General features: G+C 48.1%; 8 protein-coding genes across 12 annotated transcripts; 2 read left to right on the plus strand and 6 right to left on the minus strand.

Moving 5' to 3' along the window:
* Positions 1-15,580: 15,580 nt before the first annotated feature.
* RPH3AL (rabphilin 3A like (without C2 domains)) lies at positions 15,581-58,303 on the minus strand. 2 transcript variants are annotated; one of them, XM_033004788.2, is made up of 9 exons: positions 58,201-58,303; positions 50,055-50,166; positions 48,547-48,690; positions 46,420-46,549; positions 41,944-42,030; positions 32,486-32,660; positions 25,577-25,684; positions 24,945-25,127; positions 18,128-18,262 (listed from the first exon to the last, which is right to left on the minus strand). In XM_033004788.2, the coding sequence occupies exons 2-9, from the start codon at positions 50,129-50,131 to the stop codon at positions 18,228-18,230; spliced, it is 939 nt and encodes a 312-aa protein (XP_032860679.2). In that variant the 5' UTR covers positions 50,132-50,166; positions 58,201-58,303; the 3' UTR covers positions 18,128-18,227. The 2 variants fall into 2 exon arrangements, with proteins under 2 accessions (XP_032860680.2, XP_032860679.2); XM_033004789.2 differs by lacking the exon at positions 32,486-32,660 and having other exon boundaries at positions 15,581-18,262.
* A 10,419-nt stretch (positions 58,304-68,722) lies between these two features.
* On the minus strand, positions 68,723-74,741 carry RFLNB (refilin B). The gene is made up of 3 exons (XM_033004857.2): positions 74,462-74,741; positions 72,891-73,000; positions 68,723-71,577 (listed from the first exon to the last, which is right to left on the minus strand). Exons 1-3 carry the CDS (start codon positions 74,663-74,665, stop codon positions 71,247-71,249), a joined length of 645 nt encoding a protein of 214 aa, XP_032860748.2. The 5' UTR covers positions 74,666-74,741; the 3' UTR covers positions 68,723-71,246.
* A 3,803-nt stretch (positions 74,742-78,544) lies between these two features.
* VPS53 (VPS53 subunit of GARP complex) lies at positions 78,545-148,412 on the minus strand. 3 transcript variants are annotated; one of them, XM_033004748.2, is made up of 22 exons: positions 148,204-148,412; positions 144,587-144,667; positions 143,430-143,479; positions 142,537-142,603; positions 127,483-127,569; positions 127,095-127,210; positions 125,816-125,935; positions 120,032-120,110; positions 118,656-118,799; positions 117,375-117,517; positions 116,536-116,677; positions 114,912-115,013; positions 111,411-111,505; positions 106,151-106,393; positions 104,541-104,688; positions 103,505-103,587; positions 99,828-99,906; positions 94,756-94,904; positions 89,389-89,458; positions 85,163-85,300; positions 81,928-82,032; positions 78,545-81,547 (listed from the first exon to the last, which is right to left on the minus strand). In XM_033004748.2, exons 1-22 carry the CDS (start codon positions 148,375-148,377, stop codon positions 81,377-81,379), a joined length of 2,586 nt encoding a protein of 861 aa, XP_032860639.2. In that variant the 5' UTR covers positions 148,378-148,412; the 3' UTR covers positions 78,545-81,376. The 3 variants fall into 3 exon arrangements, with proteins under 3 accessions (XP_032860639.2, XP_042647369.1, XP_042647368.1); XM_042791435.1 differs by having other exon boundaries at positions 148,227-148,247; XM_042791434.1 differs by lacking the exon at positions 148,204-148,412 and adding an exon at positions 147,472-147,608.
* On the plus strand, positions 147,699-153,747 carry TLCD3A (TLC domain containing 3A). The gene is made up of 5 exons (XM_033004749.2): positions 147,699-148,007; positions 148,564-148,647; positions 150,722-150,935; positions 151,132-151,227; positions 151,693-153,747. Exons 1-5 carry the CDS (start codon positions 147,886-147,888, stop codon positions 151,960-151,962), a joined length of 786 nt encoding a protein of 261 aa, XP_032860640.2. The 5' UTR covers positions 147,699-147,885; the 3' UTR covers positions 151,963-153,747.
* Positions 153,748-154,182: 435 nt separating this feature from the next.
* GEMIN4 (gem nuclear organelle associated protein 4) lies at positions 154,183-157,679 on the minus strand. The gene is made up of 2 exons (XM_042791546.1): positions 157,609-157,679; positions 154,183-157,492 (listed from the first exon to the last, which is right to left on the minus strand). The coding sequence occupies exons 1-2, from the start codon at positions 157,616-157,618 to the stop codon at positions 154,290-154,292; spliced, it is 3,213 nt and encodes a 1,070-aa protein (XP_042647480.1). The 5' UTR covers positions 157,619-157,679; the 3' UTR covers positions 154,183-154,289.
* A 501-nt stretch (positions 157,680-158,180) lies between these two features.
* GLOD4 (glyoxalase domain containing 4) lies at positions 158,181-163,549 on the minus strand. The gene is made up of 9 exons (XM_042791549.1): positions 163,373-163,549; positions 163,059-163,108; positions 162,249-162,369; positions 161,345-161,489; positions 161,000-161,136; positions 160,576-160,662; positions 160,229-160,342; positions 160,055-160,141; positions 158,181-159,473 (listed from the first exon to the last, which is right to left on the minus strand). The coding sequence occupies exons 1-9, from the start codon at positions 163,460-163,462 to the stop codon at positions 159,408-159,410; spliced, it is 897 nt and encodes a 298-aa protein (XP_042647483.1). The 5' UTR covers positions 163,463-163,549; the 3' UTR covers positions 158,181-159,407.
* On the plus strand, positions 163,547-166,205 carry MRM3 (mitochondrial rRNA methyltransferase 3). 2 transcript variants are annotated; one of them, XM_042791547.1, is made up of 4 exons: positions 163,547-163,821; positions 164,529-164,773; positions 165,186-165,353; positions 165,562-166,205. In XM_042791547.1, the coding sequence occupies exons 1-4, from the start codon at positions 163,547-163,549 to the stop codon at positions 166,122-166,124; spliced, it is 1,251 nt and encodes a 416-aa protein (XP_042647481.1). In that variant the 3' UTR covers positions 166,125-166,205. The 2 variants fall into 2 exon arrangements, with proteins under 2 accessions (XP_042647481.1, XP_042647482.1); XM_042791548.1 differs by having other exon boundaries at positions 163,680-163,785.
* Positions 166,206-168,462: 2,257 nt separating this feature from the next.
* On the minus strand, positions 168,463-221,860 carry NXN (nucleoredoxin). The gene is made up of 8 exons (XM_033004894.2): positions 221,492-221,860; positions 183,942-184,059; positions 182,511-182,644; positions 181,995-182,095; positions 181,372-181,478; positions 174,774-174,953; positions 172,025-172,149; positions 168,463-169,644 (listed from the first exon to the last, which is right to left on the minus strand). The coding sequence occupies exons 1-8, from the start codon at positions 221,807-221,809 to the stop codon at positions 169,462-169,464; spliced, it is 1,266 nt and encodes a 421-aa protein (XP_032860785.2). The 5' UTR covers positions 221,810-221,860; the 3' UTR covers positions 168,463-169,461.
* Positions 221,861-224,288: the final 2,428 nt, after the last annotated feature.

Genomic DNA, 224,288 nt, shown 5'->3' on the forward strand with positions numbered 1-224,288 from the left:
GGGTCGAAGCCCACCTCCCCACACCTGTTCACCCCATCTCCCTGCCAAAGCGAGGTCGGTCTCTGCCAGACCTCTCCGGAGAGGGGAAGGTCACCGCACGGGGTCAGGAGCCGCTGTCCTGTTGCGTTGCATCCCCGGTGCGCCGCGGAGAGGGAAGCAGGGCTGCCCCAGCCCCCGGGGACCAGCGTAGCCTCCGTGTCCTCCCGGCTCACTGCGGGGCCGTGCCAGGGAGGTACTCTGCTGCATACCGAGCAGGGGCGCGGGTGGCACGCTGCCCGCTCCCAGGGGCAGCCCAGATTGGGCACCCCGCTGCCGTAGCTGGCCCCAGCCCACAGCTGTGTCCCCTCCGGAGCTCAGCACCAGCTGGGTGGGCTGGGCGAGCTGCCCACAGGATCTGGGGCTGGGAATGCACCCGGGACTGAAGCAACACATGGCACTTGCTCGCAGCAAAGCCTCTCCCAGCCAGCTTGTGGCTGCCGGCACAGAGTTACGCAGCCGGTAGAGCATCGCAGACGAGGGAGAGATGGGCTGGGCCAGGGCTCACAGCCAGCGTGGCCACGCTCAGCACTCCTCTGGCAACCTTTCCAGGCAGGGACAGGGCCCCATCACCAGCCTGGAAGGGGACAGGCTCCCTGCAGCCTGCCACAGGCTCCTCAGTAAATGCTGAGCCGTGGTTTGCTCAGGGAGTTGGTCTCAAATTGGTGCTTTTACTTAATCTCCTCCTGCGTTCAAATTGATAAATCTGTGGTCCCACAAGCTACTGGAAGTGGACTTCTGAGCAAGGAGTGCCAGAAGAGAAATGCTGTGAGAACATAGTGCAAAATGCTGCATAGAAACTCACCCTGACCAGGAAAATGTGTCTGAAATATTTTGTAGGGGTAAGTCCCCCAGTGCAGACTTTCTGCTTGCTCCGGTGTGGTGGGTCTGGGACACACTGAGTGTGCTGGTCACCCACCATCACGTCAAGCCGATCACAGCTGATAAAGGCAAGTAACTTGACAACACACAGATCCCATATCAATGCACAGAACTGCAGTCTCCTGCAGGCTGGCATGCAGATGTCTATTAAAAATAAAGCTCCATTCTTTAAAGAATTTTCCCCAAAACCCAGCAAAACAATACCAAGGCTTTTTGTCTAATGAAGAATTCAGTTTTCATTCAGATTTTGGTAAATGTTAATGAACATCCCTGACTCATAATCTACTGACACTAGGCAAACTAACCTAATTTACTTCTCGCCGGGAAGCAAACATTTCTCTCCTGAAGCATCCAAACTTGTCATCACTCTGTACCTAGATATGATGCACACGGATGCTCTAATGACCCGGGAGAACAAGAGACAGCTCAGCCGCTCCTTCTTCTCTCTGCTACAATTTCGCTGCGAAGCGGCTCCCGCCTATTGCACAGAGGTGATCCCTGCTGCTCTGCCAGGAGCCAAACTGCTCTCTTGCAGCAAGGTCCGAGAGCAGATCCAGCCTGAGACAGTTTAACCCCCTCCCCACATCCAAGGACTCCTAGTGTATTAATTCAGATGAAAACACCACCTGCTTCGCGTTCATGTGGTCGAGGCTGAAAAAGTCGCGGGTGGCTAGACAATGGGTGGGAACATCATGCGAGGCACAAAGAGCTGCCTCTGGGTTTGGAGCAGCCTGGATGTGCTCATCCATACAGGCTCCATCTTTGGGAGCAGCAGCCAGGATGCGGTGTGGACTCAGGCAGAACAAAGAAAAACATGGGCCTGATGCCCAGAAAATAGCAGCAATTTCCTCTAAGAAAGGGCAAATAAATAAATAAATAAAATAAAGTTATGTATGAGAGTCTAATGTCATTATTACCATTATAAAAAGATCATTATTTCAAATGTTTCCTCAAAGAGCACAAGACCCAAATGGAGAAGGACTGTTTTATAGGTCAGAAAACCAAGGCTTTGGGAATTAAGGTGAGCCCTGTGAGCTTTGCCTCCTCCCACATCATACAGCACCCCAAAAGCTGCCCCACACCGTTGATAGCCCACAGCCAGGATCAAGGCCCAGCAGCAATGATGGGAGATGCTCAGCTCACCCAGGGATGCAGAGAGCAACCAATGACGCAAGGGGCAGGGTGCACACAGGGACCAGATTAAGGGAAAAGCAAAGACAGAGCTGAAGCAGGCAGACCTCCCTGCTGTCAGGGCAGGACTGGCCCTAAGGGAGACCCTGTCCCCAAACCGTATAGACTGAAAGAAACAAAAACAAGACTTTCTGCTAATAGCCCAGATGGGACTTCCTAGTCTCTCACCAATCCCAAGCCTACTGAAAGCAGCTGGAGCCTTTCCTTAGCTTTTAATGAGTCCCAGAGCAGCTTGGTTTTGATAAACCATACTTCTTCTATCATCTCACACTGCCTGAATGTTTCCTCCTGGGCTGCACATCCCGATATTTACTGAGGGCTCCCCAAACATGGCTGGGGCTGGCTGCACAACCAGGCACCAAGCACTGACATACATGATTCACAAGAACACGGAAGGTAAAAGGGACAAAAATAGAGTTAGGCTGGGAGACAAAAGCAGGGCTTGGAGATACAAAACTAGTTTCCAGGTAAAGCTTTTAATTCCCACCGTCTGTCTAATGCCCTGGAATGTGACTTGATTTGATCCCTTGCTCTGCTGGGGTTATTCCGAGCTACTGCAGCGCCCACGCACATGGCCTTCATTTCCCCAAAAGGGGAATGCTGGTTTCCTCACTAGCCCCGCAAGAGGGAAGATAGGTTAACAAACATTATGTTGCTGATTTCAGCAGCAGGACCCAGAGCTCTGCCTGGCAGGGAGCAGAGCCACTCTGCAGGGGGGTACCCCAGCCCTGCAGGAAGGGAGGACATCCTTTAGAGAAGGTGAAGGTGATCATTACAGAGTCAACATCAAAGTAGGAACGGGGTGATGGAGAAGAGCACATCGCCCCTCTCAACAGCTGTGTTTCCTCCCAGTGGTGTGTGTTCAAGTCGTGGCAACACCTTGAGCTCAGCACACGTGACATTGCACTTCAGCAGCTTGTTCTGAGGTGCAACAGAGTGGTTCAGCTGCCCACATCTGATGAAGGCATGGGCTGGTGTGCCAAAAGCATCCCATAATGCAAGCTGGGATGCGGGATGCAGAAGCCCTCACTCCAACTCCAGCCCAGACTCAGAAAAGGATCCTGTCCCTGGACAGCTTAGACTTTAAAAGTTGCCCTGAACAAGGGGCATAAGCAGAGACTTATGCACATCCCAAACAAAGCCTGTGTCATTCACTTACCCTGTGCCCTGAGCAGAGTCATGCAGCAGCCCAGCTTCCTCATGTGACCGGGCATTCCTACAGCAAACAAAACAGTAGCACATAGATTAAACACACATCCAAAAATACAGGCTGTCCTCAGGACATGCTTCAACCAAATTTGTTTCGAATGCTAAGCATCAAATTCTGCTGTCAGTTACTCTAGGTTTAAACAAGAACAAGGGCTGATTCCAGTTTAATCAATTCCTTTCCAAATGAAAAGCACAGCAGCAGGACTGCATATCCCCATCACTCACCAGAGATTCAATGACTGACCCACTGGTTCTTTATGTAACATTTCATCAGCTCAAACCCAAACAATCTCACAGAAACCCTCTGCTCTGCCAGTGCTGCTGGAGAAGACACAAGCCTGAAGAGTGCATGAAGAACTGATGCCAAATTGAAGTCTCTGTTTGGAGGATCTATCTCGGGATCTCCCACATCCTTGAACTCAGGTGGACCCACTGTAGGTTGGGAGCAGGGAGGTTTGACAGTCATCCAGAGAGATGACACAAGGCAGCACCAGCATCAGCCTGCACAGAACTAGCTTTCTTTTTGCTTTTTCCCCAGCCATTTTTAAGCCTGCGTTAAGCCATAGCAAGTACTCACAGCCTTAGGCATGACAGGGTGGCAGGAGGTAATGCCAGCTGAACCTGGCTGCAGGGCCAGGAACAGAGGACACCCACACTGCCAGCCCAGCTCCACCAACGCTGCTGGAAGAGACCCCTCCAGCCCTCTGGCATGACTCAGGACCTACACTGTCTTCAGTCCACTCTGCTAGTGGCTATGAAACATATTTCTTTCTTCTTCAAACAAGCTTAGCTCCAGCATGGCTGTGCACATGGGAAGGGGGTTAATTGAAAAGCAACATGTGTCATGCTCCTTGGCTCATGCAAGGCGCTGTCTTCTGGCTGATGCACAGCTACCAGCAAGGAGGCTGCTTCCCCTGAAAGATCTCTGCCCTTGATTGCTGGGGAAGCCTGGCTGAGCCCATCAAGCATGTTGTGGACCCTGCCTAGTTAAACACCCTTTGTAACTGCTAAATAAAGCAATAATAATAATGATAACTAGGAAACTTGGCTAAATAATCCTAAGAGGCTTACTCCAGGCTGTGCCGATTAAGACTCCCCAGCAGTGCCAATATCCCAGTGCACCCTGGCCCCCACTGCTCCTCTGCACAAATAATATCTGAAGTTATCTGTGCTCAAACAGACCCTGCTAACAACCATCATTTGACCAGATTTAACTAGCAATTACTAGCTGCGAACAAAATCACTGTGGTAAAATACAGCCCACACTCTATTACAAAGCAGACACAAACAAACCCTTTCAGAAAGCCAGGCAAAGGGCAAATGCCAACAAGAAGGAGTCTTCTCCCCTCAAAATATTCCTTAAAGTTCCCAGAGACCTTATGAAACACCCAACTAGAGACAAGGGTGGATGGCATCTTCCTCACCAGCACTTTGCTACCTGCAGATAGACCTGCAAGGGAGCTTCCAAGAGGACAGGAGGAGGTAGGGAGGCATCTGCTCTCTGTGCATCTTCAGTGTCATTCAGGATGGGCCCAGAATAGCTAAACTTTCCGTAGGGGCTGATGTTTAATGTGTAGCATATGTTGCCATTTCGATCTGAATCCCAAAATAGTTGGTGTTTTGTTTTGTAATTTTAATGCACTGGGTTTTGGAGTCCTGTGAAATGTCTACCCTCCTGTTTGGGAAGGGAACGTGCTGTGCATGTACACCCTGACATACTGTTTCCAACGCACTATTCACCTGCAAATCAACCACAGTAGATAATCAGTTGCTGTAAATATTAGCTATATGGAGTACATACTAAATACACACGAATTCACTAGGGGTGGATCTATATGCTGTGAGAAGGGGAAGCAGCAGGAAAATCCAACCAAATGATACACAAGGGGAGGGTGGGCTCCTCCTGAGCATTACTGGCCTGCATGTGTGTCTCAACATGGAGGCTGAAGCCAGAGGGGCCAGGGAGCAGCCAGGCAGCCTGCAGGCAGGGCAGCCAGCCAGCGAGGTGCCGTGCAGCTCTGCAGTTGCACAAGCACGGCCCACGCACCCACTGCTCCCCAAAACCAGGGCGAGAGCAGAGGGACCCCCATCCCGTGCACCCATCTCACCTGCGCAGGCAAACCTGCACCCCCAGGGCTGGTCTAGCAGCTTTGGGGAGTCTCCCAAGGGCAGAGAAGGGAGGCATCATGAGTTGCCTGTGCTGGCAGGTGGCAGCACCCAGCTCACTCTGGTGAGTTAAAAACGCAGGATGATTTGGGTTCAGCCTTCAACAGAAATATGAACCACGTTCCCCACTCTGGCATTGCTGCTGGTATTTTGCAGCCAACACCTACCAGAAAAAGAAAAACTTGCAGGAGAAAGGGGCCACAGCAGCCCTGGGCAAAACAGGACCCTGAGCTGTCCCGAAACACGCTCCTGTATGAATCCTCCCCCTGCCTGCTTTCATCCTGCTTCACCCTCACTGACATCCCATCTCGGGACGCATCGCTGTCCAGTCCTCAGGGATATTTTCTTAGGAATGAGGTTTTTTTGACTTTTTCCTCTTCTTTCCCTCATGGTCCTTGGGTTCCCCCTAAGACCAGAGCCTTAGCAGGGGTTTGCCATCACAAGGCCAGGCAAAGACACCTTTTTACACTTCAGGCTCTTTTTGTTATGTGCCTGTAAGTTAAACACAGACCCAATCCCTTGCATTCAAGGGAGGGGAGAGTTCTGCATAGCATCAACTCTTATTAGGCTAATTTTATCTGCTCTCAGTGCCTTTCTGAGCTGGAGTCAATATCCTCTGAGATTATCCAGCTGACTTGTCTTAGTAGTTTTACCCTGCTTTTACCTCTTCCCAACTGCAGGAGGATGACAACATCACTTCTCAAGACTTTCCAGGCAGCCAGGAGTGAAGCCCGATGTTTATTCTGCAGCAGCACTTTACCCTATGGCAGCTGGGACAAGCAGGGAGTGTTGGCCTGGGGAGCTGCACTCAGGCTGGGCACTGCCACCTCCTGCACATCCAGCTCTTCAGACTCCATAGATGTCCAGAAACAGAGTTAACATCAGCATTTAGGGCCTGGCCCTGTTGCCATGGAAATTGATAGACTTTCTGCTCACATCTGGGTGGGAGGAGGCATTTCAGGAGTCACCACTAGCTTCCAGAGTTAACACACATGAAGCCAAGTGAGGGCAGAAAGAAGCCTAGCTTCGCGGACGCAAGGAGAGGACTGCTCCCACCCCACGCTCGGAGAATTGGGAGCTGGATGCAAGCAGAGGGAAAAGGCCACCGATAACCAGCAGCATCAAGATGCTGCACAGTGAGCTCTGGGGATTCATGAAATAACATCTTGGTTTTGCAGAATTAAAGAGCAATTTGGCTGCATTAAGAGAGCATTATAGCTGCTCCTCTCCCACATACACATCAGGCTAACGACATCCTGTCAAAAGCAATCCAACCAAAGCCCCTGTACAGTGCTGATACTTAGTGCAGTAAATGTACCTGTCACAGCCCTGCAATGGCTGGCGGAGCTCTGTCCTGGCTGCTGCTCCGTGCAGCTGCTGCCGGCACGGTGGGGAGTTGTCCTGCCCATCCCTGGATCATGAAGCTCAACCAGTCTCAGTGAGCTGCGAGGGCATCGACTGCCAGGGCTGCCAGGGCCTTTTCCTGGCCCCGTCCACAAATCCTAGTATTATGCCAACATTGCAAAAAGCAACACAAATGAAAGAGAAAAATTAAAGGCCCTGGAGTCATGCAAGGAGAAGGGCAAATCCGTATCTACCACAGGGTCAGGCTGCTGGAAGCAGCAAACAGCCCCAACTCCCCTGAACTGGGCAGGACTGCACATGTTTGCACCACAGAGACAAACCTGCTCTTTTTGGGACTGCAAACCGCCCCGTGGATGTACCCACAGGACGTACCGTAGAGTGCAATCCTGCCGGCTGCAGAGGCAGCGGGGTGACGTGCTGAGCCCTTCCCCGGGGCAGGCAGCTCTGAGCTCTTTGTGGCTGCCAGCCGGCACGAAGCTGCAGGAGCAGCCGGCGACGCCGAAGCCCCGCAGTGCCCCAGCAAGCAGCTACACTGGCACCTGCGGGTTAGCAGCAAAGAAATTGAGGCCACAGCCGAGACAAGCAGACTCCTGCCCAGAGAGCAGCTTTACTGGCGGCGTTGAAGAAGGCAAGCCAGCCTGCAGGATCCCTCTCCTCTCAGATCTATGAGCTATTTAGCCATCTGACCTCATGTCACCCGATCCAAGGCGACACAGGACAAATTTCCATTCCACTGTGGGGAAGCCCAAACGTTTTCCAGCTCTGTAGTGAAGCTGGGAAAACAAAACTGCAGAACAAAGGATAACCACTAGCCAAAATAAGGGGAGATGGAGGGAGGTGCACAGGTATAGGGGCATGGTTCAAAATAAAACATTAAAATTATGCTCATCTAAGGGGTGTCACTTCCAGGTCATTAAGCAGCCAGAGGAGTCACTAGATGGCCCTGCTAGTCCTGTTCATCTGATCACAGCAATGGATATTAAGAAATGCTCATTTAGCTACTCTGCAGGCTTCTGAGGACCGCGAAATCTGCTTCGAGTCTGCTTCTGGGAGGAAGGGCATCCCGAGGAGAGCATGGCAGATGGGTGGCAAGGCACATCCAGGCCTCGCCAGGCAGACAAATGGTCCTTCCCAGGACCACCATGACCTGGGTGTCCCCTTCCCTCCTTGAGATGGGCTCCACTTGTCAGAGACACCGCAAGTCTCTGCCTCAGCATAATCATGTTGACAGTGATGGGTGTAAGAGCCATGGAACCATATTAATGAACATCGTGTTGCTGGATAACCATGACATTAGCATTATTGGATTAGAACATTTGCATAATTTGGGCACGAGCTGCTACCTGCACCGAGACATATGTTTACATGAATTTACATCCATTTACATCCCAATGAAGCTCGTCCAACCGCATCCACAGAAGCTTTCTGGGTGACCAGTCACGGCCATTGGCAGCTCAACCCCAGGGACCATCTCCTGCTGTCAGGCACACTCCCAGGCCACTCAGACACCAACAAAACAGCAACATTTTTCCTCCTCGGGGTCTTGCTCACCCAGGTTACACCTCAGCTGGGATAGGCATGCCCCTTGCAGGGGTCAGGAGCAACACACCCCCAGCTTCAGCATGGACTCTTACCACCCAAGAGCCCAATTCCCAGGGCTCAGGATAGTGGGCAGTTAAGTCCATCCTACTCAAAATTGTGAAAAGAGCTTGATAAAACATTCCCAGCAGGCTGCAAAGTTCAGAATTTAAGGGGCCAATAAACAGAACCCAAAATTAACTCTTTTCTCTTTTTTTAAAAAAAATCACATGATCTTTGATTCAATTACTTGATTTTACAGGAAGGGGGAGAGAGATTCAATTACTTGATTCCTGATTTCTTAACACAGAAACATGGACTCTGCAACCATGGACCACAGAAAGGCAAAAAACCCTTCACAGCCGCACTGCAACGATTTGGTGGCAACATCAGATTTATACGGCTGTAAGAAATAAGCAGTTTCTCCTCCTGGCCTCCTCGGCAGAGCCTGCTCCAGCATTTGAAGTAGTGCAGTAATATCTGAGCATAGAGTCCTTCAGCCCACCCACAAAATTACAGGGCAAGAGGCGTTCAGCAGGCAGCGGAGCAGCTGCCTGACTATATGCCCCTAAGAGCTTTTCTAATGTAAAGTTGCACAGATAGTTACCGAGTCCTTTTGCAGGCCCAGTAATTATGAGTCGGAAGGGACCAGGAGGTGCACGCTCACTCCTGGGGAATCTCCAGCCCCAGAAATTGCTGCTGCGCTTCTTCCGAACGCTGACATGAAAAGTGAAAACAGACAAAAGGAGCGGCCTGACGGTGTCCAAACCATTTCCATCAAGGCTCAAGAGTAACCACAAGCCTCGCCACTACTGAAAGCTTTGCAAATTACAGTGACCTATGTCTGAATGCTGGCCTGCAAGATGCAAAGAGCTAAACCCCAAAGTGCCCTTGGGATTAAACATGCCTGAACCAATCAACAGCAACAAGATCAGCAAATTCTGCGGGGAGCTTGGTGGGAAGTTTGCTGGAACGTGGTAAGGTGGAGCAGCCCCCTCTCCCCTTGGCTGGTGAAGATAACAATGCTGCCACTTAAATAAAAGCACTGCTCAGACAAGATCATCTGGTAATTTCAGGGTCTGTTTACCCACACCAGCCCACAACCGCTTGGTTTCTTGCTACTTCCTGCAGTTGAAGAAACTGGAAAGAAAAGAATCCACCACTCACTTGGGGGAATCCAACCCCAGGGGACCCCCATTCTCAGCCTCATTGTGCCCAGACAAGTCCCCATCCTGTTTTGCAGCTGGATTGACCGTGCGCTCGCCACCCGGGCTCCACAGCATCTCCCCAGCGAAGCAGAGACCAGCCCTGGTGCTGCGGCACAGAGGAAGGTGAGGAAGGCGGCCTGGCCCTGCCCTGCACAGCTCCCATCCACCCCCTCTGCCACCCACCTCACACACCTCAAAGCCTGGCATTTAGCATATCTCTACTTTAACCACTCAGGCTATTAATGGGGACATCTGAACTTGTAAAAACCATGTCAAGACCCTTGGCTGGAATGCAGCTGAGAAGCTCTCAGTGGCTTTGGCAAACTTTTAGCCTTTATTTTTAGAGTGCATTGTATTTCACTCCAAAGTGGTGCTCGGTTCCCATATCTGGAACCTTTTACACTCACAAAGCACACAAGAAATATAAACAAACTTGGCAGAAGGGTCAGAGGGACTCCATCTCAATGGGAGGGAGAGCACCAGAATTTCTGACTGAAAAATATCCTCCTTGGAGGAAAAACACATTTGCACATGATGGTGTCATTAGGTGCCAATGCCAACTGCTAATGCCTAATGACTCCATGTCACAAGCAGTGAAGGCAGGAGCCCAACATGATGACAACAGGAGGAGGAAACGTGTTGGTACATTTCTGCCAGGATATGGGCTCAGACAGGGGCAGAGCACTTACATTATTTATGACCACGTAGATGGGACGCTGAATCAAGGCTGCTCGAGTGTTTGATCAGCCCAAAGCTGTCAGCATGGCTCACAGCTGGAGACACCAGATAACAGGAGAAAATGAAACCACTTTTCCTCCCTCCCCTTGCCTCTCTAGTGGGCCTTTCTCAGAAAAGAGAAAGGAGGGAGGAAAGAAAACCCAATAAATTAGGTCCACTGCTGTACGACCTCTAGCCCTGTGCCTCCTCCTGCCTTCACTGGGGAGGGATGCTGGCCCTCCAACAAGGGCTGTCAGGCAGAGCCTGGGGTATGAGGACATGAAAGTTCAGGGATGCAACCCCTGACACAGGAAGGGAAATTGCCTAGGGAGCAAGGTGGCTGTAATTTCCAGCTAGGGAGGAGCAAGCACAGCCCAGCTCAGCTCCAGCCTTTGCCCTGACATTCCCAGATAAGCCCTACCCAGAGCTGAAGCAAGGCAGCACGGTGAAAGCAGAGCCAGAGCCAGGAGCAGGCAGTGGGGCCCTCGTGGCGTAAGGCCTCCTCGGGCAGAGGAGCAGGACCAGCCCCATGCATGGCTCTGGCTGTCCTTGCATAGGGGTTTGCAGACCCTGACCAAGGTGGGGCTGAGCTCCCTTGGGCACCCCTGCCCTGCTGCAGGGTGGCTGTGCTCCCACGGGCTGCTCCCCTGTTGAACAAAACCCCTTCCTCTGCCTTTCCCACATGGCGGTGTCTCACCCACCTCCTCAATACATCAGTGTGGGACTGAGCCCATGCTGCAAAAATCCGATTCCTGTATGCTTCCCTCTCCACAGAGGCAATGAAACGAGCTGCATCTGATTTCTCTCCTTCCTTTCCAGTCCTTTCACCCTCCTTTCCCTATCTTCGAGGAACAGATGCACCCATTCATAACCATGGAAAAGAAAGTGCGTATTTGCCTTTCCGACTGCAGTGCAGCTGGTAAAGCACGGGAGGGAAAATTATGTTTTGTATGAATACACAAATTATCTGCACTGATCTTATTACACTTGAATAGCAAACTGACAGAAAAAGAAAACATGAAAGAGAAAGGCATTGCTTGGGCTGCGCCGATGTAGCATCATTATTGTTTATCCTCTCCAACCACTCCATCATCCTAATCCCACCATCTCCCACAGTGACAGGTCAGTAACAGTGATCTGCTAAATAGCACGATACAGAAGCTGCCAGAATGAATACAGGCAGGACGCAAACCTGGCGAGGCACCACCTGGGAGACGGCAGCACTTCTGGACGTTTTGCCTGCAATTCCCAGGCAGGTCCAGGCCAAGCACCCAATAACTCACAAACATTATCAGTGTTAAAGAGATTCATGTTACAGTGGTACCAATTAGCATCAGTGCTGGAATACACAGTGGTGATATAGAAACAAAGGCTCGGTAACTCCCTAACCCAAATTCTCACAGAGATATTCATCACTTGAATAAATCTCCAAAGCCCACAGCAGAGCTGTGCAAGAGGGGGCACACAGGGCAGAAGGCTCCTCTGTGCCCTGACAATTGTCCCTTACGTAGGACCAACGCATGTGGTCCTGTGCAGGCTCAGCACCTCGCACTGGGGGTCCTGGCTTCCCAAGGCAGCACTGGAAGCAGTGCAAAGAAGTGTGAGCAGTTCACTGCAGCGCAACATGGGGCAGCCCTCACATTCAAGCCCTTGGAGAGGGGCTGGGTTTGTATCCCAGCCACGTGGCCAAGTCCTCTGCAGGGAACAGAGCTTGTCCTCCCTTCCCAGTCTTCCTCCAACACAGCAGGGAGAAGAGCCCTTTTAAAATTTCCATGTGGCAACTGACCTGTGCTCCAGGAGGACAGGAACCAAAAACCATGATTAAACACATTAACTCCATTACACAGTACTTTGTTGAAACAGCTTTGCAATCCCTTAGACCTTAGATGCAAAGACATCCACGACCGCAGAGAGCTCAAGCGGGACAATGTGGGCAGCTCCTTCCCAGTGCAGCGGCATCTGATTAGCCCAGGTGACAACAGCTAATTCCTCATGCTACAGACAGCGCAGCAACTCCAGCAAGTACAGAAAAACAATCACAAGGTGGAAATTCAAACAGAACACAAGTCACCTACTATCAGAACAGGGAAAATCTGGCAAGTTTCCTACTTAGCACTTACTACATCAAGGCTGCTCAACGATGCTAATTAAACAGGTACCTCCCAGACACAGCCAGAAAGATTTATATCCCTAATTTGCGTTTCTCGGTTTATTCTTCTGTCCTCCAAGGCACCATTTTAATGGTCATGGTGTGATTGCTTGGAGGAGTTTAATTTTGCATGAGTGTCATTTGAAGATGAAGGTCTGTCCCATCAGCGGCTCAATGACTGCTCACCCAGGACCCAGATCCTGCCCCCTGCTCTCCTGCAGCGGGGCTCAGCTGTTCACCGAGATTTTCCTGGTCTCTTGAGCTTAGCTTCACCAACAAAAAATAAATAATGCTGGGCTCAGCCGCTCTCAGAGATCCAGCTGCTGTCCCCATCCAGGAGCTGGCTATGTATCAGTCTGGGGACTCTTCTGGGGGTGAATGAGCCTCAGAAATATCCAGCACAGAGCCAGCACCAGAAGCTGAGCTGGGGACACTGTGCAGGGCTGTCACTACAAAGCAGCGCAGCCTTGCAAAGCAAGGACCAGCCCTGAAGATGGGATCTCTCCCTCCAGCTCACAAATCCAGCCCCAAAAACCAAGCCCAGAAGGTAGCTGCCTCAGGGCAGCTCCCACACATGAAGGGTTGCTCCGATGGCACAGGACAGGACAGCTGGAGGGGAGGTGTATAATTGCAAATAATTGAAAGTGGCTGCAATCCTGTGATAATTAGTCAGAGCTACCTCTGAAAGCAGAAGTCAGTAACACCCAGGAGGTGGAAGCTGTCTCTGCCAACACCCCTTGCCCAGATGGCCCCTATAAGGCCCTGATTAGCAGCAAGTCTCCAGCCCCAGATAATAACTGCTTACAGTGATTAGGCTGGTAGGAGAGCTGATGAGAAAGGGAGGTGGCAATGCCTGTTTACTGCATTTGGTCAACTACAGAGTTACAGGGAAGCACCTAGGGAGAAAACAGCATATAGCTGGGGGCTGAGAGAGGGCTCAGAGCATAATAGTTGCTGTTAAACTGCTACAGTCCACAACAAAAAATACTTTAAAACCATAATCCATCCTTCCTGTCAAAATATGAACACATCAAGTAGAGCCACTCATTCCAGAGACGGAAAAAAAGAGCAATAATCCCTCCAAGATTTTACAAACAACTCCTAGTGCCAGACAGAAATTAGTGAAAGGAAAAAGAAAGGCAACAGATGCCTCCAAACAAACCCACAGAACCTCTGTGAAGCACAGAGGTGAATGTGTACAGCCCTCCTCCTCAAGGGGATTTGAATTTGTCCCACAAAGGTGCAGGTCCCAGGGGCCAATCAGAGCAGCACCCTTGGGTGCTGTGTGGGCAACTCCAGGGACAGCTCAGCAGTGAGGCACAGGCCAGCAGCAGCGCGTTACACCAGCTGTGGGGCTGGGCTGGCTCCTTTCATGTTCTGCTATAACGAGAGGAAATATTTCTGCAGGGAGAGAGGCACAGGGCAGGGATGTATGAGGATGTACGTGGCAGCCTGTGTGGCAGGCAGCACACATCGTGTTCCAGACTACACTGCTAGAGAAGCAAGATCCTCATCTTGTGCCTCTTGAACATCACAGGCATTTCTAGCACTACCTGAATATACTGCTAATAAGAGGCAACAGTCAGGAGCGAATCTGAATAAGATAAAGATAAAAGTTTTCCAAAGATGCTTACCCATCACCTGTCATCTCGCGCCTGCTGAAAGTCTCATTACTAGATTACAGCATGGGCCCATCAAAAAAACTTCCCTGAACTCTCCATCAATCACAGTCACCTGCAGAAAAAAGGCATTATGGTCAGAAAAGCAGTCTCCATCATGGAGAGGAACAAAGCGATGGGAATGGTGGCAAGAAGAAATGGGAGAGGTGGGCTGGGACATCACTGCCACCAGCCCTCTGCACTGGAAAGAAACATCTTCTGCGAGGGTTAGGGAGAAAAGAAGAGCAACTGCTGCTAAATTTTATTTTACAAATTAACTTCAGCCATCTGCCATTTTGTGTCACTGTCCAAGCACTCTGGCTGATAGTCCAGGGCCTTTGCTGTCCGATTCAGTAATGGTCAGAAACACATTGTCTAAACACCAGCTGGTAGCCCATTTGCTTCAGCTATGTCAAACTACTACACACAGCTCCCACAGAGAAAGCATACCCTTCCCCCCCAAACTACAGATACAAAAAACAAACATGGAAACTTGGCAATTCATGGCTAGTGTTTTTGACTCAGAGAGATCCCACAATTGACTTTCCCACATACTGGTTGTTGTCATGGCAAGTGGAGGGGGGAAGGAACAACGTAAGAAGTCGTTAGTCCTTGACATGCTCCATCCTTGGACTAATGGCAGCTCCCCAGCAAAACAATCCCAACAGCAATTATCAAGGTGCTTTTAAAATGGGAAAAGCAAAAACAGATTAAAAAGCCATTTGAAACCTTGAAGCTGAATGCCAAGTGGAAGGGAACGCAGAGCAGCCAGGGCTACACGTGTTCAGAAAACAATGCAGAGATGCTTCTCTGTAGGCAAAGCTAAATGGACCCTGATTGTCAAACTAGAGCAAGTGATGAGCCCTGGGAGGCTGTGGGGACAGTACTTGACAGAATGACAATCGGTGCTGCCTTATGCTTAGTGGTTACAACATGAAAAACCTTCCACAGAGGGGCTGAGGAGCAGACCTGTGCCCCCTGTCATCACCAGCACAAGCTACCAAAGAGGGGCAAGACAAAAGACAACTTTCAAGTGCAGAATTCAATTACGCTCCAGCCGTGTGAATCACCATTCCGCTGGCTGGATTATTTTCTTTCCTCACTGGAGCCAACCCAAGGATTTGGAGAGTATCCACAACCTAAGAATGGAAAAAAACTTTTTACTGTTTCAAGAATGGCAAGCAGTTGTTACTGAGTCAAAGCTTTATTGTTTCCAGTAGTAAAACACTACATAAAAGTTGTAAGGGATGGAGATGAAAACAACAAAATAATATAAGAAACACAAACCACCAGAGCAGACTGAGCACTATTGACTGAGCCTTTTTTGCCCACCTTGAGTCAACTCAGAAGGCAGTCAACTGGTACAGGTTTAGGATAATATTCCAAAGAAAGCTACAAAACACAACCATGAGAGACACAACAAAGGGAAAAGTGGTCTTTAATAGAAAACATGTGCACAGAACTGCGGATGTTCCTCTATCGTGTTCACATGTCGCTAGATCACATTGTCCTGGGCTAGATCCTTCCCTCAACCCAAGAGGAGTCTTTCCATAGATGATGGAACAGTTCTGGTTCAAGCTCAGGTAGAATTACTCCACAGAGGTAAAATATAGAGGTAAGAAAGGAGTTTCCAGTCTCATTGGTACAAGAGCAGTCCCAAACTTATCTGTGAGAGTGTTTTATAAAACCCTGTCTCAATTAAAAATCAAACTCATGCCTCAAAGTGGCAGAGTAAGCCATCAAGGATTACAAGATTCCTGTGCAGAGCTGGCAACCCACAGTGTGGTAAGTTGCTGTGGGAAGCGAGAGTGGGGGTGAAAACACGACTGACCTGCCTGCACTGCCCAGGAATGAAGAACAAGAAACACAAGAGGAGTTAAAAATGACATGCTCAATTTTAAAAACTCTTTTGAACTCAGTAGAGTTCTTAATGAGAAAGTAACAGGTTTAAAGAAAACTGAGTCAATTTTTAAGTGTCTTTTTCCTTCTTCTTCTAGAGAATTAACTTAGCCTGGCCGTCCAGGCTGTCTGAGGCACTGCAGTAATGACAGCATGAGCAAGACAGCCTCAGTAAGCCTGTCAAAAACTCCAAGGCAAGAACAGGACTTTTTCGGTGGCAAAACACCTTCTGCAATTTAAGACCCTCGGAAGAAACAGCATGGCTTCAGCTCTGAAATCATACTGAAGTTTCAGCAAAAGCTGATTTTTGGGTTTACTTTTTCAGAAATGGCTAATAATTTTGGCATTACCCCTTTCAGAGATGCAGCTGGTCAAGTCTCAATGCCCGGGTTTAAACAACACAGACCACGACATAAAGCATCACGCAGTGGAGAACAACCTCATTCCTTGTTCTCTTCAACAACAGTGTTGTAAAGCCCACGTTCAGTGGTTTCTCTTTATGCCATCTCAAAGAGCCCACATCATCCAAAGGTTTTGTTTTTATTTTTAAAAGGGCAGAAACAGATCACAGAGGAAGAGCTGGAAGGATTTTCCCAGCAATTTGCCATAGCGCGTTGGCTGGAAAAGCAGTAAGGGAACAGTCCTCTGTTGGACCATGTTCATTTAGGAAGAAAGTCAAGGATTGATTTCCGATCTCCTGTTAGAGCATTCCAGCGCCCAATCTCATTTATCTTCATACTGCAGCCATTTGTAAAAGCATATTCTACATGCTCACAAAGCGCCCAGCAGCAAAGGAGATCGGAAGAAAAGAGTAATAACCAAAGGAAAAGGCTGACATCAACAGGCACAAATTGTCTTTAAACCCAGGATTTCAGAGGGAACTTTTTGGAATCATTTGTTTCTTCAGCAAAAGTTGGGTCAGATCCAAAGCATTTAATAAAATCCAGACTCCTACTTGCCTAATGTGGGTTTCGTTCAGGCCTTCAAATACCTAATTGCTCTGGAGATGTCAGGTAATTTGATTTTTCTCATCTGTCAGGCCTTGGGGGGAAATTGCCCATCCCAGAGAATAAGCAGAACCTGGGCACACAGCTTTCTACAGCCTGACTTGTGATGACACCATCACAGACAGCCAGATGGCTCAAGACTTGCAGGAAAAAGGTAAAACAAAGGCCCCCGCTCATGCAAGAGATGACAAGGTGTGCATGTGGGAGGAGAATCTGCAGAGCTTAACAAGATAAAGTGATCTGAAAGCTTTTATTCAATTTGGGTACACATCCAGCTGGGCTGTGGGGTGGTGGGCATTCTCCCAGCACACACACACTGCCCATGATCCCACTGCCAAAGCATCACCCTCACCACAGGACACATAGGCCAGTGCACAGCCAGGAGAACTGAAAAATTCCTAGCAAACCTCTTTGAGTGTTTCTTTACTAACTGAAGTGTCTCCCTGAGCAGACAGCCCTATCACAGAGAAAGACCTCAGTGGAAGTAAAAGAGAGCACACCTTCGCCAGCTGCTTCAGGATGCCCCCACCGAACTCATACCAACTCAAGCCAGAACAACGATGACAAGAAACACAAGTGGTGATAACCTGGGCCTGTGGGAGTCAAATGCAGATCGGAGGCCCAGTCTCACCCTTGGGATTCACAGAGAGAAATACACCCCTGGGCTGAGAAGCAGTAGAAGGGCTGCAGTCTCCCCACACTCCATTTCAGGGACATAGGGGTGAATTTCCCTTTCTCCTGAAGACTGCAACGCCAGGACGGCAAGGCAAGGAGCTGAACCCAGGGCTAGGCTTGGCAAGCTAGGAACAGCAGAGGCAGCACACATTTCTTCAGCTCCAGAAAGCACTTTGTGTGCCTCTTCCAACACACATGGGTCTGGACCCCACAGCAGCACCACACAGCATGGCACCCCTCTCCGAGCAGCTCCCCGAAGTGCGTATCAGTCAGCAGAAGGGGAAACCAGACCAAACCATAAACCAAGTCAGTGAGGCAGGGAGGACAGACAGGTGCTTTCCCAGGTGCCATCATGTTGCTAACGCCTGTGCAAGAGCCAGGATCATAAAGTCACCACCAGCAGCAGTCATTGTTTGGAGTGAGGTCTACAGGAGTGGGCAAGGGGAGAGCGTTGGATCCAGGCAAAGCAGCTCCATCTTCATCTCTGTCAGCATCGCTTTCTGGTGTGGATGCACCATTTGCCTTCAAAATACATAAAGACAAAAGTTTTGTTTGGAAAGCAGTGATGGGAAGACTTGACAAAGTTATTTTATGTTGCTTTTACATGCTCGGTGCCATTTTAAGAGCTTCCTAAAAAAATAATGAAGAGAACGTCTATGCATCATTACTCCACAGTCTGTCAGCAGTCAGGGCCCATTAAACTTTATTAAAGAAAGAAAAGACAGGGGAAAGAAATGGGGAAAGGAGAAAGGAGTTGTATTTTTAGAAGTGGTCCTTTGGTACATGCTTCCCTCAGAGGGCTTAGTCAGACAGAAAGGCAAGCCTCAGCTCTCTGAGGTTTCCAAACCAGGTGACAGTACCCATGTGCTACAGAGCAGGTCCTCCACGTGACCCTCCTGCCCTCCGCGTGTCTGGGCCACGGACAGGAGCCACGGCAGAACGTAGTCCTTGCCCGTGGCTGGGGATGGGTGCTGGACAGCAAGGCTCTGCTGCAGAAGGCACTCTGGTTCATGCCAACTAAACGAATCTGAGCTAATTATTTCAGCAGTCCCTGCTGGGACACGCTGCTTCAAGCGCATAGGGTGAAACGCAGGGCTGGCAATGTGGAGTGCTCTAAGGCAGCGGTGGGTCGGTACTGACTTCTCTCCCCCTTCTCTGAACTAAAGGCGACACAAATTACTTTGACTCCTGGAGAAAGGACAGGGGATGCTTCCAGCCACTGCACTCATTTGAAATGTTCAAGGCACAGGGAGTCCTGCAAATTCCTCCCATCAAGTACTGGCCGATGTCCCAGTTGAAAGATAACCTCCTGAGCCATGAAACCTCTCAATTTGTTTACAAAGACTCCAAAATTCAGACTTTTAACTTCTGTATTACTGACTTCCCATGCTCTTTCCTTTATGCTTTGTGCAAAACGCTGAATAGAAAGTTGGAATCGCGAGGAGCAAACGTATTGCAAAGGGCAGAGAATAAGTCTAAGAACGTTGGGGCAGGAGGCCAGACAGGCTGTTTGATCAAAGACCAAAGCACAGACCTCTGCAACGTGAAAAGCGGCACAGAAATAGGAGTTTCATCTTCAGCAGCAGACTTGTTTCCAGATATATTGAGTGAAAGAGGCAAGAGAATGAGTCTTTGTCATTCCTCTATTTTCAAGGAAAAAGCTTTCAATTTAAAACTCCATAAAGAATTACAGAAATAGTGAAAGTAATTTATTTTTTAGGTACTTGAGCCTTTATTCACTTAACTTCAAGGTGGACTTAAAAGAGCTGAAAATGTTTTGGTTCTACCATTTGAGGATGAAAATATTTTAATTCTTTAAAACATGGAAGGGGGCATACGCTGCTTCTGAGGTTCGTATTTACAAATGCATTGTATCTAGAATGCAAACCTTGAATCATTTCATAATGCTGTCACTACCCGAAGCCATGTTTTATTTATAAATACAGCAGGACCATTCGGTGCTCTGCAGTACCAATACAAGGAGGCAGAGACAGCTCAAAGCTGCTCAGCCATGAAGGCACAATTCAATTTTTTCACTTTGTGGAAGAGGGACAACTCATCCTCCTTGGCAGCAGGAAAACTCAATCCCATGGCAGTGGCAGCAAGCTTTGAGCAAAGTAGATGTGGGTGAGGGTCTCTCCTCCACATCTGACCCCCTCTTCCTTTCTATCCTGTGCCCTCAGTGCAGGCAGAGACTGAAGGCAGAGGGAGAAAGAGCAGGGGATGCAAGTACAGCTCCCTTGTGTGGTTACCCACCTATTCCCCCCACTGCAAAGCCAGCCCTGGAAGACTACACTGTTCAGCTGTAGCTCACATGGATGAGGGAACAAGCAGTCTGAAAACATTCAAGGAACTTTCTCACCAAGCGCAGGAAAACAGAAGTCACCTCCCCAAAGACTGCCATGAAGAAAGTCATTAAAGAAATTACTATCCCATTTGGAGCCTAATTACTGCTAGGATGATTTTTTTTTCCTACATAGAATGGAGTAGTTAGGCCCACTGAAGCAAAATGTTACCTCCTCATCATCCCTGAGGGAGCAAAACAGGTATCTGAGAGGGAGAAGGGAAGGGAAAAAAAGAAGTTAATGCTTTAACTTCAAAGATGCCCTGAGAATTTCCTGCCACAAAAATAATGCAGAATGGCTCTGCCTGTCTCATGTATTAATAGTTTGAATATTTATGAGCAAAAGTTGATGCCTACCCCAGCCGGGGAGGCATTGAGCCACAGAGAGAGTGACACCACCTCATTTCTAAATCCAGTCAATTCCTGAAAGACAAGGCATAAATCTCCCCAGATTAAGAGAGCTGGAAGCAGCATTTCCTGCCCATCTCTCTCAGCTCCAGACCCTTTTCTCAGCTCTCCTCAGCCTCCCCCAGCATGACAGCTACAAAGCCAGCAGCCAAAGGGAGGTATCCAGAAACTACAGCTTCAGCACCCTGGAAAAAGGGTCCAGGCTGGACCTGCTGACCTCTGGAGGTCCTTCCAGCCAGTCTCACCCTGTGATTGAAAACCACATTTCTTATACCCCACCAGGCGTTGCCATCATCATCTTGGCTCCCAGACTCAGCAACACCACTGTTTAACGTGGCCTTGTTTAACTCCCAGCTGCTGTACTGCTCTTTAAATATTAATGATTTAGACACACTGGCAAACAAGCAGAGATGGGGAGACTGTGATTTGCACTTAGACGTATGCTACTCATTCATTAGCTTATCATGTGGCTGTTTCTCAAACCTCATTTTAAAAACAAATTAGAGCCTTCTCCAGCCCCAGAGCCCACGCCAAGCTCACTCACCGTTCCCTACCAGCAAGCTGTTCATGTGACCCACAGAATCGCAAACAGGATTGACCTGTTCCTGAGACAAGGTCCTCAGAAGACACTGAGAACCCATTAACTGGGACCCATCAAAGTAGAACTTGCTACTGATCTAAGGAGAGATGTCTTTTGCTCTTAATTTACCCCCTGCAGCATCCAGGTCCAAGCTCAAAGAAAGAGCTCTCCATGGGCTAATGAAAACCACTGTAAGATACGGATGATTTCTTTTGCTTAATTCTGTTTAATGTTCCCTTTATTTAATAAAAATGTCTTAACGGTAAGGATTTTGCTCTTTTTTAACTGAGGCACCTCTTAACATATCAGCTGTACAGCCAGAACAAGGTGAATCACCTCCCTAGCTGGCAGCAGGTAAGGGGAAAAAGAAAGATTGGGCTTCTTTCCTGTGTGCAAATTTAATTCTCTTTAGAATAAAATGTTGTCCAGGAAAACCAATGCATGACCCTTCTCTTAACAGCTATCACATCAGAGCAGGCATCTCCAGGAACTGAAGTTTCAGAAGAAGAAACACCAGCCCCTCAGAAAACAATGCTTTTGAAAGGGTTTGAAAGCAGGTGGTAAAAAAAAAAAATAAATTGACAGCCTCTCAACTCACCACTCTCTTCTGTAACTTTGTCTCATGGGCAGAGGTTGCCTAAATCCCAATGCAACTCTGACAATGAGTCATTTTATGACAACCCCCAGGCTTCATTATCTGCCTCACCAAACCCCAGCCGGAGCAATACACTGGAAATGTACAAACTCTACTTAATAGCCCCTTGTTTTCCCTTGGCCGTGCGACCATGCTGTTGTCTTGGCCTTCAGGCTTAAAGAGTGAAGGAGTATGAGAGCAGCTGCATTTGCAGCACCACTCCCTAATTCCCTGTTCTGGCTGCGGCCGGGGATTTAAAGATGCTAAAGTGTTCTGCAAAGTCGCACTTGAGAGCGGAATTAGAGCAGAGGTGAGAAAAAGAAGTGAAAAGAAAGTCACCGGTAGAACACTTGAGGTGCTAATATGAAGCAAAAATTGCTCCCAACACAGTGTTATAAAGTTGCAGAGGCTTTCAGAAAAGCTATAGCAAAATCTCCCTTTAATGTCTCCATTTTGCAGCTGAGGATCAGCAATTTAAATGAGAAAGGATCTTTTCCCCTTACTCTCCTTTTGGGTCAGACAGCTGGGAGATGCAGTGAAAAGTTCTGCCAGTCTTGGCATACAGCACCCATCGCTTCTACCACTCTTCAAAGAGATGAACAGAAAGAACAGCCTCTGGTTTTTGGCAAACAGTGGTATCCAGAGGGACCCAGCATGAAAAGACCCTCACAGACAGACAAAAGTGACCTAAAGATGGGGAGAGGTACTGCCACCTACCCCAAGACTCCCAGCATTTGCACACCCCAGACCCCCAGCATCTCAGAGCACATGAACCCCTCTGCAGAGCAGGACACTTCCTAAGAGACTACAAGCACTGGGTTTGCTCTTTATTTGCTGCTTTTGCCAGGCTGCTGGCAAAGCATGGGGGCATTCAGTACTGGAGCCTCCTGGATGTCTGATCTGCTCAAAGCACCTGCTACAGAGCTGCACATAACACAAGGCCACACGAGTCGTATTGCTGTGTAACGCTGATTACCAAATACATATGTAATGGATCATGATTGCCAACAGTTTGCTACACAGATCACATCGCAGCAGCATCTCTCCAGCTGGGCATGTTAAGTGCTCTCAGAGTAAACGAATGCCGACCATGCTTACCCCTGCTGCTCACTCGCTGCATGGAGGCAAGTCCACATCCCAGACACATCAGAGGGAAAACAAACTCACTTTTCCTCTCTCCTCCCAACCCTGAAGTGCTGAAGATGACCCACACTGTGCGACAGAGCACACAGCCATGGCAAACACAACAATGGCACATCACATGCCTCCCACATGCTCAGGTTCCAGCTTTGCCTCCTTGCAGAGACCTTTGGTAGTCTCTAACACTGCCACACCAGCCCTTGAAAGCATCCACGTTGTGGAAAGGCATAACACCAGCACAGGACAGGCTCAAAGACAGGCCAGCTGCTCTGCAGCCCGTCCTGTCACCTCCTGAGGTTGCAGAGCCATGGCTGTAGTGCCACCTAACTCCCTGTGAGCCCGCAGCAGCTCTCTGGCCCAGGAGGATGCTTGGCTGGCAGCTGGTTCCCTGACGTGACATGACACAGAGAACCCACTGCCTCCCTGCACCAGTTCCCAAGCCCGTGCCTGCTGACTGCAGCCACCACCAGCTTCATTCCTCCCAGCACACTTGCTACTGTGCCCCCTGCCTCCCTCCCCCGGCTCTGGGGGCTGCAGAGCCCTTCCTCCAAGGCACTTGCTGCTGCAAGCGCCACATCTCAACAAAGTAGCCCCTCCTGCAGGAAGACTGGGAAATAAATGACCCCAGACATACTACAGATCTCTACAGATTCTCTCTAGTCAGCCACCTTGGCTTAACCTTTTACTTAGCAGGATCCCCTCTACTTCTCAGGGACTATTTTAACTGGGTTCATAAGGCTGCTACAGTTTTGAGTTTTTTAAATGTACATCCTGCTGCCTGTCATTTATAGTTCTCCCTTGCCTAACAAGGAGAGGTCCAACTGGAAAGCACAGGCCCCTTGCACCAAGCTCTGCATGCAAAGTGTTTTGCAGGAAAAAGGCATTTTTTTGCCTCTGAGAGACTGTTTGCACTGTCATGGCCAGGCAGCAGTTAGTTCAAACAGCTGGCAACAAAGCTCCAAAGTGCTAAGCGTTGTACAAATACACTGTCTGTCCAGGTGTGCATCCATCCAGACTTCAGCATGGTCATGTAGCACCAGCAGAAAAAGCACCCAAGGGGTCACACCTGCTATCCACCATCACCCGCTTCAATCCCACAGGACAACCTGCTGCTCCGCTCTGGCAGGCAGCAGAGCCAACACACAACAGGAATCAGCTGTCTTTACTGTCACAGCCAACAGGGGCTTAAAATAAACGGCCCAGTCCGGGGCAGCACTATAATCCAGAGAGAGCAGAGGTATCACTCATCTGATTTGCTTTGCGAAAAACTAAAGAAAACTGCAAATTTCTGAAACCTGGGGAGGAAGGTAAGAGCAGAAAAACTATTTTATGCAAGCTACTTCTAGCAGGAAGCATGGGGAGGGGGACTATGACTCCACGTTGCACTGAAGGATAAACCTGCTCTCTAATTCAATTTATGCCTCAACGTGCACAGCACAAAACAGGCTCAGGAACAAAAGGAGTGGCAGTTCACAGGGCAGCAGGAATGCTCTGGAGGGAGCGGCACTAAACGATAACTTAAGGGGTTATTGAATAGATTAGCAGGAACTGCAGAGAGAACACATTTGCATCTCTTTCAGCTGCTACAGATCAGATGTGATAGCAGCCTCTGCTCTCACAGTCACTTAATTGTTCTAAGGTTGTTGAGGGGGAAAAAGGTTTTTGGTTTTTTTTTTTTTTTTTTGCACTGCAGAGTTCTGGGAAGATCCATGCTTGGCTTTAAGAGCCATCTAACATTAGGAAATTTTTTAGTCAGTCTCATAAAGCTGCTGGACTTCTGCTTTGCTTCAATAAAAGCTCAATGTGTTCTGCTGTCTCTGCAGGGCAGACGAGCTCTGGGCCTTTGCAGAGGGACAGACTCAGACCACTGCTGCTCTTGGAGGTGGGTGTAGGCAGCTCCCACCCCAGACAATTATTCATGTTGCAGAATAGATTCTGCACAGAAGAGGAAAGGAGTGAACTAGCATCTGCCATGAGAAAAGCAGCAGGGGAAGGTGATCCTGGACCACAGCTTTGCCAGGTGTGCCTCAGAAAGCTGTAGTTTGAGGGGAATTAGCCCCAAAAGCATGGAACCGCCCAGAGAAGAGGTTCAGCTTACCAGAAACTCTGCTCCCAACATCACTGTCGCGCCCGTCCGCTGCCTGGTCACTCTGACAGCTCTCCGTGGCACTGAGGGCAGCCCCCTGCTCGCTGCCCAGGCTGCTGTGGCTCCCCGAGAGGGTAGGGGAGTGGGTGCTCCCCAGCCTCCTGCCCACGGCCTGGCTTGGTTTCCCAATGGATGCTGCAGGGACACAACAGAGAGATACTGCTGTGGGAGGGAGAAGTGGGTGCAGATGCTGGGCCAAGTTCTAAGAGAGCAGCAGCCTCCCCACTCCCAACCAGGCATCCTCAGGAGCAGGGTCAAAACCCAGTTCCCATGCTCTGGTCCCAAAACAGAATCAGTGATTCTGGTGCTATAAAGTCAGGAGCGAGGAGCTGGCCGGAGACGTGTTGTCAGGCAGCTGGGAGCAGCTCCCAGCTGTAAGGGCAGACCCTGAAAGGCTGCAGCCAACGGGGTGACCCACTGATGCATTGATACTATTCCAGTGAGAAAGGATCAGATCCACACCAGTCGGCTGCACCGGCACAGGGCAGGCAAGTGGCTGAGCCAAAACCCACAGTACCAACAGCCAAACATTCAAGCACTTTACAATTCCCAGCCTCTAGCCACAAGGAACAGCAACTCCTCACCCAGTTCTGCTCGATGCCTTCTGCCTTGTGAGACTTTTGACTCTGCAGGTAAGGGCTTGTCATCCAAGCTGGAAGAACTGAGCTCTGAGTCACTGTCACTAGAAACCACTGCAGAAAAGATCGAAATGAGGAGACAGACAGTTATTCACAATGTTCATAACACACACCAAAGAGAGTGCCAGATGGATCCAAATAAAACATGAACAAATGCTGACTCGCTGAACACGTTCTCCCTCTCCAAAGGAGCCCTACCTGCAGTTCCTCTACAGCTGTTCACCCTTCTTCTCAAACATGATGTGCTTTTACTTTTTACAGATGAATTATAACTTCACCGCACACTCTCCAGTGGTGCCAGCACCTGAAGCAGATGCACACACCACTAGTGCTTCTCTCCTAAAACCTGACTGGGACCATGGGGAGCACATCACTGCTTTGCTGCCAAGACAAGAGCCCTGCAGTGTGGCTGGTCTGGGAGCCAGGCTCTGCTCCTGCTGACCCCCACGCCAGCACACCAGCAAGCTCCCTCCTCCTGACATTTGCTGTCTCCCATGCAGGAGCAACACACTAAGGGCTGGGTATGAGGCTGGCTCCTGCTCTGCTGCAGGTGAAGGGGTCCTGGCTGCACTGTAAGAACATCCACACTGGAGTAATGTGGAAAGAGGGGCTGGCTTCCTCCAAGCCAGATTTCAAGTGCAGCAGGACCTCTGTGGAAGCTCCAGGATCTATAAGGAAAACATCAGATAAATACTGAGCACATCAACTAAAAAAAACCTGCAGTGATTACATGAAGAGCCAGCCTTATTAGCTCATCATCCATTCAGCACTCATCCCGATCAGCACACTGCCCAGAACCATGTTACTCCTATGCCCCCAAGGCTTAAAAGGCAAGGATCACTCCTCTTCCTCAAGGATATTGTTCCCCCATTTCAAGGCCACTTTTTTTTGCTTCTTCCCTCCCTGCCCCCAAATCCCAGCCCTAAACCTGCTGCTTTCCACCCTCCATAGTTTCCACAAGATCTGAAGGAGCCTCATTTTGCCAGACACAACTTCCCAAATTGGCAGGTTGTTTTCACTTTTCCATGCAATTATGCAAGCACCTCTCCTGCTTATACTGGTGTAAAAGACAACTTGACTTCCAGCTGCTCTGGGTAAAATGAGAAAGGTGTTTTTCCAACTCCTGGGCTTTTGTAATGGCCTGATCTCAGAAGAGAAAAGATGGTGCTGAGGAGGAAGATAACAGGGAAAACAACTGTCTTTTGTTTGAGGGACTGCACCTACAGCATTTCTCCATCTGACCAAGGCTGACCAAGGATACCAGCTCTCCCAGCAGCTCAGGTGCCATTTTACACAGCGGGTCACAATCCCTGATAGAAAGTACAATAGTGGCTCATGTGGGACACAGAGTAGGCAACACTGCAACCTACAGCCTCTACTGTAGAAAAAGGAAGCCCAACTATTTCTTTATATTCATCAGTATGCATTTATAAGCTCACATGCACATGAGAAAGGAGTTCCCCTTTCTGCTACTGAACAAACCCCTTTACCCCCGTGCTGGGTTACTCGTAATGACCAACCTCATGGTGCTGCTGGGCACAGGAGGGACATGGGTGCACAGAAACAAGGTCACAACCATGAGGTAGCAAAGAGAGCTGTCAGTTCATCTCTCTGTATCAGCCCTAGAATTCACTGTATGCAGCCCGCAGAGCTACAAACCCTTTAACACTGCCCAGAGCAGGAACACAGGTATCCCTCCCCTTGAGCAGGCGAGCACAAGTGGTCAAACATTTCTGCCAAGGACCTCTGCAGAGGCTCCTGTATTCAGGCAGCAATCTGAACTACACAAAGTATTTTATTAAAAAAGAGTAAGTATATTAATACTTAAAATAGCACTTTTCTGGAGTTAACATCTCCGAGGATATTAAAGCTGGCTGCCAGCATTATTGCAAAGTGTTATTGAAGTTGCCCTGGCAGGCAGCTCCCCACGCACACCATGCTGCTGGGAAGCACTGTGCAGGGGCATGCTGCCAGGGCCTCTCCTCGCTGCCCGCGCAGCCTTCCCCTGGGCACCGGCTCCTCCTGCGCTCGCAGCCTTCCCCTCCGGCACGGGCAGGAACGGGAGCTCTCAGCTGCAGGGAAAGGGGCTGTGGAGCTGAGCAAAGCCCCGTTACAAGCACTGGGGCTGCACTGCTGGCTAAGAGTCCTCAAAGCAAAGGTTTGGCTTTGGGCTTTGCTGTCTTAAAGACAGCTTCACTACCTCCCCAAAACTACCTGCGAGAGGTGAGGGACTATACATAAATACTGATAAATAACAACCCATACATACCAGTATGTATTTTTCTGCTATAAAATCAGAATCTCAGTTGTGAGAATGATTCTGACTGTCCTATTGCCCAATTCTCTCAGAAAATGTGCTCCTGTCCCACTTGGCCATCATCCTTTCTTGGCCTCCTGGATTCATAAAATCCATCGCTTTAGAACAGCTCCTTCCTCCATGAATCCTTTAAAAATGCTGGAAGTCAGGATTTATTTGGAGAAGGCCCCAGTGAATCAGTGGAGGTGACTTTAGCTGCCTTCCCTTCTGCCATTCAGCAGTACAGAGAGGACCAGCACAAGAGGAAGAAAATATTAATGACATGAAGCCACTTGCACCACAGCAGCAGCCCTGTCTGCTCTCATTTCCTCTGCTGCCAATAAGAGTGTATTTTACCCACTGCGCCAATGTTTCCCTTTAAGGTAATTTTTCTCCCGAAGCTCCCAGACCTTCTGCTGGCATTTTCCAGGGCCCAGAAGTCGTAAATCTGGTGTTCCAGCAGTTGCTGATATATCAATAAGAGTCGTTGGACAGCTGTAGTTTCAGAGAATGTAACAGATTTATCCCTCTCCATCTCCAGCTGACTGAAAAAAAGCTCATAAAAAAAAACCCATACCAAGATAAAACTTGCAAGAAAAGCAGTATTCCCACTGGGAACGGGTCACTCATCAAGGGCCTGAGACCCCACAGCTGCTTCCAGAGTTCACAGTTCCTCCAACACATGGTTCAACCTCCAAGCCAGAGGTACCGGAGCCTCGTGGCACAGAGCGTCATGTGGAATGGTGAAGGGCTGCTGGGCTACACCTACCCCCAGCAGCAGAGGATGTGGGGAGGCTGTGCTGAGGCCAAGGGTGAAGGAGCACTTGGCTGGGGTTGAGCTGTAATACTAAATGCGTGCATCTGGCATGGGCACACCTGTGATGGGAAGTGCCAGACATGCTCCTGCTGCCCATCACAGGGCAGAGCTCAGTCCCTGCACACACAAAGCCTGGCATTTCTTGCAACTGCCAAAAATACAGAAAAACTAAATGGGCATACAAGGGCATCCTGCAGCAACAGCTCCAAACAGCTGCAACGCACCCAGCACAGCCAAGACGTGCTGGATGAACGGGCTGAACACAAGCCCTTGAGCACACAGCTCCCCTGCAGCACCCATATCATCAGCCTTTGCAAACACAACCCCCGGGGAGCAGGGGGGGGCCATTAGCTCCCAGTCACTGTGGGTGGGAGGGTCAGAGACAAAGAGTTTTATTACAACCCAAGTGTCTCACTGAGTGCAGCTCCTATGCCAGATCACACAGTGTTGCCTGCAGTTGCAGTGACATCTCCAAGCACGAGGAGGGGACTGGACCTGAGTACTCTCCATTTCAGAAGCATCACACATGCAGTTTTGGCACTGCCCAAACTTGTAGAGAAGTTGGATGACCCTCTCAGTGGCCTGCAAAGCGCTTGACATGCCCCAGCACAGTCCCCCCAAAGGATGTAGCTTCCAGCACACTGACACCAGATGAACTCGCCGCATCCCCCTGCCCAGACACTGCTCCTGTGCTTCCGACAGCATCAAGCCCAGCACGTTGCATTGCTTGGTAACAGGACTGGAGTACACTGCAACAGGAGAAACCACCAGAGACAGAGCAGAGCAGCCGGCAGCCCTCGTGCCAAACAGTGCAATACCTCAGGGATCACACTTCTTTCTTCCACCCAGATGTTTTACATTTTTTTCTGCAGAACTCAGAGTTCCAAAGAACTAAAGCCCTGCTGCTTATTGCTCCCCACCCCCTGACAGCCCCATCCCGCCTGACCCGTTGCAGAATCCCACCCACATTCCACCACATGGTGCAGAGCTGTTCCCCAGCACAAGGAATATTACTGCTATTCTCCCCATGACAATACATTTGTGCCTTAACTAATAGCAGGGTTCCCATGGCAACTGCTTGTTTATTACAGAAAAACTAAAGGCAACTGCAAATCCTAGTGTCAGCAAGAGCAAAAGAAATAATGGGTGTGTAAAAATAAAATTTCTTCCTGGTGGGTTTGGCTTTTCTTCCAAGAGGCACATTCCTGCAGTCCCTCGGTCCTGTTGCCTTCCCGCTCTCTTGCAGCAGAGCTGGCCAGCACCCATGGTCTGGCACTGATCCCTTCCTTTTGAGGGGAAAAGGGGACTCTTGAGGTTTGTCTCATCCCTGCTGAAAGGTAGCTCCTGGCATGGAGAAGGTTGAAAGGACAGCCACAGCTTCTCTCTCTCAGGCTCTCTGGGGGCTGTGCCTGTGCTGGTCCCACCTGACTTGAATCCCTTAATAGCTGAGAGACACCTCCTTCAACACCTCGGGAGGGGAGCGGTGGGGTTAGACATGGCTGGCCAAGATAACAGGAACCCCACTGAGAGCAGCCTGTCAGAATCAGGCACATTAAATGCCAGAGCTCATTCCCAAGAACATCCTGCCAAACAAACAACAGAGCTTTACTCTGTGCCGAGAGAATGTGTTCAGATGAGGGTGTACTAGGTGTGAGCTGACAAATGCTATCAGCCAGGAAGAGGTAAGGCAGGCTACCTTGTCAGCCATAGCCTCGTAAAGCTCAGTCCAGGCCCAGTTGCAGATTCATGCCAGCAATATCAGAGCTACATCATCTCCACAGGGGAAGGCGGCTACCCAGCACGTTGCAGAGGTTTTGGATGACAAACAGCAGAAGTCCCAGCACCGGCAGGTGAAAGAGAGTTAAACAGAGGGGCAAGACGTACAAGCTCCCAGCTTCAGAGATGAATTACAGCCCACAGTGCCCATTGAAAGCTGTCCAGAGGACAGTTGGTCTAACAAAGAAAGGCAACAAGGAAAGAAAGCACCAAAAAATAAAGCCACAAATTAGTATTAACCAATCCATAAAACATTAGTCAGCCAAAAATCAGAGCACAGGGAGAAAGGCAGTTCAAAACCCACATCAAAGCTTATCAAAGGCCACTTTGCTGTCCTCTACCTGCTCCTTTGCTGCTCCTGACAGTATTTAGGGGGAGGCCTTCTCCCAAAACAAAACTCAACTAAAAAGCAGGCCAGGTCTGGGCTCAACATCTTTGATTCATAATGTTTTCTGTATCATGTGAAGAGAAAATACTCATAAATCGGTTCATTTGCTAAGACAACTCCTTCCAAGCATCTCCTGGAGGGAAGCACAACCATCTATTTTGATCTAATTTGTCTTTAATTGCAAAAGTTACAGTAGGTCTGGGAGTGCTTTCCTAGCTGGGGCCTGAAGAGAAGGTTTGTAAACCAGACTCTCCTGAGTCCTCTTTATTAAAAGGTTATTTCCCCCCGCTCTACTGATAAGATTTATCTTGATGTGGAAGAGTGTGTGCTGCTGGTACACTGAAGAGGTCTTCTCCAATTGAAGGGATCTAAGAGCAAAAGACAGAAGAAGAGAGAGGCCGAACAGTTCTCCTAATCCACACCAGAAAGAAATGAAGAGAAATCAAAGGAGACTGGCAGCAGCTTTAATTCTGCAGCATCCACCCGTTGCTGTGCTAATGACCCTGAGTGCTCAGCTCCTCAATGCCAAGCTGCTGTTTCCCCCAGCTGGCTCTGGGCACAGAGCTGGAGTGAGCATACAAGCAACAATAAGGTGGGCAAATGGAAGAGAGAGGGGGGAAAAAAGCCCTACTGTGAATGGGATCTGACGCAGCACTGATCCAAGATGCCACACGTGATACAACGGTCTACTTCAATCAAGGTCCACCTCAAAGAACAGGGATATGAGTGCTGAAGCTGATAAACCTTCAGACTGGTCAGTGCTCTGGACCCAGCCCTGCACAGGGCTAAGTTAATTAACAGCTTCTCGGAGACACATTTAAAGAACAACTCAGCCTTGAGCTCTCCATGCTGCAAACCTCAGCCCCCTCCCCTAGGCAAGGCAAAGGAGCTTCACCCTTTGCTGGTCTCACGTGCTCAGGGGAGTGAGGCACAAAAGGACACAATCAGCATCAGCTCGCTCCTGCACACTGACTGTAAAAGAGTATCTCTGCCCACTTGCTCCAGGCCCCTGGAAGACGCCAGAGAGATGCTGGTGGTATCATTTCTAACCCAGCTCAAAGAAACTTGAGGTATCTGCTCAATGGTGATCTGTAGAGCAGCAGAAGCAATGAGCAAGCAGCCCCATGGGGGTAGGGAATGAGACCAGCCTTTTGTCAGCCTTGGCCGCACAACAATGTCCATCAGTGGCACCATCCTACATAGTTGAGCAAGAGGAGCTCTTTGGGCTGCGACTGCAAACAGGTGGCTGCTTTACGGCTCATCCTCACCTTGGCAGTCCCAGCAAAACTGCAGGGGCTGCAAGGAATGGAGGAAAGCAAGGCTGGACTGAAGGACAGGGAGTCCAGGAGGACTGGGGCTAGTCTGGGCCACCAGCTTGCACTTAAATATCAGTGAAACCTGAAAAACACACCATAGCATAAAAAACCCAACACTGCCCACATGGGAAAAGCATCACACCTTGTGGGCTATCCCTTACCTCTAACAGAGAGCCTCTCCTATTAGCTAAATCCTGCTAGCAACAGTAGAAGTCAGATCCTTCTCCCCACCACCTTCCTGGGCAAGGAGCAGACAACCAACCTCTTCCCCTGGCCCAGGTAAAGGATCGTCTGGTCTCAATGCTCTCTGCCTCTGGCACAGCTGGCTCGCTTTGCCAAGGCTGCGAGTGTAGCTCATTGGATTTGCTGCTGCTCTTCAAAGGCGTGATGTACTTGGGCAGCCCTTTGTAGAACCACGCACCAGACCTCTTCCAAACCTGTCAGAGACAGAGACACAACACCTTAAGCCTGGGTTTTTATAAGAAGAGAGCACAGCCAGCACCAAACAAGCTCCCCACCAAGCTTGGCCCAGACACTCCCTCTGAGCTACCTTGACCCCACTCAAACACGAAGTGGGGGCAAGCCTTCCAGCCCACAGAGCCCAATGGTTCCCCTGCACTCTGCAACTTCCATAGCATCCCAAATTCCTCCCCACACCTTGTCAGCCCAAGTTCACCTTGGTCCTTCTTCCACCACTGAAAAAAAAAAAAAAAAAATCACAAATTTGAATGAGCAACAGGCACAGATTTAAGGAGAAGCAGAGGGTAAGCATGCAAACCACAGAGCTTCTTATATTCTCTGGGTCAAGACTAGATGTTTCTCTGATGCCATGCTTGAGTCAAACACACATTCATAGGCTTACTACAAAGATACTGGGATGAAGTTCCCTGGCCTACACTAAGCAGCCAGCAGTTCAGATTCTGCATCTGCTGCTTTCTCATTCAAAATCCACAAACAGTAAAGCTTCCTGGAGAGAGCCAGCACATGCCATGGGTGGCAGTAGCTACAAGCACAAGGTCTGCTTAGAGTAAAACATGTCTTGGGCTGGCTGGAGGGGCAGCAAGTCCTGACAAGTCTCTCCTCCTGGGCCAGGTGTCTCAGCCTGGGTCGCTTTACTTCTGAGAGAATCAAAGACCGGCAGCAGCCGGGGGATGCAAACAGCAATGCCAGAACTGCAGAAACACTGCTTCATCCATACCAAATGGCACAACCTTGATGTGCATTTCCCAGAGCAATTCAGGCTAAGGCAGATCATTTAATGAGTGTGCTTGAAAACCCCAGAACGAGAAGAACGACACTCAAATAACCCAAACCTGCAGCAGGAAATGAACTGTGAGTGCTAAACTGTAATATCTCCTGTAAGAACGCCCTCTGCTCTACAATTTAGTTTTAATGCAGCTTATGATGAAGGAGCTCTATTAAGTATATTTAATACAAAGCCTGCTGTGAGCCAGAGGAAGGGAAAAGGATGGCAGCTCAGACAAGGAGAAATGGCCTCTAAAAACCTAATTCTTTTGTGCCTTCCAGCAGTCTAATGATGAGCTAATGAGACAGCCAGGGCAAAAATAAGTTAATATAGTAAAAATATAATCTTCTATTTCATGCAGGGGGGTAGAAAAGGTGCACTTCTGTTCTGAGTGAAGGAGATAATCAGTGTTTCTACTCCAAGTTCCCAAAGCATTTTGCATATAGTATCACCACAATGGCAGTGGGTGTAAATGCAGATATCCCTAATTGCAGCAATATGTTTGCAATTTGCATTTAGGGCTTAATCAAAGCAGCGGGCAATGACAACACCTGGCATTCATGAGGAGTTCTTCTCATGCAGGCACAAAAAGCAGGACATCACCATCACCATTTCACTGATGGGAGGAGATTGCTCAGCAGGTTGCCCAGTTCCTAGTCTAGAGACATCAACACAGAGAGCTAAAATCTGTGTTTGGGGTCTTGAAAGCCAAGTGAAGGCAATCTGAATTCAGAGAGGAACTTGGTAATATGCTTTTTAAAAGAAAAGAACTCAGCAGAAGAAAGCACAGCATCCCTGTGACCCAGCACACACGACAGTTACTGTAACAGTGCAAGAATGTGCACCACAGCAGGATCTAGAAACCAAGAGGTGAGAGCACCCTGCAGTTACACCAACATTTTCCTGCTGGGTAACAGCCCAGCAGGACTGTGAGTCTGCCATCCAAGCGAAAAGGTGGAAAGCCAATTCCCCAAAGCAGAGATGACTGCGAGTTCTTCTACAGAGGGGCCCTTGGCAGGCAGGACACTTTACCAGCTCCATCACCAGCATGCAAACATGCAAAACAGTGACCCAGCCAGTCAAGGCACAAGCCGACACAGCACCTCGTCCCCTCTGCTAGCACGCAGGGACTCTGCAACATTTGGTACAGCTTGTACAACAGCACATGGCAGCACAGCACAGAGGCCCTGGAGGAACATGCTCTGCTATCTCCACAAAACCAAGAATCGGTAAATGCAACGCATTTTCTAAATCCAGGACAGACATCTCTACGTGGAGCTCCGCCCACTGCAACTCAGGTAAACATAGATGATGCAGGAGCTGCAGGCTGGGCAACCCCTCTTCTCCTTTGTCTCAGGAAGGCAGAAGGCCTGTGGAGCAGTTGCACATGCAGGACACAACAGGCAGAACAGGGACGGCTGCAGCCACAGGGTTCACACCCTGCTCAGTGCCACGGCTTGAGGAGGGCGGGTCATCCCCTCTCACACACCAGGTAGCTGGGCCACACATACAAACTGCCAGGGAAGAAGCAACCCTTTCTCACAGCCGTTCTCTGAACAGACCTTGCAACATCTGTAATTTAATTTGAGGCACTGAAGAGACCTATTATCTTCAGGCGAACTACAATTTAGTCACACCATAAAACCAATCAGACACAGCAAGGATTGCTGTAAGAAAAGGCTGGTCACCCCCAGGTTTCTCTACCCCAAAGCAAGTCCAGTTATAGAAAGTGTTAATGATACAATACACCCAGCTCTGATGTAGTAATACTAGTATAAAATTGAGTCCGTGCATACATATTCACTTTGAATTGGTGCTTCTAATAGAGTTTGGTCTCATTACAGCAGTACTGAAATTGGTTTGAGATCAGCTCTAAAATAGCTGCAGCAAGATGCTCTCCCCTATAATAATTTAGTACCTCTGCTTCCCCCCAGGCTAGCAGCACGCCCCATCTGAAGTGACAGCAGTTCACGTTCTGTTCTACACATAGGCACACGGGTTAGTTTTAGCATCCATGCATCAAAACAAATCAATGTTGCTGACTGCTATTGATGGTAGTTTCATTGATTGCAAGAGTGGCCTGACAGCAAAGTTCTTGCTTGATTTTAAATTAATAAATCTATAACAGCACTTCAAGAATAAAGCTCCTGTTTATTAGTAGGAGTTTGCTCTTTTCAAGGAGGAAAGAGTTCTGCTCCCACCAGTCCTGTTGACATGTAACGTGAAATTTGGCCCCCACAGCAGCCTAAACTGGAATTTCATCTCAGTCTCTTGCAACAACCCAATTTTAAGTAACATTGATCATTCCCTGCTCTGAGTGCTTGACAGAGGGGAGTAAAGAAAGATCTGTATCTGCATTATACCAGATCAGGCCCAGCATGTGGCTCAGGACAGAGCTGCCACACCATGGTTCACTAGGTGTAGCTGTCCCCAGCTCATTGTGCTCAAACCGGACCAGCCAAACACAACCAAAAGCCACGCTAAATACTTACTTCCTTCAGGATCCTGTCCTTCTGCCTCCCCTGACACCTAAACTACCCTAAAGCAGGGTGGGAGACAACATGGGGGAGAAGAGATACTTTAGCAACAGACTCCTTTTTTTGTTTACTTCAAACCAATTTAACGGCCATGGCCATGACAAGTCCAGAGAGCTCAATGACTTTTATAACCCTGACAATATTGTTATTAAAGTTGCATCAAGCCATTATTATAGCTACAGAATGAGACAGTCAGAAGCAGATGTGTATTTTTAATCTAGCACAATCAAGTGCAGCCTGTAAATGGAACCTAATGGAGAATCACTGGGTCCTGGTGAAATACATGTTACTGATCAAACTTCTCCCTCCTCTCTCTCCTCCTTTGAACATACAAGTGCTAAAACAAGCTCCTAAACAGAGAAAACATTAGGACTTGCTGATGAAAGGACAGATCACAGCCGAAGGAATCATAACACTTGCAGCCCCCCCAGAGTTCACTCACCAAGCTACAAGTCTCACAGAAAGGATCTTTGCTGCAAAGCCACATTTTGCTCGACCACCTATTGCATGCCACAGAGTAGCTGTTCTCATTCTGCAGCCCCCTTCCTTTGCAGCAGCCTGGGCTGTGCAAGAGGAAAACAGCTACCTTTAGCTTCCCATGCTGACACCAGCATTATTGGCTCAATCTCCCAGCAGCTGAAAGGCGGGGGAGCGGGTTCTGGTGGGCTACAATGCTGAATAAAGGGAAAAAGGCACCTGCAGACGCAACCACCATGGGAGGACTTCGTTGCCATTGCCCTCACGCAGCACATGCCCACACACTCACTTTTTCACAGCTCTCCGCCATGGCTCTGGCACGCTGCAAACCACTGGCAGGGAGAAAGAGCACGCTCTCTTCAGCTTCGTTATTTGCATTCATCTGCTTTTCCATAATACAGAGATTTCCAATTACATTATTTACAGCAATCTGTTGTCAACTCCCACATTCAGCACTTGAGGATGAAGAAAATTAAAAGGCAGTGAAACTGCTATTCAGAGCTTTGTTTCCGGAATAGCAAAATCTATTGCACCCCTGACCCCAACATTTCTCAAGCTGCAATGGCTGCCAGCCTTCAATGATTTATCATTCCCCTCTCAATCAGACCTCTTTTTTTCCTGTGGCTCTATTCTAGAGGACACTATTTTGAGTCTAACCACTTGCTACCACCCCCCCAAAATAATATGGCAGGCTATTGATGAGTTCTTTGAATTGCAAACAGGTGCACATCACTTTGATTCAATCCAGAGTCACCCAAAATAAACACTCCCCTCCATCAGTGTGGTATCTTGCCAAGAAATCATCATGCCAGCAGGAATAACCCTGGGCTATGTTGGTTTATAATGTTCAAAATGGTATGATTGTATATGTGAAAAGAGAAGCCCTGGGGGCAAAAGGGGAGGAGACAACTCTGTTCCTTCAGCACAGTAATCTTCCTCTGCATGGTTTACTCTGATAAACCAGAAATGCAGCCAGCCATGAAAATGCCGTTTAGCCAAGGAGAAGAAATTAAAGGGAAAGTGAAGCACAGGGGGCAAATTAAAACTTTAACAGGTCCCTGATAACTGACACTCTCTTTCATATTCAATGGGGTTTAAAAAAAGCTATCTCCCCCCACCCTACTTAAACTGTTTTCATTATCACTACAATTTTGGATGTGTCAATTCAAATGTAAATGTACACGAATGCTTCCAAGAGGATTTTAATTACGATGATAGCATTGCTAATTATGGATATAACAAAAAAAAAAAAAAAAGTGGTAATTCAGGAAGGTGCTTTAAAGAACCTGGTGGTATCAGTCAAAATAAGGCTGTGCAGAGTTAAACGGCTGGACAGGGATTTGACAAAACACAGCAGGTCCCATTTACCCTTCAGGCCAGGAGGTGACAGGCAGACTTTAGCCACATGTGACTAATTCAACTCAGGCATTACTGCCCCAACTGTTATTAAGCTCACGTGCTCTGCCAGAGGCCTGGCAGCAGGGAATTATTCCAGCTGTGTACGTGCCCACCACAGCTCCTCCCCGGCAGTTTTGCTCATCTGACAGCCGCAGTGCAATGAGCCCATTTTGCTGGAGGACTTGCTCTCTTTCTGCCTCGCACTCTCATCCCCATGGGTGGATCACTGCTTCAGTGCCAAGTTAGCAAACAGGCTCAATGCAAACCTGTGGCCAACGTTTGCTGCAATCAGGGATCAGTGTCTCTGATCGTGCCATGGGATTTCACACACATGCAGAAATAGGTCTGCTCCAAGGAGGATCAGCCCTCCATGATCAATCTCCAGAAAGGCAATGCAAGATGTAAAGCCAAGAAAGGCAATGCAGCACGTGAAGAAGGGAAGGAGGAAAGGAGATTCTTGCCCTCGAAAGTGAATGTGAGTTTGACTGAATTTGCTTCTATCCTTGCTTGCAGGAACAATAAAACACAATTCACATCTGCTTTAATTCTATCACCCTCAGAAGACATTGCAAAGGAAATGGTCCACAGAATCCTGGAAGAACAAAAGGGGGTTTTCAACAGATGCTTCTCCAAACAGCTGGGACAAGTGGTATCTCCTACAGGCCAGTTCTGGCCTAAAGCAGGTGAGGTCTATCTTATTTCAGGAAGAGATGGACATACAATGCAGGGAAATCTGCTGGTCCTTGGGGATGTTCCCTTTGCCAGTAGGAACATCCAGGCTCTGTCAGGTCCCAGCCATGTCAGAACACACTACTTTCCTCCCAGTGCCTCTCTAGCAGCTTAGAGATCCTCACCCTGCATGTACACATCATGCTCAGCAGCTCAAGTGATGCCGAATGTGCTATTTTGCTTCTGCATGATTGGGACGCAAGCAGCAGGCAGAATCCATTAATCACCTCCACTCTCCAGAAATGAGACCGTGTCAGTGCAACTTGTTCCTCATTGCTATGCAGCACAGCCTTCCCAGTGGAGGTTTTCAAGGAAACAGAAAGCAGCAAAGAACACTTCTGAGTGGCTGAGGCTGGGATTCCCAAAGGGATCTATGGGCATCAAGCATTCAACTCCAACTGAAAAACTAACGTAAACAAAAGCTTGTTACTTTGGTTTTCATTTTGACCCAGGGATACTGATGATTTAATTGTAACTGAAGCCAGCACAGATTCTGTCCACACAGAAAAAGGGGAGACAACTACCACATGTTGCTAGCTTAAATCAATCCTACAGGGATAAATAATAACAAGGAAGATGGAGGGATGACAGCTTTAGCATGTATGGGCAATGCAGCACACTGTAGCTGTTAGCTAGTATACGTGAATGTCCCACCTTACCATCCTGGCTTGAGATCCTGGTAGGCCACAGCACTCCTGTGCTCACTCAGTGCACAGCAGAGGCTAAAGGGGACAATTATAGTCCTAGGCTCTTGTCCCAGGCAGATGACACTTATTAACTCTAGCCAACATCATTTAGTCCATCCCGGTTTCCGAATGACCTCCCTTTCTCACTTCACTGCCTGACAGTCTCTCACTAACAGAGTTCAGAGCTTCATAAATATCATGCCTGAATAGCTTGAGCAGTGGTTCAGAAAACTAGATGGCGATCAAAGTGCTGATGTGGAGGCAAACACCTCACTTGGAAACACCACATCTCATTACACCTGCTGGGGGGGCCCTCCGGTGCATCATCAAACACTCACCCACTAGGAGCTGGCCAAGTTTAGGGACCCAACAGGTTGGGAGGTGTTGCCAGAGCTCTGTGGCCTGGGACAAGTCTACTTTACGCATGTGTTTCGTTGGCATGGGCTAAAGGAGAACCTTGCTCTGTCACGCTGTGCACTGAGAAAGGGAGAGAAGGCTGATATTGACTTGTTACTGCATCACATAACCCAAAGTGCTTCAGCACAGTCCCGAAGCTCCCTGCCTACATCCCAGGAAATAAAACAGAACCAATACCTACTCACCATGCAGGGGATTCAGAGGTTAGAAATGTGAATATCCGATCCCAAAGAGCAGACATTCATCTGCGCTCATTGATAGCAAATATAACCTTCAACAAAGAGCATGGCCAAACGGGTTTGGTCCAGAGCAGATGGCAATACAAGGCAGATCCAGATCACAGAAACAGATGGCAACAAGAAACTGGTTGTGAACTCAAGCCCATGAAAGAAACCTGGTAATTTAGTGCATGCCCTGTAAAATTATGACACCTGAATCTGTTTCAGGAACTGCACCAGTACTAGCCATCAGCCTGAGGCCCAAGAGCCTCATCTCTTCCTCACACAGACTCTTGGAGAAGACCTGATCAAAGCCACTTTCCAGGCACTTATTCTGATATTGCCTCAACTTCCTTGCCTTGGCTGACACACCTCAAGGCTTCTGTTAATTCTCATTGCTTCCCTGCTTTCCCCCAAAATAAAAGCAGAACTTGTGGTAAGATAGGGGGGGATGTATGACTTCATGCTTGACTGCGTGTCCACACTGTGACCCTTCCAACCTTCTCTTGGTCAGGGCACCAGCACCACCGCAAGCAAGAAAGGAGACAGACCTGAACCAACCTTAAACTGAATCAAAAAAATAAAGATGAAGCTTAGGGCTGAGAGGTAAGATGAGGCTATTTTTTAGTTAGTCTAAGAGGGAAAGTTTCATCCATTTTCATTAAGGAAGCACTTTGGCTGTATCTCAGGTTTCACAGAGAGAGTGAGCTCTGAAGGTTACTGTACCCTCCCATACTGGCCACATGTAACACTTATTAGACAGGTTAATATTCTTCTCTGTCTGGTGACTGCAGCTCCTTATTGTTTTTGTAAGAAATAGGAAAAAAACCACACAATTATAGTGTGGGATGAGAAAAAATAATACAGAAATAAGAGAATAAAAGAAATAAAGTAAGTTTTAGTCCATACCCATCTCCCTGCAGAACACAAAAAATAGCTTGACCAGCCCCATTCTCCATTTTGGAACCTCCATTTGGAATTCAAAACATCTGGATGGTTCAGTGTATCAAATTCTTAGCAATATCCAAGGAGCTGGAATGATCTCTGCCTGCCCTGCCCACAACCACACTCATGCTCAAAAGTTAAAGGCCAGTAGCGTCCATGTACCCCTCATCTTACCTGAACATTAATTCTGCAAATGCTCCCGCACAAACAATCTCCTTCCATGTAAAACCTAAGCAACGCTAAGTTTCCATAGCTAGTATAAAAACAACTTCATTATCTCAAACACCTGCACAAATGCTCTCACTACACTTCAAAAATTGATTTAGCAGAGCACCCAGGTTTCACAGTTGGTTGCAGTGGTCAGAAATAGCTGCACTGGATTGATGTTCAAGGACCACAAGCAAAAGTCCCAAATAAATTGATTGGAACAAGTGGAAATCCTTCTGTAACCACAGAACAAATTCACCGACTTCACTGTAGAGCAGCACACCCTGATGCTGGTGGATGCTGGCTGGCAGACAAGAATTGAGGCAGGCCATTACTTCTTGCAGTGTAAAGTCAAGGATGAAGGCTATCAAAATTTAGAGACCTGCATTAGAAGTCTCACATACTGGCAAGTTACAGGATTTTGCAGGCAGGAAGGAAAACAGACTTAAAAGCTGCAATCCTAGTTATTTTTAGAGGGATAAATATTGCAGCTATGCTCTAGATCTCTACAGCTGTATTAAAGAACCAGTGTTAGCCAAGTTTATTTGCCACAGAGCTAGGAGGGAAGAAACACAGAAGGTAACAGTCTCTTTATCACTATAGCTAGAAAAATTCCACAAAGCCATATAGGCTGTAGGGACTGGTGTGGTTTTTTCCCCCTCCACCTCCTCACAAACCAAAGTTGTCACTATTGTATGTATTCATTGAGCCTGCCTGGCTCCCAGCCAAGGCTCCCAAACCCCATCCCATGCTTCCCTCCTAGTGCCCACGCACAGGGAAGAGCCCAAGAAAATTCAGCACAGACTTGGGACAGGTAGGGACATGCTGCTGAGCCCCATCTCTCCACATTTGTGTTTTACCTCTCTCTGTTCACTGCAGATCTTGCACAACCAAAGAGGACGTTTCTGGGCTCCAAAGGTTTCTATTCCACACTTGGTGCAAACTTTCTGAAACAAGGAGAGGAAAAAAAAAAAAGAAAAAAAGAAGATGGCATTAGCAACTCCCCAGAGCCATAATAGTCCTTGGGAGAGAAAAGGTCAAGAAGTCTGCCCCAACAGACACTTCTTTCTTATAAGAAAATTGTTCCATGTTTAGGTTTTTTTGTCCTGGAGAACAGTGATTGCAGGAAGTTGCTTCAGGTCTATAGAGACATGAAACAAAGGCAAATCTACAGCACAGTTCTTGACTCCAGAGCAAGAAGAGAACTGGACATGGCAAATCAAACCCCATGACCAACAATCATATTTCCAGAGCGGTTTTTTTTTAGTCCTCTAAATTCTAAAACTCAACCACTACAGCAGGGAAAACAGCAAGTACAAAACAAGCACAAGTTTGTGCGAGACTGGAAATCCTCTCCTCCCTTCCCTCACATACGTAGTCTTAAACCCCATGGCTTCCCCTCCATTTCAGCACACACCTGGCAGCTATTGATTTGTGGCTGCTTAGGAAACAGGCACAACCGTGCCTACATGCACATTTCCTGAGCAGAATGCTTGATAGCGCCGCACGGCCTCTATTGCTGCACAAGGGAACTTTCGTGTCTCTGCTGGCATTACAAGCCATTTACAACCAGAATCACCTAATATTATATAATGAAGCTGATGTGTATCAGGCTTGGCTTACAGCTTGAATGAGAAATTGGATGAATTCTTTGATCCTCACAGAGCAAAAGCCACACACAAGAGGGCCCTGCAGAGCAAAACCTTGCTTAGACAGACATGTGAATTTAATCTCCCCAGCTAAGGTTTTACATATCCCCCTAACCAGGCTGTTCCTTCTCAGAGCCAGGAGGAACGTGTCCAGGGATGAAAGTCTCAGTGGCTCGCTTAGCCCTCAGTGCCCACGCCTGGAGAAGAGCAGCAGTACGATGGTAACTGAGGCAATGGCTTCATTGCATGAATAAACACACCCAACTACTTTGGTCAGTGTAGTCCAGGGGCAGGTCTCTCTCTAAATCTTGCTGCACTGAGAGTGGGAGGCAGCACCAGCAGCCCCACAGACTTTGGTGCTCCTCTCCTCTTTTGTTCCTGTCCTCGCCCTCATCCTTCCAGAGAAATAAGGAACAACCTATTGGGTCTGGTGCATCAGTACTCAACATGGTGCTACCCGAGCCAAGGGGGGACTGCAGATGTAATCAGCAGACACTGCCTGACCTAACCAACATTCTCCCTCCCTCAGACCAAAATCTGAGGAAGCAACTCATTCTTAAATACCCTCAAAGATCCCAAACCCCACAGATATAGCACATTCAAACACTCCCTCTAGTGGAAGTTTCCAAGCGATTTTCTTACTAGCCATAAATTTTGAAAATTCCAATATAAACCAGGGCTTTCGTCCTCCCCTTCTCTGTAGACTAGCTAGAAAATCGCTCTCAACCCCTCAGAAGACATAAAAATCAAGGACTTTAAATGCAGCTCCATTCCTCATTAAATACAAGATTAAGCACTTTCTTCTCCTACTTATACTTTACCTTTTATACATGATCCTGATATCCTCTGCATGGTAAATGACACATTATGCTTTGTCTAACTACTGCTATTGTTAACACATCTGGATTTGCATACATCTTTGTCTTGCCATAATGCATTTATTTCTAAGATAATAAAAACTAATATTAAAAACATTCTTCATAGAACAGAAAACAGCACTTACAAAATCCATCAGGCTACAAGAAATACAGAACCTCTATTCAGCAGAAGGGACTAGCTGAAGGTTAAGTTCTTTGCTACATTTCAAATGCATCATTACAATTCCTGTTATTGAATTAAACGAGCTGCAATGAGATGGTAACAGAGCAAGGCTAGCAAGAAAAATATGAACTTTAAAAATCCATAATTCCCTGACAAGTCATTACTTATTGTATACAGCACTGCACAAGTGATGGATATTCCTGGATGAGAGGGAAGAAACTTAAAGTAACAGTCCACTCCATGTGCTCTACCAAAGGGTTGACTGTTCCCTGAGTTCACTCCACACCATCAAAAAGCAGTAAGGGGAGAACCCAGGCCACCCAGTCAGCATTGCCCTGAGCTCGCACACAGCTGAAAAGTGCAGCCAAGCTGAAAGCTGCTACAAAATGCACACTGCAAAAAGTAGGGTCTCACCTTAAATCAAACTGGATATGAATGCTCCTAAACTGTCCAAGGGACTCCAGACAAAGAACAAAATAACCATCAAAACAAAACAAACAGCCCTTCTCTGGGGTTTTCTGGTCACAGCCCTCCCATAGCCTCAAGCTCACAAAGAGGGGAGTACTACCTGCAACTGCAAAGGGACAGAGAAGGGAACATCTGAATTGGGTTTTGCCTCCTCATTAAAGTACGGGGCTCACAGGAAAGAGGTTAGAAAGCACTGTGGCAATATGACCTAGCTGGCTTTGGACAAGGTGAGAGCAGAATCACCAAGGGAAGAATGCATTAATATAGCACATCCTGTTATTCCACATGCTTGAAACGCAGGAAACAGCTAGCCGTCTCCTGTCTGCCATCCAGCCCTTTATTCTCCACTGGCGCATGTGCACAGAGCCCATGCTCCTCTCCAAGAGGGCTGCCCTGTAGCTCCCATTCAAACCAGACCTTTCACTTCCCAGTACTGCTCCTTCCCTCCCCATCCCTTCCTAAAAAGCTACTTTCTCCCTGGCTTAGGACCCAGGGGTCTGAAGATCTGCATTTACTTTCCCACTCACTGCCTTGCGAGCAATCTTCTGTGTAACCCCTGCCTCAGTCAAGCTACTCCAGTACTTAAAGGGGGCTATGGGAAAGTTGGGGAGGGACTCTTTACCAGGGAATATAGCAATAGAACAGGAGGTAACAGGTTTGAACTGAAAGAGGGTAAATTTAGATTAAATATAAGGAAGAAATTCTTTACTGTGAGGGTGGTGAGGCGCTGGCCCAGGGTGCCCAGAGAAGCTGTGGCTGCCCCCTCCCTGGAAGGGTTCAAGGCCAGGTCGGACAGGGCTTGGAGCAACCTGGGCTGGTGGAAGGTGTCCCTGCCCATGGCAGGAGGGTGGGACTGGGTGATCTTTAAGGTCCCTGCCAACCCAAACCATTCTGTGATTCTATACTTCTGCAAATTGGATCCCGTAGAGAAACTCATTCAACAGCAAAGGCAGCACAGCTCTCCACAGGCCCCTGCCCAGCAAGCACCTGTGGAGGGATGCTGGGACCTCGGTTCTGACTACAAGGGGCACCCACCTTCCTTCCCTCTCTTACAAGAGCTCTAAGCCCAGCAGTGCTGCAACCAACCATGGACTAGCGCAGGCCCAGCCTGGCAGCCTGCTCTGCATGAGAGCTGCATCTCACAAACTCCAGCAGTGCCAGCATAAAAGGCTCTCCATCACAGCCTGCATGGCTGCTTAACCACAGAGGTGCCAATATGCACCACTTCACAGTAAAGGAGCAGGTTTTATTTGGTGCTGTCTTGTGGGCTCCATGGGACATCTCCTCAGTGACAGGGTGGGTGACATTGTTAAGTGTCTCCTTGGCTCCAGTACGCACCAGGGACAGAGTCAGCACAAGCTGCTCCCTTCCACCCTACCACCAGCAAGTCAGAAACACTCCTGCACCCAGCAGGTACCCTCACCTCTCCCCAGGCAACAACTGAGGCACAGTCACTTACAGAGGTATCTCCCCAGGGAAAGACAGGCTTCAAGTGCAGGAAAAACAGCTTCCCATCAGAGGGAGGATAAGGTGGTTGCCTGGGAGATCATAATCTCCACAGCAATACAGATTAACCCCTTGGCTGCAAAGTCTAGACAAGCAACAGTTGTCCCCCAGGGTGCTGGCAGAACAGCAGACACCCTGAAAACTGACACTGCCTTTCAAACAGCACCCGTGCAGTCTCACCAACAACATACACAAAAAACACAGGCAGTCACTGATGCATGGGCTAATTTGTGTATCAGGGTTGGAAACTCTACACTGGTTTGGAACTTGAAGTTGGGCTTGAGTCCTCTGAAGAGAAGCCTTACCGGAAGGTCTAAGGGCAGACCTTGCAGTAAATAGCAGTAAAGCACACAGACTCTTATGAGTTGCATCTGATGGCTGTACATTTCTGCCCCTTCTCCCACTCTGCAAACCCAGAGTGGGAGATGCAGAGGGGGCTGATGTACTACTACATCTCAGCACTAAGTGCAGTTGAGGCACTTTAGGATCCTAAGGAATAAGATAAGCAGGGTGGTGCAAGAGAAAACCTGACAGTCTGACAGCACCAACCTAGACAAGTGGGGCTAAGAGAAGTTAACTCCGCAGATCTATCTAGCTTCCAAGTGGTCTGGTGGCCTTTCCTGGACAGATCTGCTACCAGGAACAGGCAGGAACCTGTGTGACCAAACCCACCTTTTTGCAATCCTGACAAAAGACTGATGTGCTACCCAGCAGCCCGAGCAGTTCACCACAGAGCAGACATTGTGAGAGGCCGTTCCCCATCGCGTTCTCTCTCATGTTCTCCAGCCGTTCTACCAGGCGCCTGCAGGGGAAAAGGCAGAGCAGAGGTCACAGAACTCACCTTGGAAATCACAGCACACAGCCCTGAGGCATGCTGAAAACCTGCAGGCGTGTGCTCCAGACTCAGCCTACCTTTGCTGCTTCTGTGCAGTTCTGGGCCCCTTGCTGGGACAATATGCACTTTCACTTCAGTCTGTGCACTCAGTGTTTCCTATCAGCTGGCTCTTGCCTTCAAGGGATACAAACCCCTGTAAGTCCATCTACTGATGCTCACCAAGCCCAGAATAATCAAAAACTGTGAATACCACTGAGAGGCCTGACTGAGTGAGTGCAGGGCAGACAGCTCACAAGAAGGGCCTGATCCTACATCCTTCAGGAGCTCGAGGTCATGGGGGCCACACAGTCTCAGCACAATGGTTTCCTGCCTGTAGAACAGGAAAAGCCTTTAGTGCTCAGACCAGGGAAAGCCAGACAGCACCAAGAAAGGGCAGAGGAATTAGACTTGCCAAGTCCTACTCCATTTTGACATATACTCCCTGAAAGCAGCACTGCAGGCACACAACTTGCCCACATCCCATTAGAAGGAGGAAGGCCAGACTGAAGCCATCAGACCAAAATGAGCCTGGCTGCAGCACAGGAATGCCAGTAACTGCTCCCTGCTTCGTTTGACAGCCTGCTTGGAAAACAGGAAGCACAATGTCCATAGCAGCAGGACTACAAAAGGGAAGGAAGGCAGGATAAGCAATTAGGATGCAGGATGTGGAGAGCATGCAGAGAAATGCTGCTGTCACGAGATCACTTCTTGGCAATCCTCAGGCATCCATTTGTAGATGGGGATGATAACAGCCAGGCCATCTATCAGAGGCAGTGACCAGCTGCAGCCATGCGTGTGCATCCGGCTCAGGGATGAAACGCAATCCTGCTATCCATGCAACCCCATTCTCATTAGTGCTAATGTCCCATCAACCAAGTCCCATACTGAGCGGAAGGCAAGGTTTGTTTGAAAGAGGTACTACCTGTGGTGATGAGGTCAGACAGCACAGCCAGGCTGAGCCACCATTAGTAGATTTATGATCCTTGACTTCAGCACAAGAGAACTCCCAGGAGTTAACAAAGGCATTTCAGAGAGGGCTTCAGCATGGGAACAGCAAGACTACAGCTTTCTGCAGCTACACCAACAACTGCACAGGAACAATCAGTCCCCCAGGCTCAGTGGCTGCTTCTGGGCTGCTGGGGTCTCCCACAGATCACTGTCAGTTCTCATTAGCACTCACATGCGCTGCACAGGGACAGAGCGAAGCACAGGGCAGGAAGCTGGGCCTGCTGGACACAGGCTGGGAGTCAGTGCCGTTTCCTGTCTCACAAACACAAAACACTGCTGGGAAATGCTGCAGGACTGCTGAACTCCCTGGCTTTAAAGGCAGTGTGTAGGATGAGCACAGATACTGCTGAGGCCAGACCTCCAACAGAACTGAAAGCAAATGGAAATCTGCAGCAGCAAAAGGATACCCATAAATTAAATAATTCAAGCTAGCAAACCCCTTCCAGAGGGCTCAGCCAACTAGAACATAAACGCATTCATTGCTTCAGGCAAAATCCCATGGGGCTACTGCAGGCAAGGGAAAACCTACAGCGCTGCCAGCAGCGCTATCTGAGCCACGCTGTCCACTAGCAGTGGGTGCAGCTACACAGCTCAGCATCTTCTCCAGCCTCTTCCAGAGCCACTGGGGCAGCTGCCTCAGCACAGGCTGCATTTAACAGGGACTGTGTCAGTGGCTGCAACCACAGCAAGCCCCAAGGCTCAAAGGCACAAGAAAGGTTTAAGACATGGAGAGAAGGAAAACATCACCTCCTTCTCAATGTATATCACGTCCAAACAAGTAACATAGGAGGGGAAAATAACTGACCTAAGGTATGCTCTGACTGATGGAGCCTGAGCTCCAGCAGCCAGGAGAGCCACTCCTCTGTCTGTGCTGACCTTTCCTTCTGAGGGAAGGGGACAAATGAACGTGACTGTACCCGATGCGCTGCTGCTCAATGATGTCCAATTTCTCCGCCTTGCGGATGACTTCCAGAATGACCTCAAGTTCCTGCGGGCTCAGAGCCTGCATCTTCCTCTGCTTCTCAGTCTGGAACGTGTGCACCGACCAGCCTGTCTGGAGCCTGTGGGAGGGGGTGGAGGGAAGAATTAAGCTGTCAAAGGAAAGCACAAAACTCCTGCCCTCCCCCACAGGCCAAACCTGCCAGGCACAGAGCCCACATCAGCCTTGCATCAGAGAAGTCTGTTCCTTGGCTAACACCCAAAGAAGGAGTCTCTCCTCAGTGACCAGATCACCACGTCACTCCTCCAGCAGCACCGAGTGCTACGCTGTCTCTTCCCTGCCCTCTCATTCCCCTTTCTGCTCCAGTTTGTATTTTACTACTCCATGTCCTCACTCGGAAAACTAGTGCACCTAGGGCTGGCTGTTCCAGGGGTACCCTTGCAGAGATGGGTGCTGATGCCAGACACCTCAAACGCCAACAGCAGACTCCCGAATACAGGGATTATCTATACCCTCCCCCTTCCAGATCACATGTTTCTAAGGTCCTCGGTTCAAACACACAAATCAGCAGGCATGCTTGGAAATATAAATTCGGCAACTTCCTCCCTTGGTTTAACACAGGCTCACAGGAGAACTTCAGCAAGCCACTTCCCTCTGTGCCTCACATATAGCAGCTGACATATCTCCTTAGCTCAACTGGGGACAGGCGGGAGCTTTCACAGCTCAATTAATTACCATTCAGTGGGGGTTTAGAGGTCACTAGATAAAGTCACAGCTGTTAGCAGAATGCAGCACACTATCAGACACAGCTGTCTTAATGAGGCTTTCAGGTGAAGGCTGGAGAAGTGGCAGTGGTGTGCACTGTTCACAGTCAGGCAGTCCCCTCTGACACAGGGTGACCTCCTATTTTCTAACACTCTGCAGCAGGCTGACCTCACAGTTTCAGACGAGAACAGAGGTGGCAGTGGCATGGTACTGGCTGTCAGAGAAGGAAAGCATCCAAGAAACAAACGCAATTCTAGTGCTTGACTCATCTCCATCCCTTTTGTCTTTAGGTTATGCAGTAATTTAACTTCAAAGAAAAATTAGATCAAATGACAAGTTCCTAAAACAAAAGAGTGCTGGCAGCTGGGGGATGCTATTAATTATATTTAGGGTGCTGCAGAGATATAAGCCTGTCTCCAAGCCCCTCTTTTCAGCCAGGGTAGGGCTGGTAGGATGGACTCCCACCATACACCAGCCATGCTACAAACTCCACTGCAGGCTGGCAGCTCTGAGAAGCAGCCAAGCACCGAGCCGCAGCTTAGCAGGCTCCTGTCGCACCCAAGCAGCAACACTTTGAGGGTACAGGGGTGTCTGTGTGACAGGCAAGGATCTGCCTCCCAACTGGGCTGGGGACGAGGCCAGTGCTTCACACAGATACCATGAAACCATTCAGTCCAGAGCTGAGGCTGGAAGGAGAGAAGGAGGGTGGTGAGGACTCACTTGGCACGCAGGGCCAGCTGCCGGTCGTTGGGGCACACCCACTGGCCCATCCCACTGCCAAAAATCGTGTCAGCCATGGCACCAGGCTGGGGAGGAGAGGCAGGGATCACACCTGTAAGAAGCAAACAGGGCAGCACTTGGCACAGCCTTATTAACCATGCCCATGGGCTGCTCTTCTGGCAAGCAAACCAGAGGTGATCTGCTGGCACTGCACACGGTGGAAGTAGACAGACTCTCACCCACAGACAGCGATAAAAACATATCACCAGCGTCATAAAATATAAGCCAATAAATACCTTCAAATATCTTGAAGGCAAAGCTGAAAGTTTAGATGTTATGATACTCTGAAAAACTGCTAGAGACTCTTCGTCAATTCTGATTTTTCATTTCAAACTAGAGAAAAGTGTTGTTTGTAAAAATAATCTCTGCCCCATCACCTTTAGAGCCCCAACACTGCAGTACTGACAGAGAACGCCACTCTAAAGGACACAAAGAAAGTACAGTTGCTTTTTTTTTACCTCTTAATGGGGTAACAAACAAAAACCCACGCAACAATCAGCATGAATAGTGGCAAGTCATTTCGTTCATTAAAACTGCCTCCATAATAGCCTGGTATTTATAACTACAGCCTACAATAGCAGCTTGTTTGCATTCTCTGATGTTTAAGACAGCACCTTTTGCAGCAGATCTCTTACTGTGGCTCCTGTAACCAGCATAGTCACATCAGTGGTTCCTTGTGTCTTGTGTTCAATGACAATTTCACCATGAACTGATCACTAAAGGCAACAAGCAGCCAAATTCCATGCATTCATGGGAGAAACACATCCCCAAAAGAGAGTTTGCAGCTAAGCAGTTTTGAGTCCTACCAACAGCTCACATGAACGGAAAGCACCAAAGGACAGGCGCAGCCAAAAGATTTCAGTGGAGGCAGAACTGGTTTTGATGTACCAAGCTTTTCTCCAGCTGGATTTGCTCTTCAGCAGAGCAAGTATCTGATGAGCCCCAGTGCACAAATTTTCAGGTATTAATACTTAACCTTCCCCAGAACAGACACTTGCCAGCTTTGAAACCATACCTGCTGAGCAGAGATAACATCTTTAATGCTGTTTGGCAAACACAAATCAGATACTATAGTGGCCAAGGTATATCACCTGCCAGCTGTGTGGTAGTTCCCAAGAAAACACATGTTCTAGTCTCAACCCACAGCACTCTTACCCCAGCAGCGCCTGTGGTTCAGCGTGCTGCACCTACACGTGCTATCTACTGCTGACACATAGAACTTCCTGCTTCTGTGCCGGACACGGAGGCATCATAGGCTGCATGGCCTTGGCCCTCTGACACAGGCAGTCATGGAGCTTGTGCAAATCGATTGATCTCTCCCTGTGCTGAGCTCACATGTGCCACACACACCACACTCACCCACCGGCACAGAAACGCTAACCCATATTAGAGAACTGACAGCTATCTCCTGTCAAACCCCACATCAGCCTTGAGAGTCAAAACGGTTCCCTCCTCTCTGACCATGCAATTTCTAGAGAGAGTCTGAACACAACATGCAAGAGAGAAGAGGAGGAATTCCACATGAAATACAGATTTATTTCACTGCAAGAGGACAGATATATAAAAAGGGTGAGGACTTGTAACAATTGAGCATAATACTCAGCAGCACAGTCCAACTGTACAGCAAAGTGAGACATGGAGGAGATGGGAGGCTGCAGTAGAGGTCTGGCAGAAAAAGAGGGTTAAGACAGGAGCGACAGAGAGAAGTGTTGCATACAATTTTTTAAACCTTTACTACATTAGTTAAGGTGATCACTTTTGAAAGGGATGATCTCTAGAAGAAATCCTTGAGCCCTGGCATCTTTGATTTATCTAGTTTCCCCATGCTGCTCAGTGCCACACATGCCGTGGGTTTGCATTTTCATTTTGTCCCAGAACACCTCCTGCTCTTTTCATCTTCTTCATTATCTCAAGCAAGGAGAGAACACAGTCCCCCCACACGTCCCACAGCAGCTCACACACAGGGGAGCAATCAAGCATTAACAGCAAAAGAATACCAAGGCTCCCACCCCCGGGCCAGCGTTAGAAGCTGAGAGAAGCTACAATTTCACACAGAATGGCTAACCTGGGATTTTCCAGATATTCTGCAAGCCTGTGAGGCATTGATAGAGGATTATATGCACATATAGCCCCCTACACAAATGCATATATTAAATTCATCTTCAGACATACCACATACTCTTCCCTCCCACTCATGCACACCTGAAGAACAGCACAGCCCACACACTCAGTGTCCAATGGCAAGGCTGAATACACACAACCATACCGACACGACCAGCTCTTGGCAGCTGCGGGATGTTTAGCATAAAACCTAGAGCTGGAGTTGAGCCCCATACCACAGTCAGGGCAGAGGAGTTTTCTTTGCCAGCAGCTGTGATTTCAGGGTGGAAAGCAGTGCTGAATACATCTGCCCCTCCTCTGCAGAGCTTTATCTGCTCTAACAGAGCTGAAGGCAAGTCAGAATAGAGCACATCAGCTAAGCATTTTTCTCAGGAGAGACCTAAACACATTCTCCAGCCTCATACCACAGCACACTCTTCTCAGCAGGACTGAAAAAAAATCAAGCAATGTCATGCTCTTTTGCCTCTGTTACTCGGCATATGCTTTATGTTCTCTACCACTGCCTGAGCAGCATCTGCAAAGAGACAAGGAAAACAAAACACAGCCTAGAGATCCACCATATCCCAAAACAGACTTCAGATAGACTATTCCCTAAAATATTTACAGGAGTATTTTATTTCAGCAGCATTGGGTATCTGCTGCTCCCTCTGATGTAAACTGGCATTGCAGGTGGCTTTGCACCTTTGCCTCTGAAAAAAGCCCAGTGTGGTTTGACATAACTACCACAGAGAAGGAAACAAGAATGACATGGGATTGCAGGCCACAGTCTGCTGGGGTGGAAACAGGAGCACTAGCAGGGCTGGAGGGAAAGGAATATCTTGCATGGCCATGGGAACAATGCCAGAGAAATGGTACCAGCATCTGGAAGGTATGAAGCATCCTCCCTCTTATCTCTGTACAGGACAAGAAGTACGGTGGAATCAGCCTAATCAGAAACACCAAGATAGCAAAACCACGCCAGCCTGGGGAGTCATTTCTATGGGCTGTGGTGAAACATCCCTCTCTTGCAGTGAGCCTCTACTGTGTTCTCTCTCAAAAATACTTCAGTGAGCCCCATCCTCACTGACCCATCCCCTCCCTGTCCTCTGCTCCTCTCAGAAGAGCAGAAGCAATCAGTCTCTAGTAGCGAGAGAACAAGAGAAATCCACAGCTGCAAGTACACTGCATACAGAACAAAGGGGAAGCACAAGTACTTAGTGTTATAGAACGAAAACTTCCCACTCTGAGATTCTGCTTTTTACTTGAATTAAGAATTAAAAGGGAGCTCTTATCAATATCCTATGACCTGCTTTAAAAACACTCCACCTGTTTTTTCCTTTCCTATGATGGAGGAAGTCATGTGAAACAAAACCTCATTAAATCTGAGTCCACCTGGCTGCCCTTGGCAGAGAAGCTAAGGGGAGTGCTGTAAGGAAGGAGCACTGCCTGCAGCGAGCCCACCCTCCACACAGGGCCAGGAGCATTTCAGAAAAATGCAGAACTGAGCACATCTCTGCCTGCAGCTCTGAACTAGAGCTGCTTCTGCTGTCTCCATGATGAGAATTGGACTCTGCAGCCAAAGAACAAGGCACCTGAGAACACGACTTCAGTCTGTGAGGGAGAAGTCTTCCAGCAGGGTCTGAGCACAGGGAACAGCAGCAGGGTCACACTACTGATTTGGTCCCACATCCCTGCAGAATGACTACAAGACAGCAAAGTGAGCAGGATCTCACAAGCAGGAAAGATGGAGAGGGACTCTTTATCAGGAAGTGTAGTGATAGGAACAGGAGGTAACAGGTTTAAACTGAAAGAGGGTAGTTTAGATTAGATAGAAGGAAGAAATTCTTCCCTGTGAGGGTGGTGAGGTGCTGGCCCAGAGTGCCCAGAGAAGCTGTGGCTGCCTCCTCCCTGGAAGGGTTCAAGGCCAGGTTGGATGGGGCTGGGAGCACCCTGGGCTGGGGGAAGGTGTCCCTGCCCATGGAAGGGGGTTGGGACTGGATGATCTTCAAGGTCCCTGCCAACCCAAACCATTCCATGATCTTTCCCACTGGACAGTTCCCACTTCCTGGCCTGGAGGATGAAGGCGGGCTGCAGCTGGCTGTGGGGCAGCATGTCCCCAGGCGAGGAGAGACAAGAGCCCTTCCACGCCACGCCACCAAGCCATGCAGCCATGGATCCTGCAACAGGCACACCTTCCCAAAGCAGCAGCAGAGCAGCAGCAGGAGGTGTTTCTGTGTGAACTCCTGGTCCACATTCCAACAACCAGCATGTTTGGCACCAACTACCACTGGTAACCGCGATGGCAAAAGGTTGCCATGTTGGCACGTCCCATATCTAGCGTCAGCTGATGGCAGTATGCAGACACAGTCCTTTGACATGATACTTTTCAAAGAATTTCAGACTCTTCTGTGAAAGAAGGCCAGTTTTCTCAGCAGAATACCAACATAAACATCATGTATCTTTACCTTAATAACTGAGCACAGTCATAGTAGGCCATGCCAAAGGTCCAGTGAGCACAGTACCTACTATCTGACTAGCTCCAAGAGCAGATGTTTAAAGAAGAGTATAAGAACAGAGCACAACACAGCAACACTTTTCCAGAATACCCTCCCAGCCCCCAGAGATCTCTGGATCGTGCATTCCCCAAGCCAGGCTGTTACTCTGTATTTGACACCCTTAACATTCTTCTGACCCAAATTTATCAGCTTGCTTTTTCAGCTCATGGACACTTCTAGCATCATCTCGCTACATCAAGTCCCTTCCTCACTCCTCAAACACATTTTGACTTTACCTTGACCATATCAAAGTTAACACTGAAGGGTCTTGTTGACACTGAGGTAGAGAACACCTCCTCATGGCAGCAAAAGCACAGCCTGCACAACCCCTCCTGCAGCTGGGCTGATTAGAGGTGCCCATGAAGCATCAATTCCTCAGAGTCGTGCAAATACAAAAATGTCCTATACAGGCCAATAAGGAGCTCTCCAGTCAGCTTTCATTTGTCTGGTTATTTCAGCTAAGCAGCTCGTGTTTATATTAATTTGTTTTTATAGGAAATTAACTAGGTAATTTTTTTTTTTAAATACTTCATTTAAAAAATAAAAATTAAACAGTTGGCCAGAGATGAGCTCCCAATTCCCAAGCCGAGCTGTGCTGGTGTAATTAATTCGCCTGCTTTGAGGACGTCACCTCCCCCAGGACTCCCAGCTTGCACCAGGTACCGTGCTGGCCTGTTTTTCCTTTTAGTTGCTGCTCCCTCAAAGAGGCAGTGTAATTACTCTCTGCTCCATGCACCAGACCCCATTATCCCTGGGAAACCTTAGCAACTAAGTGAGTGTTTGCTCTTGTCGCTATGACAGAGGATAAATGACTAGCAGAGACAGATAAGGTTAACCCAGCTTCTGCCTCCCACCCACTGCTGGCCAGTCCCTTTTCTTCCCAAACACTAGTCGCGCAGCAGGGAGACAAGTGCGAGCAGGCAGAGAAAGGATATTTAGTCCAGACACAAGTCTTCCACTCCTGTTTTAAAGATCCTACTGCCACAGTTGTATTTCAAAGCACACAACTATTTTAAAGTGACAGAATAACCCTTGAGGCTGCAGAAGTGTGGCAGAAGACACACACTTGACTTGCACCATACAGCCAAGTCTCAGAGCCAGAGGAGGAGAGTAACTGACTGTACAAGTGCTGGCCCTAATCAGGTCTTTATAAAAGTTTTTCTCACACACAAACCACTTTTAACTGCCCCTTCACACCTATCTCTAGCAGTCTATCAGCCCTTCCAGTGGAAAAGAAGCCTGCATCAACATTTCAGAGGGGCAAAGCAGGCAGGAAGCACAAGCACAATGGAACCAAGTGATCCTCATCACCTTCCTACTCCCTGCTCTCAGGAAGGGAGGGAGTTGGGCCAGCATACAGGGGCACAGCTGAGAAAGGGCCTTTTGCCATTTCTTACTGTGCCAAATCCCCACAGCAGTACAAACCCTTAGCAACAGATGGAGAGCCAAGCAACACAAGGAATCCAATATGGTCAGACTTGACTTGCAGTTCTAAAGCTTGGGCCAACAGATAAAAAGAAAACACAATGGCCAAATAAACACCATAAAGCCTTGGCACGCTTTGGGACAACAACTCAAGAACCCAATCAGACAGACTTTCTCCAGTCTGTCTCATCATGAAAGCTCAATCTAAGCAGTACCAGCACCAACAAAATAGTGAAAAATCTCATTCAGAGCCATGTATTTGGATCTGGTTGGCCCAGCCTGAATTAAACAAAAACCGTCTGCAGCACATAGAAAGTGAGAGGCGTCACTTTCGCATAAGGCTAGGTTGGGAATGAAGCAAGTGAGGATGAGGTTTGGGGGGAAAACAAAGAAAGTTCCCACGCACTAGAGCTGCTTCCCAATCCGAGTAGCAGTGGCAGGAAGCCTAACTGCTTTTAAGATGGAGCTTGTTAAAGAGCTTATAAAATACAATGCCCTGGAGGTCCATGCCAGGCCTATGAGTAGGAAGATAAAATCAGCTCTACAGGAAAACCAACATATGGTACCAACAATCCTGTATTAATGAGAGGAACTTATTAGCATGGCTACTTGATATATGGTAAGCTCTAAAGAACCAGTTTTTGCCCAAGCAAAGCAGCCTTCCGGTGCCCCAGAACCCTACGACACTGGGGAGGAAAGCCAGCACAGTTCCACCTGCCAAGGTGTATCTTTATTTATCGGACTTTGGCCCTATTTCCTTCTGATCCCCAGCCAGGCAGGTGCTTGTGCAAAGTGAATAATTCATGAAGACAGCAGGCTCTTTCTGACTCACATTCTGGGGCAGGTTGATCTGGCATAGGCTTAGGAGAAGCAAATTAGCATCTAAATGGCCAATTAGAGAGACTCATTTCACTATTCTGATATGCTAAAAAGCTCAGGAGGCCTTCTGTGGCTGCAGGTTGGCAGGGTGGAATCGGCACCTCCCAGCCTCCAGAGAAGCACGAAGTTTCTTAGAAAGAATCAGACATAGCAGGGAAGTACCAAGCATGGGCCAGTGTTTGTCAAGGAATCCCTTGCTGGAGAATCGCATGCCAGCCTATTTTGCGGGTAACCTCAAGTGAACCATGAAAAGCACAGCTCATGGCCAGCAGAGAACTCTGCTGAGCAGCCTAACCCCAGGCCTTGCCAAAAACTCGCTATCCAGCATGGCTCCAAGCCACAGGCCTGCCATCATACCTGGAGGACAAAATATCCTTTCTCAGCATCCTTAAGCTATAGTATTGGGTTTAGGCATGCTAGGAAGCCTCTGAACATCACACATGCATGGCCAGCAGTAATTCCAAGACCTTTATCATGCCGAACATTGTTGGTACAAGCAAAAAGAAAGCCATGGACTTTGACCAGGCCCTGGGGAGTACCTGACCCAAGCTGCAGCAGACTGGGCACAGCATGTCACTCTTACTTGCACATACAACAGCACCCATCACACTGTGTCAGAGTGCCCAAAAGAAACACAACAATCCGTCCTCCTCAAGATATATATGGCTGCTTTTACCACACAACATGCACAAGCCCAACAGCTCTTGAAAGCACGCAGGGGCTGGTAATTTTCTCGATGGAACGTCACTTTCAACCTCCCGCTTGTTTCCCCCCACTCCTCCATCACTTACATTGTTACCTTCAGGAGAACTTAGTTGAAATTCAGCCTTGTGCAGTTCACCTTGCTGTGTTTCCAGATTGCCTCCAGCTACATGTTAGAGAAGACTCTCCCACCAGTGAAGCTCTGGGTGAGGGTGCCCCACGCCCCAAAAAAGCTGCTCCTCCATCCCAGCTCGCCAGGGGAAGGGGCCGTACCCCCCAGGCCCCGGACACACTGTTTTTTCCCTACAGGTGACCAGGCTGCCAGTACATCCGAACACCTAAAACTCTGCTGAAAACTCCGCACGAAGCGCCCGTGCGCCCTCCCGGCAGAGCGCTGCACCTCCCGCTCCCACCAGCACACCCACCTGCCCTCCGGCCCGGCCCCGCTGCCCCGGCAAAACTCCCGACCGGCTCCGCCACAGGCCACGCTGGGACGCGGCGCTGAGCCGCCACCGCTGCCGCGGGACAACGCGGAAACGGAGCGCACCTGCGCTGCGCTGCGCCGCCGCGGAAACCGCCCCCCGGCCCCGCTCCGCGCCCCCCCCCCGGCCCGGGCGCCCCCTGGCGGCGCCGCGCAGCACCCGCCCCGCCAGCGCCGGTCGCCGCTAAAGCCCGGCCCGAAGCGCCGGGGCTGGGAGCGGGGCCGCGGGGAGTTGTGCGGCCCGGGGGCCCCAAGGAGGAATAATAAACACAAGTTGACGAAAAATACAACAGAACTATAAAGAAGGAAAGGCGGTAGCAAAAAAAAACAAAACAAAAACAAAACAAAACAAACAAACAAAAAAAAACTAAAACCAAAACGAAACTAGCCCAAAACAAAACGCAAACACACCCCAAAGCAAAATAAACCCCTCAAAACCCAAAATAAATCCAAACCACAAGCCCACCCAAAGGAAACAATCCCCCCAAACAAACAAACCTACCCAAAACAACACAAAAAAAACACAAACCCACCCCAACAAAACAACCCCCTCAAACAAAAACCCCACAAGCACCAAAACAAAACAAACCTCCACAAAAAAAAAAAAAACCACAAACACATCCAAACAGAACAAATGCCCAAAACAAAAAAAATCCCCAAACAAACAAGAGTAAAAACAAAACAAAAAAAACCCACAAGCACACACAAACCAACCCCCTCAAAATGCAAAAAAAAACAAAAAAGCCAACCCCAAAACTGAAACCTACCCAAACAAAACAAACCCCCCAAAACAAACAATTAAAAAAAAAAAAAAAAAAAAAAAAAAAAAGCAAACCCAGCACCCTGAAGCAAAAAAAAACAACCCCAAGAAAACAAACAAACAAACAAACCAACCCCTCACAAGGAAAAAACAAGACTACCACAAAAATTAATTTTGCAGGGGGGAAAAAAAAAAATCAAAACAAGAACACACCACTGCAAAGCAAGGTGACCTTCTGGACTGGGGACAACCAGGGCAGCTCATAACTTTAAAAAATTAAGAGCGCAAAATCTAACAGCGGACACCAGCTACAGAATGTTCCCTGGGATCAGCTGCAAAATTTGGTCTTGCTTTTTTTAGAGTAAAGTTATTACTTCTGGGACTGCTGTGGACGGTCCTGTGAAAGGGCTCCTCATGTCAGCAGAAGCTGCAGGAAAGGTTGCGAAGCAAGAACGGCATGGACCCGGCGTGAACCCAACATGCCAAGACAAACCCAGCCAACCTGCTGGTTGAGCGAAGGACCAAGGGGCTGGCGTGTCTTTCCTCCTGCTTTCACCAGTTGCTTGTAGCCCGCTTCCCCACGCTTCATCATAATCAAACATGTCTCGCTTTGCATTTTGGAGAACTGTACAAATGCTAATTACTGTCCGGTGGGGAGAGGGGAGCAAAGCACTTGGTGAAGTGAGAGCCTGGGATCACACAGTGAGTCAGCAGAAAATCACAGGAAAACAATTAGTCCTCTGCACTAGCCTGTGAACACAGAAATTAGGACTCATCGCTGTATAAATGTCCAGTGGATTCAGTGAGTGAATTTGTCATGTGACAGGAAGGGAGGGAGAGAACAAGAGAGGAGGAAAAGAGAAAGGAAGAGAAAATAAATCCTCAAGTCTGTGTTTTGACTCCCTATTCAGAGCCCGCTCTTGAGAAACCCAGTGGCCCTGGAAGCCTCATCACTTCCATACGTCCACAAGGCTTCAAGATCATCTTAGGGACCTAAAGCCACCTTTTACCTAAAACGAGCTCAAGTCTGAGTATATATTTTGCTTTTTGTCTTAGACAAGTGTTGAAAAACACATCTGAGGAAGCAGTGTTTGCATTAATAAAGAGCCTGTATTTCTGTGGAAGAAAGCACTTGCAGATGACATTTTGCACCAGGGTAGTCCTCCACACAGTCAATAATATAAATAAATTAAACACACTGTTCAGCCAACTTCAGGAAAAAGATAAATTACCTTATTTAACCAGTTGTACTGTCAGGAGCAATAGGCACAGGAAATAACGCACATCTCAGAGCCGGTATCCATTCTGCTGTTGAATTTGCTCATCGGGATCCCCACAGAACCACAGATGCTTCAGAGTCCAACTAGAAGGCTGGGCCTTGATACCTAGAAGTCACAGAGAATAAATATGACATTACATTAAAAATTTAAAAAGGCTAAATATGAGTTTTATCTTGATAGCATGAAGTCAATATTTAATATACTCGTTTCTCAGAAAGCAAGCACTTCCAATTCCACCAAAAGAACCCTTCAAAATCGCTCTTTTATCGATGATGGGTTTCACTGAATTATTCACCAGATCACAGCTGCCAGAGATTTAAAATACACACATGACAAGGACTGTAACGGATAGCAACCTTCTCCTGCAGGCCTATCAGTGATGCTGACAGTTGCACTGCAGATGCCCCAAGCTGATCCAGGCTCCTTTCAGCCCAGCACATAATTGCACGCTGGGGAGCAGCCTTTCTGTGTCACCCTTGGACAAGCACATTTCTCAAGAAATGAAAAATAAATACTACCATTTTCAAACTCATAGGCACGAATGTGTCCTCCAGAAGAACTACAAATGCTTAAGAGCAGCCCTATTGTACAGAAAAACATTCCTAATTCTAACAATCCTGGAGTGCTACAGGAAATTACTCCCAGTTTGGACACTGGGCAGGTAAGCAGGGGTCTGGGCTGCCATTCTCAGCTGTGTCCTACCAGGCAATCAGGGCTGAGGCATTACACTGCTGGTTTGCTTTCCACAGGTTGGCTGCCATTTCTGCTTAGGTCACAGGTTCCTTCAGGCAAGGATTCTCATCTCCTGTTCAGCATTTGACACAAGAATTTGAAGTGGACAATTAGTGTTTTAATACCTGAATGATAATGAGAGTATTAATTATATGCAATTTTAAACACATAGAATAACAAAAGGCCAAACTGGCTGGCTGCTTATCTCTGAAAGACCATTTCATGGGGACGCAAGCTGACAGCTGGCAAGGAGCTGTTGCAGCCAGAGGTGTTCAGCACTCCCTTTGCATCGCCCTGACCGCTCCAGCTCAGCCTGGTCACTTTATAGTTCACAGCAAGAAGGCCAGGATTTTTCTCCAAGCTGTTACTCTGATTGCAATCCTCTACTGTTTAGACCCCAGTGATTCAATATGTATTCGTCCCTCTAATTATCATTCCTCAATAGAAAGGTCAATGATTCAGTCCCTAATCTGAACAAAAATAATCTTTCCTATAGAGCACACCTGCACAAGAATATATAAGACAAAGGAAACATTTAAAGAATACTGATGCTTCATAGCAAATTAAGCTGCTTTTTTTGCCTGTTTTAAAGACAAACTCCCCATTCTGAGCCACTGCTCTTTTTGCTTGCACAAACAAGTTTCAGGTTTAATTATCTTTTTCTTGTTCAAGGTAAGCCTACAGCATCAACTATAACATTTCACAAGGAGACTGTGAGCTATACACAGTTTCAGTGCATCTGTGGCACAGGAAAATTATGCACATTTTGGAGTAAACTGGTTCCACAGGGAAATCCACAGAAATTTCTCAGTGTAGTTGCATTTGAAGTCAAAATGTGCACCAAGAACACACACACACACACCCCTCCACCAAACAAAAGCTATTTGAGTTAGACCCCAGCAGCCACGGGTTATATATCTGAGGTTTGATGTCCTGATAAAAATACACATATACATATACCCTCCAACTGTGAAGATCCACCTTAGGCTGGACTTTTAATTTAAGGCTTGCAATTTTCCTTCCTTGTGTCACCAGATCTATATAACTGCTTACAAAATTACTAATTTTTCCAACCAGGATATAAGGCATGTTCACAAAGCTCCTCTCAGAGGCACCTGCCTGTTGCATTACCCGGATTTTATAGAGTATGTGGAGGTCATCATAACACCCCATCTCATCAAAGGAAGCAAGTACAATGGTACGTCTCCTTCATTTTACACTCAAGCTAAAGAGGACAGTAGGAATATTCAAGCCAATTGAAAGACAAATCTAACAACCCATATACATATAGATTAGATCTACTGCTTGAATGCAATTATGCTTCCTGGCAAAGGTTTAAGTATTGAACTTCTATTTTATGAATTCATTATATGTTTATTTTTAAAAGATATATGCCTCCAAGTCAGAGTGAAACCTTCAGAGGACTGTGAAAAGTTTGTTCTTAGTATTTTTACCGTGAATTGTGGGTAGAACATCCACTGAGACTGGAGTCAGGCTGCACTGGGCATGGCAGAATTTGAGACTTCAGTCTAAACAGAAAAAGGGAACAAAGAGAAAAGTGACAGAAAGCAGTAAGAGGGTAAGGGATTTGCCTGGGGAATATGTCCCTTCAGAATAAAATTAGCTGTTGCTGGGGAGCACCTTAGCACCCAGCAACCTCCTGGCCAACTGCAGCAGCAGAAAGGGCAGGTTAACCAAGTGAACGTTGGTCCTACCTGTCCTGGTACTCCAGGGAGGACCTGTCAGAAGATGATTTTCTCTGTATATAGCTCAGACCAGCCTCTACCACAGGACTCTAATTTTGGCTAGCAAGTCAGGTTTTATCATAATAAAATTAGTGACAACCACCTCTAGCTACAAGTAATACCCTTCCCTCAGTATTTCTCCAAAAATATTATACTCACTTTTCAGTCTGGATGAATTATTTACATCCCATCACTGCTGTTGCTGTTTTCCTTGCCTTTTTGCCCCGTGTCACCATCCCTTTCATCCACACACAGGCTTTGGAGACCTGCTGGCTGCTGTACAGCATTAGTAATAACCATCACTGCGAAACCCCTGCTGTTGACACTTTGAAATCAGACCATTAGCGGCAGTCGGAGAAGTGCTGCCTGCAGCCCAGGGATCTGCTGTGGGAGCAGCCTCCTGGGAGCCTCATTTCATCACAACCTGTCTGAATGCAACCGTGAGCGTCTGCCAAACTTCACATCTAAATAGACCAGAAGGAGAGGAGGAAAGAAGAAGGCAGCGAGAGGGAAGAAGCAACCAAACCAGGATTAAACCTCTTATTATTTCCAGGGAGAGGATGACAAATAGGCTGTGCATTGCTTCAGCGACTGCTGCTAGTGTTCCCACAAATGCTTTTTGTCCAGGCTCATCTCTGATGGAGATGCACTAATCTCTCCCTGGTGAGGCGGTTAAAACACTCACCAACACAACACAGCAGCAAGGGCAGGAGATCTGAGGACTGCACTGGCTCCAAAACACTTGGGAGAGCTATTGCCACCTCAGAAGTTGTTCCACATGTACTTCCACTCCTCTGATGTTAGGAAAGGCGGAGGGGAGGGAACGGAGTAGGGAGTTTCCCTCAGCACCTTCAGTTACAGGGCTGAAGTACTGCAAAGGGGTAGGAAGGACCCCAATAGCTGGTCTCCCTGCAACTGATTCAGGTTTGATTTTTCCCTCTGCAGCAGTACTGTAATGCAAACCCCACATCCCTGCAATACTTCACCTGCTGCCAGGGCTGTACTATGTCAGACAAGCCAGTACTTTCTGCTGTGGCCATATTACCTCTGACAAGCCCCAGGACCTAGACATGCAGGGGGGCACAGGGAACAAAATCTGTGCTGGACATGGTTGTTCACACAGGGCAATGGCGCTGGGCCCCTGGCCAAGTAGGCAGGCCCAGGCTTGCTGCTGCGCCATGGCTGCCCTGGAGACCTTGCTGAAGGGCGGGCACTGAGGGGAGTGGAGGGGAAAAGGAAAGTGGAAGGCAGCGGTGGGATGGAAGGGAAGGTGCTGAGAGGAGGAGCGGTGAAGAGGGAAGGTGAGGTGGAAGGGAAGGTGCTGAGGGGAAATGGAGAGAGAAAGAACTGAGGGGAATAACTGAGGGGAGATGGAGGAGGAAGGCGCTGAGGGGAAGAGCTGAGGGGAGATGGAGGAGGAAGGCGCTGAGGGGAGATGGAGGAGGAAGGCGCTGAGGGGAAGAGCTGAGGGGAGATGGAGGAGGAAGGCGCTGAGGGGAAGAGCTGAGGGGAAGAGCTGAGGGGAAGAGCTGAGGGGAGATGGAGGAGGAAGGCGCTGAGGGGAAGAGCTGAGGGGAGATGGAGGAGGAAGGCGCTGAGGGGAAGAGCTGAGGGGAGATGGAGGAGGAAGGCGCTGAGGGGAAGAGCTGAGGGGAGATGGAGGAGGAAGGCGCTGAGGGGAAGAGCTGAGGGGAGATGGAGGAGGAAGGCGCTGAGGGGAAGAGCTGAGGGGAGATGGAGGAGGAAGGCGCTGAGGGGAAGAGCTGAGGGGAGATGGAGGAGGAAGGCGCTGAGGGGAAGAGCTGAGGGGAGATGGAGGAGGAAGGCGCTGAGGGGAAGAGCTGAGGGGAGATGGAGGAGGAAGGCGCTGAGGGGAAGAGCTGAGGGGAGATGGAGGAGGAAGGCGCTGAGGGAAAGAGCTGAGGGGAGATGGAGGAGGAAGGCGCTGAGGGGAAGAGCTGAGGGGAGATGGAGGAGGAAGGCACTGAGGGGAGATGGAGGAGGAAGGCGCTGAGGGGAAGAGCTGAGGGGAGATGGAGGAGGAAGGCGCTGAGGGGAAGAGCTGAGGGGAGATGGAGGAGGAAGGCGCTGAGGGGAAGAGCTGAGGGGAAGAGCTGAGGGGAGATGGAGGAGGAAGGCGCTGAGGGGAAGAGCTGAGGGGAAGAGCTGAGGGGAGTTGGAGGAGGAAAGCACTGAGGGGAAGAGCTGAGGGGAGATGGAAGAGGAAGGCGATGAGGGGAAGAGAAGATGGAATGCCAAAATCTGTGGGAAGGTGGAGGGGGAAGGCACTGAGGGGAGGGAAGACGGAGGAGGGTCATGGACAAGGGGGCAGACTGGACCAGGGCTGCTGACCTTATTTCCTTTGCCCCCTTCCAGGCTCAAAGGCTGCAGTGGGAGGCCATGCCAGGCCTGCCACAGGGTCCCATGGGCAGCAGAGCAGTGTGGGCAGGCGACGGGGGACTAGGGGGTGCCCATGCCCCTCTCTACCGCAGGCACCCGGCACAAAGCCACCGCGGAGAAAGAAGCAGCAGCAGCCGCGCAGGATTGCCACTGCCACCACCACCACTGCACGGGCAGGTGAGCTGGGCTGGCTGCCATCCCCCGCAAAGCCACCCTGTTCCCTGTGTCTGTCCCCAAAACACCTCACACAGGGTCTGGGCAGGACTGGGAAGGGGTCGTCAGGTGAAGCCGCGTGTGCAGCAGGCTGGTACGTGACCACAGCTCAGTAGCACGCAGACATGAAGGGACACGCAGCTGGAGCATGTGTACCAGCAGGAAGGCAGCTTGGATTCACCTGTCCCATGTTGGCCGGAGGACATGGTGCTTGGCTCTCCCTCCATCCTGTAGGACAGCTCCCATGGCGGGAAAAAACAACCTTCCCTAGGAAATCATCTATGGCACTTTAAAACCTTTCACTGAACCTGTAGTCTGTTTCTATGTATACTTTCACATATAGCTACAAATCTACCCCAAAAAAAAAGATTGACTACATGTAACTACACAGCATAAGCAGTAGGAGGCATAAGACATCTGTCAAGAAGTAGGAAATTTCATAAACTGCCTAAGATTTGGGATGCTGTAAATATTTAGCGGTTTTCTTTTGGTGAGCTACAGTATAGTTGTTTAAATATTTGCCGTTCCATGGGTGTGAGTCACAGTCCTGATCTAACTTCCCATCAGTGGGGCTGAGTTGCAGTTATAGCTACAGAAAAGGGAGGTTAGTTTCAAAAAAATCTTCCATGTAAAGGAATAGCCGTTCACTTCCATTATTTTAGCACAAAAGTTGCCTGAAAGTTTCCAGAAATTGTACTATTAATAAAAAAACTATCACATTGCTTGCTGTATTAATGGATAACAGCTTAAAAAAAAAAATCTCCAACAAATAAGAATCAATTTCCTGTCTGAATTTAAACAAGCACAGTGAACTTGATGCCAGTATAGAAGTGCTATTAACGCATTACAGCCTCAATAAATATGTTTTATAGGTGTGAGAATCACTGTGTTAGCCAATCAGATAAATATACATTTCCTACTTAAAAATAAGATTTTTAGGCCATTACTATTTTCCTATAAATTTGGTTTCTTTTTAATGGGCATGTAAAGGCACAGCAAGCACTTGGCTCATCATCCTCTTTATAAAATAAGCAGGAAGGCCTCAGAGGCAATGCATACATTTTTGCTAACAGCATTTATAATTTTAACAGATAAACACCACCACAAAACCAGAAAGCAGCAGGTCCACTCCCCTCCATTGCTTGAAATCGCAAGTCTTGGGAGGAACCCTGACTCAGCCCAAAATAATACAGAAGAGAATCAGGAGGATGCAGAAATAAACAAGATTGTAGTATCAACTCCCACCATTTTGGACTCTAGTCAAACAGATCAAGGTCTTTCTGCTCAGCTTAATGAAAGCCTTCGATGGGACGGGATTCTTGAAGATCCTGTAGCAGAGGAAGAAAGGCTACTTATCTATAAGATGAACAGAAGGAAACGGTATGAATCGTATATCCAGCAACATTTGCCCGCTGAGCCATGCCCGACTGCCAGGCATTCCCCGTTACTTCGTCACAGGGCGTCATGCACAAGCAGCAATCACACAGTACATAAAGATTGCTGCAGTTATTTTCCAGAGGAGCAAGCGTGAACTGGTCCTGAATGCTGAACGAGCTAGCACAGTCTCCGAGCTGCAAGCAGTGGTGTCACCCAAAATCTCTCAACAAGTTCTGCACCTTTGTACCGATTACTCACTCTTTTGTATCTGCGGAGAACAGGACACTCCTATTTAAAAAACAAACCAACCTGTTAGTTAAAATATGGATGCAACTCAGATTACTTCAACAATTAAAAGTGCTCCTTTCCATACTGCCTGTTTGCCCTAGAGTATCCCTAGTTTTTACTATTAGTTTATTTCAAAAGAACACTCACTCCATTACACTTGAGCTTTTCGGGTATTCATATCCCGAATTGCTGGTCATGAAACCAGCAAGCACAGCCCCTGCGGCAGATGGGGAAGCACGGTGGGCAGTTGAATTACCCAATACCTTGTTTGAAGGCTAAAATGATCTGCAGGCACACAAACTGACCTTGAAACTGAGCGAGTTGCAAAATCAGTATTGGAATCCAGCCCTCATCTCCTGGCTTGTGATTTAATTGGTAGGTACAGTATTTTATTTTGTTATTAAAAAATTCATTGTGTCAGACCCTCAGATTTGACATTCTAGAGAAGTACAGCATATATACAAGGAAAATGGAGGACACCTAGAACAATGGGTTTATCCTTGTCATGGTAGGTACTAACTAGAAGCCCATTTAGCAAATATGGATTGAAAAATCACATCAAGCAGTACACTGCCTTGTACTCTCCTACTTCAGCTTCTCATAGTAAAGAAACAGCTTTCATACAGAATGTTACTACGATATTAAAGGAAAATATCCCAGGCCACACTAAAGGAAGTATTTGGAAGTTAGATGGCGCATCTGAAAGGAAAGAAAGTTTTTCTTGAAAACTACTGTTTTGATTTTTGAAATTTTTTCTTAATGGCTCTTCAAATGGACTGTCTTTTATATGACAACTGATGTTTATATATGGCTTTTCTCCTGTTCAATACTTTAAACACTACATGACACTCAAATGCTTGCACAGACTTTTGCAGGAGCAGTGGCATGCTTTAGAATAGCTTCAAAGCTCCCCAGATTCCAATAATGTCATTATGGGCAAATCTAGAGCTTTTGCAAGCAGATAACCAGATGAACAATAAAAAAGTAAGCAAAAAATCCCATTATGAATTAATTAACTGATGTTCAATTGCATCCATTTCTACTCTGCCAGAGATACTAACAAAATCAGCACGCCTGCAAATTCGGAAAGGTTTAAAGAACAGATTAAGAATCCAGAAAATCACTACAGCATTTCTCATAAACAATAGTTTGTAACCATCTGGCTTGTTTTTATAAAGTTTAATGCATAACATTCTAGTCTTATTTTATGCTGTATTTACTAACATAGCATTAGAGCATCGACATTTTTAACAAAACTAAAAAGAAATCCCTGTCTGGTTAAATACATGTTGTGTTTGAAAAAGATAAGGACTTCACTTGTAGGATATGCTGACATCCATATGAGAAACTCTCTTTAAAAATAAAGCTATACCAGATTAACAACTCAACTACATACTGGAGAGGATTTTCAGCTGTCTTCAAGGCACTTTTTCAATGGCTTACTAAACTGATAAAACCACAACATTTGGCAGTGCTTTTTTTTTTTTTTTTTTAATACAGATGGTTTTATGTAGGAAACGCCTTCCTAGACTATGTAAACAACAGCAACATATGATATAAGAGAAACAAGAGGGGAGCTGGGATTGGCAGAATGTATTATGTATTTATTTCTAAGTAAATGCCATAATAGACACTGAAAAGCTTCGAACGAAAAATAAAGAGACTTCCCTATATGGTGGTTTTCTGATCATTTATTACCAATAAAGTAAAAGACAAATTGAAAATTAGAAGTAGGGGGGTGGGAAACATCACAAACATCAGAACACTTGCACAGAGCTAATCAGAGCTTTGCAAATGTTGGAACATAAATAATTTAAAAGGTATCTCTACCAATTAAAATATTTAAGAGGTACATAATTAAGCTCGCTTGCTTTATAAAAATCAGGTGCTTTATCCTAAAACCATAGTGTAAGGGTTATTTCATTTCTAAATAGGGACAATTAATGATTACAACTTGAAATAATTGTCTCTTAGATCTCCTGCAAATGAATCAATTGGAAGAGTGCTGTTGGAGCAATCCAGGGTCCGTGTTCTTCCAGTGTCCTGTGTCAAGCAGTGGCCAGCACCAGATGTTTCAGAAGCAAGGTACACGAAACTGCGACGCGAAAAATGATGCAATAGCTTTCCCAAAGTTCTGTCCATCTGAAACCCCACACACTTAGGGGATGAGTTGTGCCTTCTGCTACACAAGTACATCTTGGAGCAATGTTTAGGGGAGAATCGCAACATGTATTTAAGACACATCTCCTAAATACTGTAGTCTGAAACCAACATGCTTAATGAGAAGACCACACTGCTCTTAACAACTCTGGAGCAATGCCTACCTGACTTTGGCATCCTCTGTCACCCTGGGATTGTTTGAGGATCTGGTTTTCTGAAGCAAGTACCACAGATTAGGGATGTTCTGTTCTGAGCTAATAAATAAGTAAAAATCAAAACAAAACAACAAAAAACCCAAACAACACAAACTCAAGCCTTCCTTCTTGCTGCATTTTCAGTCTTCCAAATTGTTTCAGCTCACACTAGAGTACACTTCCACACCATCCATCACACTTGCACAAACACGCGTTAAGTACAGCTCAAGAACAAGCTCCCGAGTTTCTAACTCACCACTGACAAAATTCACCCTTGGGGCTACGCACTAGCAAAGTCCTCTTTAAAAGCAGGTCCAGGACTGATGTTGCACCAGAAGGTGACCCACAACTCAGAGGAGTTTTGGAAACATGGAAAAGCCGTGTCCAGCCTAGTCAAGTCTACCAAGCGTTTCTGAGCTGCTACACCACACTAGCCACCAACATAAGCCACGCTCCCAAAAGCAGATGTTCTCCACACTACACTGCTCTCTGTCAATATAGAAAAAACCCACATGTGGGTAAAGCAAGAAAGCTGTCTTATTTTCATCAAAGCACATGATAAACTAATACATGTAAGATCCAGATAGACTTTCATAGTATCTGAAGTTATTCCCTTTGGTCCCCAAACTCATCATGCACTTGGGACTGGAGGGGTTATTCAGCAGCCTACAGACAGGCAAACACTACCCCAACCCAGTGACATTCTGAATACTAAAGTCCAGAGAGGAGATGGACCTTTGTAATGAGAAGCTCAATGGGGAAGGAGAGCTACAGCTGTGGATTTTGCTACGCAATAGTAATTTGCCTGTCCTTTGCTACCATCCACCTCCTCACAACCCCCATGATGACAGCATCTCACACCCGATCCCAGCGTCTCCTCCTCTGTTCTAGGTCCCTTTAGACATGGTGCATTTTCTGAAACTTTCCTAGTGACAACTCCCTTAGTGCAGATAGTACAATGTCAGTAAAAAATAGGCACTGGTGTTTTTCCACCACCATGTTGTCAAGACCTGACTTTCCAAAAATAGAGGGATAATTTTTAGCCTGATATTCTTCATTACAAGTCCACTACATGCACACAAATGGTAGCATGTTACACAGACCTCAGCGCTGCAGAAGTCATTGCAAGTACAGAAGATACAACGCGCCATTCATCGCAAGAACTTGAATTACCTGATCCTTTCTCTGCTGCCTGGCAGTTTATCTCCTGTTCTACTCAGAATTCCTTTTATTTCCAACTCACACCTTCAAACCAGATATGAAAGCCATAGGATAACATTTTTGTATCTGTTAAATGCAGAATTCTATATTTTTCTCTGTTGGCTTTTTCCAGCAATTTCCATGAGATGGTTCTTCTAGAGAAAAGTCTCATGATCTAAACTGAAACGAATGACAGTTCTGGCTATCTGTAACCAAATGACCTGGTAGATTCTCTGCAGGAGAGTGAACTGCTCTTATTTTTGCACATCACCACAAAGCATCAAATGGATTTCCACCTGCCAGGCACTATTCCACATTCTTTCTTATCTGTTAATTTGTCCTCTGAGAAAATACTTCCCATTATTTTAATCTGTTTCCTGCACTGTGGGGAAGGGGAGGGAATTCATGACTTTAAAGGTGAAGAAATGAGTTCCTTACTAAATTATGTTCCCACCAAAACTGCGTTCAGGCCATTCTGATGCTTAAAGCAGGAATTAAGAGCTGAGAAAGAGGTGGTGACAGGTAAGGTTCCCTTAGCCTGACCGGAAAGTTAGGGTCTGTACCCGCTTTAGCTAGTGGAGAGTTAGCACAGTACGTTAAACGGGACTGGGATGGATCAGAGCAAGAGAGACAGCCGGCAGTCAGCAACCATCCAGGACACAGTCGTTCCCAAGGTACTCTGATGTTTCCAGCTCTATGCTGGAGAGGAACCGCCGCATGGTCTTACGACAGTTGTAATCCAGCGTGGTGGTGTACACAGTCTTGGCGTGCTTCGGGTAGACGATGGTGGTGCTGGTGAAACGCTGGGGCTTGTTGCGGGGCTCAAAGTGGACCTCCGTTTTGTAATTGCGCCACGTGCAGTTTGGGACACAGATGACCGTCTGACTGCAAGAGGAAACGCTTAAGCCCACTGGCATATAGATGTCATCGATGAAATGTTTCTCTGAGTCGTATTTAACCGAGGATGTGTACCTGAAATACAAGAGAGATGTGTGTGAGCTCTGTTCTGGAATAGCAGATGGCATTTTCTGAAAGCAGAGCCATTGGGTACCGGGGTGGCTCCTCAGCCCTGCATCTGCCACCTCAACACAGCAACAGCCACATCACGCAAAAATCATCTGCTGGTGTCTTACTCACTCCTTTACCGGAAGAGGAAAAAGCCTTACGTTAGCAGCACACCCGGCACTGTCACTGTTTTGTCCAGCTGCCAGCACTACCAAGTATCTTCTCAATCCTCATGTCCCTCATTTTTAAGCCTGAGCTCTATGAACCTAAGAACCTCCTTCAAACTCCAGTGCCTAAACCCAGAGGTCTAGATCCACATTTAGGCTTTGCACTTAAGCATCCTAATTCCTCGGAGTGCCAAGCCCATGGAAGAACACATTATTTTCTCAGTTCTCCTCTGCCAAGAGTCACACAGGAGTTCTCTGCTATCACTCCCGGCATGGAGCACTCTCTGAAGGCAAACTTCTGAAGATTTAACTGGCAGGAAGATACTACACTTTGCAAATCAAACTCTGCTGGCAAGAAAATCCTCTGTGCCTGGATTGCAAAAGAAAGTTTTCATCTCCTTCACACTGTGACAACTCTGTGTTAGCTCTTCCACAGTGCTAACTGCCTTCAATTCCAGCCATGGTGCAGGCTCCTTCTCCTCACCAGGGCATCGACTCTTCCTACCCTCCCCTGCATTAGGCTTCCATTTGATTGTATCAGTCTCCCTCTTCTTGCGCAGTAATCAGCTGTGAGCCTTCATTTCTCATTATTGCAAATCATGGTGTTCAAAGGAATAATTCACAGGCTGTGAAGTGATGCAGCGCATTAAAAAAAAAAAAAAATTGTTATACACTCTCTGAATACTAACTTTTCTTTTAGTTCACACAACCCAGCCAGAGCTGATAAGATAGAAAGTGTTTATTACAAACTCATGAGGTTACGAGAACAAAATTCCTTTCCCCTAATAAAACAGTCCTAGAAAGATGGCTGCTTTGAAGATCTTCCCTCATGATTACCTTGTGGTTAATCAGTTGAAAGGCAACATTTTGGAGCAATGAAGTAAAAGCAGGAGAGTAAAATACAGAAAAGTCTTCCTGGAAAAAAAACATGTGGGATGAAAAGAGGCTGAACACTCCTTCAGCCTATACAAATGTCCAGGTCCAGGAATGTACAGCTGCATGGAACAATAGCTCTGCAAATAAATTAACTTGACTCACAGGCCCTGATAAGGCCTAACTACTCCTTTACATGCTAACTCCTTCAAAACTAGACGACTGTAAAACAGTATTTACCTTATTTCTTTTGGTGGTAAAGGGTCAAACTCAACTCCTTCGCCAAAGGATAAAGGACACAATCTTGGAGGGCAGCTGGAGAAAACAGGGCTGGGGGAGAACACAGAATTCTGCAAAAAAATGCAAAAAATAATCCCTTTTATGTTACAATTCAGTATATTTGCAAGAGAACACATTTATTTAGCCCTTGGTAGACAGCTGCCAATGTTCACATTTACATGTAAGAGAATCTGCTAATCCAAGACATGCCTGCAGGTTCAACCCGCAGCTCTGACTTGGTGCTGGTCTACAGCACCAGAGATGTGGCAAGGTATATTTCTGGAAATCAAAGTCCTAAATCTAGGAGCTTATTTCAGGAGCCACTCTGGGAAAAAAGAGAGAGAAATACAGCTCCTCGGTTCAGCGCAGATTTCTGCAGCATGACCACGGCAGGAAACTATTGCAAGGCACCTCATGGTGAGCAACCTCCTTGCTTGACAGCTACACCGTGGCTACTGTTTGAAGGCATTAAACCCAACCTGTCTAGTTCACACGCAACCTGTTGGGAAGGATTAACTCATTCCCACCGAGCGGCAATTTACAGAGCGTCCCCGGGCTCCTCTCCTGGACAGGCAGCACCGACACCGGCCCGGCAGTGTCCCAGAGCCAGAAGGAACCCAAAGCAGCCCCAAAGGGAAGCAACTTGCTTGTGTTTTTGAAGCCATCTCTGCACATGTACATGCTTTAGCGGCAAGGGGGCCGTGAGAATCTCTCCTGTTCAACACACGGTTCTCCTACAGCCTTTCCCAATTTCACGTCAGCGCCGCTGTAGAAAAGGAAAGCCTCTAGATCTGCAGTTTCCAAAGTATTTGTACCAACAGCTCAGCATCAACATTCAAAAATCTTTTTGCAAAAAACTAGCACATCTCTACCTGATACTATTAACTGAAACCATAGTTTAACATAGAAATGTCCTACTCTGGGTCACTCTGGGATAACTAGGCTTCATTTTTCCACATGGGTCTTCAAAGATGTGCCGTGACACCGTCCCAACCCCAGGACACAGGAGAGACAGGGGCTTCCCTTGCATCAGCAAGAACCAACCGCAAAAGCCAGTGGCTTTTTAAAAGCACCACTGGCTCCCCTGGCCCAAGGTGGCCCCAGCCACCCCGGTTGCCCAGCAGGCTCCCTCCCGGTGTGGGTGTGCTACGGGATATGGCAGCAGCAGGAGACCTCGGTGGAATGGAGGGAAAGGGGGGTCAGTTGTTTCCAACGTGTCCCCACGCCGGTCGTCCCGGTGCCGGCTCCTCGGGGATGCTTTTTCACCCTCCTTTCCTCAGAGGATGCTGCGGGGCCCAGAGCGCGGCCGGCTGCCGGGGCGGGCAAGCCAGAGGGGAAAACCTGAGGCCGGCCCCGGGTGATGTATCACGGCAAGCTCCGAAGGGCAGCGGCTTCTCCGCCCCGCCGGGGCAGGCAGCCCCCACGCCGCGGGGCCCAGCACCTGCCGCGGTGGGACCGAGCCCCCGGGGCAGCGGCGGGCACCCAGCGCTGCAGGAAGGGGGTAGCGGGGGGCGACCGGTGCCAGTACTCACCGCGGCGGCGGGCGCGGGCGGGTCGAGCTCCGGTAACCCGTTAGTGGCAGCGCGGTCGGGGCTACCCGAGGAGAGGAGCCAGGGCGGAGGGGCTGGCCCAGGGCTGGGGGGCAAGCCGGAGTCGGGGCTGTCGAGCCCCGCGTCGCCCCGCTTCCTCATGTCCGGGAGGTCGGGCACCTCCCGCAAGCTGAGCCGACCCACCATGGCAAAACCGCCCGCCCCGAGCCCCGGCCCGCGGCTCCGCGCCCTGCGCCGGCTGCGCCCGGGCGGCGGCGGGAGGGGCGGGGCCGCCCGCGGAGGGGCGGGGCGTGGGCGGGAGGGGGGCGTGACCAACCACGGCGGGGCGTGGCCTGCTTCCCGCCTCTCCGCAGTGTCCCCGTCCCGTAGCCCACCGGTGCTCCCATCGCCTCCCGGTGCTCCCAGACATCCCGACAGCGCAGCCCTAGTCCAGCCCACGGTCCGGCTGCGCTGCCCGTTCCCACGCCAGCAGGGATTTTGAGGGGCCACTGAAAGAGCGAGTCCCCACTGCCAGATCCTGCTGGGCTCTCCCAACCTCCGGCACGCTGATTTCCCCACTAGCAAGGCTCCGCTGGGTGTTTTGCCAGCTGGGTTAAACCCCCCCAGATCCCCCTGGACCGAGCGTCACAGCTGCCTGTGTTGGAGGGTACGGAAAAGCAACAGGGAATTATTAATAGTGTCCATGCACGGCAACCAGAATTATTAAGTGGTTTTGCTGAGATCAGCCCTGAGCCTGCTCTCTGCCCAGGTGCTCGCGGCAGGCGAGGGGCAGTTTGGGCCTGGGACAGGCTGCGGTGGTTAATGCCGGCACGGGGAAGCGCTGTGCCGGCATTGCTTGCTCAGCCGCTGGGGCAGGTCTGGGATGAGAGCGGGGACTGGGAAGGAGATGGGGGGTCACCGGTCCCTTTGCGGTTCAGCCACCCTCTCCCATTGCTCAACCTCAGCAGCAGCTCCCCGGCTTTCTCGGAGGGCAGCTAGCAGCGGAAACAGGGGCCTTCGTCAGGCTGCAAATCAGCAGCTCTTGTGCACACGCTTTGCTCACCCTCAGTAGTTTAACAGCACCCTTCAAAACTCACAGTTTTCCCTCCAGGCTGCTCTTTCTCACACCCCCACATTCCCCCGCAAGGATTTGGACTCGGGCAGCAGCGCTGCCACCCTTCATTGCATTTTTCAGGCAAAGCTGCCGAAGCTGAAACAAGAAAACAGAGGAGAAAGGTCTTTCTAGCATTAGAGGAGACTGAGGGAACGTTTTTTGGAAAATCCTAACAAAATAATTGCGCCGTGTCATCAGATTCAGTGGGGGAATACTCTTGTGGAGGGAACGCAACTGTCTGCAGCCGGCCAAAGTCAACACTCCCCTGTGCAGTAACAAGCAGTCTGGCCTGATGGGCCCAGCACAAGTGAACCCAAACCCCTGAAAATAATTCCTTCCCTGCCCCAAAATTAAAAGCAGAGCAGAGCTTTCAGCCGTAGGCGTCTGTGGTTTGCAGCTATGTGGTGCTGGGAACTCCGGAGACTTCCTCAAGGAATTTACATTCCTTTGAAGAAATACTATGAGGCTGTTTGTCTTTGCTGAAGAATGCAGATGGAAAGAAAAAGAACATTAAAAATTGTGTTTGAAATCTTTGGGGTCTGAGCAAATGTGCTGGACAGGTGTTTTCTTCCTTTTGATTTAAATGCATCCCAAAAAAAGAGAGATTCTGGTCTCTGTGAGCAATGGGAAAGCTGATCGCTCCTTGCTCCAAAATCTCCCATAAAAGCCCTTTATGAAATTAAACGCCTCAGAAGGCGCCGGAGCAGTTTCCAGATGAACACGATCATTATTTCAGAGCTGCTGTGCAGCTCCTGGGCTAAAAACCAACCTGCTAATAAACGAGTTAGTGCAATTTTTTTGGAGGGGGGACCTGTGGCACCTCCCCACAGCCGCCTCTGAGGGCTGTGGGTGTCCCCACGGCCACTCCCATCGGGATTAGGGTCCGAGCACAAGGGCTCTCAGTGCTGGGGGAGCTGCGCGAGGCTGCAGCTGCGCAGGCTTCTGGAAATCTTGCTGCTCTTTATTTACTGGCAAAAAACCTCCCACTCTGGCCTGGCTTGACACAAATAACAATTTCTTTGCGCCCTTCCAGGCTCTCGTTTCTGGGCTTGGCTGGTGAAATGGAGGTGTCTGAGCAGTCAAGGGGGCTCTGCAGCCCGCCCTGCCTCACACCGGGCTCACACCCCAGGATCTCCTGCACTGCCAACACTCAGAGCTGCAAATTCACTTGCTAGGATGAAAAGGAAGCATTTAACCAGAATTGTAACCACTCCATAACTGAAATATTATTGATAGCCACTGTATACAGGGGCCCTGCTTTTAAGACACATGTACTCTGCCCTCTCGGAAAGCCTGTCTCTTTTTGAGCCTCTCAAACTGTATTGATCTGTGCAATACTCAATGGCGCTGAAAAATTCTTTCCCCTGCCTGTATATCACAGCCTGTTTGTCCATGTTATTTACTTTTTAACTGCCTGCACATAGCTGGGACAAAGCAGATATGAGTATCTTATCAAGATCCTCCTTCCATAAAGGACTTTCCACCGGGCTGGGTGTGCTTGACTTTAATCAGCAACCAAACAATAGGCACATTGATGTGGTGGGGGGGGCTGCCACTGCAGTCAGGGGGAAGCAAATCAGAAGGATCCCTTCTTATTTGGTAACGATGGAAAATTATTTGTAAATGATGGGAAATGCCAGGCTGCTCCCCACGGAGCAGACCACAAATCTGCTGAGAATGGGAGTCATGCTCGCAGTGACGCTTCGAAGCGGCAGGATTGACAGGAGCCCTGGGAGCAGTTCGGCTGCAGGGGTGAATGCTGATGGCACATCGCTGAAGTTGTTGAGTTTTGATCAGCTTTTACAGCCCTTGTGAACCGCTGTGAATGAGCGGAGGTTTTCCCAGGGCTTTGGGAAGCTTTGTGTGCTGCAAGTGGCGAAGGCTGATTTTCTCCTCCCCACGGGATCCAGACCCCGGTGGCAGCCCTGTGGGCTCCCTGTGTCCTGCCGCGGGAGCGGGAGGACTCCGCCACTTCCCAGGGGCCTGAGCACGGGGAAAGCGCGGTACTTTGGTCCTGGTGACCCTGTATCATGGCAGAGGGTCCCAACAGGGACCCCCCAGCACCCGGAGCAGTGCTGGCCCCAGGCCCCTGCCACCCCCAGACATCCCTGTGCTCTCAAAGGCGATGCTGGCCAATTATTCAAGCCTATGAGCTCCCACCTGGACTCCAGCTCGGAACCGGTGGAGCTGCTGGGGCTGAAAGAAGGGGAAGAGCACAGCTGTAACCTAGAAATTTTGGGCGATGGTAGCACTAGCTGGTGTAACTGGCCCCAGCGGAGCAGGCGCGCGGAGGAACGCCTTCTGCCAAAGCCTTTTCTGACACAGCCCAAAGACAAATGCTTCAGCTCATTTTCCTAAGCACAGCAGAGCTGTGGGCTGCTGCTGCCGAACAGCATCCGCGTCTACCACCCCCCCAGCTGCAGCCAAGAAAAAGCTTGTGGAGACTTGGACATCGTCACTTCGAGGCTTGAACTCACGGCTGTAAATCTGGTGAAAGAAATAAACACCCGCGTCGCCTGGCGCAGGCTGCTCCTGCCCAAGGGCGGAGGGGGCAGGACCCGCAGAGCGGTAGGAGAAAAGCAAATGAGTCATTAATTCTCCAAGGGAAAGAACCTCCTCCAACGTCACGCACTGTGTGGAAGAAAGGCGCTACCTCTCAATTAATTTCAAAGGAAAAAATAGGATCTCTCCAGCAGTTAAAGTCATCAGAAATGATCCAATTATTTAGAGGCACAAGGTCAGCTCTGCTGAACCGCCCGCGCGGTGCAGGGACCTGCTGCAAATGCAGACGCTGCCTGTGGAAAGCTGCTTGCTGGAGCAGCAAAAGGTGGAAAAGCCAGAAATGAGAGAAGCTTCAGGATGGAGCGATGGGGAGGGAGAGCACGGAGCCCTGGGTCCGGCGCACTTTGGGTGAGGTCCGGCCTGGCCCTGGGGCTTGCTGCATGGCAGCTGTACAGAAAACACCCAGCAGATGGACATCAGTAACCATTTAATTCATTTTAGTGTCACACTCCAACATACAGTCAGAATTACACCTCAGCCAATAAACATAAAAAGTGGCATTTTATACAGAAAAAAAAAATCATCATTTATTTCCCAGAGATGTAAACCCCAAGCAGCTAACATACGCATACAGACGTGCCAAATCTGAAAAGCCAGGGGACAAAACCCTTATATCGAAAGTAGAAAAACGCAGACTTGCTCTCTAAAAGTGGAACGAACTCTGAACACCCAGACCTGTAGCATTCCTCAAAGGCTGAAACTAAAAATTCATTTTTCCTTTCATTTTTTCTTATCTCCAGAATGAAATGTGGAGACTGAAACAGTGGAAGCCTTCAGGGAAAGGCATGCGATGATAACTTGAACATCGCCTTCAGCTATTCATACTTTAGAGTCATCCATAGAGCAAAGAAAAATTAATCTATAAAATAAATTATTCATCCCTCCACGGGAATAATGAATCTCTGCAAACCCGTGTTCACTCCTCCCCAGCTATTGCATTTGATAACGTGTGAACCATCCTGCACATGCACCTCGAGATAATCTGTCCTTGGGGAACGGCCGTTCCTAATCCCGACGTGCTTTCAAACATCGTTCCTCACTGTTCAGCAAAGGAAATAAATGAAGCAGCAGCAGACTCGGGAAGATCTGCAAAACTGGCCTGATGAGAAACTGCCATCCCTCCCCACAAGTGGTGTTTCTGCTGCTCTGTGATGGACATCACCGGTACAGCTCTCTGCACGCCACAGCCAGGGCCCAAGCCTGGGAACCCCCGAAAATACAACCTAGAGTTGGTGTTAGTGTACCTGCTACCACACACCTTGCTACAGCGGCAGGTTGGTCTGAGCAATGTTAGAAAACCTGACCAGTGAGGATTTCATCTCTGCGGATTTATTCTTTCTGCTCGAATTCTGTGATCAACTCCTGGCTGTTCAAGCACAGGCTGACCTGCCGGTGGTACAAAGAGAGAACAGGGTTTTACCAACCAGGCACCAAATTTGCCCTCCCCCAGCCCCAGGGGCTGAGGAGAGGGAAGGGGAGCAGCCTGCACCCGAGAGGGGACAGTGCAGAAGCACGAACAGGCAGCTGCACTGTGAGCCCAGGTTCTGCCTCACTTGAGGATTTCTCATTTCACCTCCTCCCTCCCTAGTCCCAGCGAAGCTCTGGATTTGGGTGGATGCCGCTCATTTTGCTGGAGAGCAGCCGACCCCCCCCTCCCAGATGTGCAGCAGCAAGCACCACAATCCCTAGTGAGCACAGCCCCTAATAAATATAGTCCCGAGACCCAAACTTGACCTGGTGGGGAGCACGATCCTCCCAAAAAGGCATCTGACAGCATGATTGCTCCTCACCCGCCCGCCAAACTGGTACAGGACTTTTTCCTGCACATGCAAGTGAAGCTTGAGTTAAAATAAAGCAGGCACAACTGGTTGATCTGCCCCTAAACCCATATGGGATTCAATCGTTCATGGTTGGGGATATGCCTTCAAAGTCCCCCAAAAAGGGTACAGAGGAGTTTGGGAAGAAATCCAGCATTGCTAGTGATGAGGGAGCATCTCCCTGCACTGAGACTCCTGGGGGAAGCTCACAGATGAGGCAGGGCGCAGACGTCCACCGACCCCAACCCTGCTCCATGCTGGCTTTCTGGCTGGGTGCCAGCAGGAGCTGAGCCCCTGGGACAGGGGGCCCGGCTTATCTGAAATATTTCACCTCTGGTTCTCCTCCTCTCTGCACTGGGACAAGCTGAAGGTCAGAGGAAGAAGAGAGGAATGCCCTCAAAGCCTGAGGCTGGTGTAAGCGTCCCGTCCTGGGAAGAAGCCCAGGCTCCTTGTTAAAGCCAACATTTTCAGCATCTCTCCTTGCAGGGCAGCGAAGGTGCCAAAGGGGCACACCCCTGCTCGGGACATGCCGGCTGGCACGAGAATGAGGGGCTGGTGCTGTCTGACACTTGCTCCATGAACGGCCCTTTGTGGAGAGAGGGCGAGATGCGGTGTGGGAACTCCCACCGGGGACAGAGGCCGAGTCCAGCACACGAGAGAGGAAAAACAAGCAGCTGGAGATGGGCTCCACAGATGTCCAGGGTTTGGCCTTTAAGCTGTAACAGTGAGCGAGGCTGCCAGCTTGTGGGCAAGAGGTTTGCCGAGGTGCAGAAGGCATGAATTCAGCCCTTCCCTCTTCTTCGGAAAAGGATTTGCCTTGCTGTTTTACTGGTGGTTTATGCATGCCTGTTCTGGGAGTGGGGAAGAAATCCATTTTGGGATTCTCTCCTGGGCATCACATTAATTTGGCGGAGCTGCCTGTATCCCAGCTGTTAAAGGGTTGGGGTTTTTTTGGTGGTGGTGACGGTTTGGGGTTGGTTCCCCCACTGCCCCCAATAAATAATGAAGCAGAGGAACAGCTCTGCAACAGGGAGTGAGCAGCAACACCGAATTCTCAGGCAAAATCCTTGGTGCTGCAGCAGGAGCTCATCCAGGCTGAAGGCTGGGACACCAAGTGTATCACTGCCAGATATTCTCTGAATCCACCTAAACTGTTTTTGTAGCTGCTGACTTCCAGGTACCTTTATTTTCTCCACCACGTGGACCCAGCGATGTCCTGGGTTTAACTCCTGCTAAGCTGTCCAAGGGCAAACACCTTGGTCAGAATGGAGATGCAGCACCACGGTATACGATGGTTAAGAGATCACAGGGCAGGGGAGTGATGGGACACGGATTTTTCAGCAGCATACTGTAAATCAAAGTCTGACGAGCTTTGCTCCCAGTCACTGCAGCTAGTCCTAAGCAACAGAGTTTCCTTCTGCTCACTTAGAGTCTTTTTTTGATGAGTTTCTCCAGTTTCCGTATCCGAGAGGACTCCTGCTCAGGCGTCGAAGCGCTCAGCGAGAGGGAGCTGGTGCTCTCCACTCCGGAGGGGGGAGCAGGGAGGCGCTGGCGGAAGAGGTCCAGCATGCTGCTCTGCTCGCTCCTCTTCAGGCCCTGCAGGAGAACACAACAGTGAAGCAAGACAGTTAGACTTCCTTGATCTGGGAGCGGGTGTGCGTGAGAATAGATGCAGGAGAGGCCGTTCCAAACCTCAACCTTTTGTTCACCCACCAAGAGCTGTGCATAGACCTCTGGAGGATCCTGAGACAACCGAGCTCAGCCCCAGGAGCCAGAGCAGCTGTGAGCACGTGAAGTGAACTGAAAAAGCTATTCTTCAGTAGCAACTCTACACACTTTCAGAGCACAGAGGATACACTTGCCTCAGGGTGCTTTTCCCACTCCCAAACCCCTCTACACTTCTACTGAAAAAAGTCACCAACAATCTCAGTGCAGTGCTGATGGACGAGCATGAACTCTGTGGGACAGATTCTAACCTTCATGTCTAGTATCTTCTGGAAAGTGTCGGTGCTGCAGTCAGCAAGGAGCTTGATGTAGTTGTCGACAAACACAACCGGGGGTTCATGTGGAGCCATAACCACCTGACAAGAAAAAAAGAGATCAAGCAAATTCTGTAAGTTAAAGCCAGTGCTCAGTCAACTCAGACACACAAGTGACAGCAGGACTGGCTTCTCCTGAAACAAAATGCTTAAGGAACAAGGAGGCTGTACCTCCTGCTAGTAACCGAGAGGTGAAGGTGAGTGAAGTAAAGGATCAGTGAGGAGGACAGGGCCCCTTTCTGCACAGCAGTGGTGCTCGGACCCAAGGGGTTGCGTATCATGCTTCAAAGAGCAGCAGGTCTTTGTCTGTAGACCTGTGGGCCAGCAGGCACCAGCGTCTTGTCAAAGCTCAAAATTTTACCTTGTTGCATGGGGAACACTAGCTGGGGAGTCACCTGGGGGAGAAAGGCAGTGCTGGTGGTAGGGGGGACACTTCGAAAGTCCCCAGCAGATCAGGCAGCCTGGACACAGACCAGACCCTCACTTGGGTTGGGCATCCCTCTCGCTCCCTCCTGCCCGGGAAGAACAGGAGTGTCACAGGGGAAGCTGACAACACTCTGCAGTTGCTCCCTCCATCCCCAGGACAGTGTGGGTCAGAGCAAGTTGCCAGGCAGTCCTCCTGCTTCTCACATGTAGCCTCATGGGCGAGCGGTGCCACATGAAGCCGCTCTGTCCTTTGGGTACAGCTCCTCCCATACGCTCCACTGGAGAGAGCGGGATGCGGTGTGTGAACCCCCTGCTGACACCTGCCCCAGAGCTCACACCCTCTTAATCCCAGCAATGGTCAAGTCAGGAAAAAAAAAATTACAATAGCCTTGAAGCTGGAAAGATGATTATTCATTGTTATATTTTCCTTACATAAGCGGTGAGCTCCATGGAGAACACATTTTTGATAATGCTGGGCAGCAAAACGCATCTTTCTGGGGAAGTGTGTGTGTGTGAACATGTGCCTGCACACAGGGCAGAGACAGCACAGGACCAGACTCTTCCCTGTCTCTGAAAACATTTCCATATGTTTCCACTGACCCAACTCACCCCACACTGTTTTCTGTCACCAAGACATTTCTTTCTTTCCCCGCATTTCAGACCAATGAAACATCATAGCCATGTATACACTTATAAATCCTTAATTTACAGCCCTTGTAAAAATCTTCTGCCAAGATGAAAAGCTGGAACTTCAGACAGTGTAGCCAGAGGAGAAAGGAAACAGCTCTGTGGGACGTGTGTGCCCTGACACCCTCCCTCCCTGCTCACACCTGCATTTCTTAGGGCTTAGCTGAATTAATTTGTTTGTGCCATCTACGGGCGCAATGATACTCCTGCTGAGTATCCCAGTATCCTACTGAGCATCCTACATAGCTGCACCAGTATAAGCCTGGGCACACTACTGTATGGTGGTATCGTTGTAGGCAGAGGCATTGCTTCCGAACCATCTCGGTACTAGGTAGGAGAGCTCTGAAAACAGAGCAGGACTGCATTGGCCTGTGCTTCTGATGGGGTGAAACAGCTCTTAGGGAAAAGACTCTTTAATGGACAATTTGAAAACAGCAGAGAGAGTCTGAGCACTGAGAAAAAGAGACAACCCACAAGGCAAACAGAATAGCCAGAGATGACCAGTGAGCTCTGGGCTCCTGCAGGGAAACCTTCCTACAGAAATACCGGTGCTCCAGTGGGAGCAGGCACTTCTGAGAGCCTTTTTTTCTCTCCCAAACCCAAGAGATGGGTACTGACACCAGCCCCAAACGCTGTGTGCGCATTCCCTCGACTCAAGAGTGATCTATTCAGTCACCACGATTAACAAACCTGCCGCAGTCAACCATTCAGCCCCATCACCCGCTGATCACACAGGGCCTTATTTTGTAAAACAGCTCTGTGGAGCACTGAGCACCACGAGCATATCACTGTTTAATTACTAGTTACACTGACATGGAGCCCTCACTTGGGGCCAGCAGAAGTGCTTCCTGCAGCAGGACAAGCACAGGACGTCTGACAAAGCAGTCGTGCTGCTACTGCACAGTCTGCAGACCAGCAGCGCTCCGCAGCCCGTGCTCCCTGCCCGGGTTTCCTCTCAATCCCGATGAAGCCAATGTGACGAATTAACTCCATTACTTCTCTGATTCACACGTATGCTCCAAGGAAAGACCTGTTTCTGTATGCAACAGGCACCAGTCTTCCTTGCTCCTCTCTAAGCAGTACCAGGGTGTTTTTCTTCAGGTCATTTAGACTTGCTTTAACATATCTACTAACACCTCAGTCACCTTACCCCAAAAGCATGGACTTGCAGAACTAATTTCTGAATTCAGAATGCAAACTCAGCCATGACATTACCTTGGGCACAGAAGTAAAGCCACATTGAGCAGCAGGCAAGCACGGAGAGCCCGGGCTCCGCACCCCCTCCTTGCCTTGGCTGCAGTTTACAGGAGGCTCTGGTTGGCAGCTGCCTGTTTTGCCTCACCCCAGGTCCCACTAATTCCCTCCCAGGAACATCTTCACAGCACTGTTGGCAAGCAGGGGACAATCCCATCGCCCAGGAGGGTACAACTGCACAGCTCCCATGGCTTCTCCTGCGATCAAACCTAACTTCTTACCCCAGCAACAGAGGGGAAGGGGAGATTGCTTTGCTTGTTACTTTTTATGAAGACAACACACTGCTTTTGGGTCATTTTCCAGGCACTGGGTCTGGAAAATGAAAAAGGACTCTGGTGAATACAGTAACCCAGACATGTTTGCACTGGCTGTTACACTAGACAGTAAACAGGTGACTCAAGCACGGCTTGGCTCCCCTGCGCGATGGAGTCTGCACAAAGGCCTGGAGTAACCTGAACTGGAGGGTTTGCCCTGCGGCAGACGCTTATGGATGCTAGCTCTGATTTTCACAAGCTCCTGAGGGAATGTGGTGCCCCAGCTCTCCTAGTAAGCAGAACTTGAGCTCTCAGTTACCTTGAAAAATGAGGATGAGAACTCAAACGCGATGTTAATAGAGAGTGGGGGCAAAACCAAGGCGACTAAGCCAGTTCTGTAGAACAGCTGGCAGCGCACGCGGGGACTAGCTCGCATACGTTCATGTGCAATTGCAGATTGCTGTGTTCAAAGGAAGGGCCCCCTGGAATTCGCTCGCTCTGATTCCCAGTCCAGCAGTCTGGCTGGCAGGTTATCAAAAGTCTTGAGTTACCTTCAGGATCATTTCAGCCCGAGTCATGCCTTTCACCACTATCTTTGTGTAGCTGGCAGGAGCCTTCCTCACCACCTGGGACCCAATGGAGGGCAGATCCAGTAGAACCATCTTCAGAGAGTGAGTGTCCAGCAGCAGCTGCAATAGTTAATCACACCCTGTTATTCAGGTCCCTTTTACCAAGCTCCATTAGCTGCTATAATCTAACATCCTTAAAAGTTTAACACTTCCCACATTGGAAAAAGCCCTGGTAACTGGACTGCAGGAACAGGAGGGACCGACCAACGTTACGACACTTCAAGGAGACACGATCACCCATGCTCCGTATCAGCACCGTTCATCAATTGTATCAGAGCACAGCTCTGCTGACTTGAAATGACTTATGGCAGCTCAACATCTAGCACATAAGGCACGGATTTGGATTTTCAGTCCTCTTCCCCTCGACAGTATAAAGTGAAACAATCTCGATTATCTGTAGCCATATCATTACTTAGATATCGAGGTCAAATGAATTAACACCAGGCTTCTGTCTGCACCCAACCACCCATTATGTCAGGTTTTCTGCATTTACTCAACCACTTGATTTTTTTTTTTTTCCTTTAAAAAGAAAACTACAACGCAATACAGCTACACTGAGAACTGCTCAATATCCTGTGCTCACTGGTACACTGAAAGTCACAGTCTGTATGTTGTTTTTTAACTAGACCAGCAGCTAAATAAGCAGCAAGCAGCAGCCACAAAATTTAGTCCAGACAGACAAGCACTGTCTGATGACAAAATGCTGTGGATTAGGGTTTCTTAGAGCAAAATTACTCCACATACTGCACTCTTCTGATTGCACGAGGTATGTTTAAACAGGTGAGACAAAACCGGTGAAAGACAGAAATCTGAAATCAAACTAGATAAAGAGGAGCACAAATTATTTACACAGCAGAGAATGTGAAAGCTCGCTGGGCTGTCGGCACACCAGTGTATTGCCTGCAAAAGGGCTCTCAGGAGCAGGTGGAAGTTTGTTTTTCTGGAGTGACACACAACATTATGGGCACTGCAGAACCCCCCGGCAGTCACCACAACCAATATGAACATTTATGGTACAGCTTTCAGCACACGTGGGAATCTGGTGCAAACACAAAGGACTGAGCCGAGGAGGAGGACCGGTGGGTCACGCCGGTTCCAATCTGGACCCTGTTATCTGCGGCAGCGTATCATCGCGGTGCGCTGCCTGTTGCACGGTTTGCGCGAGATGAACCGATGCCGGTTCATCAATCTCGTCCTGGGAAGTCAGGAAGCCACAGCACAAACGAGCAGCTCTGCGCACCCCGGAGCTGCTGCAGCCTGGTGTCAGCCCAGGCTGTCATAGCTGGATTCCTGCGTGTCTACGAAGGATCCCATAGATGGAAGATTTTTCCATAGTTGGGGGATTCACATCTTTCCCACATAAACTCTCTCATGCCTAATAGTTTTGCACACTGCAGCCTTTCCCACAGACACAGCACTTTCAGGCTCTACCCCCTCACCCTATTTCCCCCCGTTACCTGTTCCAGGCCCCTGGCATTGCTAACTCACTGCCAAAGCTTGCTGAGATGGAGAATTAAGTTAGAGAGACAAACACAGAAAATGAAATCTCACAGGTCTTGCCTCCTGCACCAAACACCTCTGTAAATACCACCCTAGTGTCCAGATTTCAAACATAATTATTAGCAAACAGCAGAAAAGCTGTGTTTCAGACCAGGAAGGCCAGGAAAGCATATTCCACAGCAACATTTGCACCAGGGTAGAGAAAATGTCACGGGAAGATGCTGGTGGGTGACCAGAGGGGTGTTCAAAAGATGCGAAGGCAACTGAGGACCTACATGCTGCAGAGGCAGAGGAGATCAGCTTCTGAAGACCTTTGTACATCTAACCCCAGGAAGGTATGTCCCACTTATAATAAGATATATTCACTGTGAATCAGGCTAATAAAAACCTTCCCAGTTTGCTTTAAAGAAGCAAACTTGGCCTGCTATTCCAATACAGAAATATGAAAACCTTTTAACATTAAACACAAGCCCACTGCTGGTAATGGGCTAATCACTTTAGATGCTTATTTAAAAGAAGACTTCATTTAATCACCCTCAGGTTATTGCTCATCACACAAGATGAGCAGGAACCACACTTCACTCATTTGCTTTCCATTAAGAAAGAGGAAGGTTTTGATGTAAAGCTCCTGTTTCATTTTGCAGACACACACTGCTCAGAACCCATCTTTGATGCCTAAAACCCAAGCAGCTTTTAAGGCACCAATTTGAAGTTCACAGCAATCCCATTAGGGATGAATCTGCCTTTTTTTTTTTTTTTTTTTTTTTTTTAATTAGCCCATAGGGGAGCAGCTGTATGTGCAGGGGACAGCTGAAAGCCTGCCTCATCCAAACCTCATCCTCACCGAGTAGCGGGGTCCCAGCCCCCAGCCAGGGATGGGAGATGGAGAGTCACAGCCCTGGAGCTGCACCCACAGTCTCGAAGCAATAAATACCCTGCGCTGCTCACCCACATGCAACTTGGGACCAGGGGTTCCTGTCAAGAGGCAGCGTTTCAACAGAAATGCATACTTTAATTCAAGTGGCAATAATTTAATTTCCTTATTTCCCTGAGATTGTGTCTCTACAGGTCTTTCCCTGAGATTGTGGTATCTACAGGTCTCAAAGCACAACAGGGAGGCAGGTTCCTGGGAGAAAGCTGGGGAGTCCTGAGCTCCAGATGTTGGGTTGTCACTTCCCTGGGTCTCAGTTACTGAGTCGCAGAGGTGGGGACGGCTCCTCCCCACCACGCACCCGTGTTTTGATGTGTTTGCAGCGCCTGAGGAAGCCAGGCCTGGAAGGCATTTATGCAGGAAAAACTGTCCTGTCTTCAGGCATTGCAGCACCACTTACCTAGAGCGAGATTCAAAACTCCCACCAAACCTGGGGCCTCCATTTAGCAATTTTTTGGGACAGAATAGAAAAAACACTGCACTACACCTCCACAACCCCATCCTCCCCACATGGCTCTAAGGAGAGGAAGACAGCTCTAAGGAGAGGAAGACAGCAGCCATCCAGAACTAGCAGGGAAAGTGGAGAAGGCAAAAATCTATTTGCACTCATGGGAACTCAGCGAGGACACAGGCTCTAGCAAAACTGCCATCAGGCTGTGGAGGAGCCCTTGGACTCCCACAGCCTCACCTCCTCGGAGAGGAAGGAGCCAGCACCGGGGAGCAGCACGCACAGTCCCTGGGGGATCCGGAGTTGCTTTGCTCGAGAGCTGACCCACTGCCATCGTGGGCACGTGGTGCTGAGCCCCCCGTCATCGGGCCCATGCGGGGAATGTGTAGGAACCAACTTGCACTTGGCATACATCCCATCATGTGAGACCAAGCACTAGGAGTGTGTGTTATACATTCAGCACTTCAAAAAAAAAAAAACAAGCCAAAAAGTCTTGGGTGTTTTAACTATGTGAGCTGAGAAACTGCCTGGACACATGGGGTCTTGGGTTGGTGTTATGGGTTATCTTTCTTTTTTTTTTTTTTGATAAAGTTTTCCTGTGGTCTCCCTTTCCCTCCAAATAATGCTTTCTACATCAGTTCCTTTTAAGGAGCAGATATATGTATGAATAAAGGATTAAAACTATTACTGCACAGGCCCTCTTCACTGCCCACCCTCCACCCTGGCACTTCTTGAAGGGGAGGAAAATGGAAGCACATCTCATCCAGCAACTACAGGTTGACTGTGTCCCAGATCTTCTGAGCAGAGAAGCAACAGGCTTGAGTTTAACCCCAGGAGAAGGCACAGTAGCTGCAGAGTGAGATCTGAGAAAGGATGGGACAGAACAACAACAATCTTTCTGAGATCACAGGAGCTTCTTGCAATAGTTTCTGCCACGAGCAACTTTCTTTTCCTTTGTGTGAGCACACTGAAGACTGAATCTCATCCTGACACCGTAAGAGGTTTGTTGTTCCTGTGCTACCATTACTTTGACCAGCAAAGTGAGAGCTCACCTGCTTGGGAAGATGCCTAGGACCCCTCTCCCAAGACAGGGTCACTATAAACCTGCTTCCACTCTGCCTTGTACCAGAATGTATCCCTGTTGCCTCAGCTATACCAGCGTTCAGGACACATAACTAAGCTCTCTGCCCCTTTTTAACAAAAACTGCTTCAACTTCTTGAATGCAAAAGCGATGAAATATTACAGCCAATGCAACTACTTTTTCTTACCTGTTCTGCGCCCACCATGCTAATAGGTTTGCACTTGAAAAGATGGTTAATAAACTTGGGAATGAAGGAGCTGCAGAGAAGAAACAGAAAATGCCACAATTATATGTCAGTATTTGGAGTCATACAGTCTTCTGTGGTAAGAAAGCATGCAAAAATGAACCAGGATGGCTTTCTAAAAAGACACTAAGTGCCTGGGTCTCAAGCTGATTCCAGCCACATTAAGTACACTCGATAACAAACAAACCAACCCTAGGAACAATTATTTTGCTTTAATCCACACTGATCTCTAAGTTAATTGAGAAGTTGCACAAATACTCTATGTAAATAAATTGCTATAAACTATATATGAAGTATTTCAGTACAAGGTCAAGAACAAGCAAATGAACAATTGCACCTAATAAAACCAGCAACACACCAGGATAAGTATAGCTATTCACAGAGTGGAAGTATCTTGACTGTATCCAGAACCTACATTTTACTGCATACTAGTAATTCCATAACATGTATATTACACGCTGAACTTGAGGTCCAGCCAAGACTGGAGGTCTTGCTGGGCCCTGGACATTCACCCAGAAAGGCACTCTTCCAGAAAGCTTCTGGCCAACACAATCAAGACAAGAAAAAGTTCTGTGAAAAGGACAACACCATTACCCTATTTTAGTAACGTGGACTTCAGACTCAGAAAAGTGACTAAGTTACATACACTCAACCAGGGAGAATTTGGCAAAGATGGAAGCTCAATATTCACCACCTTGGACAACGTACTCCAGAGCGTCCTTTTTTGCTTCTCGATTTTAGGCTTTGTGGTAGTTTCATTCTTCACTGGAGAAGCAGACACTCCCTTCTAGCAGAAGCGCTGGCCGAGCACCTGCAAGCCAAGCTCCTGCCCCACCTCCTTGACCAACGTGCAGCACCAGGAAAACTCAGGAGCTGAATGTGAGGAGAGGGGCCAGCGTGAGCCATGCAAACTCAATCTGTCAGGACCACACCACTCATATTCTTGTCTTCTTTTGCTGCCTTGTTTTTTAACGTACTCTGCTTCTTTCACGTGGCCTTCTTTGGCTGAATGCCCACAAGGCTCACATTTCCAGCACCTTGTCCGTGACCTGGTGGCAGGTCTTAGATTTTAATGGCTGTCCTAAGTTCATGTAAGTCAGTCTGTTTTCTGTCCTTTTGAATGAGGTGCTGTTTATGGGGATGATCTAAATTCAGTATGGTTTCCCCCTTGCATCTGTCCAGCTATTTGTTTCCTTCCCACAAAGCAAGGAGCATGGACAGCATCTTGTTTGTCCTGCCACCTGTTTTCCAAGCCAGGACATTTATTTTTCACCCTTTCTCATGGAAGAATGACAAAAGTGTAACTCAGGCACAGAGCATGCCAAGCTGCTGCGCAAATCAAAAGAAATCGTTCAAGGAAGAGTCCTTCCAAGTGAAGGCTCCTTCCCTTCCTCTTCCCTCAGACACAGCCATGACCTCTCTCAGTGAATCATTTTTTCCTGGAGAGGTGTCAAGGAGAACAATTTCAAACTACTGTTGAGAACCAGCTACTGGGCTGCCCCAAACAGCTTTGAATTTGGCCACCAGAGAAACAACCCTGGCAACAAAATACAAGAGGAGGAAAACAAGCCCTGTCTCCTCTTGCACAAAAGCATTCCAACAGAGATGTAACTTATCTGTTTTAGTCCATTTTTCAGGTATGTAAGTAATTCCCAGATGGCAATTAGAGAGTACCAAGTACAGCTGGAGCTTAGGTGATCCTATAAAATGATCAGCTGGGAACAGCTCTGGATGCAGCAGCTTGCTGCAAGTGTAAAAGCGCAAGAGATTAATTGCATCTTTGATCTTGCATGTAGGTCCAACTCTCCCTCCTTCTGCAAGGTCAGGCATGCAGCTAATGCTCACGTTGCCTAGGAGAAACAGGGCGAGCCTTTCTTTCTGCAGGGTGGCAGATCAGCAGCCAAAGGACCCCCTCCCCTCTTTTTTTTTACATCATCTCTTCTATATAACCACATGGTCTCCCATAGACAGCATTATGTCTTGCATGAAACAATTCCCAGGCCCCTTAGGATGGCCACCCACAATCAATGCAGAAGGGTAAAGCGACCTTCCATCCCCACGTGCCTGTTATTTCACACTGCCTTATTGGAAACAGCTTCTCAACTCCAGCAGGACAGACAAGACAAACCATAAGATCCAAGGGATGCTCTGGTATTTTTCTTCTTTTTTTTTGACTAGCAGAGACCATCAAGAGCAGTTGCACTTAACAGAAAAATTCATTCGAGCCTCTTGTCTAGGCTGGACTCAATGCTTGGCTCTCTTACCACAGAGCAGGCAATCCTGATGCAAATAATACGTGCGCATTCAATGGTAATGCTCTGCACGAGCTTTTGTACTCTAAATGCCTTTATTCCCTGCACATCGACAGAGCTAGACTGGATGCCAGAATTCATTTACAGTTTCGTCTATAAAACTGATTCCAGCAAACCCTCCATAGAAGCAGACAAGTCCTCAGTGTAATAATAAAGCAGTGCAAGACAGATTAGGAACCTAAAGCACAGAAACCACAGCATCTGAGAGGCTCCCATCCAACAGGAGTGGCTCTGCCAAAGCCTGTGTTTTCCTAATCCCCTGCACTGACGAGGCATCAAACACAATGCCTTGATAAGCAAGACAGACAGAGATGTAACCACCGTCCGTCTGTCCGATGGAAGTTGAGCTACTGCAGGACATCATTCAAAGCATCCTGGTGTCACTGAGTCACTGCAGCTGAGAAGGGTTTTGCTTTATGTCTCCCTCCAAGGCAGTGACCAGCCCTTGCAGGCTCACCCAGGCTTAGCTCAGCCCGCTGCTTTGAAACCTCCAGAAGCCTCCTTATCACGATCTTCCACCCAACAGCTCTCACTAAAAGCACGATGCAAAGGCCAGAGCAACTGGGAGAACGCCTGCTGCAGTTACCCACCACGCTTGGCTGTTCATGATGGACGAGCTGCTTTTCTGGCGAGGGGGAGAGCTGTTTGTTTTTGCTGTCTCTCTGTTCTAATCTCTTCCTCACTGAGGTCAGGTCACAGACTTCCCAAACACATCCCGGCGTAGCAGCCACGGCCTCACTGCTGCGGTTTTTGATTTCAAAGGATACGGATCGAGGTGCAGGGAGAACAGAGCCCCTCACCCTGCCTGCGAGTGCCTCCTGGAAAGCCGGCTGCTTCTCACTATTTCAAGGGAGTGAGGGTTGCATATTGGTCAAAACAAAGTAAAAATGACAAATTAGGTTAGAGGATTGATGCAATTTCTGATGGCCATTTTTCTTCTTCCAGACTTGGCTCAGATCCCTCAGTTTTAAATTTAGTGACTTTAGATGCCTTCTCCCCTGTGGTCCTGTAACTCAACACTAGCGCTTTATACAATCCATTAGAGCTGAGAAGTGGCTGGCAGTTCAATAAGATACAGACATTAACATATGGAGAAGCACAATGGCTGTTAAAAGGATTTTCCACATTGTGGAGCACACAAAAGGCCAGGTATTTATGTGGGCAGGCCAGCATATACCATAAGAATTCAGAGCTTCAAAAACACAAATGTTTGTACACATTAAAATGTCATAAGCATTTAAAGGAGATCAGTGCACCCCTACTGCTGGGCTAGTTCTCCTTAAAACCAAGTTGTACAGAAGGACTCTAAATGTGATCCAGCAAAAACAATCTTCAGGAACTGAATTTTCAGTTCTACACCTGACCCACGGAAAAGTGAATTCAGGACTGTCTCTTAATTTCAATGTGCTGTAGATCAGAGCTGTAGTTGTCTTTAAAAAGGTTTTGAAGTGGAGCAGCAGTTTTGCAGGTTTCTGTGCTCTTCTGTGGAACGAGCTATGATGAAGGCACTCAGCTTAGATGTGAACTTTTCTCAAATGCGAGACTTGGGAGTTTACCTGGAGTTTATTTGGTATGTGCTTAGCAATAAAAGTTAAAAGGGCGGCAACTAAGTGAAGGTATTAAGAGTGTGCTGTGAACAGCTGAGTAAATGTTTTTTTTTTTTTATTTATCACCATGTTAGCGATTATAAAATTCAAGCGTAACCACATAGAAGGCTTAAGTGCAATAAATTTTCACTGAGACAGCATTTCAAACAGTGATTATGGGCCATGTCATAATATGATTTATCAGTAACTGCTCCTTAATGCAAACTAATGAGTACCCTGAGATAGAAAGGGGGAATGAAACTCTCAGGCCAGCCTCCCTGCTGTGAAAGCTAACAGTTCTCAGGAGAGCCTGCTGCATCCTTCCTTGCTGAAGCAGGAGTTGAAGCTCCAGTCTCAAACCCACACAGTAACTGCCAGGCCATACAGTTTATTTCAGGATGATTAGCTTATCACAGATGAATGAAATGTTAAGGTATTTTAGCACGACACATGATATGCATGGTACTGCTCCCAAGTCTACCAGCACAGTCACATGCAACACCAAAAGCAGCAGCTACAGTTGGCAGAATCCTCCCGAGGGTTTTTCTTGGGGCATTGGCATGCAAAGCTCAGGCTGGCCACAGATAAGCAGGGAAGAGTTCAAAGTATCTTCCCAAAGAACTGAATTTTTGTTTCAGACACATAGCTTCAAAGTTTGGATGTCCAAAGATGCTGGAGAGCTGCACCCTCCACCCTGAATCCACAGGCAAGGGGCACTTCTGTCTCGTCTTCCAGTCCTTTCATGCTGCTTGACTTTAAGTGACTTGCCAGGGAGACACTCGTCATATCTCCCAAAATCTAAATATGTGCGTTTCCCCTCTTTACTGAACTGTTTTTGCACAGAAAAGCAGCTTTTAGACTGTGAAGGTAGAATATACTCATCACACATGCCCTCATAACAGTGTTATAGCTGTTATAACAGTTACTTTGAGGCAAATGGTGCACCAAATTTCTCAGCACCTGGCAGCACCTCAGCCTCTTATCTCTGGAAGGAAAGTAGGTTCCCATAGCAAGAGTCGTGTCTACATTTGGATGTTCAAAGCCTTTTAAAGATATCCAACCCAAAACCTTCTGTACTTGCCAAACAGTAGACAGTGATCACCACAATATTTTATGGAATGGTTTAGGCACGTAAGGAGGAACTAATCAATACAAATATCTGAGAAAACCTGCCTCAGCAGGAAACTTAAGACAAGAAACTGAAGTGTCTTTTAACCTAGCCAGCAGCTGCTGGTATTTGCTGCCCTACCCCACCTGCCTCTGTGGTCTCCTTGGATGGAGAGGGTCTTCATCCATCCAGACACTAACAGCCACTGATGCTACACGGTGGAAAGAAAATGGATTATCATGTACAGACAGAACTAGTGAGAACCAGAGACCTCAATAAACTCTGCACCATGTTGGTAACTTACTTTGCAAATTTTATACAGAACTGAGTGAAATACTTTCTCGTGGAAGCCAGATTGTCACGGATGATGGGGACGTTCTGTTTAATGTGGAGAATCACCGAGGTGACATAAGGACTCTGGTCACCAACATGTTCCACATTCTGCCACTGCATCTGCACAAAGGGGAAAAAACAATCAGAAAGACTGTTTAATTCATTAAGATTCAAGCAACAGGTAAGGAAAACTGTGCAAACTTCCTGCCAAAAGATCTCTAAGGAATCATCAGGAGGCTGCCTCTGCATTTCACCACCAAGGTCAAGTTCTTCGTCATTATACTGACTGAGCAAAACCCTTCCACAAGAAGATACAAAGAATACCCATAACAGCCCTTTTCGCACCAGAGTAGAAGAGAGAATGTGACCAGTAACACACACAAATGGGGACCACTAGGATTAAAAAAGCTTTTGGAGCACACCAGATTGCTTTAATATTTAACAGTTTCCAGTTTGCTGGGATGAAGTGCCCATATAACTCCTGATTACAGGCATTTGAGAAAATATCTGCAAGCTTGCAAAGTCTGGATTCCTGTATGGCAGCCAAGACTTTAATACTGGTGAGACTGATGACAGATAGATGGAAGAGGTAGAAATAGTCTTAAAGTCCAAAGCACTCTACACCAGTACAGCTCACACTGAAAACACTTCTGGTGTATAAGCTAGGATGCCAACTTCAGCTCATCCCAAATACGTGTTAAAAAAAATACAAACCAAGAAGAGTTACTCAACCTCCCATTTTGTTTTCATTTACCGTCAGCAGAAATGCAACAGAATAGCCCCTGTGAGCCAGATGTTGCCTTTCTCTGAGCCTTATTTGCAGTACACGGGGAGTACACAGTACAAGTCATGTGAAAAACAAAGAGGTAGTTGGGTAAGGCCTGGCCAAGCATCCATGTGCATGACAAAGGCTCCCTGAGGAACACGAGCATCCGGAACAGCACTCTTAGCTCTGCTACTGGTCAGAGCCTAAGCACTCTGCAACGTGCTCCAACTGACTGTTTGGAGATGCTGTTCCTCACGCTGGAGACGAAACAGGAGGAAAACGGATACGAAAGCAGGGTAGGAAACTGGGCACATGCAGAAGATGAGCTTTTTCTTTTGAGGGAGCGTTTGTCCTCAAACTTCTTTCCTCAGGTTCTGGACTTGCATGTAAAGTTTTTTATTCCTGGTTTTAATTTAATTACTGCTACTTTGTCTACTGCAACCCAGCAGATTCAATTCCACCCAAACAACATGCAGCCTAAGTGACTTAATGGGCAAGAGAAGCCAAATTCTTTGCAAAACCACAGTGTCTGGGAGTCTACATGTCTCCTACCAAAGCTGTCTTTATTTAAACCAACCAGAAAAACCCCCAACCTGCTCATTTCACATCACCCGGGTAGCTAGATGGGATATCTCTCTCCTCACCCGCTCTACAGGTTTTCATTCCATCTTACTTTCATTTGGAAGATCGCTCAAGAGAGAACTACTATTCTACTCTTCATGGTACTTGTCATATCTGAAGAGAATACTTTGTGCCTGTCTCTCTGATGGACTCACACATTCCCAGCACTGGCCCGTCTTGACAGACAGCGATCCTCAACCAACAGACCATCCCCATACAGTGGGAATGGCCAGAAAGTGGGAAGGGAGTGCTGAGTTGAATTATTGCAACAACAATAAAACAGTAGCTTTTTCATTTTGTTGGTCTTCATTCCAAAAGCAATACTTTACAACCAAACCTTTAAAGCATGAACAGTAAAAATAGCCCTTTGTGTGTATGTGGGTGTGTTTCACCCAAAAAAAAAAAAAACAGTAGCTGCAATGAAAGACATAGTACACATACTGAAAAGTCATCAAAAGAACTACGAGCCCAACTCTTCTGGTAAAGCTTTGTTCCTGTCATTTCAAATTTATTCCTCTTTTTCCCTTGTCCTATGTTTTTCTTGGGATATCCACATAGTTTACATGCACAAGCTGAAAAGGAGCCCAATGAACAGGAGCAGCGAGCCCTCGCACTCGCTGGCCAAAGGGAGAAGCCCAGCGCACGGGGCGGCCCAGCGCAGCCGAAAGGCACCTGCACACCCGGACGTGGGGCGACGTGGCCGCCTCCAAGGGCAGCACCTGGGTTTGAAGAGCTGGTGCCACCTTCAGAGCTGGTTTTCATGACAAAAACCACAGGATCCTCAAGGTTTCAGGGTACTTTCTTAAAAAGGGGAGGAGAAGAGAAAAACCTTGAGCAAAACCGGGGTGGTTTGGCACGTAACAAGAGCTGCGCTACCTTCTGGGCATAGCGGGGGCTCAAGAGCGCTCCTGGGTCTGCACGGTGGAGTGTCCCCATGTCCCCACGTGTCCCCGTGTCCCCAGAGAGCCAGGAGTGCGGTGGCAGGGCCAAACCAGGAACCACCAGGTCTCTCCTCCGTGTCCAGCACTGACATGGGTCTCTAGTAGAAGGGGTTGCTTCATGATTTAATGGAGGAAGAATCAGTCTCCAAGCTTCCCTGTGCTCAGTAGCATCCCACGGCTGGCTTATCGTTACAGGCTCCGGACTGGGCACGGGGAGCACCCGTAACGGCCAGGCCAGCACCTTCCCCCCTGACCTTGTGTTGCTCGTGCAGGAAGAGGTGGGAGGGGAGAGGAAAGCCAGTGGGTGCTGCGGGCAGCAGACATTGCTGCCTTTGAAACCGCCTCCGCCGTTTTCTGACATGAGTTTTGGTTTGCACTGTTGCATGATGCACCTTGTTTGAGGGCTAAAAGGCACTCATGCTGACTTTTAATTAGCAGCTGGCAGCTCTGACTGCTCTGCTCTTGGGGTTTTCCTTGTATGTACTGGAGAGATTATTAGAGCTCTGTGTTTAAGGGCTTGCTGTTGTCCACTCAATTGTAAGGAAGTAGGAAATAGCAGATGTGCCAAAAGGTTTTAGCAAAATATAAAAACCCAGCAAGCGATCGACATGAGTCACTAAAATGTCCCCCAGCCCCACTTACAAGCACAGTTTTACATATAAATCGATGCTTAATTCAGCAAGTAAATCAAACCTTATCCAGTGCAATCCATAAACTTAATTGGGGCAAAAATATCCCATGCACATTAGCAGTTCCCTCATCCCAACAATTAAAACTAAAGCACATCAGGCAATTTAAGCACCTGCTACAGATCAGTACAACACATTCACAAGTACTTTGTTATCCAGAATATGACAACAGGGGTTTAGGGAAAATTCCTGTCCCACCTCACATCCCAGCTCCCCATCCTACAGCCATGTTTAATCATTCTACACATTCTGTAAAGTTTAAGTAAAGATTATCACCTACAAATTTTGTAATATGGGGCCTTCTCGTCATTTATCATTTTTTCCAGAACACACAAGGTAAAGAATCAGGGAAACTGAGCACCTTTCCCAGCTGAAAGCAATATTCACGATGCCATTTTCTGTGTTAAATCTTTCAAAGTGGCTGGCGGCCAAAGTGGATTTAGAGATTTAAGTATTTCTTAATTTACCTCGATAGTTACTGAACATTTTTGCAAGGAAAAAAAAAAAGAAGTCAGACTCCAACAAAGGACTGGGAAAGCTGAATCCTGGAGGACACCAGAGCGAAGTAAATGAAAAGAAGTTAAACAGGAGGAGCCCTAATGGAGTAGGGGTCCTGAGTCAGACATGCCTTTCCTAGGACAGGAAAATTGGAATGGATCAGGCACAGTCTTTATTCCTTTAATAAAGACTGAAATTTTACACATCCAAATACTAACTCTGTGTTTAAATAATTATATGCGTTTCTTATTCAACTGTCAGAGTAATAACCCAACCCTAAAAAAAAGGGAGGAGGAGGGTGAAGGAAAAAACCTCTTGCACCAAACCCAGCTCTAGTAAAAATCACATAAAAGCGACTCTGTCTGATGCAAATAGTGGAATGTGTGCACAAGTGACAAGTATTTATTTAGCTAATTTCATAACACTTAACTTGTTTATATATCATCAGTCCCATCACATGTGCTGCATTTTACCAGTGTTCCAAAGACAAAAATAAACGGCCTACCAGCTGCTGCTTTCTCAAGGTTGTGGTTTACTTGGGTATAAACAGTCAGAGTTAAGTGATTCAAATACTACTACGCCACGGAGGTTCAGGAGATCTAAGGAACTGACATGGCACACACACAACACCTGAAGTGCCAAGCCCTTCCTAATGGTGTTATTTTACTGGGGAAAAAAAATCCCCTTTTCATTTGGAACATGTACAAGCTCTATTAGCAGCTGCATTCCACTTCAAATATTAGCTGGGGGTGGCGAGGCTAGTTACAGCTGGAATACATCATAAAGCAGAAAGCTATTAAAATTCATGGCAGCGAGACAGTGTGTTGATCCTACAAAAATGGAGCTCTATGTTTAATATTTCTAATTAAAAAAATAGTTCAATCCACTTTTGTTGTCTTCACCTCTGTCTAAAGCAGTCTGGGTTTTCACAATACTTTGGCAAGGAAACACAGCTCTGTGTTTCAAACGTATAAAAGCCAGCAGTGTAACTGCAACAAAAACCTTAAGCACTAATCATATGGGCCTCTCCAGAAATGGATCCATATGTCCTTGAGAGGATCACAGAAGCAATAGGGCTCAATCTCAATTCTGTATTACCCTTTGAGTACCTCCATTTAACGCCACAAACAAGCAGGGTAGTAAAACTCCTTGTCAAAGAACACAAAGATAGCAAGCGAGAAGGTATATTTGAAATTTCATGCTAAGAAAACATTTCCCAATTTTAAAGGTTCTCACTGGCATTAGGATTGGAACGAGAAAGCCTTGTGTACCTACAGAAAGTATTTCATTGTCTCTGTGTTTTAATTCGCTGCAAAAGAATGAAAGCTCTATTCTGAATGATAGGAGTTTTTGGGGTGAAGGGTGTATTTACAACTACAGCAATCACTGCTCTAAGAAGGAAGAAGAAATCAATACATGGCTAAGTCTCAAGGCAGCGTAAAAGGAAATGTCAACAGTGAAATTAAGCAAACAAGAACTCCACATGGATTTTAAGACTACCTCTTCCCGAAACAAATCCATCCCCTACCTTGCTCATAGCAGTCAGGGCAGGGTCACAGGCTGCATCCAGGTCCTGCACTAACAGCTGTATGCTGTTGGAGATCACACTGGAGAAAAAAATCAAGCACAAGTTTTAGAATACTACTCAGCAACACAGTGCCAGAACAGGCTTATTTGACTGTAAAAGGAGGAAAATCATCTACTAGCTGACAGCAGCATTATGCTGTGAATACACATGGCTAAAACTTGTACTGAAAAGAAGCTGGGAAGTTCTGCATGCTGTTCATCGGGCAGCTACATAATGGGTTTTAGTGTAGAGAGGACATTTTTCCAGTTGACCTTTCTCTGTTTTTGACACACAGAAGAGGCTGGAGATCAAAGGTGTCAGATGGGGTAACCCCCACCTTTGCATCAGGAAGGGGAGAAACCCCTGAGTACTGAGCCCAGACTGGATTCGGCTTCAAATTTAACCCAGTCTGCACAAAACTAACAATTTATCATCTCTCCACTCGTTCACAGTCAATATTCTAGTACTCACAGAAACTTGCAAAGAGGATTTTAAAAAGTACATCTGTATGAGTTCTGAGTGCATCTCCCATTTGAGAAGATCAAGGCAGATGCCTTATTTACACTATGTCTAGGATTGCCGCCATCCATTGTTTGAGTTTCTCAAGAGACATATACCAGACTAAAGGACACATTAGTCAAACACATTTCCCTCCCTCTTTTTTTTTTTTTAAAGACCATGATATTGCTTACAGACATATCTGATGCCACTATATTAAAATGTGCATAAAGGTGCAAACAACCCTAAAACAACAGCTGAGAAACACTGGCTGCAGCAACTTGGATCACCCTCAAGGGCGTGTAACCCAGCACTCGCATTACAGACAGCTTCTGCTAGAAGTAATAAGTGACTGTGTTTCACTAAGTAAGTAGAGTTTCTAAAAACAGTGTAAACTTTAAATCTGCCACAGATGCCTGCTTACAACTTTGGGGTTATAGATGTAATAACTGGATTTTACTTTTGCTCTTTCTCATGATGGTAGCACAGATGGGAATCGTAGCTCTACAAGAAATCTGACCAATGCTTCTGCAAACCACCTTTCCCCCTCTTCATCTTCTTTGTGAAGTTCTGGGTACTACTCTGGAGTTCACTGTTCAAAATATTTTTACGTGTCCACCTCCTCATGGAGATATGGTATCACCTACTCCTAATTCTGCTGCTGGGATCTGGGTGTTGTTCTTCACTGCAAACCACAGAAGTTGTCTAGGCCCTTTCCAAAAGCTCTAGCACATAAAAACTGGAATGGGATGCCAAGTAAAAGACTGTTCCTTCAGAGGAATTAATTTGTTTGTAAAGGCAAACTAATCCAAAATTAGTTGGAAAAATTAGTATGGGAGATGAAATGACTACTGGCTTCAGGTTACATGATCTGAAACTTGCATTGGGATAAAAAAAGCCTGTGACCACTTCTGCTGGTGCCTCTGCTTCTGCTGGGCACTATGGGATTTACTCCCGGGGGGGATTCCACCAGCTCAAGCAATGCCAAGGGAGCCAGACTGAAATAACTGTCTCTTGGGCACAGCTGACTCCTGCAGGGAGCCTGCTGTCAGTGACTCGTAGAAAAGAGTTGTGGTTCAGCACCAAAAAATGAAACACAACCCTCTCGCAAGTGGAAGGAACGCAACTTCACTGCTGATCTCCACATGTCAGGAGTCTGTCCAAAGCTGAGTCACCAAGTACAGGCGCTCACCTAAGAACCAAAAGATTGCAAACGAGGGAGAGAAACCTATTTGTCTACACTTTAAAATAAATACCTTCTGTAGAGGGGTAACGGTGCAGCAAGAAGCGCGTTGCAAACGCAAAGCATCATGACATGCCAAGAGGGCTTGGATCCTGGTTCTGCTAGAAGCCACCTGAAATCTTAGCCCCAGGCAGCACGTAACAGCACTTCAGCAGCCGTTAATGAATCCTCATACAATCCCTGACAGATGCACAGAAGCTGATAGAGCAGTAAGCTGAGGCCAAAATTGAACAGTATACTTCTAGTATAGTAAGCTCAATGCTTCAGGCCTTCAAAGGGTCTCTAAACGCTGACCATAATCTCACAACAGATCTATAGGGCAGCGGGGTGGGAATCATGAATTTCTGGATTTACATGACAATAATTTTCCTTCTGTTGAGCTTCAAGAGCTCATTATTTTTCCACATTTCCTAAAGAAAATGCTTAGCCACCCCAGGAGCAAACCCCTCCTGAGTCAATCACTTTATACACAGTTGGGGTGGTTCTGCACTCTCCTTCTTTGAAGGAAGAAACGCTTCCCAGGGTGTGTAAGCAGCAACATTTTATCACTTTATAACTGTACCTAACAAGACATCAAATCCCAGAAGAAACGCGTTTGATGTTGAATGACCAAATGCCAGAGAGGTTTATAGCTATGACTTACACTGACAGCAAACTGGACAAAGCGCTATACTGGAACAGACTGAAAGTCAATTAAAAAGCCTTTGTTACAAGATACATCAGGCCTGTCAGTTTAAAGCTGTCCAAAACAGCAAACGTGAACTATACATTTAAACAATTTTCCAAAACACGTCACACTGGCTGCCGACAACCAACCACTTCGTGAGGCAGCCACCGTGGAAACTGAGCAGCAGCTCAGGGTAGCTGGTGCCTGATAGTCAGGTCACAATAAAACATAAAACTCACCCTCAATTTGTCCATGCTAAGAAAATCCCATCATAGGGCATATTTTACTTCTTCTCCCCAGCTTACCTTGCTTGCTTTGGCTTAGCAGACACAGAAACCCTAGCTTTTGGTCAGGGATTCACTCTTAAAAAGGTTTGAGAAATATCTAAATGGAAGGGAGTCTCTGCAGCCTGGAATGGAGCCTGAGACCACGTGAAAAACCTGGATGGAGATTCAGTGGGATCCTGCCCACTGGAGCAAGAGAGAAGGAATAACAGGAAGGAAGTCTTCTGAAAAAAATCTTATTGCTATCTGGACTGAATGAATCTTAGTTTTAGGGAGAAGGAGAGCTGAATATAGGGATTATTTTCCCAGCTTTGCCAAGGTTTTCTTTTGTCCGATGTGAGGCAAAACAATTATTTTTTTGCCTCGATTTCCTTCTCAAAAAATATTCAATCTGTTTGTCAGTGGTGGAGAGGAGAGGATGTTAGAAGGGAATATTTTTAGCATCGCTATGTGAAAAGTTATTTTAATGAATGATAATCTTCTCTCAATTATAATTCCCAAATATAAGATTGGATCAGTCTTTTATGTCATATGAAATGGGGTTTGATCATACTGACAAGGCTGCTGATTAACAGTGGGAAGTTAAAGCAGGAAGGAACATACTGAAATAGCTTCCCTTTCTTGAAATGTAACAGCCACCTCACAGAGCTGCCAAGATGCAAATGATGTTTCAAATGGAAACTCACTATTTCCTTTCCCCTTTCCAGTGCTCTTGTTCCTTTGGCTAGGACGATGGGGAACAACTACATCTGAAGTCTGTACTACTGCTGCTCTTGGGCTGGCCAAAGGATGACCATTCCTTCACCAGGGAAATGCCTATGCCTAGGCTGCGGATCTGGGTGGGTCCTAAGACACTGGGATCTTGGACTTGTATTACTCCAGCACCATCTGGCTGACAAACTAGGATGTTTGATATATTCTGGGAGGATGCATCTGCTGAACATACATGCTGAAAGTGTCCATCTCTCCTGTCAGGTTGATTCTCTCCACTAGACTTGCATCCACTTTTTCTTTGAGTTTCTCTTCCAACTGTTAGGAAACAAAACAAGCAACAGAAAGATCAGATTTCTTACTTGAAATGACCATTCTTGAAAACTTCTTATGTCTTGGAAAGGTCAGCTTCTTAAAACTTAATCTGTGCCCAGACTATATCCAAAACTCAGCCAGTGAACACTGGAAATCTCTCCCCATTGGACACCGTAGACATACTGGTCTGCCAGAATGGCCTATGGTGGCACTGTGTCCTCAAAGAAGTAACCTCCAAGGTCATATATGTAACTTTAGTATGACATGCATGTACTAGGGTAACACCGTGGCACCTGTCCTGCTACTAAAGAAGTTTTCCAACACCCTGTCTGTGCCCAAACTGCAGAGGAGGTTTGCCAGTTCTAGTGGTGGAGAGGCCTTGATACGGCCAAACATCACAGCTCATCTACTAACCTATGGCATTTTGAAAGCACCTGAAAGTAAAGAGCACTGTGGCTGCAAAGCATTTCAGCACAAATACCTTCTCTCCTCACTCTAGCTTGCCCCAATATTTCATGCAAGCACTTTCCCAAATCTAGCTGAATTACTGTTTTTCTTGTTTTTATAAAAGGGAGATCATTAACCATGAAAAGAGTCTTTTTTTTTTTTTTAATAAAAAATTTGGTTCCAAATCCAAAACAAACTATGTAACAAGTATAAAAGGATAGCATTCAAAACTGATGCTGCAAAGCAGGATTTACAAGCAAATGACTTTTCTCAGGTAGAAACAGCAAAATCAATACTTATCTTTTCTTGAAATATAGATTTAATAACGTAGAGCTCAATAATCAACAGGATGCTAAGAGGAGCAGACACTACTATGGATGTCTTAGTACTTCTGACTCTTCCAGCCTCCACAGCAGCCTACCCCTGAAGAGGGAGCAGCACAGCATCGTGTGACAGAAGAGGGGCTGCTGCTGGGTGCCATCTCAGAGGTGCTGTAGGGGAAAGCTCACCTGCTGGGTGGTTGCCAAGCAGTACTCTGCAGTACTAAGGATGCTGCAAATGAGGCAGAGCTCTTCTAAAGTAAACTTAGCCACTTCAGAGCCTTCCTTTTCTTTCAGCAAACTAGTGATGGTGAGCCCACCGCTGCTGCTGGTTGTCCTGGAAAAAAACAGACAAAACCTGTAAGGCTTTCAGGTGTACAGACACACACGTTGCAAAATCACTTCTAGATTCCAAAGACATAAAAAGTCCTTCTGACTACAAAGTCCAATTCCCTGAGCAACACAGGTCAGTGTCATTCTACATCAAGAACACAACTGCTATTTTGGTTAAAGAATATCTTTTAGAAAGACAAACAGAGCTTTGTATCAAGTCTTCAGGCAAAGGACGACTCACTTATTCACAGCACGGTAGATTAGGATGTAAGTGGAACACAGCTTTCCTCAGCTAGCTTCACCTTCACTGCCAGTTATTCAAAATCTAATTAAAGATTACAGAAAAATCTCAGTAACTATCACGCAGCTTGTCATATTTATCTTCTCAGTCCTAAACAGATGTCAACATGCAGTGGAAACTTTGGTAACCTGTATTAAAAACTGATGATATCAACACAGTAAATTATAGAAGATGCGGCTTCTCTCCACCGTTTTCCAGTGATTAATGGCTGTGTATCAACAAAGGACACAGAACAGTTTAGAGTCAGGAAATTCCCTACCTCTCAACTCTTTATAATCCAAATCCATTAAAAAAATAGGACAGTGTTATTTATCTTGGACAGCAAAAATGGAGCACACAAAAAAATGTGTATAAAGAATGCAACTGAGGTCTGATGGAGAATGCACATTAAATTTATCTTTCCACTTGTCTGGATGTAACCCTCTCCCCTTCCATCTGTAAAAGATTTTACTGGTTTCATAAATTCATTCTGCTGCTCTCAGGTTTACAAAGGAAATAAACCGAAGATGGTAAATAGCATACCAAATCATCTGTAGTTAAGGTTGGCAATATCTCAAGGAGCTCCTTTAGCCTGTACACTTACCCATATTGGTGTAAACCCATGATTTTCTTTATTTTCAATGGATTTACATCTACATACTTTATTCATACATGTATAAAATGTTACAGAGCAGAGGGAGTTACAGGTAAGCACTTTAGCATCACACAAATAAACTACCTTCATCATAAATTATTATATGTATAATGTTTAGCTAAGGCAGCTAAGAATCACAGTATGGCTTTGTTACCCAAGCGGCAGGGTAAATGCAATTCTGAAAGCCAGACCTCTCTGAAGAGACTTGGGCTGGCATTTCAAATGGAACTTCAAGAAACTGTAAATCTGACTGTTAATCAAAGCCAAATATGAAGCTATCCTCCAGGGGCCCGTAAAAGAAAAACAATGCCGTGACTGTCTATTTGGTCTCTTGCTGTTTCTCGGTGCAATGAACTGAACTTTTGAGAAAGTCGTGAGGCAAATGCAGTCATATTACTGCTAGACGATTTATTTGACAGTGAAACGTAAGTGTTCACAAGTATATATTTATTAATTATCTTTACAAAGCATCTGCTCCTCCCTGGAATGTCTCACCAGATTGTGCTGCAGCATTTGGGAAGCAAAACTCACTTGGGCAGGTTTCCAGACAGAATTTTCCAGGCGTATTCCCGAAGGTACTTCTGGAATATGGTGGTCAGGGCTATCATCGGCTCGCCGGTGCTGAGCTGGGAGCACTGCACCATGCACTTCTTGTAGTACACAAAGAGGTCAGCACAGCTGGGCAGGACGGCTCCTCCCTCATCCACGTTGGGCTTGGGGGGACCCTGAGCCTTGAAGTCAGCCACAAACCTGTCAATCAGTTCGCCGAGATTTCTGATGTGGGGGAACAATAGAAAGGTATTTTAGTATGTTGGGGGAGGAAATGGAGGGAAGGGAGAGAATAATGCTTAAAACCAGATGCCCTGTCTTGTGACACCAGCAAACGCATTCATATTTTAGCAGTTGGGTATTCCAGCCGTTCCTTATCTCCGCCCTCTCAGCACAAACCTCGTGCAATAACGAGGACTGGACCAATGAGGAACGCCCTTTTGCACTCAAGAGTGTTAGTGGCAGCTTCAATCTGTTCTCCAGTCACATATAAAAGCTCACAAGTCTGCCAGGACTAGGTTCAGCACATTTGATGCAGGTGCATAAAGCGTATGCTCGAGTTTCATTCCTGGCACCGGCAAAAGTAACAGTCGGGCTTCCCATATCAGCGGCCTCCGGAGCAGGCCTCGGGGAATCCAGCTTTTAAAGGGTTGTGCTCAAAATGGTGTGCCATTTGCCATTTCTTGGTCCCATTTGGATACCACCTGGTTTTGCACAACTTCACACATCCTTTAAAGAAGTTTTATTTAGCATGAGCGCAAAGTGCACTTCCTACTTAAACTCTTTTTAAAAGCACAAAAAGCCCTCCTATTGTCTCCAGTGATTCATTATAACCTGGTCCTTACTCAAATATTTTGGTCTTTAGGCAACAATAAACTTCACTCCACCATTTCATCGCGACAAAAAGGCTTTTTAGCATGGCAGAGGGCCAGAACCATCAATACAGAACCAAAGAAGTCTTCTGATCTTCTGCAGTTCCTCTGGTCCTACTCCTCCAGAGACAGCACATCCATTTCAGGAACCACGACCAGCTTTCCTGACACTGAAGCTCAGCTAAGTGGAGTAACCTTTGCCAGATGAACTAAATTACAGCAATAAACCTCCTCCCCCAGACACACAAATACAACCCTCCACAAGGAAGTCTGACTTTTGAGGAATCTATAGACATTTCAGATGACAGAGGGGCACTCTTCTGACCAAAAGGAGTTGTGAAGTTCCTGTATTTTATATTCCTGTTTCCACTACGGTCTTGGCTCCACTTCCCCCAGCTTCCCCCTTCTCCCCCTCACTGCTAAAGGTGTAATGGTTGTGCCGTGCCATGATCCAGGGTACTTAAGCAGAAAGTCCAGTCCTTAGAAGGAGAATGAGATAAGAAAGAACCTGAACTGTAACTTCTGCAAGAAACCGTTATTTTAAAAAAAAAAAAAGGCATCACATTACTTTATAGTCAATATATTATTTTTCAGGAACAGACTTATTTGGCAGAACTGCAATGCTGCCCATAGAAATGAAAAACCTTCTTTAAAAGCCTGTCAAAGAGTTACAATTTGAAATGTCCTCCTAATCTCAGGCCAGCTCACAGGGCACCCAGCACAACACGAGAGTTCATGCAAAGAGACTGCACTAGTGTCCCAGGATGGGCACAGCGTTACTGCCAGCACCAACGGCGCAGCACCCGAGACTCTTCAGCACATTCCACTTACCTCTGCCAATGAAAGGGGAAAAGAAACCCGCCAATGATGAAAACTTTTCCCCAGTTTCTGTCCTGCCTTTCTTTTCATCTTGTGAAAGAGAAAAAGCCACTCTGATTCCAGTTTACCAAAGAACCCACAACAACTCACAAGTGGAAAAGTGACCTGGCTCTTTCCTGATAAACTTTTAGATTGCTGCACGAAGATGGATGAGCTCCTGCTGTGAACGATCCACCAGGCCAAACTAATCTACAGAAATGTGTTTGCAATATCAGGGCTTTAAATCATGAAGCAAAGCTCTTTGGCTTAAACTAGGCTGTAGGCTATTGCAAAGACAAGTAGCTTCTTTTTTCATGCTTATTGCTTGCTGCTTAGAGTACTTTACATAGCTCTGATTCCACAGATACACACAGTTCCTCGGCTTTATTACAAGAACTGTAAAAACATCAGGCTGCTCAACTGATGTGATAAATCTCTACACTGGCACGAGCAATTGAACACTGAACTGAAGCATTGATTGTATTTGACCACAGTGAAGCAAAATATACCTCCCCCCGTAGCTGTAGGAGAGCCAAACAGATGGCTGCTGCAGGAGGGCTCACACATGCTGCAAGCTGCAGCATTCCTTCAGGTTCTCAAGTAAAGCGGACGTGGCTTCATCCCTGTCAAAAGTCCCATTAAATTAAACTGCTGCATTTCCACCTCTGCATCTGCACTTTGCTCCATCTGGGCAACAAAGTGAAGCTTTCTTAGCATTCACCAGCCACTTGGTTTTTTTTTTCATTCTCTCAAGTCTCAAGACGCAGTGAGGAATGTCAATGGCTTTTGTTTCTTTATGCTTACCCCACATGTTCTCCTCTTCTCCGCGGCAACGTGAAATGTATCTACATTTTCCCAGTCCCCCAAGGTCTTGTCAACTGGGATGCACGAGCAAATGCAGCTGTCCAAAAGAGCTGGGAGAACAGTGCTAGAGCTTCACGCTTGTCCTGATCCTAACCTGGACAAACTGCCCGTCAAAGGCAGGCCATGAGGACTGCTCTTATTTCAGCACGGGATTGATACAAACAAAACATCAGGACACTGTACACTAAGGGAACTAATACATTATTAATGCACACCTCCGTTGATGCCAGTCAACCTTTCACGTTAGTCTCAGTTGGCCCAAATGCAACATGAAGGCTAACAACCTTTGTGTGGTACAATGGGAGCACAAAGAATTCAGCAGAAAAAGCTACGGGGAGATGAAACATGAAGAAGGCAGGAGAGCTACAGAAAATGAACATTTTCTCTATAGACTCTGCAAAAAAGCTCCAAGAAAATTCTCTGGTAGCGCAGATGTGATACTACCTAACAGTAGCATATTTACTGGGCACAAGAACTCTCCAAATCTAACCAAGAGAAAATATGAAAGGAAATCATATAAAGGGAATTTTATTCTGGTTCTTAAATCCTTTCATTCCTCTATTCCTCTTCCTTTTTTCTTTCACTTCAACCTATTCAGAGTTTTTTCTGCAACTCTGGCAATCGTGACAGCAACAAGGCAATTCCTCAGCAGCATGAGACAAGAACATGGTGTTTAGTAAGTCAGTCTGTTCAGTGATGTGAACAGTTGGTACCTGTTGTGCACTGGGAAGGGCAATGGCATTGAGACACCTGGGCAACTCGTAGGATAGTTTCCACGGACCTCATGGAGGCCACAGACACACCACAAAGAGAAAGCACCATTTTTCCAAAAAATCTGAATGCACACATGCATTTTAGCACACTTAACCATGGCTCTGCATACTCTCAGTACTGCAGATCTGACAGAGCTCTTCCTTCACTCCAGCAGAACAGCTTAGCTCACACGTGCATGCTCCCATTGCTCCAACAGACCACAAAGAGCTCAAGACATATCCCAAAGGGACAGAAATGAAATCTGCTTTGCTGTTAAGAAATCTGATATTTACACTGCAGCTAAGGGTGGAGAGCAGCATCTTTAAAGCCTTTCTTTCAGGTGTCTCCTCTTAAATTGCTACAGATTTTGGCACTGTGTTTCTCTAAATGGGTATGGAAACAATTTTTCAAGAGAAAAGGTCCAGGCTGCTTTCTGCCACAGACTTAAGGCAACGATGAACAAAACTGTCACACTACTCTCACTTCAGAGCCTAAACATACAATTAATTATCTAAGCAACTCCTAATTTTCAGACATCAGCAACAGATTCCTCAAAAGTTCAATCAAAAGGGGAAGAGGAAAGAAAATCATAAAGGAAAGCAATTTTTGGCAGACACGGGCAGCATGGGGAATATTGTGGCAGTCTTTCTTTGAACTCCTTGCAGCCTGTGGCTATAAAGCTAATATAAAACATCTCAGGATTGTAAAGGAAAAGGAAAAAAAAAAAAAAAAAAAAAGCAACTGAAAGGGCTAGGAGCACAGTGGGGTAGAATTACCAAAATGGGGATTAAAATGGCCCCCAGTGAGAAGGGAAGAAATATTCAAACAAGTTAGTGCTCAGTTGGCTGAGGGCAGGGGGGGTGAAATATCTGTTTCCCTTTGTTATACTGCAGAGTGGAACCTGAACTCAGCAAGACAGACCATTGTGCAAGGTTTTATGTATTTATTTTTCCTTAAGCATAAAAGGTTGATGGGACATGGGAAAGCTTTTTCAGGATGGCTATCTTGAAGTATGGACAAAATCAGGACACTACGAGCCTCGAGTTAAGCACACTCTCATGTGTAAGTCCTTGGAAGACTGAAGGACACAGACAGATAAGTTACATGAGGCAGGCACCTCTTTCTCATTTTCCAGCCTCTAACCTGAATTAAAAGACTGTATTGAACCTTTTTCAACTATCTCCTCTCCCAGTTGGCACTGCAGTTGTTAGAGATGTTATTTAAACCCTGGTGTGAATCAAGGTGCAAAAGAAAGTGTGGTGAGAGCTCTAAAAACTTCTTGGATCTCTAAGCTGAAAGCCCCTTTCATTCAAGTTATTTTTCTGCAAGTCAAAGAGGAAGACGAAGGAGCGTTCCAGGGATTAAAGCCCCTGACAAAGTCCCAGTCTGTGAGCAATGATAATGTTATCTCACAGCCAGCTCATCTACAGCAGCTTTCATCTAAGGATCTCAAATAACTTATTTCTATAAAGCAAATCTTGGAACTCCTCTGCCACGAAGCCACATGTGTATTTTACAGAAAAAGCAAACCTACTATTTGTGGAAGACATGAGGCGAAAGAAAGGCATATGTCTGCAGTGGGAATTGCAGAGGCAACAGAAGCAATTTCAGAAACGCTAAGCCTCTTCCACAGAAAGGCATCGGGCACCATTCCTGCAGGCCTTTGCAATTACAGATGAAACCAACATCCACAGCCCTCTGAATGCACATTTTTGCCCAAGCAAAGGTCCCACTCATTCTAACTTTCTTGAGCCATGAATACTGCTCCTGATGAAATTAGAAAGCAGACTTTCAAGAAATTATTTTTCTGCAGCTTGCGTACAGAATCTGGTACAATCCAACTGCAGTACAAATTCAAAAGCAAACAAACCCAAAAGAGCATGTTGGTTACTCACTTGTCCTGGGACTCGATATACACATAAAGGTGAGGCTCAAAGCACTTGGAAACAATGCCATGAAAAGGATTGTCAGGGACCTTTGGCTTCTTTGGCTGTAAGAGAACATTTAGAGTGTTGGTTTCACACCTGCCCCGTAAGACTTACAAGAAACAGTAATGCAACGATACAGAAGGATCTAAGTCTTTACAAATATTACAACACAGAAATTTGCTGTCAAATAATCAAAGGCATATAATTGACAGTATATACAGGGTCAGTATGTCCAAGTCATCCCTTCCTCTTACAGAGCTGTTAATATTCCAAGGAACTATCTTTTCACATGTAAAATATTCTTTTCCTTAGAGAGAAGGAAGAATCCTAATGTAGTTTGTAAATAAAACCTTGGCAAACCCTCTGAACAGTAATAAGACTCCACTAGTCACCTCTGAAAAGAAATGCAGCAGTTATTTGGAAGCAACGTTGAAAAATCCCTACATTTTAGAACATTAAGGGTAACAACTCAAAGTTACAAACTTATCTGGATGAATTTTATTAAGATAAACACTACATAATTACTGTAGGAGCTGGAATTATACAGGCAACATTACAGGACTACTTTCATTGTGAAATATCACATTTAGAGTGTTAAGCACATATGCCATTTGGGAGTCATCAGTTTACTCTCATTTTAGTTTGGTACTGCACTCTACGCAGTGGCCAAGCACATCTCACTGAAGCTACTGGGACTACTGAAACGCTGAAATTTTGGCATGTTTAAGTACCAGGCTGGGTAGGGCCTTTAAGCTCATCTTTGCCCTACAGCTATTTTTTTTTTTTTTTTACTGATAGATAATATTTCTTGCTGCTTGCTGGCAAGCTGACAATTTTTCACTGCCTGCAAAAAAGGCTGCAGTGACTCTGGAATGGAATTCTTGCCTCTCTCTGCAAAATGCCAGGATCAGCTCCCAGCCAATAAAGATATGAATTTTTCCAGCTGAAATTTTTTTTTAGCATAAGAAAAGCAAAACAAGGGAGCCTAAAGGACACACTCTCCTAAATGACAGAGGAGGTGGCACGAAGTCATTTGCAGAAATAGCAAAGAATGACAAGGCAAGCATTTCTCAAGTGTTCTCAGAAATAATTAAGACTCAACGACACAATGAATACTAACATATGGCTGACAACCTAAAGCGAGCGAACGGTTTTATGGAGACCAGACCACCTCTATGAGACTGGCTTCGTTAACCTTCTAAGAGCATGACTGGAGAATGTAAGTTTTTACAGCTTTGGGAGAGAGCCACTACCCAGCATTCTCTGCCCCAGCCCCTTTGCCAGTGCCTGCCCTTTTCTGCCGGATGCACACGCTCAGCGGAGCCGGGAGGAAAACAATAGGTGGTAATTACAGAAACCTTCCAGTCGCCAAGTCTCCAGGATGGCAGCGCCAATAGAAGGTTGCAGATTCATGATGTTTACAATTTACCAGGCTGGAAGAGCCAACTCCTAACGCAGGACTGGTTTTCTGCGTGTGCGCGTGTGTCCTTGCATCATGCTGCTCCCAGCATGTCTGGTGGAGAGAATACTAAATCTTTTAACAGTAGCAGTGAAGCTGTATTTCTGAGTGTGCAATCCTGTCCAAAAGCTGCAGATGTTTAAGCTATTTCCTCCTTGAGTTTGATGGAAATAATAAAAGGTTACTGTTGTCACAGTAAGGAGGTCTGCAGCTGGCCCAGTTTCCTTTCATTACTATCCAAAGTAAACAGATTAAAATGAACTGCTAGGATCACTAACAGAGGTTCTTTTTTAACATGGATTCCCTCCTACCCCAACTCTTGTGCTCCCTCTTACACTCCCAAGTGTCTTGAATTCTCAGGACTAGTGTCTTGGAAGAGCTTTACCACTCAAAACTCTTAATCTTTAACCCTTCCTGTCCCTTCTTTTCTTCAGCTAGTGACAGGAGAAGATGAGACCTCAAAGATGAACTCACCATCATTAACTGCCAGATGTTGGCACTCTGAAACTGAAATACGGGGGCTTACAGGGCTCCCATTTGGCAGACAGGTGCCTGTAGGGCAGCTGCCCTTGCAGCAGAGCCCAGCACTGAATTTTGAGCATTAACACAGGGCGTAGCCAGAAAGAGAGGGCAACCTTGCCACAAATGGCATTTCAAGGGATAGCTCAATGTATGGCTTCCTACCAGCCTCACCACATACAAGAAGCAGAGCAGTTCCTTTCCCAGAAGCACCTGAACTGTTTCTGGCCAGGGCAGTGCATTCTACTGTTCACTAAAAACAGACCTAAACAGCCTAAAAAGGCTTTGTAATTTATCTGTTCACCTGCCTCCAAGGACTACTGACTTCTCCAAGGATGTCCTCTCAGCCCAGCACTGCACACCAGAGCCAATCGACCCCAGCCATTAAAGATAGTGGAAAGCAAGCTCTTCACAAAAAATCCACCACACAGGTGTCTCCTCACGTTCCCAATCTCTGTCTTCTAGATCACTGATAAAGTCTGGCCAATACTAATTGTCCAAGGTGAATTTTAATGGAAAGAGCAAAACTTTGCTTCATCATTCTATTTCAGGACTTCTGGTGTGGGTGGAAGGCAGAGGGCTGCCCTGCTCGTGTGAAAACCTGGAGGGGATGCAGCACTCCAAACTGTGATGGTGGAGAGCTACCACCCCACAAACTCCCCAGAGGCATGGATCTGAGTAGGTCCTAGGGCCCTGGTCATCCATCAGGACTTCACCTGTAAATGGCTTGTTTACAGGACCAAAAATTCACCAAACAAACAGAGGGTAGTACCTTCCCCAGTCAAATTACAACTGAACACTTAGAAAACATCCGTCTGGTGAGTAAAATATAGAGGGCTCACAGGCTTTGGTATTGGTGCCAATTAAAACAATTGCGTTTACTATTCACTCCTTTAGTGTTTGCAGAGGACTTTGGAAAGCCAGTGCTTTTACAAGTGGTTAAGTGTTGCCTGCTTTGCAGAGGTAATGGATGAAAAGCACTACAGAGATAAAAATCCCAGAAGTAATATTTTTGAAGTGAAAATCTAAAACTGACACTTGAAAGTTCAATGAGTTGCCTGGTGATTCCAGACATAGCTTGCTTGGCTGACAAGGTAAAAAAATATGAATTGCAACTGCTTGCAGTGAGAGCTTCTTCTGGGATCTGAAAACCCAACTATGCTAGTTCATCTTCCTTTGACAGAAATCCTTTAGTTACTTTTGAGCTGTTGCTGCATCGGCTAGGACAGAATCCAACTCACCCTCACATGGCAGGATTGTCTTCACACTATTAACTGAAATAAAGATTGCTTTGGTTTCAGTGAAGTGAGACAGAGCGAACCACAGTCGTTCTGGGAGCCTGTATACTGCACAGAGGATCAAAACTGCACTAAATTAATTGCTCTGAAACCAAACCTTTCAAATCAATCTGATGGGAAAAGCTTAGGCACCAACAGAGATTTTGACACAGGAACTGCCTCACTGACAACTGGAGAACTTCAAAGACTTACTTTGTCTGCGTCACTCTTCTCGATCACAATCTCATCTGTTTCTGTCCCAGCTTCATCCTCCAGAAATGGGTTGGTGGAGGGAAGTGGCACTTCTGGCTTTTTCTGTTAAAAGAGAAGAAGCTCCTTAGAGAACAGTCCGCTTTGTCCCCTCTGGCACACAACTGCATCCATGTTTTGCTTTACTAAGCCCTTCAAAGCACTGTACAGCAGTTTGTCTTCTCCAGGCACAGAGGTGACTGCAGAGTGCCGGGCGGTGCCTCTCCATCAAGGTTACAGCACACTCCCTCCTACTACAGGGCTAGAGTCTGGTCCCCCCTCTTCATCGCTCCACCAGCACACTTCATCTTCAGCACCCTCTTACAGCCTGCCCTTCTTGCACCCTGGCCCACCCGCTCTGCCTGAATCATTGCTGGAATGGCAGATTCTCCACCGAGACACCCATCACAGCATGCCCCAAAACGCTGTGGCCGCAGTAAATCCTGTGTTACTGCTCCCACCAGACTGCTTGTCCCCACTGTGCACTCACCAGACAGCCATTTATAATTATAGCCTTCATTTTGTGTATAAAACAGGTCAGATGACACCTAGAATGTCATCGCCTCTAGGCAGCTCAGAAAGGGGGACAGAGGGGATTTTCTTTTATTTCAAGCTACACCCTCCCCTTCTGTTTTTCTCAGTTATAACAGCTTCTCTACGTACCTTCTCCAAAGGGATAACAACCCAGTGAAGCCAATTTAATTAAAGCTGCAAATTTCATATGAAATTTGTCATAAAAATAAAGCCATATTCTTGAGAGATCTAAATTCAGCCAGGAGGAAAACCTTATAGGACTTCCCTTTTTAATTAGCAGCACCTACTGATCCACAGCAAATTACAAGTGGGCCCAGCAGGCTTGCCTTGTAGGTTGAATTATCACATCCAAGTAGACTTCAAGACACCAGCTGGATGGAGAAGCCAACCTCAAACCAGTGGCTGCTGAGCCACATGTGGACTTTGTGCTCCCAGGGCACTTGGCCAGCAAAGCTCTTGGCTGAGATTTCAGGCAGAAAAAGCACAGAGATGACCCCAGAGATATTCACCGAGTTGTTTCTCTTGGCTCTGCATTTACAATCTACCAAATGAAACACTGCAAAATAGAAGCTACCAGCACCCCTGCAAGTAAGACTAACCCAACAAACAATGTGGGATTGAAAGAAGGTACCATGTGGTGAACGTGTGGTAAACAGAAGTGAAGAGAAGAGGGGACTTTTACTTATAATGTGTCACTGACAAGCAGAGAACAAACATTATAATGCAGTCACCATGCCATAATTACTCTGTGGTTCCCCATAGCAATGTGGCTTCAGTTGCAAACAACACAGGGCCCAGGAGAACCAAAAAAGTACACAATCAGTGTACTCTCCTTCTTGTGAGCCCTGTGCCATCCTCTCTCCCACAGCCTGCAAGATCAAGAATCACTTTCCCAACTACAAACCACTGAGCACAGTCACACTAAACCCCCTAACCTGCCAGTGCAAGAGGCTGCAGGTGACACCTTTTGCAGTCTCCCATTACTCTAGCTATGCGTGAGAGGGCTTCCTTCTCCCAAAGAAGCTGCTGAGTTGCTCTTTAGAAATCCCCTTACCACTGTCCCATCAGCTAGAGTGCAACCTGAGAAGCGTTTAGCCAGAAGTCCTTCAAAGTTGGTTGTCCTCTGAATTGCAAACAAAAGCAATTTCACCTCAATCTCCTTTGCTCTTGTGCGCATTATCTTAGCAAGCTCTGTCCTGAAAGAGAGAGAGGGGGAAACAGAAAAAACAAATGTGGTTTTCTATAAAGAGGAAGATCTGAAACCTAACACAGTAATTCAGTCTATGCCCTAGAGAGACTTTCATCACAAAATTCAAGCTAATTCATAAGATGCTCTCTAACATAAAACTGCTTTACGGATCACATTTCAAACATGACCACAGTTGTTTAGAGCTTTGTGGGTAACAGGACCCCATCTCTTAACAGCCAGCACACCACTGCAGCCAGGAAAACCTGTAGTATCAAAGCCTAGGAAGTGCAGTGTCTCTGAATGGGGTCCCAGAACAAAGGCAAAGGTGCTACTGGGACTCTAACTGTCACCTTCCTCTGGTGCCCCGTCTCTGTCTGGCAAAGAGCATGGTCTGAGGCAGTGACAGCATAGTCAGCTCACGCTATTTCACTTGGCTTCTAATATTACTGATTTTTACCTCTGTTACGTTGAAAATTGATTTCCACATCATCTCACTCTCTCAAAAGTACAGGCAGTTTTAGCAATGCTTCTCAGTGTTTTCACTCTTCGCTTGCTTTTAATCATGGACAATTCTATGAAAATATTTGAAGACTGCCTTTAAAGTCCTATGGATATACGATCAACTTGGCGAAAAGACAGGCCAACCTTTTCTTGTAAGGAAGGTGACTCTGCTGGGAGGCACAGCGAGCTCCCCAGATGCTCACCTCGTGACGTGGCAGAACTCCACGGCGATGCGCTCCGTCATGCACCACTCCTGCGGAAACATGCGCCCGTACTTCTCCTCGTAGTCCACCAGCTGACGCTTTATCCAAGCATAGCGCCTGTCGATCTTATCCAGCCAGGCCACCTGAACACGATGGAGAACAACATCTGTAACAGCAGCAGCTGCTAATATTCAGCCTGACGCTTAACTGTGCTGCTGTAGTTTCGCAGAGCAGCTTGGGCTATCGATCAAAGCCAACTTGACCACTATTAATAATACTTCGAATGCTAACAGTCATTCTTCAAAGTGCTTAAACAGATGCTAGACTGAAACCCCCATCTTTTAAAAGAGCAAGTTCTGCTGAAAATGAGGATAAAAGTGCACCTAAATCATGTAGGTGCTTTGAAAACTCAATCCAATAATAATTCATTTGATCCCACCCTCTTTGTTTCACAGACAGAGAAATTAAAGTCAACAGTGGGACGAGAACGCAGGAATTCCTGGATTCTCATGTTCAACTGGTTTTCGCTCTGGGGACTGTGGACCCACAAATTTCTACAAGAATTCTTAAAACATAAGCAGGATGGGATTTTTTTCCACCCAATATTAGTGTTTTCTGATCAAAAAGTAGAAAGATTAATCCAAAAAACTTTGATGGAAAAATGATATTTAAAATGAAGCATTTTAGCCTTTTTCTCCTCTTTGTCACAAATTGTCAACATTTCAAGGTTGTTAAAATACATTTTCATCCAAAGTTGGTTTTGTTGTTTGGTTGTTGGTTTGGGGTTTTTATTCCAAATCCAAGATGATTACCGTAAAATTGTAAAAAACCTAGCATCGGGACAGGAAGTTTAAAAATTAGCTACAAAAATTAATTCACTTCCTGAAAACCCCTCCCTCCCCCTTTTTAGGCATTTTAGGCTTTTTTTTGTTTGTCTGGGGGGAGGTGGTGTTGTTTTACAAAGTTTTTGGCTTTACAGCTTTCAGAATTTAGGTTTTCAACTCTTTACAGGGCAGAAAGTATATCTAACTTGAATTTATTTATTTACTATATTAAGGGATAACATTTCCATTGCTGATATAGGAAACTGAGGTCTAAGTTGAGAGGAAATCATCCTCGCAGAGACGACACTGACTCCCAGCTCATCACACCCAGAAGTCACTGCTTCTGAGCCCTTGGGTTAGAAACACTTCACCACAGGAACCTGTGGAAATGTGAACTTTGTGAACACCAGCAGAGAAAAACGCAAAATCCAAATGTATCTTGCTAAGCTTCTCTTACATCTTGGTTTTCCTGGAAAAGGACCAGATACTCGGAGAGGTGTTGTTTAATAAACTTCTTGATGATTTCCTGTTTGATTCTGGGATCCAGGACATTGGCGACTAGACATGCATCACGTAGGACATTGCTGGGTCCTCCAGGCCTCTATCAAAATAAACAGGAAACAAAGAATTTAAGGTTGAATAGCTGAATGGGATGGGTGTTTGTAAATTGTACTGTAACCAGGATATCTTGTTTTTATCCTTTCCCATTATTCTTTTCTTTTTGATGCTTCTGCTGCTGCTTTTTATTTTCACTTAGGCATCTTTCTTCTGTTGGATGAAAACTGAGCTGCTTCTATTTCACTGGCTGTAAAGTGGTTCTATAGCTCAACAGCCAGGAAGCTCCCTACCGCAGAAGAGCAGCCAGATCCATCTGCAGAAAGAACCATTGTCCCATCATTTCTGCAAAGCCTTCCATCTGCCTAGATATTCTGAGCAACAGCTAAGAGAAGTAGCTGACAACTGGGACAAGCAAACCCCTTTTCTGCAAACCTGAAGGCCAAGTTAATGGGGGAAAAAGCATTCTAGAGAGATCAATAGGCAACACGTAAAGTAGCATCTGTTGGACTGTATTGACTCATACCATGACTTAGTGGAGAAAACAGAAGATTTAGACACATTTTTTAAAAGATGCTCTTTTGATGCTGCTTCATGTGGACACAGATTTGCCTTTCATCAAAGATCTGTTCCAAATACCTTCCTCATTTCCGTACTTGATACTTTTATGAAGAAGCCAGCAGAGCTGGTACTTTGGAAGACAGAACTAGTGTATTCTTTCAAGTAAATGCAAATTCACACTTACCCCCCATATCGTTTGCAAACATTTGGATGCATAATTTTGGGGAAGCACATTTGCTGCCTTAGCTCTAGCCCAGATTTGTATCTGTGCTGTCTGAGTAAACCAGAGACAAACTTGGTGGCAGCATATCAACAGACAGCCTATGCTTGTCTTTCCCTAAACAGGACATGAACCTTTTGTGTCCAACAAATAACTGGAAACCTGGGCAAGATGTCAAGGGAACCCCACTCTGGTCTGGCAGGCCACACGCGCAGTGCTTGGGGCATTCCTTGACCGGTTTGCAGACCTCTCTGCAATAGATGTGCACAGCGTGACAGGAAAAGTGTCATTTCTCTCCCACATTCACTTGACAGAAACAGTGAGAAATATACCTAGTGCCCTACTGCTTGGGAGACTTGCTTGCTTTCTAAAATAATTCCTGAAACAGAGAGAGATCAAATCTAGAAGTCAATGGAGATAAAGGCTGATGATAATTATGTCAGATAGCTTTCAGCAACACTTTTCAATGGGAGGAAGAGGGGAAGCTAGAACTTTACCTTTGTACCTTGAGAAGGAAAGGCTTCCTCGAAGTCAGCCAAGATCTGCTGTCCCAACTCATTCTGTGCTGCCTTCACCCTGAAGAGGACAGAGGAAGCAAGGGCTTTGTTGGTGGTACAACTTCTTTGTTTCATTGCTTGCAAATATTACTACAAAGTAGACTGAAACGCTAACAGCTACGTGAAGGTTTTTAAGGGACAAAAATAGCATGCTAAAGAGAAAACATCCACACTAAAAAGGCCTGTGTGTCAAAACTGGGAGAACATTTGCTCCCTGAATGACACCAGGATGACAACTCCAGCTCTAGAGAATTGATCCCTGAGCTACAGCACAACACATCCCAGATGCTCTTGCCCTGCTGCGATGTAGTATTTCAACAAGGACCAGTTAATCAGCTGAGAAATCAGCAGGGTTCCTGTAGTGCCAATGTGATTGATTTAACTTTACGTTTCTGTGTGTTGACCACATTTCAACAAAAGTATGTTTCTAACACGTAAAAAGCTTCACAATGTCTCAATCTTCATTGTGAACCTTTCACAGTTCCAGGTGCACTGACCTACTTTTAAATGCATCCATGTGAATACTGTTGGCTGAGGTTTTATCCTATAAATCCTCCATGTCTTAAGAAGCATAAAAGAGCAAAGGTATGAAATGGGTGAAAAAAGTTTTGAACAAGCCACAATCTTGCTCTTTATTTAGCTGAGAGAATAAAGCTTCCAATTTCCAGAAATAAAAGTCAATACAGCTTAATTGATACTTCTAGGGAAATGGAAATGCCTACACATATGAGAAAGAGCCAGAACAAACAGTTAGACTCTTAGAACCCTCTGCAGACCGTGAATTCTTCCATCACTTTTTATTATACTGGAAACGCTTTCAGGTCTAAACTGATCATTCAAAGCTGTGGATTTTTCCACTGAGATTGATATGTTAGAAAGAGTGGCTACATTTACTTTTATGAAAATGTTTGTTCAGACTGTGGGAAGAAGACTTTGGATTTTTTTTTTTGTTGTTTAAGACTCCTCAACTTTATCAAGGAATGATCAGCTTCTTTAATCTTCCCATTTGAGGTCCATTAGTAGCAAAACACTACAAGATGACCTGACAATGCTGGAGAACAGCCTGGGTTCTTTAATGGTGCCAAATGCAGAAAATTCTAATCCTTTAAAAGTGACAGTTGAAATATAACTTTGTATCTGTGATTTAACTGTATGTATGACCTGCTTTATACAGGATTTATTTATGGGGATTTTGCTGGAAAAGCTTCCTGCCTGCACTGTCAAACATAATTTTCACTTAAGCTCTCCGCTTCATAGGAATGTTTAGAAGCTCCCCTACTCTTCTAGGTCCAGTTAACACCTTCGTAACTGTGAAACAAAAGGGATTCAGTAGTACATTGAAATAGAAGGAGAGTGAAATGTAAGCAGTAAGGAGGAACCCAGCCCAGCAGCCACAACTACAGGTATAATCCTGCTTAATTTGTACAAATAAGCACCAGTAATTCATTTGAGAAAGCATCACAGAACCAAACCCTTTGATCCTTAAGAAAAAGTAGGAAAAAAAGACACTAAACATGGATTGAAAAATTTTATCTTTTAATTAATCAAGAAACAAGAAGTCTTTAGTATTAGGAGTCACAGAAATGAATGAGTTTGTATAAACAACTGGAAGTTACTAGCTGTGGTACTTCTTTTCTTATGACCTGCTACAGGGACCTTCCTATTTGACAACAGTTGCAGTGCAAGCACAGTGGAGGCACTGAAAAGAGCAGCAGCCAGATTCCTAAAGACTCAACAAATTTAAAAGAGGCACTGTCAGGCAGTTAAAAGCCCTGTCCCCGGGCTTTGTTGTTTTAGGCTCCAATTCAGGAAAGTGCTTAAGGATAGCCTTAATGGAGATTCTCATATCCTTAAATTAAGAAACTTGCAGAAATGCCTTGCTGAACTGGGATGTTAAAATTATGTATTTTTTTTAAATCTATCCTGTTTATAATCTCTCAAAAGCCATCAGGGAAAATGAGGTTTAGCTTTTTTTTTTTTTTTTTTCATATTTTATAAGGTAAGGATAAGGCAGAGACATCAAAGTATCCAAAGGTTTAGGTATGTGTGAGCAATGAGAGGGACCCCCACTGCCCTCCCAGTAACTATCACTCTTTACAACAGCATGCACACAAACACGCAAAATTATTTTTTTCCACAAGCAGGCACCCCAAAACATGAAAAACTTTATGCCACCTCTTTACAGAACGATTGCTTTAGGCAGAGAACAGAGGAAGGCACTCGCTGTAGCCACTAGAGATTACTGCTCCCCATGGAAAGCTGTGAGCCTTTCAATAATTCAGAATAATCTTCATGCAATGGAAACTGCAGCGATAAAAGCCTCGACCCCATGGCTGGCTTCACTCGCACTCACCGCTGAAGAACCGTTTCTGCACGTCTGTGTTTAACCGCTTGCAGAAAGTGAACTGCCCACTAAGGCTCAGCAACCCCAGGCATTCCTGGCTGATAACAGATTTAGGATCTCCTCTGAGGTCGGTTTGATACTGGTATCTTTCCCCGACTAGATTCCCCCCGGCAGCGTGCTGGGGTATCACAGCAGCAGTCTTGGCTTGCTGCTGCAGGGAATTGCCTTTTCCTGGGGTTGCTTTCATGTGCCAAAACCTTTGGTTACCCAAGTAGTAGTGATTTTGTTTCTCTGACTTTTGTTTTATTATTAGTGGCTTTTGTTCTCTGTTTCCCCCGCCTTTAAAAAAATAAAAACAAGAAAACCCACTGTTATGTTTCAAATGACATTAAATTACTAGAAACCACAATCCCTTTAGCCAAAGCTACCAGAAATCTTAAACTACGCCTGGCAGCTTGCTGAGATAAAAAAAGGCTGAGCCAGCCTGTTTTTCTGTGGCAAACTTATAATCATCTTTCTCCTAAATACTTTCCAGGCTTTTTTCCACTATCTGCTAGGCCTTCTCGACTAGTTTCATGGGTGGGTTTGTGACCACTAATTGTATGCTCCATCCACAGACAGAAACCAGAAGAGGATTGAGAGATAATAAAATATTGCTATTTACTACAAACAAACAACTTCCAATGCACCATATAAGAAGTCATTTTAAGAACACGATTAGGAAAATATTTACATTTGGACTTGAATTGTGACATTTTTACATTAATACTCAACAGGAGCAGCACAAGAAGCCAATTAATTGAGAGTTCAGTCAGGTTTCCAATGCATACGTACAGTGGGATTTTGTTTGGTTATTTTCAAAGGGACAGAACAGGTGGAAAGCAACATTAAACCACATCATTAGTTTTCACAGCATCCAGAAGCAGGAACTTAAACTGAATACCCCATGACAAAGAGCACATCCAACACCACCAAGGAGGCACCTTTCCTTCCCATGGTTTCCCACTCACGCCAAGAAAGAGAGGGTCTTTATTAAAGAAAGCAACAGAATCTGCTTGTTTAGCAGTGTATATAATAGACTTATTGTATATAATAGACTTTGGTTACTGTCACAGGTCTGTGCCATCATCGACTAAAGCACTTCTTGCCTTTGCAAACATCCAAGAGGCTTCACTTGTACCATTAAACCAAATTCATGAGATATCAAACCCCAGCATTTTCACAGTCTAAAAATAGGACTGCAAGAAGCCAGACAAACTTCCTTTGATGTTTCATGAATCACGAAAGTACTTCCAAGCAAAGAGAGAGAAAAGTCGATTCCAAATTGGGCCCTAATATGTACATGTGTAGTCAAACTCCAAAGCAGATATTACTGTGCCGTAGACCTCCCTGCAGTAATTTGCTGTCTGGATGTCAAAGCAGTAAAGAGATCCCAGCAACACTCTGGGTGCAGCTCTCCTTTCGCCCCACAAGCAGCCGCTTCTATCACTACCAGATGGTGCAACTCTCCCTGTGTAAACACTGGAAGGAAAACCCTGCCGAGGCAATTCTAAAAATAGGAGGAACAGACTTTCTTGAGCTTTTCAGATCCTTATCTTGAAGGGAGAATAAAACAAAAGATGTTTTCCTCCATGTCCTTGCCAGTCTCTTTGGCATGACTGAAAACCACTGTGCCTTTTAGCAGCAGCATGAATTGGTTTTGTACAATTATCAGTAACTACAAAAGTATTAAGTAATCAGCCATCACAGAGGGAAAACCAGCCAGAATTCTAGACCAAGGTTGAAATTATATTTGGCCTTAAAATGGCCAATGACGGCAGGTTTCTGACCAAGGGCATTACCACTCTGGAAGAAAATGAAGCAAGCTATCTTTCTGAGCATGTGGTTGGAATAGACAACAGCCTAAATCCAGAAAAGCACTGACATATGTTTATATTTCCTTGATGTTTATGTTTATTTAAGCAAACGCTTATGGTCAAATGCTTTGTTAAAACAAGGCTCCATCCCTCTTTCTAGATTTAGGGTGGATTTTTCTTTTGCTCCGTTTCACAGATTCCATCTGGGTTTTCTGGAAGAGGTATTTATATGGTAGAGAAAGTCCAACAGATTTACATGATCATATTACAAGCAAATAATTCAAACACTGTTTCCATCACTAAACAGCACAGGCATCCAGTTGCTGTCTTAGCAAAGGGAGTCACCAAAAAAAAATAATTACTGTGCCTGAAAGGCTCCTTCAAGTTCCTCTGTAATGAGCAACAGTGGTCATCTCAGGCATCAAGAAGACGATGGTGATAGATTTTAAATTTTCAAACAGAAAAAGAAATGCTATCATCTTTGGTTGTATCATTAAGAAGGTTCATCTCTAACAGGAGTAGGCTGTTTTCACCTCTGAGCTGTGCTCAGCACTAGCACAGGCTGTTAAGCAAACATCACGTGTGATGTGAGAGAAATAAAGCCTACTTTAAAGCAGGAAGAGTAGGTTTTGGCCAGGGCCAGAAATGGCCCCCAGAACAGGGAGGGCTTTGTTCCCTTGACACCCAGCTGTCACATCCCACATGAAGCCAAGATCCCATGAGATCTGGTGGCTTAGTCACCACTGAGCCTTCACCAGCTACTGCTGAGAATGGTGGGCACTTGCCACTGGAGCTGCACCAAAATTCATCAAATTTAAATATGTAACTCCATGTTAGAAAATCAAGACAGTACAAGCTCAGCATAAATGTTTAGAGCAGTCAGGTGTGCTACATGTGATTTTGGGAAGATTTGCTGTAAGCCTCAAGTCTCAGCAGAATCGGGCAATGGGAGCAGGTTTTGGCAAAAATCCTCAAGGTGCTCAGAATAACTGAGTTTGGCAAATGCACAAAAAGAAATCCTGCCTGCCTAAACCCTTGGGCAACTATGCAGTTTGACAGCAATTTGACAGCAGTAAGGCACATGTCTGGACAGAAAGGGGCCCAAGCATCACTATGTTAATGCGTGTGTTTCTGCTTCATGACAGGTTGCTGAGCTGTATCACTGAGATTAAGAAAGCAGGAGAAAGCATCACCTCAGGGTTCACCACAAACACCTGAACATGAAGATCACATAAACCAATTTGCACTTCCACAGATTACTCCAGGTTAGTAAATTAAAAGCCAGTCATTGAGAAGCACAGATCATTCATGATTTACATTTGTACTAATTACTGTTATTTAACAGAATAGGCTGCTCAAGATTTGAGAACACTGTGTCCAATTTTAACCTGTTTGTTTTGGCTGGAAAGAAGCTCAAAGGACCATGTCCAGCCTTTACATCCTTGACAAACTGATTCTGCCTAATGCATTTCCTAACCTTCCTTCCCTGCAGGCATGCAAGTGCTCAGGGTTTGATCATTTTACCTTTCGGAAAGCTGTCGAATCTGAGGAATCCCCATGTATTTGTTGAAGTGCTCTAACACATTCACAACACCTTGGAGAAGGTTGGCAACTTCCCCATATTGTCTCCTCCTGGTCATAGCCCTGTAGAGGAAATTAAAGATTTACAAAGGCAGGTTCGATGAAAATCCTGGGTGGTAATTTCACAGGTTACCTCATCCCTGCTGGGTCATGCTGGTCCCTATTGACATTTATTTTTCCAAACTACACAACTCTTCATTAACATTCCAATGTAGCATTAAAATTTCACTTAACTGATGCTAAAATAAACCAATCCAGCATACATCTAACAATGCCTCAAAAAAACATAAATGTCAAAAGCAACACTTGGCAAAGAACACATAAACTACTGAATGCATCCGCTTCCCAGTATGGGTCCGGAGGCAGTAAATGTTATTTCACTATAATGACCCGAGTTAAGCCATTTGTCATCACACACAAAGTGTGACTTAAAGCTTCACAGGGAGGAGAATCATTATGCTGAAAAGCTATTAGCCTTGACTTTTCTGTTAATAACTTTCACAGGGAACACACAGAAAAAAAGGCAAGTTTGTTTATTTTTATTTCATCCTTCAGGATCATTTCAATGGATACAGCAGCCTAAGTAAAGTTTTATTCTGAACACTTAACAGCCCAGTGTTCGTGCAGAACTTCCCACAATCCAAGAACAGGCTGTGCCTGGGTCTTGCAACTTCCCAGATGCAACATGTAAAAAACTGAATTTCCCTAGCTTGTGTGTTCCTCAAGCACATTTAAAAATCCACAAAGGATTATTAGAAATATCTAACCCCCTTCACACACAGTACAAGCTCTTAGGCTTCCTTAAACTTATTCTCAGAACTAGAGTAGACCTTTCCAAACGACCTTTCCAAACTCCTTCCAGTTTAAAACGTGAGATTGATAAAAATCCCCCCCAAATCCCTGAAGAGCACATCACTAATGAGGATACCTAACTGTACAGACTTTTTTACTCTTTAATGAAGCCAGAATCATACCTTATCACCAAGAATCAACACAGCAATTCAAGCAATCGATGCTGCAAATCCTTAAACACAGCAACATAACTTGCAGGTCACTCAGAGCAACACAGAAAGGATATGCCAGCAAAAATCAAGACTGCAACCTATTAAGCAAACTTCCCTCCAGAAAAACAAGCAGCTGTTACAGACCTATTCAGAGCACTGCACCAAACTTAAGAACTCAGCAGTGGCATCAAAGTACCACTCAAAATTCACATACTTACTCCAGTGAATCCACACCCCCTGCCAGCATGTGCAGGTGATTGAGGGTGGTGATGGAGGTGGTCAGATGGCGCTTGGCATGATCTAGCTGCTTGATATCCCGTGTGATTTCTTTAACCTAGTGAATGAAAAAACGAGAGTCTGGTTAAATATCAAGCCACAGCAACAATATTTTAAGGAGATTAAAAGGGCGCTCTCCTCCCTTCCGGACTACAAGCATGTTAGCTCTACAGCCACGTTAACACACGGACAAAGGTACAGATTCAACACATGGTTGACAGCAAAAGGTCAACAGGACCAAAGACAGAAATGTTCCCTCCTTAATGAGAGCTGGAAGCAAAAGTCAGTGTCCCCCTCCCTTTTGAAGGCTAGAAAGAAACTGCTGCTCACCATTTGTTCTGATTTTTCAGCCTTGTCTTTAATATCCTTAATTTTACCAAAGAGCTGTTGAATGGCTTTCTGGGCTTCTTCCAGGGCCTGGAAAAGAAACAAAGTCAGAGCGGAAAGAAAACCTTCATTCAGTTTTCACCTTTTAAGAAATACATCGCTGCTCCTTACAGCCCCTGGGCTGGGGCAGTGGAGGGGAGCAATTTTCTTTCAAAGCAAATATCATCAGCACATCAAAAGTCAATGTACCCTGTTGGGACTTTTAACCTGAGTGGACCAGGGTTTCAGTATCCATTTTACAATAATGCTCTGGCAAAATCCGATCGAGATATTCTATGAAAGCACCTCTGTAATATGAACTATGACTAGGTTTAAGGTTACTACAATAAATTTCAATGCACCAAGTGTGAAAAAATATGTAGAACTTGCTTCTGGATCAATATGTATTTAGAGCAGGAAAATGAAACCTCCACAAAACCTCTATGCTCATCATTAATTCTAAATAAAAAAATACACAACATTACATATAGAGAACACTGAGTGCTTGCTTACTGAATTAGCAGGATATTATCCTGTTGGAAAACACAATGCATATTTTGCTGATTCCCTGAGGATGAGCAGCTCAGCCTCCCACCCAGTACCCATAGGAAGAGAGTGTTTTTCAAGGCACAGGTTTAGCAGGTAAAGAGGGTCGAGCAAGGGAAATGGACCTCGCCTGGATTGTTGTGCTACTTTACTGCAAGCTTCTTGGGGCACCTGGTCCCCTTTATACAACCATGGTGCATCCTGACCTCACACAACCAGTGCGAACTACACGTGGATTCAATGAGTGAAGCCACATGTCCAAAATCACATGTCCAAAATCTGACTTCTGAAGTAATTCAACACGTTTTGCTTTCCCAGTCTGATAACATTTCCAGCTCCAGCTCCACTTTTCTTCCCGCTGTTAAGTGGGCTTCCATCCCTCTGTTTTTATATCTACCCCCATGACCAAGGTTACAGCACAGGCTACAAGCTCCTTCAGCAAATAAATTTAACACATCTTCATTTGGAAATGTATGAGCAAACTATCTGCCAGGAGCTTTTGCTGGAACATAGCTGCATTATAATAAAAGTATAAAAGTTGGAAACGTTTTATAATTCATTTTCCAGAGGAGGGAAAAAAAGCCTTCTCTGAAATATCTTCTGAATCATGTGAAAGTTAACAGTTTATCTATTAGTGCCACACAGCTATCATATAGCATGTTCACTACGGGAAATGAGCACACAAATGTGCTGCAGGGACAACCATATCAGAAATGAACACCATCACCTACCTTCTTATTTGGCTCCAGCCTAGCCACTTTTTAGGATAAAGTTTTCTCTTCCATTTAAAGGCATGTGGATTAAGTGCAAATCAGAGAACTAAAGAATGCTCCTTTCAACATATTTAACTATAGTCTCTGTACTCAGTCCCAGACCACAGCTGCAGCACACTACTCAAGTGGGCTATTAAGCAAGCAGCAACTGTCCTGCATATTCTGAGATTTAGATAGGTCTGTATAAAAAAAAAATAAAAAGTCAACCTGAAATTCTTCACAGATGCCAATTGCTATGTTTCCCTTTGCTTCAGCACTAATGTTAAATGCTAATTTCTGTGCATGATCCCAGGGAAGTCAGAGCTGCTGAATTCTCCAAAAGAAGAGATGAGATTTATCCTGCCAAATAAAAAGACTCTCCAAAAACAGACATTATCCTCCTTCATATCCAAAGCCAAAGCAATCTCACAAAACTTACTCAAACTTTGGATCACCTCAAACCAACTTGCAGGGATGGGTATTTGTTTGAGTCTCGTGCATGCAGGACCACTGGGAGGCAAGGTACGGCGGATCGGCCGTCAGGAGCCTGGGGAGGTCCTACAAACCACATGGCACGACAGAGCAACGTGGATGCACAGCAGGGCCACCCCAAATTCCCAACTAGCCATATGCTGATTCCATTCCCCTCTCCTAGGACTAATTTTTCAGATGCAGGCTCGGACAACAGCCACAGCAGCTCTCCTTGGCATGACTGCCAAGGCAAACTCTAAAACCTCCAGCCATTCACCACAATCCTTTCACTTGGGGGTGGCATCTCTAACCTGCTCTCCAAAGAAGAAAGCATTTGAGTTGCTACTTTAAGCATCAACACATAGCTCAAACCCATTTGCTCTAGACAGCCCTCAGCAACCAACTTCAGAGTAAACAATATCTTGCGTGAGGATTTCCATCTCAGGTCTTACAGGTTTTACATTAAAATCCCTATCTACAAAGGGAAAATGGTCTTATCTGTTTTCCTCATGAGACAGAGTATCATCTACTTGAATATAGGAACCTTTTCCAAAGTAATTGCCCACAATCCATCCTCAATGCCCATAATCAATCCTGGCCCAAACAAGGATTTCTAGCTGCCTGCATATCAGCAGTTTCTCTTTTGCTCACTGTTAAGAAACCACACTCGATCGATTTCTCTAACAGGTCATGGTGCTATTTAATAATATTGTGACAAAAACCAGCAGAGACTATTTATAGGAAACTGGTTTACACCTGAAGAACTTGTTCCTGCAGTTTCCTCGGTAGAAACCAGCACACACAGCAGTGGGCAAACTCCCCTGGAACACCAACCAAAGTAAAATGGGATTTGTTCTCATACATTTAAAACTGCCAAAAATGAGGTGAACTGGTGTCATCACCTGGTCCTGAAACTTGTGGCTTTTACCTCCTTATAGACTCTGGAAAAACACAGACAAGACAACATGTGCTCTGCCCCTGTCTGATGAATTAAAGAACTGTGGTTTCCTGCTGCTGTGAAAAATAACATGGCTGGGATGTCGGGGAAAGACCCAACAGCAGCTGCCACTCTGTTCAAGTTCTGTATCGCATCTCTTAGAGAAGGGGATATGTTTCCATAACTGTTATAAAAAGAGAACTCAACAGCAAACTTAACAGACTTGAGTAAATCAGAATTGCTCATAAACACTCATTTCATTTCTTTAAACTTGCTTCCAAATATTTGCTAGGCCATTAAGACATAAATCTTTAGCTACTCTCGTAAAAAAGAGCTGCATATCCCTTACTTGAGTCAGAACACACTAATTCATCAACATGCTTGTTTTTTATAGAATTTACATTTAGAAATGAAAACATTTCCTCGAACATATGTACGAATCGCTGAAAGTAACACTGTGTGAAAATGTATTTTTTTTAAGTCAGGAGGGCACTGTCAGACAGATCTGATGGGGAGTTTGGAACCGAATTAAAAGTGTTACTTCTTACACAAAGCCTACAATCAAACTTTCTTATGGTGCTTTTTAAAGAAACCAATTAAACCTTTTTGGCTGTAACGTTCTAACTGCAGCATCTGAAAGTAAAATACTGGACGCAGAGGAAGGAAATAAACTAAACGATAATGGAGAAAAACCTTCACCTTCCTAGGCACCATAAAGACAGAGTAAAGCAAAGAGTAAAACCAATGAAAAACAAATTTCAATTTTAAGAAAATACCTCATATTTCATAAATGGTGTTCATTATTAAGGAATAAGAAACCAACATCTAAGACATGCAAGTAGGTCTAATTGTTCAAGTTGTAATATAGTTATTTATTAATGTATCTAGCAATTACTATTTCACCTGTAAAAGAGAGGGGAAACCGCAGCCGTGTTAAAGGCTACACTGTATATTGGAGAGAATCCATTTCCCTTCACACTTTGCTCCCGTTAAGATAGTGAATCATGAATTTTAAAAGCATTTTCTTACTGCTTTTGTTATTATTTTATAAATAGCAGATTTATTTTGGACAGAAGTTCTAAACCCAAAACAATATCAAGAAAAATGGAATTGCTTTTCTTCCAGCATAACTGGTTTACACAATGAATGACATCAAGTAATCTTACATCTGTGGCTTGACGCTGGGTTCACCTTGCATTACTAATTTATTGGTTTCCTCACCAGTGCAACTGGGAAACATGTAAATGTACACACCCTCAAACAGCACACAGAAGTTAAGTTACTGTGTTTCCTTTCCTACAACCGCAGTTCATTTGAGGGGCAGAGGACCATGGATAAATAAGGAGACTGGATACATAATCTGTTGTGGTTATATGAAACAAGGATGTTGAAATTAAGGTTGCGATGTACTGGAAAAACACCATATGACTCTAATCAACAACTGAGCCTGCAAGCTACAATTAACCCATCAGCATTATTTATTAAACTTTATGCAACCTCCCAGGTCCCTGAACACCTGGCACCAGCTGAAAATACGGCACGGATAGGGCTCGACTGCCTGAGAGAGGCAGAGCCATTGGTCAGCAGCATCTGAGGCTTTTGCCATAATGTTTGTCCCCGGGGTACCCCAGCTGCTCTGACAACAGTAAATTTAGCAAAGAGGGCAGGAACAGCAACAGAGTGCTCAATATGAGATGGGCTTTGGCTACGTATCACTTTCCTCCTCCGATGCAGTGTGTCTGATCTGCCCCGGCGCGGGTTCGGGAGCACGTCCCGGCTGCAGGAGGGAAGCAGGTGAAGTGCAGAGGACTGAGAAACCACACACGGGAGTGGAAAGACCCCACTTGGTAGCACACAGCCAGACCCCAGGTAAGCTGGGTAGACAGTGAGCTACATGGGTTTTCATCAAATTCTCCAAAGCTGGAGGGAAAAACGTAGGGCATGAACCAGCTACAGCTCTCCAACCTTCTTCACCTTGAGATGCAAAAGGAAAGAATCCAAACACACCAGTATAAAACAACAGGGAGCAGAGTTAAACCATGAATCACTAAGAAAAAGACGGCCTAAAAAATAGCTTTATTTGGCATTATCGCAAGCAACATCTAAGGTCAGTCTGCACATCATCATTTGTGTCACACCTTTTCACATAAGATCTTCCAAGCAGCTAAAGAAGGAAAGAAAATAACCCAAGTGAGAGGTGGGACAAGTCCACGTTCAATTCATTAGATTCTGAAGTGATGCATCCTTTAAAAGGTTATCTTCCAGCGACTTACAGTACCAGACTGACATTAACATACACAAAAGCAGTATTAGCGACAATATTCAAGCCAAAAAAACATTTCAGTGAATTAGTCAGTCTCTCCAAATCCCTGCAGCCGCTGCAGATGGACACAGCCTCCTCCTCCCCTCCCCAGCCCAGGTACAGGGCTGTCACATCGCTCCCATCAAGCAGCGATGTCTCATTAGTGGATGTGTTGATTTCTAAATACCTCTTTATTCATCCTATCAGAACTCCTGTGCAAGCAAATACTGAAATACCAGGCAATATGCAAACAGGAATTGAGAGGCCTGTGCATTAACAGGGGAAAAAAACCTAATTTTCAGAGGAAGTTTGCTTGATTTGGAAACCCTGAGCTTGGGGAGTAACTGAATTAACACTGTTCTGTCCCCAGTAACGGTTAAAATACCTCAATGGTTTCCATATGCTCACCGGTGCTGTGCTAGAAACGTGCTAGTTTTATTTGATTCTAGCCAATATATATTTCAATTGGATGTTATTACTCACATCAGGAAGTTGCCCTCTGCTAAGTATTTTATAGACACTTGACACATCTGCCAAATTCACAGCATCCAAATGTATTTTTAATGTTACAAATTGGGCTGTGGTCAGGATGCTGAGAATTTAATGCTCCTGGATCGTCCCCACTCTTGAATACAGAGCGTTAATGATTCTTTCATTTGCTGCCACACTTACAACCCAGATCAATGAAAATCTAGACCATGCCTAAAAATAAGTTCCCATCCCCAATTCTCCAAGGAGCCTCAGCTGCAGAGATTTCAAAGAAACTCTTGCACACTGTGACCAGCCTAACAATTTCTGCCTCTAAAACCTCATACAAATGAGTCCCTCCAGATCGAGAAAGGGTGGAAATAGACTTTGATTCTCAGTCTGATTTCATTTTAGAGAAAACTCTTAAGTTTTACAGCTAGGGATAAACCATTGCAGCTGAAGCAGAGAGGCCTTGTCCATCAGAGCAAGATGACATTGTACTGCAGCTGTGCCAGCTAATTTCCCTGAGCAGACAAACCTGAAGGGTTCATCACCCTTGGTTTTTATTTTAGCCAATTTCTACCCTAGGAGTTGATCAAATACTACATAACTGCTACAATTGTCACTAAAGATGAGGTTTGTGTCATCAGCCTCAATCCTAGCCACTGAGGCTGCACAGGACACTTTAAATCAACAAAGCATATTATGTCCAACACTTCACCAAGTTCAAAATTGCCACTACTGCCCCTTCACTTAACCACCCCAATCATGGGCTTAGAAATCAAACCCCATGATCTGAAAAGCCACACAAACACCAACGGACACAGGGGGTGAAGCAAGCAGTGATTTCCAGGCTGTGCTGTTTGAAACCTTGCAGCCTGACCCTGTGCTGGTCTAACATCCTTCTGAGCTGTCTTTTTTTATGGCATTGCCCAGCCCTGAACACTGATGCCTGCACCATGAAGAGGGGTGGTGATGTGCTGCGACAGAGGTTTTAGAGGTCTTGCTCTGGTGAGTAATTTTACACAAGTTTTGCGGTCATGCATCTAATTTGCACCAGTGGCATGGCCATTTAAATGTTAATTGTGTGAGTTGCACAACCCTCCAGCAAAGCCTATAGCTTCATCATGCTCAGACCTCAGGGTGGGTTACTACAGCTTCATCATGCGGCTCTACCATGGCAGGTGAATGGCCACAGCCTTCGCCCATGCCCAGCCCTGCTCAACACATTAAACACTATTATCACACAGTAAAAACTCCTCCATGCAGACACTTATTATTTCCCTTATCGCTCTTTTTTTATTTCAGAATAGCAAAGCTGTGAGACTCTGCCCTTCACATCATTTCTGTTTACACCCCGATTGCAGCTGTTTACTGCACCTCCCTATGCCCACAACACACCCCAACTTTTGGGGCCTCTCCTCCAGCACCAAATAACCGCCTGCCCTCGCTGCTGCAGGCAGTCACACACACCCACTCCTTCGCTCACCCTCTGCTCCAGCACCCAGCTGCCTGGTTTTCTTTGATCGGGAGTGCTGCACACTAAATTTGCCTAGGAAGTCTGTAAATGACTGAGGGATTCCAGTCAATTTGTCTGCTGATGAGCTTGCATACTGCAGGGCAGCGTTTCGGTCATATTTGCAGTACCAGAGCCATGCCTGATTCTGTGGGGGGCAAGTTTAGCAACCACACGAGTTGCATCAGATTTTGCAAGATGAATTCATGTTCAGGTTGAGACCTTAAGAGGCAAAATACAGGTGGGGGCAATGGACAACCATACCATGAACCCCACAAGTAGGGATTTCTAAGTGGAAATACTGACAGTTCACCTGTAAGCACAGAGGTAGCACAGCTGGAATAAACATTACCATGCAGCAAAAATGTGAGACAACAAAGAAAGACAAAGAAAATTTAAAAATGAGATCCACATAAGAAAAAATATCTCCTGCCTGTTGTCAAGATTTCTATTTTCAGGCTGGGCTTCTCACTTTGCTGTCATCAAAACCAAACACCACTGGCTGTAGAACTAACTTTGCAGCTTGCAGTGCCTTCAACGCCACCAGCAAGTGGGTCTTTTGCCAGCACAAAACACAACCCAGTTTCCAGCCTCAGGCTGCAGGACAGCAACAGGGTGCATCCACCGCCTTTCCATAGAGAAGCACAAGGCAAGGTCAAGCTCAGACTTGCTTCTGCCTTGAACCAGGCTTTGCAGCAGATGGCAAAAGTTATGCCTGACCTCTTCATACAGTTGCAGATGCCAGTTTTCATGGCCAGTAGCCAGACGAATAATAAACAGCACTATTTCTTCTTGGCATGCCATTCACCTGAAACCCTTTTCAAAAAAACATGTTCTAGGCTAGAAAAAGCTCACTGTGTCTCTTACATGGGAAGGACATTGTCCAACTGTCATAATTCACTAGGGAAATGACTCTAAATGAAATTCACTTTTGATTTATTTTGGCAGCTCAACTTCTGTTTATTATTCATTGGTTACAAAAGAATATTATGGGACTTCAATCACTCGACTGCAGTCTTACAGAATATGTGGCATGACCTTTTTTTTAGATATATAAAATTACACAGCTTAAGACACAATATTTAACCCTCATCCATTCACCATCTTAAAAAGTATTGAAATCTAACACCAGGTCTGTTCATATTTCAGAATAATGACCTGTTCATCAAAAACACAGGAGATAAAGCTTAGCCATGCAGGAGAGAATGAATATAATTGAAAGATGGTGCCTACAACATTGAGGATTGTGACACGAAAAAGCCCCCAAATATTTTATAGACTTAGGCTTAATTAGTTATATTAAGAGCTTATGGTGATTTTCCTCATCTGCTCTTAATGCTCAGGCAAAGGCGGTCAGTGCTGTCCCAGCAGCAGAGGCACATCGCCACCAACCACTGGAGCCAAACCCAGGCACTGCGGCCAAGGAAGCAGCACACAATTTGATGTCTGGAAGTGAGCATGTATTTGAATAAACAAAACAATGAAATAAAAGTGCCTGCAGTAGGAGATCTGAAAGCACTGACTACCGCTGTTTAGTGTGAAACACAACCTGCAGTCAAATAAGCCACCTCCACACAAACAGGTGGAGGGAAGAAGAGAGGCTGAAGCAGCAGTGCTGCTTATTAAGCCTGTTCATGAAAACAGTACACAAAATCACCTCCCTGCCTGAAGGGCTGACACTGCCTGTAACCCAGCACTCGCAGAGCTGAGGGGAAGACAAGCTGCTGACCCCAGTGGCACCAGCTGCCCCATAGCTCAGGACACCGCTAGCTAAACGGGCACTCGAGTAGCCGGGATGACCCCATCAGCAGGGGAGTACCATACTGCCCACTGCTCTCTGTCACATGCAGCACCTGCATCACTCTCTTCTTTTGCTCACTGTCCATCTTCACCTCTTTCTTCCTTACTATACTGATTCTGCAAAGTGTTTCCTGTTCTCTAGTTAAAGAAAAAAAAAAAAAAAAACAAAAAAACAAAAACCAGAAAGTATTTCACAGACTTCCATCTATGGCCTTGTCAAACCCAATAACCTGTGGGCATTTTTCTATGCCAGACACATCCTCCTCCTTCCACAGGCTTAAACACTGCCAGACAGTGCAGCACACACACAGGGCAGGGCAGGGCAGGGCAGGGCAGGGCAGGGCAGGGCAGGGCAGGCAGTCTGAGCCTCCCCACAGCTGCAGAGCCAAGGTGTTTATTTTTACATGCAATGAGAAAGGACAGAACTGGTTGCCAAAGGATGGGATGGCTAATTGAACTGTCTACTGCTGTGCTGGGTTCAGGCTGGGCAGCAAGAATATATTTGTATTCTTTAAGCACAGCAGCTGCCATCTCTTTTCTTGCACTGCTGTAGTTATGAAAAAAAATATATTACTGTTCTCACGGAGCAAAGAAGCAGGAGCCAACCAAAGCAATCCAAGTTATCAACCAGTATCTTCAGCCATGAGAAACATGCCATGCTTTTCCCAGCCCAGAAAACATCTCTTTACTCTTTTTGTTAACACTTACCTTTGTTCTAGCACTAATTGAGCCAGACCTTAATATAGTAGGAGATACTAAGCAATAAACAAAGCTTTTCTTTAAAACACGGTCTTTACTCATTCAATTTCAGTCATTTACTTTATGCATGTGTACACACAAGGCAGGAAAGGTAAGATGGACCAGAGATAGCAGAAATAAATAAATTCTTTTTTTTTTTTTTTTTTTTTTTTAGATTCAAACTATAAACCCACAAATCCATTGGGGATCTTGGGATTCCTCTGGAATTCTTGATTCCTTACAAAATGGATTTTGTGTGAAGCTGCCTCACCTTTACTGACCTGGGCACCCCCATCCTGGCTGCACAGATATTGTCAAGGTTTCAACTAGACAGCAAACACAGAAGCTACTTTATTACAAGGACAAAAGCCTGATAGGTGAAGCAGCTTCAGCCAAACAACCAGCAAAGGCATGTCAGCAACTGTCAAAAAAATTACAGCCAGTTCATGCATAAGGTTTAGCAATAAACACAACTAAAGGGTGACAAATAAAACCGTACGGAGTATGTTAAGCGCTCAGTGGAAAAATCTATGGGAACTTTTTATACTACACCCTAGGGCAGAGGGGAAATTATGCCACAACTGGACTGCAGCTCTTAGCAAGGTCAGCCTAGACTCCAGTTCAGCAGCAGCCCTGAGAAAAACCTTACAGCGGAAAATTCAGAGAGCACTGGCTCCCCAGAAACTGCAGGCACAGCTTGAACTGCATATTGTTACAACTGAACCACAGCAGCTCCTGCATTCCCAGCCTCTCCCAAGGCATCCGAAATAGCCCAAGTCTGGGACTCCCAAGGAAAATTTTGTTACGCCCTGCAGAGGAATGTTCCACCCACAACTGTTGTTTCCTCCCATAAAAGGATCATTAGTGAGATAATTTCTGAAGTTCATGGTATTGTCTACAGATTTTACTGAAATATCGCACCAGGAAGGGGAAGCCAAATGAGCCAGACTATTTTAAGGCTTTTGCATTTGGAGGAAATTCTAGGGCAAAATTTCAAAAAGGCAGATGCTTTGAACTGGGAAACGTTATGCTGTGTGGAGAAGGGAGCATTCCTGCCTTTAGAGCTGCTTAAATAACTCTTTTGGGGCCACATCTATTTGATCGACCTTATTTTTAGATTCAGAATCTGCTTTTTCAGACACCTTAATACTATTTTATATGAACATGTGTATGTGATCAAGACTATTTGGGAAACAGTTTAAAAGTTAAAGACTGTCTATAAAAAGCTACTCTTACATCCTTCTCATACCTACAACTTGCCTCAAAGACCTGCTCGATCATCTCAGCACCCAGGTGGAGCACAGAAGTATTATCCCAAACAACACTACCACTGCCACACTACCCGCCAGACAGGACAGGAGACTCAATCACAGGGAGTACAGTGGCTGGATCTGCAATTAGGATTTTCAATTTGCTATCCCGAATGTCTCCTTTTCCTTAAGGAGCATGGAGAACACATTCCCATAGCTGTATACTACATATTCCCTACTGGGTCCAACTGGGATTTAGATTGCTCTAACTGGGAGAATAACACGCAGCACTATTCAGATGTCTCAGCTGCCAGCACTCCCTCACCACCACTAATCAGTAAAACATCACCCTGGTCTCAAAACCAAGGCTGGGCTCCCCTCTCCTGGACGGCTGCAAAGGTGCAGCCCTCAACGCGGCTCAGTAAAGCACTGCTCCTCCCCACGAGAGGAAAAGCTGCTTTGCTGGGATCAGTTGGTCAGTGAGCCCTTCTCCAAAGAGAAGGCAAACTATTAAAGACTAAATACCCTTAGTTTGTCTTCTAGGAACTTGCCTGGTATCAGTGGTTTTCAAACATGCTACCAAAAAAATAGGTTAGATAGGTTTATGGCAGGTCCCACGTCCCAGTGATTTGGGCAGCACGTGAAACCATGGCATACACGAGATTCCCAACCCTGCATTTGGCAGTTAAGGCTGATGGAAGATGGAAAAGCCAAAGATGAGCTTCCTGAACCAGCTTCTGTACCCACGGCACACGGTGCTCCCTCACCTGCAAGGGCAGCAACGATGGCAACCGCCCATGTGTGCAGCTCTGCCTCACCACGCAAACCCAAGGCAGGCAGGGCACAGCTAACACGGCCAACTGAGAGCACAGGCTCAGCAGGGGACACCCTCCTGGCTTAGCTCTGACTTCAACAAGAACTTTTTTTCTTCTACCACTGCATCTGAGGGTTGTTTCCTTTGGAAGGAAGTCGGAGATTGAAAATATGTTTATGGAAACTATTATTTACTCTCCAGACAAGAATGGCTCCTCTAGCTCTGATACTATGCAGCCAGGCAATTCTGGCAAATGCTGATTACAGTTTGTATCACGAGTTGTTAGGAGAGAATGTGACTGAAGGAAAGAGGCTTTTGCAAAACACCTTTCAGGTCCAATCTCACTATACATTGAAATTCAAGCAGCTACAACATCAGCGTTCATATGCATTTTTATTTACAGCACACACATTCAAGGACACAACAGAGTCTGCATTGTTTCTCTCAGGTCTCAGTGTGTCAAGGGATGGAAGTAAGTCAAAAGACATTGATTGCTTTTTCAAAAGCTAGTCCGCTGCAAGCGCTGCGTACTGCAGGCTATAGACATCTCAGTTGGTAAGAAAGCATTATAAATGGGAAAAGGTATCTAAACATTCAACTTTTCACTGTGGCTTGTTTTAAGTTTTGTTTCAAACCTATTGCACAAGCTGATTGCCAGCTGTTTCTTACTTAATCAAGGGTGGTTTGCAGTTGTGGTTACTATGATAAAATGCAGTAACGATCTTCATCCTGGGCTTCCTAAGGGAGAGGTTCACAGGATGACATCTATCCATGTGTATGCTTCAATCACATTTTTCAAGGAAATACTGCTCTTGAGGATACAAATTTCCTACAAATTTAATAAGCATGGAAGATCAAGAGAAGAAAGAACCTAATTTTATTGTGGGACCAAACTACAAACTCCTACCAGAAAAGGTAAATAAAGAAAAAAAGCCCCTTTCAGTAGCACTGACTCCCTTCCTAGCAGACCACTGACTTGTGTTAAAGGCACCTTGCTTTCAGTTGTTTCAAAACAATTTCTTACTGTACACTGGAAAATTAAATCCTTCCTCTCCAAGTGGGAGAAGCCAGCCCTGTTGTTCTATAAAAACTTACAATTTCTAAGTGTCCTTGATTCCGCTGAGAATATGCTGGTAAAACAAAGGCACTCTTCAGCACAGGAACAGGCGGCTGAAGGTGAAAAGCAAGGTCTGTGCCCCCACAATCAGGTATCAACAGGATGGTCATGTGAAAAAGGCTGCCTCACTCCCCCAGCTAGCACACAGGATACACTACTCAGAGAAAGTAGTGCAGGGGGTGACAGGAACAGCAAATCTTTCTTCTAGGTTTCCTCTGGTTCTGGGGAGACAAATATAAAATTTCACCTCAAACTGAAATGCAATTCAAGCATTCCCCAGGACTGTAAGATGACCTCTTCCGCTGCAGGTCCCTCCAACCAGCTAACATGCAAATCCTGAGCTTGCTGACACTCCTTTTCTGCTTTAAACTCCAGGACCCAGCCAAGTCCTGCCACTCTAACAGTCCGATTCCAGCAATTCACATCTGAAATGCACGTACAAGTGTGAAATGGTGGACGTGAATTACAAACGCAGAAAGAAAAAGCTTGCAGCATTTCAGACTCAAACAATTTTTCTTACCAGAGAACTAACACTTTCAATAATTGAATGGTTTCAGCATTTGCTAGGATCTCTTAAAGTAACAACTTTAAGTTTTCTTAAACAACTGTTATGCTTCTGGAAGACTGTGTGGCCTTAGCCGATGCAGTCCGTGCAACTGCAAGGTCTGGCATCTGTCTTAAAGTCTGCTTCTACTTTGCAAAGCAGCAAAGTGAGGGAAAATGGGAAAATTCACAGCTAAATACATGAATATTTGTGATTCATTGCAGCTCCAGGCCACTTGAAAGATGCCCTGCACAGACACGCCACGTACACACGCATGTTTGAAGGTTTTTACTTGGACAGGAGTTTAATTGGTTCTTTTACAACCAAACTAAATGAAGGGCTGCACAACAGATCTGCCTCCCCAGTACTTCAGAGCAGTACTTAGGATACTGTCCAAGTCGGCCTGTACATGCTTTGCAGGATTTCAAAGGGCTTAAAGAGTGAGAAAGCACAGACATAAGGCAAAGCTCTAAACAAAGCTCGTCGAATCTCCGTAGCACAGAGACACTTTTGTTATCCTGCAAGCACAGCTGATCGCAGCACTGCTTTTGTTCACCTCTCACCATGTTCATCCTTGGGACCTGCAAGTCCTGAGACACTCTGGGCAGTTCTCAGGCACAGCTGAGAATTCAAATTTGTCACCTTGAATGGGCCCAAAAGCACCAAACAATGGGCCCCAAAGCACCCAAAAGCTACAACAGTACCAGCTTTCCAATCATATCCAAACTCTCCAATTACTGCACTAGTTTCCACTCCCTCCTCAATTTCTGTAATTGCCTTCCCACTTGACTTCTTGACTCATCCCTGCACAGTGATTACAGGCAGCACCACTCCTAGGTATGCCACATCCCAAGCACATCCCCAATTTAATAGCAGTACTCAGGCAACCATGCAAGCATTAAACTAGTTCTGCTAGGAAAGGTAAGCATCTCACATGTTTTTGTAAAGCAATACAAAGGCATAGATAAGTTAAATAATTCACTCAAGGCCGCAGACTCTGTGGCAGAGGTAGCATTAGAAATATATGCCAATGGCCACTCTCCATTAAGAAGTGGAAAATACAACCAGCCATGCTGGTGAGGGAATGACTACCCCATCCCAGCAAACTAGTCTTAAATCTAGTATTAAAAAGATGAGTCAGTGCTGACACTGAGGAGAGCAGCCTGACTGACGATTCAGGGCATTAATGTTCCTGGCCTAAAACAGAACAGACACAGGAAATACAGCAGCACTAAGTGATACCTCAAAATCAGATAACATGGGGATGAAGCTCAGTGTTCACAAGCACTGCCGCCATGGCTGTGCTGTTCAATACTGTACGCCAAGCAAAAGACAAGTGAAAACCTGATAGCTAAATAAGACATGCAAGATGAACTGGCAGTCAGCCGGCCAGCTTAGTCACTAGCAGCTCAGGGTACTAATAAAGGCTAAATAGCCTTTTATTGATCCTTACTCAGTAGCAGATGTGCTTGTACCTATTTAATCCTGTTCATTTTATCATTAGCTTCAGAGTGGCACACCCGCAAGCCTCCTCGTTTTGCTTTTCATTTTCAAATCAGTCTCTCGTTCACTTCCCTTTGGAGGGTGACCAGAAATCAGGCTAGGACAGATGTTCAGTGAGCAGCTCGCAAAGCCGTTGGTGTAAGAGACAGCAGAAACACCTCCCTAACGATGAGACCGGGTTCCTGCCTGCCAGAGCCATTTCTCAGTTTAGCATCACAAGAGGAGAACCCCTGGCATTACCAGAGATGAGATGCACATACCTGCCTGCCATCCTGTCCCACGTTGGTCTGTCCTCTCACTACAGTTCGAATGCTGTCATCCAACCTCCTGGAGAAAAGAATCTATAATGTCAAACTCATTCTCTATGTGCCTGACCCAAACAACTGTGGGAACCTTGAGAGCTACAGAACAGATTTAAAATAAAAAAGCTGGTGCTACCAATGCTAAACTCACTTTTTTTTCCCCCACTCTTTCTCTGTAGGACATCACTATCTTACATCATTTAAAACTCCTGTTGCAAAAATAAAAATGCATTTCTTAAATTAATCAGGGCTTCTTGCATTTCTCTTCCCTTAAGCAATATTGTCAGTTTTCATTTCCTTGTCTGTTTTCATTTCCACATATTAAAGTGCTGTCTCAACCATTTGGTAACGGTTGGTAATGCCAGACTTTGCAGAAAATGTATTTCCTGCACACTTGTATTTATTTTGTACTTTTAGTACCAATAGTGATAATGAAAAAAAAAATACAAAATGAGAGGTTTTACAACTGCTATTTTGGCCTCACTAGCAGAGTAAATTTTCAGCAACTAGATCTTCTGGGTAGTTTGTTCTCTCAGCCTTCAGACTGTACTAAAATTTGGTACTTGTTGATTCTTAGTTCATTGCATTTTCAAAGGTCTATTTTGCAACCCATCGGCTAAAATAACCTGAAAGGCATGTATTATACAATAGGGACAAAGTATAAAAAAGAATTATAATTACAGGGAGTCATTTTTGTCCCTGTCCCACTACTGGACTTAAGACTGACTCTATTCATGCTATTTAAGCAAATTAATTCCTATCAGCTATAACACAAAGGGTGTATTTATGAAGCCTCGGTGACAACCCGACTAGTCGCCACCTGAGATGCAATGAAATGGAAAAATACTTACCTTATTTTCAATCTGATTTTGTTCACAACTTCATCGATGTTTGCCAAAGACTACGACAGGAAAAAAAAAAAACAAGGAGAAGTGAAATGGGGACCCTTTTACTGTGATACACATCAGCTGTGATACCTAACACTTTCTCATGCATGGCACTTTACAAAGAGGAGAGCAATCACTTTGTTATAGAGATGGAGGAACTGAGACACATGGCAACTTAGCTGCTTCTCAGGTCACATAACGAAGAGGCACGAAGGACAGGGCAGGCCAGGGTGCAGCCCTGCGGGTGCCAGGAGCTCCCCACTTCCCACCCAGCCCTGAGCAAGCAGGGTGCTCCAAGCCCTGCCTTGTCAGCAGAACTGCTCCCGAAATGCTGTGGTGACAGTGACCTCCAGTGGGCAACGGGGACAGAGCCTTGGCCTGCGCAGAGACCCTCCTGCAGAGCCCCGACACCCAGCACGGTGTGGAGGAGGTCTGGCTGCTGCCGGAGCTGTAGTGGGGGTACTGCAGGGGAAACAGCTCTTCACTACCACAGAGGGGAAAAAAGCCAAGCCAGCATCACCGGCAAACTAACTAGAAACAACTGAAAGCCAAAAAAGCCAGTGCTGCAGAGGATCTTAAACGTGGTAAGCATTGGAGGTGCCTCACAACCCAATCTTCAGCTGAAGAAACACCTCCTTATTGCAATATATTAGTCCAAAACTGTCCCTGCAGCTGATTTGGGGAAGACAAAGTACAGATATGAGCAATCTCGTTCTTTAAGACTCAAAAGAAACAATAGGTTTCAAACACGGATGACTCTCCAGTGACATTTCACAGGCAACACCTGCCTTATTTGGCTGAAACCCCTGAGGATTCACCAATGATTAATACACGGCAAGCTATGAAATGCACTGCAAGAGAAATCTCTATATAGAAAACTGATTTATTTCTACAGATCAAAGCAGGACTTTTAATGCAGCAAGCACTTTGGATAGAAAGAAACTACATAATGACAGTGAATCTTGTGAGATGCGAATTTAAGAAGTGATTATTGTTATAGTCTTACTACCCGTGCTACTGTTAAAAGGAAGAGGCTTGGGTACAGGTTTAAACATGCCTTCAGTCATTTACTATCAGGTTACCCCTCGTTCCAAGGGGGCTGTGTTGTGAGCACTACTTACTTGCTCAGTGGGAAAGAGAGTATTAATATACTCCACAGCATTGAAATCTGCTCTGTCCAGTGGATCTTGGCTTGGAAATACCTGAAGAGAGGGAAGAAAACAAATCAACAATACACCACTGTTAATTTCTGTAACTTTACACAGTATCTACTACTTTTAAGTACTTCAGCAACCACTTCTGATTGTGTTTCATAGCATTGTCCTAACAAGCATGCACAGAGAGCAGTCAGGCCTCTGAACAGGAGTAAAGCAGCTACCTGCTCCGTAGATCTCCAAACTATTAAAATTCCTGTGGATATCAGCCTGAGTAAACACAGACAATATACATGCATGCTTCCACATACAGCCCCAGCACAATCGATCACGTGCAAGGAATTCCTGAGACACATGAGCCATTAATTATGCATCCTAAACCATTCTGGTGCTTTTGCCATTGTCTGGAAATGAACCCCTGCGCTGAGGCATTGCCCTTCTCTTTGCCTGGGCTTTGTGAGGCCCCGTGGTGAGAGATGGAGGATTTGTTTTTCACAGCTGCGTAATAGGAAACATGATGAATTAAGAAATGGTTGTACAAGTTCTCTGGAGAGCTGGGTTTGCCACTTTCACATGAAAAAGATGGAGAGAAACAGAATCAGCTGAATTATTATTCCTACCCAAGGGAAAGGGAAAAGAGCAGCTGTGGTGCAAACAGATCTCATCTCTCCTCAGAAGTAGCTCAAACGATACAAACGCGCCTGGCAGGCTTTGCTTTTTCTCCCCACGGACTAAAATATGCTCCTTTCCCTTCTCTGCTACTATATTTGTTCCATATTTATACAGCCACCAGCTCTGCGCTCCATGGTCAAAACCCTGCCTAGCAAACGCGTAGCTCACCTTGCACCATCACCCCCACCCTTCACCTGAAAGCCTTCATGGAAACCTGCGTTACCTGGGCACATGCAGCACTCACATGTTTTACACATTTTTGCAGCGTATAAGCTGTGATTTTTGTGAGACTATTTAAAGGAAAGCAACTTCTCCCTGAAACGGGCCTCTTCAGCAGCTTTCCCCCAACGTTACTCCTGCGGCCAAGGAGAAGCAGGCAGCAGTTAAATATGCATGAGGCTGTGCTCGAGTGAGGAAGATGGACTAATGTCAGAGCATCTTAAGAGCATAGTTGCAGTATCACAACCAGCCTGTCCTGGGCTCACAACTGCGGTTTCAACTAACCCCAAATCTCCACAGGGATTAAGAGCTGATGAAGAAAGGGGTGGGATGGAAGATAAAGGCTAGTCAGGAACTCCACTCAGCCTGCAGCTAGAGACCAGTGCTGCAGGCTGCTGCACCAGTTAAGGAAGTTGCTACTCCAAGGTCTTTGCCACAACCCATTAACCAGAAATTACTATCCCACGTTTGGTGGGGCACCAGTCTGGGTGTGCTCCCTTCCCTACTGCCGGCAGAAGTCACCTGAGCCAGTTCTGCTCATTTAACCACAACCTGGCAGGTTTTGCCCAAAGCTAATTAAGGAACACTCAAAGGAATGACAGGATTCTTGGGTTGGAAAGTGCCAATGAGGAAACAATGGAAGAGAAGAGGCAGTGTCATCCTCAACATCTCCCCTTGCTCAGGATGTGAATATCTGCCTACAGCCTTATTGCCTGTTAAAATAATTCAGACAAGGGTGTGGTGGACTCTCCACTGCTCAAAACCTCAAGACTGTCTCTAAAAGGCAAGTTCTACCTTGAAGAGATGTTTTGTGCTTGATGAAAAATGACATTAGGTAACTCTTCTTTGGTTGTACAACAATGTCAGAAATCACAACAAGCTTCTCTGGCTTTCAAATATACAGGCTCTACAAAGCTAGAGGACTCTTCTGGAGAAGTTCCAGGTCTCCTTTAGAAGCTGACATTTAATTTAGCAGTTCTCAAAGTTTCAGGAAAAATTACTCAATGGTTTACTGCCAGGTGTGCCAATCTCATGCAAATATAGAGTACCTGGGGTGTCTCTTTCTTTGGAGTGATAATATTGCAAAGCTGGCACAGGACCCACAGAGAAACTGCGCTACCCTCCTCACCTTCTGGTGCTGGACTCACCCGGGATGCTGTGCCAGCTCCCACGGTTGGCCCTAGTTCTTTGAGAGCCACCAGGAGTGATCCACAAGCCTCGACACTCAAGACAGTGTGGAAATGTATTTGAGTGATGCTTTGAGAGACAGTTCCTGTTGCTGTCCACTGACTTCTACGACAAGAAAGAGCTCTTCAGACAGAAGGGTTGGCTGAAGTCAGTGCAAGCTCAGTCACAGACTCCACCACACAGATGATTTTACCCTGGGTTCCTGCGGTCTCTCCAAGTGCCACAAAAGGTTTCAGGGAACACTGAAAGACTTGGGCTGGAACACATCGATCACACAAGTCAAGCCACGACATTCAGACTACCCTGACTTCAGCTGAGTTGCAGGCTTTTTGCGACTCCATTAAGAGACTTTATATCCCAAGTAGCAGCATTCAGTTAGGAGACAGAGAGCAGCCAACGCCCCGTGTCCCTCAGCGGCCAGTGATTAAGGAGACACGCTCGGCTGCGGCCAACCCCCGGCTCAGCCACCGCACCGCGGAGGAAGGTGACAGCCCCCCAGCACTGCCGCGACCCGGGGCCAAGGGGCTCTCCACCCCCGCGCCAAGGCGGTTGGGGCGCATCCCCCTCCGAGCATAGCCCACTCGGGGCTTGCCGGGGCTGAGCAGCCCGAGGCCCGCTGAGGGTCACGGCCGACCCCGGGGCCCTCAGAGGGGCCACCGGGCCGCGCCCACACCCGGCCCCTCACCTGAGGGACCCGGCCCCGCCCTGCCCGGCCCCGCCTCGGGGCTCAGCCGGCCCCCGCCCGGCCCCGCGCCAGGGCCGACCCGGCGCACCTGCTCGATGGCGGCCTGCACGGCGGGGGCCAACTCCAGCGCGGCCTCCAGCCCGGCCGCCAGCTCCGGCTCGTCCTCCTCCATGGCGGCCCGCCGCTTCCGGGCCGCGCGGCACGCCGGGATGCGACAGGACACACCCACCCCGCCGTCGCACCGCCCCTTGGGGGCGTGGCATTAAAATAGGCGGGTCTCTATGGGGAGGGGGTCCCTAAGGGGGCGGGGTTTCACCGGGCGGAGGCGGGGCCTGCCGCCCGGCGGTGCGGGGCGCGTCCCGGTGGCCGGGCCGGTGCGCTCCGAGCCCGGCCGTGCCCAGCCGTGCCCGGCCGTGCCCAGCCGTGCCCGGCCGTGCCCTCCCGCCGCCCGGCCCGCTGTTGACAAGCGGCGGCGGGAGGCAGCGCGGCGACGGTCGTCCCCATGTGGCGGACGCTGGCCCTCGCCTCCGCCTTCTTCCCGGGGCTCTTCGCCCTCTGCATCCGGTTACTGGGCTGGGCCGCCCCGGGATGGAGCCTCAAGGACCGCATCCTCCTCAGCGGCAGGTACGGGCGGGATGGGCGGGAGGCGGGCCGTCACCTCCATCGGTGCCCAGCGCGGTGGGACGGGACCGGGAGCGATCCGGGCGGGAGCCTACACCCGTGGGGTACCCCGACCCCCGGCAGTCCCGAGACCGGGAGGGGAGCAGGGACCGGCGACAGGCAACTCCCCACGAGCGTGGGCAGCGCTGCCCGGCCGTACCCCCATCCCGTGGTGGCGGTTACCCCTTCGGGGAGCGGGGATGCTCGAGTGCGCCTCTCCCTCTGCCCACGGGAAACTGGGCGCTGATCCACGAGGGTGGAAGGGACGAGACCTGGAAACAACCCCCCTGCCGTGTCCCCGGGTGGCAGCGCTTGGCACAGCCACCCCGGCCATGTCCCATGCCTGGGTGCGGGGGCAGAGCTCCTCCTCGCCCCGACGAGGCTTTCGGGGTGTGCACGGAGTAGGCGTCTTAAGTGCTAACAGCTCTCCTGGTGCAACCGCGTCGTGGCCACCACCCCTGCTCCTCGGCGTTTCTGGGGTGACATTGGGGTTGACCCATTTCCACTCTCTTGGTTTCAGGTTGGTGTCAACAGTCCAAGCCACGATGGCAACGGTATCAGGGATCACGGTTGTCCTTAACTGCAAGGATGTGGTGTACGACAGGTAATTGTCCAACAGCCTTGCCATCCTGCGAGGAACATGCGGAGGCCGTGCCCGGCCAGCTCGCAGCTGGAGTATTTTATGCCAAAGGCTTGTACGTACAAAGGGGAGAGGAAAGCCAGTCTCATGTTCCTCTTTCTTCTGCTTTGGGTTAAGGGTTGGGCAATGTGCTGGCCATACACCCCCTGAGAGGCGCTGGCTTTTTCAGACCTGGGGGCTGCTCTGCCATCACGGAGGGTCTTCTTCTGAGAATGGGCTGTAACGTGGGCCCATAGATGAGCAAGAAATAAAGACATCATCGCTTCTGAAGGGGTAGGGAGTCTCCTGGCTGGAAGCCGAAATTGCTAACAAGTCAAGCAGACCTAGTGAGAATTGATTTTAGAGGTGTATCACCTTCTCTGTGCCAAATGGATTCTGAAGGAGTCCAGAAACAAGAAAATCAGTGTGGAGTTTGCTCTGAAGGAAAATCACATCACCTTGTCCGCAATGCTCCGAGATAAACTGCCCCAGAAGTGGCTCTCGGCAGGAGTGATAGTGCAATCTGGGTCAGAGGACTTAAAAACAGAGCTATTATCCAGAATAGCAGAGAAAATTGTAGGAGGGAAGAATATAATTACGCTGAGCTGAAATTTGTCACACACCAGATTTTAGGGTGATTTTTAGGGAGGGCTGCTCTCTCAGTCATTGCGGACTTGCGTCTAATACACAGTCGTGAAACATCCTATCTTGCTCTAGATAGTAAGATCTATCCAAATTGCTGAGTCCTGCTTAACCCAGACAGTCAAATAAGTTACCCTTTTTGCTCTAAAGTAAATATCTGCTGTATAGATAAGGTATATGATAAATCCCAGACCCACACAGATGAAAGGTGCTGACAGCAGCCCTCCTCCCCAAAGCTGCGTGCTTGCCTGGGTGTTCTCCGTGCAAAAACTTTGTGGTCAGAGACCTAGATTTTCTTTGAATCTGAAGGAAATACAGCCCAGTGCTCAGCAGGGAAGGCCTTGGAGAATGACAGCAAGACAGAGAGCCAGGAAGCATCACAAAGGTTGCAGTAAAATTTGCCAATTTATTTACACAGGCAGACAATCATTGTATTGCTGGCACTATAGTTGCCCTCCGAAACCCTGGGCAAGTTTTGCAAACACAATAGCTGGTCACTTCCCCTCACTGATTTACATCACTTACATCTTTTTATCTGAAATAGGAATGCGGGCAACAACATTTTTCTCAAGATGGCAGACGAGCCTGAGCAGATTTATTTGGGCCTCAAGCTATATTTCTTTAAGCAGTAGCGGAAGGTGTTGTTTTTTTTCTTTTTTTTTTTTTTTTTTCCATTCGGTGTGATTTCACTCAGGACTTTTTACAGAGCCCAGTGTCCCTGCAGAGCAGGGCTTGCTGCTGTCTGGATTGTGCAAGCAGAATTCTGACATGCTTTGGGAACAGGCAGCTGCCTGCCATTATTTCCCAACAGACAAACGTCTCACGGGGGTTTATTGCTTATATTAGATATTTTGCACTTCACTCTCTGACGTCCATGCCAGGCATCTTTAATTAACTCAGAGATCTCCAGGTGCTTTCCAAACGCTCCCCAGGTTAGGCAGCCAGCGGAAGCAGTGTGGCAGGCAGAAGGGACACAGTTCTGGAGTTTTCCTCGTACCAAGTGTCAGCTCTGGGCATCCCAGGGCTTAGGGGAGAAGAATACCTGCTTCAAAGACGTCAGATTAGTGCTGGATCCCAAGTGGTGCTGTGGCCCTGGCCCGCACGGCAAACACCCAGCTGTGGGGCTAATCAAGATCCTCCCGCTAGTGCCGTGTTTGTGCTTGGCTGGGCCGAGCTCTGTGCCTGGCACGGCCGAGCGCGAAGCGGGAGCAGCGCCGAGGAGGCGTCCTCCACGCGTACCAAGTACCTTTTCTCTGGTGAGCCAAATCAAGCTCAATTTTGACACCTCTCAGCTTACCATCAGCTTCAAAACCCGCCGCTTCCATTTCAGACCTAGAGACTCTCCTCCAGCTTCTAGAGCATCGCGCGGCGCTCAGAGCGGTTGCGATGCCCCTGTGTGTGCTGCTCCTTTCCCTAGGCACTGGCTGGCCGTGGAGTACATCTGGGTCCTCGTTCCCTACATGACCTATGACATTTACGTTATGTACCTCTGCCACTGGCACAAGAGCCTGGAGAGGGGAGTTGCAGAGAAGAAGCACTCGCTGGCCAGCGTGTGGAGCTTCCTCCTGCAGGAGCGGCTAATGGTGACCCACCACCTCTTCATCCTCATCGTGCTCACCCCCATCACCCAGGTAAGGGTTGGGCACAGCTGCTGTGAAACCCAGCCCGGGAGGAACCTCGCGTGGCTACAAGGGTTTGCAGTCAAGGCTGGGTCTGGCAAAGCATCTGTGCTGGTCAGGAGCCCATGAACCCCTTAGAGATGCTCGGTGGTGGCTCCTGGCCACCTCTCCATGAGGGCCCCATGCTCACCGCTGGCTTTATTTGCAGCACTTCAGGGGAGACCTGGGGGATTTCTTCGTGGGCTGCATCTTCATTGCAGAGCTGAGCACGCCCTTCGTATCGCTGGGCAAAATCCTCATGCAGGTAGGTGAGGAGGGACGGGGCTCGGGTCTGGGGACCCCACAGCAGTTTGTACCTTTTCCCTGCCCCAGGCTGCCCTTCTCCATCAGCCCCTGTTCACAAGGCAGCTGGGCTGGGGGTCTCGGAGGGGGGCAGCCCCACAGCTGTAACCCCCCCGAGTTCCCCCCAGCCTCCTGTTAGGTTCCTGTCCCTTTCCCCCAGTAAGCAGCATTCCCAGTGGAATCCCAAACTGGGGGCTGTGCCGCGTTCTGGTGCTGCCCCCTCCTGTCTGTACATGCCCCTGCACCACACTCCCTCCTGCCCCAGCCCTCTGCCCCCCCCATCCCTTCCCACCCAGCTTTCCTGCTCCCTCCAGAACACTCCCCCTCATCCATACCTCCTGTGTGCCCATCTCCATGCTCCCAGCACAGTGCCCAAGGGAGAAATGGGGTGCTGCTCACCCCCACATTCACCTCCTTCCTTCCCCAGCTCAAAATGCAGGACACCCTCCTGCACAAGGTGAACGGGATCCTCATCCTGGTGACCTTCTTCCTCTGCCGTATTCTCCTCTTCCCCTTCATGTACGGGGCCTACGCCAGGCAGGTGGGAATCCCCATTTACATGGTGCCTTTCCGCATCCCCCTGCACTGCAACATAGCCAACGCCTCCCTCATCGCCCCCCAGCTCTACTGGTTCAGGCTCATCTGCCGCAAAGCCGCCCGGCTCTACGGCCGCTCGCCCACCGACAAGAGCAGATAACGGCTGGCAGCGGCAGCCCAGCGTGGGGGCTGGAAGAGGGTCAGCCCCCCCACCGCACCCCACCCCGGGCTCTTCTGCCTTCGCTGTCAGCGCAGGAGCGGAGCGGTGGAAGCGGCGATGCCACCGGGCTGTTTTAGCTGGAAGCAGCCTCGCCATCCCCACCGCCGTGCCGGGCAGCGCCAGCCTGGGCTAGGAGGGCTTCCTGCCCCACGCCGCTCCAGCGCCTTGTGTCCTCCCACCCGTGGGAGCCAGGGCAGGAGCCAGCGAGGAGGAGGTCTGCCCGCAAGCACAACGGTCCTTGCTTCAGCACCGAACTAACGGTTACACGAGAGGGGTTTGTTACACCCCCCACGCCACCCCCTCACCCACCCCCCCGCAGCTTTCAGGGCTGACACCAGACACCAGCACGGAGCTCGGCGAGGCACGGAGGAGCCTGCAGCCCACAGGTGATGCTGGAGCGGGCCCAGCCCCACGCACCAGCACTGGGGGAGTCGAGTCCCAGACCTGCCGCAGCCCCGACTCGCGCCTCCGGCTCTGGTTTACAGCCTCCGGCTGAGAGCAGAGCCAGGCCCCGGGGCTGCAGCACGGTTCTGCACAGCCTGTTCCTGACCTTTACCGACTTCGCCTCTACACTACAGCCGCGTTCAGCCTCTTACCTCCCACTGCTGCTGGGCTCCAACTCGTTTGACTCCATTTTAACCCAAAGGTGCTTTTCACTACAACTCTGGTGTCTGTGGCTGACAGTCCCAGGGGAGGGGGGCTCTGGTGTCCCCGGCAGGTTGGGGGGGAGAGAAGCTCACACCAGGCTAGAGGAAGGGTTATGCTGTCTCAGCAGGGCAGAGCACCCATGGGAGAAGGGCAGGATGGGGACAGGAGACTGGTAAATCCCTGGCTGGGGGCACTATGCAGAGCCCTTTGTTGGCAGGGGATGCAACTCTCAACCCCCTCCTCTAACTCCGGTTGCTTTTATCCACATAGCATCCCCATAGTGGATATCTGAAAGCTCAGCTGGCACACCCTGCCCTGTTCTCCCTCCAGCCAACACCAGCAGCCCTGGCAGCACCCCATGGGTACCAGTACAACCTCAGCTCTGGTTTACGGTCCATCCCTACTCCCCTGCCAGGCAAGGTCTGCCACGGAGGGAACTGGGTCACCCCAGACCAAGGTGCTGAACTGTGTCCTTCACCAGTTCAGCCCATTTCCACCTGCAGCCACAGAAAAGTGGGGCCAGGCTTTATGGCTCTCCCTGCATCACAGGGTTCAGAAGCCCTGCAGGTGTGTGCAAGTCAGTCAGCAGCAGCTCAGTTCCTTCCCTGGAGCCAGCACAAGCCAGGGCAGCCACCTCATCCCTGCAGCTTCCCACGCTGGCCTGGGGGTCCCCTGCTCCAGGGCAGGTAGCGTACCAGTAGACGTGGGGGCACTCCGTGCCTTTCATTCTGTCTAAAAACAACAGTTGAGCTCTGGGAGACCTGGTTCTTTTGGGTGTCGGATCTTGTCCCAGCCACGGCTATATTCTAGAAAGAGTGAACTAAAGGGCCTCTTCCACCATGCAGTCAGTTATTGCAGAAACACTACTGTTACATTAACAATCGAGACCAGCTGATGTTATAAACCGCTTGCAACCTGTTACAGACGTTTGTATCTTGCTGTTTTCATTGCAAATAATGTGCCTTATGTAAGGACGATAAAAAAAAAAAAAAAGCCAGTGAGGCATCTCAGTTTGCACTAACACTGCCCTATTTACTATCAGGAGACCAATAAAGACTTCCTTTCTGAGTCACACCACTGGATGTCTCTCCCACATGCCATTCATTTCTGGGTGTGGGGGGGTGTTAACACACAGGGCTACCCCTGCACCCCCACCTCCGGGCAGGAGCAACACACACCTATTTCCAAAGGTTTCTGCTCGTCCTGAACTCACCCAACTTGCTTCCTGGCCTCTGGCAGCACGTGGCGAACCCAGCAATCCGCCCAGGACTAGGAAAGGGCTAGCGGCAGGGAAATGATTTCCCTGATGCCAGAGGCTGCGGAGCTTTCTGTATAAATCCAGACTGCCAGCAGGCAGGGCTGGAGCCACGGGACCAGCAGCTCAGCTCAGGAACAGCTGTGTCCACAGCTATTCCTGCTGGAAAATTAAAGAGTGGTTGTTCCCACCCATTTTTACACAGCCCCTTCACTGCTCAGACATGTTGGAAGAAAACACAGCAGTGGGGAAAGAAGTTCAAAAGAGAAAAATAGATAGAATTTATTACAGATCTTACAACTTTCCATGTAAGGGATCCCCTGAGGCTGGGTCAGGGATCTCCTCTGTCGCCCTCTCCAGCTTTTCAAGCCAGCTCCCCAGCTGAACGGGCTCCCAGCTTGCCAAGCTTCTGTAGGAGGGTGCTGCGCAGCGCCTTGTCACCCACATTGTCCGTGATGGATGCCAGGAAGTGCCTCTCGTTGGCTCTCCGCAGCGTGTTGCTGGGGGCCGTATCGGCGCTGCTGAACGTCTCGTACTGCGAGAGGATCTCCAACGCCACCACCACCAGCGGCTCGCTGCACCCCTTGTCCGGCAGCATGGCGGCGACGTGCAGCAGGTGGCAGAACATCTGGATGCAGATGAAGGACACCTCCTGCGTGGAGGTCCCGTCCTCGGCAGGGTGCGAGGAGGGCCCCGCGGCGCTCTTGACAGAGCCCAACAGGTCTGTGAGGCTGCCGCAGTAGAGCTGGACCACGTGGAGCCAAGCTTCTTTCGGCAGCCAGGTGGAACAGCTAGAGCTGCAGAGGAGCTGGAAGCCCCGCAAGAAGAGCACGGAGAACTGGAGGTAGCAGGCAAAAGGCCGGAGGTTGAGCAGGGGCATGTACTGCACGTACTCCAGCGTGTACGGCACGTGCAAGACTTGCCTCTGCAGCAGGTGTTGGACCACGTGCGTGAGCCTCTTCCATTCACCGTGGCTGCACCAAGGGAGGACCTGAATGAGGGCCACCAGGAACCCTTTGCTGAAAAGATTCACTTCTTCAGGGTTGTCTACGTTGACCATGAGGAGCATCAGCATCGTCTCCCTGAGCGCTGTGGACACGCAGCAGCACTCCATCCATGCCAGGAGCCCGCTGCCCGGTCCGTAAGCTGGCAGAGGCTGGGATGTCCACTCATCCTCAGGAAGAGTGCAGATCTCAAACAGTGTTGCCGGGACCTCGTTCTTGAAGTGTTCTCCGTAAAGCTTCTTCAGTCGGAGACCAATGGTCCAGTCCAGTGATGCCACCTTCCTGTGAAGCCAAGCCAGCGACTGGACCCACAGCTCAGGGGAGGGGATGGTTTCTGGTCTTACCAACTCACAGAGCTGGCAGAGAATGTTCAGTATCAGGTCTTTGGTCTCCAGCGAAGGGAAGAACTGGTCTCTGGGCTGATGCCAGTACTTTGTGTAACCATCTAGAAGCTTGCAGAGGCTGAGGAGAAGCGGGAATGGGTGACAGGACTTGATCCAGTGCTCTCCTGAACAGGACTGTATCCCCAAAACCTTACTGAGGATCTGCAGGCTCAGCTCAATTTGAGCACAGTTGGATTTCAAATAGGGAAGGACAAAGGCTTTGGTCACATCTGCAGATGACACAAGCGGGGCAGCTGAGTTTGGCTGCATGAGAAAGGCCAGGAACTCAAGGAACTGCTCCTCCTCCCTCACAGTGGAAAGCTTCCCCCATACTGCCTCCTCCAGACACCTCACCACCAGGCTGCGTGGCCTGCCTGGATCATTGTGGGTCTCCAGGAAGCTCAGTGCTGGGAAGGAGCAGAGGATTTGTGCGAGGAACTGGTGTGCTCCTAGGTTGACTACAGCAAGATTACAAACCTGCTTCACTGTGGCCTCGGGGTGCAGCAGCGTGAGCCTGGCCACAGAAGCCACAGCCCTGGTCAGGCCTTCATCAGACACACTCTTTGTGATCTGGTTAAAAGTCACATTCAGATCCTCCTGGAACCCCTCCATGACAACCTGCAAGTTCAGGGACAGACCTGCTCCACCCCAGGATGCCAGGACACCTGAGATCACTTTGTTTTTGTCGGTTAGTGAAAGCTCCGTGTAACATTCCATGATGGCTTTGGTCACTTGCATCTGCAACTCTCGGCCCTCCTTGTCTTGGTGGGACAGGGCAAAGTCCACCAACATCTCCAGCAATTTCAAAATTAGCTCTGGTTTCTGGAAGAGAGCTTTGTTTTTCACAAGGCAGTCAACCCAGTCCTTTGAAAAGGCCCAGGTCTTTTCAGAAGCAAAAATGGAGCACATCTCCGTGTGCCGGTCCAGCTTTTGCTCAATGATTGTCATGGCAACTGAAGACACAAGCCTAGTGTCCAAATCTTTGATCTTCAGGCTGGCACTGATCTCTGTGAGAAAGTCCTTGGTGATCTGTGTCAGCTCTAACACTACGCGTGTCTCATCCTCACCCAGGTCTCTAGTCTCCGAAAAAGAAACCAGGTTCTTCCCAAAGGTGGTAAGAGTTTCCAGGAGCCGGTAGCTCTCATAGCAGAGCTGCTCAGAGCTCTGCAGGGTACCCTGCAGCTCTTCTCCCCAGGCGTGCAACAAACTGCAGAGAAAGTCCAAGCCAACAGAGAGCTCCTCACGAGAGAGCTTGGCCATGGGCAGGAGGCTCATGCTTCTCTCTGCTTCCTTCACCTTCTCATCCAGCGCCCTGTGGTAGAACCGGCTTTCGGTGTTGCTGGTCCAGAGGCTGATCACAGAGCTGACCTTGTCCAGGTACTCTGCGACAGGGAGGGGGCTGCCCTCTGGCTCTAGCTTCGTGAACACAGAGAGCAGCTCCAGCATGTTGGCCAAGGCATAGCACCTCACGTGGGGCAGGGTGATGCTCCTGTAGGTTTGCTTTAACCCCTCTATCAGGACCATGAGCAGGCTGGTGGCAGCAGGGGGGCCACTCAGAGAGCCAGGGTCACCCTTGAACCTCTTTGGGGGCTGGAGACCATCATCCAAACAGGACTCGCACCCATGCTGGCGTATGAGAGCGCTGAACGCTGAAACTGTCGTGTCTTCCGGTCCCTCCTTGTGTTTCATCACCTCCCACCACACATCCAAAAAAAACCTGATGTCCGACGGGGACGTCTCACTGGCGATGTACTCCACCAAGCGCTCCAGCTGGCTCTGGCACACATCCTGGGGCAGCGCCAGCAGCAGCTGCACGAAGAGCCGGGGCACGTCGAGGGCCTTGACCAGCTCGAAGAGGACAGTGTGGTTAACGTCGGGGATCATCCTGCCCACGGAGAAGAAGCCATCCTCCTTCCACCCCTGGTCCAGGGAGGCGGCCGGTGGGCCTGGCAGTAGGACTTTAGCCCAGACGATGGCCACGGCCTCTTTCTTCCAGAGGCTGTGCTGCAGCGGCGAAGGGCAGCGAGCGCCGATCTCCCCCAGGGCGTCGGTGATGGGGGGTCCCACGAGTGGCCAGTCGGCTTTGCAGAGCTCCCGCAGCGGCCGCGGCTGGGTCAGCCGGGCGGCCAGCAGGAACCCGCCGTGCAGGATGGCCGTCTCCTCGCACACGCCCCACGGCCCTGCGTGGAGACACCGTTACCACGGCCCGGCCGTGGGCCGCCGCCCGCCCGCCCCCCGCCCCTCCCTCCTCCTCCCCCCAGCCCCCGGCCCCGCTCCCCCCCGCTCCCGCACCCACCGGGCTCCATGGCGGCGGCCTGACCGACCCGCGACTGGCGCGCTCTGACGTCAGGGAAGGTATCCCCGCCCCTCCCGCAGCGCCCCCTGGCGGTCCGGAGGTGGCGCCCGCCTGCCCGCCGCTCCCCGCCCGGTAATTTGTGCGCAGGAAAACAGAGCCCAATTAAGAGAGCCCAATTAAGAGAGCCCAATTAAGAGAGCCCAATTAAGAGAGCCCAATTAAGAGAGCCCAATTAAGAGAGCCCAATTAAGAGAGCCCAATTAAGAGAGCCCAATTAAGAGAGCCCAATTAAGAGAGCCCAATTAAGAGAGCCCAATTAAGAGAGCCCAATTAAGAGAGCCCAATTAAGAGAGCCCAATTAAGAGAGCCCAATTAAGAGAGCCCAATTAAGAGAGCCCAATTAAGAGAGCCCAATTAAGAGAGCCCAATTAAGAGAGCCCAATTAAGAGAGCCCAATTAAGAGGGAGAGGAAAATTCCGTGGGTTGGACGGCTGCAAAAGGCAGGTTCTCCAGCCATCCTCCCGAATCAGTTTTACTCCTTTAAGGGCAACACTGGTGAGCAGCAGTGCTGGTTTCAGGGGTGCAGCTTGCATGTGACATTTTTAATCGGTACGCGATTTAATATCTGCATTGAACTTGAACCAAAAAGCTTGAACAGCAAAATCACAGCAAGGATTTTTTTTTTTTTTCCTGTTTAAACTCAGAATATTCACTACAAGTGCTGACGTGCCTCAGTGAGCGCCAACGCTGCTGATTTTACCTGCTTTTCTCTGTGAAACTTAAACATTTAATTAAATATTTTCATCAAGAAAAATTACAAACCAGTCAGCATGCCTGACATGGACAATGCCGGTAATTAGTCCCTGTATTCCCAGCCCTTATTCCACTAGCAAAAGCAGAGTGACTTCATTCCAACCAAATAAACCCTGAACTGTTACTTCTAAAAGCAGTTTCTCATCAAAAGCTAATTGCAAAAGCCATGATACGCTTATTTTCAAGTTGCCTCCCAGCACCTGCGTAGGCAGCGCAGAAGCTGCCCCACGCCCTGAAGCACGGCCCCAGTTCCCACCTGGAATGTGAAGGCTCCCTGTGCTGCCATCGGGGACGGGCACATAGGAGCTCGGTACGGGGTGGAAACCACCACATCGGCAATGTGACCCCAGTGAGAAAAGCACCACGGGCTTCCCGAGTGAGCATTTCACCTTGAAAGCTGGGGAAACATCTTGGAATGAAACAAGGGTTTGTTCCAGACTAGAATATTCACATGGTTTAGCAAGGTCATTTCTCTGTTCCCAGTAAAGAGGCGCACGCACTGTGGCAGCGGAGCGGCTCAAGTTCTCTGTACACAGCCCTCCCCCTCAGCCCAACACCACCTCCGCCACCGAGGTGGGGTACCTGCGATACAGCCACAGCGACCTGAAAACCTCTCCTCTAAACTGCAAATCCAGGGCGGCTAAAGACAATTTTTTAGAGAATTAGATATTATAAGCAATCTAGCAATCTCTTTTTCAAGTATAACACCACCAAAGAAATGTGAGGTTTTCCTCTTAACTGATGATCCCTGTTTTTTAAGCCACAACCTGCTCCTTACTGCACAGCCTAATATTTTTGAAGGAGAACATGCTATTTGCTTGAAAGGACAGAGCAGCAGTAAGAGTCACCAGCTTAAGTCAAACAAAGCAAACAGCATGGGACATTATGACACCCTCTTACTGGAAGGGGTAATGCAACACGTTACATAGGATTAGCATTTTTCTCAGATGAAAACCGAGGCACAAACGAGCATTCCAGTCCTCCAGCTAAGCAGAAGCCTTCTTCATTTTGTGCGCAGCAAACCACTTGTCACTGCTGTCTGCTGCCATGGCCTGCACGAAGAAAAGAGTTAACATGTTCAGAACAGCAGCGGAGTTGCCAAACGCCCGGCTGCTCCCACGCACCAGCCTGCCCCGCAAACCTGGACTGACCACAAGGACGCTTTCTAACTTGGAGGACAGCTATTCTGGGGGATAAATTATTTTTTATATACTAGTAAGGAAAACAGACACTGAAAACAAATGTTCTCTGCTGCAGCAAATTAACAGATGATCTGGTAATACAAGAGCAAAACCAGAGAGTTTAAACACAGCCTGCCCACAGAGCTCACGCTTGCCCTTCTGCCTTGAGAGGATGTCCAGCTGCGCTGACATTACTGCAGCTCACAAATCATTTTCTGTAGTAACTCACATCAAAATGCTGTTGACGTGTCCAGCAATAGACACTGCCACTCGGCTCCCCAAGAGCAAGGCTGGAAAACTCCAGCCAGGACACTAAGTGAACTTTAAAAACTGATTTGTTTTCCTTATCAAGAGTGTACAAATTTGCTTCTCAGAAAAACTCCACATGGAATGAAAATCTATGGGTATCAATTAATCAGGAAGAAAGCAAATGTGCAAACAGTATCACTTACATCATCTAATAGTTTGTCACCGTTAGGGTCCACCTTGGAGAGATCTCTGAATGCTTCATCTCCCACAAAACAGATTTCATGGCCATCCTAAACCAAATTTAAAAGCAGGTAAGTTAGATACCTGGGAGAGAGAAATTGAAATCTAGTTTAATCACTATTTCCAATATTACTCACAGGATCAGCCAAAATAATCACTTGTACTGTGGCTTTGCCAGGTGTGTCCAAGCTAACCAGAGGTGTTAAAATTTTCTGATTCTCCTTTTTCATCAGTGTTTCAATGTTTGGCAACTTAAACAGAAAACAAACAAAAATCAACCCTAGTCAGAAGCAGCTCAGATGCATTCAGGTTGTTCTCATTTACAGTTCCCACAACTCTATTGCATTCCCACTTCCAGAAATATAAACAAAGCATCTGCTCAGTATGACTTTGCTTACATCTGAGATATTTTGCTAATACTAGAAATTAACCTCTCACCAGCCAGCTCTGGGTAACGAAAGAGAAAGGGAAATGCAATTGTTACCTCTTCCTTTGCACAGGAAAAGGCAATCCGCCCAAACGCCGTTCCGTGATCCACGGCTCCTCCAACTGTCTTCAACTCCAACTTACACTGAAAAAGGAAAAAAGAAAGCCTGACTTGCAAGGACACCGTTCTCAGTGCTACATTCACTCCAGTTTTTCACTGATGCGGATGATTTCAAAATCACCCACACACATATCTCCCAACAAGCCAGAATTACCAGCGCAAACCACAACTTTTTTTTTTTTTTTTTTTTAATACAGTTAAGTGTACACAAGCTTTAATTTAAATGCACAGAATTATGTGCATGGTTGCTTTAATTAAGAGATTTTTTCCACTTTAAGATTTTGTTCTCACAAAACGAGAGGTTTTTATGATGAGACACAACTCTTAAAGATCAGAACTGGAAAGTTTTCTAAGGACTAACCTGATTATCTGCATAGCCTAGCAAAGCCCTTTGTTCTTCCTCATCCTTCTCATATATTTTCATTCCAAGCAAATCAGACCAGTAGTTAACAGACTTTTGCAGATCGGAGACACCCAAGGTTACCTTTAGCACAGGATCTGTAAGATTGCAATAATCTGAAATTAGTTATAAATATATTGTAGTTTTAAACTCAGTTGTATGTTCTTGAGAAGGAAAGTAACAAAGAAATAACAGAAGCATGCTCAGTTTCATAAAATTGCCATCAAGACAAATGCAAAGCCCATTCTAATATCCCACTCGTAAATCTGTTTTGAACACCAGTAAGAGCGAGTGTGTACGTCTGACCTTGCTTGAGCTGTTCCTTGTCTTCCAAGTAGAACTTGTATCCCCCTGGGGCTTCAGCTTCAAAAATACCAGTTGTGACTTCTTTGAGGGGCCACCCCATCTTCTTAGCATTGCTCACAGCCTGGCTGGACACAAGTGTTATGCCCTATGGAGAACAGAACAGACATACACAAAATTCACAGGGTGGGCAGTATAGAAGTCCTACCTTTTAATAGTCTGCCTCTACAAATGACCAGACACAAACAAAATTCCTTTTTATAACAGGTGGACCATATGATCTCCTGGGAACCAAAGTATCTAGCTCCTACAAAATGAGCTTAGTCTTACTGCACATCCCACATATATTCGGAATTCATTAACTTACCCTTCTTTCACACCAAAGGCAAATTAAAAGCAGAAGGCATTTAAAACTGTGATTCAACGCATTGTTCATAAAAGGAAAACTGAGCAAACTGGGGGAAGATTATTAGCTCAGAGGAAACAATGAGAAAACACAGTTACATGTATCCATAGAAGAAACATGAGATTTTCACTGGCTGTCTACTAGTAAATAACCAAAAAAAAAGTAACAACAAATAAAAGAGTTTTTTCCTACAGCAAGATGCTTCTTAGCTAACCATTTCACATTGGATCTGGCAGCAAAATACCAGCTGTCCTACACACACAGAAGCTAAGAGGTGGAGCTCCAGAAAGTGTTTCCTGGATCCTAAGCACAAAGCTGCTCCAGTTTCTGCTCTTCCAACCTGGAGACAACTACAAAAGCAAGAATGAAAAAAAGTGCTTAAGGAACCAAACGGCATAAAAAAGCAACTGGTACAACCTATATGCCGAACAGACTCCTAATCATAAAAGTAAAAAAGCTTATCACAAGAAAAAAGATTTTGCTGCTGTGTATGGTACTTACCAGAAAGTCATTGCCCAGGCGATATTCTCCAATACCATAATTGTAAGTCAATTCTGCAACAAAGTGATTGTCTTCTGGCCCGTAGCCCACCATAGTTTTGCTCCATTTTCCATCATAAGGGCTGGAACATCCATATTTAATTGCCATAAGTATTAAAAATAAACATCAAGAACTGCAAGTATTAGTGTTTCAAGGAAGAACTGTATTTCTAGGGTAAACAAATGGCACGGGTAAACCAGTAAACTCCCACTAAGTAGGAGCAGATACCTGTGAAGAATTCTCAACAGGCATCCCTCCACTCAGTGGTTTTGACCGTGGTTTGTCATTCATGACCATAGAACAAAAGCAATTTTATCTCTTTCTTAACAGCTCACATTTTAAGACTGTAAACTGCTCATTAGCTGGAATTATACAAGCACTTCCTTATTGTGAAGTAGGAAAAGTAAACAGGCACCAGATTGTAAGATTTCTTTCAGTGATGAAGATAAAAATCCCTCCAACTAGCCCCAAAGGTTTTTAACTCTAGACCCCAGATAGCCTCACATTTGCAAAAAAAAAAACCCTAATGTAACAATGTAACTGCAGCACAGCTTATAAATAGTTATAAAGTTCAGTATCAGTGTATTGCTGTAACACAGCAATATCTGTGTTTCAATGTAAACATTGCACCTACACCACAAGGGGAAGTGCCGATTCCAAGAAAAGTACTTCAAAAAACCAAAACCACCCCTATTTTACCTATAAAACACATGACTGGCAGGTGCTTTACGAGAAACAAAGGCCCGGGGAGCGCACCCAGTCGCTACTCACCCGTTGCAGCTGGCTTTGCAGCCCTCCTCGAACTCCTCATGCCTCAGCACCTTGGGAGTCAGGCGAGAAAGAGCTCAGCACGGAGGAGCGGCGTTCCCCTTCCACCTCCCCCAGTCCCTCACCGGGATCACCGCGATCGCTGGCGGCCCCCGGGCCCGGAGAAACCCCCTCCATCCTCGGCCGGGCCGGCCCGGGAGAGCCCCGGGGGCGGTTCCACGGGTGAGGTGGGCGACGACCCCGACCCCCCCACACCCACCGCCCGTTCCCGCCTTCCCGCCCTCCCCCTCAGGGCCGCCGCCGGCGCTCGCGCTCACGCTCATGCCCAGCAGCTCGCGGTAGAAGCGCGCGCTCCGCCCGCGGTCGCCCACTTTGAAGACGAAGTGCAGCGCGCGCCGGGCCGCCATGGTGGCGGCGGCGGGAGCGGGGCGGGGGAGCGGGTGACGCCGGCACCGCGCGCACCCGGTCGCGCCGGCGGGTGACGGCGCAAGATGGCGGCGCTGGGGAGGTTGTGCCCCGGGCTGGGCTCGTCGCTGCTGCGGCGGCCCGGCGGGCTGAGGGAGGCGGCGGCGGGGCGGCGCGGGGTGCGGGCGCTACGGCGGAGCCCCGTGAAGGTGCTGCCGCCGCAAAAGGAGCGGAGCGCGGCGGCCGAGGCGCGGCAAAGCCCCCGGGAGCCGCCGCCCCCCCCGCTGCCAGCCGTGGAGCGCAGCGCGGCCGGGCCGGACCTGTGGTACGAGAAGGCGGCGCCCGGTGACAGGAGGCTGGGGTGAGGCAGCGCGGCGGGGGGGGGGTCGGGGCCGGGTGTGCTCGGGGCGCCCTGGGGGGAGCGGGAGGCTATGAGCCTCCTCTGGAGCCGCCCCTGAGCTGCCCGGTGTCACATCTGCAGAATTTGGGGCAAATCCCAACACTTGGGGGGTCTGGGTAGAGGCTGATGGCACAATGCTAGTTGCAGCCGGTCTAAAGATACCTGGGGGACTTACAGTCAGTGGTAGAATGGTTTGGGTTGGCAGGGACCCTAAAGATCACTCAGTCCCACCCCCTGCCCTGGGCAGGGCCCCCTTCCCCCAGCCCAGGGTGCTCCCAGCCCCGTCCAACCTGGCCTTGAACCCTTCCAGGGAGGGGGCAGCCACAGCTTCTCTGGGCACCCTGGGCCAGCGCCTCACCACCTGCACAGGGAAGAATTTCTTCCTTAGATCTGGTCCAAATCTCCCCTCTGTCAGTTTAAAACTGTCACCCCTCGTCCTATCCCCATACCCCATGATCAAGAGTCCCTCTCCACCTTTCCTTGTACCCCTTTTAAGCTCTGGGAGGGTGCTCTGAGGTCTCCCCGGAGCCTTCTCTTCTCCAGGCTGAACCCCCCCAGCTCTCTCAGCCTGGCCTCGCTCCCCTCCAAGTGAAGTTTTCAGTGGCTGGCAAATACCAGGCTCAAGGTGGTGTTAGGAGCCCAGACATCTCTGATTAACTTCCCTGCAGAAAAGTGGTGACTCTCGCCAAGTCGAAGAAGTTCCGGGATCATCACGGAAAGGTTCTGTTGGAAGGTCACAGGCTGATCAAAGATGCCCTGGAGGCGGGAGCTGTGCTGCAGACTCTTTTCTTCAGCACTGTGGTGCACCTGAAGGAGCTGCCTGAAGCAGAGCTAAAACGAGCCAACTTAGTTAAGGTGAAATTTGAAGATATTAAGAGCTGGTCTGACCTCGTAACTCCTCAGGGGCTTATAGGTAAGTTGCCTTAGAAACAGTCACAACATTGCTCAAAGGGAAACTTATTTCACACTTAATAAGTGGATAGTGACTCTCTCTTCATAAACTTCCCCTAGACATTGGCCATATGTCAAGAGTGGCATGATTTGAGAGAATTCCCTTTTATTTGGCCTGCCGTGCTAACTGTGAAAGTGGCCCCTAGAGTACACTGACTGTGATAATGCTCATTTTTAACAGTACGTCACTGCAGCTCTGCTGGGAAATAGTTCTCCTTGACAAGTGACAAACTCTTCTCAAATTTCTCTTAAGCAGTGCTTTTCCTAATGCTTTCTCCAGCACCTCTTTAGAGCAATTTGGGCCGAGTAAATGAGAGGCAGCCCTCTCCTTGGGGTGTGCTAGTCAGAAGCCTGTCAGCACTTTGTCTCCTCAGGGATCTTTTCCAAGCCCAACCATGCCAAGATGTCTTACCCTGCCACTCAGCTAAGCAGCTCCTTGCCACTGCTCCTCATCTGCGACAATATCCGAGATCCGGGAAACCTGGGAACTATTCTGAGATCTGCAGCAGGAGCAGGCTGTGAGAAAGTGCTGCTCACCAAAGGTAAGAGCCTTTCTCTGAGGGAAAAAAAAAATTAGTTTGAGTAATTTGGGGATAAGGCAGGGAATAAGAGGTGCTTGAAGATGATGTTCCCAAGAGTCTGTGAGCAGTGCCCAGCCCAGGTATGATTTGCTGTGGGAAGCAGCGGCTGCTGAATCCCATCTCTTTGGGAGCTGCTGCAGTGTCGCCGTTTTCCTCCCTTTCATCTCAGGCTGTGTGGATCCGTGGGAGCCAAAGGTGCTCCGTGCAGGCATGGGGGCTCACTTCCGTCTGCCCATCGTCGCCAACCTGGACTGGGAATCTGTTCCCAGCAACCTGCCTGCCGGCATCCAGGTCTGTGTGGCCGACAACAAAGACCCAGGCGCTCAAGCTGAGCCCGCGTCCGTGCCGAGAGGTGCTGGCGGGGCTGGCTCTGCTCCTGGCAACCCGAGGGCTCCCGCAAAAGCCAAACCCAAGGCTGCTCCTGAGCACGAGGATGAGGCGGGAGCGGCGGGTGTTTGTGTCCCTGAGCTGGCCGTGCAGTATTACTACGAGAACTGGACACAGACTCCAGTGGCAGTGGTGATCGGCGGAGAGACCCACGGTCTGAGCCCGGACGCGTTTTACCTCGCAGCCAGCACGGGGGGGAAGAGACTGGTCATTCCCGTGGTGCCAGGCGTGGACAGCTTGAACTCCGCTATCGCTGCTGCCATTGTGCTGTTTGAGGGGAAGAGACAGTTGCAGCAGAGGCACAACCAGGAAGACAAAATGCAGAAGTTCCCTGTAGTGGGCTAAAACTGCTGAGGTTTGGGTGCTGAGGAAGCCATCTCTTCCCTTTGGTACGCTGTGTTGTTAATAAAGGAGCAGCTCAGGCTATTTGGTTTGCAGTAAATAACTATTAAACAGCTCTGGCAGTGTTGGAGCTGTGCCTAGATGAGTGTTTGACTCGTGGCCGAGCCCGTGGGCGCTCTGGCCGCACGGTGATGCTAGTGAGAAGGGGAAGGCCGGCAGGTGGGAGCCCTCGCCCTGCTGGCAGCCAGCTCCCCGCTGCCCGGCTTCTCTCACTCTCACCCAGCAAATCTGGGGAGGCCTCGGCTCCCTCACCACGGGGTCAGGGCGCAGCTGCCACAGCAGTGTTTGTGCCGGGACGCTGCTGACGGCGTGTCCTTCCTCTCGCAGCCCCGGGCTGTGCGGCCGGGCTGCTGCGAGTGGTTTTGGGGTCAGAAAGGCCGAATAGCAGCCACCCGAATGGGACCTGCTGGTGCTGACCCAAACCCCGTGCTCTGAGCGAGAGGAGCAGCGCACCAACCCTGCTGTGGGCATCTGTCTCGGCGCAGATGAATTATGAATGAGGGAGGGGAAGGATGGAAAAGAAGCACTGCTGCTCGCTGTGGCTGTCCCTCAGAAGGGAATGGGTGCTGGGCTCCAAAAAACAAGACCCCGAGGCCTGTCTGTGCCTCCCCAAGGGCAACAAGTCTGACTGAGCCAACCCACCTCCGTGGATCTGGGATGTCCACAGACTGGTGACGCTGGAGGCTCCTGCCCAGGCTGCAAAATACGCTCTGCTTTGCTGGCAGCTGCGTGTTGGACGGCTGCTGTGCCAGCGCTGGCTGCCACCTGGCATTTAAAAATGCCTCCTCGGTGCTGTCTGCGAGTCGCATGACCAGCGACTTACCGCCAGCCCCACTCTGCTGGCTCTGGTTTCCCGTTACCACATTGACATCAGTTGTATTGTCTGCTCAAGAAATACCCAGAGACAGAGATTCAGCCTCTTCCATGCCTGCGCCCTCAGCTCCACAGCGCTGCCTGGGCTGGGTGTGTGATATGCTCTCAAGCCTGAAACTGCTCCCGCTGAGCAATTCTCTCTCCAGAGACCAGTTCCAGCTCCCGTCTCATCAAATTGACCCCAAACAACCCAATTCTCATGCAAAAAATTGCTGGTTTGCTTCAGTTCCTACTGAGCAGCTACAGCAGTGCTGAGCTCACAGCCTTGCTGGGAGCCTGAACCACAATATCCAGAGGGGAATACAGGTTGTCCTTCTCTAAAAAAATGAACCGCTGCTGCGTGACCAAATACTACAGCCCCTGTGGTCTTTCAAATCACAAACCTGCCGTGATTTCCCCCAAACCAGCAGGCACCCGCAGAGCGCAGGCAGTGTGCGCGCTGGGTGGCAGTGGGGGGCTGCTCAGCCGCTTCTGCACAGCTCGCTGCATGAGCCCTTAACCCTGCAGTGGAGGACAACACACTGAAAAGGGTATTATTTCCTCAAAAATCTCCAGTGAAGATAAGAGTTAATTTAGGGTTAATTTAGGGGGTGTTGCTTGAAGCCCAACACCCAGGGAGGCACAGCAAGCTGAGGCTCCCAACCCTGCTGTGCTGTTGCCCCCCGACGCAGGCACACGCACCCCCTCCAGCCTCTCCTGCCCGCCCCAGCTCGGGGACCACTGACACGGGCAGCGCTGCTGCTCCTCCAGCAGCTCATCAGTCAATCCCTGCTAAACACAAGAGCCTCTGAAACGTGCAAAACACAGGGTGGATTTATAAGGTTCCTGCCTTGCCCGAGCTAGCGGCTTCTCCCAGCTCCTGCCAGGGTGGGTTACTGCAGCAGCGATTAAATGGGAGAGGCCGCGATCCTGCCATGGCTGACAAACGAGCTGCAGGGGAAAAGCGGCGGCTCGGCTCGCACAACACCCGCTATTCAGCGCACGCAACGCGCTGCTGCGCGCCCAGCAAGAGCCAGGGAGGACCCTCAGCTGGGGGGGGGGGGTCTGAAAGCAGAGCCCGTGGAGCAGAGTGGGTGCAGCGAGGCTGCGCTTCCACCTTCTGTGGTGTCTCCAAAATAGCTCATGGGTGCCCAGGGGATGCCGGGGTCCAGCCTGGGACAGTCCAGGCTCGGGAAGGGGCAGGTGGGGAGCTGCCAAACGGCTCCTTCCTGCCCGGGGAAGAGGGGCTGCGCCGGCCCCAGGGTGAGCCAGGGACAGGCAGGGGCTGCGCAGCCCAGGGGGGGAACATGCGACCGTGGCTGAGCCGGGGTCCAACACCTACCCCACGGGGTCTGGCTGGGGGGCTCCTCCTCCCACGCAGGCTCCCTCTCCCCAACGCCAGGACATGGCACTTGGCACCTCCAGGGACGAGGTTATTATAACAGTTTTATTACAAAGTTCCAATCACCATGTACAGTTTTTACAATGTCACTTTTCAGGGGCTCGGCTGTGCTGCTTGGGTTAGGGAGGGATTTTTTTTTTTTTTTTTTTTTTTTTTGTCAGGTGTTTTTGGCTATTATTTAAAGAACAGCACCATTAACGTTGGGTTTGGGACACACCTACGAAAAACAGCTCAATTAACTAACATAGAGGGGAGAGGACAATTCATACCAGAGAGCAGGGAGAGAGGGGATGGGGAGAGCACAAGGGAGAGACAAGAGAAGTGAGGGCAGCTTGGTGGTGGTCCTCCTCCTGGCTCAGAGAGGGAGGGAGGGAATACCCACCCATCACAGGCAGGCAACCTCCCAACACACACAGCCAGCGCCACCTAAGGCTGTCGGGGCTTGGGGTGGGAAACACACCCAGAAAGGTCTCACCCCCAGGAGGAAAAGCTCGGCTGCGCCGTGGTCTTTCAGAGGTTGTCAGCAGTTAAGACTTTGTCTCGGCCTCGTCAGGGCACCGGTACTCAGGTGGGAAAGGAGGATGGGCTAGGGGCGAAGGGGACAGTTTCCTTATTGCTTCCTTAAAGTCATTTAGTCAGCAGGAGTTGTAGGAAAGAAGGGGGAGAAGGATTAAAATAGAGCCCCGAGAACCCCATCCACTGCCTGATGCATATGTTGGGAAGAACACCATGCAAAAAGATTTGCCTGCTAGCTAGTGCCGTGTATAAAATAACGATACGGTAACAGTTCTGGCCTGGTTATTAGAGAATATATCACCATGAAGCACAAGCGAAGTCTCCAAACGCCAACGACTCCCTGCTGAAAGTGCATCTCAAGGAGTTTGCTTAGGAGAAGGATTCACTGCGTAAAACAAGGCACCACAAGAAAGTTGGATACTGGGTCGGGCGTGAGGACACGCTGGAGAATCCACAAGCGGCGGAAGAGAGACCTAGTTTTAAATAATGTCTGTTGGCGCAGAAGCCCCCTTAGATGGGCTCGGGTTTTAGCTTGTCTGCTAGAAAGTCGCTGACAAAGGCTTCCACAATTTCAGGTGTGATCTCCTCCACATCCATCACGTACTTGGCCCGGGCTGACATGTCCAGGATGGTGAGCAGGGGCGCAGCCTCGGGCAGGTTGGTGTAATCCCGCAGCGAGTCGGTCATGTCATCCTGGAAGCCAAAAGAAGAGGGAGAGAGGAGCCATCAGCAGAGCCAGGACAACCAGGAGCAGTTTGCTGCTTCCCCACTCTGGTACAGCCCACAAACCGCTCCCGAGCACTCGGGCCTTGCAGCAGCACTGCAGAACCACGAGCGCAGCAGGCGGCACCTGCCTTGCTGCCTGCTCTGCCCCTGGTTTGCGTCAAAACCGAACCAGGCTGATTTATCCCAGGCTGGGATGGGACCACGAGCCCCTCCAAGCCTTTCCACACAGGGCGCAGCTCCCAGCACCCCCAGACTGTCCTGGGCCACCCCAGAATCTCTGGGGCAGGAGCAATTTTGGCGTCCACAGCTCAGGAGGTGGGGACAAGTGCTGAATGCGGGGGCTCACCAGCCTTCTGCCAGCACAGCCACGGCCTCACCGCTCCCCGGGGGAGGATGCCAAAGGGTGCATGCCCAGAGCAAACCAGAAAACAGGAATGGGGCGAAGACCTGTGCTTTGAGCCAACGTCGAGACCCCACCGGCAGGTCCGAGCATCTCAGGGCATGCACAAAAGCTGGCAGGGCTCCCTAGCAGCAGGCTGCTTGCGGGGGGAGCGGGCTGCCCTCCCTTCGGCCAGGCACAGCGCAGCTCTGGGCAAAGGGAAGAATTTGTCTCTGCCAAGGCCGTGCAGTGCAAAAGCCAGCGCTGGGGCCATTCATCTCCTGCCCACGACGCGCGGCATGTGAAACGGGACGTTCCTCCCAGCCCCTTTCCAAGGGCAGTAATAGAAAATAATCAATATTGAAAATCATCAGCCTGGCGAGGAGCTGGTGGCTCTGCAGCGCGCGGCGGCGGCGTAACTCCTGTCGCGCCTCCCCTTCCATTGCAGGGGCTTCTGGCGCAGCTGGACCACGTGGCGGGGAAGGGCGAGCAGGGCTGTGCCCGCCGCCCCGGGGCTGGGGTGCTCAGCCGCCCCCCACCCTTCCCACCTCCCAAACCCAGGCGTCGGGACGCATCGTCCTTTATCTTATCGCTGCAAAGGGACCAAAAAAAACGTTTTTTAATCAATGCAAAACCAGCCCAGATGGCGCTGGGAGAGGAATGGGAGGCGCCTGCTCCGGCCGTGGCCGGGATGCTTTGTGCACGGGGGCCGGCGGAGACCCGGGGCCAGCGCTCCCGGCTATTGAGGTGACGGATGAATGGGACGTGCTGGACGCTCCCCATTCTTCGGCCCGGCCGCCGCAGAGACGTCAGGAGCTGGATGAATAGCGGCAATGTTTCAGCTACAGCCGGCAAGCGGGAGGAAAACACTTCACATGCTCTGGGGGAGGGGGGGACAGGTCCTGGACCCTCCCAAAATAGCCCTTCCAACAAGGGGCTTATTCAAGGGTGCAGGGGCTGAGCTGGGATGCTTGGAGACCCATTATAGCGGTGGGAGCAGGAGCGCCTGCCCAGAGGGGGCCTCGGGAGGCAATGGGGGGCCTCGGGAGGAAGTGGGAGGGCCTGGGTGCGGCGGTGGGGACTCTTTTGTGCGCAGGGTGGCTCCGGAGGGCCCCGCTCGCAGCACACTGCGGCTGTGATGTGACAGTGGAGGGATGGAGCAGGCACATGGCCACACAGCAGCTGCCACCTGCCCAGATCCCCCAGAAGCGCCTCGGATGGGGAGTTGGGGGTGAGGGACTGTGAGGTTTTTTTGACCCTTACACAAAACCTTCCTCGTTTGCAAGCTGACAGCAGGGCAAAGTGCCGGTGCTGGGGAGTAGCCCCCATTTTCCCCAGCAGATCCTTGGCTCCGAGCACCGCAACTTGCCTGTGCCCCAGATACCATCCCAGCCACCACGAGCGTGGCCAGCTCGGGGAACAGCCCTCATTTCACAGGGGGACAAGTGAGTGCTGCAGTGAGGTGCCCAGCCGAGCCCCCGGGCAGGGCAAAGCTGGAATGCTCGTGCCGCAGCCGGCAGTGGGAGCACAGCCCCATGCCACCCCTCTGCTCCCCGTGCAGCCCCTGCCAGCTCCCAGGGACAGTTTTGTCCAGTATCACCTCGGGGCTTGAGGGGGCAGCAGACAGCTCAGCGTAGGGCTGGCAGCCCCAGCATGGCAGCTCCTGCACTCTCCCACCTTCCCCAGTCCCCCTCTGCCCATCCCCAGCATCTCCCCCACCTGACATCAGGCTTTTCTACCTCTGAGAAAACACAGATGGGACCCCTTTGCCAGAAGTAATATCCAGCAATGAGAGCAGCGGACTGAGCCAGGACTCAGGTCTGGTTTTGCTTCATGGTCCCTGACTAGCTGCAGTAGCTTAGTGCCTCAGTTTACCCACCTGAAAGGCAGCAACAGCGGTAACCAGCCGAGCTCAGTCCTCGTACAAAGACAAAGCAGGATCCAGCCCTGCACGCTCCTTTCGCTTACCTCGCCCGCCACGAAGAAGAGCAATGGTGCCTCCTCTTCTTTGGCTTTGTACTTGGCAATGATTTTTTCAGCTATGGGCTGAATCAGTTGTTTCGCTGCCTCTGACTCTCCGTCATCCTCTGAATCTGCAGGGCACAGAGGTGGGGAGACAAAACAAAAGAGGCAAGGCAAAAAGGAGGTTAGGATCAAATGGATGCAAACTGGCCGGGCGTGGGCAGCTCTATCCCACAGCACCACCATGCAGGAAACCGGGGCCCGGATGCGCAGCACAAACTTCAAAGCTGCAGAGCTCTGTAGCAATTAGGGAGCAGCTGAAATGTGCTTCTCATGTGAGACAGGGAAACACATAACAGAGGAGCAGCTCCTGCTCCCCACATACTTCACCGCTCGCTCCCCTGGTGCCGCTGCTGAAGCGCAGGGACAAACAGACACAAAAAAGCTGCCTTGCAGTTTGAGAAACGTCAGCATGTTTTGAAGACCAAACAAATGCGCTGATCTGAGGCTGCCTGCCACCCCTGCCCGCCACCCACCAACCCTCCGCCTCAGGATGGCTGCTCAGCAGCTCTTCTGCTCGAGTCTCTGTGGCAGCAGCACTGTGAAGGCAGCTTTGATTTGACAGAGGTAGAGTAGAAAGAGATGGCAACATCAATCAAACGCCAGCCACCACTGAAGTTCAAATACTGAGTTGGAAAGAGGAGAGACTGCGTCCTTGAGCAGCATCGAGATGAAATGATTTCAATTGGGGGACAAGTTTTTTTTGGTTTTTTTTTGTTTTTTTTTTTAATACTAAAAGAGAAGGCAGAAGAGAGGCCTCTGGTCTCCCAGTTGTGTGTGCTCTCCTGGTCCCTGATGTAACAGCTCGACATGACCGGCCCAGCCCTGGGCTGGGACAGGCACTGCCCACACCCAAAGTGCTCCCTGCCCTCCTCTCTGGCTCCTCCAAGCAAAGCAGGGGATGCTGGAGATGCTGCATTTCGGGGTCTGTCCTGTGTGCGTGATGGTGATAAATACCTAGAGATGGGGGGTGTCTGCAGGGATTGATTTTTCTACAAACAACCGCTGCTGGCGGCACTCCAGGCAGCCCTGCACACTCTGGCTGACCTAGCCCTAAACTCTCCAGGGGTAGATTTAGAGCGGTCAGGATTTATTCACAACCAGCTCCTGATAAGCCTGCCTTCTCCTGGGGGTGCTGCTGCCTGCACAGCGCAGGCACTAGTCTGTGGTGGGGAATCTCCCAGCAGGACACAGGCTGGCTCGGAGCCCCCAGCCTCAGTGCAGCACCAGCTTCATCTCCACCCCAGCACATCGCCGGCAGATTTCAGTGGGGCTGTACATCCCTTCTGTGCCAAGTGAGAGCCTTCACCACTGGCTGTTTGCAGCAAGGTGACAGAAAAACTTTGCTCAGAGAAAGACAAAAATAACTCTTTCCAGAGGCCTGCAGTGCTGGCCTCAATCAATCACCCTCGGCCTGGCCAGCCGGTCCTCTCTGTGTGAGGAGAGTATTTTTGGCTCTGTGCTCACATCCCCTGCTGGGCTCTGCTGAATAAATAATCAGGGTCAAAAGGAAATCTGAAAGGGAAGAAGGGAAACAGTGAGAGCCACGTTATCAGTGCTGCAGAGAAGGGTGTGCTGCTCACAAAGGGTGTGTGAGGAAGTGGGACATGAGCCCTGTCCTGGGCCAGGCCCCCTACACAACACCGGCAGGTGCGGAGAGAGGAGGGCTTCTTCAACAAACCCCTACCGCCGCTCCACAGAGCACCCAAGGGACAGACACACTCCCCCACTGGGAGCCCAGGACCCCTCAGCTCACCCCCCAAGATGCTGTGTGCACCCCTCTGCCTCCCTCCTGCCCTGCCAGGGCTCAGCCTGCAGCTCAGCTCATCCCAGCTGCGCCTCTCGCCTGATTTAACTGTCCGTGGCTGGTAGGGAAGTGATGAGGAAGGGGCCAGCTGTGCCCTGGATGAGCTCGAGGGCTGTTTCCCTAGCAGGGAAGCATTGTGTGTGCGTTAGCAGTGGAAGAGGGACAGGAACTCTGGAGAAAAGCCTGCCCTGTCCAGCACCCAGCACCCCACAGGGGGAATACCGAAGAACCAGCAGAGCACAGAAGAGGCTCCTTTGACTGTCACAGCCTGTCTCAGCCCAGGGATTCAAGCCTTGAGCTGTGGTTTCCAGCACAGAGCTTTAATCCACCCCAGTGACGCCTACTCTGCAATGTCATGTGTTCCTGAAGTCCCTGCTCCAGAAAGGCTTTTCCCATCTCCACCACCACCGGCTGTGACAGTGTACCACTTGTACTCCCCAACACCTGATCAGCATTCCTCTCCACAGCCACCACTGAAGCATCTTTGATATGACAGCTCCCCTCCACTGCAACTCGCTACTCCATCGCATCCCTCAGGTCGTGAGGTGGGAGCTGTGGGAGTCCCGTGGGCACAGGCAGGCTCTGGCAAACCCCCGCGAGCTGCAGCAGCCAGTTTCTCTGGTACAGGCAAGGCTCCACGTCTTTCAGCCCGCTTGAATCCCTTGAGGGGACTCCACAGGGACCTCTCTCCCGCCGTGGCTTCTCTGGACACATGAACACAATAGCACTGCTCTTGGCGATGGAAACAGGCTGATGTCCCTTCCCATGGACACTGTCACCACCAGAGACAGGTTCTCAGCCCCGTGGCTGGCTCTAGCCGAGCTGGCAGGTGGCCCAGCCCCCTTTCCCAAGCACAGGCTCTGCTTTCAAAGCAGCGATGCTCCATACCTACAAAGAGAACGAGGCAGGGGCCCTCATTCAGCTGCACAGCGTTGGAGTCCGTCAGCTCCAGCACAGGCTTGGGGTGCCAGGGGAACTCGCGGCATTCGATGTCGTTCAGCACCTCCACTCGCCCCTGCCGCGTGATCACATCTCCCTTGGAGTCCAGGACAATGAGAGTCGGGATGCCTGCGACGGAAGAAAAACAGAGGGGATCAGCCAAAGTGTGAACTGGCCAGAGACAGGGCGTGGGGAGAAAGGCCTTTTATCGCCTCCGGCTCTGGCAGGAGCCCAGCGAGCATGCTGCTTCTCCGCAGCTTGTGCGCAGTGTGGAACTGGGGTCGCTGGATCCTGTTTCCGTCCTAGCAGAGCACTGTAATTCAGCAGCCAGAGCAGGAAGCTGAGAGACAGGCTGTGGCATTGCCTGCCTCTCCCTGCCCAAGGGCAGGCAGGGGTCACCGCTCTCCGACACCGATGCTCCTGGATGCAAACCCCACCACACCTTGAGAGCTTCCTCCTGCAAACTGCTGGACAGACATGCCTCCTGCGCACGCGGCAGAGCTTTGCTGCCCCACAGGCACCACCACCCCGGCGCTGAGACACGGCTGCTGCTGCAAGAGCCTCGTCCCCTGTTTTCAGGAACACACACTAACCTTTTTGCAGGGCGGACTGCAAGCAACAGCAGCCAGGATGCAGGGTGTGTTCCTTCCCAGAAGGAAGGCCATGTATTTTAGCAGTCACAAACTCCTCTATGAACCCCCACACCCCCTCCAGCACTCAGCGCTAATTGCCCGGCCATTTCCAGAGCACAGGGATGTGTCTGATGAGTCATGAACATTATTACCTGGTTCGGACACCATTTCACACCACCCGAGCCTGGCAAGGCACCCAACACTGCTGGTGGAGAAAAGGCCCCTGGACTGAGCTGTTGATTTAGTGCTCACGGGCATGGATGGCCCCTGGGAATACCCAATACCCACACCTCTGCCAGTGGAGGTGGAGTGGGATCATACTGACCATAAGCATTAACACCAGCAGACTTTGCCACATGGCTAAATCGCACAGCAGCAAACCTGGCCGCTGCCCTCAGCGCGGTCTGGCAGTGCCCGTGGTGCAGGGTCCTGCCTCCCCACCTAGTTGCCGGCCTCCAAATCCTGCAGGACCAAACTGCAGCTACAAATACTTTGGCAGAGCAACCCTGCCCTCAGCCACCCTGGGATACCCTCAAGGAACCCAGCGGACTGTTGTGCTGAGAAACTGGGATGGACGCAGGTCTGGGTCTGCCGGGGAGCAGCATGTGGGGAAGAAGAGACTCCCTTGTACACTGGTGCCGGCTCGTGGATCTTGAGCACGAAAACAGCTTCGTTTCCTCAGCTGGGGCCTGGAGCTGCTCGTTACTGAGCACAACACATCTCTGCCAGCCCTGGCACAGCACCGAGCAGGCACCCTCCTGAAGGTCCTGGGTTATTTCTTTCTACAGTTTGGACCCTTGGGAAAGGGAAGAACACATTCATTTTGCTTCATTTGGGAAAAAACCCCAAACTAAACAAAACCAAGAGATAATCAGTTAAATATGTCCCTCTATACAAAGAGGGGCAGTACAGATCTGCCATAACACATCCCTCCCAAGACTAATGAAGCTGTGCAGGAACATCCACGGTCTATCGGACCGTGGCACTGGGCAGGACGGGGCTTGGGGCAACATCTGATGAGGTTCTGGCCCTTGGGACAAAGCAGTATTTTGCCCTGAGCTGTGGGGCTGGAAAGCCCCATCATAAAGGAGAAGCCTTTATAAGTCAGCAGAGATTTAGCACAGATCACCTACTGAAATGTGGCCGGGCTGGCAGTGGGGCAGGGTGGACACCAGCTGGTGACCATCCCATCTGATAAGGCACCGACAAGGCTTTCTGGCCACAAAACAGTCACAGGCGAGTCAACAGGATTGGCTCATGCTGGTGAGCTAATCTGAAAAGCACACCATTCCTCTCTCACCACAGAGACAAAGAAACATCCCATAAGGAAGGAAGAGGGCAGAGTTTGGGATCAGGCCCCAAGAGACAAGTGAAGGGACCAGTGTTAGTGCCAAGTGCTGCTGTCTGCTTCTCATCATGCAGGCTCCGATCTGTTTGCTATCCAGCATCTCCTCCTTCACCCAGCAACATCCCCCAAACCACAACCGGCAAACTGAGGCAACTCAGATCCTCCTGCCCTCATCCAAAGGTTCAGATTTTAAAGCTTACTCATTAGAAATACCCTGCAGAGCCATTCTCTGAGCAGGGAGGACCCAGGGCGCTTGCCCCTGCCAGACTCCCGGCACTACATTCCCACTTTTGCACAACAGTGGGTTACTCACAAGCCCTCTGAATTCTAGGCATTTCTCTAGGAAATACATGGCCATCTGTCTGTCCCACGCCTGCCTGCAGGCCCAGGCCAGCAGCCGCATTCCCCTCATTCCAGCCTGGCCCAGTGCTGTGCGCTGGGGCTGCGAGCACAGGGCTAGTGCAAGAGCAGCAGCACAGGAACGCGCCCAATGGCTGGGCTTCCAAATCCTAAGGGTATGCCAAGAAAACCATTTTGTATCACAAAAAGGCTTATTCATTACCTGCTGGTATTCAAAATAGCCCTAGGGTAGGGATGGGTTAAACAGACTGGAAGGAATTGGGAAATCTCACTCTGGCCCTACTCTTCAAGGCACAAACTACTACTGAAGCCAGGAGAAGCAGAGTGATCAGCATCCCACATGATGCAGACCTCTACACATTTAGGATTCCCAGCCCAGTCCCAAAATCCTGCTTTTCCATCCTTTCCAGACCTGCATTATACATGAGGGACAGGCCAGAAACCTGCGTTCCGCTAGGTACCTGATTGCCAGTCACCCTGAACAATGCAACACAGCAGTGCAGAGATTTCAAACAAGCTTTGCTGATCTGGGAAAATTAAAGGTCCAGTTTAGGCACAGATCGTTGTGAAGGTGATCCACAGCTATCAGGGACTTCATCCACTAATGAAAGCATTCTGATTTTACCCGATTTGTGTATGCAGTCACATGCACACCAAAGCGCTCAGCCACTAAAACCTCTAACTGCAAGCACAAAACTGACTCAGAAAACAAAAAGTCTTTAAGATAATTCACCCTGGGTTTAGTATGTTTGGGAAATACAAGTAACACATCAGAAAACCTGGGGCTGGATTTTTCAGTCTGTTGAGGATGTGCGTGACATGCGCTGGGTCAATCCCCACACTTCTTACCCTGCGTCGGAGGTTCCTCACCAGCCACAGAGCTCTGGTTTCCTTTCTGGACCCGCCTGGCAAAGGCTGAGGCTGCCACGACCCATCTGCTCCTGGTCCTGAGCATCGCTGCCTTGTCTCCTCAGCTCCTCCCTGCAAGTCCCTGGCCGGGTCCCTGGGGTTAGGACACAGCCTTACCAGGCTCACGGTGGCATCCTGTAGGATCAGCCTCGTCTTCCCAGATGAACCATGTTACTGCTCCCCTGGCAAACACGTCCTCTTTGCACGGGACGCAGACCAACAGGACATGGGGAACCGTCCTTAACCTTATTCACATCCACTAACCCCAATACTCCCCCCTCCATTCCCCCCTTCCCTGCTCATCCCAGCCACTATTTGTTATTTTAATGCCTTTTGAGGGCTTTGGTAATTGCCATGAGTCATAACATCAGAATTCACTTATCAAGAAAAATCACAGATCAGACAATCTGCAATGAATATTGTATAAGCTTGGATGAGAATTAGCATAGACAGGCTCAGTTTGATTTTATGCATTAGAAAATGGATTCAGTTCCCACAGGGAACCAAATTTTATGAAATTACAGTTTCATTTTATGAAAATACAGGGGCCAAATGATTTGTTACCGAACCTGGCAATATATTGACTTATTTATATATTAAAGCTCATATCCAACATGGAAATCTCATCTGCATTAAGTCTGTTGGGTGAGTAACCAAAATCAACGTGAAGCAAACACTCAGAATACACCAACCACAGGACAAGTGGTGGGTTTTATTGCTGTTTTTTCACCTTTTCAGAAGACTCCTCATACAAGAAACCTGTAACAGTGACTTCCAGGCTGCTCCCACCAGCCTGGCTGACAGAGTGACCTGTGGGTATCTGGGCTAAAGCGTGGGGCAGGGGGAAAACAACAGTTTTTTGCAAGTTGCCTCAAAGAACTGCAAATCCCAGAGATAGTCTGGAATCCACAGGGAATAATCAGGAAACCAAAAGGTCTCATAAGATACATGACAAGGGGCGATTCCTATCCAAGCATAAAACTTATCACTGCTCCCCATCCCATCGGAAGGAGAGCTAACATCAAGGGATTTCACCTAAGGCAGCACCAGGCAGACCGGGAGCTGCCCGCACAACAGAGAATTATTTCTAAGCAGCCACCACACAAGAGATGACTCTTTCTCAAGATAGTGCTGCACCTAGAAGCAATTTAATATAGGTGGGTACAGTACAGCCCACTGGCTGCGCATGGGTTATGAATAGAGGCATTCAAGTAAATCCAAATAAAGGCCAATAACTCAACTTACATTTCACACTGAGTTTTTGAATGCTGTAGGGGCCAACACAGGACTAAAATAACACGAGATTTGACTCTCTTGCTGCTTTCCACCACTCAGGAACTTAAAGCAGTCAGGGAAGACAAGGTCTTCTGTTGTTTCAGCTCCCAGCTTTACAAAAATCAGTGGAACAACCCCCCCCGCCACGTGCATACTGTTCTCACAACCCGAGGCACCATCGGGATGGTAACTTGGACACTGAACAGGTTACATGTTCTCACTGGTGCATAGGTGCAGCTCTGAAGGGGGCTTTGAAGATGCTTGGCAGCATCAGAGCCATGCACCTGGGGAAAGGCAGGTCAGATTGCATGGCTCTGATTTTTCACTTAGGTGGAATAACCACCAGTGGCGATGAGCTGAGCCCAGGACACCTAACTCTGCAGAAAGCTTTTGTTATAGCCTGTGTGGCAGCCTGCTGCGAAAGCCTAACTGCAAACCCCAAAGCTGGCAGGGAGGATCCCAAGTTGCTGCCTGTGCCAGGGCCAACAACAACCTGGAGCGCCTGGGAGCAGCACAAGGGTTCACTTCCAGCCCTCTCCCTCATCTCCCAGTGCCCTGGTACCATCTTCACAGCACCTTGCTCCACCCTGGACCGCCGTGGGGAAACAAAGCCCAGCTCAGCCTTGCAAAGCTTGTGCAGTGCGCGCGTAGGAAGGGAGGTGGGACGGTGATGCCTGCTGCACAGGGTGCAAATTAGCCTGCCCCCACATTTTGACTTCATGGGATTATAGTTCATCCTTGTGGAGAGGTTCCTACTTTACAGGAAAACCACGATAGATAAGCAGAAGGGTTTGTACTCAAACATGCCCAAATCCCAGGCTCAGCATCCCTGGGAGAGCAGCTGAAATGCCGGGGTAATATAGGAGCTTCCCTGGCAGAGGAAGGGGTCAGGGTGCAGGGGAACAGCAAGTATTTACATTTCAGGTCAGCACACAATGAAGAGAGACATTTAAGGACTGAGTGGCGGGAGTTAGAGGGAAAGCTGTTGTCACGGTTTCCCTGGCTACAGCATGCCTGGTGCTCAAGTATCCATGGCTGGACACCTTATTTACAGAAAGTCCCGGTGAAACTGGCAGCAGTCCTGCAGCACTCAGCTGAAACCAGCACTTGAGAGGTTTGTGAGCAGGCAGGGGAAAAGATGGATTAATTTGGAAAGGTCGTGCCTCATGGGAAGGTAATTAAGGAGCAAACTGATGGCTATTTAAAGCAGGCAAATGGTTATTCTTGGTTTAAGGTCAGGGAAAACAGCTGAGCAATGGCACCTGAGGTCACCCCATGAAGAGTGTCTGGAGAGGACCCCAAGGAGGGATTATTTCTCCTGCCACTTGCTCCAGGCCCTTGGCCACCTTTGGCAACACTCCTGCTCCCCTGCAGAAGACTGCCTTGTGAGCTAGTCACCTTGCATGTCTCTATGCTGTAGTTTGTCCCCTGCAGGAACAAGGTGCCAGTCTCCAGGAGGGCTGCTGTGAGCTTTTATCGTCTTCGTGCCTCTTTGAAGCCACCCAGACAGAAAGAGTCTCTGCCCTGCCCCTCTGAGCAGCCAGGGCTGCTGGAATTCTGGCACTGGCACGTACAGTAAAAGCAAAGCCATGGTTTACATCAAACACGCACTCTTCTGTAATTCATGTCACTAACGTAAACCAGATGCCATCCTCCTCAGCCTCTGCAGAGAACGATGGCCTGCCTTTGCATTACATAAAACAGCAAGAAAATGAAATTCAAACCTTCAAGAAAAAGCAAAATAAATAAATCAGTAATTAGGCAAAAAACATCCAAGCCAAAAACAGCTTCCAAGTTTCCAGGAAGAATTAGGTTGTTTATGGAAGTCCTGTTTCAGCTAACAGCCTGCCTGGCAGGTGGTAGGAATGTGACTTTACAGAGAGCAGAAACATGAAGCAGCTCTGCCTGGGGCACTGTGCTTTGCTTTGCTGTTTTGTTGTTTTAGTTAAACAAGAGGAGACATTACAAATATTCAACAAAAGCAGCAGAAAGGAGAGCTGTGCCTTGGTGCGGCCTGTCCTACCTTGTATGCCATAGAGTCGATTCAGGCGCGACCGTCTGGCCTCGTCGGCGTAGGGCACAGCTACCCAGGGCATCTCGCTGAAATACTGTTTGAAGGAGTCCTCTGACCTGTTCAAGGGGAACAGGGCATGGGATCCAGAGTACAGCCCCTCCACCTGCCAGCCTCTCTCCTCTTCTCATTAAAAACCTGGCCTGCAAAGCCCTTTATCCCTTCCACCAAAGCCTGCTACTAAGGGCTGCTGGCAGACACTACCTGGGGAGAACTACATCAAAATTAAAGCCCCCAGTCCCTCATGAAGGGGTCCACAGTGCATTTTTTTCCCCTTAAAATATTTCAAACTCTCCAGGGCATCTGAATGTCAACCCATGGTAACAGCAGCAACTCAAGCATCCTTCTGACCTCAGACCCACATAGCGAAATACAGAGCTGCTCCACAGACAGAGCCCGCTCTCAGCCCACTGCTGTCCTTGCTAACCCCGCTTTGCACTTCGTCACCGGGCAGAGGGCAAAGAAGTCAGGCAGCCTTTCTGATACCAGAGCCAACCTGCTCTACCCCACATCACATTTCCTCCTCAAATCAAACCAGCAATGCTCAGAGCTTCCCAGTTTGGGGGCAGCCTTACCTGTCTGCACTAACGAAGAGTATCTCAAACTTCTGCCCCGCCTCCTTGATTTTTCGGTAGGACTCCACCAGAACCCTTGTGAGGCTTCGGCACGGCGGGCACTGCAAAATACAACACATGCATAAGGGCACTGTCTTCTCCACAGGGCCAGGCCCACACCCAGCAGGTCCAGATGACCTAGTGACCATGAAAAGACAAATGTGACCTCATCTTTGCTGAAGTGCTGGGCAGCAGCCCTGAACATGGCTGGGGCTTACAGACCATCAGTTGCCAACAAAACCTCTTCCATTTTTAAAATCTGTCCACTCTTCCCCTTCTGGAGGGCCAGCTGAGGATGACAGGCCACTGCAATGCTGCAGCTTCTTCCAGAATGACGGGAGCATCTTAACTGCTTCAACACCAGCTGGCCTGAGGTCTTTACTTTCCCACAGAGCTCTGCAGCAAGAGCCTTGGGGGGATCCCCAGAGCACCCCCCCAGGCTCACTCCAATTGTTCTGCAAAGCACCTACTACTCACCCAGTGTGCAGAGAAATAGACCCCAACATGTGAGCCCTCCAGGGCATTGCTGTCTAGTGTCTGGCCATTGTTCCTTAGTAGAGGCCCTGCAACAACTTCACTGAAGGGTTTTGGCCCCCAGGGGAACTCCAGACCTGGAGGGGTCAGGATAGGGGTGGAAAGAAGACACAAAACAGCAAGATGTACATGCAGCATCTACAGTTTCAAAAGATTCCACCAAAAAAACCCCAAGCCATCCCACCTTCTGCAAAGGTATGGGGGAGCTGGGGAAGCCAAGCTCTGCACTGGAGCCAGGGCACCTCTTTTTCCCAGGTAGGCTGCACCCTCACTCGATTTGCAGCACCTTCAGCTTGACAAAACCTGCTCTGTTTTTGTGCCTGATAAGACACTTTTTCCTTATCAACAGCGTTTGTTTTAACAACAGAGGGCAAAGTGGTATGTGCTCAGGAATGCAGTCAGAGTATTTGCCTTACACTGATACTAACCATATATTTTTATATATATACATATACTTATTTATTTATAAAACCTTATATATATGTAAAAGATGGGGTTTATATATATATATATTAAAAAACCTATATATAAACTAAACGTACACTAACCCTCTTCACCCCAAAGCAAGCATGTGTGCGTACACACAAACACATGCTCTGAATCATCTGCTGCCAGATCCCAGAGCAATCAATCTATGTATTAAGCCAGAGAAAAGGAAACATCACAGATGGCTTAGGCCACAACGTGTACTTGCTGCACAGTTTCTGCCACCTGAATTAGAGACTCAGTCACTGTGCTCAGTATCTACTACATAAAGAAATGGTAACGTGTGGATGGACAGCCTATAGCAGTTCAATGATGGGTCTGCAGAGTCTGTGAGCAAGGGCACACATTTTGCTCATTTTGGTTTTTGCAAATTGGAAGAAGATGGGTTTAACATCAACCCCCAGCACAATAAACCTCAGAAACGTAGAACAGTAGCATTCTTCTGTTGCATTTGTAAATAATGGAGAATTAATTATCCTAACAGAGTGTGATGTCAGTGATACAGTCCCACTCAGTATTTTGGAAGGATTCTGCTCCCAAGGTATGGAAAGTCTGCGCATTCAGTCTGTCTGTCCATGTGCTTCTATCAGGGAAAAATCCGAACTTAATGTTTCAGTTAGTTTAGCTTTTTCCTCATTAGCACTTCAGACAAAAATCCTGGAGGGGAAATCTTTGTTCTTTTCAACAAGCAAAACCAAAACACAAGATCTGGCAGGAATGATGCAGAACATTTTATGCTGAAAATAATACAGTGCCTCGATTAGTTAAGTATGACAATAGTTGTTTATTTCATCTCCCCCCTCTGTTCTAAGGCAATTCAAAATGAACTGACAAGAAAAGGCCCCTGTGTGCCCATGTGTCTTTGGCACATGGGACTCCAGGTCTTACCTTCAGGGTCATCTCTGATTACCAGGAGGCCATTCCTGCAAACCACCTTCCCAGTGGAGGCATCGATAAATATCAGGGAAGGAATGTTGGAGACTCTGTACTTGTTCCACAGCTTCAGCTGTAAAAGAGATCACGAGGACAGAGGAAAAAGGTAAATCTGGCAGCATGAGGAGGAAGATTTTGGAGCGTTAGCATCTTTCAGACCAGAGGTCAGAGCTAAGCAAATAAATGGAGCTGGTGCTTCGACAATGCATGTGAAGGCACGTGAGGGCATCTCCCCAGAGCTGCTGGGCCAGCCTGGACCTCCCACGCCCGCAGAGACCCATATCACCAACAGTTTCCCCGTGGTGCTGCAGGCAAGACCACTGTTTGTCTCACATCTGCTACAGGCTTGCTTGTGAGCACAGGCAAAGCTTCTACCCCTGCTGTATTTGCCCCTTTGCAAGTAGAACAGGGATAATATTTACTGTATTTTGAGGTCTTTGTTCAGAAGACGTGGTAAGCACAAATACTTTTAATGCCACTGCTCTGAAGCAATTTGTAATGCTTCCCTGGCTGTTTCCTCCCCTCCCATTTCAATGTTCATTAAACAAACCAGCAACCCCTGCCAAGACACAGCCACTCTGAAAACAAGGCCAACACACAGAAACACGATTCTTCTGCCACTGGGGCTTCCCGGGTTTCTTCCCAGGAGCTGATTAAATCATTTGATATCAGCCTGAGGGCTGCGTAGCCCAGCTCATCCATCCCACACTGCTACGGACAGAAGCTGTGCAGGCTGCAACGGCCACGTTTTGGGCATCCCGGCCTAGATGTTGCTGTCTGCTGGTCATTACGTTTTGCAGCAAGCTCTGCTCTGCACAGTGATGGTGACTGAGCGCTCTGGGTGTCACAAGGTCCCAGGTTGACATTTCTCAGCACATGCTTCTGGCAAAGGGTAATTTGGAGCTTATCCCATGTACAGAAGCTCGCTGGGACGGGGAGGAAGGAGACGACGACAACTGTTGGCACAGCCTGGCCTGCAGGTGTGGGCTGGCTGTGGCCACAGGAGCCCATCTCCCTGCCACGCAAGGAGGAGCTGCTGCGATCACCACTTTTACTTACATTTCTTGAAGCCTTTCAACCTAAACAGCCCAGCAGTGAATTATCAAACTCTTAAACAAAAGCCAAACCATAGCAGAGAGACAGAGGGGAAGGAAATGAATCACCATGTTTCCCTAAGCTCTGCTCTGCAAAGCCCCTCAGGCTCTGGGTGTTTACAACTCCCTTGGGTTTGGAGCATAAAACCCAGAAAGAGAAGGGCAGGAGAGGACCAAGAATCCCACCCAGTCCCAGCAAGGGTTTGCACCCAGAAACTCTCACATAACATGCTGCTGTTTCCATCAGTATCTCACGTGGAAACTGGGCCCAAGTGTCTTCCCAAAGAATGAAGCCATGGCTCTGTGGATCACCATCCCCAGTTTCTGAATAGAGGCAATCCCATTTCCCAAGATGGGAATGATCTGGGGAAACAGGCAGACAAGGACAGGCAAGGGATGCAGTGTCAGGCTTGCTTACCAGAGATCTAGCTGAGGCAAAAGTCACATCCACATTCAGGTTTAAATGGCACTGTATTAAATATTTCTTCCAACACATTTTTACAAAAGGTATACCTGAATGAGTGACATGAGTCAGCTTCCTTGCAATGGGGTGTTAGCAAAACCCTCTTGGGTCTGAAGAGAGAGCATTAATACTGATCTAGGAAGACTTTATTAACCTCCATCTACTAAGACCCAGAGAAAAGCAACGCTTTGTGTACTGCCCACCAGCCTTCAGTTTCCAACAGACATATTCCTTGGGATAAGCAGAGTCATTCATAATGCCAATTCACAAACCACAGAAAGTAAAATCCACTTTTGTGAAGTTTAAAGGGTGGAGAAAAGCTATAAGGATCACAAGCATTTAAGAGGGTGTTTCAAACAATGAGGAAATTACAACTAGCAATTGGATTGTTCTCTTTAAATAGTTGCTTACATTACACTTCATTTTGTCAAGCCCTTTGTATAAGGGCAGCACTCCCCTTGGGGCACTACAGTGGGAGCGTGGCAGTTTTGCTTGGCTGTAAAAGTAGCAGGGTCTGCACTTCAGAGCCAAGAGGCTGCATGGACTCACTGCACTCAGAGGGACGGGGCCGGGACACCCCAGATAAGGGGCTAAGACCAAACCAAACCAAACCTCCTCTCCCTGGAAGCACTGGAGCAAGTGGTACACAGCTGGCTCCAGGCAGTCTACAGGGTCCAGCAGACCTGAGAAGTCTTGCCAACAACTGGTCCTGGGTCTTCTCAGGATGTGTATGCCACAGGCCCCACTGGGCCCAAACTGCAGACTAGTCTTGGCTGCCCAGACATCTGTGGTACGGGTAATCTGCAATCCAGATACTCTGCCCCACGAAATAGAGGGTTGCTGCTTCTAACTCATCATTGAGGGTCCACAGGAGAAAGCCTCAAGCAAGCTTGAAGCTAGGTGTGTGCCAACAGGGTCAAAAAGCATCCAAAAAGTTCAACATGACATCTGCTGCTGCTGGGAGCAGTTTGGTTTGAGGATTCTCCCGTGCGCTGGGAAAGCTGACAAAGGATGAGAAACGCGTGCGCTGCAGGATGAGTGCCAGGATCTACCACCATTCCCACCACCATGGCCCTCTTCAGCCAGACTCGGCTTTCCAAAGCCTGTCAGACACTTCTGAAGGAAGCCTGATGGCTCCTTCTACTGCAGGTCTGACCTGAAAGAACAGAACCTTGATAGGAAACTGTCCGGTTCATTTTAGCTGGGATTTTTGGATAAGATAGCTCACTATGGGCTTCCCACACCACACCACTATTTTGCAGCTGAACAACTTCCAGCAAAGACACCCAATCTCCACCTAAAGCCTCTGAACACCAGGATGACTTCACCCATCTTGTGGCAAACTATGGCACTGGTTACTTTTTCTCAGGGTAAAATGCTGAGGGTTTGCATGCACACACAGGTTCTGGAAAGGAGACGAGCTCCTCCTTGGTCCCTCTCAGTGTACACCCAGTGGTTGTGGTCCACGCAGGAAGAGGAGGCCAGGAGAAAAAAGACATCCCTTGTACAAGTACCTGCACAACTGCACACCTCGCAGAGGATCCTGTGTCAGGCTGGGCGTGGGATGTGGAAAGCAAATTACGACTTGCTCTGAAACCGCAGGATGATGGGATGATAGCTCAGGCAGCAGGGCAGAGTGCTGCCTCAGCAACTTTTAAAAGCTGTTTTTCCTGCCTTGAAGAGGATGACATAGAAATAACATACTCTGCACTCTGAGGATTTGATCATCCATTTAAAGAGGGGATCTCTGCTCCGCTTCTCAACAGCTGTTGCAAATCTGTGGGATCAAGCCAAAGCTAACACAGATGTGGAAATAATCAAGGACTATTCAGCCCAAAAGCAGCTGATCCTCTCAGAGCACCCTTTGCTCCTGGTTCAGGCTGCATGCCTGCTAAACTCAATACTCATCCCAGGATGCCCGCTGAAGAAGGAGCGAGGAAATACAGCCCCTCGCAAGATGCCGTACAGGCTGATCAGCGTTACAGAAACCTCTCTGGCTCCTGTGCAGGTAGTTAAGTATTGCAGTTCAGTGGAAAAAACAGAGTCACCAAATTCCTCCAGTAACCTTATCCCTACACAAAGCATCACCATGCCGTGCTGGAGGACCTGGAAACCGCAGCCCTGGGCTCCCTCTGCAACTCCATCCACGACCAGGCTCGAGAGGTTTTAAAATGATCACTTATTATTTGAGGTCTGAGGCAATCCCAAGATGTCAGGCCACGCAGCAGCACTCAGCATTGGTCACAAAGCTGCTCTCTGCAGTGGCGGCTGGCTCAGTTATTTCCCCCACCCTTGTGACTGGGAAATACCTGGCCAAGACGCACACTGGAGAGAAGTTTGCAGACAGCCACAGTCATTTTTCCAGATAAAGGTGTCAGACGATAGGTCTCCCCAGCAGCCCACAGCTGTTTCTGCACAGGGCTGGCACCCAGCCGGGGCAGATGAAATCCCCTCCTGCTCTGTGCATACTGGTGGGGAAGGGATCCCCTACTTCCAACAGCTGCCAGGCACTATTTTTGGTTGTGCTGATTGATTTACCAGCCCTGGTCTCGTTTACTTACTAACATAAATCCTGAGCTGCGGCGGTTAACGCTGGTGGAGATAAAGCACAACTGCTTGCAGTGAAAGGAGCCTGGGAAAGTGGTCCTCCCACCCTCGCTGGGGGCTGCATTCCTCCACTGTTGTGTGAACTGGGACCATAAAAGCTCTTATGCCTCCATCTTCCATAGGATACAGAGCTGCCTCTGCCCAGGAGTCAGGGAGGTTTCAGAGGCACCTGCCTGTACCAGCAGCAGGGCAGACACTGCCTCTGCTCATCTTGCAACCCCCATTTCCACCCTGACCAGAGACAAAGCTGGTTTAAAAACCTCAAAAGTGGATCCCTCAGCAATAATGAGCATGTTCCCAGTATGGATGGCTGCTACTTTCTGCTAAATTAAACCCAAAGCCACTTTTCTTCTAAAAATCCACCCTTGGAGGCAACACCCCGAGGGTCCCGACAATTTCTCCGCTGAGGCGTTGGAAAGACCCCGCTTTTCCAACAGCCCCATGAGTGCCCATGCCAGAGCGCAGCAGGGTTTCCATTACTGACACGAGCTCAGCTCTTGCTGGTCTCTTGTTCCAGAGCCATAGGCTGAAACATGAAGACTGAGGAACTTGGGAGGACACTCGGGTGGAAAATTGCCCTTGGTCCGGGGCTGCAGGGATTGGCAGAGCCCATTTTCCCAGCTCTACCTCCAGCTCTTTCGTACAGACTGGCAAAACAGCCTTGGCCATCCCCACCTCCCTGCTCCCATGGTCCAGCGCCGTGGGGGACCTCTCTGTCCTCGCTCGCAGTGTTAAATCGTGGCCCTTACATTGTGCTTTAAAGGGTTTACAAGCACCAGGGGCCACCCAGGCTCTGCAGACAGCAGGCATTGGGCTGTAGAACAACAGGCTGCTCCCGCGCCGCCGATTTAAATCCAGTTCACGCCTGTCCCTACGATTCAAGCTCCACGCAGGCGAAGGCTCCTCTTCCAGCCCCCCCTCACTGCTCTTTCTCTCCATGTTTAACAGAACCCCCTTAGCAGAAGGGGGACGCGGTGCGGGAACGACACGCAGCCAAATAGTGGGGGGAGGCGTTGAGGGCAGATGGTGCACGCCAGGGTCTGACCTTCTGAGATGTAGGAGACCGAGAGAGGCTTGGGATAAATCAATGCCTATTGTGCTGCTGTTTCTCTCTGAAAGCAAATAAAAATCTAATTACAAAATACAATGGTGAGAGAGATGTCTGCTCCGAGAACATTAATGAGCTGAGGAGGAAGGACTTGGAATTGCAATAAACAAGATTGATGTGAATGGCTAAAACTGACAGTGCAGGGCACCGGGGCTGCTGGTGCATACGGACTGGTGTGGAGCCGGGTCACCACATTATGGTTCTCCTCTCTGCTCCCACACTGTCTACAAGAGGAGAAAGCCCAGTTAAAACCAACTTTAGGACCAGTTTCCCCCAGCACCCAGCCCGCCAGCGCATGTTGTGGATGCTCCCCTCACCAGTCACTGTTCAGCAATATGACATGGTAAGAGCAAAAAATAAAGAAAAATTTTAAAAAATCAAACCGAAAGTCCTGCTTGTCACCTCCATCCTCTCCTTGCTGTGGTTCCAAGGTGGGATACAGGCACATCATGGTGCAGCTTGCGGCCGCCCACATTGCCGCAGAGCCGGCGGGGAGACAGGGGAGACCCTAGCAGGACCCAGCTTGCAACCCCAGGCTTTTGTGCTTCCCGACCATGAAACACAACGGTAAAAGCTTTGGAGCTGAAGCGGAAGGAAATCCTCTCCACGGGGTTTTCTGGCAAGGCAGCTGCCAGGGGAGGGCTACTCTTTGTTTCCCCGAGGAGCTTCACAGCCAAAGCCACAGGGTGAGGGATCTGGGCCAGCCCAAGCTCACGTCCTGGGCCCCTTGCTTCCTCCCATTTTCTTTCTCTTACCCTCCCTGGTCGCTCAGCACTGGCACCACCGTTCTTTGCAATTTCCCGGGCTAAGCTGTCCAACTGACAGCGAGCTGAGCATTTTATTTGAGGGCAAAGCAGCATATGGCTGGCGTGCGCGCCCGGCTCGGAGCACAAGCTGCCTCCTCTCCTCCTGACGCACATGCAGGCTGACAGGCTGGATCCTCCACAGCCCACATCTGATATGAAAACATTTAATTTGAGCAGCACTGAAGAGCGGTTAACATGATCTATGGAGAGCAAAGCCCCAGGGCCCAGAGCAGACATGGGAGGTGGCCTGGTTGTTTTACATGTGCGAATTTCAAAGAAGTGCTGGGCTGGCAGCTAGATTTGATCCCAGGATCAGGACAAAGTAGCATTTGTCTAAACATACAGATAACAACACAGGCAGCAAATCACACAGGGAAGATGCGACAAGACAGGCCGGTCTATCAACACTACAAGGACATCTCTTTTTTTTCCAGATATTCCTCAAATTGTAGTCAACAGCCCAAAGACAATGCAGAATTTAAGGAGGCAGCATGGTACCCATGACTAGGAAATACACCTTTGTGCATTTCCAAGAAACCTCTTTTTTTTCCCTCTATGTACATGCATTGTTTTACCTCTTAAAAGGAGGCTTGTATGTGAGCATCTTAAGATGTTTCATAAACAATTTTTCTCCCTGCAGTTCTGCTTTGAGCCAAGCACTCTCCCTTTACCCCCAGGAGAATGGGGGCACAGGGCTTGTGCAAAAATGGGTGCAGAACCCAGGGAATCAGCCAGCACCTTGAACCCCCCTTCTGTTACCAGTTTTCACTGGCATTTCTTTCACACTTTCTTGGCAGGCAAGAACAACAGCAAGACAAACACATAAAAAGCAGTGAGGACGGAGGGAGTTAAAATGTTTGTGGGAAAAATTTAAGACACATGTATAAGTGTATCATACATGGCCCCTATAAATTACGCCCCCAAATGACTAGCACTGAGTAAGAAACAGCTATGTAAACACAAAAGTAATAAGAAAAAATAATAATTTCCCTCTCTCTACGGGGAAGGGATATTTCTCCATCTGTTTATAGGAAAGGCAAGGGGTGGGGTGGCAGTCTGGGATGCTGAATTGAAGTTCAGGGTCTCTCTTGGTCCCAAGTCTCATCTGTCACTGGAAGCGGGATGGCTGCCAGAACCACCGCACATTACAGCCTGGGTTTCCTACCCACCGTCTCTGCTTTTGCTGCTACCGTTCGCTCGAAGGCAGCCCGCACCGCACCGAGCGCTGGTAGTAATCTCGAGGTCAAACGCCTTGCAATCCCAGATCATTAAGAAACAAACACTTCTGAAAAGCCCAGAGTTTAGAGTGAGTTCCCACCAAACACAAAAGCCTTTTAAATCTGCAGGGAAATCAGGGTGTTTTGTTTGTTTTGTTTTTTTTTTTTTTTTCTTTAATGCACACAATGAGGTATTAGTGTGGTTTCTGGTTTGTTTTCAGCAGTTAATCCGAAAGGGAACCTTACACAATCACACCAACAAAATGCTGGAAAACAATAGACTATTTGTTAGCACTGTAAAGCACCCTGGGGAGTGAGGGCTTCAGGATGTCGCAGTGCCGGGAGCCTTGCGAGTAGTGACCTCCCCAGGACACACCAGCACCAGGACATCCCCCAGAACAACACGGGAGACCTTTGTAAAAAAAACTGCCAAGACATCTGCAAATTCCCTCTTGTGCCCACTGCTGCTGAGGCGCCCACTGGATAGGAACGCAGCATCTTTTGAAATGAAATAGCTCATCCATAGCATCACTGCTGACACTTCATCACAAAAACCTCCACTCAACACAGCACTTGCATCACTGCAATCACTATTTAAAAGCAACTGCTTTCCTCCAGTTGCTCCAGTTGACTTCAAGAGAGGGTGCACTGGTTGGTCTGGCCCTCCCTACAGCCACATCCATCTCGGCGTCTCAGAGTTGACGGCGTTGAATCTCAATCTGGCAGCACTCCTGATTTGCAACCCAAGGAGGATTTTTCATGCAAAGGTTACACAGCTGCAGAGCTAGAAAGGCCACAACCATGCTCCCAGCTCGCAGCCCACACTGTCGGGTCAGTTCTGGCCTTCGCACGCAAGACAGGCAACGGGCTCTGCTCCGAGCGGCGGCACAGCTCGAGGGATTCACTCTGTAAACACACTCAGGTCAAAATACGCAGGGAGCTAACCAGACCCAGGTGATCTCAAGCTCCAGCTGGGAAGAGGAATCCCCACCAGCTCGGAGTTACCCTGCTCCTCCTCAGCGTTGTCAGGGGGTCCCGCAGCCTGTGCTGAGCCAGCAGAGCCATGGTGCTCACAGGAGATTTCTCCTCTGGATCCATTAAAGTCCATCCTGCACAAACATCCCACTGCCGAAACTGCTCTGAGCTAAACCACTGACTGACACATCTCAGGGCCTCTGTGTCCTCTGAACACACTTCATAAGCCCAACTGAGCCCCAGAGCCACAGTGGCCTGAGCCGGCACGGGGTGTCCTGTGAGGAAGACCATCAGACCGACTTGTGACACAAGCAGGACAGATGTAACGGGTCGGGCTGCCTGGAAAATGCTCTCATGTCGATCACATCTCTTCCTCCCACTCCCCAAACTGACACTCAGCCCCTCGGCAGAAAGGCTGTGCAGGCTGGAAACGTAAAGCCACCCGACACTGAGCCACTGACCTCTAAATGGGAAAACATTATTGTGAGTCCCACGTTTGCCATTAATCATCTGCACGCATTAAAAAACAGAGCAGAAAAAAAGCTGATCACAGTTCAAACGCACTGACATCTCAACCACAGCACAAGCCAGCAGGCGGGAAGTTGGAGAAGCCATTTCCCCACCCAAACTGCTCTTTGCAGAGGGGCTTTTCCATCGAGCTGTGCTCCAGCAAGGCTGGTGACATGAGCTGTGAGGAGCAGGCAGAGGGACAGGGAAAGAAGGAGCAGAGATGTGGTACGGGCTGGGCACGGAGGCAGAGGAGGGATAACCAGTGCTGGGTGAGCCCGGAGGGGTTCAGGCAGACAGGGCCGAGGGATTTGGGGTTTAAGACATACACATGGTGAGCCAGGTGCAGGGCAAGCGAAGGAACCCGATCCGTCTCGCGAAACCCAGCACCGAGACACAAGAGGCCCCCGGCTCCAGAGCCAGCAACCAGGGAGGAATGAGACAGAAGGCTGGGGCTCCCTCTTCTTCATTTTAAGGCTTGAGCGACATGTTTTGCAACTGCTGAACCAATTAAAAAGACAAACAGGGACAGTGACAAATCACTAGCAAGGTCAAAAGCTCCAGCTACATCCTGATTTGACTGACAGAAGTCACAAAATACATAGGTTCTCAAAGGGGCGAGAGCCCATGAGTCAGCACACGGATGAAATACGGCACTGGGAAGGCAGGACCGACTCCTGGTGCGAGCGAGCCTCGGGCACGGCGTCTCTCCTGCTGCCCCGAGCACGGCACGCAGGCTGCCGTGGCGAAAGGAGAGGCTGCTGCCAGGACCCGATGACAACGCAACTCCCACGGGGGCGTTCAAAATGTCAGATAAGATGCGGCGTATTAATTCCCACCGCTGACAGCCAGTCCCAGCTGGAGGAGGAGGCTCGGAAATCGCAGGCTTCAAGCGAGGAGAGGATGCCTGGCGCCTGCTCTGCCACGGGGGCTTTGAGTCAATGGCGAACCAGAAGGTGACACAGAGGGCTGGGCAGCAGGAGTGCGACCTCATCTTTTTGGTGGGAATAAGGGAGATTCTGTGCAAAAGGAAGAGCCAATTGCATGTTCTTTTATAAAACACCAAAGACTGCTGTGTGCTGGCAGCAACCTTCCTCAGATGTGGCTGTATTTCAGCTGTTACTATATTCAGAGTTTGTAAAATGCTCTGGGATGATAAAAGTCACTCCAGAAACAGTTATTAAAACTGTTTCCAGGCAATCGATCCATGGAGACAGAGAAAGTCTGGTGTTTTTAGAAGAGCTTCAACTAGAGAAAGACCAAAGGCAAGGAGGAAGTTTTGTTTCCTTGGCTTTTCAGCAATAAAAAGGATCTGCATCAGGGGTTCATTTGATTGTGCAACATGTGAAACAACCATCAGTTGTTTCCTGGAAGCCTGACCTGAGACAGGCAGAAATTACCCCTCAAGTCATCTGGAGTTGAAAGCTTTCTGCCTGGGTCAAGATCTGTATTTGTTTGCATTCTTGTTTTATCCTGTTGCTTTCCGCGATTACTGACCATCCAAAAGAAAATCCCAGGCTAACAAAACACACGCTACAGGAACAGAGATTTTATCCAGGAAAAGAGTACACAGTCTGCCTTCCCATCCCCACTCCCAGGCTCAATGAGAGGAAGCAACATGTTTGGAGTTGGACAAGCCACGGGAAACGCCAAGCAAATCATCCGCTTGTATCCAAGCGGCTTTTTCCAAGGATCTGCCATGAAGTTTCAGGCTCAGTCACCCCTTCCCCACCCCTGGGTCAGAAGTGATTAAATGCAGCCACCAAGTCAAACTCCAACATACTCATCTCATTTGGCGGCCCTGCGGTTCAGCTTCGAGCTCCAAGCTTTTTTCCCCCCTCTCCCTCCTTCAATTATCTTGCTTCATCCTTATTCGGTTTCCAGGAACACTTAGCAACAGGCTCTTGCAATCAGCCACCATCGGGCGAGGATCTGAGGAGGAGACTCTGCAGTTACAATGACCTTTTACTACACTCATGCAAATTTTAAAGAAAGTATGCGAACAATTTGCCTTTTAAGTATCTTCCAGTTACATTCTCCAGGAGTTAATTCTCCTTCTCTCCTTAGAGACATCAGAAACACCAGATTTTATGATTTTACACTAATGAGAACAAAACCTGCAGCTTAATTCCAGTTTGCTTTGTGGATTTTTTTTTTTCTCTATTTTTTCATGCAGTGTGCAGACACCCAACAGGCAAAAATTAACCTGCAACATCTACCCTGGCCAAGAACCGCAGGTCTGCTCGGACACCATATGCTCACACCGCCGAAAGCCAAGCGTGGGCTTTGGGATCTGTTCCATCAGACTGCCAAACTTCCCGAGACGGACAAGATGCTGTTCCCCTCCTCTTGGCAAGCAGCTTTTATGGATCACCATCAGAAACTCTCATTCCAGGACAGCCAAAAGGTATGCCAGGAGCCAAACATAGCTGTGAGCATCCCAAGGAAAACACAGCAGTTATGATCTTGGTAATTAATGCTCATCAGCCAAGGCAGCAGATAAGAGAGCTGGTAGGGTGGTTAAGGACTCTCATTCCCATGGGACTCACTGTGGTGACACTGGGAGAGCTCCTGCCAAATCCAGGGACTTTAACAAGCGACTTCGGTCTCTCCACCTCCAAAACAACACACTGACCACCATCAGGCTCTCCGAGGTGGGCAGCACTGATGCCCCAATAGATGGAATTGGGTAAATAACCCTGTTTTTGGCAAACCACAGCAGCAAACTCACAGCAGCCATTTTCGCAGCTGTCTCGATGGGTGCTGGCAGCTAACATGCCAACCAGGCAGTGGCTTTGCATTTTCATCAGATTTTAAATCAAATCCCTAAAGCTTTCCAGCACTTCCCCTGTTGCTCAGTAATTTTCTCACATACACAAATAAATTTGGAGACGCCCAGAAAGCGCACACCAGGACAGCCTGTGCAGCTTGCAGGGCACAGGGGCATTACTGTGTTTAAGTCTTTTCTCCTTGAAATGAATGCTTTGTGTTCAGAATAAAAAAATCCTGTATTTCTTGCAGTGACTAGAAGCTGGAAGGAAGGAATGGGTGAATACCAAGACACCAAGGCAGGCAGCTCACTCCCTTCTGCTTTTTGAGTGGTGTTCATAAGTAGGGAAATAATTTGCAGTGCTCTACTCTGGAAAAAAAAAAAAAACAAAACCAAAAACAAACAAACAGAAAAAGGCTCACAGATCCTTGATACTTCACATCATCTTAAAACTTATAATCTACTTTTTTTTTTTCTTTAAAAAATGAAAAGTCTGAATAAGCATGTCATTGATCTGACTGCTGGGAACAGCATCTGGAACATCAATCTCTGCCTGAGACTGCAGGAGAGCTCAAAGCAGCCAAGGTTGCCCTTGAACCAGATGCCGCTCGCTCTTACAGAAATGCCTGTGGATCTGTGTGAAAATGATTAAGCAAAATTACTCCCTCTTTTTTTCCACTTTATAACTCAAATCTGTTTTCTCTTAGAGGGCAGATGCTCATTACATACCCCGCAGCACATCAAAGGGCAGGAAAGGCAGGAAGGGCCAGTGCCCAGTGTCCTGCCTGCATCCACCAGCTCCTCCTCACCCCAAAGCTTTTGGCTTGGGGTAAAGAGCTGAGAAAATAAAAAGGCCTCTTCAAGCTTCGGTGCCATCTTACTGACACTATGAGGGGCACCAATCAGGGGCTATTCCAGCAGCAGCAAATAGCAGTGATGTGTTTCTGTAAGGAATTCTCTTGGTGCTTCAGAACTTAACTCCAGCTATTGCAGCACCCAAGCGAGGACCCTTTGTTGGGTGCAAAGCTGAGCATTTCTCCAATGCTCCTTCCCCATCGGTGCCTGAGCGTTCAAAGCAGAACACGTGGGACTGGCAATCCCTGCCTGCACCCAGATCCAGCCAGCATCTTCTTCAGATGCTCATTAACAAAATGAGAACATTAAGAGAGCATTGCGCAAGGACACGGGTGCCAGGAGCCTCTCAGTCAGCCAGGAGAGGCTGACAGGAGAAGCAGGAGAGGCTGACAGGAGAAGCAGGAGAGGGAGGACTTGCCTAGGCAGCGCTGCTCCAGGGCAGGGACAGGAGCTGCTGCAGGGCAGAGCAGAGCCAGCCCCGCTCCCACTCTGCCCCAGCACAGCAGCTTCACATCTGCCATGTCAAGTGAGTCCTAATTACACCACGCACGGATGCCAAACAACAACACCTTCCACCCTTCCTCAAACAGGGCTTTTTTTTCCTCGTGAACAGGGAAAAATATTGGGGCTCCAACACAACCATTTCCCCTATCCAAGGGTCTCGCATCTTCAACCCCACAGGCACCTTCGGTGATGAACTCACTCCGCTTTTACAAACAGGATTCACTAAATACCTGAAGCGTGATGATGCTGTGGTACACCCCCCACCACAAGCGCACTGCATTTGCTCCCACAGATGCCACCCCAAAAATCCAACTTCCCAGCGGTACACCCCTCCTGTGCCCTCCCAAAACAGGATGAATATTGTCTAAAGTTTCCTGGAAAGTTCTCCCTGAAGATTTGAACCTGTGATGCAGATTATAAGTATATATTCCTTTTTGTGAAAAACTGCATGAAGAACAGCAAATGAAGACCCTGAAATTCCAGAGGCTGAACCCAAGCACCACGCTGCCTCTTACCCAAAGCCTCCTTTGTCCTTCCTTTACTCTGAAACTCTATAGGATGATGCTTGGATCTAAAACGCTTGTTTTTTTGAATCTGCACCAGCTACAACAAACACTCAGCAGCTTGGGCTGGCTTAGCAGGATGTGATCTAAGAGGCACCAAACCCCATGTGTTTAATGCCACACCTGATGCAAACCTCTGTCATCAGAGGTGAAAGGCAAGTGACCGATGAGAGGTCTCATCCCCAGAGCCCTTCTCATTTATTCCAGTTCAAAGAGCTCAGAAAACTCACGGCAATCACTCACCAGCTCAGATATTTAAGGAGGAGCATGGGGAAGGACGCCTGGGAAGCAGGAAGCGTGAAGTCAGCTTCATTCAAGATGCAAGAGAAGGGGGAACACAGCCAGGCTCTTACTTAACAGCTTCTTCCAGGCAGCCCACTGCCTCATCTGTCTTATCTTTGACCACCAAGAGATGAAAACAACTTAGCCTCATTCCCTGCTCTTACTGAGAAGTTACAAGAAATGAAAGTAAAACTAAAACAAAGATCAATGTTCTACCCGTTCTCAGACAATCTCTGACTGACCTGGACTTTCTCAGCATCCCTTTTATCTAGCAGAGTGTTTTGGCTAAAGCTCTGCAGAGGAAAGCCATGTGAGCAAGCCAGTTAAAAACTTGGTACTTTCATGTTTATACAGCCAGCTAAGCAGCACACTACAAAGCTTTTTATTCCCAGTTTCTGTTGACAAGCTAGCATTGATAAATTACAGAAATCACTCAGGAATTAGGATGCACTGGGGGGGGAAAAAAAAAAAAAAAAAACAAAAAAAAAAAAACCACCACAATGCCCTAGGTGGGAAATAAGGCCTCAGAAACCCAGGACTCGAGGAAAAGTCTGTACAGAAAACATCTCAAGATTTGGGGGCAATTTGTTTGTAAAAGGGGAGAGTGAAAAGACCTAAAGATGCAGACAGACTCCCTCCCCATGGTTTCCAAGAATTCACCAGGTCCAGAGGTGAAAACAGAGATACTGCAATGCTAACTCTTCTCCCAAATGCCCCTATTTCCAGAAAAAGCAATCTGAAACAAGCCCTTGTGTGTTGGCAAGCAGCACAAGTGGCCACAAGCATTGAGAAGAGACATGTTTCTCGGTCACAGAGGTGCAACACAGACACCAAGCAACGAGTTGGTATCAACGGGGCACATCAAAGAACAGCCCGAGCTGCCAGGTCGCAGCAGGCTTCACGCACTGACCGTGTACTGTGTCATGTTGGTTTACATATTGTGCACGCAAGAGCCAGGAAAAAATCTATCTTCTTTGTCATAACAAACACTAAGGTAAACAAAAAGGCAAGGCCATACATATTATCCAATTAAACAGGCATGTAAAGGGGAAAGCAAGAGTTGGCCATTCGCTTGCTCCCAATTTTTGCTGTTGCTTCGCAAGCACATACAAAAGTGGGCTGTGCTAAGCCCTGCACAAAGGGGATGCAGGAAGCAAGGCGTGCTGCCCCCCTCCAAGAACAAACCTGCTGCTCTTGAATAAAAAGCGGAAGAGTTGTGTAAGAGAAACCAGAATTTCACAGTCTTGATGTTGCCCTCCAGCATGGAGCAGGCAAGGAGCACATCTTGGCCCCCCTGCAGATGCACATCCCAGGGGCTGCTTGGGTCTGGACAGCTGGAATAAACACCCAAACCCAGGAAATGCCCAAACCCAGAGAAACCAAACCAGAGCCAGCTGGTCTGTAAAGCTGCACCCCTACACAAAAACTTTGCATGTCTTTAATTTATGAAGCTCATGGCGTTTGCTCTGCATGTTATAAACCATACACATTGTTTTGCAAGGTGGTGGGCAAACAAAGGGGTGTCTGAGGGTCCAGGTGCCTGGTCCTTGGTGGTACTGCTTGCCAGGATGCAACTGAGGGAAGAGGTCCACCTGCACAGACCCTTCTACAGCACCCCAATATAAAACACAGCTGGACTGGGTCTTCTGTGTTTTCTCCAGAAGGGTTGAAGACCTCCCCTCTCCACTGGACAGAGCTGGAAACTGAAAGGTTAAACTCTGTGGGCACATATGCAACACTCTGGATTACTGACAATTTCAAAGAAAAGAAAAGCCCTCCTCAGATAAATTCTTGATGCTCAGTTCACTGAAGGGCATCAGGATGGCCTGAGCCAGGAGCTCCACTGAACACTTCCAGACTGCATCTGGCACACTGGCACCCTCGCTCCCTCACTCCTGCGCCAACAGGGACACCCAGACACTCAGCACCCAAGTTTGTAAAGATCATTAAAAAGCAGGAGGGAAAGACCCAGCAACTTCTACAGAAAGATGCTTCTACAGATAGTACAAAATGATTAATACTTTCCAGGTCTGTATTTGCTTACAAATGGAGAGGTTTAAAGTTCCAAACCCAGCCCATTTGTAAAAACAAAACAAAACAAACCCAAAACAAAACAACAAAACAAACAAACAAAAAACCCAACCAAACAAAGCAAAAAGCACAAGTCCCAGATTCTGTTCTGAATCCCAGGGAATCAGCAGGTAGCAGATCATTAAGGTCTTAACAATGTTATTTCAAATATCTTACTATATCCTCCCTTCCCCCTCTGCAGGTCTACAGGAGGGCCACAGGGAAGATTTAGCATGTGCAGCATTGGGTTGTTGTGGTTACCTTTTAGTCAATTCAGAAGAATATTACAACACATTCCCCAAGTGAGTCCATAAATAGCAAAGGATTTTGCTTTAATCCCCTATCCCTATCTGGATAATATGGCATTTGGACAAGAACTGCCAAAACACAGATTTATGGCGAAGCTGAGAGTTTGCATGGCCAACACATGCTCTCCAACCTCCGGATTCCAAGGAATAAATAAAAGCCTCTTCTAGGATAGAGACAGCTCTTCAGGTACGGAAGCATGATACCTGTTTTCAGGATTCCTGCCTCCCTCTCCCATCACAAGTGAAAGGCATGTTTATACCAACCTTCCTCAACACTAAAATCAACTGCTTTCACTGGGTGTTCCTGCTGGTACCACCACCACAAAGACTTCTGCTAGCTTTTCATTTCTTTACTAATATTTCATATTTTTCTATCAGCTATCACTTATCAGACCAGCCTCAACTGTCTTTGCTGACAGTGACCAACATAAAAGGGAAAAGAACCATAAAAACTGCTGACCAAAGGGAAAAGGTCTATAAAAAGTACAGCTGATGAGCACTACAGATGTCACTGCTGCACTGGAGACACCAGGGACTTGTGTGCTCTTAGAAGCTCCTTGGAGAACTGTGTATTAAAAAAACAAACCCGAACAACGGCAACTTTGCAGACAACTTAGTGCTGCTGAAACTAGTTTTCATAATGGAAATGCTGAGAAGCACCTGAAAACAGAGTCACTGTAACATACTCATGTGGCTGCCGGGGGCTGAGCACAGCCTGCCGCCCGCCCCAGCAAAGTTGTTTTTTTCCTGGGAAAACAGCCCTCCTGGATCCCAGCTACTCCTGGGCAAGACAGGGCAGTTTGGAGAGGCTGTGCTTGGTGTTTCATTGAGAGGAGGGATGCCAGCATCCATGGGGCACGTGCTAGCAGTGGAGCAGTGGGCAGAGATGCTCACCTTCCTGCCAGAAACCCGGAAGGTCGGCAAGAGAGAGAGGCAGCAGAGGAAGCGCAGCGAGGTTGTTTTACAAATGACATCCTGGAAAGGAAAATAAAGGGAAGGTCAGGATCAAAAGGAGAGTGCTACATCCTGAAAAATTACCTTCTGCTTCAGAAGCCACATCTTAAAACCAGGTACAAAAGTGAAAAGGGAACCGGTGGAGGCAGAAAATTCAGCACAAATGCATGCTAAGGGCAAGCAAATACATTTTACCCAGCTGAAAAGTCAACCCTGTAAAGACGCATCCATTCCCAGAGGCACCAGGCAGTATCATTTCCTACTGCATATTCCCCAGGTGTAATTTTAAATTACTCATTGATGGGGCTGCCACATACCTCCCTCGGGAGCCTGCACCACAGCCCCACGCAAAAGCACGTATCCTGCCTTCTGCAGTGGATCAGAACAGCCAGGCACAGCAGCACAGCCAGGGAGGTGCACGCTACGTTACAAAAAGAAATACAAAGTCATTCTTGACAAAGGGGAAATGCTGCATCTTTGCCCAATCTCTTTTGTTGGCTACACACCCTCTGGATACTGGCTTCTTTCAGGCAAAACGTAAAGCCAAGGATATTTGTTTAAAACCCACAGGCGGACACTGTGATTCTATTTAAAAAAAAAATACAACTGGCATTAATTCTAAAAACTTCCCACCACTGGGACTGGGATTCAAAACCAGCACTGGGCAGTGAGGCCAAAACACACTCAGAGCAGACGCCTGCAAAAGGTTCCAAGGGAAATTACTTATGTGAGTTTTATAAAAATAATAAAATAAAATCCAACAGCTATAAAGAGAAGAAAAAAAAAAGGCCACTTCCCTAGGAGACAGTGCTGCGAACACCCTTTGCAGATAATTCAAGACCTGTCCAGATCAGAGGCCTCCTCGGCTCCCCGTGCCGGTCGGTGTGTGCAGCAAGGCCAAAGGCCAACGCGAACCCCGAGCAGGCGGCAGCAGCCTCCTCCCCCCCTCTGCGCTGGCAGGGACGGGGCTGCCTCGCACCCGATGCACAAGCCAGAGCCAAGCCAGTGCCCAGGCTGGGCACCAGCTCTCCTGTGGTGGTGGAAAGGAAACTTTTCATCCATCCCTTGCCCTACCACCAGCTTCAGAGAGCTACAGGCAGGAAGGGACAAGCCCCGGGGCTTTCACCGCTCTGCTTCTCCCATCACCGCTCTCTCCAGACAAGGACACATTGGGCAAAAGCTGGATGACCAACTGGATTTACAGAAAGCCCTGGCTTCCCTTCTTGTGTGCTAAAGTCAGACTTATACCATAAACTCATTTTTTTCCCCAAGTAATTTTTTTGTAGCTGAGTCACACTGAGCTTCTGCCAGGAATTTTTATAATTAGTGAATTAGAGCAAGGTTTTGCCTGTGCACGCCTGACAACATCTGCTGATTTAAGCGAGCTGCATTCAAAACTCTGCACAGCTCTGGAGGAGCATGGCTGAGCACAGCCCTTCCTCCCAATGGCATGGCTGATGGGGTTCTTCTTGCCAGGCTGGTACGAAACACACTGCTCCTCCTGCAGAGAGCTCTGCAGCTCCTAATCTATGGTTTGAGGGGAAGAAGATAAGCTGGAGAAGGGAGAGGGACGCTAGCTGTCTCTTAAATCCACAAACCTCTTGCTGGAGCATCCCTGTGACAGCATCCGCAGCTATGTGCTTCTCCATCAAACTGCATAGTTGCAAAGCCATCGTGCGTCACATCTTCCTTAGAGACAGACAACGGTATAGAGTTCCATAAAACCACAGAAGAAAATAACTTCCTTAACCTCTTTCTTCTACGGACACAGGAGCTATTTTGCAAGTGAGGCTCCAACACACAACAGTGGTCCGTCCAACTTAAAGATCAAACGCAACCCACGTTCAGATACACCAAAAGCAGACATCTGGTGTTAGCAGCCTAACTACACAAAAGGTCCTTACTGGATGATCCAAAAACCTCCTACTTTCTGCTACAGGTCAGAAATGCAAACGAATTACCACCTTCAGGATTGAGCCGTTCAACCTCCTCCCTGTAAGGTTTGCTACAGAGAGATGCCTGTACCCTCTGCACACAATTCCTTACTCGCCCAGGCCTGTAATTTATACCATATTACATCTGAAGGGCTGCATTAAGAAAATATTACAGTTGCCAAGCCCTGAAAAGCTAGGATGTGCTGGAAATAAGTTTTCTCTGTAGCTTTAATCTGGTCCACTTGTGCAGGGTCTTTACAGCATGGCCACATACCACGTGTGCATACAGTCCTGACGCAGTTAGTACCGAGAATAGAAGATGCTCAACAAGCGAGGAATTATTCAGTTTTGGTTTTCGACTGGTTGTTCATGCACGGCACTCAGTCCCCTTCACTTTACACTTTTCATGTGCTGCTCCAAGGCAAAAATGAAGGCATCTTGCCACTGCTGACTGGGATACTTCTCAAACAACCATGAATTTATTTTCATAAAATCCAAGAGAACTACGTTCACAACACTTCCGTTTTGGCTTATAGCTGAAGAAAAGAGGTACAGAGAAGCTCTGGGCATCCAGTTCCAGAATCAGCCTACAGCTCCCTTTTTAAAAAATAAATAGCACCGAGCGGCATTTTAAATGTTTGATGTACAACCTCCCATGAGATCATCTGCAGTAGGAGCACTCTGCACTTCTGCAACTCAACCCTCTGCCTGGGGACCTGGGAAATCAAGTCCCTCGTTGTGCATGAAAAGCAATTTACCCGGCGCCATACATGAGCCCTGCGGCAGAAGCAGAGCAGGAAACCCGTCTCCTTAGCCATTACTTTACCCTTGCTATTTTTCCATGTCTTGCCTCACTCCCTTCCCTCCAAACCCTGCACCATGCAAGGCTGAGATCCTACAGACACAACCCCATCCTTCACCGGGCCGCCTCGACTGCCCTCTCTGAGCAAGCAAGGGCAGGCGTGCCATGGAAAAAAACCATCCATGAGCCTGTCATTAGAAACTGCATCATAACGCATGCAGGGGGATGAATTAAGGTTGCAGAGGAATACTGTAAATTGGATGCACATTTCTTGTTCCATTTTACTGCCTTTTTCTTTTTTTTTTTTTGCCCTCCCTCTTATTTGGCTTTGGCTGCACTTCAGATTAAGCTCCTAATAAGGGCTGGAGTTGGACGAGATTTTTTAGCCCATCAGATTTCAGCCTTCCAAGCCATTGAAATGAGATTCAAGCTGAACTTGAATTTTCAATAGTTTGGCCTAAAGGCAAGGGTGTTAACAACAGACCTGCCAACACCTTCTCTATGAGAAATGTCTGAAAACATGTCTGCACATCAAATACTGCTCAGGCTCTGGTAGACAAAAGCCACAAAGCTAACATCTCAAATCCATCACTAACTCGCTTGGCCGGTTCTCCTGTCAGTAAAGCTCATACATTTTATCTGAAAATCCAGCAAACCTCTATATTCTCTCTAGGAAAATGGGTCTTCCCCCAACAACCCTAAAACCTGTTGTAGTCTCATTATGACAAGGCAAGACAGGGGATAAGGAGAGATCAGGTAAATCAGCTGGACATATAGGAAGCAGACATACACCAGTTCACCCAACACAATCTACTTAAATGATACACATCACCAAGATTAAAGATATCACACTGACATGCAAAGAGGAGGAATCAGAAAACAGCCTGTCCTGTAGCCAGCTCCTCCTACAAGCTGCAGAAAGCTATGAAGGAAAAGAAAGCCCAAGTGTAAACATATTTCTCTTTTTTTTTTTTTTCCTAACAAACTATTTTTTTATATTTACACACTACAGTCATGTAAAAGAGTTAGCCCAAACTCTACAAGCAAGGCAGATACAGTAAAACTGGAACACTTCCCCCATGCCAGAGGAAGCAGACTGCATCCCACCTCATGGTACCTGGCAGAACACAGTGGCCGGTGAAGGCCTCAGACTTCAGCCTGGACAGACCCCAAACCACCTCAATTTTGAAGCTGCCCTTGCCCCGAGATTTTTTTAGCTAAAGCCTCTGACTTCAGCAGTCTTTACTAAAATAAAAATGTTATGCTATGAGTCTCTCAGAAGTCCTTAGGCCAATCCTGACTAAATATACAAATGTAAAGCACATCACGCAGCTGAGCTTTTCACCTTCAGATCGCTGCACTGGTGGAGGAGGGCTTTCACCAAGACCTCTGCCAGCTCCCTGAACAGATTTCGGCTTGGGTTTTTTTAAGCGCTGAAGTATATTTTCTTGAGAGCATGAATGCTTCAGCTTCCCTGCCACTCAAATCTTTTCTAATTCACATTTCTAGCACGGTGGGTCTGAAAGCACCCATGGCCATCTACTCTTGCCGGCGCTGGAGGCAGCAGGGCAGTGCAGGGAAGGCGCTCCCCTCCCTTTGATAACAAATGATAGAGAAAAGGAACGATGGTTTCTTGAACTGCATCCAAGAGAAAGTAAGGCTGCTAGAGTGCCTGGCAGGGCATCAACAGCAATGGAAATTTCAGCTTTCAAAGAACAGAAATAAGACTGAAAAAGGGGGTGGAGAGATCCTGAAGGAGACAAGGTGCTACTAATCCCATGGATTGTTTTACAAACTTCTGCTTCTCTCCAGTGAAATTATATCCTCTGCAGAGAAATCATCTGGCTCCAACCTCTTTTGTTAACTGGAGCATAAACAGAATGGAAAAGAGCTCGTACCTGAGCAGAAATCAGGCTTGGACAGGCTGTGACAAGCAGGAGAGCAGTAGGATGGCAGCTAGACAACTGGGATTTTGCTCTTTCCTTTGGATAGCCGCTGTGGGATCTTTGAATCCCACCAAGCAAACGTGGCTCTTCCAACACAGCAGGCAAGCGCTGGCCGAGCCAGCACGGTGCCCTCTGCTCGCTGCAAGGGGATGGACAGCACGGGGAGGGGAGAAGAGCACACCAATTCCTGCAAAAAGATCTCGATTTGATTATAAACTTATTTTCTCTAGTAACATTTAGTCAAGTAAGAGGGAAAAAAACCCTGTGGTGTTCTTCAGCAGCTCTTAGCAGGGAAGCTAGAGTAAGGCTGTTCATCCACCCGATCAGCCGAACAGGCTCTGCGCTGCAGTGGGCACTGCTCCCTCCAGTATCCATTTTTCTGTCTGTAGGTGCTTTCATCAGCAGAAACAAGAAACACTAAAAACATGTGAGCAAATGGCAGTTCCCAAGTTTGAAATCAGAAGGTGTCTGGCAGCTCTGTGTCAGAGTGGTGTAACCTCCAGAAGAATTACACATTGGATCGTGTAGCTTGAAGGTCTGAATGAAGCAAATGCTGTTAGTAATGGTGGAGAAAAACAAAACAAAATTGCCAGAAAAGTGATTGCCCAAGCCCAGGTAAGACAGGGGTTTTCCTCTTCTACCTCTGTGGAACAGTGTCTAATTTGCTTGGCTACAGAACAAGTTTCCTTTCTTTTTATAAGGTTCCTGTTCTCAGCATCCCTCTGGTGATGAGCCCACTGCACCAATACTCCACATGTCATCAGTGGGCTCTGGCTGGTCTTCAACTACTGCGAGTCTGATTATAATTATTTAACAAATGGAGGAAAATAGCAGGCAGAGCTTGCCTTTGCCCCTCATCTGTATGTCACTAAGCGGCTGTTGGCAGACAGCACGGGCAAAGCACCATCCTGTGCACGGGCTGCTCGGAGCTGGGCATTGTCTTGCCAGCTGCAGCGGCTCGGAGCAAACATCCACACGGATGATGACTCACATCCACACACGGATGCCTTTTCAGTGCTGACCTGTGCTTTTGCACAAGGTTAGTTTATCCTCAGGGCCAGCAAACGCCATGCAAGAAGTGCACGCAGAACAGCAAAGGCAAGGCACAATCTGTAACTGCGCTAATTGCTGGTGTAATTAAAAAGTACAAGATCAAACTAAATACCAGGAGTCTGAGCATCAGCAAAGAATCAGTTTCCTTCCTAGGAGCTGCCTCTCACAAATGACTTTACCCACCAAGAACCACCTCCACAGGCCTGGACAACCGTTTGAGCAGATGACAAAAATATGTCAGGAATTTTTCTTTTCAATAGGTTTGACCTTATTTTCTCTTCAGTGTGGCAGGATGAAAAGACGTTTCTATGGAGCAACTGAGTTTTCCCCACAACAGACACGAGCTGGCACGTTCTGAATGTTTGGTATTTCAATCCCAATTAAGTAAAATAGTAATTGCTGCACCTACAGCAATTTCTCAGATCCCTAGGAGGAAACGCTTTATACATACACAGATTTTCCTAGATTTACCACTGCATACTTAAGACGTGGATTGAGGGATGAATCACAACTTCAAATTCTTCGCTACTAAACCTGGCAATCAACACTGCCACTTTCTGGCAAAGAAACCCTAAAAATCCCAGACCTTCACTCATGATGTCATCTGCAAACAGCAACGTGATTTATGTCCCATGGGGCACTCCTGTCCTGCGACTCCTTCACTGCAGGGAGTGCTGGGGCAAGGAGGGACCTGACTGTGCCTGGCAGGTCTCCACCATGGAAGCAGCTGGGTAACAGGATTTGTTCTGGATAATCCCCACTCTGGCTCTCAGGAGCCAAGGGGAAGAAGCAGCCAGAGATGCACTCAGCCAGAGATGGCAGCCATCGCAGGTAATCGGCTTTTATACAACTTATTCTCCCCTAGCCATGTGCCAGGTGTAAATCACATCTCCAGTTTCAAGCCGCAGAAAGAAAAAGCACCATCACAAAGTCAGAAAGGAGGCGCATGAACTATGTACACTGACATCTGGGTGATGGGTATCCCTGTAACAGGGCCAGCAGCTTTCAGCATGTTTTAACACCGGTTTCACCTGCTGACCCAACCCAGCCAGTTGGTTTGGGACAGTGACCAAATCCAAGCGACAAACTTCTGCCCATTTGCTTTGGTCCTCTCTCTTCTGAGCAGCCTAGCACATACCAGCTACATGAGCTTGGCCAGAATAAATGCTTTTGCATAAAGGAGTTGAAGTTCTCAAATCTCGGTGTTAACAGCAGCACACCTCCATGTCGCTTGGGCAGCCCTCCAGCTGCTGCTGAGAAGAGATGGGCAACTGTGGCAGCCACAGGGAAGTCAAGCATGGCCAGGGCTCCTGCCAAGCCACCGGGCAGAAGCAGCTACAAGGACAAAACTAAGGACCAGCCACATGCAGGGAAGAGCTCTGCAAGCCTGCAGCCACACGAAGTGCATCACCTCATGTAGGGCACAGCCATGGAGGTCTCCCTTCCAGATCTCAAACCTCTGTGCCCACAAGGCAGGAGGCATCTCTGCCAGCCTGGCCTGTCACTGCGTGTGAGGCACCTACCCTGTCCCCACGGCATGAGGGGGACACTTCCTTAGATAACCAGCTGTAGGGTAAGGACCATCTCTTTCTCCTGCAGTTGTGTGAACAGGGCCCACCACAACACACCCTGAGCCATTGGCAGGGCTGTAAGCTCTGCCTGGGGTTATTGTTTTAATAATTAGAGGGATGGCCACAGACAGAGGTGGGATTTTGTGGCCTCTTAACCTAGAGAGTTACTGGGTTTTATGCAGACGACTCCACTTTTTCAGCTGTGAAGACTGCAGCAAATCCTCATGGAAACAAACATCAAAACCAGGACGCTGGATGCGGCCCAACACAGGGCCGCTGCTCAGCCAGCCTGAGCCAAAAAGGAACATAAAACACACAGGGCTCACAGGGCGTTTCATTTTTAAAATGGATTAAAATCTGGAGCCTTCCTGTGATTCAAAGTTGAGCTGTCTGGAACAAAGTGACTTTCCAGGAGAGGCACCAATCCCCCCTCCAGCCTGGTCCTTGTGCCTCTCTCCATCCATCCATCCATCCATCCATCCATCCATCCATCCATCCATCCATCCATCCATCCATCCATCCATCCATCCATCCATCCATCCATCCATCCATCCATCCGCCTGCTCCTCCCACACTCACCGTCCCTCTGCGAGACGGCTCTTCTCAACCTAAGAGGTTCTCTCCAACCAACTACATCACCATCTTTCCACCTCAGGAGCTACTGGCCCCACACAGCCAGCAGGGACGTACCCAGAGGGAAAGGCAGTGACAGCCACCTACCCTTCTGCTTCACAACATGGCAATTAGCTGGCTTGAAAACTGCCTCTCTAGGCAAAAAAAAACACCCTGGGAGCGACTGAGCCAGCCACCTAAGTGATAAACACCTTCTGCCATGCGGGGCCCTGGATGCTCCTGTCACACACAATAATTAAATCATCAGTCGGGAGACACAACGAATTAACACAGATGGAGGTGGATAAGGGAATGAAATCGTTTCACTTGAATCCCCACAGCTAAACAAAACCTAAACCAGGTCAGATCTAATGAGGAAAAAAAATTGAAAGACTTATAAAGATTCAAGAGCTCTCATTTAACAGTCAGCTTTCCCAGCATTTGCTAGGAAAGCAGAAAACCGAAGATGGAGAGCACCTAAGTACGCACTGAGCCAGGATCAGGCTCATGAGAGGACTAAGTGTCTCCAAGGGCATCACTGTGCTGGCAGGCAGGAGCATGCACAGGGTGCTCCTTTCTTGACTGTCAAGAAAGCATTGCAATAGAGGTGGCCTGTGGGTCTTTGAAGACATGGGGGAGGCAAAATTGCTGGTATAGCAGCCCACAGCTTTTTCCATTCCTTTAAAAAAGACAGGAGTCAAAGCTGTGCCATACGTTAGCACTTAAGCAGTCCCTACCCTCAGTTTCCCACCATCTGTACTACTCTGAAACTCCCCTACTCATTTAATTTATTGCTGTCTGTCTCCGTCAAAATCAAAGACCTAAATATCAGTAATCTTGGTGGGAGGCATCCAGCTGCTACAAGCCATTGTAGGAATAAAATGTATTTGTGCAAACTTACATTGAGAAAGCTGGGCAGCAAATCTTCCTATGAAAAACTTCCCTTTGCTTTCAGATTAGCAGATCAAGCTGCAGGCATTAAGACCTTTCCCCTTCTATATCTGTGAAATCCAGCACTTAAAACACAAAAATGGGTCTTTTCTAACCCTGGAACGAACTGATTTTGGAAGCGCGCGGCACGACGGCGGCAGCAGCGGGGGGCAACGGCTGCGGCTGATGCAGCGGGGAGGGAAGCTGAGCACAACCCAGGGCTCAAGTTCACGTGCTGGCTGGGGCTGGTGAGACGGGGCTATTCCTGGGGGATTGAGACTGGGAAATCCCAGTAGTGGTGGCTGCAAAGTCCTACTCTGGCCACTCACCCAGCTCCCCAGACCCCTCTCACCTCAGTTTCCCTGCCCATCAGACGAAGACAGCAGGACTTCCCTTCAACGGGTGCAGCCATTTGCAAAGCTCCTGAGCACAGAGATTACAGGGAAGAGCTCATTAAAAGCAGCCTGTAACTTAACAGCAATGCGACCTCTGCCTTACAGCCACAAACCAGAATTTAAAAGATGGCACCCTAAAAAATAAGCTTGTAGAGTCATCAAGCACTCAGAAGGAAATAAGCACAGCTCCCTTAAAACACCAGCTATCAGTTGATAAAAGAAGTACATTCCTGCAAGCTAAACACCCAGGCAGTACTTGCAAGGCAGGATTTGTAGCCTGGTGCCTTTCCATTTGCTCTGACAGTGACAGAACAGTAGCCAGAAAAACTTTGAGGAAAAAAATAAACAACATTTCTAACGCCCTGGTGATCTGTCTGATGTCAAAATCCTATTAGACCCAAGTACGTGTGCCAGGACCACAGCACTGCTGTCACCCAAGCCCTGGGCTGCATTTGGAGGGGTGAATAGAAGGGTGGGGAGTCTCTCAGCAGGGCTGGAGGCATCTGTGGGCTCTTGGACTCATTCACTTCTCAGGGGCTGAAACAGTCACACCAAGGAGGTTTAATTTGCTTCATGGCTCCAACAGCAAACCTGGAAATTGTCTTCTTCCCGCACCATCATGTGGCTTGGTTCATTTGAAACCAGTTTTACCTTTGCTACCTTCCTCCTGGTTGAGTAAAGTTGACTTATTCCTGCACACAACAGCAGCAGCCAAGCAAAGAGAGGACAATCCAGAACTCAGCCCCTTGCCCGGGACCCCCAGAGAGGGGCCAGAACGTGGATACTGAACTATGAACACAACAGTGGAGCCCACAACCAAAACTCTCCACACACACCTCCAGCCCAGCGTGCAACCTTTTAACTAGCTGTGAGTTCGAAGGGATGAAGCCAAGATCCCTGGCAATGCTAATATAATCACTGGTTTTCTCCTTTTTCTGGGAAAGGCAGAATAATCCTTTTGAGCTATCAAAGAGAGGGAGAACCAGCATCTGTTCAGATTCAACTGCTTGGGTCTCGCTGTTTTAGCTCCAACTCTTTCCCCACGGGTGGGAAAGGTCTCTACCTTTTATTCAAAGGCATTGCCCTTATGGCCTTTCAGCAGAGGATCACAGAGCACCTTACAGACATTTTAATTAAAACTTACAGCCCACCTCAGCGGGGGAGGGATTATAAACAGGCCCCCGGCCCAAACAGCAGCTCACCAGCACATGCATCTCTTTCTCCTGTATGATCAAGGTGTTTGGCTCACTTGCAAAGGCTCAGCTGTCCCAGCCTCTCCGAGCTACTAAATACACCCCAAAGAGCATGGAGACTTTGAAGAGCCGTCAGAGCGCAGGGGAGAGACCAGGAGCACACTCCAACAGGACGGCACGGGCAGGCAGGGGCTCCTCTTCACTAAGCTAGCTACAGCAAAGAGGTGGGTTCAGCTTGTGCCAGAGACACAAAACCATGGTTTGTCACCCCTTTGCAATTTAAAGACTATATATTTCAAAAGCATGGCATTACTGGGGACCAATTCATCCACCTAACAGCCCTGGGAGGTCAATAAAATGGAAAACCACTTTTTTTTTTAACCCCCTGCTTACCTAGGGGGTGAGACTTTTCCTGGTTGAATTAAATATATTTAAACAAAACTAAGTTCAGACATCTGCCTTTGCACAGTGTCAGCTGCAAGAAATGAGCTAACATCCAGATGCAGTGGCATGTCAGGATTAGCCCAGGCTGGGGCAGGAATGCTTCCATGTATGGAAAAATATTGGAGCAGTGAAACCATAAGCTTGGAGCAGAGCAAAGTGAGAGGCCCTGTCAATGAAGTTGCGGGCTCAGGTTTAGAGGATTTAGCAGCTCAGATTCGCCATAAGATCCTCAGCACGTATTACAATAAATTTCACACTTTTTCCAAAAGGGACTCCCATAGCAATGCTGCAAGTTGCAAGGGTGAGATCCTTACACACCCGTCTGTTTGCTCTGGAAGCGGGGCTCAGACCGCTGGGTACCATTAACGCTCCCCACGCTGGGCAGGGGCTGGGGCGTTGATGGAGAAGTTCTGGCAAGTACAAGGCTGCTGCTCACACTCGCCTGCCCGCCCATCCCTCGGCAGCTGCCTTCTGCACCGCAGGATTTATAAAAGCCAACTTCGGAGCTGGCACACGGGACGAAGCAGTGGCAGTTCAGAAGAAAACGCTGAGCTGAAGCAGCGCGGCTGGGGAGTCGGCGCACGCTTCTGCCAACGCCACGGCAAGGGCAGCGACTGCCAAGGCACGGGGAGAGAGCCAGGGCAGTATTCTCTTCAACCAGCCCAGCATAAATCAGGAGGGCTCGTTTGTCAGCATCCTAAGTTAACGCTAATGAAGTAATGGCTATGACTTCATCTCTCCAGTGGGAATCTCTCAGGAATGAGAGGAGAACTAGAATTTCTCTCTTCAGCTTGCTCACGCAGTTGCAATTCATTTCAGTTGCGTTCTACTCTCTTCTGCAAACATTACCTAATTCTCACCCAGATTCTTAAATCCTTGCACTGAAACATAAAACAATGTTCCCTTCTCAGCTGTCAAAGCCCAGACTCACAGAGATCCCTCCTGGCAGGATCTGACACTTGCACCAGCTGTCACCCCCTCCCCAGAGGCCAGCAACACCGAGACCCCCCTCACATTTGAGGATGTCACCAGCTATTTTTTATGCCTCAGACATTAAATAAAAATCTGGTAACTCTTGGCAAATTCATTTTAAATAGGGACCTTTGCACCTTTTCTCCATTTAAATACTTTAAAGTCAGGTTGGATTTAGCCACAGGTGCAAAGACAGACAAAATGTTGCCAGAGCACCCTGGAGTTTCTCTCCTTGGCTGGGCAGGACAGCTTCAACTGCTGTAGATCTTCCCCGGGTGCAAAACACACACAGCAACCCCTCGTACCACCCTGCGGCTACAGCGCTTTGTCTGCCTGAAGAGGCTTTCAAGCTTGCCCCCAGCAGCACCAGGTAGCCCCACCACCCTCCTCATTACAAGCCTTTGGCTTCCAGGTTTGCTGTGCCCTGGGCTTGCTTCCCTGCAACCCTGCTGAAGACGCTGTCCCTCCCATGCACCATCCCTGCTCTGAGCAGTGGCAATGGCACCTATCATTTGAAGTGCATCCTTTATGAAGTGGATCCCCCCCAGCATTCAGGCTCCGTGCCTGGCGCTCCCCTCCCTGCTCGGGCAGAGAGCCAGCACCCCTGCGCTCCCCCGTGCCTCGTCGGGGGCTCCCATTGCTTTGTTTTGAGGCTGGAGGGGCTTGCTGGGCTCCAAGCGGGGGGCTGATCAGATTGCAAAAGCTCAGCTAATGCCCTGACGCAACTGAAGCAGTCAGTCACTCACACTAAATAATGACGGCAAATTCTTTACATATTAATTGTTGGTTGCAATTGTTTTTGGTGTTGAAAGAGAGACGTGCGAGTATGCAGAAACCATTCCTGCATCTTTTTAGTTCCACCCTTCCACTAATTGTATATACTCTAAGCCAAATCAATAAGACACTACATTTTCTATGGAAAACTGAGATGATGGAAATGTGATTAGCTATCATATAAGACAGTCATGTTGTAATATGAAACACTTGTATAATTCACTTTCCCACGAGAGAATTTAATGTCCATTTGCTTATTTCTCAACTCATCCAGCTCCATTTCTCCACTGGCTGTGTCTTTAACTTACAACCCACAGATTTAACTCTAATTTTGTTTTTCACCCACACAGCATGAGCAGAGAAGCAGTGGTTCCTGCCAGCACAGAGGAAGGTGCCCTGCAGAGATACATCAAGGCAGCACCGGGGGGCAAAGCCCTTTCCCCCAGCTGAGCACCCCAGCCGGGGCTTCTACCCCCGGAATGGAGGGGAATTAACACGCACAAAGCCCAAGTCATAATGAATCTAAGCACCCTCCCCATGTTGGCATTACTCCGCCCTCTCCTAATCATTATTATCTGGAGATGGCATGAGCACAAAGTGATCTGTCTAGAAAAATGTTTCAAATTTATCATGCATTATGCTGTGATGTGCTATGGAACCAGTTTAGAGAATGCACACAGCTATAAAGTTGTGATTATTCAGTATTCAACCCAGCCTGAAAGCTCAGGAGTCAGCTTGTTATTTGCTGAAAGCAGGGGGCCTGAAATTATCCATGAATAGTTCAAAGCTGCAGTTAATTCAACATCTCTACTTTCAAAAGCATAAAAAACACAGATTCCTGGAGCGTGTAAGCTTTTTAAAAATGACAAACTACTAACTGTCAAATCAAAGCAGAGAACAGAAATCCACATGGCTGATAAGACAAATAGTTGCATTTTAAAGAGTAATTAAATATCACTTTGGAATATTTTACTTGGAACTTGTTTCCCTGATAAAAATACGGGGAGGGGAAGGAGGAGGAAGAGGAAGAATCAATCCACACACACCAGCGAGCTCCTCACCAAGCAAATGCTCAGGCACACGCTGCTCAACCTCGTTTTCTTGAATTCAGAGTTCAGCCCTCTGTATCACAGCCTCCCGTACCCTCTGAGTTTCCCTGTATCCCTGTATTTCACATCAAAACTCTAGCAGTAAGGAGCAGAAAATAGCTATATTGAATCTGGCTTATTAGGGATGAACGTGTGTGGGGCTGGGGAAAGAATCCCCCTGGTCTGATCACCAAGCAGCACAATATCTTCTGACTTGACTTAGATTAAAACCATATCCCAACTTCCATGCTGCGAGCGTTGCTGAAAAAAACAGGAATGCAAAACAGAGAGCTCTACCCAGATGCAATTCAGGAGGAGTGAAACCCTACCCCAGCCACATGAGCTAACCTTACCCATACGCTGCTTTGAAACATTAAATCTATGTCCATGTGAAAGGATCAAAAAACTCTGACTTCAAAACCCCCTGGACTCTCTCAAAACCCATACCTGCTAATGATGAACTCACAATGGATTTCACACAAACTTTCTTAATACTAATACCTATAGTCAACAGTAAAAAACAATCATTTTGAGTATTAAACAAGGAGACAGCTTACTGCATTTCAAACTAAAATGTTATCCAACTGCTTGAAGAAGCCACCATCCAAAGGCAAACCAAACCTGATGTCAGTTTTTGGGACAGGACTTGCAGAGCCCAGTCCAAGACCCAACCGCGTGTGACCAGCAAAAGCTCCCACTGCTTCTCCCCGCCATGGAGCCGGGAGTATTTGATAATGGAAAGACGTCTAAGGACTTTCAGAGCAGGCCTGCAAACATGGGCAATTACTGACTGAAGGATACAATAAACAACACAGCAGATGACACATTAGCAAGACATTTAAAATACTAATTCTCCCCCAAGGAAAGTGCTCAAGCAGGCCAGAGTTTGGATAGATGGGGAAATCCAACCTCCAAAGACGCCAGTGATGTTTCTGCAACTACTGCAGGACCAGGACACAGCCTGCAGACTTGCCATCTACTGATAGCAGTGAATGCTTACAGGGATTTCACTGAAGGGTGAAGGTTTTGCCTGAGAGAATGGCTAATTATATGGAGAGTCACTGTAAAGCTGGATAAAACATACTCAGAAATAATTTAGAAAAGTGGCATCAACAACAACAAGAATTAGGGAATGTTTTGGCTTCGATGTCATCCCCACGATGTGGAAATACTAAATAGCTTATTTCTCAGTCATAATTGAAGTTCACTGTTGTACTTCTCAAAAATCGCACAGAAAAACACTCCGTTTTTTTGCACTTTCTTTTGTAAAGTTGTTACATGTTCAGCTCCTAAAAGAATGCGTGTTTGGAGAACTGTGCACTGATTACTTCAAAAAGTAAAGTTACTTTGCTTAGTTCTGCAACCTGAGAGCAACAAATGAAATTGTCAACCATGCATTTTTAAATGAACGTTTTCATTTCAACATCTGGATTAAGATGCCACAATGAAAAACAGCACACAGGCTTCTCTCTGCTCCTTTCATACATCTCCCACTCTTATGTTTCAGAACCAGTGAGTTTCAAAGCAAACAAAGAATCAGTTGGTGCTGCTAATGCCTTGCTTCTTACTCAATAGCCTTATGTCATGAAAAGACCATATTTTTCAAATCTACATCTCCATGAGCCAAAGATTTCGTATACATTCCCACCCCAGAAATACAAAGTCAGGAATACAGCTGAAAGTGATTACCTAGATATTTTTATATGATGAAACTCAAAAGCTGCTTCAAGTGATTTACAAAATTTTCTGTTAGACAAATCCCACATCTGTGCTGACCACTTACCTCCCAGATCTCAGCAGATGGCAATTTCAAAAAGAAAAGTTATGAGTCTCTGAAAAATTAGGGTGTATCTTAAACTGTAACCAGAGGTTTGAGGTTCTTCCCACCCCCCCTCAAAAAATGTCTACAATCTAATTTAATAACATTTCTACCTCCTCCCCACCATTGCTTGCACAAACTCTATCTACAAAACTAGCAATCAGTGTCTTATTAGGAGAGGCTCCCACAGTAGATCATCTTTTTCAGCAGAGGGAAAGAAAATGCCCTTTTCTTGGGAAGATGGGAGGAAAAAATAACATAATTTAATTTAATTTTTAAAAAAAAAGTGGGTATTTGTTGTAAAAGACTTCACAGAGCTATCCGCCACAAGCAAGAGATATGTCACGTTTTACCCATCAATTTTAAGACTACTGTTTTATTTGTGGTGCTGAGGAAGACATACTCCCAGCACAGAAGGGGTGTTCTGTCTGTGTCCAACTCAGATCACTTACCAGAGTAGTCAAGCCACTAAAACAATAAAATCCAAAACTATCAACTTGCTCCTTTCCCCCTCCGTAGAGCGAGGCAGAACAGACCTCTTCACACACAGAGAAAGATCATGTGCTTTTGCCACACGATTCAGCAAAATACACGTTCCATGTGAACATGGCAGAAAATACATAAAGCAGGGTATACAAATCCAACTTTTAAGATAAAGGAAAACCACTCTGTCCCAACTGAAGCATATTTACCAGAGTGAGCAGAGAGAGCCTCAAACTGTTTTCAGATATTTGACTGAATAATCACAGAAACATAATCAACATGTTTTGCATTTATTTAAAACCAAAGCAGAAGTATTTCAGCTCCAGTGGAAACAGGTTTGCCTTCCCAAGAAGAATGTGGGGAACACTCAGGCAGATGCATAAATATAGCAGAAAGCAAACACAAAACAAGAGGCATAGCGCAGAACCTACACCACTGCAGCGCTGTGTGGATGCATCAAGTGTCATTAGAAAAGTCAAGATTAAAAAGAATTACAAAGACGACTGGGCCAAGTAAGTAATAAAAACAAAAACAAAGGCAAATAAACAGCGAAAGATAAACAGCTTCTCTCCTAGTGCAGACGTTTGGAGCCTCTTCTCCTCCAGTACCCTGACCCTCCTTTCTCCCACTCCTACACGGACCATGTGAGAGGATCTATTTGTCTGAGAATGTGGTTAATTTTTTTTTTTTCTTTAAGCAAAAGTGACAGAGATGTCCCACAGTAATGCAGCGCAGCAGGACAGCATGCTCCTGCTCTCCTCCAAAAGCCTGCATACCCTAAGCCCTCAAGGAGTACCCGAATTCAACCCAAGAGTAGGTGGACTCTGCAGCAGGGATGGTCCAGAGCTCACAAGAAGTCCGAGATTCTCCTGAAAGCAGGGAGGGTGCTGCTCCATCACAGGCACCGGTGGACATCAGGGCACGTAGACAGATGGGATCTATTTACATTACTGAGATTCTCAGTAGCAATCAGGAATTAAAGCTGTTATTAAATCAACCCTCCAGAACTTGAGCAGATGTTCGTGCAAACAGATAACAACAGGGTGATGTTAAACCAAAACCCCAAATGAAACAAAGACACGGAGCAACATCTCTCTCCCCCACATTCTGCTCAGCAACGCCAGGCATTATCGGAAGACAAATCAATTATCAGCAGCTACATATTGCTACCCAAATCCAGGGCTGAACAGCTTAATTGAGGGATGCGTATCACGAGTTAAAGGCCTCCAATCTCATTTGGCATGTTACGGTTTTGCTCTTGAAAAAAACAAAAAACAACAATAATACGGCTGGCTGTGGCTCAGATGGAGGCATAATGCCATCCTCCTCATTAATCAAAGGCTTTCCCCACATCCAGATGTTTGCTGACTTGTACTGCTTTCTTTTATTACTGGTTTGGAGACAGAAATTGCTATATGCTAAAGTTACTCAAATTCAGCTGGTTGTTGCAAGACACGCAGGCTGTTAGTCCTTGGTAAATGCACCCTGGCATTATTGAGTTACCAAGGCATTCAACAAAGAGCGGCTGTTTCCTTTGACAACTCATACTACTTTCAGCAATAACCATGAGAGTAAGTTGCTATTTTACTTTCGGGACTGTGGGAATTTTGCTGCAAGCCCAAAAAGAAGCCTGGTTTTTAAGACCAATCAATGTTTGATGTCTGGGATTTGGAAGAAGGAAAAATGTAAAAAAACACAGAGTACACCAGAGAAAGACAAGGCACACACTGCTAAATGTTTTAGCAAGACAACAGGACCTTAATAGCCATATTATTTAATAATTCTGAGTAACAAAAGTGATGCTACAGCCAGTGTGGGATAAGAAGCCATCTCTCCTCAAAGCTTTCACGACCTCAGTAGATAAACTAACCAACCCACAACTGGAAGCACTGGCTGGAAGGGACCTCTGGAGGTCTTTGAGCACTGCAGTCCCCGGAATGAGACCCTGTCGGGCACAGCTTCGCCCAGCCAAGCCCCGAAACCTCCTAGGATGGGGGCTCCACAGCCTCCGGGGGCTGAGACCGCAGCTCCCTGCTTGATGTTCCCACCCTTCTCTCTCTCTCTTATCTCTACTCTGTATCTGTAAGATCCCTTTTTTCCCCATAAATCTATATAATTCTCTGGGGGTTGTCTCGCATCGAGTTTAGGAGTAGCCTTTAGTGCAAAGGAACCGTAACTCAAAAGGACTGCCTACATTTTTCTAATGTTTTTGTTTTTAAACAAATTAAGCCCACGAGGTACTGAACATATGCTAGACATCTCCAGCTCTTGCTGGCATGTTTTTGAAAAATAGAAAGTTTGTGCTTTTCTGGAGAGTCAGGTCATTAACCCGACTATTTAAAAATCAGCCTATTATACAAGGAAACTTCTAACTGCCTGAACTGCAGGTTATAAATCTCCTGTTTAGAAATCTGATATCCTGACATAATTGCCCTTATAACTTACAAATAGGTTCTCTGTTATCCATAGATTAAGCTTCCTCCAAAGCCACATCACATCTGCTTAGCTTTGAAAATATACAGCACGAGCTTCAATTACTTTACACTCTGCACAAGAATAATCCTGAATTTAACTCAAGGCTTCTTGGAATAAGAGTTTAAGACCCCATAATCTTTTTATTTCATGTTTTCTTGCAATCTAATAGATGGAAGTATTGGCTGACATGTAAAATTAATGCCACCTTCCACTTCTACCATTTCCCAACTATTTAACTAGGTTGCAGTGGAATTTTTAAAGCAAATACGGCAAGCAAAAGTCCTACCACCTAAATAATCTGAAATGTTCTGTAGGGAAATGGCCAGCTACTAATTGCAACCACAATCTTTTCACATCCCTGTAGGAAGAGGGTTTGGTTTAAAAGCAACTGGAATTAAACTGTAATTTCTCTGAAGGACGAAGCTTCTGTTGCAAGTGCCTTTGTTAATGAAGCTGATCTCAGACCCCAACCTGTGACCACTCATGCAAGCTCCCACTCAAAAGTGTTTGGATTTCAAAGGGGCAAACTGGGGGCCTTCAGCAGCAGCATCCAGATGCATAGCATTAGACACGCGAGAGCTTTTGAAAGAACTGGGGGGCTTAGTGACAAAAACCTGCAGCAAACGAGATAAAAAAACAAATCCAGGTTTCAAACCAGCTATGCCTCTTCTCAGCAGAAGGGATATCACACTGCGCAGCCAGGCGACAGCCAACTTTTCCTTAAACAACTCCTTTGCCTAAGGAACAGCGCAAAGCGTCGGCGGAGGAGGGTTCAGAGACCCATTCAGGAAGAAATTGTCCCTCTCATCCCAATACAGCCTCGAAGAGCCCAAACACGGGGGATGCCCCAGGGGGCTCAGCCACCCCCCAGCCCCGCAGGCACCAGCATTACCCCAATCCCCACAGAAGGGGGGTAAAACGCCTCGCCGAGAGCCAATGCCTGCCCGCTGCTTTCAGACCAGCAGCCGCAATCACTCACCGGAAAGATGTTTAGAAATGGCACTGTGGGGCACCATCTTTTTAATTCTTACTCAATAGCTTCCAGAGATTAGATTTGTAAAGAGGTTGCTGGGTTTTTTTTAAACGTTGCGAGCCTGTTGGGATCTGGAAGCCCAGCCTTTGCCTTCCCGTCCCTCACAGCCTTCCCCGTCTGGGTGTTACAGAGTGTTTTTTGTCTGTTATCTGCCTTTCGGATTAAACTCTTCAGATGAGGGGCTGTAACTTGTAGAGTATCGAACACAACCAGCCGCTAAATGAGACGATTAACGAAGACCATCCCACAAACTCGCCCGGCAGCTTTGCCAGCAGCTCCCGGCCAAGCCGGGCACCAACTCGTTCGACCACCAAATGCCCTCCCCATGGCTGGTGGAGGCCATAGCCCCTTTCTGTGCCCAAACCCACGCAGGAACCCACGGGGGCCGTGCCCACAGCCCGTGCCGAGGCCTGCTTTCCTCAGGCTGAGCAGCGGCCGCCCGAGCAGAGCCTCGTCCCGGGTTTCACCTCAGAGGAGCGACCCCTCACCCGCCTGGCCTGCCGGCCCCCGCTCCTCTGAGGGACCCCTCAAGGGTCCGATAGCCCTCCCCCAAAACCGCGACCCCCCCAGACCAGGCTTCCCCCCGTCACCGTGAGGGACGGAGCCTGCGGGGCTTCCCCGCCCGCCGCGGCGCACAGGCCCTGGGAACCGGAGGAGCCGGGCGAGTCGGCGGCGCCCCGCGGGACAGCAGCCGACACCCCCCTACCCTTCCCCCCCCGCCCCCCCGGGAACTTTCTGGAAGGCGCCCACCCCACGCCACCCGCCCGCCGACACGCGGGACCCATCCCCGGCGGCGCAGGGAGGGGGGTGTAGGGGGGGCGGCCGAGCCCTGCCACCCCCAGACAAAGCCCGGGGCGCGCCCCCCTCCACCCGGTCCCCGGCAAGCCCGCGGTCTCACCTTGCGGTGCTTGTCGGCGAAGGGCAGCGCCAGCCAGGGCATGGCCCGCACCGCCTCCTGCCACTGCTGCTGCTCCTGCTCGGCCGACACGAAGACGATCTCCAGGCGCTGCCCGCCGGCCGCCGCCGCCTCCCCCCTGAAGCGCCCGTAGAAGGCGGCCAGGCTGGCGCCGAGCTGCGCGCAGGGGCCGCCGAGACTGCAGCCGAAGTAGAGCCCCACCAGCGAGACCCCGCGGGCGGCCAACGCCGACACGGCCACCTCCTCCCCGTCCGCGGCCACCAACACCTCGCCCAACACCTCCGACAGGGCGCCCGCCATCCCGCCCCGCTCCGCTCCGGCTCCGCTCCGCCCGCGGCCGCCTCAGCCCCCAGCCGGACCCCGCCCCGCCAGGGGGCGCTGCTGCGCCGCTCGGCTCCCCCCCCTCCCTCCCCGCCTCAGGCAGCACCGCCCCACAGCCCGGCCCCCTCACACACCGCTCCCCACGCGTGGGGTGGGACGGCCGCCAGCTCTCCGTGCCGGGGTGTGTGGGGTGAGGGGGGAGCGACCAGGCCGTGGGGGAAGCCCCCACCCGCCTCGCAAAAGTCGCAGCCCTTCCAGGTTGCCCCGGGGAGTGACGAGAAGAGGAGGGGTGGCCGGTGGCCGCCGCTCGGCGGGATGGCATCGCCTCACGGTGCCGTCCCGCTGCCGGGAGCCCCCGTCGCTGCTGGGGATCGGCAGCTGGCTCGGCCCGAGTCACAAACCTTGCAGAGGCCCCCGCTCCCAGGGGAAATGCCCTCACCCAGCTGGGCCACCCGTCCTTTAAATGGCCGCCCAGAGAAGGGTGACTTCAGCAGGGGTCGCTGAGGGTAGAGCCAGCGGAGCCAGAGCGTTTCACTTCTTTGTTTTCAAAATCTAAGTAAATACATGTTTACCCTTATCAATAGCGAGTGGCAAAGCCTGAAAGCCAATCCATAAGCGTAAATCTGGCTGCACTGAATTACACCGTCTGGCGGGGTGGAATACAGAAAGGAAATAAAGCACGAGCAGCGACGTGCAAACCAGGCTTGAAAATTTATATGCTCTTTGTAAGCGAAGTCTGTAATCTGCAAGCCCGCTGAATTTGCTGCAGCACAGCTCCTCCGGCCGCTTCGGCCTGCTGTCCGTGTGTCCGTGCCGTGGATCCCGGCCCGCCTGCCCTCGCCGGCAAACGCCTCGGCACGCCGACGCGCGCCCTCCGCTCCCGCGCGCCCGTGAAGCAAAAAATAAAGGGGGTGAGCGTGTGTGTGGAGGCCGAGCCCAGAGCATGGGTTTGAGAGTGCTGAAGCGTGAGGCTTTCGGTTTGGAGCAGCCGCTGGTGTTCTCTACAGACGCGCGGCTGCGCCGCGGAAACACGCGGGGAGCAAAGCGTGCGCGCAGGTTGGACACCTTCTCCATTTTGTTTTTTTGAAAGAGCCCCAAACCAGCACTCTTAAATCTTCCTCGCTACTGTAAAAGATACCTTTATTTTTACAACACTTCCTTATTTGGCTTCTTATGGCTGCTGCTTTCAATTGTATTTAAAATCGTTGTATAGCATCCAGAGCCATTAGGGGATGCTTTACAAATACAATTAATTATCATTATTATTATTACAGCTTTACAATCTCTCTTTTCTTTTGCCAAGACCTGCTCCCTAGAGGTGGTTCAAAGCAAGAGGAGTTTTGTCTTGTTTTTATTTGTCCTGCCTTATCTGCCTTCATTAAGTATTTGGGCTTTTCAGAGCAGGGAAGCTGGTTTTTAAGTCTGCAGCCCTGAACTTGACCAACCCATGTGGCAATATAAATATTGTAGTAAAAATAATATTTATGACTGCAGTTAATTTGATTGGCCCCATTTTTAGTAAACAAAGCAGAGTAAGATGCTCTGCAATACAGGACAAGCAAAAAGCATTCATCTCTCTTAAAGAGCAATAAAATAAAATGAGGAAATATGATGAACAGCAACACAATGTGAGGTGTGACTAAGCGGAGGTTAAACCATGCAAATGCTTGCAGGGCTCCCGTTGTGGGTGGATGTCTGCCCCTGTGCAGGGTCCACAGCAGAATGATGGATTCAGGATGCCCATTTGAGAACCAACTTGAAATATTGGAATTCAAGAGCCAGGACGACATCATGGGGCTTTTACTAAGCAGTTTCTTGTCTGTACAGAGACAGTGCTAATCTGCATTTCCCTAACTCCTATTATTTTTTTCTAAGTACTGTTTCTTACAGTGCATCCCCTCTGACTAGTATATATTGTATTTTTCACTAAAGTATTTAGCAAATACTTTCCCAAAGTATTTGCATTTGCCTGGCTCATTTCCTCTACAACCAGTGCTTATTAGGGTCTTGTCAGCAAGGAAAAAAAAAAAAACAAATACTAATAAAAAGTGGCAGGGTGGAAAAAGGGGCCCCTTCCCATCCCTGGACTCCCCCTCCACTGATGCCAGCGCTGTCGGGGGTGGGCACAGGTGCCCAGGACACGGATGGAACGGGCACCCGTGGGGGTCCGGCAGAACCTCCCAGGGTGTCTGTCCCCAGCAAGCCTGGATCTGCCCAGGGGGCAGGAGCGGCCCCCCCCGAGCCCTTACCTGTGCCTGCTGCAGGTACCCACGGAGCCAGGCAGGTGGGGGAGCCCCCAGCCCAATGGGTCGGGGGCAGAAATGGCAAATTAAACTGAGTTCACGCTTGCTGTTTCAATTGCGGAAGCTTGTCACGCTTTGCGGCTTCTGCCCAAAGCCGATGATACTGAGCTGTGGGGATATACACTCATCAGCTTGAAGAAATTAAACCTGTGGCA

Source organism: Tyto alba, unplaced genomic scaffold, assembly GCF_018691265.1.
Source record: "Tyto alba isolate M040663 unplaced genomic scaffold, T.alba_DEE_v4.0 Super-Scaffold_19, whole genome shotgun sequence".
Classification (NCBI taxonomy): Eukaryota; Metazoa; Chordata; class Aves; order Strigiformes; family Tytonidae; genus Tyto; species Tyto alba.

What these genes read in the sequence shown, in the direction of transcription:
- RPH3AL (XM_033004788.2), bottom strand. Translation starts at nt 50,131, where the DNA reads ATGGCTGACACGATTTTTGGCAGTGGGATGGGCCAGTGGGTGTGCCCC. An exon ending in CAGCTGGCCCTGCGTGCCAA is followed by an intron (nt 48,691 to 50,054) that starts GTGAGTCCTCAC and finishes CCCCTCCCACAG; the next exon opens with GCTCCAGACAGGCTGGTCGG. An exon ending in TACCTGGGCCAGGGGAAGAG is followed by an intron (nt 25,685 to 32,485) that starts GTTGGTTGTCTG and finishes TCTTTTCTGCAG; the next exon opens with TGGTTTCTAGTGACAGTGAC.
- RFLNB (XM_033004857.2), bottom strand. Translation starts at nt 74,665, where the DNA reads ATGGTGGGTCGGCTCAGCTTGCGGGAGGTGCCCGACCTCCCGGACATG. An exon ending in CGCCCGCGCCCGCCGCCGCG is followed by an intron (nt 73,001 to 74,461) that starts GTGAGTACTGGC and finishes ATTTTTTTGCAG; the next exon opens with AATTCTGTGTTCTCCCCCAG. An exon ending in TTACCACCAAAAGAAATAAG is followed by an intron (nt 71,578 to 72,890) that starts GTAAATACTGTT and finishes CTTGTATTTCAG; the next exon opens with GTACACATCCTCGGTTAAAT.
- TLCD3A (XM_033004749.2), top strand. Translation starts at nt 147,886, where the DNA reads ATGTGGCGGACGCTGGCCCTCGCCTCCGCCTTCTTCCCGGGGCTCTTC. An exon ending in AAGGATGTGGTGTACGACAG is followed by an intron (nt 148,648 to 150,721) that starts GTAATTGTCCAA and finishes TCCTTTCCCTAG; the next exon opens with GCACTGGCTGGCCGTGGAGT. An exon ending in TGCTCACCCCCATCACCCAG is followed by an intron (nt 150,936 to 151,131) that starts GTAAGGGTTGGG and finishes CTTTATTTGCAG; the next exon opens with CACTTCAGGGGAGACCTGGG.
- VPS53 (XM_033004748.2), bottom strand. Translation starts at nt 148,377, where the DNA reads ATGGCCGGGGTGGCTGTGCCAAGCGCTGCCACCCGGGGACACGGCAGG. An exon ending in CTCTCTTTCCCACTGAGCAA is followed by an intron (nt 143,480 to 144,586) that starts GTAAGTAGTGCT and finishes TTCCTGTCGTAG; the next exon opens with TCTTTGGCAAACATCGATGA. An exon ending in CTGTCTGGAAACCTGCCCAA is followed by an intron (nt 104,689 to 106,150) that starts GTGAGTTTTGCT and finishes GTTTTTTTCCAG; the next exon opens with GACAACCAGCAGCAGCGGTG.
- GLOD4 (XM_042791549.1), bottom strand. Translation starts at nt 163,462, where the DNA reads ATGGCGGCCCGGCGCGCGCTGCACTTCGTCTTCAAAGTGGGCGACCGC. An exon ending in GCCTGGGCAATGACTTTCTG is followed by an intron (nt 161,490 to 162,248) that starts GTAAGTACCATA and finishes TGTTCTCCATAG; the next exon opens with GGCATAACACTTGTGTCCAG. An exon ending in CAAGGAACAGCTCAAGCAAG is followed by an intron (nt 161,137 to 161,344) that starts GTCAGACGTACA and finishes GCAATCTTACAG; the next exon opens with ATCCTGTGCTAAAGGTAACC.
- MRM3 (XM_042791547.1), top strand. Translation starts at nt 163,547, where the DNA reads ATGGCGGCGCTGGGGAGGTTGTGCCCCGGGCTGGGCTCGTCGCTGCTG. An exon ending in CCCGGTGACAGGAGGCTGGG is followed by an intron (nt 163,822 to 164,528) that starts GTGAGGCAGCGC and finishes ACTTCCCTGCAG; the next exon opens with AAAAGTGGTGACTCTCGCCA. An exon ending in GAAAGTGCTGCTCACCAAAG is followed by an intron (nt 165,354 to 165,561) that starts GTAAGAGCCTTT and finishes CTTTCATCTCAG; the next exon opens with GCTGTGTGGATCCGTGGGAG.
- NXN (XM_033004894.2), bottom strand. Translation starts at nt 221,809, where the DNA reads ATGGCGGGCGCCCTGTCGGAGGTGTTGGGCGAGGTGTTGGTGGCCGCG. An exon ending in TCGCCGACAAGCACCGCAAG is followed by an intron (nt 184,060 to 221,491) that starts GTGAGACCGCGG and finishes TCTCTTTTACAG; the next exon opens with CTGAAGCTGTGGAACAAGTA. An exon ending in AATCAGAGATGACCCTGAAG is followed by an intron (nt 182,645 to 183,941) that starts GTAAGACCTGGA and finishes TGACCCCTCCAG; the next exon opens with GTCTGGAGTTCCCCTGGGGG.